Source organism: Pempheris klunzingeri, chromosome 23, assembly GCF_042242105.1.
Source record: "Pempheris klunzingeri isolate RE-2024b chromosome 23, fPemKlu1.hap1, whole genome shotgun sequence".
In the NCBI taxonomy this organism is placed as follows: Eukaryota; Metazoa; Chordata; class Actinopteri; order Acropomatiformes; family Pempheridae; genus Pempheris; species Pempheris klunzingeri.
This window is the reverse complement of record NC_092034.1, coordinates 6,045,777-6,289,569: the sequence shown is the minus strand read 5'-3', so window position 1 is coordinate 6,289,569 and position 243,793 is coordinate 6,045,777. Positions and strand designations below refer to the sequence as shown.

Sequence of the window (243,793 nt, the reverse complement as noted above, 5' to 3'; positions counted from 1 at the left end):
GAATTATTCTAACTAGGTGTCTGACTGATGACACAAGATAAGTCTTTTTATGACCTGTAGTGAGCCACACTATTGTACTGCTATAAAAGAGTAATTTACATGTAGACAGTTTATTTCCCAGGAAATGTTCCTGCTGCACAGAGCAGCTCTAGTTATCATAATTACTATAGTCATAATTATTACACATGCAAAGAAAGTTAAAAGTCATATTTTTTTTTAAGTGTCTGAGTTTGCCTTTCATTACAGCAAGTTCTGATGTCTTTCACATTCAAAGAGTTACACCAACATGTGCTGCCATTTCACAGAGAAACACCTACCCCCATTGTTATTTGTAATAGTGACTGCGAAACCAAACAAAAGCTGCAGTCATATCAGACTCCACCCCCTTAATGTAGTGCTTCTCAGGAAAACAAAACTACTGTGGCAGAGGATCCAGACTAGAGACTGATAGACCAGGAACAGTTGAACGGCTAAATTCCCCCAAATCAGATTTCATTTAGAGTTTTCTGCCAAAACACAGTCAACCAAAGGGGAACAAGGAGGATCCTGAGGACTTCGTCCAAAACACAGTCAACCAAAGAGGAACAAGGAGGATCCTGAGGACTTTGTCCGAGGCTGAATAATATTCAAGAAAAATATCCGGACTTCCTGCTTCTGAAAACATGTCTGACAATCCACAAAAGTACCCACAAGTTGTCCTGTGCGACATGTGTACAGAGGAGGACAGGAAACCAGCACGGAAGACCTGCATGAAGTGTGAGATCTCCATGTGCGTCCAGCACCTCCAGGTCCACCTGACCACTCCTGTGTTACTGCAGACTCATCCTCTGACTGAACCCATGACTTTAGGCGGGGCCACTAAATGCCCCCAACATGGCAAACTCCTGGAGTACTACTGCTTGGATGACATGACCTGTGTGTGCGTTTCCTGCGCCATCGAAGACCAGCACCGTCTGCACAACATGAAGACCTTCTCCACGGCCCACAAAGAGCTCATGGAGAGGCTCAACGCAGAGCAGCAGGCCTTACTGGTGAAGACTGATGATGAGAATGGGAGTCTGGAGAAGTGGGAGAAGAGTGAAAAAGAGAAGCTGGCGCGCTCCAGCGTGCGCCTCATTGAGGCTGTGACGAGCCTGCGCGACATTGCCCTGACCAGCGTCCAGAGTTCAGTCTCTGCTCGTATGGTGTCTATCAAAACCAGCAAGACCAGCATGCAAGCAGCGCAGAGCGAGAAAGACACCTTCAGGTTCCTGCAGATGCACTCTCAGGTGCATCAGGATGTGGAGAAGGCCAAGGCTGTGGATCTGAGAAAAGGGTTGGAGCCTGGCAGTGATCGTGACAAACTGGTTCAGGAGATAAGGCAGAATGGTGAAAAGATGGTGAAGCAAGCAGGCCAGTTTTGGGGATCCCTGTTGACTCTGGTTGACCCAGAGAACCACCAGGAGCTCGTTGCAACAGGTTCAGACCTGATTTTTGAACCGCAGGTTTTTGGCCAAGCCATGTCACTGTCTGAAGACAACAGAAAGATTTTCTACAATCAGTGGCTTGGGGAATGCTTTGCCACTCTTCTACTCCGTAGTACTAAGTCAGTTACTAACTTCCAGAGGTGGGTGGTCAGTCTTTCCCAAGACTCTGACTGGACCATTGGTATACGTGACAAGCAGTCCACAAAGAATCTGGACACAAAGAGTGGACATGTATATGCTCTGTGCTGCAAAGGCAACAAGCTCAGCTCTCTCACGACGCCGAAGTACGATGATTGTTCTGATGCATCAAGGCCGCAGGAAATTGCCATGCTCAAACCAAAGAAACAAACCACAGTTTTTTCTGCATTAATCACACATGAGGGCAAAAATGGAGACAAGGCTGTACCACGACCTGAAAAGGTAGAGGTGTTTTGGGACTTTACTGCTTCCTCGCTGTCCTTCTTCAGCAGAATTGGACAGCACCAGAGGGAGGAAATAATCACAATTGAGGTGAGCCTCAACAACTGGGACCTGGTGCCCTTTGTTCAACTGCAAAAGGAAAACAGCCAAAATAGGCCCCAGCAGCAGTGGAGGTGCACATGTGGGAAGGTTCATGACAAAAGGCACTACCCTCACCACACTTCTTGTTCCTGTGGAGCAATTATTGGTGAAAGCTGCATCATAGAGATGCTTTGTGAACTTCAGTAATTGGAGGGACCCTGCTGATCACTGCTAATCAATATACAAGGCGTGAAAGTGGCTACAAAATATCATTATAGTAATAACATCTTTTGCTTTCATTGAATGAGTGTAAATCTTCTTGATTAGTGTTAGTTGCTGTCAAATGAATATATAGCGCATTAGTAATAAGTAATCAGTAATAATATGCTGTGTTGTTTCTAAAATAAACTAAAGTCATGTAACATCTTCAGCTGAATATCTGTTATATACATTATTTTGTTTTGGGAGTGTTTTCTCATGTACATGACAAAGCCACTGTCTTTTATCTGTGGTGTTTCCTATAGTCTGTTTAAGGTGTTTATCTCCATCTGCTGGGGGTGCATGTGTCATTGCTGTGTCACATTTTAGTTTTCTTACAGTGCATGGGGCTCATTTAGTCAGAGTGGTAACAACGAGTTTGTGTCTTATATTATTGTACACACATTGTGAATGATCCAATCAATAATAAAACCAGTAAAATGTCAAGATGTGGAATGTTTTTATTGACTGGTTAAAAACATGAAGTGAAAAAGGTGAATGTAAGTGAATTTTCCCATTTTCACACCGTTGTGACAATAAAGAAATGAAACAATAACAGAGAATATAAGTTTGAAATGGAGAAACGACAGAAACCATCCCCAATACTGATGCTGTGAAACTCCCAAGGCTAACTTCAAGGAATGACCACTTAATTCAAAGGCTACGATGAATCATAAATCCATTTCAATGTGCTCGTCACAAACATAATCCCACACAGACTTTGGTATTGATCAGGAGCAGCAAGAACCAGAGAGGAGAAAAGCTGCATATATGTTTACATTGAATGAACACCTCTGCTATGAATTCAGCACTTCATTATGTACCGTATGTGCTTCAGTACTGCACTCTAACATCCAGTATATGCTGGTCCATATATAAATTCTCCTGAAACCTAATTCACCTGCTGTTTGAAAAAATGCAGATGCTGGAAACAATGTATGGCAGTGTAGTTTCCATATCCACGAGACAAGAACAGCAACTAAACATGATACTGTAGAGTATAGTAAAGTAAAGTATAAATCATTAAAGTGCAAAATGTTATGTGTGATGGAATGATTGGATCTCTAAAAACAGTTAGATTTGCTAATCATAAATATTTAGGTTCTAAATTAAGACATTTGCTATAGTTTTATATGTGGGTGACAAAGGCTCACAATATGATCTCGGCACAGAGCACAGAGACGTGGTCCAGCTGCTGTTTTATAGACAGCATTTGCATAAAAAGAAAAACTAAGGATCTTGCATTGCAATGATGAGACAGCAGACACGCGAAGAGCATCTTACTGTCTGAAGACACACTGACCCGAAGACTTGTATGAAAAAAGTAACACTCGGAGTCTAAAGAACTCAGATTCTACTGAAAAATATTTCTGTTAACGTCAGTGAAGCCAGAACTCAATATACCAAATTTGCACTGAAATTTCAAGATAAAGAACCATAACTTAAAAACTTATTTAGGACACTGAAAGGAATTAAGTATTGATATATGTGTCTGTTCACTTGTGTTTATACAGACAGCATCTGGGAGTCAGGCAGGCAGGCAGCGTTGCAGACTTAGCCTTCCATCGATCGAGCTGGAGATTCAGCTGTCGTTGCCAAAGACAGTGTTGAGCTGTTGGGTGACCCTGATGAAGGTGGTCCTGCGGCTCAGCTCCTTCAGTTTCCCTGCCCCAACATAGGTGCAGGTGGAGCGGACCCCGCCCAGGATGTCTCGTATTGTCACATCCACCGGACCTTTGTAAGTAACTTCCACTGTCTTCCCCTCTGACGCTCTGGAGGCGAAAAAACACCAGGAGATTATCCTCAGAGTAGACGGCCAAAACACCTGCCATGAACAGCGAAATAAGTGTGACTCTGACCTGTACTCAGCCACGCCTCCTGCATGTTTCTTCATCGCCGTGTCCGAGCTCATTCCGTAGAACAGCTTATACTTCTTGCCGTTTTTCTCAACCACCTCACCGCCGCTTTCTGAGTGGCCAGCAAGCATGCCTCCCAGCATCACAAAGTCGGCTCCGGCACCTGAGAGTCACACAGAAAGATCCAAACACATGTTGAGAAGTCTGCTTTGACAGAAAGAATCCTCTCTATGGTCGGAGGAAAATATCCAAACTTGCCAAAAGCCTTTGAGACGTCTCCTGGGCAAGTACATCCACCATCCTGTGTGAAAGAGAAGAGAGGAACACGGGAAACACCACGTTAGGAGTGTGTGTTTGTCACAGTCGTTTCATATTTACATGAGATTAGCAGTGATCTTCTCGTCAAACCCGGTGCAAGAAAGAGAATATGCGTATTTTCCAAAATGTACAACTATTCCATTAACATTAATCAACTATGCAGCAACAACTCTGTTTTGAACTTGTGATTAAATCCCTGGATTGTCACAGAAGAGAGTCGCTCACAGAGATAATGTGGCCACCCAAGCCATGGGCTGCATCTGCACACTCAATCACAGCGCTGAGCTGGGGGTACCCCACCCCTGTCTTTTTGCGGGTGGTGCACACAGAGCCTGTAGAGGAAGACACAGAGGCAGGAGATCGCTATTAAGATTAACAGTCTGCAAACCATGATTTTCAAACAGGAAACTGTATTTGTATGCATTGTTAATGGGGGAAAGTTAATTTAATGTAATATAACATAATAACACTCAATCATGAATCATGAACTGTCTGGACGTTGACGCGTGTTGGGCTGTGATCACCTGGTCCGATGCCTACTTTGATGATGTCGGCGCCAGCTAGGATCAGCTCTTCTACCATCTCTCCTGTCACCACATTTCCTGCCTGAGCAGAACAGAAATAATAACAGAATAATGTTTTATTGATTACTTGTGAAAGAAATGTTAACATGAACATTCATTTTTTTCGGCTCCACATACTGTAGTTTAAAGGTAGAAATCTACTGACCATTATAGTGTGAGTGGGGAACTTCTCCCTGACATCTTTGACAAAGTGAACAAAGTGTTCAGAGTAGCCGTTGGCCACATCCACACAGATGTACTCCAGCTGTGGCACCGCCGCTACGATGGCTGAAATCCTGTCAAAGTCGCTCTCACCGGTCCCTGTGCTGACCGCTACGTTCTGGGGGATAAACAGAGAAAGGAGAGTTATGTTCACAATACCCATTCATAAATTCTCCACAATAAAGGGCTCCATAGTAATTAACACTGTCAGTACCTTCAGGCATTCGGGATGCTTCGCTGCAAAATCCGCCCATTCATCCACCGAGTAATGTTTGTGGATCGTAGTGAAGAGAGTAAACTAGTGAGAGAGACAGTGGACAGTGCAATTATAATAGATGGTCACTAGGGGCAACTGTGAGTTAGTGATAAAGTGAACAAAGTAAATTAATCAATACATGAGCGAGAGAGTTGAAGAGCTTTTTAAATCTAGGAGGTTTATCTTAGGACGGTGTTTAATTCAATTCGACCCTGAATTAAAACAGGAAAAATGAAGCAGTTTATCATCATTATGAGGATAAAAAAAAAAAAAGAAAAAAAAGATGGTACATGTAAGACACCAGCGCATTAGTCCTGGCATCTGGGAACCAGGATCAGAAAGGTTTGGTCACGTCTTGTTTTTAATCTGGTCTTTGGCGAAGGAAAAGAAAGTAGTTCCTGTCCTCATTTATCAGCCTGCTATGTAATATATGGGCTATTAGACATTATACTGTAGCGTTCACTGCTTCAATTAAATCTACGTTCATCTGGTTTTGTTTAGACGTCTTCAGTCACTACTTTAGTCTATGACGCTCTTTCTTAATAATGAATGATTTACACACGTCTCATGTAATGAGTAACCTACCTGGTGCAAAGCCAGGGCCATCTCAAAGGTCCCCACGGTGTCCATGTTTGCAGCGATGATGGGGATCCCTCTGTAGCTGCCCTTGGAGTTCCTGAAAGTGAAGCTCCTCATGAGGTCCACCTAGAAGAGGAAAGAGCAACGACACATTGGTGTGCTTACAGTTTTAGAGATTTGCTCAACGAACTAGGAGACCATCTTTTTTACTACTTTGAAATCTCTTCATGATTCAAGTCTGCAGGTGTTGTTGCAGACCTGGGGGCAGATTTTTACAAATGCAGGTTTATGGTTAAATCTTATTTAGGTCTTACTGTGGATGGGGGGAAAGAATCCACAGCTGCATAGCTACCTCGCTCCTAGACTTGAGTGTGCTCCGCTTTGGACGGAGGAGCACATCCTTGAAGTCCAGCTTGATGTCATTCTCAATGCGAGGCATTTTGGAAGCAGGAAGTACAGGTAGTGTAACAAAACAGATGGAGGCTGAAGCAGTCTGTCCTGCGATGTGAGAGCACGCACACACACACACACACACACACACACACACACACACACACACACACACATATGGTCATCAAAGCGGTTGACTACAAACTACAAATGGTTTAAGGTCAGAGAGGAACCCGTTAAAACCAGAAAGGCGCTCAAACACATGTCACAATTAGCCAGGACTGTAATGACTATTATGTAGAACTGTAATAAAGCTGTCTTTAGCTAGCTAGCTAGCTACTGGAACCGCTATTGCTAAAGCTATTCACACTGAACCACACGGCAAAAATCAGATCAGTGTTGCCTTTTTAGCCCCGACGCCAAAATTCAAGGTGGCAAAAAGTGTCACGATTGAATCCACTTGATTAGCATTGCAAATCTTTTAGCCTGATAATAGCCACTAATTAGTAAAGTTATAACTTATAAAATGTAGAATTTACCTTTATGAAAGCGTGGCTGAGTTTGTCTGTGCTGCTGTTTCTCTAATTTCGCCTGTGTGCGCGGGAAGCTTTGCGGGAGCGGACACCAACTGACAGCCGACTTGTAGTTTTTAAAGGGCTTTAGCGAGTAGGTCGTACGCAGGAAAAAACTACAAATGCTAGACTCGCTTTACGCCAAGTTGCGCTAATGTCGTAAAGGTCGTTTCGGGTATTTGAGAAACACATTTCGGTGTGCTTTCGTTGGAGCGATACTTGGGCGAGTGTGAGAATATTTTGAGGGCAAATTCTGTGTGTTTGTTGACGGTAAATGAAGCAAAAGTTAAGGCCGAAATCAAGTTGAAGCGGAACTGTTGACACACAGTCGAGGAGGCGGTGGGAATCTCTGAGAAACACCGGAAATAACAGCAATATCGAGTTTCCTCACCAAAACACCATCGTATCGTTATTTTATTTCAAACCATAGCTTCGGTGGACATACGATTACACTACAGTGTGGTTGATAAAACAAGTTAACAAAGATGCTGATTAAAGTGAAGGTAAGTTAAAGCAAACATGATTAATAGCACAACAGTCATTTAAACAACTGCTATGACTGAAACACAGAGAGGTGCCCAGTCTCATTATTTGCTCAGTAATAACTGTTTGTTTTCTTAACCACAGACACTCACAGGTAAAGAGATAGAAATCGACATAGAGCCCACAGATAAGGTATGTCATTATCTCTTATTTCCTCATTTGTGCTGATAATCATTAAGTGTGTGTGTGTTTCACCAAAATGTTTTGCATTGATTTCCAGGTGGAGCGGATTAAAGAGAGGGTGGAGGAGAAAGAAGGGATTCCTCCGCAACAGCAGAGGTTGATCTACAGTGGGAAACAGATGTAAGATCAAGATGCCTTTACCTTTCTTTAGCCTTAATATTTAGGGTTGTTCTTATTGTAGACAGATCCCTAAAACTAACAAGTGTTGAGTTAATCCCATGTACTCTGCACAGTCCTGGTGCTGTAAATTACAGTCAAGTGCACCAACTGCAAGTTAATCTGCCGCTGTGAATAGTCCTGAGTAAACGTGTTATTTACTGTGATAATGATTTTACAAACTACAGCATTCAGCATTTAAAATAGAGACAGGGCCTGGAAGTCAAAAAGGATTCAACTCAACATGAAATTTTATTGCGCCTAGGGGGAAATTTGCATTGCAGACAAATGAAAAAGAGAGTACACACAGGCATTAAACACCTGGAATGAAAAAAACAACAACTTTTAACATGTTATAAGAATATATAAAACAAATGCTAAAACAAAACGCACAAGCTCAGACAATATACATCAAATAACAATGCAACATAACATCATCACCTACCAGTTTTATATGGAAAAATACAGAACAGCCACTTTTCTGGCTGTCATTGTAACAAACAAGCATTTTAATTCAGAGATTTCTTTTATCTGATGTCTACTACCATGCTTCCTCTTTGTTGTCATGTCCAGGAACGATGAGAAGACAGCTGCAGACTACAAAATCCAGGGTGGCTCTGTTCTCCATCTAGTCCTTGCTCTGCGAGGAGGACAGGCGCTCCGCTCACCCACATACTCCAAGCCCGCTTTGTAGCTGTCGTTTGGAAACATGCCTTAGCTTCTGCAATGCCTACAGTAAGTGGAGACACGTGGGCACTGGCTGCAGAGTCACTTGGTGGCATTTGTAGGCAACACAGAGCCATTGGTAGAAAGTGTTAGATCAGGTTCTACTTGTGGCAGCCACTTCCCCACAGCCAAAAATGTGTTGGCTCCACTTCCCCCACTGCAACATTGCCCTGGCGAGACACTCCACATGTTAAAGCAGCCCAAGCAGAAAAGGCAAAGTTACTTTCAGAATTAAACAACACGTTGGCTGAGGATTTACAGCCCAGGGCTATTTTGGCTGCTCCAGAAAATTTCTCTGCCTCTTTCTACTGCTCTGCATGTACGCACAGAGGTTATCTTTGTTCTGCTGACGAGAAAGCAGAAATGATCTTAAAGATGCATCAGGGAAACACATCCTTGGATTACAGTCTTTGCCTTCAGAGTGCGACAAAAACTGAGCTTTACTTTTTCGGCTTCATCCATGTTTTATTCTATTCTGTACAAATTTCCCCAACTCACTTAGTAGGATTATTTTAGGCTACTGGGTGTATCAACATATCAGACGCTACTTTCTCTCGTGTAGCACCCATGTAGCTCAGTTAGATTTGTGAAAGGCAGATGAGAAGATTGATGCTGCTCTCATATTTGTCCAATAAAATGAAGCTACAGCTGGTTAGCTTAGCTCAGCTTAACTTATCTTAGGAGCCCAGCTGGATTCAAACAACACTTACTGCCGACGTATATCTCATTTGTTAGTCTGAACATAAACCATAGTTTAAAACGGCCCAGGATTATGTGCTGGACTGTTTCTTGACTCTGAGCAGTTTCCAGAGTAATCACTGGAGACCCCGTCAGTGGTCCCAGGCAAGAAACGGTGCAGTACGTTACCTCTTACCAAACGCTGAAATGTGGTCTTTATATTTACCTAATCAAGATATAATGTGTTAGAGAGCTTTAGAGGTTCTGTTAGGTGGAATCTGAGTCTGGCTAGCTGTTTTCTCATTTTCCTGTTTTAATGGTAAGCTAAGCTAACCGGCTGCTGGCAGCTTTGCATGTAACGAACAGAGAAAAGTAAGAAAGTGGTATCGATCTTCTCATTTAATTCTCTGCCTGAAAGCAAATAAACCTATTCCCCAAAATGACAAATTGTTCCTATAAGGGGAAATCAATTAAAGTCCTAAAATCCTAAATCATGTACCAGAGTTTGCTTTATGTTTTTATTTGATTTCATATGACTTTAATTTGATTATTTGCTGTTTTTGTGCCGATTTGCACATTTTACTGTTAAGACGACAAGGAGCGTGCCATCTATCGTCTTGTCTGACAATGGCTTCAGTTTACATGAATGTTGTGTTGAGTTTTTTTTTAAACTTTTGAGATTGCCGTGTCAGCGCCCACATAGCCCCCCTGAGTGTGTACAGGATGAACCTCTGCTGTGGATTAGTTTGTCACTAGAATAAACTTGTGTTCATGCTGAAAATGCCTCAATTTTTTCATTCTGGTTTTTGTATTTAAACTGTCAAAACAGCTGCACACAGGAGACGTGAAAAGTCACTTATGTGTATTTTTTTTTATTCTTGTCACGCACTCACCATCAATATGTACATTTACATTTTTAACACAAAAATAGACTTGAGAGACACATCAGAATGGCTCTCAGTGTGGTAGGTAGACTGCAAAATTAAATTAGAGATCAACGTGTACAAAAAATGATTTAGAAATAACATTCTTGTCAGGCAGAGTATTGTCGTGCGATAATGTATTGCTCAGAAAAGAATTGATAATCATTTTACAACATAGAAAACTTAATATTTCCACCTAATTCAAGGCCCGTTTTGGTGTTAATTAAAGCAGGAAGTGTAGGCAGTAAGAAAGTAAGATGAGAGTTAGTACTCTTAAACTTTCTTTAGATTTCAAGCAGTAAACAAGCATTTATAACACTGATCTCGTAAAGTTCTGCACAGTTTACATGACTGTATCATAAAGATGCAGCATTTGATTTCTGAGGTGAAAACATTCAGGCCTCATTTATGTACAGTGAGGATCTTTCAGAGAAATCTTTAGAAAGTTGACATAAAAAAAAAAAAAAAAATGAGAAAAATGTCTTTAGAGTTTAGTCACATTGTTTGAAATCATCACACGACGGAATAGAGATAAAGACAGGCAGCTTACATATATTACGTATAAATGAGGCCCTGAATTACAAATTCAAACATTAGTCAGTGGTTTTTATTTTCTAATAGACAATGTACAGACTGTCATGACGTGTGTATACTGTAAAACACACAACTGTACAGGCACAAAAACACAATCATTGTACCTGTTCAGACATCCAAGACACCCTGTTCCCCTTACAGTTTCACAAGGGAAACCTTTACAATACTGGCCCAACTTCAATGATGCGCTATTACAAAGTTAGAATTATCCATGCATGTCTGTCTCTCTTTTGGGATTGCTTTTAAGACTGAGACTCCTGAGCAAATAAATCTCTAAAAGCACCAGTTCAGACATTTAGCAAAGAGGCAATCAGACAGATGTGTTGAGTTTTCATGGTTTGGAGGTTTTAGGCAGTGTTTGTAAGGAGAAGGCAGCGGGGATGCCCTGAGACACTAACAGAGAATAGAAAGACAGGAGTGTTGTTATAATAACATAGAGATACATAACTATTACCAGACATTAACACAGAATGGGTTCACTCGGGGGGGGGGGGCATGTTCAGTTTTTTGCTGTACTAATATTGCACTAAAACTCTTCTAGTGAATTGTATGAATCAAAAAAGAAAAGTTTTTTATGCAAAGTTCTCATTTCTACACCCTAAATAAAGCTCAAACACAGCTAGATGATAAGCTACAAAAATACTTCTGCAGTAAAACATATCTTTTTAAAAACTGTTTTTCACACAGGCATTCACATGTGTCGGTGCAGGGATTTAGCACTTCAACAGTGCAAATCGTGGTGGTGAAAACTTCATCTGTGTCCATGCTGGACTAGCAGTTTTAACAGGATAATTATCTGTGTAGTGTTCATACAAGAATCCAAAACTTTCAAAAGATTCCAAAAAAACGGCTTCCATGAACATTAAAAACTACCCCAAAGTGTGAGGGCTCACCATCTCTTCATATAAGTCAAAACAGAGGTGTAATGGCACGCAAATACAGAATATATCCTAATTAAGACAATTAACAAAGACTGTGCACCATTCACCAATACAAAGTACAGATCACACATCAGCTTTCAGGTGTACACCTCCACGGTTGCATGAGTAAAAAAAAAAAAAAAAAAAAAAGGCCCCAATGTATATGATGTTGACTAGAAAAAAAGAATATCGACAAGACTAAATTTAGCATATTAAAACTAAGATAACAACAAAGGCAAATGATATAAACAATTGTAACAATTACAAAAAAAGAGAAACACCTCGGAATTACAGTCACCTTTAAAAAAAAAACAGTACTTAGTGTACATCACGACATGAAATGACTTGATCTGAATCTGATTTTCTGCTTTGATAAAGCTTTGGTGTGTTGAATGGATGACAAAGCAAACAAAAAAAAGTACAACAAAACAAAGAAAACGTGTCTGCGTAGCCATCACAGTACAGTAAGAGTCTTTTGATAAAAATAAAAAAACTACAAAATGATGCTCTTACAGAAGGAGTGTGCAGGGAGTGTGTGGAGGAGCTAGTAGATGGTTAGATGTGTCTTTTTAAGCACGTATTGAGGAGTTTGAAGGTGCTGATCTTTCTTTATTGCACTGAGTGAAGGACCCCAGACGGAAAAGTCTGAGGTCGTAATACTCTACACATTTCACACTACATTTGGCACTGAAATTATTGATTCATACATTGGATAAAAATATTAAATACAAAGTGTGGGGGCACGAGTGTTGATCAGTAAATCCACTACAAACTGTGTTGCATGTTTGTGTGTTTGAGTGTGTGCGCACCCACGTCTGAGTGTGTGTGTGTGTGTGTGTGTGTGTGTGTGTGTGCGTATGCCTGTTTATTTTGGGGCAGGTGGGAGATAAAGACGTGTGCTTTAGCAGTCCGCTGACTTGTGGTTGTCTCCGTCCCCCTTGGACAACGGAGACCGGGCCTCCTTCATTTCCTCGCCTTCATCTCCGCTCCCACTGCTGCTGCTCATGGCCGGATAAACCACCACGCAGAACTTCTGGCCCAGGTACGTCATCTTATCTGTAAGAGGAGCGCGACAAAGAGTTTTATGACGGGGGCAGTGATGGGTTTTCTGATGATGACACAATATGCATGTAGTTTGTGTGTTTTTTTTAGAATATATGGAATTTAACCAATTTTTTAATGACAAGATTAATCTTTCCCAGGGCAAATATTTAAAATTCAATCAAATTTCACAATTTTTGATTGTCATTAACACAGCACTTTGTGTTTAAAGCCAAGTGCTGTGTTAAAAGAATACTTCGAAATTTTAGGAAATACACTTTTCTTGCCAAGAATTGAAGAACGACGATACCACTCTCATATCTGTACGTTCAGGTGAGAGCCAGGAGGCGATTAGCGTAGCTTAGCATAAAAACTGGAAGCAGCTTGTCTCGCTTGATCAAAAATCTGCTTACCAACAACAACCACAACACGCAACTCCCTCTAAAACCACAAATTGTCACATTTCTGATTTCGGCACTGATTTTCAGGCATATATTTAGAATTGTGGAAAGAGCCAGGCTAGCTGTTTCCACCTGCTTCCAGTCTTTATGCTAAGCTAAGCTATTTGGCTTGTGGCTCCATCTTAACGCGCAGACATGAGAGTGGTGTCAATCTTCTCATCTAACTGTTGGAAAGAAAGCAATCAAGCGAAGTTCCCCAAATGTCTGACCCATTCTGTAGACTTGCCTCGCGAGACATAATGAATTTATAGTTAGTAAAAATGTAAAACACTTCACAACTGATAGAGAATAACTGACCAACGAAGGCGTCGAAGCACTGTGGCTTGTTGTCCCAGTAGACTCCCAGGAAATAGACGGGGACGCCGGTCAGCATGATGGCCAGGCCAATGCCACACACCACCGGCTCGGAGTAAAGGGAGAAGATGAGCAAGAAGGCCCAGAAGATGAGGTAAATGACCGGCCATATTAGACTGACCTGGAGGAGAGAACAAAGCTTATTACACTCGTGTAGAGACGACCATTTGGTGGGTTCTCCCTTTTGAATATAATGCAGTACTGGTCATTTTTGCATATTCACTTTGCACCACTAGAGAGCAGCTATCAGAGGGTTTATGGCAGCTTGTAGGTAGAATTAACTAAAGCTAAAATGAGGCAAAAACACCACATAAACACACCTTGATTGGTCGGTGCATGTCGGGCTGCTTAATACGCAGGACAATCTGCCCAGCGACAGTGACTCCGTAGAAGAGGTAGTTGATGAAGCCCACGTAGTTGATGAGGGTGTACATGTCGCTGGTGCACAGCATAAGCAGGGTGGACAGGCACTGAGGAATGAGGAACAGTAAGGACGGTCAGACACAAGATGTTTGCAGCTTCACCTTTCGTCATGATGCTGCTTTTGATCGTCTTGATCGTTTGCTCAAACAGATTGAAACTGGAAATCTGACGGAGATAATATGAAGACGGGGGGCGGTGGGAGCAGTACTCACAGTGAAGAGCAGAGCGGGGATTGGGGTGCAGCGTTTCACGTGAATCATGGCCAGCAGACTGGGGAGGTGGCCCTCTCTGGCTCCAGCAAAGAACAATCTGTGAGATACAGAGATGAAGATTAATGCCTATGCAGTATTTAAGTCTGCAGTACACCCGAGCATTATATGATGAAAATGAAAGGCTCGGAATGGATTTATGGGGAGAGTTAAGATGACGATGGGAAGAAAAACTATTAAACAAATTACTGTGAGTTTTAAAAAAAAAGGCTGAAATCAATAATTGCATGTCTATGGGCTGTGATCAGTTTGACCAAAGAGTGATGTTCGTTTTATTGTTAATAGTTTGAAGAGTCTGAAGAGTACTCTTAGAGTATGTTGCAGGTCAGACACTAGACATCAACTCTGTACATTTTGTACACAATGAGCACCAGTTAAAGTTCATTGCATGACGTTGCTTTTAGTTTACCCTGGTGGCAATAAAACCCTGAAAATAAACATGCACTGGCTGTTTTAACAAGGAACTAACCGTGAGGATGTGAAGAGGGAACCGTTGACTCCCCCGAAAGTGGAGAGAGCCACAGAGATGGGCATGATCCACGACATGACTCCCAGCAGCTTCTCACCAAACGTCTGGGATGGAGGAGAGGGAGGTTAGATGCTTACTTCATCGTGTTTCTAATGTTTTCACAACTATAATGCAATGAATGGGGATCAGCTAACGCATCTGACCAGCAGGGATCACTAGAGGGAGGCAGAGTCATTCTACTCCTGGAGGTGTGTGTTGGAATGACGCCACGTGGGCCACCCTGCGTCACGCTGCATGAGCTACTCACCACGGCGACAGCGTTTGAGGCAAGCAGCTCTTGGGGACTCATGGCCGTGACGTAGGCAATGTTGGCAAATACGTAAACGAAGGTCACAAGGGGGATGGAGATGAAGATGGCACGAGGGAGGTTCCTGGAGACGATAAAAAACAGCATTTAGGAGAGAGAACGGGGAGAAAAGCTAAAGTGAAGGAAGCAAAGCGGGGGATTTAAAGTAGGAAATTAAAACTTGTACCTTAAGGGAGGTATTAATGAATACCAAGGTTATAATAAACGTGGGGAGAAAATGCAGAGGAAATGAAGAAATAAACCATTTTATGCTACCAGAAATGTTTCTAGCTCGGTGGCGAGACCCGAGGAATGATAGTCGGAATGTCTCCCATGCTGAATAAATTTAAGAGCGCTTTAACGAAAAGGTTTAGGGATTAAACTGGGAAGCTTGGTCGGTATGCGACTGCTAATTACTGAAATAGCTCCAAGCAGCTTTAAAATCAGCTATATATCTATGGCAGTGAGCTGTTCAGTGCTGGGGGAAGGAGGCTTTCTAAGCACAACAACAAAATCAAAGAGACAGAATAAAGTGTCTTACACATAGGGGTCCACCAGCTCCTCCGTGACGTAGTTGAGGAAGTTCCACCCTCCGTAAGCGAAGGAGCCTTGTAGGAAGGCCAAGGCTATCAAGCCCACATCGTAGTCCTGGAAGGGCTCAAAGGCATTGGCTGGCTCCAACCAGTAGTACTCTCCTACAGGTGGAGAAGGTAATGCAAAAGATGTGGTGACATTTTCAGCAGAAGGAGTTTATTAAGTGGTCTCTTTATCCTCCTTTTCTGTTAAAATCGCCCTGTTTATTCGGGGTTTTCTGTAAATTTGTATGCACTTACCAAACTGAGTGGGTTAGTTTCTGATCTTTTCTGTTTCGGTTTGCTAATGTTGTGTTGCTGTGGGCGTAAACAAACTGGTTTCCGCTAAAGTCTGGGCTTTACTGCGAGGAAACCCAGCTGAAAACCATCATCTAATGCAATCAGTGTGCGTAAAACAAGTTGTAAAAGACATTCTGCTAAATCCCTGTAAAGTAAAATGTAAAATCCACAGTGATCTCCAGGGTTCCCACTGAGAAATCATCAAATGCTATGCTTGGGGCAAGTGTCTAAATAATCCATGCTCTTTAGGAGCACGGTTTCTTTCCCCATTGTCATTACATTTTTCCTGAAATCCCCTCTCCAGGCATGTTTTCAGAGAGCATTAAAGTATTTCTACTTTCACATACAGTCCCCTCATATATGACCTAAAGTCTCCCGTCAAATCAGCCACCGAACTCTTCATTTATCTTCAAACACATGCACACAAATGCCAATTTTGTTGTTACAGGAGCCTGTTCTCTGTGGCCCCTGTGACAACTGGCCCTCGGCCATGTTGTGACAGCAAAGCCACACAGGCGTGATGATATTAGCTGTGAGAGTTTTAACCAAAAGGGCCCCAGCAACTCACTGACCCCTGTGGCGTCCGCAGGGGGGTCTATACCATCCCCGATGTCCCCATTGACCGCGGGTGTGCATGTGTGTGTTTTTTTTTTTTTTACTTTCAAACACACACAGAGAAACCGCCGGACTAAGGGGGATCAGTGATGGACATATGCGTTCAGGGAGCACAGATTGCGGTTGGTAAACTTACCCTTGCAGATCTGCACGATGCCCATGATGATGATGAGAGCGAGGGCCAGCAGCTTGCCGGCGGTGAATATGTCCTGCACCCTGGTGGCCCATCTCACACTGGAGCAGTTCACCCATGTCAGCAGCACTGGATGCACAAAAAAAACACAATAAAACACAGAGTCAGTTGCTTATTCTACACCTTAAAGTTCAGTTTTCCACGTTGTCTTTCCCCTTAAGTGGCTTAAATGTGAGTAAAATCACATTATTCCATGTTGGTCCACTCTTCATTTAAGCTCTGTGATGATTTCACACACCATTTATTTTTATGAATGTACCATTTTATCAGATTCTGTAGGTCTTCTTACCAAAATTCAGCCTTTCAGGTTTGAATAATGTTGAGTTTGTCCTGACTGTACTGAAAGGTTGGGCAATGATTATGTTAGAGAGTGAATTTAGTAGATAGAGGTTTATGTACTGTTTTATTGGTCTTGTAAAAGAGCTGTCACTGCATCGTTTGTAGCTGTGGTACAAGTATTATCTCCCCATGAGAAAAGGAACTTACGAAACTGGTTACTTTCACTCATAACCCTGGGAGAAACGAGAATTCAGGTCAGTGGCTTTCACGATGGGAAGTGAACGGATCTCGCCAGAGCCAGTGAATGGAGAAAGATAAAAAAAAAAAAAAAAAAGCTGCACCCTTGAGCGTATGTGACGTGTCTCAACGTCTAACACCACAGGGAACTTTGACTTTGTTGCCGCATCATCGTATTGAACTTCACCCCTTATCTCTGACCCGTCGTGTCCAACCTGCAGTGGCTGTGTTTTCTTCTGGAGTACTGCAGGTATTTGATATTCACACATGGTCGTGTGATTCAGTTTTAATAAACACAAATGATACAGTACGGAGCAATTGCCGGTTAGTAGTACTATGTTATTATTCCTCAATACGTTAACAGGTTTAATGCATTGTTTTCAATTGAAAAATATTCACATATCTGGGTGTATTGATTTTGTCACAAGTCCACTGAGTTTGACAGTGATGGATAAAGACGGCAGATCAATACATTTATTATGTTTTTAATGGTTGTTTAGTCCTTCGTGTGCTCTTAATAATGTTCTACACCAAATTCCACACATGTGGCATTAATGAAGCCCCAAAATGTCGTTCAACTCACTTCAACTTGAGGCTGCTCTAACACAGACAAAGATAATGGATTTGATCTGTGCTGCTGGCTACAACAGGCCAGCGGGTTCAGGCCAATAGGGTGCCATTAAATAATAGGCCTGTTTGACTCTGCGGGATTAAGTTCATCACATTAAGTAACTCCGTCACCGCGGGGAACGCAGGCAGATGTACATGAGCGGACATGCATGGGTCTGCAGTGACACATACAGTAGATGTGTGTATTGGATGCAGACACACAGGCACACGAGTGCACAGAGCGGGGTCTGCAGACTGGACTTGTTCGAAGTTGTCATGCATAAGTTTGTGATGTTTTTAGGTTGGTGGGTCTGTGCTTTAAGGTGCCTGAGGCGCACGGGTGGAGTCATGACTTCAACTTCCTGGGTTTTTTGTTTTTTTTTGTAAATAAAATTACTGCAGCAGACAGAAGTAGAGTTGTGGTGAGGCCACAGAGCTGCTGCTGCTGCTACCCAAAAAAAACCCACAGGAAATGAGAGGAAACTACACACACACGTGTGTACTGCACGCGCATACAAACAGGCACGATGAACTAAAATACAACTGACTGAGCCTCATGCAGCCCCGTGATGTGAAAATACATCTTGAACCTCTTTGCTCAACCACCAGTAAACAGAGTTGTTTTAGGAACCAGAAGATCCTTCGCCAACGCACAGCCTTCAGTAACAACATGTGTCTCCTCCTTCTCCTTTCTGCTGATTGGCAGGCTGCGAGTAAACACCTGAGGACACATTCTCCGAACCAGGGAGCTATGGGGCCGCTCGGCTGTCTGTAAGCTGAGTATACAAAAAATGTGTGTGGAAACTTGCTGAGTTAAGTATGAGCCTGCTGGAAAACAAGACAGAGTTATGACCTCGCACTCTGCCATCTGTGGGAAGAGACGGACCCCAGGGAGAATCCCCCCGCATGTTTTTGAAATGGTACACCTTGGAAAGCCTTTGACCTGCCAGCGACTGGCGGAGTCTGGTTGGACTGTAACGTAATCGAGCTGGATTTGTAGGTAAATAAGTAACGTTATATCCTGCACATTGTGATATTAAGTAAGGGGCCATATTTAGGAAATCACAGAAGCAGATCCACACAAGCTGCCGCCATAAACAACAAGGATGACATCAGAGTTTCAGAGTTGAGGAGAAACAGTTAACCTCTCACCCACTTTTCCACTGAACAACAACAGCAAAGCAAAGACAAAAACTCGAACTATGAAAGAAAAAAAAACGAAACTCAACAAGTTCACTTTTTGATGAAAGCTGCCCGACAGCATCTCTCCAACTTCATCGTTCTAGTGGCTCAGCAACAAACCAGAGTTATGAACGTCAGCCGTTCTTTTCAGAAGTCAGCACATTTTGCTTTAAGGCATTCGTGGGAGTTGGGCAAGAAAGACAGGTAAATGTAGGTCAAATGTGTCTGTAATCCAAACAAAAATGCTACGAAGTCTTCGGAGAGTGCAGACCTCCCACACGGCTGTACTATCTCCGCTGGAGTTGTTGTTTTCAGTTCTTTTTGTTTGCGTGTTAGTTAGCAGAATATGTCAAAAGTAAGTAAAAGATTGTAGAAAGTTAGATTTTATGTGAGGAACAGAAGAGATGTTCTATCTTCCTGAAATCCCTTCCTTTAAGACAAAGCTGTTAGAGCAGACCTTGTGTTTTTTCACTTGCAGAACACTTTTTCAAACGTCTTCCAGCAAATTCCAGTGCAACTTTATCAAATTGGGCACATAACACAGTTGGAGAAGCCCAAAAAGAGATTTTGATTAACAGTTGTTCCATAAGTGATTGTCAAACACTCTCAGGCATGGCCTATTTGCATAAACTAGAGTAACTCCGGCCAGTTGAAATCTGATTAAATGTTTTTGATGTGTCCTGCTGACTGATCAGCACAAGTTCTTTGGCAAAGGTAATTAAGTTCACCGAGTACAAATGTGTCCCAGTGCATGCCTTTGGAAAGTGAAGTTTTCACATTGTCAGGCCAAAGAGGGCGGCCAGCTGAGCCCATCTGCCAGTGAACAGCATGTCACAGGACGTCCTCTGGAAAACAATCAGTTTACAGGAGAAAGCATATTTTAAAAAGTGATGGTAGGCGTCCTGGCCACATATAGATGGGACTGATAGATCCCATCTCTCTGCTGAAGACGCCTGGCCCCTCAAAAAAAAAAAGTTTCCATTTTAACTCGGAATGATAATTACGCAATTAAGTCTGGAGAACTTTAAATAAAGGACACAGTTGTTTTCCTGCAATCTTCTCCCATGTAAAAAAGCATTTAGTGATGATTCAACAACAGCTACAGCTGCCAGTAAAAGCAGTGATTGTGAAATACTCTTGGAAATCTTAAAGTGGGATGTTTTTTGACAGGTCAGATTAAGGTATTTACACAGAACAGTCTTGCTTTGTAATCCTCAACAAGGTTTTCTTCATAGCAATGCACAAACACACTTGTATACACACACAAACAATACACACACTCTTCTCCGGGCGTCCATGCTTGTTTGAAGGCTGCCTGCAGTATTTGGCCAGTGTGTGTGAACTTTGTAGAAGGACTCAAATCAACCAGTGTCATGTCAGCGGGAACAAGTCTATCCATTTGTCTTCCTCTAGCTGCTTCACTATCGCTCATTCTCCTCCTTTTCTTTGGTGACTTCTGACTGAGGGTTCAATCACAGGAAAGGTGTCATAGCAAAAGGGGGAAAGCGGTGACAGGCGGCGGCATAAACTCTGTAAATCAAGTCACAATTCAGCCAATCTGTGACCAACTGTAACCGACAAAGCGAATGCTGTTGCAGTAGAACGTGTGCTTTAATGTTAAATCTTGCTCTCATGTATTGTGCTACACTAAATAGGGGCTACTTTTACAGTGCAGGCTTTCATTTTTCCAACATTTGAAGCTGTCTCATCCTGCACACTCATTTCAGAACTTTGAGTCATTTTGCTGTATTTCTGCACTCCTGTTTCCATGTAATCAAAACTGAATCGGTGTGGAGTCAACGCTGTTAGCTAGTTCATCAGAAAAGTGTATTTCTGAGGAAAAAATGAGTTTCATTTGTTGAATGTTTCTCAGTGCAAACCCATCTCCATGAAATTATGTTAATAAGACAGTCATTTGTTTAATCATAACCACCAAAAGTGAAATAACACTCTAGTGGATGTAATCCTGGGGGCATTATGTTTCCGCCAAAACACATTCAAATGTCTAGGAGACAGGGTTGCCAAGCGGTATCATCTTCCTCATGTCATCCTCTAAATAACCTAAAGGATCACAGGCTAAATCTCAGGGATCTCAAGACTATTAAGAGGACTATAAATATAAATAATATTTAATAATAAAATAATATATAATGATCATAAATATGTTCTCCTAAACAAATTCTTTATTTCATTTTCAAATGTTCCTTCCTTCTTGCCCAGAGTTAGACGTGAAGAGCGATGCCATTTGTATCGCTGTGCAGTAAATATGAAGCTACAGTCAGCAGCCAGTTAGCTTAACTTGTCTTAGCTTAGCACAAAGACTGGAAACAGGGGGGAATTGCTAGCCTGTCTCTGTCCAACAACATCTACCTACCAGCATCTCTTAAACTCTTGGAATTCAAATATGCCATTTCAAGGTAAAACAGTGTATTATGGCTTTTACACTTAAATTCATATACAGAATAAACAGATGGGATATAATGTGTTAAGATATCTTTTTATATATATATATATATATATATATATAAATGTATAGACACAAGAGTGGTATCAACCTTCTCATCGGACTCATATTTCCCAAAATACAACTACTCCTTTAATGTGCCTCACTCTCTCACTCTCTCTCATGTTTCTATGCGTCACAGTGTTGTTCTTGTATGTTGAGTTGTACATTTAAGTCAACAAAGGGAGACCGGTTTCACTGGAGGGGGATACAACTGAAGCGGCTGCTTTGACTAAAGAGAGACAGAACAAAGAGGGAGTGACTATTGAAGACTGCTCATACATCTACATACACATACATCTGACCCCAAATATTGGTTTCACAGGCAACATACATAACAGGTGCTGTGTATTTATCTACTAGCAGATGTTGAGCTGGCAGATTTCAGTGAATCGAGCCTAGTTTGGGAAGGAAAGCTCTTCAACTCCATGATAATGAATTAGTATACTGTGAATACCAGCTTGAGGTGAGTTAAAGAACTGTTACCCTGCACATATACTGGGGATGTCAGACTGGTTTACTCACAGAGGCAGACTGCGGCAAGCAGACGCAGGCCGTTCTCTGGCGGGAAGCAGGTGGGGAACAGAGGCTGCAGGACGTAGTTGGAAAATGTCAGCGCGATCACGGCCTGGTTGGTCGGGTAGATCACCAGCACGGCGATCCACAGACGCAGGAACCTGAGACAAAAAAGGAGGGAGGGTGGCACGGTTACCAACACATAAATCCATTTTTGATCAATTAATCAACAGTTGGTAGATTAAAACATTTGAAATAATAATTCTTCGCAGTGCCGAGGACAAAGCAAAGGGGGAAACCCATGTCGTTAGTTAGTAGTCAGCATCTGGGATTTCCCCAGAATGAGTCTTTCTGTGTCAGGGCAGAAAAGCCACTGAAACTACAGTAGTAGCAGTTTAAACCTTCCACCGAAACCCAGACTCATAAAATTTGCCGGTTACCGGTTTAACAGTCACTCATGCATGTGTCACGGAGGAACATCATGACGCACCAACGTGGCAGCACATTACTGATATTAATAGATCAGTGTGGTACGAGTAAGGGTCTATTTTACACAATCGTTTTGTCTGTAAAATGACCTTTTTCTTAGAGAGAAGATAATTTAATCTAATAATAAAAAGTAATAAATAAATTTAAAAAAACATGCGTGCATCTGGACAGGATCTGACACTGATGGATCGTTTTTAATAAAGGCTCAATATCATCTTTAACCTGAGAGCCAACACAAGTTGGCCTCGTCAGTAGTGACACAGATGGTCACTGGAGCTATACAAACAGATTTACGGGGGTGGAGGGGGTACGGGGATGTGTGTGTGTGTGTGTGAGGGTTTAACTGAGTGTAGCAGGAGTAACCAGGCGAGCGTTTTTTCCTTGAAATTCTCTAAAAGCTTATAGAGGGATCATTACAGCTGACTGCGTTAACGGGATTGTGTCTCTCTGGAATGTGTGTGTTTAATGTAAAAATGTGGCTTTGAGTGCAGGGTAATGCTGACTGACACCCAGTGTACTTTTTTTATACTTATACTTTCATCTTTAGTTGTTTTACTTACATTTTGGGCAAATTTATTCTCCGACCCCACTGCACTTCTCAGGGAAATAATTAGTTCAATCACTGAATTTGATCGCTATAGTTACTAATTACTTTCAAACTGGTTTTCACATGTTAAATGCATGATAAAAATCAGATCATATGATGCACTGCTATAGAATAAACAGTGAATAGTAGCTTTGTACTTTCACTAGAATACACTTAAATACTTTATTAGTAGAGGATTTTGTGGTATTACTACTTTTTAGAGCTGGAAATAATTATTGTTTTTGTTATTTATGTTTTTGTTCTGTATTTATTTGCTGTTTATTTTCTCCATTAAAAACAATATCCCTCTTACCTAAACCCCACTTTTTTTTCTTTTGGTTTCGTGTGAGAATTTCTTGGCTTTTTTGCTTAAAAAATTACTTAAATGTGATAAGAGCCGTTGCAGATTTATTTCTAGCTGGGTATCAGTGGGCTCCCTTTAATATAAGGCTCATTCTGAATAGAAAAGTCTGACATGTTTATCTGAATGTGGCCCAGTGTTTCTTGTCTTTGGACTATTAGAAATGATAGAAATGAACTAATTTATGCCCTTATATTCCTACATTTGAAGTGTCCATTTCGATGAGTGATATTTATCTTTATATATCACAATATCAGAATTCACGTTTCATTTGTCTGGCATAACAAAGAGCCTTTGTACTCGAAGCGTCGTACATTCAAGTCGTGCTTGAGCGTAAAACTTTACGAGCTCTTCCCTTTTTCCTACGAGCTTCGCTTCCGCCCAGCTGCGACAGCGACGCAAGTATTTCTGTCACTGATGGTTATTGACTTATACACACCCGCCCCTCCACGCCCACATACACACACATGGGGGATAAAAGGAGCAGGACAACAAAAACAAACAGCCCTTGAACACAGTTTATTTACCGTAGACGGAGGGCACAGGGAAACGGTGTGGCCCCAACACTTCAAACCGAGCATCTGAAGCTACGAACTACAAAGTCTCTGGAGGTCAAATTTCATTGATGTGTATTGATAGCTACTGTACAAAGGGACAAAAACAATCATTGGCTGTTTTGTCTGGTTGAATTCCTCTCCCAGAATACCCTGATAATATCTATCCTTGTGATAGTTGAAAAAACAATGGTCTAATCTGTGTTTACAGTCTGGGCAAAGGCACAGTGTGTGTGAAATCTACGCCAACAAACGATATTGTTTTGCTAGGAAATTAACCTAGCATGGTTCCCAAGCGTTTACTCTAAGCGCTGTTACCTTAAAGCTAACCATTTATGGATGAATGGAGGAGGGCTGGTGGCTGAGAAGAAATTCTAAACCAGTTCACAAAGATGAAAAATCCCACAGCAGCCTGACCTGTGTGATCTGATCTGGGAGTCACTTTGACTGGATGTGAAACCGTTTTGTAATTGTTCGTTTGATATTGTTTCATTACCTGTGACTTCTGCGCTGGACTACCAGCAAAAGACCCCCTGCTTTGGATCAAGATGTCTGACCTACATCGACAGACTCATCCTCCGGGATAAAGAGAGGAATCTAGACATGTTGGTATGCTCACGTAAATCCATGTCAAATTCACTTTAATTGTCTGGGAGGCCCCGTCTTTTAGGAAACTGGGTCATACACTTAATAGACAGCACTTCTGCCCAGGTCAGCTGGAGGTTTATCAAACTGTAGTGACCTGAGAATCAGTAGAAATGTCTGTTCTCGAAAGTGAAAAGTTAAATAAATCAAGTGTTTACAAAAATGGGATGGTTATTATGAAAAATAGGCGTTCACTTCTGTCATTGGTTAAGAAAATGATAACAGCTGTGTCCTTTAAATATTAAAGACCAATATGAAACAGTAGGAAAAAAACATGCAAGCTGTAAGAAACATTTTTGCAGTGAGGACAAATCACCAAAGTCATGTTGAAGTACATAAAGTCAAACCCATGGTGGTTTCCTCCACGTGGCACATACTCCATCTTTCTTAAAAACTTCTTTTCATTGTTAGATGTCAGTTAAATATTCTATGAAAATACACCTGAACCTGAACACCCCCTCGAGTAGATGACCGATCGTCTATAAGAATGTCTCGTGTCCACTCACCCGGCCAGCCCTCCGAAGATGTCCTTGACGTAGGAGTAGTCTCCCCCCGACTTGGGGATGGTGACGCCCAGCTCAGCGTAGCACAACGCCCCTATGGCGGTGATGATGCCCGTGATGATCCAGACGATGAGAGCCACGCCCACGGAGCTGGCGTTCTCCATCACCCCCTTCGGACTGACGAAGATACCTGAGCCGATAATGTTACCTGGTGGAGGGGGGAGGGGGGAGGGAGAGGTGTCAGGTGTCAGGTGTCAGTACAGACTGAAAAAGAGGCCGCCGTCAACAGTGTTGTGGGAAATTGTGTGTGGTTAAGCAGAGATGAAAGAAAAACACATTTTTAACGTAGTGGGTTTTTTAAAGTGCATTTAAAGGGGCATTCCCCCATTTTCACACATCAAGATCAGTTTAGTTGCCATGGAAGGTTCAGCTCAGCCTGAAAAGAAATTGTTGTATATTGTCCTCTGTGTCTTTGTCAAGTACTGTAACTCAAGTATAGTCAAAAGGTTAGTTTAGCTTGAAACCTGAGACCTCACATTTAAAAGGGAATGTTCTGATTACAAATTGCGAGATTGGAGTGAGAAATATGTGAGCACTAACCAGGCAGGGAATCAAAAATATACAAACCATTTGCATTATGGGAATTGTAGGATCTAGCATTTTGGAGCTTGACAAATATTAGGGAATATAACTCAGGACATCTCCACTCCAGTCCACTTCCTGTGAGTGCAACACTTGAGTACCACTTTAAAACAAAAAATCTAATTCTGTATAATTAAATTCTTTCAGCAAAAGTTCACATTATTTGTAGTTCGAGAGCTAAACCCTCCAAACACACTGGTAAGGTCCTCTAAATGTACAAAAAGCTCACTTGTAATAGTTATTGCGTGACTTCCACTGACAGTAATGTGGGCTGACAGACAAAATGAGCAGGAAAAAGACAAAATGAGCAGGAAAAAGACTGAGGTCATGGGTGGAAAGTGAGAGACAAAGAGAAAAAAAAGAGGGAGAGAGGGAGAGAGAGCACGGTTTTAGCAGAGATGACGCAGCTCAGCCACCAGGCAAGGTGGGAAACTGTAATCTGCTGACTTGCCTCAAAAGTTATGAGGAGATGGAGCAAGACAGAGAGAGAGGTGAAAGAGTGCAAAGAGGGAGGAGGGATGAGAGGTAGAGGGGGGAGAATAATGTCCTGACAGCTTCAATGAGCATCAGAGCGCAGGGCAGTTTACACAGGAGCTGAGAGATGGAAGGACGGACGATTGGGTTCTGGTCCAACATGAAAGAAGCCGCCCGAGCCTCCGGACTGACTCACTTCTGTACGATGAGGCCACGACAAAGCCAAGGTCGGAGGTCTGGAGCCTCCAATCAGATTCAGCTGACTGGGTGGACTGTGCGTGAACCCGGCAGCCAATAAAAAAGGTGTCAGTGTCAAAGGTTGAAGGTTTTGAATCATAACAGGTTTACTGAGTGGCATTTAACAGTACAAAAGTCAAAGGTGTGAATGACATTGTCACATTCTGCCTGGATGGCTGAATGAAGTGTGTGTGCAGATCATGTTTCCTCCTACAACTGCCAATGAACATACTCCATATAGCAATAAATCCAGCATAGTGTGACAACAGTGGAGTGGTTATTTACATCTTTTATTATGGAATAATTGGAAATATTTGCAGGTTCCATCTTCTCAAAATGGATGATTTGCTGCTTTTTCTGTTTTATGTATCTGAACATCTTTGGGTGTTTTGGATTCTGTACCAGTTGTACAACAGAGAAGAAAAACCGATTACTGCTTGCAACTCATGTCTCGGGTCAATTCCGGCAATGAGGGCCTTAGTAGCAGACACTGGTCCATCTGAAGTACTGACGTAAACTACTATAAAGTGTAGATTTTTAAGTTAAGTACCAACAGATTAGATAATAATTTAAAAATCATCACACCACCTTGAGGAAATGTTGATATTACAACATTCAGCACTTAAAGGAAAAACTGTCGCGGTGCAAAAACACTGTATCTGCTTTCTGGCGTACGTTAAATCTAAAGCGAAATCTGAGCATAAAGCCAAACCATGTGCTCGACTGAAAGCACGAGGACATGCAAATTTGTTCAGCTTTAACAGATTCCAGATGCATCAAGTGTGAGGGGTGAGGACAGCCGCTCACTTATGTAACTCCAGTTGCAGGTAAAAGGTAAAAAAAGACATCAAACACACCATCACACCCCTGATTATGTTGACATCTTTATGGCAGGAGAGGTCATCGGTGTGTGACATTTGACATCCAAAGAGAAAAAAAATGCAGCCATGCATTGACTCAGCACTTTCCTCCGTTACAAACTCCACGGTGTGTTTTTGCAACCGGTTTGGACAACTTTACAGAAGTAAATAAAGCTTATTGTGAAGGTTCTGAATGAGTTCACACTTTTATGTAAGAGTGCTTGTTGTGTGTTCATGTCATGTGCATCACTGCACAGTGTGGGAGACATGCTGACTAATGTGGAATCTCTTCAGGTTTCCTGTGCTGGTGGTCGCTTTTACATCCCTTTGTCTGTAAAAAGGGGCCAAGGGGGACCCCGATCCAAGTCCGACTGCACGTTTAGATCAACTTAAAGAAGCAGGGGATAAAAAAAAAAACCTGAACTGTATCACATCTGTCCACGTCTCCCATATTTCTTTACAAACCTCTGCAGGCCCCCGCCTCCTTTGCCACAGGATATTTTGATATCCTCCTTTGATATTGGATTGTTGTTTCACAAAGGAAGAGGCTTGGTCTCAGACATGCTCTCTGAGCACATTTATGTTCCCCTTTTTGTCCCTTCTCTTTGTTTGATGTCATCTGACAGCAACGGGCCGGGGCTCCACTTCAGACTTCATAGATTTTTGTTCTTATGGTCTTAGACAGTTCTGAGGTTCTTTGAGATCACATTTAGATTGACGCATCTATTATATGATAATTATTGTTAGAAATATAATACATGATTTTATAATAGCATTTCTGTTTCGTTCTGTGGTATATTTTCAGAGCAGCAGCAGCAGAATAGTACCAAGCCAAGCCAAATGTGTGTGCAGCATTATGATATAACCCTAATCAGCCTCTATAAAGCCCTGTAAGATTAGTTCTTGCATTTCCTCCCAGTGTTAAATTCCTGTTCGAACAGCCACCTGCTGCTTGGTCCTCAGCCAGATCCTCACAGACCCATCGGGCCTGTGTGCTTGCGTACATGCGTGTGTGTGTGTGTTATTACGCCACAGCAGTTTACAACAATGAAGCATTTTAACAGAGAGCACCTACATGAACGTTGGCACTTAGTAAAAAGCGGAAGGAAAAAAAAAAGAGTTCAGTGTCATCATTATGCCTCCCAGCTAAGGATTTAGGCTTTGCAGTACAATTCAATTTTAAAAAGACAAAAAGCTACTGTAAAAGGATAAAACTGAGCTCACTATTTAATGAAAGTGATGTGAATTTAAATCTATGTTGCAATTCAATTACAAAACACATAGATTTCAGTCAGCTCAGACATAGCTAAGCCTGGCAAGCTAATAAAACAGCATTATCAGGGCAGGGCCTTCTTCCAAGTGGCCAAAAGTTCACTTCTAATCCCAATTCATGGCTTTGCAGGTTTCTGGATTTGTGTGTGTGTGTGTGTGTGTGTGCATGTGAGTGATAAATGCCTGTACTGTACAACAGGCCATAAAACAGTTTGATGTCCTCGTGCGCTCAGTCCCTTTTTCGTGGAAAAACTCAGCAGGGGCAAGTTCACTACTAAGGGATCAGACGAGTCACCTGACCTCACGTCTCTCTTGCACATGACGGTGTGAGCTGAGCGAGTGACTTGGTCAAGGACGAAACGCAACGTATTCTGGTGACTACGCCAACGTATGTGTACTCTGGACGGCCATAAAAAAAAAGCCAATCTGTTTCTAAGTAGTCGGCGGCTGAATAGAGAGCGATAAGTAAATTGATTAAATTATCTGAATGTTGCTGCATAGATACACTCAAGGGTGGGGCTACAACAGAGAAAAGATGGCGTCAGCATGCACAGAGATAACATGCGTGTGGTTAGGATTTTAACGAGGCATTTAATAGATCTTTAGTGATGTCAGATTTTAGGCAATTCCTTGGAAATATGCAAAAAAGCTTCTTTTACTGAGTTACTTATAACAGTCCAGTTGTGATTAGGCCTTTCCAGTAAAGCCTCAAGGATTTAGGGAGTAAGTTACAAACTGGGAGCGAACACAGCCTCCTCAGCAACATTTTAATGCCAAGGTTGCTCTTCGTCTCTCCTACTGTTCTCTCCCTTCATCCCCCACTTTTCCCAGCTTCTTGTCTGCCTCTCTCTCTCTCTTGGGACCTGCCACGTGCACACACACACACACACACACACACACACACACACACTCTCACTCACTCTCCCTTCTTTCCTCCCGTTACCGTGGAAACCCATGAATGAATGAGTCATCCCCCGTTCCCTCTCCTCATCCTGTCAAGGTCAACACGCTGCTCACCGGACCCCACCTGGACAACCTGTGCCATATTTCTCTCCTGAGTTTGTATCGATCGACCTGTCGTCTGATGGTTGTGTCTCTACTTGTTCGTTGTCTGTACTGAAGGAAAATGACCGCCTCTGTGCAGCCCTGCTGATGCATTTCTGTCATTTACCCCCATTGTTATATAGATAAGGTCATTACTGATTGTACTTTTACCATTTGTTCAGCAAAAATACCAGACATTCCTGATTTAAGCTTCTGTTTTCACTATTTTGTTAGATTCCATCAGCCAAATGACTAATCATTAGTCGAGAAAATAATCAGCAGATTAAAGGATAATGGAAAGAATTGTTAGTTGATGCCCTTGTATAAAGACACATGGCTTCTTGACTTCCTCTGCTGTTTCACATCTGTTGTCTTGTTACGTGTGCAAATAGGTTTTAAAAATCATTCATTTTCATTGATGAAGACACGTGGGATTAAACGCTGGATCCTACACTTTCTGCAATGCAAATTAATCTGATCCCTACTGACATACTGGGGTTATTTTCTCAGACTTCAGAGAGCTACGTAAGAAATTCAACTGTTATCGCAGGTGACGTGAAACTGAACTTTTTGTGCAAAATCAGTGGTAAAGCTGCATCTCTCTATCAAAGTTGCAAAATCTATTCTTAAATGTTTTAGTATTTTATGGCAAATTCTGGCCGATCTCTGACTGTCCTGTCCAGGTGCTGCCTGCCAGCTATCTGGCTGTGTCCAAGTCAGTCATGTGAGCAGGGCTACAAATTGGTCTGAGTGGGCTAATCTTCTGAGCATCAACACGAGTGAGTGTGACCACCTGATTAAAGTTTCACTGATTAAATGCTGCTGGTGTGGTGCACACAGCTGCAGGTACCATCATCAATGCACCAGAGTGTCACTGACTCTGTGTTAAAATACATCCACATGTTCATCATAATCTGTAATGAATGGTGGAATCTGATCCCAGTGCAGCAGTTACACTGTGTACACTCTTCCTCCTTCCTATTCTCTCCCTCTGGCACTCAAACACACTTTTCATACTGTCTTAGACGCATAAATGAGCTGCAGAGAGTAAGGCTGCACTCAATAGAGGTAAAGCAGAATTGTTATGGTGCTTACTGGACACCCATGCGGCAGAAGTGGCTCTAGTAGAATGAGTAATCACTTAGACTCACCAACAATAATTCCGCAGGCGCTCACAAGCCCGATCTCCTTCTTGAGGGCAACACCGCCCCCCGACTCCTTCTCCCCGGCAGCATCCTTGGCGGAGCCCGACGTGCTGCTGCGTTGTCTCGCACCGTCTGTCATTGTGATGGCTGCTCTTCACCGCCGGGTTTTTTTTTATTGTCTTTATCTTCTCTCCCACCTCACAGCACCTGATGCCGTCCGTGCGCTTTCCTCGTGCCCTCGAGTGGCTCAAGCGTCTCCTTTTGTGCGTAAAACCACGCTCAGTCAAACGTGCGGCACTTTATCTAATGAGGAAAGTTGGTTGTTTGATGTGACGACGAGGGTTGTCAGAAAGCAGCAAGAGACTCTGAACTGGTCAAAAAATGTGCAAAAAAAAAAACCCCAAATAAATAAGCGCAGGGTGTTCGTCTCCTGTGCTGACGGTGCAAAAATCCTGCCTGCAAGTGCAACTGTAACCTTTGTTGAAGATCGGAGCACAGATGACAACCAAAGTGCCTCTTTCCGCACTGGAGCCTGCCTGCAGTGTCACAGGTGGTGCTACAGGTGACAATCTAGACGCACGTCAAGTCCGGTTATCGAGCAAAAAGCGCATATTCCAGTGGCGTTCCCTAAAACTAATAAAAGGAAATAACTTCGCCTTTTATTTTGCTCCAAAAAAGAAAAAAAAGAAAAAAAAAAAACCAACCAAAAAGGAGCTCAAAATCAACACGAGGCTCTCACTGTTTCCTTGATCCAGGTGTGAGCTGAAGAGACAAAAGCATCCTCTCTGCGCGCAACCAGGAGCTGCTCCACTAGTGGACCTCCAAACAGAAAAGTCTCGTAAAGTCGTTCAGGTCTGCCTCATAAACATCCGACCTGTGTTTGGCCTGAACAGGAGAGTTTGCATTTGAGTAAATATACATGGTGTCCTTGATATGAGTACAGTAGCGCCGCCCTCTCTCCGCCTCCCCACCTCCTCAGTCGCTGGGCTTGTTTTTCCTCCTTCAGACCCTCCCATCTCTTTATCCCCCCCCCCCCAACCATCAGCTGTTCCTCTAAATTCTTCATTGCGCTCCTTCCACATGCAGAACCCCCCCCCCCCTCCCCAAACAAGGCAGCTTATGGGTGCAAGAGAAGTCACGTTTAGGTTGCTCTGTCCCACTTCATCTCACTCTCCTTTATTCAACCCTCATTCTTTGAATCTTTCACCCACAGGCACAGCACAGAGACCCCCGCTCATTCACACCTATTATTCAAGATGCAGCAGCAGCCAGAGTCTAAATTTAGCCCTTTGACATAGAAGTCAATCCTGGCTGTGCACTCCACAAAGCTGCAGCTGTGTTTCCATCCTGTATGTATACATTATATTCCCATTCAGAGGGACTCTTACACTGAACCATGCTGCTAGTAGTAGGTTGTTTTTCTCAAATCCAGCTGCCAGACTCAGAGCCAACTTCTCTTTTACTCTCTGATGGGACATTATGACCGACTGTGACCCTGCAAAAAAAAAAAAAAGTCTTACAGAGAAGGTTGTGATTTCTTGATTTCTGTCCGTTCAGTGTGAAAATAAGAGTTTTCTGTCCTTTGTTCTGTATTGTCTGCATGTAAATATTTGCTCCCTGCTGAGGATACTCAGTGCCCCCCTCATCATCTCCTATAAAGCCTCAGATATGCTTGTTTTATTTGGAAATTACATGATACAATGTTTGTTGAAACAAAATCTTGACTTCCTTATAAAGTTCCAGTTTTATCGAGTCCTTCCCAATAAATTAGGACATTTAGCAAAATAGAAAATGTTATTTCCTCATTCAAAAACAGAGTAAAAGTTAAACAGGCAGAGCGCCATGAGCGGTATACACATATTTACACCACGGAATCCATATACAACATATTCATTTTGACATTTTGCTTTCTTTGGTGTGACTTTAGCAAACACCAAAGAATAAACTGATCTTCTGTACCAACATTCACATCACTGACTTTTCTTAAACTGTAAATATGGGTGCATTTACTGAGGTTTATTCATAAAGAACGACATTTTAATGTATGAAAATCTGCATGAGCAGGCTGGTTCGTCCTTCGGGGGAATCAGTGGAGCCTTGAACCTGCACACTGCTTTATGAGTTTCTCCTTTGATTTCACAAGAAACCTCAGATTCACCTGAGAGACCCCGCCGCTTCCTGAACAACTGTTGACTCATGATAGCCAGCGCAGAACAAAAGGCAGGAGTTACATAACATCAGCTACTAATCTCTGCAAAACCGAGCATGCCAGTGTTGTACTGTGCTGAGTGGGCAGAACAACAAGGTCACCTGAATCACCTCAACAAACTCTAACTGCACTAAAATACCTCCGCCATGCTTGTGTCGCCCCCCTCCCCTGCAGAGTTTAGCCAAACATCTGCCACATCTGACCGAGATCCTGGTCTTTGACTCTCTGCACAGTGTAAGTCATTGGAAAAGTGTGTTTCTGCAGCATAAGACTGACTGTAAATGTTCCGAATCAGAAGGGGTGCACACTGCGATGATACACTGGTCACTCACAGTACACACACGTGACCATTAGGAAACATGTCAGTGGGCCAGTTTGTTGACATTTTTTTGGCACCTAGCTAGGACCTTTTAAGTAGGTGAACAAGTTCAGGCCAGGTTTTTGCTTGGTTGACACGAGGGTTGAAGCTTCCTTAAAAAAAGCTCCCTTCTTTTGGGAGATGGTCGTTTTAACTGCCCGCCACTATTAAACCACACTCAGAGCTGTATCTACTTCATAATTTAGCTCTTGTACAGTAGTTTTACCCAGGCTTAAAGGAAACAATCAGAGAGGGGGAAACCAGTCTTCGATTGAAGTGGTGATTCTTCTTCATATCATAAAGAAAAAAGGAGCCACTGTACTGAATCAGGGTTGGTTGTTTCTGGGGTCAGACCGGCATTTGAGTTTGATGTAGATATGATGGAAGTTGTTCATTGATCACAGCTAAATAAAAGTCCAAATCAAATCTTATTTAAAAGACAAAAATGTATGTTGTCTTCTTCCTGCTAATCAATGTACCTTTAGGAAGGCATCACAATCAGACACAATGACTCTTCAACAGCTTCCATTCAGCATTGTTTGCTTGATTAGATTAGCTTGCTTCTAATTACATCATTTCCAATTACAGCAGGATAAAATACTCCGATAAAACAATTACTAGATAATAGCTTTAGGAAATGGAGCACGTAGCTTTTGTTTGGACATGAAAAGGTGAGATCAGGTGATTAAATACACTCATATGTCAGCGTGTATTTTCAGTTTGTTTATTTTCCAACATTAAGCTCAATCCTGTCTCCACACTGCCATGTATAAAGGTCTGGTGGGTAGAATAATATACTGAGTGCAAAATACTCTGATCACTATAAAATAGTCAAAAAAATGAATAAATTAATTAAATTATTTTTTTGTTTTCAAAAATTTTTTGAATGTGACTTCCCCAGTCGGCTAAAAACCTCCACTTTCATCAGCAACCAAGCACACGAGCTGCAGTAACACGTGTCCCTAGCCACGTCTTCCTGTTTATTAACCTGCCATCTAGCAAACTCCAACATCATTTCTATGAGCCCATTGGGACGTTAACTCTCTTCAGTTTTCTGTATTTGGCTCCCCCCTCTTCGACAGGCCGTGAAAACACAGTAAAAGCAGTCGCTAATATTCAGTCCCACTAAATAAAAATGTTAGCAGCCTGTAATATTCCACTGGTTTTACTGATCATGTGGCCTGGAGGCATTTAACAGCTTAAAGGAGGGGTCAGTATTTGTAGAGATCACAGGTAGTCCCACCAATTAATGGGTTATCTTTAGCTGGATGTGTGTGTGTGTGTGTTTGATCAGCTTACTGGACCATTGGAGCAAAGAGATAAGTCTCGGGGGTGCGTGCTAAAACCCTGGAGACACGGACAAAGACAGAGGAAAAGATGGACAGGAAGGATAAAGCCAAAAGACAATATTGTATGTACACTGTCAGAGGCTGAACTGCCCTTTCTACCTGCTTTTTGCCTTCAATCTGCTCCTCAGTAAGTGAAACACATGATACGTTGGACTGAGGTCATGTGACTGACTTGGCCAGTTGATAACAATCCACTGTTTTATCTCCACATGTTCATGATAATTGTTCTGCCGTCCTATAATTGTGGGTCTGTGTATAAAAAAAGGGCAACAAGTCCTACAAAGTTCACACAGAATGGATGTTAGCACACTCAAATTAAAGCTGAGAGTCCAAAGTACAAATCCAAAATTGACTTAATCTTCTGTGACACCTCAAATACCAAAATCCAAGTGCAGCTCTCCACTATCCACCAGTAAAGGGATTCAAACTGAAGACATTTGACATATTTGAGATTACACACGAAAAGGAAGTAAAGCAGGAGAAGTGATTCTCAGTGGCAGCGTCATCTGTACTTCACAGGCATGTCCTGAGTCAGCTGTTACTGGGAGTTTATCGCTGTTGACCCTGAGCCTTTAACTCTGATAGCGCTGCACACTTTCAGTACGCATGATTGTGATTGTGTGTGGAGGACACAAACATTACCTGTACTCACACACAAAAAAACACACACTGTAGTATACAGAATACACCATTTCATGCCATGTGCTTTAAGATTAACACGTTTCAGGCACTATGATGAGGTGACGTTTGTGTGATTTTCTTCATATAATCTGTCGGCTGTGGTTTAACTGGAGTTACGATCTTTCCAAAAGGCAGATTTAATAAACTGACTCCCTAAAACAGCCCCTCACACACACATTCCACCTTTCCATCACATGGAGGCTGACGTAATCATCTGAACCATATGTTCGCCCACATACGTAACATATGACAAGTGCCTCCTGCAGGTGACAGGTCGGGTGGTGAAAGGCATGGAGATTCTCCAGATAAGGCTGTTAATGAGTAACCCTGCTGTTTCAGGTTGTTTGCTGCTCGGTGGCTGGAAAATTGGAACAATAGCATGCAAACACGGAGGTAATGGCTTTGGTGCCAGGACGGCAGGCCGCAGGGAGATGCAGGCCTCCCACAAGGACCTGACCATAACACCAACAGTAATGGCTGGTTTAGCTGAGTGATTTTAATAGCACTAACTATGTTTGATGGGACAAAAATACCACTTGCATGAAGTCAGACTTATTTAAAAGACAAATTATTCAAGCTATAGACAACTAAATGTATTTAGCATGAGGCCAAATTTAAATAGAAAGAGATGCATGAGGAAATAAGAAACCACATGGCCATCTTTGGTATTGTATTCCTGTAAATATCCTGGAAATGAGAATGAGAAAATCGACACCGCTCTTCAATCTCTCCATTAAATATTAAGCATTTAGCAAACACTCTTAGCGAACTGCATTTCCCAAAATGCAGAGCTATTGGTTTAAGGATATTGGAGCCTGATTTTAAACTTTCATGAGCCTGAATTGTGGTTTTAGTTCGATAGCTTGAAGAAAAAGAGGTTCCTGCTGTTACAAGAGTCAAGATATGTTCTGAATCAGTACATCAAACTTTTCAATTCCTGCATACGTGACAGAAAATCACCAGAAACTGACTATATATCACGTAAACATCTCCTCTGCTCTTCTACATCCACTCACACTGGGGGTGTCTCGGTGACATTTTAAGCTCCTCTCAGCGGTAATACAGCAGAAATTCAATTTTGAGGTCACGTCTGCATAGTGATCATATGATGAAATCTGAGATTAAGTCTTAAAACATTTTTCATGAGCCTGGACTGTCTCATTCTGGTCGGATGCAGCAGAAGCCAATTAAAAGAGAGATGAAAGAGGACAGATTACTGCTGGTTAAAAACAAAAGTGACACCTGGAAGAGGGCCAGAGCCATGACGGTTCATCTCACTAATGCACTGAGCTGAGCTGCTCTCTGCCAACACGTTGGTGCTTTTGCTTTAGCGTGCAGTATATTAATCACCACTATGATGTGATTGGAGGTGCTTTTGTATCAGAAAGCAACGCAAATGTGTTTTGTGCAAACCAAAAGACACTTGAGTGTGTCATATTCCACAGTAGTTCTGTTCAGGTAATTTCTGCTTTTCATCCTGTTTTGTTTTCTCTTTAGAGACTTAATGAAAGTTATTTTGGCAGGGAGGAGGGCGTATTCTCATATTAGCCCTTCTTAGCATCCTCTCAAGAAGAGTGACAGCTTCTGTCAATTCCAGACAGGATGCTGGGTCAATATACATTATTCGGCCTTTTACACAGCTACTAAAGAAATCAATAACTTGACCCAAATATTGATTTTAAATGATTTTATGGATTTAAATGTGATTTTAGTGCCTCTGCTGTCAGATCTGCGTCCATGACATCAGTCTGTTACAAATAGCAGCAGTCTGCTATACAGAAATAACAGACTGTAGAACGCCGTCGCTGACCGATCAGAAGCAAGTATTCAACAAAGAGGAAGTCAGGTGATGTTATCACAGAGGGACAAAGTTCAAGACTTTGCTGCTCATTTCCTGTTTCCAATCAACTGTCAGTGTTGGTTTAATTTAACCCCGATGCTCTCAGCCTTAACATTTATTTCTATACTTATTATCGTCACCCTCCCATACCCTGTTTTCTGGCCTCTCTACAGCTGCTGATGTGAAACGCTTTTTCCTTTAATGTACTGGTGTTTTCAGTGTTCCAAATCATTTACCTATTTAGTCACTGATCAAATGAAATCAGCTGAATTAGGACAAAGACTGAGACAAACAATCTGAGGCAGTTAATGTAGTGTTTGATTTGGGCAATCAGATGATGTGGCTGTGCAAACAGCTGTTAATTACTTGCATATTTCATCAGGGAGGTGTTGCTTATCCTCTATGAAAGCTGATGAAAGGGTCAGAGCTTTTGTTGGACTATGATTGACTAAATGGGATAAGTTCTACACGTCTTTTATCATCTGGTTAGGGTATTGTCTCCTCCTGTTTTGCTTTCTTTATTTCATTTAATCGAGTCTCTGCCCTTTGTTGATTGATCACAGTTTCCTCTGATTACAGCAAATGCAATTGTCCACCTGCATGAGCCTGGTCATGTTGCTGAACAACAGGTTGCAGATTTGCATTCAAAAAACACTCAGTGAAAAACGATCCCGTCTGTAACTTGATTATGCTCGAGTGATGCCAGGAGAACAAAGGGGCTTCGGCGCTACTCCCTGAATGGTGGCATTAGCTGATCAACCACGGGGCACAAGTCGAAACCAGCTTCACTTGGGCCTAAAGGATGATATCAGGGGGGAGGAGGAGAAAAGAGGTGGAGGAGGGGGTGTAGCCGTTATGTCAAAGCCAAAAAAACCCCAAAAAACATATATCTCAAGGAACATAGTGTACAGTTTTTAATATAAAACATGCTGGAGCAGCAGCTCTTTGTGTTCGGCTGCACAGACACCAAAAGTTGTCAGCACGTTTTTAGCCGTATCAGATCTTGGTCCTTCATTTTGCAAATTAACACCAAATAAGGAGCTGAGCAGTGACGCCGCTGTGGCCGTGTCACCGCCCATTGCTTTCCTAGAAATCTCCCCGTCTTCCAATCCTGAGAGAGACCGAGCACATGTTCATTCAGAGGCATGTGGGCTTGTGATGTGGCGTACGGTTTGTTCATACCCGTTTATCTATAAACACTTAGGCAGAGAAACATAAGATGGGGTTGCACAACGGAGGGAAGAAGGAGGGAACCGAGAGAAAGAGAGGGAGACGGTGTGAGAGACAGAGACACACAGAGAGAGAGAGAGAGAGAGAGAGAGAGAGAGGGGTCAGGGGTAGGAACATGTTTGGGAAGTGAAGACGTTTGTGACCTCAGCAAGAAAGCGAGGAATGTGTGAATTTACAGCAAGAGTTGGAGAAAATGCAGAGGGGTGAAGGAAGAAAGGTGGAGGGCCGGGGGGAGAGGTGGAGGGCAGCGGTAAAGGGGGCGTACGAGCATGGGCGTGGAGTTGGTAATCCGAGCCTTGTGTTTACCATGTCCTCAGAAACATATGAGTTCCTGGGACAATGTGTTCGAAACACACGCTGAGATCTCGACCCAAACAAAACCATTCACTTGGGACACTACACTACAGCCAGCACACAAGAGGAATTAAAAATGAGTTTTATTCAGTGTGCATGTCAATAATAATCTTAAAAGGATGCCTACATTTATCTGGAATCAGGAATTAAGCTTATAAACATCTGAAAATGCCATTGAAAGCAGCACTTTTTTCTTTTTTATTTACTTCAAACCAACGTACCATTGTGCCAGAATCATAGTGAACAACATCACCATCACCTGCATCATGTTTCCACTACTGTTAGGAGGTGATGCAGTGCAAACTGCCTAAACTAGGCCTCTCCGCACAGGAAATGCCATTAAAAATAATCACCCTCTGAAGTAAAAGCACACTGGCTTAAAGGTTAACGTCAGCTCTGATGTCTGCGGCCAGTGTTGTTCTTGTTGTTGTCATTATTATTGTGTGATTGTTGATTTTATTTTGTGTTCTTTGATTGATGATGAGGATGATGCTGTTTCATCCGCTACTATTTATTTGGCCGTTGTTGATGCTTGACAGATTCATGATGCATCCTGTATCCACGTCAGTTGCCAAAAATAAAAAGTTACGTCAACCTCCTCTTTTGAATGTAAATATTAGAACACACTCGTCCATGTTCATGACTTCTGATCTCCCTGCACACCAGCCTGAGCTCGCCTGCGTCTCGTCTTATCGCTCATCCCGCTTTACACGCGCTCTTGTTTCTCATCCCGGCTCTTTGTTTACCCAGATCCCAACATCACCGTTGACTTTCAGAATCAATGTTCCCACCACGGCAGAGTCAGACTAAAACAAAGGATATCGGACTGCTGTTTGGTCTAATTATAAAGCAAACAGTTCCTTAGAAAAGATGCTCACAGCTCAGTCAGTAAGAAAACTGTAGAGAAAGACAAAAACACACTTCCAAACTGTGACAGATTTTAAGTCTTTGCCCAGATTTCCCTAAATTCTGTGCATCTTACTCCACATTCACCATCCAAAACTACCAGCCGACTCCCCCGCTGAATAACAAGGGGCCTGATAGATCTTGTAGATCCTCTGAAACAGTCTCACAGGCACAGCTTCCTCTGTCGGAATTGCAGACAGACACAAACTGAGACGGTGGTGTTTTTCATGATCTAGCACAGAGTATCCTCTTTTTCACAAGCGTGTCTGTGCGCACATGCACATTTCTCACATTCGTTTCCCTCCTCGACAGCCCCCCACCCCCCACCCCCCACCTCCTACCTCCTCCCCTCGATCCAGCCCCTCCCCAACTGTCAGCACTGCCTGGACAAGGCTGTTTTTATGGAAGTCTGGCTGAATCCAGTTCACACTGCCTCAAGAAACAACCTCCTCAGCTTACTCCCTGCCCCCCCCACCCCTCCATATATCTTATAGAATCTTAGTTTCTGTCTCCTCACTGTACTGCTCCTCATTCCTTTATCTAAACCCTTTGTCTTGTCTCCTTCCTTCCTTCCTTCCTATCTTTTCTGCTTCCTCTCATTTCCCAATCCTCAGTTTTGAATCTTTCCCTTTCTTTTCCTCTTCAGTAAACTGTTTTTGTCACCAGATTTTTCACTTGCTTGAGGATTTGTTGAAAGAAAGAAAGAATAAAGCTCTGATGTTGTGCATCTGAAGCATATTTACATATTCAGACATTATGCACTGTTTATTGTGCAGATGTGTGTGTCCAGATATCAGGGCTGGATTACCAATCAGACTCAGCGGGCTCAGGGCCCCAGACTCTCAGGGGGGCCACACATGTCATCTAAGTGGCAATTATTATGAGGAAATCTAATTAATTACAATTTGACGTTGGTTGCTTAGTTGCACCACGACAACACAATCAAAACAGACCTCTTGTCCACACGTCCTCTTTTTTTATTCAAAATCTAGTTTCAATATCTGTAATAGTTCAGTTGATATTAAGCTCACATGGTGCGCGGTTGTATTTGGATCATTTTGGCGAACTACTACTTTATTTGATGATAAATATGCTGTTTCGGGTGTGAAGCCTTCGTTAGAGCACACGTGACAGAGGTGAGCTCTGTTTTTAGAGAACACATTCACTTTTTCATTGAAATCATTTTGACACGTCACAGTAGGAAAAGCACAGGTGCAAATAATACAGTTCATTTTGGATGAATTCCATCTATCTGCTTCGGTTTCATGGTTCTGGTTTTGTGCTCGCTGTTGGTGTTAAAGTTAGTAACACCAGTGCTTTTCTTATTCAGTATATTAAAATGTCTGCTGTGTAAAAAAAAGTCTTGTAACAGTAAAATTGACACCCTCCTCAAGTTACACAAGACCAGCGACAAAATAGATGTGCAAAAAAGCAAAAAAAGAGAGAGGGACAAGGAAAACAATATTACTGCAGCTATACTGACTTACTCAGCAGATTGTGTTGACACAGAGTGAACTCAGCCCACCGAGGAAGATGGTGAGATGTGGTTAAAAGCACTGGAAAAAGCAAAGAACTGGACCTTTGTTTTGAGCCTTTCTGGTAAAAAAAAAAAAAAAGGACTGTGGATGCGTTTCACAGTGTAGGCTGAGTTTGAGGGGGACTGTTGGTATGCTGACTGCCTGTATTTGTATGTTTTTGTGTGTGTTGATGTGTGTTTGGGTGTATGTGTACTATATGATCCATCGCTCTTGTGAACGTGTGGAATCTCACACCTTTCTTCTTTGTGGACCTTTCCCACGATGACGCTTCCCTTTCGTCTCCAACGCACACAGTCCTCTTGGTGTGTGTGATTTTGTATATCTTCGGCCAGCAGCTATGGGCATCACTCTTATTCACATCAGAGGCCTGCTGTTGTACTGATCCGCCCCCAGATGTGTGGCTCTGGATATGAGACAGAGTGACCCTGAAAATCAGAGGTCAAAGAATTAAACATGTTATTAATGCAAATATATTCACATTTACATATTTTAATTGTTTTTCAGGTTTGGTTTTGTTGGATCGCTCAGTGATTGATTTCTTGCTCGGGGCAATTCTACAGGACTGATGGAAGCCATGACATGATTCAGAAATGGCAACAAGAATGTATTTGTCACCATTTATAAAATCTGAATTTGAAAGATTGATTGTAACCTTGGTGGCTACCAAAACCCGACATGTTCGGCACTCTGAGTTATTCTGAAGGATCACCTGATGGTGTGTTGGGACGGCTGTAGATTCTGATGTGTGAGGTTATTCAGAAAAGGAAGATAAATCTGTGACTGTGCGTGGTCGATTTTTCTACCTCAAGGACGTCACTTTCTTGCAGGCTGGTTGGACTTATAAAATATTTATGTTGCATGAGTGCAGCCCAGGCTATAAATAGTCTCAGCTACAAACATAAAACCATTACCTCTACCGCAGCGACATGTCTCACCCACAAACGACAGAAATTCATACACAGCTTCACTGCCAAGCCAGATGCGCGCTGCATTCTGATTATGCAGACGTATTGATATTCTGGATGACTGTGCAGGAGCGCACACGCCCTTCAAGCTGCAGTCTGTGTTTCTGTGCCAAGCTTGATCATCCACATCCGCCTGTGGAGGTTTATTAATGAGAAAAACTATTAAGCGAGCGTGAAGGCAAAGTAAATTAAAGCTGTTATCAACCTGCGAGCCTGCAGGAAGAGAGTCACAAATGTAAAACCTGAATTAGTTTGTTCAATTCAAAGCTGATTTCTCTGTTTTGGTAGGTTCAATAAACTCGTGCACTTGTAAACTGTACACTGCTCTCCATTTGAGTGTGCATGACATGAGGGGTAGGATCTGCCAAGACTGAGAGTGCAGAGCTTTTAAAATAGTGAGCAAAGTAAGCTTTACTCTAATGTAGTGACACAATTCCTCTTGTGCTCTTACAAGCTGTGATTTAACTCAAAATCTAAAACTGGACCATGGAAACCCTCCCAAACATGACATCCATTAGTAGTTTTCATAGACAGTCAGACCTCATCCTGACAGACTCAAGATGAATTAGACCCAGTTCGATGTATGGCAGCAGTGTAATGCACCACAAATTAACAATCAGCTGTGGTCAGGAAGAGTCACAAAACATCTGATCTAAGAAACTTGATCCGACTTCAATCGCACCGGCAAATCATCTTGAAAATGTGGTTGTGAAATAATGGATCATTCCAGTTGGACTACATGTGGGTGCTGAAAGTCTGATTTTACATAGAATTGCTAGAGAAATGAATTCTGCCTTATACAGATGCACAGTCATGAGGCCCATGACAATACAATAGCAGCCTCAAGGAAGCAGACACAAGGAAGACAATGAGCACCGAACACCTGCTCAAATGTTAATGTTTTTGGCATCAATGAGCCTCCATACATCATCTATAGTACCACACGTGCACAACTCTGCAGGAAATGAGGGCCGCAGCCATGCAAAGCCCCAACTCTTACAATGAAAGTGCTTTGACAGCTGCTGAGCTGATTTATAAAACTACCAACTGGAGCAAAACGTGATGTCTGGTGTTCAGCTGATGGGAATGCTGTCATGTGAACTCAGTCTTACTTCTCCCTTTGGTGAACGCTCCCCGCATGTACTCAGCAGTCAGAAAACCGCTCGCATCCACATTACAACATTAGGTTGTGAAACACTAACGGAACATGACATTGTTTAGTGGGGAAGTAACACAAACTAAGGCTTTCATGGTTTAAGGAGACAGATTTCCTTTAAAATGAGAATTACGTCAGCTAATAATGTTCATCCACAATAAGAATTACACATCCGACATTATTAGGTCAAAACACTGAGCAATATATGTAGAATAAGTGGTGTATTGCCACATCAGAACTCATTTTACTTTTGACCTCACTTCATTTATTTGGCAGCTATAGTTACTTTGATGTTGCAGTTCCAGATGAGCTTGTGAAATATGATGCAGTGTTGTCAATGTAACTGCTTAAAAGTATATAAAACAGGTAAAACCAGCTCCAGCTCGACTAGCCACAGCATCAAAATGCTGCTGATGCCAATTTAGCATCATACTGCTGTACTTTTACTTCACAGGGCACTATTTGATCATTTTATTATAGCTGCATTAAACTAATTAATTAATTAGTAATTAATATCCCATAGTGTAAATATTTATTTCATCACAGCCATATATTTATATTTATATTTATATTGCTATTGCTATTTTTTCTTTTACTATTGCTTCTTTTCACTCTCCCTGTTCTATTGTTGCTGCTGTAACATGAGAAGAATCAAATAAAGAAAAGTCTAAGTCTAAGTCTAAGTCATGGTTGAACTCACCTGGAGTTGTTGGATCCATCTTCTTCATCAGCCCTCACAGTGTAATATTATTGCGCCATCTAGCGGCCGCAGTCTGTCATAGCAGCCTCCTCACTTTGGTGTTGTAATGACGCGGAGCTGCCTGCGGGGGGCGCTGCAACACAACTCTGCAACACCGTGTAGTAGAGCAAAGTGTCATCTTCACTCCCCTGTCCCACATAGACACAATCAGCGTCCACACTTACACAAGCCGATTTAAATTACTAACATCATGCCAAGGAGGTGCTGTGGAGATGGTCGCACCAGGATTTAATCCCCTGCAGTGTCGTGAAAACAGCACAGTGCAGCAGCAGGCTAGCCCCTTAGCTAACACACAGATCGGTTTTAAATAAACGTATCAAGTTTAAAGTGATTTGGCGCTACACTCAGCAGAAGTGTGTGATGTGAAGCCTAGCAAACAGCTAGCGGCTACTCGTTAGCCATCCGTCTCAGCGCCCACCAGTCACTAAAAGTGCACAACTTTAATACTTAATATAATTTAAAAAAATAGCTATAGAGGTCACAACTGTTTGTTTCTGCACTAATGTCAAACACTTTAACCTTAAGATCAACGGGGATCGACTGGCTCCTGAAGCCAGCCTCAGGCGGTCAGACCCGGAACTGCAGTTTACGGCACTTCCGCATCGGCTTCAATTTCCGGAGCCAATCAGGTCGCCAATCCGCCACCAGAGTAGCTCTCAGCACCACGGTCCCTTTTTGGGGAAAACAATCCCTGGTCCCACATAAACAGTAACAGCGTCCACACTCAAATAAGATAATGTAATGTGCTTTTTTTTATTGGCGACTAAAAATTAACTACAGGCTACACGACCAGCTAACATAAGCTAACCTTAACTAATAGGCTATAAGTTAACGTTAGCTAGGTTAGCTGTCAGAGCACAGTGCTGCTAGCTAGCACACTGTTAGCACAGCAGGATAATACACCAGCTGAGTGGGTGTATATTTGCCTGACATGGTGTCATTTCATTCAGGTGGTTTTCTTGTCGTTTTGTTGCATTAAAGTCTACTGAGGGTGTAAGTTTGTTTCTCAGAAAGAGCAACGTACCCGGATGTGCCGATCTGCTCTGTGGGCTGTTTGGAAAAAGAGGCTTTTTAACAAAGAACCGTGAGTGTGCGTTAAATTTAGTTTAATTTAAGATGGATAAAATTACCACCAGGGCGAGGTTTATCGTTTGTATCTTAAATTAGCTGCCGCCAGTTAAAGAGCCTTTGTAGAGTTTACATTAGCCTGGCGCTGCTAAGCTAATTAACTAATTAAAACTGTTAAAACTAGCTAAATGCGGCGAAGTGGGTCGTTAAAGAGTGAAAGCTTTGTTGTTCCTGGTCTGTGGTTGCTCTGTTTGGTTGTTTTAAGCATTCGGTAACATTTCCAAGACGTGACATTATTCTTGAATACAATTACAAAGCATTTCCCTTTCTGATGAAGTTGCTCATCAAAGGCAAATCCAGTTTTATCAGTAAGCTAGCAGGAACTAGAAGCTACAAAGTGCTTCTCTTTACTCCATTTTTGTCTGTTTTAAAGCAAAGCAAAGACTTCTGTGAACAAATGTAGGACTACAGAAGTGTTATAATATCTTTGCTGAAGAGAACATGTTCAAAATAACGTTAATCTTCTTTTTTCACACTCAAGTTTAAGTCTCTCATCAAGGCATATGTCAGACTAAAAAGGACCTCAAAGCTTATTCTAAAAGTCACCTGTGTGGCTTCTTGCAAGTGCTCGTGGGAAATGGAGTTCTCAATTTTCATTCCCATGATCCACATGCATAGAAAACTTCAATACAGCTTAGGATAAATCAATACAAAAAGTCACCTAGAAATTAAAATAATTTAAATATGAATTAGGGCTGCAACAAACAATGAGTTTCATGAAATCAAATTTTCCCAGAAACCCCAAATCACGTCTTCTAATGTCTTGTTTTGTCTGGCCAGCACCACAAAACTCAAATATATTCAAATAACCATGGTATAAAACAGAAAATAAGTAAATCCTCATTTCTGAGAGAAGAATGTGTGGTGCTGTGCCTTTTTAAATGTCCTAAATGACTAAATGGACTCATCAGGAGTAATAAAAAGAAATGAAATGCTGAAGTACGCACAAACCCTCATACAAACACTCAGCGTAATACCCTAATACCAAAGTTCACATTTACTTAAAATCGACTGGACGCAGAGAGACTTGATGTTCAAAGTGTCAGACAGAAAAATGTTCAACCTGACTTCAGATCAAGCTGAGCAGTGGAGGAATGTTTTGGAAACACTGCTGAGATATGCGCTTCATCCTTGAGGCCAGAAATGCCAAGAAATATGAGCAATGTGTTGTCACCTGCAGCTGCTGTATCTGCAGCTCCGGCCTGCGATCTGGCGATTAGACACAGGTGAGAAAACCATGTTGATGTTTGACAACCGCTGCCATTGTACAATCCCTGACCTATGACTCTTTTTGCTTTTACAGAGAGAGAGAAGAAGAGTGAAGAAGACGGCAGAAGTAAGTGTCCTCACCTCTCTTAATTCGCCAACTGTTTTTAGGCCTCTACAGCATATTGTATCAGCACAGGTGCTTGCACACTTTTTGAGTGCAGATTTAAAGGCTTGTATTGGTCTTTTAATACCTTGAAGCAAGAAAAGATAATAATTTCTTTTACAAAACAGCAGTTTGGAGTTGTGCGACATGTTTTAATCTTGTTGAAACTACTCTGCCAGTGACGAGGTAGTATTTTTGTGCAAGTGTGCATGTGACTTAGGGACAACATCCTGCATCCTCAGGGTGCTAACCACAGGAAAAACTACTCTCAGATTCTGTGATTAGCACTCTTGCCTGGTGCAATATTTCTCCGTTCTGGTGTGTGTTTGCGAGGACGTTTGTAAACATAGCATGTGAAACTTTGCACACAGCCTTCATTCTGTGTTCACATGCTTCCCGCAGATCCTTAAAAAGTCTTAATTTTTGTTTTTGAAAGTCCAGGTCTAAAAAAAGAGCCTTTAATTGTCAGGATTTTAAGAAAGGCAGGCATTAAATTTGATCTGCGGCAGAGTGAATGAGCACATGTCTGCTTATTTGTTCAGTCTCTTTGTATTTTGTTTAATTTTATATCTCTCAACAATGACAATTTCCGCTGCTTTATTTGTATTTTAAATTGTTTAGTCTCTAAATAAGTGACTGCACGCCTTGTGCTTCCTAGCTCCACATTTTAACCCTGAAGAAGAAAGAGACAGTGCTTCTGTGTTGTTATGACTTCAGAGTTGAATGAAAGATAAGAAAGCCTTCAGAGTCTATGTTGTGAAATTGTGTGTTCTCTCTGTACGTGGTATTAAAACATCATATAGGTAATTACACCTATACTCAAAATGTGCTGAAGCCTCGTACAGTAGATGTAGGCCATACTCTCTCACACAACCCCCCCATCAACATACACACACTCACACGCCTCCTCCCCATCCACCGGCCCCCTGTCTCCCTCGGGACCCCCACGAAAGTCTGGTGAGGGGTCTCCAGTGCCAAAAAGCAGGAAGTCACAGCTGTGCTCATCCCCCTTTCAGCATGTGTGAGAGCAAGAGTGTGTTTTTGTGTCTCTGTATCTGCATCTGTGCGTAGATCTGGGTCAGTGTGTGTGTGTGTGTGTGTGTGTGTGTCTGTCTGTGTTTTAACCTCTATATGTCTGTGTTTGTGTCTCAGTCATTTTATCTGGCCTGTATGACGCTACTTTATATTCCCTCCTCTTCGCTGCAGAAGTTTCCAGTGCTGTTAAATGAAAGCCTGGCTTATGTGGCCTAATAAACACTCTATGTGCCTGAGCTGTGTGTCATTGTGGCTAATAGTATAAGACTGGACTGCTCTGGTGGAAACACACACACACACACACACACACACACACACACACACACACACACACACACACACACTCTGTCAACTTTCTTTTTTATTGTTTCTGTCACCTCCTTTTGCTCTTAACTTCTTCACTTTCTTTCTCTTATTGCACTTTCCTTATCTGTTCGTCTTTGTCTTTTTCTGTCCTTCTGTATCACTTAAAGTATGAAGACACTTCTGCCCATAAACCCTTTTACTTCTGAGTAGAGCTTGAACTATTAGTCAATTAATCAAATCAGTAATTTTGTTGAAAACTTCGTTAACTATTTTGATAACTGATTCATCATTTTTTTCAGGCAAACTCCAAATATTCTTTGAAAATATTCATTTTGAGTTTGAATCAAATTTCTGCAGGGTTTGGACCGTTTGTTGTACAAAACAAGACACGTGAAGAAGAGTTGGGCTCTTTTGGGATATTTATATCGACATTTTTTACTGTTACTCACAGACCAAGCTACTAGTGGAGAAAATAATCCATATTGGATTCGTTAGCTGCAGTTTATGTTGCAGCATACAGTGAGTGGCAGCTTTCCTATTTTCTGAGTTTAGCGTGGAAGAACATGGCTGGCCTACACAGAGCGCTAACCTCAGCTCCATCCAGATACCTTTTGGATGAATTTGAACGCTCACTGCGAGCCCTACCTCCTACCTCAGTCAAACTCTTGTGGCTGAACGGGAGCGAATCCCTTCAGCCAGGTTCCAAAATTATGTGGAAAGCCTTCCCTGAACGATGGATGCTGTTATTACAGCAGATTAATTATTGTTTTGGAACGAGATGTTCTGCCATAATCATTCTTTCTTCCTGTTATTTTCTACTTTGCTCCCCGTCTTGATCTCCCTCACTTCTTTTCTCCCTATCCCTTGTCCTGGTTCTATCTCTCTCTATATACTCTTGACTTCTTCATGAGCCTCTGCAGCTTCTTGTGCAGCCAGCTCTGTTGCTGTAAATCTCAGGCCTTTGGTTTAATAGGCGCAGTGTGCCTCTGTAACACCGGCTGCCTTTGTTTTGGTTACAGATAAAATCACTAAAGGAAAACACGACAGCAGAGAGAGAAGGAGAAAGAGGGAGAGGCTATAAGAGACCGAAGAGATGTAGAAAAACAGAGCAGTGAAAGAGAGTGTGTGAATCCCTGTGGTGCAGTAAGACATAGACAAATTCAAAGAGTGAAAAGGGCAGTTCTTCCCTCCTTTTTTAAAAATTTCTTTAACAAGATACACAGTGGGAAAGAGAGGGGAGGAGGGAGAGGAAGTGATAGCTACTAAAAGAGTGATGATTTGACAAAGCGCGCACCCAAAGCAGACTTAACTGCTTCCTAACACTGAATACTGATAGAGGTTTCACTCCTTCCTCCTGCCAAACTCTGCATCGGTCTGATGTTACTTCTTAAATCTTGTTTTTCATCGTGCTTATCTTTGTGTCCTCTACTCCCTTTATCCCATCTTTCATTTGCACTTCGTTTGATCTCATTCTGATGTTACCTCATGTCCACGGTGCATGTGCATGTGTGGGACATACGGAGTTGATCACAGCGCCTCTTGCTGATGTTTTTTTTTTTTTTTTTGGGGGGGGGGGGGGGTGTTGACAAGTTGACAGGCAAGGCACTGCACTGACATCAAGCCTCACTCCACTGACAGGACAAGAAAGACAGACAGATACAGGAAGAGAGTGAGAGAAGGAGGAGGGGGGTAAGAGACACAGAAAGAGATAGGGAGAGAGGGGGAGGTGAGAGAAAAGGAGGAGGAGAGATGAAGGGGGAAAAAAATGACTTCACGTCCGCAACTGGACTGCCCCCTTTTTTCCCCTCAGCCTCTCTCTGTCTCTCAACTTTTTCCTCCCTCCCTCCTCCTCCTCCTCCTCCTCTGTGTGTGTTTTTTTAAATGATTTGGGGAGAAGAGGGGAACAAGCATTCGGAGCTTGGCTGACGGCGCAGGCAGGAGCGTCACATAGGCAAACAGGAGCCTGAGGGGCAGCACACTGGGACTGAGAAGGACTGAAGAGGCTTGGGGGTTTCTGGATTTGATGTACAGACTCAAAGATTGACTAACACACAGAAGAGGCAGGAAGAAGGAGAGAGAAAGGACATATAGATTTCTGCAGATTCTTAACAAGCTTTACAGAAGACCTTTACGCACACAAACTGAACAAAAAGCCAGATATTCTGAAGGCAGGCAGGCAGATACCTTAAAAGCAAGGCTAAACATTTTTCCAGACTGGACCGGAGTTTTCCTTCACTAGAGCGAGAACGAGGCAGATGGACAGAGGCACATTTTGAATGAAAAGAGAAGACCCCTCATCTTCAACCAGCAATGCTTTTGAGGAACTGTGCTCTGAGCTGTTGCTGTCTGCTATGTTCCTGGATGCTGACGCAGGCATAGGACATATTTATCTTCACTGAATTCCTCTTCAAAAGAGGATCCACATTGACTTTTTTCTCTACAAAGTCCCTGTTCAGTGCAGGTGTTGTGCTGACTGTCATTATGTTTTCTCAAAGGTACTCTTTAACACCATCATGGACTACTTGGCTTTTGGTCTTGTGCATCCTGGATGTATGGACCACAGCTGCCCAACAATCCCAACCCCAGCTGCAGTCCCGCCGGTCCAGGCAGATGTCACCCCTAACCACCTCCTCATCACCCGGCAACCTGTCAGAGAGTGCCGAGAGCAAAGTGGAGCGCCTCGGCCAGGCGTTCAAGCGAAATGTCCGTGAGCTACGTGAGAAAAGCTCCTGCTTGGACCTGGTCTTCCTGGTGGACGAGTCGTCCAGCGTGGGGGCCAACAACTTCCAGAGTGAACTGAGGTTCGTGCGCAAGATGCTGTCCGACTTCCCTGTAGCGCCGGAGGACACACGGGTGGCGTTGGTCACCTTCTCATCCAAGACCCATGTAGTGACAAGGGTGGACCACATCTCAGCACCTAAGTCCCACCAGCACAAGTGTTCCCTGTTCAACCAGGAGATCCCGGCCATCAACTACAGGGGAGGAGGCACCTACACGAAAGGAGCCTTCCAGAGGGCAGCGGTGAGTTAGACCAAAAGATCAATGAACATAAATATCTGTGAGGTTTACGTGACTGCATCAGACTGGGCGCCTGAGCTTGCTTTTCAGAAACCTTTGTTATATGTGTGACTGCACAGTGTCTGTCTAGTGTGTGTGTGTGTGTGTGTGTGTGTGTGTGTGTGTGTGGGTGTGCCTGCAGCCTGCTGTGTGTGATTGGGAGTGATTATGGCTTTGTAAGGTTGATGTTAATGAGGCCCTGCGTGGCCATGCTGTTGCTGCTCCTGCTTCCTCTAAATTACACACCAGCAGAGAGTGAGGGGAAGCCACTTGCTTGCTAATTGTTCAGGAGTTTCCAGTGATAAAAATACCATTAAGAGTTAGCGCACACACATACACACACACACACACACACACCGATACATGCATGCATGTCTGAGCGAATATGAAATGCTTCAATGTCACTGATAAGGTTTTGTTTAATACTCCTTTTACTTAATTTTACAAACAGAAGCATTTGAGGTTGTAACAGTGAATTTGTTGTAGAGGCAGGGATTTGGGAGGGGGGGGGGTTACATGGGATTACAAGGGGTCAAAATGTTAGCTTGTTTATGGTTTGTTGATTTGAGCTGCCTGACACCCAGCAGCACGCACACACACACACACACACACACACACACACTGAAACACACGCATAGAGGACATATGGCACAGTTCATCCATCAAGTCCAAACAGCCCAGCTGTAAAAGCTGTGTAGGTGGTATAGGGGCCGGTCTGTATAAACACACACACCTCAGCTCATGCCTCAGATCTGCCGTCAGTTAGGAGCTTTGTGAAGCACTGAGCGTTATTTAAGTTCAAACAGGACAAGATTCAGTTGCTTCTGGGGTCTGCGCCTGCTAAGAAATGCTGCAGCCTGCTACTAAAGCACTTTCTGTTACTTTGCAGCCTGCTGATAGTCACTGCATCCACACAGATGGAATTACTAATGGATAACATCATGGCTTGGTGACTGAAATACAAATAGATGTTATGACTGGATGTACTGATTAGCAGCATCAACAGTTTAAAGTCAGTATTAGATAAAAAGGTTATTGACAATAACTACATCCAGCCATTTATCATCATAAGCCCCTTTAATCACTTTGACGCAACATCACTAACTTTCCAAGAATAGACTGTACATCTTCTAAAAATCTGCGTTTACAGATATAAGAGTTGGTAAGCTGTTTTTTGGCAGGTTTGCCCTTCGATCCATCCCTGTTAAAAACTAATAGCCCTGGAACGTATCCTCTGGCTTAGTGCTGAAAGCTTGGCCCTCAGGACAGGTTTTCAGCTCGCCCTCTTCAGTTAAGTGCTGATAAGGAGACCGCTGGCAACTTCCCAGCTGCTAAAGACCACAACAATACCGAGAAAAGGCTTTCTGGGGGAACTTTAGTGCCTTATCATTATTCACAAACACTCAAAATGTTTTGGGTGATTTATCAAGTGATGTAGTAGTCTAAATCAGCCAAAGGTGGCTTTAAAAAGAAGCAGAGCGTACTGCTGCTTGAGCCCTTAAGTCAGGTTTTTATTGATTCTAAGTCTGATTAAAATATGAGGTTGAATTTAATTGTGTTACTCACTGAACATAGCCAAGAAGCACTCCTGTATTTCTTTGCAGTATGGCATCTGCATGGTGTGGAGTCGGACTTGAGGCATGTATGAGTAATGGGAGAGATACGTCCAGCCTACACAGAGCTGAGATGTTTTGGAAAGATAGATGAGCGTAGCAGATACGGGCCGAGACGCAGCAGATCAACTGCAGAAACCGCCCCACACCTGATGGATTCAGTGTGACGTTTACTGTGTCTTCACATGATCGAGGAAGTGATGTAAAAAAAAAAAAAAAAAGAAAAGTCTGTCTGTGATTTATCGTCTGATCGTCCATCTGAATCTGACTGGAAAGAGAAAAAAGGAACGTTTGTCGTCTGTTTCCATGAGCTGCATAAAAGATGGTCTGCTAACACTAATCTACAAGGCGCGTATCCGCCTGTCGTCGTTTACCGACTGAACTGTAGGGCAGCTTTCTCAGTGTGTGTGAGTGTGCTGAATTGGGAATTTTGCTGTGTGTGTGAGTGCATGTAATTAGTGATTTGATGCTTTTTCCTGTCCACGTGCGTCCGTGCATTTGTGCACCCGTGTACCCATCTAATGCATCAAGGAAAAATAAGGGTGTATGCACACGTGTGTTTAAGTCTACGTGATGTGTGTGAACGCAGGCATTTGTGTTAGACAGACAGAGAGACAGTGAGAGTAAAAGAGAGAGGATAATTGATAATTGCAGTATAATAATAATAATGCCATATTTTATTCCCTTGGCTGGTTTTGGCTGTTCTAAGTGCTGCAGAAAGCTGGGATCCATTAAGAGAGACATTTTTCCACCAGCCGTGCATGTAGAGACAGGGCTCTCCTCCAGCACTCTTCATCTCTGTCTCTCTCTGTCTCTCGGCTGTCTGTCTGTCTGTCTGCTGTCTCTCTTTTCGCCTAATACATCAAACATGAGGTTAAAAACATCAATTTATGTAGTTTTCAAAATGAGTTCTGATTCAGGGGATTTCTTTTTTTAACTTAGTTTAGGTAAATATTGTATCACTTAGTGTTAAGCTATTATATTTAGTAAATGTGTAAACATACAGTTGAGAATATACTGAATGAGCAACCAGTGTTTACATCTGTATAGTGAGTACAATGAGGTAATATATGCTTCTTATAGCCAAATAAGTCCCTTTGCCATTCCCTACGCCCTCTCTTATGGCGACATGTGCTTCAACAAACAAGGCTGAACGATGTCTGACTGCAAATAAAGGAGAAAAAAAAAATGTTTATAGCTATTCTGAATGGCCACACTCTAAGGACAAGCCTGCCTGTCATAGAAACTGGAAAGATGCAATTTAATTGTAGAAACTGGGATAAGGGTGCACATTTTTGGACCATGTTTTTTGGAAGGCATTCATGGTTTTGCACTCGGGTGTACGCAGAGCTTGAGATAAAAGTTCAGATCCTGCATACTTTTTGCACCTCTGCATAAATCGGCAATCACTGTTTAAAATGCTGGATTGCTGGTTTCGGAAAGTACCAGATTTTGTCAGACGAAACCCCCTAGATTCCACTTAGAAAGGGGGTTTCAGATACTGATAGATGATCTGTCAGGCACTTTGTGTGAAGCATGCTGAGGGTTGGACATCACTTAAGATTCTTCAAACCCGGCGCCGAAACGAATTTGGCACTCAAAAAGTATTGAGGTTTGATACCCAGCTCTCTCCTTATTTTACTGATTGAAACAAGCAGATCGTTCTGTGTCTGTGTGAAATAATGTAGATGAGGGTAAAGACATAGAACATGAGTTTATTAAGGGTGCAGCACTTTGTAACAATGATTCACAGTGTCTCGTGTTAGGATCTGTCTTTTCTCAACCTCGCGCCCAACATGATAACCTGGTAACTGATGACATCACTCACCGCTGTAGTTTTCCAGCATTTTCACAACCGTTGTACAAAGTATCTGCTTGATGACTTTCAGTAAATGTTTTCAGGCCCCTGAGGGATACTGTACTGTACCTGAGACAGAAGTAGCTCACATCACCTTCTCCTAACTGAATCATATTCCTTTCCTCTCTACTTACTGTAATTGCCCTGAAAAAGTCAATCCATTTTCCTGCTCTTTTTAGCTCTCATTTCATTTATTTTCCATGCATTTGCCTTTTACATGACCAAATATCTTCAAGGCAATATGGCTCAAAGTCTTTCATTTCACTCAGTTGGTTGCTGGTAATCTTGGTGATCCAGGAATTATGGCTTTTTCCATTGTTGCGTTTATTATAGCTTGCTTTGGATACGAGTGTCAGCTATAAAAATACAGGGAGAGAAATGACTGTCTCTGTAATAGCCGGTTAAAAATCCCCGCCATCACTTGTTTTTTGTCTCATCATTTGTCTTCATTCTGAAGAATCGCCTCTGGGTTGCCATGTGTTGCCAGATAAAACCCCCTCTTGCTCTCTGCAGGCTGGCCCGGCTTTGGCGAAGAAACACAAGCACTAAACTGGACTTGGCAGCTTTCACTGTGTCAGTCTGCCTTCACAGTTGCATAAGACACAGACAGATGGACAGCGCGTGAAGGGAGATGACGAGAGTAAAGGAGTGAGAGACGGATGGAAGAATGAGAGGAAAAAAGTAGAGCAAAGAGAGGAAAATGCCCTGGGTCGAGGAATTGAATAGAATTGAAGAATGTGGTTCTTTCTGGTGGTTATTCGCAGTAATGGTTTTACCTGACGGTTGGTTAGGCTCTGCCTGAGTCTGGATCTGGATCTGTAGTGTAGAGAAGGTTACTGGCATTTGCCACTTAATAAAAGGAGCTTTCTGCTCCACCAGACGATTTTGTTTTGGGACTGAAATCTGTATAATTTGGGCCAGCAGGTGGGTTATTTTCCCCCACTTCTTTAGTGAAAAGCTCCAGTGAGCCCTAATGTGCCCAACTCACTAGGAAAACATGCAAGTTTACTTTCATTATTCACACACACACACACACACACAGTGTATGGACCAGCTGCTTGTCTTTACATGGTTGTCATCATGTAATTCAGAGATTTCATACTATAGACTGTAAACTGGAGTGCGTGCATCAGAATGTATATGCTTGCATTTGTAGACGTTGTCTCCTCAGACACTCCTCTAGACTTGTAAATCCAACCACTATCAAAGGCATTTTTTACTGCCTGATTTTAGTCCTGCAGACATCCACTGAGAAGGAATCGAGCCCATCAGATAGACGCTCGCCCAGTCTGAGAAGTTGTGGAGCTGTCTTGCCGACTTTCAGACTTTGTAAACATTTGAATAGTCATTGTGGACATAAGCATTATGCATAACTACAAGCTCTAGTTCTTACCTTGTGTTATTCAGAAAGGCAATTTGACTGTGTTTTGAGTATAGTAGCGGTTTTTCCACTTGCTAAACTTGCTTTAATTGCTGAAAAATGGGAATGAAATGTATGAGTGCAGCAAATTAAGGTGGTAAATGAACACCATCTATCACCTGAAGGCTGGAAAATTTTGTCTACGGTGGGAGATTTTCATTTCTAGAAAGCATATTTGCTCACTGGAGCGTTTTTTTTATTCTTCTGGCTGAGTCACAGGCCAGTGATTCTGACCAGCTCTGAATTCAGCTAACCTCCCTCTATAGGAAGGTGGGAAGTGACACTGTAGAGACATAACAGGAGAGGAAAGGGGAGCTACTTTTTCATCAAGAAAATAAACATATTTTCCCTTCAAACCTCCCTAAAATAAGAGCATAGGAGCACGTCTATGACTAATAACTAAGTTCCAATGCAAGCAAGTGCCCACTGCAACAAATGAAAGCAAGGTGCACCTCTTTGATCTGGTCCCCAAGGCTGGACCCAGCGGTGATAAGAAAAGTCTCTGTTTCCTGTCTGTGCAACTACCACTTCCCGCCATCTCGCCCTTAATCATTTCCTCCCACTCAGTCCATCTGCTTCTTTCCCTCTGTTCAGCCCCTCTTCCTCCTCCTCCTCCTCAGTATCAGAGGGTCCCCGACAGGGTTGGATGAGACAGAAGGATGGAGCAGACAGGCCGCCTCACCTACCAGCCAGAGAAGCCCTGATAAGACTGAGGCCAGACAGGAACGTCCACAGACACCAGACAACAGATTTAAAATTTCTGAGTCTGCGGTGGGATCTGGGTCACTACCATTACTGTATATAGCACCTCATAAATCTGTGAAGTGATTAATCAGGACAGTAAAGTGAAGCTTTAAAATAATGCACATTGCCTTTGTCTCAAAACAAGATAAGTGGTGGGAAGTGCAGTGCAGTTTCTGTCTCCAACTACGGTCAACACGGCATGGAAATGGACATAAATTGCAAACTTAAACTCATACTTTGACAATTTTCAACAGGATTTTTATCCTTACAATTTGGGTAGTACATGCAAATGACCAATGTGTAACTTTCCTCTGTGTCGCCCGCAAGGTGATTGCAAAATACATCAGTGTGCAGCAGACTTTTTGCCGGCTCCATTGCTGTATGTCTTTATGCATGTAAATCAACTAGTCAGTTAAGTTACAGAGGAAAGTTAAACATTGTTGATTTGCATATACAACCCACATAGTAATGATGCAAAGCCAGTTGAACATTAGCAAAGTATCCCTCTAAGCTTTAAACTTTTCTTTATGACAACCAGTAGTTTCAACTTCAGTCTCCGTTAAACAACCTAAAGCCAACATGTGACTTTGTCATACATTTAATGCGGTGCGTATTACTACGAGTGATTTTTCCTTCTCCAGTTGTGTAATTTGAATCAGTTGAGAGGCCTGAAAGGATAAACGAACCAGAGTTTCACCTCATGAAAAAGTCTGAAAAATAAACACAATTTTGTATTTCTTCCTATCTTATTAATCACGTGCCCCTTCAGTTTAATCTCTAGACTCTTTTGAATCCTGAGCTCCAGGACAGCTGAAACTAAGGTTTCTTCTCTCCCTCTCTCTGGCTCACAAAACTCCCATTTGCTTCTTGTATTTGTATTTCTTCTTAAACCATTTCTTAAACGTTTCTTACAAATATTTGACTTCATCACATAGTGTATTGGTTTTGGAAAGCAGGTGCTACCAGAGAGACCCAGATTTTTCAGCCAGTTATTCAAAATGTAGATGATGATATATTTTAAATGTAATTTTGTTGTAAGTAGATATCTTAATATAACTCCTGACTTTAACTGTGGTCCTTAACATGCTTTGCTCTCATGGCCTGAAATCATATTCCAATAGGAGTGGGTTTTTTCCCCCAAATAGTGCATCTTCATACACACAGACAGCCTTACAAACATTTCACTGAGTCCTTACCTGGCTCACACGCTCAGGGTGTAGCTAGTTGGAAAGTTATTCAGACACTGTCATGGTGATCGAGACAATAGACTCAACTCATGAGTGTGTGTGTGTGTGTGTGTGTGTGTGTGTGTGTGTGTGTGAGTGTATGTTTTGAGTTTAGGAGGAAGAAATGATTTAGTCTCGGGTTCTGTTCCTCTGGGCCTCTTCATACTGAATCATTCTGACAGAAATATCCTCCATTCTCCTCTTTCATAACTTTGTCCATCAACCTCAAGTATGTTTTACCGAGGCCCTTTGGAGCATTTTTCTAACAAAATACTTTGACAGAGCTGTATTTTATCAACATTGTCATCATTAATACTTCTCTTCTCGGAGGAGAAGAAACTGTGGGCGTTGCGGTGATTTTTCTTTGATTTGACTACGCAAGCCAAAACAGTTTGATTAGACTAAATCATTTTTCAAGCTGTTCAAATGAAGATTTGCAGCTTCTCTTTGTGTTTTATGACAGTACAGGAGGAAATAGGTACAAATCTTTAGGTTGAAGATTGTTAGTAAAACGAAACAAGCAATTTGAGAATTCTGGGAAAATAGTGGCAGGCATTCTTCCTTTTTTTTTTTTATAGCATTACATCAAAGTGGCTATAGTTGTGATATTTTCATATCAACATGGTATCAAATGACAAATGATTGTCACAGTGTGAAAAGGGTCATTAATAGAGATGAACCTACAGAAAGCAACGTAGTTTTCTGCCGCAACATGCAGCTGCTTTTAGTGAAAAAGCTCTAAAAACTCATTGTTCAGTATCTGCTCAGCAATAAAACAGCAGACAGACATAGTTAGTAACTAGCTGGTGAACATAGTGCAGCTAAAAAGTGAGATATAAGCCCTCAAACCAAGCTAAAAATTAGCTTTACATTCACCAGAAACACAACTCTAAATGAATGACACTGGATGTGTAAATAAGCAACTCTTCGCTAACAAGTTGTCATATTAACTTGTTTCCGTTGCCCTTAAGTGTCCCATAATCAGGTGTTGCAGGCTTAAAGATACATGCTTGCGTAACCATCCATAACTTTGAGATGCATACAGTCTGCCGTATACAGTGGTTAAACTGCACTCTGCCTTACTATGTCTAATTGTTAGGACAATATTTGCCATTGTTACTTAACGTCGGCCTGTGCACTCCTGTTCCTTCTCTCGTCACACTCTGCTCACCCCTGCCCTCCTCTCTGAAATGGACACCGAATATTTTCCAGAAACAGGGTCCTACTTTCCGACCTCTGAATGTCTAGAAGGACCCTGAGGCCTCATTCACCATTATCTCACACGAACACAGACACGCAACGTAACATTCAAACCTGCCTGATGTAACTGACTTTAGATGAAAAGCAGTGCAGAAATCAAACTTGAAAATCACAGCCATGATCTAATTTTAATCAATATGCAAAGCACGAATGCTTCCTGAATATATTTCTGAACTGCTTTTCATCAGATTACTTTTATGTATGTTTGCTACCAATCATCTAGAATAGTTGTATTTGTAAAGACATGGTTAACAGATGTGTCTCAACAGACCCTTCTGTTCTCCAGCAGCTGTCACCATGCATTGATAACTCAGGACCCTTTGAATCTACGTATCTGTGGAGAGGTGTTGACAGACTGCCAGGTCGGGCAGAGATTTGCAGGCTGAGAGGTCGGCTGAGTTCAGCGGTCATGGCGGTGGGACCATAAGAGGCTGAACATAGCCCAAATATGTGCAACCTGTCAGGAAACTGGATGCTCACAAAGATCTCTTTGAAATTGTCCCAGCCACTAAAAATGCTGCAGTCCCTTATCTTTCCAGTCAGACGCTGCACATCTATTAGGGAAGCAATAAAAAAGTTCTTGAAAATGCAGATTATCTTTTCTGTGAATGTGCTCGAGCAAGTGTCCATGTACAGTCTCTAAGATAGCACCACAATTTGTTTAAATCTTTTTGTTCTCAAGCATTTTCTAATAGATTTTCCAAACTCTGGATATCTCATTTGGAACAAAACCCTTCAATCTGACAGCAGAGTCCAAGGTCAGTGGTTTCCTCCGACAACTCTCCAAGCACCCTGGTCCCATCTGAATACAGCAGCCATAGACTTGGCAGTGTAAGACCAGGACCTTCAACTACTCTCTTTATCCTTCCTTATCCTCTTTAGATCTTTCTGTAGGAGATCAGCTGTCTTACCACTTTAGGAACACAGATAAGTCCAACACAAATTTAGAGAAACACAATTTAAGATTTAACATCTATTTCACTGCCAAGAGAAGTCCCACTTTTGATTTGTTAGAGGTAAAACAAGCTGGTCTATTAGGTTTCACACAATACCACCTAATTTTTGTCAATTTACATTTTTGGGTGGTCGATTAAATGCAATTTGGTGTGTTTAGGGTGTTGAAAAGCCCTTGTTGAGACAAACTGATGCGTGTCGGATAGATCCTGAAGGAGCTGGCAGCCGCTGGAGAGGATCTGAATCCAACTTCATTGGAAACAGTGCATGTGAACATCCACATGTTTATCTTAAAGCAGCTTGAAAGGTTTTGTCTTTTGGATTGTTGAGAATGGTGAAAATGGCCCAAAATCAGTCTTTGTTCATTTATTCTAGACTCTGTTGACAGGTTGTAAATTACTTCTGTTATTGCTGATAACGTTGTTTTTTTTACTACAAAAGCTGCTGAGTTCGTAGTCTCCTTCTTTCCCTCTGCTGTTTGAATCGCACTGTCTGCTTTTCGCCGTCTCTGTTTTCCTTAGCACCAGGTGATCTGTCCATCTGTCTTTCTCTTTCATCGCTGTCTTGGCAGTTTGTGCGCTTGTCCCTCTGTGTCACACCTAGTTTTCCTGCCTCGAGGGTATACTATGTCAGTGTAGACAGTATGTGCTGGTTTGGATGCTGCGGAGTGTGTCCCACTTGGACTTGAGCTAAAGCTGCTGTGGTGAAAAAACGGGGCTTTGCTCCGCCCAAAACCAGCGACTCTAGTTAGAGAAAGAATCAGAAAATGAGGTGATTGAGGTCAGTGGAAACAACAAGGAGTGTATGTCATGGTGTGTGTGTGTGTGTGTGTGTGTGTGCGTGCACTCGAGCAATTTTATGTGAATTTATGTCTGCACCACTTTGCTTCTACTAATCCAGATTAAGTCACTGCTTTGCCCAGTTTGGTTCCCGTTTTACCCAAAACTGATTGGGTCCGTCTTCAATATATCCAATAGATTGATTCAAAGAAATGACTCTCAAATTGAAACCCCAGAATATCCGTGTTCATTGTGCTATTTCCTGCATGTATATCTAAACCTGAGCAACAACAGCTTATTTGTATGCTTGAAGATGAAAAACACACCCAGATTCTTCACTTTCTCCACATCTCAACGAGTCACTGTGACAAACAGCCAAATTCTCAGCGGGAATGACTGTGGCTCTGCGGCTGTGGATACTTATCAGAATCACTCTGAGGCATTTTCTAATGTCTTCACTGTCCGTGAGAAAGTGGAATTTACGCTATGATTGGGATTTTAACTTTTTATTAGAGGTATTTCTCATTTTTGTTATCCAATTTTCTCCTGGTACATGCATCAGGAGTCAGACACTTTGCCAGAGGGGAAATGACCACACACCACTTTGTCTTTCAACCCAGACTCAAAAGAAATTATTCTCTTGCTACTTGCAACACTTAAGTCACAGTTATCCTCTGCACCTTTTATAACTCCATTTGGAAAAATGGGGACTTGGAATGAGCTCAGCACAGGAGACTGGAGAGGGCAACAGTTACACTTTTCCCGACTCTGTAAAACACAGATGTCAGTAAAACACCTCGGCGAATACAAATGTAATTTTAGAGCTTTCCGCATCAACTCTACTCATCCGTCACCAAGTCATTTCTTTGCATGTTACGCCTATAGTTAATTGTTCTTCTGAGATGAGGTTTTTAGTTTAATGACTGCAGAGAGGAAGAGTTTAAGTCCTGGTCCTGCCATGAAAAGTCAGATCTACAAAGCGGAGAGACAGTGTGATCCTGCTTTATGGAAAATGTAGACTTAAGCTGCAGTGGTGGTTTCAAGGAGCTGTTGAAGTTTTTCATGTTCATCAAAGAAATATGTAACGCTTTAGGAGCTGCTCAAAGAGAACTGCATTTATTTTATCCACCGTTCTTGTCAGGATCAAAATTTTGGCTGCGGCACACGACGATGACGTTTCCATGTATAATCCCACCTACAAAGCTCTGATTGACTTGGCTATTTTTCTAATGCTGAGTTCACACCTCTGGACTGTAGCTTTTGGAGATCGCTGAAAAAATCCCCAGATCAGAGGCAAATAGGCGTTTCTCCGTACTCGCAAATTGAGGCTCGATCTTTGTGCTAACTGTTCAAAGCCGTGTCCAAGCTGGAAGGTCACAGGTGTAAATGATAACATATAACAATAATACTAAATGTTAAGGTTATTAGTCACACCTGTGCTCTTCCTTCTATGACATGTCACGCTGTGTCCTGTGTAAAAGGTGATGATCGACCCGACACATTGTGTAGCATGTTTAACTGATGGAAATGCAACTAATCAGCATTTTAGTTCATGCTACATTATTTTGGCATTCAAAAGAAGAGGAATTTTTAGTGAAGTGTCTACTGCTTTACACTCTTTGGTCAGTCAGATGCACACACCTACACACACATATGGTTGTGAACACACACTTTCCTACACACATCATGCACACTCTCTTAACCTCATGCTCTGTTCTTTCCACTGAGTGTGTATTCACACTCACACACACACACACACCTATACACAGATTCCCTCTCACTTAAAATTGCTCAGCGATTGATAGCTGCTGCTGACACCAGCCTTATGGAGCTCTCCGTGTGTGTGTGTGTGAAAGTGATAAAGGTGTGGGGGGGGTGGCGAGGTGGAGAGGTCCGGAGTGAATTGTGCAATTCAGAGAGCAGTGGTGACGAGGCTTTGAAGAATAATACTCTGTGGGCTGGGTCAAAGGTCAGGGAGGTTTCAGGACGGGAACTGACTGTCAGCAGCTTTAGTGGCCTGCGCTGAGATGCCATGATCAACTATGAATATCATTACAAAATAGTGGTTTCTTAATCTCATTGGAAAACGTGTTTTTTCCACTAGACCTCCGTGCTGTGGAAACCATGGTTCTCTTTAAAGTCGGTTGTCTGGCACATAGTATTTGGATTAAACTTTTTCTCTGTATTGATTGAGGCGATATTGATATCTGAGCGTTGACATGAACTTCCTCAGGAGATGAAGTCACACGGTTATGGAAATGTAGATGCTTGCAGTGTTTTAGCACTTAAGGAAGGACTGATCTATGTTACCTCAAAAGTCGAGAGTGAAAGTTGTTGATGAAACTGTCTCACTACAAAGTCCATTTAGTAGCAGTTCCAGAGCATTTGAGCAAGTAACACTATCATTAGTTCTTATGGAGACACCAGTTTTCAAATTCTTATTTTTCTGAACACTAAGGTCTTGAAAAAAAACAAACAATAGTGTGATATGATCATAAGCTGCAGAAAAGCTGCTAACTTGACATTTTGGTGAAATAGTTTTGTCACCATTTTTGTAAGTATCCTTTAAATTGGTTTCAAAGAATTGTGACCAAATACAGTATATACAAAGTGGGACATTTTGCAGTTGAATAATACACTTGTCAGTGCTCTCCGGTTGACCAACTAGGTACTGATAAAAAAATCTTTGCCATGTCTTTGCCGCAGTATTCATTAGCTAAAATCGGCTTACAATATCCGCCATGCCGATGTGTCCATTGGCCGCTAATGTTGAATGATGAACTGACATTTTTAATAAAAGCATAAATTACGTTTGATGAATGTACTTGAACTTTTCACCTTGTCGCTACACATCACACATACCTCTGAAATTATGCTCCATGCTCACAAAACAGTAATAAGTCCACAACTTTGCGATTGAAGATGCAAATCATCTAAATTCTTAAAGCATATGGCTTTACTTTGGCATCTTGAGATTAGGATTTACCAAAAGCGTCACAGATTGGCACCTGAAGAGACCAAAACTATTTCAAAGAGCCAGTAGTGGCAAACTAAATAACATGTTTTTATGGGCTAAGGCGTGTAGGTCTATTAGTAAACCACTTGCTATGTTGAGGTTAGAGTTTGAGAGTGCCAGATTCCATTGGGTTGTTTTCTTTGGTGAGTGAGTGTTTGTACGTGTTTGTCTGACTGTACGTCTCTGTTTGTGTGATTGACTATAAGTAGGTAATTGGTACATGTATGTGAACCCACAAATATGCGTACATCCTGTTGTCTTTGTGTGACTTGTAGGATTTTTTTCGAATTCTCCAGGTCTGATTGTGCAAGATTTTAGTTTCTGGAGCCATTAGTTGTGTTTTCAGCCTCAGTAAGAGACCCTGTTCCAAGTACTTACCAAATATAGAGACAAAATATGCACTCGACTCAACTTTAATCAGTTCATGCTTGAAATGCCGTGTGTTGGCAAGAAAGTCGTCCCCCAGAGACCCGATACGGATCACCCAATTCATTTTCAGAGAACACGAAAGCATACAAAAATAATGTTTCAATGCAGAGGATCCAAACTCTAAACGCAGGTGTTTCCCAGCAACAGCATATTTGTATTAGTGTTTTAGTTTTCTCTGAGAACAAATATGTGCAAAATCATCGTGTTGCTTATGCAGAAATCCATGGCAACTCAGGCCGAGACTATACGACCTCCAAGCAATGGTGGCCGAATTGTGTGCTCCTCTTGGAATGACCTCCCAGCTCATGCTTCCTCTTTATGTCACGAAGTCAGATATAATTTATCCTTCCAAAGAGGGCCGAGTCCAGGACAAACAGGAGAATCAATAAATTGAAACCTCTCCATTAATCTGTACTACAAACACTGACGTCTCTCCTATTCCCTGCTCTATTAGAGGAAATCCCCACCTACAGCTGGTGCCAAGACAAATAAACCCCACAGAGGAGAGGACAGAAAGATTGGAACATGAGAAGAAATGCAACTACAGCAACAACAGTCAACATAACAAAGGAAAATGCTGCGTCTGTCTTCATAGTGTGGTCTGAGCTAAGTCTGGACATTATGGGATACATTTTCATGGATGCTTCATGCCAGCGACAGTCCCCACATCATTCCCTGCGTATAAGCACTGTCAACACGCCAGTCTGGAGTCAAGAAAAGCATCGCACTCCACCACACGGTTGCCTTTGTTTATTGCAAAATCAAAGCTTGGTCTTAAAATGATGCTGTGGCTGTGCTTGGGTAGTGAGGTAACGACCTCATGAATGTTACAAATATTACATAACTGGTCAGATTTCTTCCACTCTTAAACATAATTTTGTTGAAAATGGACTTGTACGTCACAAGAAGACAATTTTGAGCAAAGCCACACCAGTTTAGTCGGAGAGGATTTTCCAGCTGTCAGATGTTAATACTAAGTATCAGGTTTTGGTTTATTGCTGCTGACCAGTCATACAAGAATTAGTTAGTCAGATGAGAGGCAGAGAGAGCCTCAATAGGCTAAAATTCAACGAGGAAAGTTTAGAATACTTTCATATTCAGCACCTTCTCCTGGTTAAATCTGAAAGCAACGTTATTTTTCACTCTGGCTTTCTGGTCGCTCAAAGGCATCCCAGAAAACATCCAAAAATGACTAACTGATGAAGAAGTAGGTACACCAAAACATAAATCACAGCACTAAATCACAGAATAACTCCTAGACATTACAGATTAATGATGCATAAGAATGAAATAAGAAATGTGGGTGGATGTTTTCTTAAAAAGCACAGCCAAAAAGCTGCATGTGATGGAATTGGCTGTATCAGCCTGGTCCTGCAGCAATAGCAGCTAGTAATGTAAGTGTATCAAACCTGATACATGTGCAACATATTAAGCACGCTGGTTTTCATCCGATTTAAAAACATGAAGTCATCACAAAACATATGATGATGAAATTAGCCAGTAACCACATGTGTGTAATATGTGACGTGCTGTGCAAACCATGTGGCTGTACATCAACTGGGAGAAAATTCAAAATGTCAGTGCCCACAAAATAAAACAGATGAGGCCGATGTGCAATAGTGAGACCATAAAAAAAGACAAGCAGATGTACTTTGCTGATACTGTATATACCTTCCACATTTGCTATATACCATACACATTCATACAGAGAGAAGCAAAACCATTGAACTATTAAAAATGGCAAACACATGCTGTGAATATAGAAAACTAAATATAATAAATATAAATAACCCAAGATACATGACGTGAGGCAGATTGCCAAGCCAGTCTGACCTCACCATCGTCCAACTGGCACTCAGACTGTAACTGCTCTTGTTATTCTTCCTCCCACTCGATCAAACCAGCTTTCCCCGTCCAATTACCCAGAATGCCGTGTCCGATTGGACCACGGTCAGTGCCCAAGATGCTTCTCTCAGTTCTTCGTTCCGCTAGCGCAACACAGAGACCAGCGGGGGGATAATTGAATGAGTTTCTCATTTGCCAGCCAAGATAGCCTTTCCCCTTGGCATCACATAGTGGAATTAGCTTCTCCCTTTCTCTCCCTGCCTCTCCTCCTCTCGTCGCTCCTGGTTGAGTTGTTGAGTTTGATGAATGGTGTTGTGACAGAAACCGTCAAGCTAGCACACACAGCCGTGCAAGCCTGCCGTGTCTGGCAATTAACTGAAATGTCCACACTCTCTTCTCCAGCAGTTTGGATGCCACTGCGCTTCTCAGTGAAACGGGGCTCAGTTTGGGCCTGCTTACAAATCCACACGCAGGCTTTGGTAAAGACTTTTAAATCATTAGGTAGTGGTAAGTAAGTCAGTGGCTGCCAAATTAGGAGCATTTTCCTGTAATGACTCTCCTGTTCTAGGAATAGTTTTCCATCCCTAACATTTACCAGACAGGTTAACAATTATTTATGTAGTCTCAATGTAACTTCAAAAACATCTTTTGTGGTTTTGGGAACCTCCTGTTTGAGCACAATGATTGATGAGTGATCCCCTCTTAAAATTTTGCACTGTTTTTTGTGACTGTGCCTACTAAAGTACAGTACCTACACATCAACATTCATCTGGGATGGGACATGATGTTGGGTGACTTGATATACCGATCGAATTGTAAAAGATGTCAAATACTCGTACATTGATGTGTGATATATTTGGAATATGTGACCAAATTAAAAAGGTCAGAAATGTATTAGTGTTTCCATATAATCGTCTTAATTATCCCTGCATAGCTTCAAAACTATCAAAGTGATGTGATCCTAAGACGTTTAGTACTTGAAAATGAGAGATCATAGGCCAGGAAAGGTTCTGGTTTCAATGTTTGAGTTTCTTTTCATTACGAAACATGACAACATAGATTTTACTACTTGGAAGCCACACTTGCAAGTGTCTGTTACAGTGTCAGTTCCAGTATGTCGCCAGCTCAGCTCTGCAGTGTGAACAAGCATTCACAGTGCAGTGTTGATAATGGACAGGAGTTATGCACAGACACTGTGTGCTGTCTGGTTTATTACTTCTAGTGTCGCTCTGCAGAGTGTCATCCTGACAGGGTGCTTTGGTTGTGAGGCCTTCGCTTTATTTGCCACATATGACTGAAGCAGCTGGGCAGCCGTGCGCTGGGTTCAGATGTTTTTACTGCCAAAGTGACTTACAATGGAAACTTTGAATATGAGATTAGATGCATAGATGTTTCAGATAACTGTTGTCTAACAAGTTAGGACGCCGCCTTGTCATAGTGCAGTTGTGAGCATAAACTGTTGCCGTTTTAACATAAAGAACTACAGCGTTGATTTTTCAATATTACCTCATTAAGTTTTTGGCAACAAATCATAAATCATGACTGGTAATTGCACCAGCCTGAGAGGTAACCCACCAAAATAAAGATGACATGACATTTATGAGATGGATTGTTTTCTGTATCTGAGGCAAGTTTCAAGTCTCTACAAGTTGATTAACATACCAAGCTGTCATGAACAGCAACTGACAGGCTGAGAGGAACATCTTAATTGAAGAACCTTTCTATAAGAAATGCTTAGTTTGCAATATATTGTACACAATAGGCTAAAACATGCCTGTATGTCCCTGGGTGGCCCTTGTGGAAACCAATCTCCTCACACTTACTGTGTTACTCTCGTGGCTGCCCGCCGAGCAACACAAGAGCATGGAAAGTGAAATAAAGGTAGTGAAACAGACAATATGTGGCATAAAACCTTCTACAATACAGCATGTGAGAAGTGTGGATCAAATTGAATCACAGCTTGAAGGCAAATCTTCAGAAGTGCAACCATTTCAATAAATTACAAACGCTTTACATGTGCTCTCAAGTCAAAACATTTCAGGGTTCATTAGCTTTTAAAGTGGGATCCAACCACATTTAAAAGTTAAGATGCTTTTGAACTAGTAGCCTTTTACTAGATAATGAAAAATGTGCTATTCCTGTGAGGCATGCGGCACACGAGGAATAAAAACAATTGTGGCAACTGACTTATCCGACCAGGACACAAATGATCTTTGCAAGTGACCTAATTTATCACAAATATTCAAAGTATGTGCCCCTGAGACATTGCTCAATAATACCAAAGTTAAGTCTAGTGCCTGTAATCGTATGTACGTGTGTGCATGTTGGTCTGTTGGGCCCCTGCAGAGTTATTGTTGTTATTCTTACCACCCAGGCCAAGAGCAGATAGCCTGTCAAAACAAGCACTCTCACTTCCAAGCGATGGGGAGACAGCTTTCTGAACGGATGCAGTTGAGTTGCATTTTTTTTAAATCCACTTTGGAATGCCTGCAAATAATTTTTTGGAAAGAAAGTCGAACACCACAGTCATTGTCGTACATGGTTTTTCACTTCCTTACTGACATAAAAGGTGAAAACTGTCAGAACGGCATGCATCTTCAAGAACTGTTTAATGGTTTTGCTATTTTGTATTTTCCATGAGACTCCACATGCTCCTCCAAAAATACATGTACCCTGTTAAACATTTGATATTAGAGTTTATGAACCATGAAAAGCCATCTTTCTTGTTAGTCTCGTTAAAGTAACAACAATTTTCACACATTCTATCATATTGAAGACACACCCAGCTGTTCAACCACTGAATGATTTGTGCGGGTGAAAAAGCAATGATGCGTGTGGATGACAGCCCACAGTCCATAAATGCAATTGATCCATATCTATATATTAATTTACAGATAGTTTTTAGAGTCGGAGCTGTACTTTTACATGGCTGTGTACTTTTAAAGTGTATAAGTTATTCTTTTGTGGACATTATTGGCAGTTTCCAAGCAGCTCCAGGTGCATTACCAGCAGCCTCTGGACTGGAGAACAGCTGACCCTGATTTGCATGGAGCTTTGGAAAACCAAGATGGATTGCAATCAGACTTGAGGTCAGGCCAAGGGGGGGGCACATATTGTATGTGGCTAAGTGTAAACGAATGTGTATTAAAAAGCATCTGGACTTTGTCTGGACATGACACGCTTGAAATTACAAGTTTTAAAAAGGGGCCAAAATGTGTATTTGTATAGTGAACTAAACTAGAAATGAGTCAGTGCAAAAGGAAGAACAGTATACACTTGACTTTTTTTTACTGCTGGAGTCAAATTAGGTAAGCGCTATTAACCAGCTTTCGGGTTCAGGCTCTGATCAAAGTCACAGGAGGGGCTGACAGGAGGCCAGAGATGGTTGGGGGGGGTGGTTGTCCTCATTTAGCATTCAGAATAGCTGCCATACATATTTAAGCCTTTGATTAACAGCTGGGGTACCTTGGCACCATCGTCAGCCCCTCAGGTGTCGGAAAGGTTTCCTAGCCTCTTCTGCCAAATACAATGAGGTGCCTGCTTTTGAAGTTCTAATCATACAAGCATCTGTTTGGAGATGGAGAGTTGGTGAGAATAAGAATCCAATTTTTCATCAGTGGACTGCAGGTTTCATGTATATGGTTTATTTATATTGGTGGTGCAACAGTACATTGGAGAAGGAGTCTGAGAAGAGCCAGTTCAATTTTGAATGTGATTACAAGTTTGTTAATGAGATTTGAGAAGCTCTTAAAATTACAAATTTCTTTAAAAATTCTTTGTATTTAGGCCTTTGTTGGACTGAATCCAGTCTCTTCATTTCAGATTTTACTGTATAAAAAACACCAGTTTCACATATAGATCCATCTTCTCCTCCTGTCTCTCTCTTGCTTAAGTTCGAGGCGTTTTGGAGCAGCGGAGATAGATTCACCGCTCTTACCACTAATCCCTCCAGGGCTGTTGGTCCCTGTGCTATCACCACTGCTTTGACAGATATCAGCGACTCCAAACCAGATACACTTAAACTGTCCCATTGCTGCAGGCTTTACTATCTCTTCTTTGGACCTATTCCGGCATTGATGCGTCTGCCAAGTGCGTAATTGAAGAAATGCATCAGATTTACAGCTTAGAGAGGCCTCAAACTAGCATACAGCTGTTCAAGCTGTGTTTAGATGCATGTACAGAATGAGATGAGTAGCTCAAATGAGTTAAGTGGAGTTCATTTTTAGCAATGACCCGTTGTTTTATATAGCTTTTTTTGGTTTAATAAAGATTAACATTTTAAGATTTTATGCAGCATAATAAGTGCTTGTTGCCATTTTTTTTACAGCATGTTGGCTTAATATCAGACAGGTCTGTTAACCTTTGAAGCAGAAATTCCACTTTATTCTTAAATCTCCTTCTTTATCCCTCTGTTTTTACAGAATAATTGTTTATCCTTGTGCTGTAATGTTTAGAGAAACTATATTTTTAGTCAGTGAAAACTGCTGGAATTGTATTTCTTTGGGAGCCTGTTTTCCTCACTGCTTGTATGCATTTTTTACACACGTACACATAAGCAGTATATGTTTAGCTTTCCTGTGGTCACCATTATCAGCCTGTGTGATTGTTTGTATTTGTTAAATGCTATGTCTGCATCATTATATGCTGCTTTGTGTACTGTATGCCTTCAACAATAAGGTGCATGCAGAGGGTCACACTAAAGGGCAGCCCCTTCCCGCACACTAGCTCCTGCGGTTACCTTTATGTTAATACTCTGACCTAAAATATGTGGAGGCTATTCGGGAGGGTATTATTAGTGGGTATGCATGCGTATGCTCTGCTTGGTGGCTTCTCCACAGTTGCTAACACCAGCCACTGACTCACGGCTAACGCAGAAACCACTGCGGCCTAAAAGCACTTTGAGCAGACGCCTAATAAAAGACCTAAAAACATCCAGAAACACTCACACATCCAATATTAACATTTAAAGAGGAGGCAGTTAAGCCTACAGTACCAGCAAGTGCAAATTAGTTCACTGCTATTGTGTTCTGACATGAAAAGATCTCGATTGTTCGGACATAGACAGAAATATCACTGTGCTGACAGCGGGCAGCAGCCGAGGAGGACCATGGCAGGCTCCTCTCTCCTTAATGCGGCAGCCTGATGGGGAGCACTGACAGCTGGGAGCGGCCGTAGCGAACCTCCCCAGGCTGGGAACCGGAGCAGCAGGCAGCCCGGAGCTTTGAGGATCAGAGAAACCAGGCTCTCCCTCTCCTCTATTCTCTCTCCATCCTCCTTTTCCTCCCTCGCTTCACGGGCTCTGTAATTACACCGCTCCTGCCAGAGCTGCTTGAAGTTGAAGCCAATTAGGCAATAAAGACCAGAGCTTTCTCTCCTGCTCAGTTTCCCTCCTTCGGTGGTCACACCCTTGCGTGTCTCTTGTCTTTACCTCACGTGTAGCTTTTACGCCTTGTTTGGACACAAATCCTTTGTTCCTCTCCCATTCTATAATTCTTTATGATATACCCCTGACCTTTCTAGCTTTCAATAAGTAAGTGGATATCAGTCCTACTGACTTCATCTTGGCTCCTTCTGCCTCCTCAATTTCTTTTATTCTTTTGTTTTCTTTCCGCCTTGTTGCTCCAAATTCTTTTTCTTTTCATCCATTGTTCACTAGGTTTCATCCACACAACCTCTTAACCTAATTTAAAGCACCCTTACAACAGACCTAAACACTGTCAGCTTGGCCTCCACAGCAAAGCTCGCAGATGGTCCTATTGGGTTTTTCTCTTTACTCCAGAGAAAATAAAGATATGTTTCTCTGACTTTAATGTCCGGTCTAATTGTATGTGGTGGATTGTAAACGGTGGCTAAAGTTAGTTTGGGAACTGTAGCCGGTGTCTGGGGCGGACGCAGCAGCCCGGTCTGTGTTGCCCAGTGTTCTCTGGTGGTTTTAGACCACTTGCAAGCAGCTGCGTAGTCTGTAGGAGAAATAATTACAATTGTAGAGCTTTCTCCTTATTTTGTGTCCCTCCTCTCCATAGTGCCCTCGTTGCCTGTCTTGCTGATGTAGGGTTTTGAGGAACCCTAGAATTGAGGGCTGTTTTTAGTGGTTGTGTGTGACGTTTTTCGTTATTCAATTCGGTCGTGTCATTAAAGCTGGAGCTATGTTGGTAGTGTGTTTAGCAGGCAGAGTAATAGGATGTGTCTTTGCAAAACAGTTACAGCATGACTAAACTAAAAACAGTGTTACTCACAGGTTAGCTTGATGTTTTTGGTTCTTTGAAAGTGCTATGTCTAAGTACACTTTTCTTTTTTTACTCAGACCTGTGCTTTTTTTTTCTCTCCTATTTATTAATTGTTTCATGGACTCACTTCTGTTTAAGGGAATAGTTTAAATGCTTATTTTCTTCTTTGCAGAGAGTTAGATGAGAAGATTGATACCAATGTCGTATCTGTTGGAAATATTTAGCTTAGCTTAACACAAAGAATGGAAACAGGAGGAAACAGCTATCCTGGCTCTAATCGACAAGCGTCTTTAAATTTCATTTATCGGCACCTTATATTTCATGTGTTCAAGCTGAACAAAAACCAGTGTAAAAACGGCAATTTGTGTATTGACTATAGTCCAGCGCATAACTTGCTGTAAAACAACAAATTTTGTTGAGTTACATTGTGCAGCTAAATTGATTGTTGCTCTCAAAGTTTAACAGTCAGGCACTTTTTAATGCGTTTATATTTTCTTCTCCAACAGCAAATCCTACGCCACTCCCGTGGTAACGCCACCAAGGTCATTTTCCTGATCACAGACGGTTACTCTAACGGTGGAGACCCTCGGCCGGTGGCGGCAGCTCTGAGGGAACGTGGTGTTGAGATATTCACCTTGGGCATCTGGCAGGGTAACATCAGGGAGCTTCACGACATGGCCTCGCAGCCCAAGGACCAGCACTGCTACCTGGTGCACAACTTTGCAGAGTTTGAGGCCCTGGCTCGTCGTGCACTGCATGAAGGTACGAAGGACAGATTAGAATTACTTAAACTGAATTGTTGTGCTTTTGCTCTCTGATGGTAGAAGAAGAACCAAACTTTTCTTTTGACAGCCGTTACAGATCTTTCAAAGATGCCAGAGGTGATGCTACCCCAATTCAAAGAAACGGCTTTGATCTGACTTACGGCCTTAAAGATGTATTAGAGCACACCCCTTTCCCTCTTTACCCACTGTAGCTGCACAAGGGAGACGTACATAAAACCCTGTGTTTTGGTAAAGTCACCTCGCTACCCTGTGTCTCTTTGAAGTCTTAGTGCTCTCATCATCACCATTTGACCTGTGGTAATATTTTTTAAGTGAAGGTTTTGACCCTGTTAGAATTCAGTGTTTACTTAAAAGAAAGCAGATAATATTTCAGATGGGATCCGACAACATAAAATTCACTTGGTCTCCTCTGTTATGTATTGCCAACAGCCATTAGGCCTCACTTCCACATACATTGAACAGAGTAAGGCCCTTTTCCCACACTTGAGGGGGACTTCCCACAATTTGGTGAAAAAAGGGATTCAGTCATGGCTTTAAAACTTAAAATATCATCATAAATTATCACGGTTGAGTACCTCGCTGAGTGTGTAGAAAGCTATAAATCACGCTCATTCACTTGCAGACTGTATATGTGAATTCTCGCACATGGTGTCTGAAATCCCAGACAGTAGGTGCAGAAGTAGAGATCAGTGAGACAGCGCAAGGATAAGGCTGTGAGAATGAAAGCCAACACACACCGCACTATCAGCTCAGCCTCCGGTGCGTCTGTCTTGAAGTCTGCCAAACGCCAAAACAGCCTCAAAGCACCCACTCAGGTTTTCAAACACGGATCCACATGTTGTGCCGCTCTCGCTTCTATAGCAGAAATTACACCAGAGACATCTCACTTTTTCTTCTATGGCTCTTTCTGCCTTTCCCACTAAAAGGAAAATAAGGAGGAGCAGGTTGACTTCTAGAAATAAAATTCAAGTTTAGTTGTTGCCCAACAACAACTAAGTCAGATTGTGCCTCAGTCTTAACTCCTAGTTACAGTCGCAATCCATTTCTTTTGCACAGTGTCTCCGCTCTGATTTATGGGCTTTTGTTAGTGCTGCTGTGGAGCGGTTTTCACACAGGGAGAGGAGGATATGGCTGTTTTCATGTGTGGCTTGCGGGCACATTTTTATCTAAGCATATCTGTGATTAAGGTGTTTATTCACTTTGTTCTCTGATTTCTTGAGCAAAGGAAGCCAGAAGTTTGTGGAAAGCCAGTCTCAGTGACATACTGCACAGAGCCTGCCTATGTGCTGTAATGATACACAGTTTAGATTTACACAGTGAGATGGGGCCATATGATATAACACTCCAGCAACATTAGTATTAAGAACAAATTTTCAGCTTGCAAAGTTGCTCTTGATACGTAATAAGTGTTGATCAAGTGTTTATCCTTTAAGGCTGCTCTCCTTTATTAATCAATTCATTCATGCACCTTGCAATTAGTTGAAGATGTGCCAGAAACCCCCAATTTTAACAAATGAACACTTTAATAATTTGACAGCCAGGTGATGTTATCTGATCCGACTGCGACCTGTGCTTCTCCCTGTTTGTTTTCCACCCTCAGACCTCCCTACCGGCAGCTACATCCAGGAAGATCTGTCGCGCTGCTCCTCTCTGTGTGAAGCAGGCAGGGACTGCTGCGACCTGATGGCCAGCTGTAAGTGCGGCACACACACCGGCCAGTACGACTGCATCTGTGAGAAGGGATACTACGGCAAGGGTCTGCAGCACGAGTGCACAGGTAGGACAGAGGGACGAATGCCACATTTCACCAGCCTCACACCTTATCTCAGCTGCATTTATACCACCATGTCACCATTTATAAAGCTCTCTCAATTCATGTCTTACTGGCAGAGAGCAGTGATGTAATGGTTTGAAATTATCTGGAAGTCCTTGTGAGTTTGCGAGCATTTGATGAGAAGGTAGATGATATCTGTTAATTACTCAATACAATATTACGAGTTCTACTGTGCCAAACTGATGCAAAATACTGGTCTGGTTCACCCATAGACGTGTCATGTGGAACAAATATGAGATAAATCAGCGCAAAATGCTTGTAACCTGAGCAGCTAGTGTGTATGTGTATGTAAGATCTTACCTTACACATAAGATCTTACTGATAAGTATAATTCACATGTTTCTCTTTGGATGTACCAAAGTGATTTGCCACTCTAGAGAAAGGCATTTGGAGTTTCTCATAGTGTCTCATAGCGTCTCTTCCAAACCAGGGCTACTTGGCCTCAGGTCGCTTCTCAGTAATGGGTGAAAGTTAAATAAGCAGCCTGTCCACTTAACGCGGTGTAAGCTGTCCACAGGGCAGATCACTATCAACAAATCTGGTAATGTGCCGTAGAGGTTTAAGTCTGAGACAGTGATGTGTTTGAGTGTATTCAGGACCTCAGCGGGCTTCCCTCACTTCTTACACCCAGCACATCTCACTCTCCTTCTTTTAAATCACATCTCATGCATCCATTTTTTCCTTTTCTACATGCACAGGAGAAGCTGCTGTCATTTCAAAACGAACTGCCTCATTTCTCTGCCTCTTATTGCTTCTCCTCCCACTTCTGTTACATACATATCCATTTGAGCAACTAAAAAATCTGTGTCATCTGTTGCCAGAGTACTCTGGCTTTTACCCTTTTGTTCCTTACTACTGGTTATTTATAATCATGCGGCCTGGACTTATTATTTTATGGTTGCGCGCAAACGTCATTTTAGATAAGAGCATCAGGGAAAGATGACCCCCCCCCCCTCTCTCTTTTCTTTTTCTTAAACGCAAACATTTGCCTTTCCTATCACCTTTCTTGTAATCTCCTCAGAATTTCCACCTAATCTCCTTTAATGTCTGAAAAGATCTTTTTAGGTAACATAATTTAATCAACTCCTGATGTATTAAAAAAATAAGAGAACACAGTGCAGTAGAGCTCTAGAGTTTCGATTCAAAGACATTTCTTTCAATAGTTTTCACTCCATCTGTTGGTGGAGTAACTCCTTCAGTCAGAAATGATGTGAATTATGAGATGATGAGAGGAGATAAATCATTAATCATCCCCAGACAGAAATCTTTGCTTAGTGGAATTGGTGAGGCTCTTCTTTATGTGGGGGAACACTCCAATACAGCCTTTGATTCTTTTGAAAGGTCCCACCACAGAATTGATAGATGAACTTTGTTGCAGTACATTCATTTTGTTTTGTTGCTCTAAATGAGTCCACCACTGCAGACAGACGAGTTAAAACCTTCGCCAGCAGCCCGTGTAGTGACACATTAGTTTGTCTTTCAGTTGACCACTCTCTGCTCTGCTGAATCTCCAAGCTGCACAGTGTAATGTTGCAATGTGATGCAGGTGGTCTCCGTCATTTACATGTAAGGTTGAGGGTTGATACATTATTTTGACTGAATATGTAATCACCAAACTCACAGAGGAACATAGCAGTATGTGTGATTGTTGGAGAGCAGAACGACTAACAGATGCACTGGTGTGCGTGTGTGTGTGTGTGTGTTGTGTGTTTAAGTAACTGCTGTGTTAAATCTCTGTCATTCAGACAGCTTACCCTTCGTGCAGGGGAGGCAGGTGGGAAGGAACAAGGGACTGTAGAGATCTGTACAACAATCTACTCTAATAATAGGAAACAATGGAGCGTAATCCTGGTTGTATTTGCCCTGTAGGTTTTCCTCTCTGTACCCACATGTTTTCAATTGAGAATGAGATAACAGGCAGAAGAGGAGGAGAAAAAGGCCGTTTGAGCGACAGACAAGTTTAAATAATTCAGACCAGAGTTTAAAAGTCGCTGAGAGAAACGAAAGCGACAGACGGAGTAGGATTTTCTAAGTGCGAGCCAAAGGAAAGGGCATCGGGGTCATCGTGCCAAAAAGCACGCCTCCCTAATTCTCATCAGATGTTGTCGAGACTGGAGCCCCACTCTGCTTATTAATCTGTTTTAATGGTTTAATTAATAGCAGAAAGCAGACTGCAGAGTTGGCTCTGCTGGCTCGAGGAAGGAAGGACACAGCGAGGCGCTGCAACCGCAACTGACGACTGCTTCCTTCGTCTGTCTCACTCACTCATATAACAACGCTTCATGGAAGAGAAGTTGACTATTCTGTTATGTACTCTTGATTGTCTATGAGTCGTCATCCTCATACTATAGAGCTCACATGTATTCACAGTGGGCTGTCCTAGGCTATATATGTCACTGAAGTTGCAGTTGCGGATGTGTTGGCAGGCTAGGGCACTATTAGCCTTGTTCATCTCAGTTCTGGTTATGTTAAGTGGTGTGAAATACCCTCATATATGTTTTAGAACACTACATTTATTGAAGGTTTTATTCTCTAATAACTTACAGGGCTCTTTTGAAGTAGTGGTGGCTCCAAAACCAATTAGATTTGTGGTGAGAGCAGTACGTAACCAAGAAACATACAAGTAAACTCGACAAACCCCTGCTGTTTTCAGAAAAATCCAGCGGCCCTCTTTAATATTCTGTTGCTTTAACCTCAATAGGCTTGGCTGAACCAAAGGTGTTTTGTGAATTATGGGTACATCGTCTGCGTCAGCAGTGCCAAGGCTCTTGAGTGGCGGACAGACTCAGCCACACACTGCCAGAGTTAGCAGTTGCTCTGGTTTGCATAAGCTTGACGGTCGGTGTGTGGCTTCAGGTGGGCTTGTTGTCTAGACGGAGTGTTTGGAGAAGTTATGTTCTTTTTGGACTTTGTTTTCTCACATTTAACAGTCTTTGACACATCTGAAAATAATACGACTGAACCTTAGGCCTGTCAGTGGATTATTATTATTATTGGCTGAAGGGCTCTGCTGGAAACACTATCCAAATCCCTACAGTGCACAGCAGTGTTGTTTATGAATCTGTCGACAGCCAAGTGAAACAGCCTCTTCCACAAAACACGACTGGAATCCCAGCAGATAGAAACGGATGATGAACCCAGATCCTGCACAGTTTGGTTTACTCTGACAGGCCAAACAGGACATTGTTGTCTCTCTTCACATACCAGTCTCAAGCTCACAATATCGGCATCACAGAGGATCACCAGAGGAATGGGGAAGTGGATAAACGAAGTGAGAGAGGCCGAGAGAAGTGGGGGTGCTGGAGGGTAACATGTTTTCCTCCTGTCACACATTGGGGCTTATCAGCCTCTTCTGTAGCCTTAAAGAATGACAGGAGCTCTGGACTGTGTTAATGTGGTGTCAGCGCAGGCTTTGTTCTCAGGATGGCTCTGCTGGGGATGAATGGGGGAGAGAGAGGGGAGAAGACAGCATGAAAGAAACAGAAATAAAAGAAAGATAAAGCACAGCAGATGAGATGACAGGATTTAGAGAAAATATTTGCAGGCTGATGTAGAGAAATGAGATGTGTGTTGTAGCACGATTATACTATCTCCTTAATGGCTTTTTGTTTGTTCCTGTGTGTCTTTCACACTCGAGCTTTGCATATTTTATCTTTCAAAATGTTCTCTCTGGTTTGTTGCTTAAATAAGCAAGAATTACTTCAGACTTCCATGCATCCATAAGAAGTAACCAGCGTTTACACCAAATTACTTTTCAAGCATTCTATACACATGTTGAATGAGATACTACTGTGTGGCTACTGTGTCATGTTTCATTCAAAATTCAAACTATGAATGAATAATCCCGACAACAATGTTTGGAAGGATTCTTGATTCAGCTGCATCAATAGAGAAATCGTTGATAAATGAAAGGCTGTGAGCGGACTTTTAAAAGGCAGCTACCTTACAGTTACATCACCACCTGTTACCTGCTAGTTCGTCACTCAAGCAAGTCAGCAGACACAAGTGAAGTGCGTCAGTTTTACAAGTGAATTGCATTTGAAATCATTTTAAGCATATTAAATTGTAGTTTTTATTTACTGTAACTTATTTTTTTTAAATGACAGCACTATGGGATACGCAACACATTTTGCCCTTCATTAGCGGAAATGCCAACTGAGATATAAGAAGCATGAATCATGTAGGAAATACAAAAGAAAATCCCAAAAGAAGTTGAGAGAATATACTTTGAATGCAACAGAAATGCTGTTTATTCGGGTTAACAGTTGCCAATATCTGCCAAAGTCCACTTATTAGCTTTTTCCAGAACCTTCGATTGCATGACATGATCTTCATCAGGAGAGGGAGTTTGCTAAGTTGTCATGGAGATAACTCAGTTGTCATTAAAATGGTAATAATGACAGTTAAATTATCTCCATGACAACTGACTGAGCGAACCCCAAACAATAAAAGTTCAAGAAAAAAACTAGTAAGTGGACCTTGAGTTATTTTAAGTTCAAGAATGAACTATTATTCTCATTATTTTGTCTATCACTGTTTATTTTCTCTTTTCAGTAAAAGTTCGGACCCAAAGTCTGCATTTTTGTCTGATTATAATATTCACAATATTTTGTTTATTGATGGATGTTTGGAAATGAGGAAATGCCATTAACAGGCTTACCGTTCGTGACTCAGTAATCAAGATATGAGCTGCTGACAGGAATGCCACGAGTGCAAAAAAACATTCCCTCTCCCCTTCCTCAGAGTTGATATTGAAAGAATTGCTCAATGTTTACAATATTTAGTCCATAAAAGCTTCCTGATCCCAAGAGGAGACGCGTGGCAGCAGTGAGCTTGGACCCGACCCTGAACACAACACATCCATCCGTCTTTGGATGGACTGGACTGTCTGTCTCCTTGTTTCTGTTGCAAGGCAGAGACCAGAGGCATTCACTGTGTCTACGCTGTACATATTTGTGGTCTTGATGTGAATGACCGACAGATCGCGGCAGGGAATGCCACGGGGTGGACATAAATTGAGCAGAGGAATTAAAGTGACAACAGAAGAGGTGGAATTTGTTAAACGTTAAGGATGACTATAAAAATTGCTGAAATGGGAGGCATGTTGCAATAGTTATTTCTTTTCTTCTCCCCTTTCACTCTCTGGCCTCATCCCCCTTGCAGAGGTCTCCAGTGTAAATAAAGAACAGTCAAAATAAAAACAGAAAAGCTGCAAAGGATAAAAGTTTTTTGTGAACTCAGAGGAATGTGGCTGAGCCTGACACCGCATTGGTCATGATCATCCCTCCGCACTGTCATGCTAACGCTTAAACAGAAGTACGTACGCACAGCCACATGGTTTTGCAGTGCTTTGCGTGCAGTCCCCTCCGACCCATTAAAACATACCACATTCAGGGATCTGACACATACCAGATGCCTGTCTGAGGAGGCAGCCGTGCACAGCCTTGCCTGTTTATATCACCTGAGAGAACACACGCACTACATACTGTAGTTATAACAGATTACAATGAGCGCGTAAATAATTTACCTACTCAAAATCAATATGCTTTTTGTTGCACACTCGATTTAGATCTGTGTTAGTGTCATGTAAACCTAGCTGCTCTCATAACAATACTTCTAAGAAACCCCTTTGTAAACATAGCAGCGGATAGACAGTGTCAGCATGCACAATGAAGCTTTCTTTGTTTCTCTTTGTGGATGTGCTCCTCTTCTTTGGCCCTCCGGATTAAAGGTGGAGAGCCCAATTACTGATAAGTTCTGATTGATAAGGGCGTTGAGAGTGATTGCACCAAGTTGAGTTGAATATGTTTCAATAGTTGCTTCTCATTATCATCACTGTTATCTTGAATAATGCAAACTAGCTGGATATAATTTGTAGCGTCTTGAAATATAAATGGATAGTGATGGTTAGTTACTTGCTACAGGTGCATTTATAGTATTGATGAAATGGTGACAGCGTAAAAAGAAAAAAAAAAGAACAAGAGGGCGGAGGATTTAGGGCCCTTCATGGATGCTTCAGTGGGATACCTAGAAGGACTATTATTTGATGGAATTTCAAGGCGTGTGTCATACGGACACAGCTCCTCAAACAAATTGATGATGTGATCCTCTCTTTCCTCCATTCCATAATTCCTGACTAGACCAGCTGACCTCGCTACAAGCTGATTGGCTGTTAAAACAGGTGACGGGCCAGTTCACACCGCTACAATTTGACCCCAAGAAATTCTGAACCTGTTTCGTCTCGTTGTGACATTCATTAGCGCCACTGCCAGAGGACGGATGAAAGCGGCCTAACACTGGACACTGGCCTTATGTTTGCTCAGTTGTTGTAATTTGCCCTTAAATGTTTTTTCAAACTAAAATATATTTCTACCAGGGGACTGCATTGAGCCAACTCATACAACATGTTACATAAACATGCTTATGAAGCTACTCTATTTCCTCAAATTGCATCAATCCTAATCCCAACAGCATCAGTCCCCAAAGCAGACCGTCTGCTTCCCTACACTGTCTGCATCTGTCCAAGTCCTTGTTTCTCAATGTTTTTGTGACGAAAATAAAAGCTGCTGTTGCTCAACCGGAATTGTGGCCCAGTTTTGGTCAAGTTATGAGCGGGGGGCAAATGCCTGGGATTTCCTGAGGACAAGCGCAGAAGGGTTTTTGGGGGGTCAAGCACCAACACCTTCCAACTCCCCCAGCCCCCATTAACTGCTTAAACCGATTGGATGGAAGTTCAGGTTTTTGTTTTTCTTTAGTGAGCAGAGAGTGGAAAGAGAGAGGGGGGGGAGGGGCGATTCCTTACCCTGGACGGAGCCATGCATCTTTTGTGGTGGATGGATGGAGAGCATTCAGTGACTGGGCAAAGATCAGACTGGCTCTGTGCCAGATAGAGCGGGAGAGAGGTACTACCACTAATAGGCTCACTAATAAAGATTATTATTACGGACCACACCTGCAAAGTGATTTACAACATGTAAGATATTATATGATATATGATATTCTGATAGAATGTTATGCTAATAAAAGCCAGACAAATAAAACATTGTGTTAATGTATTATGTAAATCCTGTGTAAACCTACCTGTGAAAGCGTCTTTATGGCTGACTGAGTAATGTGAGCATACAGGTTTAAAGAGATTAGCCAGATTTATTTGGGATTAGAAACCAAGGCGAATCGACTGAACTATTACCCAAGCTGGCTGTCCATTGTAAACATCCATTACAATTTACTGGCCGACTTCCTGGTTCAACCTGACCTACTATATTTTCTGTAGTTGTGTGCACACACTTTTCCTGTCCACTGAGGGATTATTACTGACATTTTGGATGTGCTCACTTGGGGTTTTAACTCCAAATAAAGAGATAGATCAGGTTAAACTGTTTGCTTGGTTACAGCATGACTGATCACCTGAACAATTGTGTTTCTTGTCCTGTTGGACTGAACGCTGAGTTCCCAGGTCTGAGCCATTACTTTGTGAGGACAGTGTTATTATAGCAGATGTAAATTATGACCAAAGGTATGAAAATAAAGCCCAAGTTGTAATAAACCCAAGTAATCATTTAACAAGTGAAACACAAGATGGAATAAGGGAGAAATAAAGCAACATGAGGTCCAGCAATTGAAAGAAAAATTGGCAGCTCTCCAGAAATGCCTAGAAAGGAGTTTTTCTGCTGGTTTTAAAAGAGGCCAGTGTCTGGGCTCCCCTCAGGTGTTTTCAGGCAGTCTTTCATGTCATTTGCCGTTTGAAGTTTTTGCTTTTGAGCAGATTGTATACATCAGTCTTTAAGTACAGGCAGTGTTGAAATCCATATTAGTTCCTCCCTCAACGCCCCATGATTCAGCCCCGTTCCACCCTCATTAAACGACACATATAGGTCTGTAGAAAGCCTTAATTGATGACTACTGCTGCTGTGTTTGTAGGTCAGGGATGCTGTAAAGCAGACCACTCTGTGCCTGTGTAAAAAAGAGACAGAGATGAAGGAGCGAGGAGACTATAAACTGGGCCTAATTAGGACCCTCCCCTGCAGGAGAGCATGAAAAACAAGGAGCCGTGAAACAGCCAGTGGTGCGAAGCAGAACCTCACTGTGTCATTAACACTCCTTCTTCGTCCATCCTGTCCTTCATCTTTCTTTCCATCGCTCTGTCAATTTCTCTGTAATTCTCCCCCTGCCTTCCACCGCTACTCTGATTCCCCCTTTTCTCTCCGCCTTGCTGAGCCTCTGTCCAGCTGTACCGCATCACCAGGAGCTGGAGACATAAATTAGCCGTTTACAGAGCGGTATCAAGCGGACCAGCAACACCTCTTGTTAAATCTGCTCTGATCTGATTCCTAGCTTGAGGACTGGAGGTGGAGACACAAATATAAACCCTCAGCACAGATCGTCATGTATTCATGACTATTTCATTTTATTTACTATCAATCATTTAATGTGACCAAAATATATTTAATGTATGTTGATACAAAATCTGCAATGTTTCACATTTGTATTTTTGTTTTTTTTTGATAAATTACATAAACAATTATTCAGTTATCAAACTTATTAGTAAAAAATCCCAGATCTTGTCTGTAAAAGCGATAACTGGGAGCCATTTTCATATAATTTGTTTAAATTATTATTTTATTTGTATGAAACCCAGTGAAAAACACTTTGGATTGATGCACTTGCTGTATCTTCAAAAGAAGACAAAATGTAAAACAATCACAATAGGAAACATGATCAGGACTAGACTATATAACTATTTAATATAATGTATAATTTTATAAACAAATATGCCCCTTTTAAGGAAAAGAAATGATCTGTTGCTTGTTATTTCACCAAAGCAGTGGGTTTGACAGCGGAAAAATGTGCATACTTTCCTCGTACGTCACAAGTGGGGCCATATCCATACAGAGCATTTTCACGCACATTTACTGAAAAATGGAGCAGGAGGATGGTCTTTTCTCAGAGTGATACTCCAGTGTGTCCAGTATTTATGTTTAAAAGACTTTATGTGCATTTTGCATAATATATAATATTTCCCCTTGCCGTCACACCGTAGCCCATAATGATAACGGTGTTTTTCTTCTTTTTAAATCTTGCACATAATTTAAGCTGACAATTGCGCCCATGGGAGTTTAAGGTGGAATGAATTTCTCCTTTAGCATCTTAAGTGCAATTCTCCAATGTCTTTTTCAAGGCCTTTGCCCTTCTTCAAATCCAACATGTTTGTCCCTTTTCTGTGACCCCATCCGTCTCTGGATGTTTTCACCGACCCTCTTCGGCGCTCTTTCAGCTCCCTCGTACTTCCTTTGACTTTTTGATCCCATCCTCATTATGTGTGTGTGTGTGTGTGTGTGTGTGTGTGTGTGCCACTGTGTGTTTTCTGTTCACTGTTCTCCAGTTGGTGGGAGGTGATGAAGAGGGACACACGCTACGTCAAAGGTCACAGGCAGTCAGCAGCTGCCAGTTCTCTGGAAAAGAAACATCTGTCTCTCTTTTTATTTCTCTTGCTCTGTGACTCACCAATCAGCTTTTGTTCTGACTCATTGCTTCTTCAACTCTAGATATTCCTGTGTTTCAGTAGAAATAGTGTGTCAAATTGCACGAATGCACATACATTGTGCAAGCGTTTTCTTGTGGCAGCGTGAGATGATGTTTGGGTGTGGAGAGTTGGCAGGACGACATCGCAGACACCACAGTTGTTTTCTCTGTCTTTTGTGGCTCCCATTTGGATTAACATCTGCTTTTTGTGCACACAACAGATGACCACTTACACTGATACATAAAGAGACGCAGAAAGTACACACACGCTGGATGGGCCTGTGTCTTGTCAGTGAATCTGTTTTGCAAAAACCATCCTTGAACTCACAAGCCCACAAGCAAAAGCCAACTCTGAGGCTACTGTGTGACCGGCAGAGTGTGTGTGTGGTGTTTAAGTGTATGCAAATGAGTATGTGTGTACATGTGTTGGTGTGTTTTTTACACATGCATGCATTCATGCCTGATAACACATTAATCAGAGTGTTGAATGGGGAAACTGTGACATAACATTTGAAAAGGAACGAAAACAGGCCTTTTTCTTTAAACATGTTAGTGTTAACATTGTGACTGCTATGCTACACTGTCCCACGTGTACTGAGATCATACCGCAGGCTTTTATCACAACATTTCTCAGCACACTGACATCTGTAATCAGGCACACCAGACCAGGGACCAACCTGTGTTTGTACAGTTGTTTAGCGGTTTGCCTCGCTCTCCCGTTCAATCCCAGTGTTCCCTGAGTCTGTAATAAGCGAGCAGGACAGTCTCCCCGTCCTTGGGAATCCGTAAGGGGTATCTAGCAATTGCGGTGAAGTCATTCTCCTTCAGGAATAGGATTGAATAATAAGCAGGCAAACAGCGATAGAACAGGCATTGAACTTCCTCGGTTTCCTCTCCAAAGACTGCCTTGCATCACATCGCAGAAGTTTCACATTCTTGGGATCATGGAGTCCGTGGAGGTCTGCCCCCACCCCCCTCCTCCCCCCCCCCCCCCCCCCCCACATGGAGGCCGTGTAGGTGGACAGCTGTGCAGCAGCCACTCTCACCCCCATCCCATCTTTCTCAATCCACAATCCAGCTGGAGTGCAGACCAGACTACACTGAGACTCGAGTGGTGTGATTTAGATTCTCCTGACATTGCACTGCGATGGGGTTCCCAAACTTTTTCCGCGACAGGTGACCCATGTATTGAGGCTGCAAACATTTCTGTGACCCTTTGGGACACTTTGCACATCTTGGTGTCAGTCTTTGATCATATGAATTCAAAATGTATCCTCAAACTGAGCAAAACTAAACCCAGGTGGCAGCTGTCTGTAGACTGGCTGTGTGATTTTAAGCCTGAAACCTTCTGTTGAAAGTTGCCTGGTTCATAATAGTTGAAATAGTCATTTTATTAGAGCTGGGAGGGTTCCAGTGTCATGCTCAGGGACACTTCAGCAGGGAGGGATTTTCCTATTTAAAGTACATTATGTTTGGTGCTCATTTTCTCTCATTCATACAAGGAATTTGCCATTGGGACTGCCACATGGCGTAATGTGGATGAACTGGTCAATGGTAGACAGATGCTAATTCTCTTTTGTTATGGTGACTTGTCACTGAGGCAACCACACTGTTGAATGTAGAGGTGTGTAGTCTTCAGTCATTAGAGCTGAATGTGTTTGACTTTCTGACACACTGTAGGAATTAAGTGTCCACGTACTGTATGTATCCTTTACATTATTCACATCCCTAAATCCCAACATTTTCAGCTAGCCTGGTGGTCCAGATGAATTCTGCATAAAAGCCATTTACTATACTATTGCTGGCTCAGAGTAAATGTATATACAGTCTGTGTTTACCTGAAATGAATCATTCGAAGTGAGAACCGGTTTCTTCATGTTTCTGTCAGGCCTTTGCGTGAATGTATGTCTGTTTTTGTTGGCTAGATTATACATTTTAATTGTCCGTTTTCATTGTCTATTTATGCACCTCAAGTGTGCATGGGAAGTCTCAGTTAACAGTGGAAAGTCTCCTCGCATGTGAACATTGTTTTTTCAGTGAAATACCCTGGAATTTAAGGCCAGACTTAACAACATTTCTTGTGTGAGAGGAACTTCGACCACAAGCGGCCAGGCCCCTGTCCAGATTTAGCAGCCCACTAGCAATATTGCAGGACTTCCTCTTTCTCCATTGTTTGGATTTGAGCGACAAATCCGACAAATGGCAGACAAACAGAATTGGGTCACGGCATCACAAATATTATAGGATCACAGAAATATTTGTTACCATTATTGTCTGGTTTCCACGTAACACTTACAATGTTTATATATGATGTGGTGATAAAGACTGAATCACAGAGGTTGGCAACATAAAAGGGCGAGTTTCTACATTTAGCTGAGGCTTGGTTATTAAATAATATTGTTGCTGGGGATTCCCAAAGCGACCTCTCCAATTCAGCTCTCAAACAAATGTGCCTGAGAAAACTGGCCAAATTTCTCCTTCCAAGTTTGCTTTGTGAATAGTTATCATTTTAAAGTTTCGATACCAGAAGCTGATTTTTTTCATTTAACAAAACAAACCAACATTTTGAACATTAAATATGAAAAATATTAAAAACTTCTAGACTGTCCATAGAAGAACTTTGCTTGCATGAAATAGTCTGAAATCGGCAAAATTATAATTGAAGAGCTGTCTGATCAGAGAATAACTAAACATGATCTGATCAGATGTCTGATGCCCGGGCCCTCTTATGACCCAAACTGACTTGCAAGATTTGCCTGTTTTGAGGTTTTAGATGGTTTTTAAGTGGAATATATCAGTTTTTTTTAGTTCACCCCTTCTGTTACAGAAAATAAGTAGTTTACGTTAACATGTGGGAAGCAGTGTGTGTATGAATACTGTATGATTTGACGTGTGTGTTTGCAAGCATGTGTTTGGGGATTTTGTTGGACTAAGCAAAATATGTCCCTCTAAGATGAAAACTTCTCCCTCTGTTTGTCATTGTGGCTGAGGAGGCAGATGTTCTCTCTCCCCCTCTGCATCTCCTTTCATCGTTTCCGTCCCAGTCTGTTTTTAGGCCTGGCTAATCGAACACAGCCTCCCCCTAGAGACACAAGAGATTCTCGTGTGATAGTAACTTTGGCTCCCAGGCCCGACGTGTCTGCCAGTTTAAATGACTTACTTCATATTAGGTGAAAGGACTTAAACAGATGAGCTGGACGGTGCTCAGCTTTGTCATTGTCTTTTCTTTTTGACTCCCTATTTTTAAGACAATGTATCCCTATTTTTTTCTATTTTAAATCTCATTGACAGCTAAGAAGTCTTACATGAGCTGCAGTCATTGTATTCAGAGATAAGGTTTGGACTTCACTGCACATGTGAAAAAGTTGTATAAAGCATTTTGTGGCTCCAGAGGGAGCTGCCTGAAATCTGATAAACTGCCTTAAGTCAGCATCAGTTGGGTCTGAAGACTACAAGTCTGTAAATGAAAAAAGTGTGGGGGTGTGGAGACAGACTGTAGGTCACCAGACCTGCTAGAGGGTAGCAGCTAGAGGGTACAGTAGTTGCTACCTGCTGAACACATCTCAGACTCATCTGTCAGCCGTCGCGTTGCATTGTGGGTAATGTAGGCATCAGGTTTTGAAAAGGAGGAAGAATGCATGGAATAAAAAAGCTGATATTTACGGTGGCCGGGAGGTGCAAAACAATTTTACAATACAAGAAACACTTTTACAAAGCTGGAGACAAATTTACATTTTAGAAAACATTTTTACAAATCAGAAAACAAAATTACATTGCCATAACACATTTACAAGTCCTGAGACAAATTTACATTTGAGAAAACAAATTTACAAGACGTGAAACACTTTTACAAACGCAGAGACAAATTTACAAGTAACTTTTTCAACCGGAAAGGGAATGTACCGCGTTAATCGGCTTATATGTTCGCCACAAAACGGGCAAAAGACCACTTGACTGCCGTCCATCGTGGGTCGCCATGAGCTCCTTATCACTTCCGGTTCTACTCGACAGTTGGTACATTCCCTTTCCGGTTGAAAAAGTTACTTGTAAATTTGTCTCTGCGTTTGTAAAAGTGTTTCACGTCTTGTAAATTTGTTTTCTCAAATGTAAATTTGTCTCAGGACTTGTAAATGTGTTATGCCAATGTAATTTTGTTTTCTGATTTGTAAAAATGTTTTCTAAAATGTAAATTTGTCTCCAGCTTTGTAAAAGTGTTTCTCGTATTGTGAAATTGTTTTGCACCTCCTGGCCACCGTAGATATTTCTGGTTCTGTTGCATCAATATTGGTCGTTTTTTACTGTTCATCCTGAGTCCAACATTGTTGCAGGAATTCAGTCCAAGATCATCCTACGTTTTTTCCATGAAAGTCCTTGAACACACTCAAACCAACAATTAGATCATTTGAGTGTCTCTAAATACTTTTAAAGACTTTTTGTCTACGGCAGTCAGACCCAAGTCCTGTGATTCCTCCTGCAGCCATAAATCTTTAACAACAGGTTACAAATACTTCATAGTTTTTTAAAGGCTCAGCACTAGCTTATAGCAATAGCATTTGTTGTTTGATGCTCTAGTGAGTATTTGCAATAGCAGTGTAAACGGGATTGACTCCAAATAAACTATAAACTGCAAAGAACTATAAACCAAATAAACTGCCCGTGTTCATTGTGATGAGGGAACTTGTGCAACACTTGTGTTTTTTGGATAAGAGTGGAGGTCTATGGTACAGAAGAATAAGATATATATACATTTTTAGCTACTGTATCCAGACAGTAATTGTTAAACAGATCAATTCATTGTTTGATCTTTTTTAAGGGTGTTTTTTTCTTTATTAAATTAATATTTCTCTCTGTTGCTGCAGGTTTTAAAAGAAAAATAACTGCCTCTTTAAAAAGACAGGAAGTACGAAAGCATGTGATGTTATGATGCATCATTTAACTTCATTACTAGTTATTTGGATTGCTCAAATATTGCTTTAACTTTAAATAAATATCTTCTGATCACAGAGGCTTGCACTTTCTGTTCCTAAGATCATTACTGCATACAGTAGATCTCTTTGACCAGGTGCTGTCTCTACATACTGTACGCCTACAGCCAGTCCAGACACAGCGGGCTCTTTCTGTTTTATGGTCACCTGGCCCGCTGACGGTCCACTTCCTCTCTAAATGAAAGGTACAGTGCAGCAGAGTTAACTTCGCAACCACAGGCAGAAAGCAGATGGACCCAAAACGAGACTGTTGGCTGCTGCGTAATTCAGACCACTGCAGGTTCCAAACACAATTAGTTTCAGTATGGGGTCTGATTTTTGGCTGAAGTCGTGGAGCAGTGATACATTTGAAAGGAAATTCACACCGTTTTCTCCATGTTCATCTTCCAGCTTTTCTTTCTTATTTTAGACTCATGGCTTCTTGTTCTTTCATCATTCATCCCTTCCTGTCCATCCCTTCCTCCCTCCTTCGTCCCGATTCCCGTAACCAGAAGCCTTGTCCGGCCTTTCTAAACTCTGTGTGTGGGGGCGTGTGTGTGTGTGTGTGTGTGTGTTTGTGTGTGTGCGAGACCATGCATCTGTCTGTGTACATTTCTACCTGCCAGCACATACAACCTGCCAGGAATTGAAATTTTATATTTTTTCGATACAGTATTTCCACTGTTGTGCTCCGGGTGAATTATTATTCGCATTAAAAATAAGTAGGCTTCCTGTAAACCTTAAATGAAGCTGTAAAACAGATTCCTGAGGACTTGAACGGAGGGGACGCTTTTAGCTGTCGTTCTGTCTTATGTAAGATGCCTCCTCTGAGTTTAATGGTTGCATCGACTGCTGTTGTTATGTTGTTTTGTTGAATAACTGTCACACATGCTGTCTGCACCAGAACAGGTATACCACATGGTTCTTCTGTGTGTGTGAGTGTGTGTGTGTGTGTGTTTGATGTGGGTTACTGGGTGCATTTTAGTGCCAGCAGCCAGTGCCTGCTTTACAGTCGGTTAACATCTCCTGGCTGACCTGCTGCTGGGTTTCAGCTGAGAGGGAGGGAGGGGGAGAGTGTGGTGAGAGGCCAGGCTGGCACTGCCTCAGCAGTGGAAATTCACACCTGGCCTCTGGCTTAGCGACGAGTAAATGAGTTGTGAAGAATATTAGTACTGTGGATTCTCTGTTGCACCTCCTGTACAGAACAGCTTGTAATTGAACCTGCTCGTTTTTTGACGCCTTCTGTAATGACATAAGCTGGATACGTCTGAAGTTACGCCAACAAAGACACCGATATGAAGTGAAATCAGTTTTTGTCCCGTTATAGCAGTAAAGCTCATAAATAGTCTTGGTGCTCACACTCAGACGTCCCATGTGGAATATTTTTTGCATATTTTTGGTATTTATTAAAAGTTTTTAAATGATGTGTGTGGGTGTGGGTTGTGAAAATTTATGATTTTCTCATTTCAAGTGCACAACACCAAATTAAACTGTCTTAGAAGCCGTCTGACACTCCCTTTTTCTCTGTGGCCTGTTTTGATTTGGAACCTGCTGTAGTCAATACTACGGGTTTGTTTTTCCAATTAGCACAAATTACATTTGGATCTGCTTGAATCGACTATGACGTGAGTAACAGTGCAGCACCCAAGACAGGAATGGCAACTGTAATCTGTTAGCAGATTAGCTTTATTTGAAAACGTATTAAATTATACAATAAATGGAGAGCTGAAGTCAGAACGTCACATCCCGTGTAGCTTCTGTTCCACTTGCTCCTGTAACTCAGTGCAATTTGTTATTTAGCTTTTTTAAAATTGCAATAAACATAAAATCAATTCATGTTGATTGATAATGCCTTGTTTTTTATTAGTTTTTTCCAGATATAAATGGAAAAAGAGCAAAACTTGAACATTAAATCCACCCTGCATTTAGCATTAACAAACAAATATACCAAAAAATGTGATGCATGATGCACATAAAAATAATAATAATTTTTTTTTATGATGCTCGTAAAATTAGAGCCAAGACAATTAGTCAACCAATTAATCAACTGAGAAAACCAATCTGCAACTACTTCTGTTAATCCTCTCGCACTTTTATGATAAACTGGAACAAACCACAACAGGCATTCCTAAATGCCATCCGACACCCAGTGGATCAAATGATTACTTGATTATACAAACATTAATTAAGCAAGTCGTTTTGTAATCATTCCTGAGAGAGTTTTCCAAGCTGTTCCACTGTAGACGTGACGGTAAAATAGTTGGCACACAGGAACAAGAACAACACAGAAGAAAATTACTTTGACTTTGGGGAGCAACTGATAAAGGTTTTTCCCTGCAAAGAGCACCAGTAATCGCTGTGAATTATGGGAATTACCAGCACAGCAAATTGCTTGTGTGAAACTACCGATATAATGGCTGATAAGGGCTGTTGTCTCTGGTAATAACATAATTCAAATAATCATAATCTGAATTAGTAGTAGTTAATCTCAAGCCATCAGAGACTCATGAGATCACTGGATATCAGAGAACTGGACACACATTACGTCACTTGATATATGTCAGTGAATAACGTCACATTTAATCAGGTAATCTGTAATTCATGAACAATCCCGTGTGAAAGTAACCTTTGAATCCTGATAAGACTTTGTGACAGATTCACTTGTTCATTTTCACTCCTCTGCAGCTCAAGTGTTGAGACGGTTTTTGTGCAGGTTGATTGATAGTGAATGAAAGAATGTTGGAGGACCTTCATATGACCCCGTCTTCTTCATCTTTACAGCATGTCCACTGATCGGACTCAGGTGATGCTGATAGGAAACATATTTTATTATGTCTGTGTGTGTGCAGGTGATCAAAAGTTTGTTTTGTAATGCAGTCCATGTGCGCCTCCCTGCAAACCATAACTGGCTTTAGATGCTCATAAACTTTTCTTTGATTGTTGCATTTCTTTCAAAATGAAAATGTTCTATGGTGTTTGGTGCCACGACGCAGCTTTCCCTGCTTGGAATAATTAAGATGCTGAGCTGAGCTTGTCTTTTTTACCTAGCCAGTGAGATCATTTAGTAATTTTTGTCACATTTTCCGCCACTACATGTCCAGACATGAATATGATCAAAGTCTCCTCATAAATCTGTAAAGCTGTTTTTCAGTTCCAGTCACAAAGCTTTTTAGCTGTCTTACAGTCATGAGGCAGTTTTTCATTTAAGCTTAATTTTCTTTTATACATGTCCATCATCCAGTCTTTCCACCCAGTTGTCTGTCTGCGTCTTCGTATGTGACATTACGTACATTTACAGTATTTCTCCTCTTCCCCTACCAGCATGTCCACCCGGCACCTACAAACCAGAGGGAACACCAGGAGGCCTAAGCACCTGCCTGTCATGCCCCGACCTGCAGCACACCTCCCAGCCTGGCAGCACCTCCCTCAATGACTGTGCCTGCAAGCCGGGCTATCAGCCAGTAGGCATGACCTGCCAGAGTAAGAGGAACTGATCTGTTAACCGCACTATCATCTGCCTTTGATTGAACCTGATGGCTCTCAGCTCTGGATGCAAAAAAAAAAGTCCTTTTGATACATTCTCATAAAACAGATCAGTGATTCATCCTGCATCCTCTTTATTAAAGCTTTCAAATTTGTTATCTTAACTAGTTTCAACATTAAATGACATCTGCATAAGAAATAGCTCCAGCGTGAACAGTGTGTTTCACCTGAGTAGTTAGCACTTAGCAGAACTGACTAGTAAGTGCGAGCAGTAATAATTCTTAATAGCTGAAAGCCAAGGGAAAATTCGCCATGTGCACAAACTAAAAATAAAGCACATCAAGAGAGAAGCCAAGGAAAAAGGCATCACATAACTTTAATATTACTGTTTTCCATAATTACACTTGAACAGAATGATTACAACATCGTGTGTAAGTGGAGCAGATTTTATGACCGTTTGATAACCCTCTCATGACGCCTTTTCAGGAACCATAATGCAGTTTGAATACATCCCTCACGAGTGTGAAGAAGAGAGTTTACTGGGTCTGAAATTAATGATTTGGCGATACCACGGTGGCAAAGGATTTAACAGTCTTGCCTCAAAGCAACACAGTAAAGCAGAACTTACCTGACTTATCTACACACAAGGGCAGCCAGTCAATAAAGGCAGTAAATAAATAAATAAACAGAAAAATCCCTCTAACATATTTTGCACATGATGTACCTCTGAATAATGTCCTAAATTCCTCCTTCCAAGTGCATACTTTAGCTCTCCACCTCACTCTGTCCCCAGAAAGTCAGTCAGACAAGGACAGTAAAACCCTGGAAAGAGTGTGATTGTCATGCCTTATGAGTTCGTAATGATGGGGAAAAAAGATTTTAACATGTGAATAAACATGTTTCATGAAGTAAGAAATGTGGGAGAATTTGTTGCCAATAAGCACATTGGGCAAGGCTGAAAAGTGGATTTGTAAATGTGGTGATACATGAAGATGAATGAGCTGGAACATAAACACAGTGTCCCACAGACGTATGAGGCTCATATCTGAGTGCCCCATATTATGAATCTGCTTCCAGTAATTTCCGTGGCCCACTTGATGAATGAGCCAGTGATTTCCACACAGCAGTTTATCTGAACACACTGATGTTCATTAGTCATCAGTTTCACGGACTGCCTTGTGCTTTCTCTTCCTCGCTCTGTGTAGATTGGGGAGGAGATGTTTGACAACTTGTAATTTTCTGCTTTCACGCTTTCTTATTGTATTTGTCAGGAACATTAACTTCCACTGTGCCAGTGTTTCTCACCAGCAGGCTTTCAGTGTTAGGTTGTTTATTTCTACATGTCTTTTTGCGTTAGCTCCAATATGATATTAAGACTCACAGCATTTTTCTCCCTTCTTCTCTTTTCTTCTCTGCTCTCAGTGGTATACTGTCCACTACTGTCGCCTCCAGAAAATGGCTTTTTCATCCAAAATGTATGCAACAACCACTTTGATGCTGCCTGTGGCGTGCGATGCCAGCCAGATTTCGACCTCCAGGGAACGAGCATCAGACTGTGCCAGGCTGATGGCACCTGGTCAGGGACACCTGCCAGCTGCAGAGGTGAGGACGCAACAGGCCTGATGCATGATGATCAGATAAAAATCTTCACAGGCGGACATATCAGGAGTCTTTTCATTAACTTTATGTTGTCTCTCTAATGTCAAGATGACAGAAAATAGTGAAAATGCCCTCTCTGATAAGGCAGAACTCCTTACATTGGATAGGACAACAAGTAAGCATTGAAATGTGATAAGAATTTGTCCCTTCAGGCTTACTGATCATCTGAATATCAGTCAAGCCGCTTAATCAATCAGCAAATGAATGGTGTCGGTAAATGACGTGCTTTTTGCATAATGTGTACAGTATCATACATTCTTATATAAATCTGGCTATATTGTGATTACAAACAAACTTACAAGCTTGTTTGATTAATCCCAGCAGACACCACATGTCATTATATAATTTTTTATCATGCTTTGACGTTCATCAAAGCTCTCAGAGCCTGCTGCCTCCCTTCTAATGCCTGCGTACCTTCATAAACCTTTATATACCACTAAATCGACTCATCAAGAATCAGTTGTTCTGTTGTAATGATTTGCTGCGAGTCTCCCACAGGCCAGGGTGAGAGTTGGTGTGTTAAGATTTTCGACTGCTACCTCTTTCTGCCAGGCCAGATGTTGAGAGGGAGAAAGGACAGAAAAGGCAGAGAGAGTTCATGGAAGGAGTGACTGGAAGGAAGAAAAGGATCTGAGGAAAGGAAGGACAGAAGGACGCAAGAGTGTTAGGGAGTTCAAGAAAGCAAAGAGGAAATAAAGACAGGAAGAGGGAGTTGGAGAGGTCAAGAGATTAATGAGGAAAATGCCAGTTTTAACAGAAAGACAGCAGCAGTGTGACTCATTGAAATACCAAGACACTGAATATTCAAGGGTGTGTGTGGAAGATTTATAGTGGTGGCTACGGGTATATATTTTCTGAGTGTGTGTGCATATGTCTGCTTGTATGTGTTACACTAAGTCTAGTCTTTGCCACATACTGTAAGACCTCCCAACTAGTTGAGCCCTGAGGGAGGGGGTCTCCTCTGAACCGCCTGTCTGTCTATGGGTGGTGATGAGAAATAACACACCACACACCCTCTTCTAGACCTCAACATAACTCATAACAGGCACACATGAGGATTCTTTGTTTTATTTCATAGGGACTTTCACACTTTAGGTTAAATGATAGGTCCCAAGTTGAAGCAAACGTGATGATAGTTCTGTACATTCCTGCAGTAGATTTACTACTTTTTACTCTTTTTTTGATTCATATACAATACCTGTGTTTACAAGTTTAGCTAAATTGGCCAAAAAAAACCATGAAAGGTTTCTGACGATGCTTTTTCATCCCCGTCTGTTGCATTTTTCTTCATTTTTAATCTTTAAATAAAAGAAAGGTTTTCCTTATCTGTCACAGTTTTCAGCAAATTAGACTGCAATAGATAAAAAGAGGTAACAATACATCTGACGGTACGTGGATCCAGTGAAATAAAGTAACTTGTTTTTGGATTGGATCCTCATGTTTGTTGCTTTCAACCCGCAGTGCGCTCTTGCACACCCCTCTCTCGGCCCCAGCATGGCTTCCTGAGGTGCAGCGATGGCGGCGCCTCCCACAGGGCAGAGTGTCAGGTGGGCTGTGAGCGAGGCTACAGGCTAGAGGGAGACTCCAGGCTCACCTGCCAGGCCAACTCCCAGTGGAGTGGACCCCAACCTCGGTGTGTGGGTAAGCCTTCATCACCTCCATCCACCATCTACCATGTGTGTGAGAAAATCTGTTGCGATGAGGAGGAAGAAAAACAAAGTTGCATCTTGATTGAGGCAGATCTTCTTTTTTTGTATAGTAGAAAGTGAGACAATCATTTTGTAATCAGTTTATGTCTGTGATTTCAGTTATTATTTCATTACTAGCTAATTCATACCAGGCTTGAAATATATGTGAACAACCTAATAGAAATCTGTTGAGAGACACAGTCACAGCTGAATTCCAGCATAATTCATTTTACTAATGTCCTCTTCAAAGGAATTCATGTCTCAGCTACCAGTTTTTTTTTTTTTTTTCAGTCTTGTGGTTCCCTCATCTGTGGAGTTAAATTAGGTGTCTTTATTTGGTTATTCAATTTTTCATTATTTTCTATGATAAATGGTGCAGCCATGCGTTCACCCAAACACACACAATAGATTTCTTTAGCAGTCCATCTTTCTTATAGCCTGGCTGTATTAAACTGTAAGCTCATACATTAGTGATTCCTGTCTGGCCGAACAAACAGACAATTTATCAAATGAATGACTTTAAAATAACACATGATATGGGTATTTCTATGTAAAAACATGTGGTTTTACACACATATGTAAACACACATGAGAACATAGACTCACACATGCACAGTGGTTAAACATATGGCGTGTATTTGCACAGAGCCACACTACATCATCCAGAGAAAGACACATCTGCTTTCTCATAGCAAAACTACAGTCACCACATATACACTACACATGCACACAAAATTACCCACACACTTCAGAACTGATAGTTAAGTTAAAATAGTTGCACACACTCATGCCCGCCGCAGAGAGCATCGAGGTCAGGCACACCAACACACAAAAAAGGGACAGTGTGAGAGCCACAGACCTCCGGCCTGCTCTGACTCACTTCCAGCCAACCAGCTAGCTGCTCTATTTAAAAAGAATCCGACCCGTCTGCTTCCGGAGAACTCTCTCCGTTTATCAATAACTACCATCTCTTTTCCCGCGTGCTCTGACTGAGTTACAGCTTGTTTGTTTGACCATCTCAGTGTTTCCCCGCAAACTGTCGTTACCTCTTTAAGTCAGCTAAGAGGGCTCTGTGGGCTGCCGTTGCAGCTGAGTGGTTTGTTTTAGTGTTTGTTTGCACTGTGGTGAAACGGGATCGCCTCGGCTGCCCTGAGAGGATGCAGAGATATTTTTTCATCTGATTGAAATCTCCCTCTCAGTGATTTCTCCCTTTTATAGCTCCTGCAGCTAAAGCCATTGAAACAGGAGTTATAGCAGGGGAGAATGAGAACGATCTATCCATCATCAAGTGAAAGCCACACTGGCCTGCATCCCAAAAATGTATAAAAAGCCTCCAGAGTGTGAGTCCTGTGGTCAGTGCTTTCTTAGGTTGGTATCTGACCAAATGTTTGTTGTTTTTGTGCCAGTTTTTGATAGACAGCCCCTGAAAATAGCTTTATTGTAAACATTTATAGTAGAGCCAACTCAAAGAAAGATTTTATCACATATTTGGGTAAAAACACAGGAAACACGCTCATAATCTTGGAAGAGGGTTTATTTGTCCGTTCTTTTCTGTCCAGACCAGCTGTATCTTCTAGCACTCAATAGATTTTTTTTCTGCAGAAAGCTGGATTTCATTAATGCCAAATGCCAATTCAGCTCAATGCAGCTCGGAAAACTTTTACTTTTTACTTTTGATAGTGAACAATACAAAAAGATGAAGGTAGAATCCAGTTCAGCTCACTTATCTGCTGTGGTCTTCAGATATTCTTTACAGAACAAAACAAAATTACATCAGATATCACATTCATCTCTCGGTTTCTCTCACTTTCTTCCCAGAGGTGCGTTGCCCCCCTATCGTGACCTTGAAGAATATCTTGCTGTCGCCCCCTGCCTGCGGGAAGAGGGCAGTGTCGCCGGGCTCCGCTTGCCTGCTCACCTGTCGTCAAGGTTACAGTCTCCAGGGAAACAGGAAGGCGGTGTGCCTGGGCTCTGGGAACTGGACCGCCAATGTCCATAAAGCCGTCTGTACAGGTAACATACTGTGTGTGTGTGTGTGTGTCCTTAAAGAGGAAATTCATCTTTTCACTTTCACAGGTTGGGGGCAGCTGAAAGAGCTGTAAATTGGTTGTAGGGTTGTAACAAGGATGTTAAATATGTTGAGGTCAAAGGTCAAGACTTTGGTAAGCGAAGGTCGGATAGTGGAGTTTAGGTGAAGATTTTTTCACCAATTAGTTGGGTAATTTAATCGGGGACATGTAGATTTGAATTAATAGTGCAACATTGCTTTCTTAACAAGACTGGAGAAGAGCTGGGAGACGATTGGCTTTCCAGAGAGAACAGAAGCAAAGGAGACAGTAAGCCTGGCTCTCTCTACAGACACAAAAAAAGACACTTACAGACAATACTAAAGCCTAGTAATTAACATTTTATGTCTTGTTAGTTAATACTGCACACAAACAGAAATGTAAAAACAATATGTGATTTAATGAAGAGTTATTATTGGCTGTTACTGTTGACACAGACATGAGAGGGGTATTGATTTCATCTTTCTGCAGACTACAGAAACGACTTCTACCTGTGGAAAATACAAATAGATAAAAAGATCAGAAAAACTTGTTCTTGGCATTACTCGGCAGTACATAACAGCCAGATTTCCCTCCTTGGGTAGTTTGCAAGTTCAGTTTGGCACACAGGGACTACAGTTAATTTTACAGGCTTAGCGTGTATGACACTCGTAACATGTAGGTTTATTTGCAAGGCAGAAGGAGATGAATTGTTAAAAGAGTAAAAAAAAAAAAAAAACTATGAGACTATGGAGAAAAAGGAAGATATAAACTAGAAAACAGCAGGAAACTTGGAGGGAGAAAGTTTTCCATTCTCTATTCCCTCTCTTTGCATTTTTCTCCACTTTGTTAGTGGTGAGAATGGCGCTAACCCCATTTTGAAGCAGGACTCGGGTCACTAACTCAAACCATACCATGTCCGAGCTCCCTTGTCTCTCCCCTCCACTCCGACTGGGCTGGAGATCATTATAATAGACTGCAGCCGTCCAGATGCCTTGCAGGTGAAACAGGTGGTGCTCTCCCCGTCTCCCCTCGAATGTCCTCAATCCCCTCATTTCCTCATGGTGAAAGTTTGCTAATGAAGGCACTGCTGTCATTAAGGGGAGGAAGAGGTGCCATAAAGATGAAAACGAATGGAGAGGCAGGGCGGACAGGGAGGTGAGAGGGGAGGATGAGTCATCTGTAGGTGTTTTATAATGGCCTGGAAGAGAGAGGATGAATTTTTCTGAACCCCTCGGGCATAAATGAGCTGAAGAAAACAGCATGGGAAGAGAAAAAGCTAGATCAAATAGAAAATGCAGATGAGATAGACAGAAGGAGTGTCAATATGGGCAGCACATTATGAGGAGATGAAGAAATAGAAAGTTATAATAGAGTTGAAAGTGCTCTTTTTGAGCTTCTGGCTTCTTTCACCTCTCACTTTGTGATGATGACACCTAAAGTGAAATATTCCTCTCTTGTTATGAAGATGAATGGAGCCGATTGGAGCTAAGTATGTTAGTGTTTAGCAGAGACGGATGCCTAAGTGGATGGGTCATCAGGTCCAGATGGGAACAACTCTCTTACACAACGCAACAGGCATGACTACTGTCGATCGATGGGAGATTTCTAGTCTTGGAGGCTTCAGGCTCGAACTGAGTTGAACTGAGCTGTGCTGCTTCACATTATTACAACATGCTGTACGGAGAATGAGAAAAAGGAAGAAGCAGTTTCATCCAAGGGTCAAGTTGAGTTGCCACTAGCCAGCAAGTCAAGTGTTTTTTGTTTTTTTTATTATTATTGTTCTTACAAACCCACAAAATACATCATAGTACTTACACAAAACAAATAGCAAAGGTAACCTCATTGCTAACACAACTATACAAATTATAACAGACATACCACATATATACATGTAAATGCATATATATGTGTGTATATATATATACATACATGCATATATGCTCACATGTCAAGTACTATATGCAATTGTAATACAAAAACAAACCATTTCTACACCAGTTAGAATTAAATACCTCATCCAATAGACCTAAAGTAAAAGAAAAAAGTAAAAGTAAAAATAGAATACTAATGAAAGTGAGAGTGTCTGATATTGTCTTGATATTACAGCCAGACTTTTCTGCTTGTTTGCGACCTTGCAAACATGTCCATGTTTCTCAGATCTCAATGCTACTGCTGTCCCATTGCTGTTTACTTTACCTGGCAGTAAATGCACTAGATTAGCTTTTAGCATGAGGTTTGTTTTCATTTGAAATCTGTTAACCCAGGTCAAAAACAATAATTTATCTGCCTCTGAAAGTGCACAGGCTTCACATTGTCTTTAATCAGAGCAGTTTGAAAACAAAGAAATGTTTGATTTCAAATGTCACATTCAATATGTATGATGGTTTACAGATATTTGTACCTTAAATCTGATATGTTGGTAAAACTGACCCCGACTACGGGCTTACAAATGATCAATAAGACAGAAGTTACAATGATAATGTGCAATTACAGCAGTCAAGAGTCAAGAAAGTCCCTGTAGCATGATGACAAAGACTGCAGGCTCAATGCAGTTCAGGTACGGCTTCCAAATTCAATAGAATTGGTCTGTTTTTGAATGAAATATTCATGGAAGATTGTCTGATGGCACTTTGTCATTAATCCACTGCAGTAAAATGTTCTTCCCTGCAGCGTAAGTAAGAATACAGTACAGTCTCTTATTGTTTTTTTATGGGACATGTCTGCTTGGGAGACCCAGCATGAGGGACACTGGGTCCATCTCTAGTTCCAAACACAGTATTTTTTCCACTTCAGATTGCGTATTGGTTTATAACATTGACCTAAGACAATAAGTCAGAGTAACGATTTCTGTCTTGCATTTAAGGCACGTAGGTGAAAGAGCAGTTTTGAAATGATGTCTATGGTTGGCAGATATATGCATTCTGTGTATAATCTATAAACTGATGCACAATCATCATTTACACTGCAAATTAACAGTGGTCTGCAGGGACTGATAGGGTTCCTCCAGACGGGGGTGCAGCTTCCACCTTATAAAACTGAAAAAAGACGACACCTTACTTGGATTTACCAATAACAAGTTTGGATATTCTGTTTTACTGATGTATTTAAGGTGGAGCTTCCTTTTCCATGATCCCAAGTGTTTGGACAATGACATAAAGGATGTTTCAGACGTCATCTCCCTTCTATCTCTATTAACCTGTGCTCTTTGCCATTGTGGCCTGATGTTGAGCTAATGGATGAACAGAGATAAGGGACAGTGACAACCATATACAGTATGAATGTAACATCAGTGGGATTTGGCCTTGTTGGAACGATGCCAGTGGTGCACTCTCTCTTTGATTCAGTAATGACCATTAATGAGGGAGTGACGTCTTGTGATTAAAGAGGTCACGGGTCGGATGACTTCACACATGCACTTCCTCAGTGATAATAAGGAGCAGGCTGAGGTCTGTGGATACAGGATGTGATGGGGTGAACATATTTGAATCTTACTGTAAATTCTAATTTAATTTGCTGGATTCAGATAAAGCATTTGCAGTGTCCAGTCACTCATCTGATTACCTCCCTCCTCTAAAACGTATAGTTCCTTTTTCTCTGTGTCTCTTCAGATACCGAACCGCCGTGGATCCAGTGCCCCGGGAGCATTGTTGCAGAGACGGATGAGCGCCGCGGCACCGCCAACGTTAGCTGGAACGTCCCAGCTGCCACCGACAACTCTAAAGAAGAGGTCGGATACTTTTCAGAACAAAGTGTGCCGTAGGAAGGATGCAACTATAGATGATTTCTATTAAAGATTTGAATTTTTTTCAATAAAATATTGGAAAATATTGAAGAAGTTGATAATCAGCAAACTCCAACATTCAGAAGCTGAAACTACAGGATGTTTGTCTGATAAATGACTTTTACAATTATCAAAAATGTTGCAGATTATACACTGTTGCCCATAAAGTTGGAATAATTGCTCAATGCCCCCAATGTTGTTAAAGCCTGAATACACAGTTTGCAAAGGTTAATTGTGGTTTAAGTTTCACTGTGATATGTTTGGAAGAGTTTGATCAATAAAGTTGAGAAGATATACACTTTATTTATCAAGAATAAATCACACTGTCACAATCATTTCATGAGAAGAGGTAAAAAAACATTTTATTCCAACTTTATGGGCAACAGTGTATCTTGGCACAGGCCAACAGTGTCTCTCATCTTAACACTATTCGTTTAGTCCAGTTTTGTATTAGGTCTTCATACTTTTCTGTCTCTCCCTCCTCCAGGTTGCGGTGCAGGTGAAGCCAGTCTACACACCTCCCCAGCTGTTCCCTATCGGAATGGAAACCATCACCTACATTTCGACCGACCGCTCGGGGAACCAGGCCAACTGCTCCTTCACAGTTACTGTCATCGGTGAGTTCATCAGTCTGGAGACTACATCAACGCAAACAATCTATGCTGCATATGGCCTGCGGCATGACTCGCATGGCTCTTTTTATTGAGAGAGAGGAAAAGCAGTAAAAAGGTGAAAGACTTTGGTCACACGAAGGCTTTTTTAGGTCTGTTTGTGACAATTGCTTATCTTTCCTAGAATTTAATCAATTACAAAAATGACGGCAATATAAAGCAAAAACTCTTTGACTGGTGGTAGTATCCCCCAATATCCCCAGTTTGGTGAGTTAATGAGCTGAAAACAACACAAAGGTTTTGCTACAAAGACTGGGATTGTCTCATTTTTCTACAAAACAAAACCATGAAGCATCAGAATAATTTGAGACGCTATACTTGTACAAAAGTTCTACAGCGGTGGTAGCTTTAAAGAAATGACTGACAGACAGACATCTGAGGCGAGGCATCTCTCTACCGTGAGGTCAGCTTTTTGGCTTTCTATTTGTTGTTTTTTCTTGTTTTTTTTTGTCCCTGCTAACACACAGCTGAGCTCCTTTGTATACATACGAAAGATGTTTTAGATGGCTGATACAAACATTTATTTTTTCGTGGCAGTGCCGACAAAGTTCAATCTTCAAGTGCAAGTCGCATGTAGCGTGTTGTTTTTGTAGCATTCTAAACCACAATATCTACCTGGTGGTCCACTTCTTCGACCTCACAGCAGAAATCAAGGAAAACAGAAATTTGAATGCTTGAATGTTTTGACCAGTCCGAGGTATTTGTCAGATATAAAACTTTTCCACAAGCATCACAGTTTTGCTTATCACAAATGGATGACAATAAGCAACAAGTGCTCAGTCTTAAAAGTCATCAGATACAACTCAGGGCGACCATGTTTTTCAGAGGACTGGAGTAATCAGCTGAAGGTGACGATTTAAAAGCAAAACAGCAACATGTAACTTTATGCTGAGTAAAAGATAACAGCTGTGTTATATGTAAAGGCAAGAAAATTTGTATTGAGGCAGTTTAATCAGCTGTAGTTTGAATGTGGATAAACAACATTTACATTTCACATAAATAGCTGATTTATTTGCACAGAAGAACTTAACTGTCAACTTTTAGCTTGTGGACACTGTCACACTTTTAAGATTTAAACCAGAAGCCTCTCTGTCCATCAGTGCAGACCCTACCGCCTGGTGAGTTAGTTACTCCATCCGCCTACTTCTGTGCTGCAGCTTATTTCTGTCATTAAGTGTAAAAATGTCCATCCGCCCCCAGCAGGTGCCAAACAGGGTTACTGCAGAGGGTGAAAAATAGGGGTGTGCCATGTCAGCCGCTCGACAATCACAGCAGGCAGGGGGAAAAACCTCAAGCATGGTAGTCGTGAGCATTTCCATATGTTATTATGGTGGTGGAACATTGTGGTTTTTTTTATTTAAGACATGTGTTTCACCAGTGCCCTCTGACACTCTGTACTGCTGCATCGAAAAAAAGTCTGATCACAGTCTGCTCCCAACTCTAATATTGCTATAATCAATTCCAGTCCTGGGCGCAACTGAATATTTTTGCTCTAAAACTAAGAAGACTGATATCGATATGTTGAGTGTTCACAAATGTGTTGTTTTAAATGTGTGTGTCATCAGGAAGTCCGCTCACCGTTAACAACCTTATGTCCCTTTCTAGATACGGAGCCTCCAGTGATTGACAGGTGCAGGTCGCCGCCCACAGTCCAGGCCACAGACACAGAGACGGCGGTCATTTGGGAGGTGCCGCAGTTTTCCGACAACTCAGGTATGTCTGGTCGCTGTTCTCAGACGGCAGCTCCGTAGATGGTTTATTCTTTTGCTCCTCTGTTCCACTCAGCTCCACCCTCCTCCTCCACTGATGATGGTTAAACAGGATCTTTTCCGTTGGGTGACTGGAAAAAGGGGATCAGGAGAGGGCTCTGTGTGTGTGTGTGTGTGTGTGTGTGTGTGTGTGTGTGTGTGTGTGTGTGTGCGTGTGTGAGAGTGTGTGTGTGTGTGAGAGAAAATAATGGTGAGAGACAGTGGGCATGTGGTCCAGTGTTGAGAGGATGGATTGTAATTGTTTGCACCAATGCCTCATTTGTGCGCCTGTGTTTAAGAGCGAGATGGAGACTAGTGGACAGATGAAGTTGTTACAGTGTCTGTTAATGTCATTAATGTTGAAACAGACAGCCGAGAGAAAGCAGGTGGTTTTGCTATAAAAATGCTCTCTTGTGAGAAATTACACTCATTCCATCCATTGTTCACATAGACATTTGTCTAATTATGCAAACACTCACAGCATGTGACTCATATGGGAGTTAACTGTTTTTAAATTACTTGTCAAATCACATTTTTCTGTTAATCAGTGTGACTGTAATATGCAATAGATCTAGATATCAATCACTGTCTTAGAAAAGGTGACACTCCAGCAGTACACCCACCAGAAAACTATTAATTTTCAGAAGTACTCAGTCACAAACTGATTCAGGGAATGTGACATGGAGGAAGTCCATGCAATAGATTTACTTATTTATTAATACTAAGGTTAAGACAAAGTAACAATGGAGTGTGTGGATCAGCAAGCAGTGCGTGGATGTGTGGTTGATGTGCTGTGGAGGAAAGCGCGTATAAAAAGGAGTGCGACACAGTGTGGCCACAGTGCGACACAGACGGCCCTCTGCTGTCAATCAGTTGTCTGTTGTGGTTGCACAGGTAGCTCAGATTACAATTCAAAGTACTGCAGTCAAGTTTAGAAGTTTTACCAGTAAAATGCCACAAGGTCACAAGGCACATACTGGCTGTTGTAAGCATGTCATATACAACACATATGTCTCTCATTGCAGCCAAGGCCACCCTGCTATGCCCACTACATTGATGCTTAGCAATTCAGACTGATCCTGCAATAAAGGAGTTTATCAAGGCCACTCTGCCAAATAGACTAAATATCGTAGTTCTGGCAGGCTTTCTAATGGTGCTCTAGCTGTACCCAAACAGCAGTGGTGGTGACAGACAACAAACCAGACTCCTCCAGTGTTCCAGCCCACAGCCGGGCCCATGTAATTCACTGGCTCTGGCTCTACACACACACACACACACACACACACACACACACATATAAATAACACTAACACACCTCCGATATGTGTTTGTGCATGCACAGAAACGTATGCAGGCTCGGGCGCGCACACAAACACAGGCCTCAAACTGAACATCTCACTACCAAGACCCAGTGTGCTCATTCATCACCTGTGTGCAGAGGTGCCCCCCCATCAAAAACACACACACTCACGCACACACTCGTCTCGCACACATACACTGTAATAACAGGCTGCTGCGGCTGCTTCGGGGCCACACGACGTCAGCCCAGCGCTGCTTCGACGTCAGTGTTTTGTTTTTCCAGGCCCACACCCTGATGCCAGCGCTATAAATAGTCGCGACTTGGTAGACGCACACATAAACACGTTCAAACACACACACAGGCTATATATAAGGGGAGACACCAGACTCCAGCAGGCCAGACGTGTGTCAGCCCTGTCCGAACGACGTTTAACAGTGGAGGTGGATTGGACTGGAACGAAAGGTCAATCACTCAGTTTTCCCACCTTTTCCTTTTGTTTTTTGATCTTGTCTCTGACTCTCACACTTGCAATGCAGATGTTTTCACAGGTTTTTGTCCACAGCCTGTGTGTCAGCCTACAAGCAAGACCCACAATGCAAACGCACACACTCATTCACTCCTTTCATCACCACTGCCTCCTCCAAGCCTCTATCCATCCCTTTCTTCATTATTTTTTTTTAAAGCTAACCAGACTATACCAATTTTCCCTCTCCAATCCCAAGAGCTACCATGTGATGCCCAGACACACCATTCCTATGTCAACATATCATTGTTTAACATAACTTCTATGGTTTACTAAGAGTGACTCATTTAGTCCTGGAAAAATGGCGTAAGGCCAAGACTGCCCTCTGCAGGATAACTGGGGTAGCATTTTTGACTCAAGAAAAGGTTGGAAAAATGGAAAAATAGCATTTCTCTAAAAGCAAATCTGAGTGAAACCTAAGATGATTCAATTTTTATGACTGAATGCACAAAAATGCATCTGTGGAAAGATCAGCTAGTTAGTCTAAATCCCCAGGAATCTGAAATAACAATAGGTCTGGCTACTGTAATCATAGTTGTGAGTAACACTTCAGTGTATTCAAGTAATAATGTTATGTGTCGCTAGTCAACAAGGAGTAAAAATTGATATAAAGATAAGACTGTTTGTGTTATATTATTACGGTGCTGAAAATGTTAAATGTGCTGTACGTCGGTAACGCTTCTGTAATGTGTGTGTCTCTCTCAGGTGGTCGCCTCACAGTGACCAGCAGCCACAGTCCAGGCTCTCAGTTCCCAGTGGGAGAGACTCTGGTCCAGTACACAGCTACTGATGCAGCAGGAAACAGCCGCACCTGCAACCTCACCATCACTGTGCAAGGTACTGAACTGGCTTTTTAATTTTACATTTACATGCGTCTCTTCAGTATATTCTGTTTTTTGATTGTTGTTTTGATTTGCAACATTTGTATATTACGTTGTGTCTATGGTGTTATTATAGTATAGTAAAGTGTTATACTCTTGTGTGTGTGCCCAGGGACGACCTGTGACCAGCCATATGTCCCAGTAAATGGAGAGTTCATCTGCTCCGAAGAAGAAGACGGTGTTAACTGTACTCTGCATTGCAAAGACGGCTACAGCTTCACTCAGGATGCAGTGCACAGCTACTTCTGCGCCTACAACGGTGTGTGGGAGCCGCCCTACTCTCCAGACAGACCCGACTGTTCAGGTAAGCGCAGCGCAGGTATCCTGTTACTTCCTTTTTAAATATTTAGTTACCTACTGTCAACACAGCAGTTCTGCTTACTACTTCCACCGAGGTACCTCTCAGTACTGCAGGTACATTTCATCAAATGTAGCACTGTGCTGAATGAGACCCTTTTTGTGTCTTCCAGTGAACCGCATAGCAAACAACGGGTTCAAGCCCTTTGAGATGCTGTTTAAAGCATCTCGCTGTGACGATGCAGACCTGGTCAAGACATTTGCTGGGGAGTTTAACACCAAGCTGGGAGGCATAGTGAGGACTTGAATATATGATATATACATTCAGACACTGATTTGTTATAAATGGACTTTCAAACACATGCTGCTTTTTTCTCGTCAGCTTCCCAACCTTTGTAGCAGTGATGACGTCACCTGCAAGCTGGAGGTGATGTCACAGGGTCACTGTCTGGAGTACAACTACGACTACGAGAACGGGTTTTCTATTGGTAAAATTTACACTCAAAATACACCTCACTAAACATCAGATGATTGAATGAATCATCTTATTAGCTCATTGTTCTTCCCTGTATAATATTTATCAGTACCAGGGGGTTGGAGCAACAACTGGGGCCCTCAAGGTTCCCAGGACTATGCATACTTTGACTCAGGCTTTGCCACAGGCACCCGGCAGTTTGCGAGGCAGCAGCAGGACAGCAACATACAACCCCACCACCGCACCAAGAGGCACCGAAAAATCACAGGGCCCACCAGAGACCAAAAGATCCAGATCTTTTTCAACATCACAGGTATATTTAATGTCTTTATTGACCTGTGCTTGGAATATAAAGTATGTACATGCACACAAATGCACAGGCACATAAACATGAGCAACACCATCAGTTACTAGTTATCAGTTCTCTTAACTTTATCCATTCTCCCAGCAAGCATCCCTCTGCCCCTATCGAGGAACGACTCAATAGAAGTGGTCAATCAGAGGAGACTCCTGCGGACCCTGGAGCAACTGACCAATCGTCTGAAGCGAACGCTGGCCAAGCAGCCTCTGTCCAGTTTCCACGTGTCCTCGGAGATGATCGTAGCTGATCCCAAATCTCTGGAGAGCAAGAAGGCTTTTCTGTCCTGCAGGCCGGGCTCTGTGCTCAAAGGCAGGATGTGTGGTGAGTGGGAGGGGATTGACTAGAGGGTTCACACGCGTAAACTCATTTTCATTTTTTTGTGGAGTTGGGTTTGCTCACTAATACGAAATAAAAACATAAAAAGATTTATGACTTTTTAAGGAAGTCTAGTAGTGCTAGAAAAGTTTTATATTTACCCGTAAATCATTAATTGTGTGTGCCGTTGTAGTCCAATGTCCGGTGGGAACATACTTCTCTTTGGAACATAATGAGTGTGCGAGCTGCTGGCTGGGCTCTTACCAGGACCAGGAGGGTCAGCTGGAGTGCAAGTCCTGCCCTGAGGGAACCTCCACAGCCTATCTGCACTCCCGCAGCGTCACTGAGTGCAAAGGTAAGATGCATTCACACAGTCAGTCCTCAGCCTTAGTGAAGGACAAACAGCATTTGCAAAAAAACCTTAGATGGTATCTGGTGCATTTTGATAAATGTAAAAAGTAGTGCTGATTTGGCACCACAAGCAGGATAAAATGATTTAAGTGCTTCCTAAATATTTTCATACATGTTCTCAGATGTGTGAATGAATATGAATGCATTGTGTTTTTAATGTAGAACTAAAGTTTTTGATGTCTTTTCTTTGTCTGAATATTGTTCACATGTGTTTGCAGGGCAGTGTAAGCCTGGTAGTCACTCTCTGAATGGGTTGGAGATCTGCGAGTCATGCCCACTGGGCCACTTCCAGCCTGGTTTTGGCGCCAGGGAGTGTCTCGTCTGTCCTGACGAGACCTCGACTGTCACCAGAGGAGCAGTGGACGACACAGAGTGTGGAGGTGATACAGTTTGACAGTGTGGAGTGCACTCCCTTAATGTCCTATCAACTTGCTTATTTTAACTTTGAATAGCCTTCGTCATTCTACAGCCAGTCCAGAATGCTGCTAGGAAACACCAACAAATATAATTCCAGGCTCTAAGCAAAAATGTGTCTGAGTTTTTGGCATTCATGTGCAATTATATCAGAAATTCCTACTTGGAAATTTCATATGATTGCCCTTTAAAGTTGGATGATAAATCTGGAAACTGTTACAATTTTTGCTACCTGAGTTTCCCAGTTAAATAACAAAAATAACCTATAACATTTTAAAATGTAGACTTGGAGTCAGATGTTGGACTTTTCAACCAGAAAATGACACTTTTTTTAAACATTATTAAACATTTGGATGATTCTCCAATATATTCCATATTTCTTTGTCTCTTTTTCTGCTGCTCCGCTCTCCTGGTCTCCTCTGGTCTCCGCTGGTCTCCACTCCTGCAGTCCCCTGTTCGGCGGGTCATTTCTCCCGTACCGGTCTGGTTCCCTGTTACCCTTGTCCTAGAGATTACTACCAGCCTGAACATGGACGCTCCTACTGCCTCTCCTGTCCCTTCTATGGGACCACCACTATTACTGGGGCAACCACCATACAGCACTGCTCCAGTAAGTGACAAAACAACACAAACCTTCCCTTTTGATATTTTTTCTATCTTGGGGAACAAAGGAGATCTTTGTTTTTGTATTGAAATCCCTGATCATAACTTCCTACAAAATGTCTTTCCTTTGGTATCATGAAATGCAGATGTTTTTGTGGACCCCATTTTCCACTCGCCAGTGCAGTCGTCACAATAAGAGTGTTCACAAACAGTTATTTTCATTCTTAGCTCCAGTTTAAATGAACTCTGATGTGAGCAGATGTCTGCAGAGCTCAAGGGATCAGAGCGCTATTTTAACACCATTGTGCTGTGTTGGGTTGACATGTAAAATGTCTTATGTTAAATTTCTACTGGATGTGCCAAGTGAAGTCAGCAGAGAGCAAAATGTAAGGAGCTGTTATGTGTCAGCTGCTCTGCGTGACAGCTTTTCTACAGTTTCAAAAAGTAGCTGCCTTCGCTCTGGTTGTGTGGTGTCTGATCTGTGTTGTGACAGCTCAATCCAATTGGAAAAGGAATAACTGCACGGGATCGGGGGGAAATGGAAATAATATGTCTTTTATTGCTCTGCTGCAGAATGGAAATGAATAGCACTGCATGCCTGAGTGTGGGAATGAACAGTGGTTAGGACGTGCTGCCAAGTTTTCAGTAAGAATACAGGCTTTTGTTCAGACAGATCACAACCGTCCGCGGGTCTGGTAGCAAGGGGAAAGATCCTTGCTGTGTTTTTCCGACTTGTCTTTGCTTACATTGCCTGTATTTTCTCTGGGTGTCATTGTCAGGTTTTGGCTCCAGTTTTCTTCCCAAAGAGGAGAGTGTGACTGCAGCTCCAGAAGTGGAGGTCATTGAGGACTACCAAGCAAGTAGTCAGGTTAGTTTTTATCTCAGCTTACATCAATCCTGACATTTTACCATCGTTACAGGTCTCAAGAAGCCATGTTTTCATTGAGTATTTTGTTCAGTGTGTGAGAGATTGATCTGATTGGCTGTCCCTGCAGGTTTTCCACGAGTGCTTCCTGAATCCCTGTCAGAATAAGGGGACATGTGAGGAGGTCGGGGCCGGATACGTCTGCACCTGCATGCCTGGTTTCACAGGTAAACCACCAGTCAGAGGTTCATCTGCTGTGGTGTTAATCAACATACGTTGTATTAACAACTATAATTAACAATCACAATCATAATTTTAGTTCAAAATAACGTTTTGGAATTGGTCCAGTTGATCGCCATAGCTGGCAGTTGTATACGGGCTACAATGGCTGTAATGTAATCCTTTGGAGCAACCAGAGACAGCAGTTATGTCACTTGGTTAAAATCCACCAGACTCCATTGACAAAAGCAGTAATTTTACTTTGCAGAACACTGGAGTCTAATTCCTGCGATTTTGTGTTTTAACATTTTAGTCCAGATCCAAACTAACTAAAAACACTGTAGTCACACAGTAGCACAAACAAAGTAAATGATCAAGCAAGCATTGACATTTCTATCAATAGAGTGTGGCTTTGAAGAAAGAACTATAACGGCTGCCTCTGGTTCAACAGAAAGGATCTCACAGGTCTATCTCTCTATCTGTAGGGATCATTTCTATTATGTTGTCAGACAGTTCAAAGAACAATCTCAACTTGTCAGTGCCAAAGACAAGTGTGGACGTACTTGACGTACTCGTTCACAGCCCCTGGTCTACTGGACCAGGTTTAAAAATATTGGAGTGATCCTTTAAGCATTTAATTGTAGGAAAAAGATGACTACTGGTACTGAACTGTAACTGTCGTTTGAGTGTTACAGCCTCTGATATTTCTCTCTCAGGTGCCAAGTGTGAGATTGACATAGATGAGTGTGACTCTGCTCCATGCCAGAATGGAGGCCTGTGTAAGGACGGTATGGGAGCCTTCCAGTGTCAGTGCAAGCCTGGATTTCTGGGTAAGGTACCATTGAGGGAATAACGTCTTAGTTGATGATACACACAAAGAATTTTTTTAAAAGAAAGGTCTTAAAATTTCAAGGTCTTAAAAGTTTTAGGGTTTGGGCTTACAGACGACGGACTACACATTTTATGCAGCTGTTGTTTGATATTAGTTGAATAATCTTAAACCGGACAACTTTCCTTGCCTCCATCAGCATATGTCATGTCACCTAATTAATTACATACTGTACTGTATCTTACCTTTATGCTCATCTTCTATCTGTGTTTGACTTTTTACCTTGGCCCCTGTTTATCTCAGGCTCTCTGTGTGAGGCGGAGGTGAACGAGTGCATTTCCTCCCCCTGTCTTAATGAGGGTGTGTGTGTGGACGAGGTCAACAAGTTCACCTGCAGTTGTGCCGGCGGCTTCACAGGTTAGATAACAGGACTGCTTTATGTTTTGCCTCTGGACATCAGCTTGACTGTTGATTTCTTCATGGAACAGTCGGGCCAACAGTAAAGCATATTGCATAACATCAGATTATTATTCATGTGGTTTATTGGTTTGAACTTGTAGAACTTGCTGAACCTTTCACTCCATTCTGTACAGTATCTACAGGAAGTATATACACGTGTAATTATACCTCATACAAAATGTCTGACTACGGTGTGGATTAAGGCTGTATAAGTAAGTGTTTACTTCTTCTTTTGTTACATTCCAGGATCTCGTTGTGAGCTGGAAATAAACGAGTGTCTCTCCAACCCCTGTCTGAACGGAGCTGTGTGTGAGGACCTGACAGGTGGCTACACTTGTAATTGTGCCGTTGGCTTCACAGGGGATCGCTGTGAAGTCGACATAGATGAATGCTACAGCGCCCCCTGTCTGAATGGAGGCTCCTGTTTGGACGCTGTTAACAATTTCAGGTAATAAAAATTCTGATGGGAGGAAGCAGCTCTTTGCATTTTTAACACCTTATTAGTCCTCTTTACATGTGTTACGATGATATAGATGATCGACAATAAATGATGTAAAAGAGAGACACTGATTTATGATGTGCCACATTATTACATCATTTTGAATATTAGGAAATTTCAAACAGAACTTTGTGATGATGCTCATTGTCGAGGGTGTACCTGTTAGTGGTATTGTACTCTGTCCTCCTTCCCTCTCTCAGGTGCCAGTGTGTGGAGGGCTTCCGCGGCCGCCTGTGTGAGGTGGACGTGGACGAGTGCGATCCCAACCCTTGTGTGAACGGGGCCAGTTGTCTGGACGGTCTGGGGTCCTACGCCTGCCGCTGCCTCCCTGGGTTCAACGGAACCAGGTGTGAGACAGGTACTATAGGACAGACGACACATCACAATTGCAACTGTAGAGCAGGAAAAGAGAGATAAGTGATGTAAATGAAGTATCATTGGAGCCACTCCACTCCAAAAATGTGAGCAAATGTTAGAGAAAAGTCAGAAATAAGTTCTGGTTCTTCAGTCTTCTCAAGATCCCACAAATCTGTCTTATAACCCCTGTGGGATCCCAATCCCCAGATTTGCAACCACAACCACTTGCTTGTATTTTTATATCGTGAATGATAAGTGATTAAAGTAGGACAAGAACAAATGTTGAAGAAGATAAAGAAATGATATAGTATATATGGTCTAATTGAATGAAATTGCTTTCTTCACTCTGTAAATCTACACGCTTGGCTGTCCCATCAGAGATGTCCGCTGCCTTCAACCTGGACTTTGAGGTGTCTGGTATCCATGGTTATGTAATGATGGATGGAATGATGCCGGCGCTGACAGAGATCACATGCACCTTTTGGATGAAGTCATCGGACACCACCAATTATGGCACACCTGTCTCGTACGCTGTCGAGGGCAGCGACAACGCTTTCCTTCTCATTGACTACAATGGGTCAGTGATGAATGCAATACATACAGTACACGTTTAACACAGTTTATCCAATAATTTCCTTGTTAATTAAGTAGAAAAGGTACTATTTTCTTCCCAATTATTTACTTTTCCTAAAGCTTTCCTCTCTAATAAATCCTCTCTGACCATTTCCCTTCTTCTCACTGTTCTCCTTCCCTTCAGGTGGGTGCTGTATGTGAATGGTAAGGAGCGGATCACTGACTGTCCTGCAGTGAACACGGGTCTGTGGTACCACATCGGGGTGTCCTGGAGGAGCTGGGATGGTGACTGGAGAATCTACATCAATGGGAAGCCCTCAGACGGAGGCAAAGGCCTGTCAGTCGGCACCACTATCCCAGGTGTAGTGCTATCCTCGACCCGGTCACCTTCCTGCCATAACAAAACAATGTTGGATGCCGTTGTGTCTGATCTACAGTACATGAGATTCTCATATTCTTAAAAGGAGGATAATTTCCCAGTGAGTTGTAGTTAACTTCTGACCTTCAACATGTGTCCTATAGGTGGTGGGGCACTGGTACTAGGTCAGGACCAGGATCAGAGAGGTGAAGGCTTCAACCCCGTCGAATCCTTTGTCGGCTCCATCAGCCAACTCAACATCTGGGATCGTGTTCTCACTCCACAGCAGGTAAGATGGAAAGTCTATAACATTTAGCATATAACATATGTTAGATAATAAACAGGAATATTTATGCAAATGAAAATATGATTCATTCATATATGTTGTACCAACTGATTTTCCCCTCCTCTATACTGAAGATCAAGGTCCTGGCCAGCAGCTGTCCAGCATCCCATGTGACCCACAGAGGGAACGTCCTCGCCTGGCCCGACTTCCTCAATGGAGTGGTGGGCCGAGTCAAAGTAAACCTCAGCAGCATTTTCTGTGCTGGTAAGAAAGGGCTTAAGAAATGCCAACAGTATATTATGATATAGTATATATGAGTGATGAACTTCAAATATATTTCTGAAATTAGTGTTTTGGAATAAAACTTTTCAGGCCCTTTGGAGAGTACTTTGAAACTCTCTCTTTTCTTTAACATTGCCCTGTTATGTGCATGTAATGTCACATTGGCTCTTTCTCCAACACTGAAAATTATTCCTGCTTTCTCCAGATTGCCCCAAGCTTGAGAACGCCGTGCCCCACCTGCACGCCTCCACTGTGGAGTTGAGTCCTGGAGCGCAAGTCCAGCTGTCCTGTGATCCCGGGTTCTACCTCTTGGGGGAGCCAGTGCTTCAGTGCCAAAATAAAGGAGAGTGGAGCCATCCTCTTCCCACCTGTGAACGTAAGGCAGAGACACATCCCTTCCTGTCACTTCCATTTCATTTTGGCTGATTTGATGTCTTTGCCAGTCCACTGATTAAACTGTCATTACTGTGTTGATAAAAACATCCTAAAAAAAAAATCCAGTAATTTGAAAGATCCTGTTTAAAGATCCAGGTTTATATACAAAAATCCTAAGTGATCATTTCAGCTTGCTATCACAGGCAAACCATATTTTCCTCTTGCAGCAGATGAATGTATGATACTACTGCACTGTGCATTTGAGATACCAATAAAATAATACAGCTATATAGGGAGAGATTCTGTGGGGGTGAAATGCTCAGTGATTGCCCTGTCCACTGTGTGTACTGTAGGAGTGTCCTGTGGGCCTCCTCATCCTCTGGAGAACGGCGTGGTCCAAGGGACGGATTTCCATGCCAGCAGCACTGTGGTCTATCAGTGTAACGCTGGATTTTACCTGCTGGGAGACACCAAGCTGCACTGCAGCAACAGTGGAAAGTGGGGAGGAAACCCACCTGCCTGTCTGGGTACTTCATTAGATAACATTAGATAAAAGAAAAATCCTGTTTGGATGGATCAATTTACAATTGATAAAATATTTGTGTGTGTGTGTGCAGATGTGGATGAGTGTGCTCTGGGATCTGACTGTGATGAACACGCTAGTTGTCAGAACACGGAGGGCTCCTACACCTGCACCTGCATCCACCCATACAGTGGAGATGGCAAAAACTGCACAGGTAACAATATGCAGGTCAACACGCATTCATGTTGGAGAAAGTGATATTTAAAGACACTTTGTGAGGCCCATTTGTTACGTTGGTACGATGTGCTTGTGTTCCCACCAGAGCCAGTGAAGTGTGTGAACCCCGGGTCTCCAGAGTTCGGACACAGAGACGGCAGCAACTTTCTGATGGGCAGTGAGGTTGCTTTTGGCTGCGAGAGTGGCTATGAGATGATCGGCTCATCTCGCCTGCGCTGCCTGGAGACAGGAAGCTGGGATGATCCAGTCCCATACTGTAAAGGTGAGGGGTTGAGTGGTCATGTCATGCCTTCACAGTGCAACAGCTCTACTAAATATCAAATCCTTCAGGCATCCACCCATCCATCCATTCATCCATTTTCTTCTGCTTATCTGGGGTGCCAGAAATAAGTAAACCTCCAAAGGGAGGCGCCCTGGAGGTATTCAGACCAGATGCCTGAATCACCTCAACTGGCTCCTTTGGATGTCAAGGAGCAGCGGCTCTACTTCAAGCCCCTCCCGGATGTCTGAGCTCCTCACCCTATCTCTAAGGCTGAGCCCAGACAACCTATGGAGGAAACTCATTTCAGCCGCTTGTATCTGCGATTTCATTCTTTCAGTCATCACCCAGAGCTCATTACCATAGCTGAAGGTTAGAATGTAGATAGACTGGTAAATCGAGCTTCGCCTTCCTGCTCCCTCTTCACCACAATGGACCGGTCCAGTGCCCGTAAGGTTTAATTCTTCAGATTTAATCACAGGCATGTGTGGCAGGCATCGTGGTGGCCCAGAGGTCTGAGGTCTGACTTGTCCTGTAAACAAACTCGCTCATATGTTGGAAATGTGCTGCGAATGTAAGAACTGTTATGACTGGTATAGACACAGGCAAGGGACTCAATAGCATGACTCGTAAAACAAGGCTCTTGCAATCAAAAAGCACGTCTTAGCTTGGAACGGTGGTGGTCACTTAACCTTCTATCTATCTGTCTATCTATCTATCTATCTATCTATCTATCTATCTATCTATCTATCTATCTATCTATCTATCTAAAAGGAACAAAGATAAACTGGCAGTGAGAGGTGGAAACACACAGATTAAATACACTGAGAGGGGAAGGATAATGAGGGACAGATGCAACTAATCAGGCAATCAAACAGGCGGAAAACACACAGGGGCAGGAAGTGAAGTATTTGAAAGGAGGAGAAATGAGTAAGACAAAGTAAAACATGAAATGATGGAAAAATGGAAGAAACAATGACAAACATGACATAAGAAACAGGCCGACACATACAAAACTCCAATATTTCCTGTTATGATTTCAGCAACACCCAAATAAAACTACACATATTGTAGATGTTGTGTCTGCATACACACACAAAAGAAAACAGTTAATTATACACAAACACAAATGCATATGCATGCACGCACATTATGCATTGTGCCCGACCCCCTGCTGCTGTGAGAGGTGAATATATATGCAGCTGTCTTTTTGTTCCACTCTGCAGCAGGCTGAAAGGCCTGACCACCGCAGCACCTCCATTGGCTTTAAGCCACATTCCTCCTCATAGTGAAAGGGGAACTGACTTACTCAGCGTCCACAGACTGAGCCAATGTGTTTCGTTCAGCCCACATGGGCTGTTTGCTGATCATCACGTGATTACAGTAAAAAGTGACTCTCAGGATGTTATCTCAAGACCAAAAAGAAACCAGCACCCATCATGTTTAGATGAATACCATTTTGATTTTGTTCTTGTTGGCAAGCAGCAGTAAGCAGCAAATAATTGATGCTGTTGTGCATTAGAGAGCACACTAATGGCTCAGCAGATGCCTACAACTTTGAGGTTTTCATATGGAAAGTATGAGACAATAGAGGGAGAGAGAAATACACGGTATATCAAACCTCAGATCATATGCATCAGTAAAATAAATGAAACTGTGAAAATTACAGTTTGTAGCTGGAATAGATCAGTCTATAAATATTATTTTCCCTTCCTACAATCGCAGTAATGCTCTTACCAACAGTCTCTCTCTGTAGTTTCACTTTTTATTCATGCTGGGTGTGTGAATGAACACCAAGGAAGAAAAGGCTTTCCATAAAGCATTTGAGCAAACAAGAATCAAACAAGAGTCCCAACTACACATCCTGTCATTCAGGGCGTGTGCATTTCAGACTCTTCGAACTGGCAGCAAAACTTTGTCTCTAATAATGTTAAATGATAAAATGGATGTGAAAATCCATTTGGGGATCCACTGTGAGGACGAACACTCATTAATTAAGGCTTGAACAGCAAAATAAGATTTAAAGTACATTAGTGACCAAGACAAACCATGGGGGTTAGAGACTGAAAGATATTGGCATACATCGAAGGTCTAATGAAAACATGCCATTTGTTGAATTATGTGAAATGTAGGATCAAGTGTTTTTGGAGCCTGTAAATGTCTATAACCTCTGCTGCTTCAATGTTGTCCTTTCTTTTTAAAAGAAATATGTCTCTTATGAGTTCCCCAACATGGAAGTGCAATATTTAATCTTTAAAGTACCCCCTCATTTACTAATACCTCTCAGCTGCATCTCTTTGGCTTCTATCCATTTATATACTTTACTGTGTGCCTCTTTCATCCAATCATTGTAAAATATAACGGGGCATTAATCCTGGATGAAGTACCTGCCAAAATCTACTCCTCATTTAATCAATAACACTTACAGGTGTCTTTAAGCTTGTCTCTCCTCATAGAAATGTGCATAGCGGTTCTTTACTTTGAAGACAAAGGTAGCTGCACTCGTCATTAAATGTTACTAATCATCTCTGTGATGTTGTGCTCCAGCTCTCTCCTGCCCGACACCAACTGTACCAGAGAACTCCATCATGAAGGGAAACAACTTCACCTATGGAAGCAAGGTGACTTTCAGGTATCATTTGCATCCCCCACAGCACCGCGTTGTAATGATGACAGAAGGAAATATTACAAAGTTAACATTAAAAGCTTGGAGCTTCTTGCTGACCTCAGTATCTGTTGTCATTTCCCCCAGCTGCATGGACGGTTTCCTGCCTCAGATCCCGTACGAGTACCAGTGTCTCAGTAGTCTGAGGTGGAGCGGGACGCCACCTGTCTGTCACCCAGTGACCTGCGGGGTGCCTCCAACTGTGGAGAATGGCGACTACATCCTCAACACGAACACTTACCAGTCCGCTGTTAAATATACCTGTTCTGAGGGATACAGGTATGGAAAAACGACCATCAGCTGCAGTGTACATATCCCCTCTGATGATGTTTGATCAGCTGATTGGATAAATGCCAATTTGATTGTATACATACTTGTATTTTCTGACTCAAAAATAATTAATATTCATAGGCTCTGTTAACTCTCGTTCATTTCGTCAGCATAATGCAGTTGCAGCCTCCAATCACATTATGAACTCTGTCATCTGCTTTGATTTATTTGTTTCATACGCCGTCCTCCAGAAATCTCTGCGACACTATAATTGCAGTTGTGTGAGTGTGTAAACTAAGTAGTGTGTTGGTTTGAAGACCACAGGGCTCCATGGAAGTGGTTTGTGAAGCGACAGGGGAGTGGAGCAGGCCGGTCCCTCGTTGTGTGAGCGTCCTGTGCAGCGAGCCTCCGGCCCTGAGAGACGCCGTGACCGTAGGAGAGAACTATGAACAGGGAAACAAGGTGCACTATGTCTGCAAAGAAGGGTAAATGTGGTTGAAGTCTACTCAGTTATTATTCTCTTTTGTCAAATGAAACATGTTGAGACTAATGAGATGTAATTTATTATATATTTATGAGGCCCGTAGAGAAATTTGTCTTCTGCATTTGACCACCATTGGTTCAATGTCGATTCGGTCATTGTTTACATCCATCCATTGTCATTACTGCTTATCCTTATCCTTCATGGGGGAGGCCTGGAGCCAATCCCAGCTAACATTGGGTGAGAGGCGGAGTACACCTCGGACTGGTCGCCAGTCAATCACAGGGCAACCATTCACACTCACACCTATGGGCAATTTAGAGTAACCAATTATGATCAATATTTTGTTTAATAGTGTGTCTAGCTTTCATCATAATTACAATGATCAGCATGTTTGGAAATGTGACATTAACCAACCAAAATGATATCAGATATGTTGAGCTGTGACTCCTTTGGCCCTTTGCTAATCCCTGTTGGTCTCCTCCACCTGCAGCTACACTCTGATTGGCCCAGAGACCAGAGAATGTCTGCCAAGCGGCCAATGGAGTGACAGCTCTGCCCAGTGTGTTCCCCGCTCCTGTGGCCCCCCGCCCGCCATCGACCACGCCGAGCCCTACGAGAGCCACCAGCTGTTTGGAGACACTGCTAACTACTACTGCACTGACGGATACACTGCTGGCAACAACTCTAAGATGGTGTGTAATGCTCAGGGTGTGTGGGCGCCCCCTGATGGCATGGAGGCCCCTCGCTGCATCGCAAACTTCTGCCTACGACCACCAGAACTACCCCATGCGATTTTAGATTCAATCAACAAACCCAAATACGCCAGCAACACTGAAGTGAGCTATAAATGTGAGGAGGGCTTCATGCTCAACACCACAGCCACACTGAGATGTCTGATGGGAGGTGAGTGGGAGCCTTCGCCATATGATATCGGCTGTGTGCCGGTCAGGTGCTCCAGACCCGAGAGCATCGATCGGGGCTACGTGAGCGGATCAAATTACAGTTTTGGTGCTGTGGTGGCGTACAGCTGCGATAAAGGCTTCCTGATCCGAGGGGAGAAGAGGAGAACCTGCAAAGCTAATGGAGAGTGGGGAGGAGCTCTGCCCACTTGTGTGCCTGTGGCCTGTCCTCCTCCTCCTTCGCTCAAGAATGGATACATCCAGGTTAGCCACCAACATCAGAATTAATACACACTGTACATATTTAATTAATGATGCAAAATAAAACTGAAGGGGAATCGTCCCTGCCATTACAGTCACCATTTAACCATATTTTTTTTTACAGTTTTACATCAGGGCTGGATGTTACTTTGGTATTATTTTTCAAACTTTCATTGCATTGGTGGCGTGGTGATATGATCAAATAGTATTGTTACCACCTTTCATTGCATGATTTCCAACACATTGAACACATTGTTAGAGGTACTGTAAAACAGTACTCATCTTGGAATCTGTTATGTTGTTATGTCTTTTTCTGTTTTCATTCTAAATTGTCAAACATATTTAAAGGAATTTTAATAAAAACTGCAAACATACGTGGTTGAAGTTTTTGATTTAAACATGAGGAGTTCAGTCTGATTGCACCGAAAATAATCTTTGTTAATTTAATACCTTGTTTTGCATTTAGTAGTAGTGTGTGTACTGATTCAAATACTAAATGAATGGTGTATAAATATTTACTTTTGTTTAAATGGAACAGCTACTTCAATGAAATTCCTTTAGAAATAAACTACTGCTCAAGCTCAGCACAATTAAATTACCTTAAATAACTGTCTCAGAACCTTCCTATATTTGTGACCAAATTACATATTCATTAGGAATCTAGAAATTATTGGGAAGTTATCAATAAGTCCTGTTCATCCTGTAAGAATGCATTTATTCATAGTTTAATGTTTTAAATTGGTTACAAAAGTGACTATAGATATGTTTACTGACCTATCCTTTACTCCTCTACAGGGCAGAGGGCGATTCACCTACAACAGCAAAGTAACATACGCCTGTAATGCGGGATACAGACTGGTTGGTCGTCCAGAGCGAGTATGCCAAGCCAACCGGCAGTGGTCTAACAACGACCCTCCCACCTGTGTCCTTTTGACCTGTGACCCTCCTCCCGACATTGTCCACGGACACTACAGGGGGTCTGATTTCCAGGTGGGCCGAAAAGTACAGTACGTATGTGATGACGGCTATGAGCTGGCCGGGGATGCCACCTGGACCTGTCTGAAGTACGGAAAGTGGGATAAGACAAAGCGTCCACGCTGCTCACCGGTGCAGTGTCCAGAGCCGCCGCTGGAGGAGAACCACCTGGTCCTGAAGGGTCTGGACTCTGAGTCAGGAACGGTGGAATTGTCCTGCGAGGATGGCTACGTCCTTGAGGGGGCCCGGATCCTCCGCTGTACCCCATCCCAGGAGTGGAATGACACCTTTCCAGTGTGTAAGCAGGTGTTTTGCGGCCCACTACCTGAAGTGTCATTTGGTGGCCCTTCTGTGTCCTCTCCCCCACTCCCTTTTGGCTCTGTGGTGGGCTACACATGCATGGCTGGCTTTACTTTAAGAAAAGAAGGCTCTGTTTCCTGTCTAGCCAGTGGGCAGTGGAGTAATCCTTACCCAGAATGTATTCCAGTTGAATGCCCTCAGCCCGTGGAGGTTTCTAATGGTATCGTTGATGTCCAGGGTTTGATGTACCTCAGCAAAGCACTGTACAGCTGTAAGACTGGATATAATTTAGTTGGCAATTCTACTGTCCTCTGTGGAGAGAAGGGACTCTGGATTGGAGGGGTACCTTCTTGCCGCCCTATTGAATGCTCAATCCCTAAACAGATAGCCAATGGAAAAGTAGTTTACACAAAACTCCAGTTTGGCCACAGTGCCACCTACTCCTGCCGTCGTGGTTATCGTCTTCAGGGCTCAGAGACTCTTCGGTGCCTGGCCAGTGGGGAGTGGGACAACGAGCCACCTTCTTGTGTGCAGATATCTTGCACCCCACCTCAACCTATTGAAAATGGATTCGTAGAGGGCCAGGATCACAGTTTTGGTGTCACCATTTTCTACAGCTGCTTTCCTGGTTTCCAGCTCGTAGGCCAGGACCATCTAACCTGTGAGGAGTTCGGCTGGTCTAGTTCCATTCCTGTTTGCGTGCCCTCGGACTGCGGCCTGCCTCCTCACATTGACTTTGGGGAATATGTTAGGGTGACACAGGTGGGAGGAGGCTCTGACACTAAAGACACTGGAGCATCAGCCTCAACTACGGATTTGAATTTCCTTCATGAGACGTTAATTGAGTACCGTTGCCACAAAGGTTATGACCTCACAAGACCCACTAGGTTGGTGTGTCAGGAGGATGGAGGCTGGAATGGGACAGCTCCGTCCTGTGTCCCGGCAGAGTGTGAAACACCACCTAGTCCAGAGCATGGCTGGGTGAATGTGACCGATACCTCCCTCGGCAGCATGGTCAAATATACATGTGAGGAAGGATATGAGCTGGAGGGGGAGCCTGTGAGACAGTGCGTATCAGGGCGACTGTGGACTAATGACGCCCCAGTTTGTCGCCCTGTTTCCTGCGGTGACCCAGGTGCTATCGCTAATGGCACAGCTCACAGAGGTGCTTTTGTGTATCCTGAGGTCCTGCGCTATGAGTGTAGTCCTGGATTTGTCCTAAAGGGTAGAGACACTATTGCCTGCCAGGCAGATGGAAAATGGAATGGGCAGAAACCTTGGTGTGAGCCAGTGTCTTGTGGTCCTCCTAAAGTCCCCAGTGGGATTACTTTTAAAGGAGAGGAGTTATATAGCTATAATAATAAGATAGAACTGAGCTGTCAGCCTGGTTTCCTCTTACAAGGGAAATCTGTCAGTGTTTGCCAGGCTGACGGCACATGGAGCCACCAATCTCTTACCTGTATACCTGCCCGCTGTGGCAAACCCTCACCAATACCTAATGGGCATGTGGTGGGGTCAGAGTTTGGCTTCAACAGCAAGGTAAAGTATGAATGTGCTGAGGGATACACTCTGAACGGAGATCCCACGAGTCTTTGTCAGTCAGATGGACTTTGGGACAAACCTGCACCTCGCTGTGATATCATAAGCTGTGATCCACCTGAGGACATCAGTCACGGCTTCCTAAATGGTTCCAGCTTCAACTACGATGACGTGGTGGAGTACGTCTGCTTCGACGGCTATGAGGTAGTCGGAGATCCCATCCTGCGGTGCTCCGCTCAAGGCTTCTGGGTGGGCGCCGTGCCTCAGTGTCGACCCTGCGTCTGTGCCCTCCCCGTGGTGAAATTTGGGGTGGTCCTCGGGCGCAACCGTGCCTGTGGAGATCAAGTGCACTTCCAGTGTGACGATGGCTACAAGCTGCTGGGTCCCCCTCAGGCGGTTTGTGAGAAGGGAGAGGTGTGGAGCCCCGGGGTGCCTGTGTGTGGCAGGGGGAGGTGCAGTGTCGCCCCGCCTACAGTTCCTAACGCTGTCCTGCAGGGCGGCAGTGCCACCTTCCCAGACACAGTTGTATACAGGTGTCGGCCTGGCTTCCAGCCAAAGGGGTACTCACACCTCTCCTGTGGAAGGGACGGCAGGTGGGGGGAACCCAGGATCAGCTGTGAACCTTTGAGCTGTGGAAAACCTCCAGCTGTAGCCTACGCACAGGTGGTGGGAGACAACTTCACTTTCCCCAATGAGATCAAATACAGGTAAATGCTATAATTATTACGGTAGTTTGTGTCATTTCTGATGGACATTAGCCATCATATTGAATGTGCATTGTTGATTTACATCTCCAGTAAGTTTGTAGGAACAGGTGAAACTTGCTGTCTGTCATCTGACCTGCATGTTTTTTTGAAACCTGCATGTCTGATAGCTCTAATAACTTCTCCCATTAGTGATTTGTTTGTCTTCTATTGTTTTTTACTTATTTATGAATGTACCCTCTTTTTACTTATTTGACATTTTCATGTGTTACCGTCTTGCTCTCCAGATGTCAGGATGGGTATCAATTAGCCACACAAACAGCCTCTCTCACCTGCCAGAGTGACGGCACCTGGTCCAAACACAACATTCGATGCCGCCCCACCCCCTGCCTGCTGCCCAACAACTCCTCCATGCCCCATCTGGTAATCACCGGGAAGGAGTTCACTCCTGTCGGGGGCACCATCACCCTCTCCTGCCCTCCTGGTCTCTACCTGCAGGGGTCAGCACTGGCCGAGTGTCAGGTAGGAAAGATGTTGGTCAATTATTTGTCCAAGTCTTTTAGATCCTTAATCTTAATGTGACTTCCTGGTTGTATAATTGTTAACTAGATGTTCTTGGCTACTGCATTTCAGTCTGGTTTCAGTTTGTGTGCTGTTGTGGACTGTTTGACTATAGCTTTTAAAATAATACGTGTCATCACTGTGGTCCAAACAAGTAGCCGTCATAGATTTACAATTATCCTAAACATGTGCACATATCTCTTCTCTTTTCCTCTGAGCGCAGCACTTAGAAACTATTAGTAATGTAGTACTTTCCTGTTCTGTTTGTTGTATTGGTGCTAAGCTGGGTGGAAGCTGGGCTCCAAGCATCTCTTCTGTTTCCTGTGAGCTGGTGGTTTGTGAGAAGCCCCGTCCTCTTCTTCACGGTGTCACAGAGGGTGACAGCTACAACTATGGAGATTTTGTTATGTACTCATGTCTGCCAGGCTTCGACATGAAGGTAATTTTCATCAGGCCACAAGCTTTCTTTTCTTTTTTTTTTTTTTTAAGTTTGGTTGTTAGCTATAAACACGGGTTCATGAATTACCTCACCTGAAAACATGCATGGGGAAAACAACATCACAAAGATAAGCGGAATGACAGCTGTGTTGGAAAGTCAAATCTAATAGAAATAATGTGTATAATAGAAAACATTATTGCGTTGCTGTGTAACTGAGATCAACTTTAACAATGCATTATTCTTATTTTCCATATTTTGTTTAGGATAGTGTCTTCCAGAAATCATTCTTGGCCACTCATTTTCTAATATAACAGTGGGCTTCATCTCTACTAAAGCACTGTGCTTTTAAACAGCAGGCCGTCCAAGCTGGGCTATTCTCCATTAATCACGTTACAGAAAGTCACATGATTTCTCTTCAGCAGTCAATGGGAGAGTGCAGAGCAAACAGCAGGAACTGAGTCACTCCTTTCCTGATACACTGATACCCACTGGTATGCTAGCCACCTCAATTTGAATGCTCACTACAATGAGTGCCTTATATTACACTGAAGACCCATACAGCTCACTTTAATAGCAGTAAGACCATCTTGTAAAGAGAAGGGGGGTCGAGCCCATAGTGAAAAAACTATATTAGGACCATAATGATAAAAAAAAACATTTTTATTATTTCTTATTGTTTGTGTTTGTCTACTATTCTTGTAGCTTTACTCTTTGCTCTTCTGATCACAGGGAGACTCAATCCAGACCTGCCAGGGAGACAGAACGTGGAGTGGCGCCCAGCCAGAGTGTGTCGGTAGGTTTGTTTACATATGAGGGACAGAGCAGGAAATGTCTGTAACGAAGTCAAATTTGCTGTAATGTCTTCTCAGCACAGCTGGGAGCACACGTCACAGCACCCGCCACATATCAGCTATTGTAATGTTTAAAGGCTGAGCAAATACAGAGGACAACACATGGTATGACAGGTAAACTACAATTAGTCACGTCTCGTGGCAGCATCTGAAATTCCACATGAACACAATTTCCGGTCCATTCCTGTTAAAGAACAAAAATGCAATCATGCACCTAAAATGCACCAATCAGCAAATTGCTCAGTTTGCTGACTGGTGCTGTAGTTTGTGTGGGGAAACAAAGGTCAATTTGTTTGTGGTGATGATGAAGAAATGCTGGCAAAATAATTCTCACTTAATGTACACTGCACAATATGTTTGTTTTCAAAAATGTTTTAATGTCTACTCTCCCAGTATTTAACATTTTAGATTGTAAGGAGGTTGAAAGTTTAGAGGTTGTAACTGAGAGTTCCTCATGATGCTATGCAACCTACACACATTACACACACACACACACATACTGTATGTGAACCCCACCAATCCTTTGACACTTTGTTTATCCTCTGTCTATTGTCTCCTCAGCACAATCCTGTGGGCCTCCTCCCACAGTACAGAATGCACAGGTCCAGACAACAGGAGAGACTTACCTGCACAATGCCAGTTATGTATGCAATGCCGGCATGCAGCTGCTCGGCCCAAAGACTCTCATCTGTCTGGCCAACGGCACGTGGAGCCTGCCAGCACCTATATGTGAAGGTATGGCGGACAGATCATAATTAGCACGATCAGCATCCATCATCTTTATGTCATTCTGCGTTTCTTTCATTTTTCTGTTTCTCTTTCTGGATCTTGAATTTAATCTCTGTGATTCACTCTGGTGTCAGCGGCCAAAGGCTGCGACAGCCCGAAGCAGATGCTGCACGGTAAAGTGCAAGAACACAACCTGAACACGGGACGCGCTGTGGCGTTCCAGTGTGATAAAGGCTACGCCCTGGTGGGAGATCCCCTGGTGGTGTGTATGGGGGGCGACACCTGGAGCTCCACTTTCCCCACCTGCCGACGTGAGAAACACACAGGAACAATAACAGCCTGTTGCACAGACACACGCATGCAAAATACAGGTTTTATGGATGTTATTTGAATGAATTTATCACAACCCCAACGTTCACACTCTGCTTTACAGCTTTGTTAACATGATCATTGTTGCAACAGTTGCTTTTTCTGCTTTTTCCTCACCTCAATTCTCTGCAACGCCATTGAGTTTCACCATCTGTTTTTCACAACAAAGCCTGTAACAGAAGGGCCAATGACTCTGCGTTCAAATAGTATATGAATAGTGACTCTGAAACGTGTAATGTTCAGATTTGGTTGTGACTTTCCTCTTTTGTAATTTCCAGTGTCTGTGGTGGTGTCTCATTGGATTGAAACAATTTACATACATGGTTACAGCTGTCTTTATTTCATATGCAAACTATGTTACACATAGTCAGTAGCCGGTAAACATTTAAGGAACTGTACTCAAGTATTGGTAACAAATCCAGTGTTTTGACTGGATAAAAACCTGAGTTAGTCACATTAAATCAATCCATCATTTCTATTCCCTACAGCCAAGTCTTGCCCGGCTCCTCCAGGCTGGAGGGAGCACAGCAGCGGGAATGGATCCCAGCAGGAGTTTCGTGTTGGACAGTCAGTGCGCGTCATGTGTCCCAAAGGTCAGCAGGTCAAAGGCAGCGGCACCATCACCTGCAGGCCAGACCAGACCTGGAGCCCCATCAGCTCTGTGTGTGAACGTAAGTGAAAGATACTGTCTGTCCTCATGTTAAGTCAGATTTTGGTTTAAAATAGATATTATAGAAGAGGTAACCGTTGAAACTAGATCAGTAGTTCTTCAAAAAGTTGCAAATTAAGCCTGGTCAGTCATCATCAAGCCGCTAATATTGACAGATATTGGATTATCACTGATAGATCAGTATTGGCACATATGTTGGTAGGCAGGAAAATATATTTTGCAGTCAATGCTGTAGTTTTATGAGTTATTTTCATGATTTCTAGTTATTCACTATATTTGATTTGCAGTGAGGTTTACTGTTCAAACTTTACTGTCATCATTACTGTTCCTGTCATCTTTGATATGAAAGTTGTTCAGCTGTAAATGATCCTCTCCTCCTCTACTTGTGTTTGTCACAACCCTTAAAATTCTGACAGAAAATTGACCACATTTTTGTTCCAGATTTTTCAGTTTCTTTTTTTTCAAACCCTGAGAAATCTTCCACTTTTGGCCTCAAAAATCTTTATTTTTTTTGCTCTAATCAACACTTTTTTTTGGTGCTTTTCCTCAATCAGTCTGAGGCCATGTGATTTAGTTGTGTTTGGGGAAATCAATCAAATGTAGTTAGTAGGCCGTGAATATGCTCTGTACTCAAACTATCAAGTAACGTCACAAGATTATCAAGTAAAAATTGCGTATTTGGCATCACACACCTCTGCATGCTCCCCTCGTCTTGTGCCAAACTCTTCTCTCCACTCGCATGGCCACTGGCTTCAACCTGCCTGTTAGCTGAAGTACGATTCCTCTCTCTTGTTGTTGTCTGCCTCTCGCTGAGCTTTAATCAAAACAAATGGGGCTGCATCAAACACTGTGTTGGTGTCCTGTTTGCTGGACTAATTATGGGCACCTCTGCAGCCTCTATGGCAACCTTTGTCAGATAATCCTGTGATCTTTCTTATGTGCAGTTGTCATTACAGAATATGCAGCACAATGCGGCTCACGTTGCTATGGCTCTTTGTTTGTATTTGCATGGGGTTCAGTCTCCTATATGCATGGTTTTTGTAATCCTTTCAGCCCTGTTTTGACCCTGAGGGTATTTCTGACCGACAGTTATTGTCAAGCATGAAATTCTTTGTCTTCTCAGGTGATGAGGGATACAGAAAACACAGCTTGATTTCATTCAGTGAACAGATTTCTTACTCCGCAGTGCACAATTTCATATTTGCTGTTTTTTTAATAGATATACAAGGGGTAGACAGAACCAGAAACACCTTACGAGAACAGTTTTTGTTGATACCAACAGAAGTTTAAGTCCTTTTTAAGGTTTGCATTCTTGCAAAGCGAATCTCAGGTTGTGCATAAAGTTGCTTTCTGAATTGATGGTATATAAATGTCAAACACTTAAATTACGTAATGTGACAAGGTGGAAAAGTCTCAAAAATCATGGCGACGTAGCAAATACAGTTTCTTTAGGAAAAAGAGCAATAGGAGGCTGAATAAAATGAGCAAAAAGTTGACATCTTAACACCTCTGACATGCTTATGAAAAGATTATCAGAATAAGCTGCAATTGTGCTGTACTGTAAGGTGTTTCTTTTATTTTGTGTACTCTCTTTGTAGACTTATCAACTTTCCTCTTTGCTCAGAAAGAAGATTAATATGCTCATCAACTTTTTAGCCCATTCAGTAAAGCCACCTATTGTAAGTGTAATACCTAAATGAATTTATTTGACCATCAATTTGGTCAAATGAATGTAGACAGAAGAGGAAAAAGACGTGTAGTGAGTAACTCGTGGGTCGTTCCATCTGGGCTGTTGTACAGGGGTGTCCTGTGGCCCCCCCCTCCACGTGGCCAATGGGGTGGTGCGGGGGGCGGTGTTCCAGTTCGGGGACGTGGCGGTGTACTCGTGTTTTGGCGGCTACGCCATGGAGGGCGTTGGAAGGAGCAGGTGTCTGGAGAACGGCACCTGGACGCCGCCTCCCACATGCAGAGGTAGAGAGAACACGCCTCTGTGTTTAACAGAAGGGACTTTCCGCTTTCCCAGCACACTTCCTGTGACTGTCCCCTTTCTGCACACAGCTCCGTGCTGCTTCTCAGTTCATTAACGTGTCTGTGCGTGCTCTCTCTGTCCTCTGCCTCTACTGGGCTTACACCAGTTGTATGCGTACAGTAGGGGAAAGTAAGTGAAGTATCCAAGAAATGGATGATGTTCGCCTTTTCCTCATTACCAGTTAGGGTTTGGACAGGATATGGTTCAAGTAGTCAAGTCTGAAAAGGCAACTTCACCACAGAATCTCTTCTTTTATATATGAGTTCTTACTAAAGCCTGGATCCAGCCTCAATAAAGGAGGACAAACACTCCTGTCATATTAAAACGGTTAGAATGGGCTTGGCGTGTCAGGGGCCGTCGTGCTGCCTGTTAATGTATTTTTCCGATTCAAAATATTGATCACTATTGTTTTGTTGTATGGCCTTCAGGATCCAGAAGTGGAAGAGCTTCTGTTAAAACTCTCAACAGTGAGAAAAACCAGAGCGGGCTCAGTCAACCAGAATCCACATACAAAACCATACACTGTACTTTTATGTCCAAATTTAAGGAAGGAGCTGTAGAGGTAAAATAAATAGACTCACCTGTGTTTAAAATATGAAGTTGACTTTCCGTCCAAACATTATTCTTGAAAAACTACCGAAATATGTGGGAAGGGACGAGGAGAGCTGGGTTCATCATAGAAAAACTAGACAGCAGCAAACATCGTAGACAGATGATATCTAACAACTGAAGAGTAGTTTGTGATTGTAATGACTTTTTTTCCCAATTGAAGTTTGCCATTTACCAAACAGGCACATCTGGCTTTGAATGTGAGTGGATGGATGTTTAGCCTGTGTCAAGTTCCTTGTCACCACAGTTTTCAAACATGGGAACAAATGAAAAATTAGAAAATCAAATCCATCAGGCTCCAAATTCACGAGCTTCTTCTCTTTCCACCACTGCCAATCCCCGCACAGCATGACATTCAAATGGCCTCTCGCTTGTTTTACATATGAAAACAAAGGCTGGATCCAGGCCGGCTTCTCCTCTGCCGCTGCTGGGTCTGCACACATTCCTGTCTACACACACACACACACACACACACACACCCAGACCCTCAAGGGGTGTGTGTTGTCTTTGAGGAGTTTAATCTGCAGTGTGTGAAAGCTGCCTGTGTTGTAGTGCATGAGGCTGCATGTTCAACAGTTGCACCAGATGTTCTGGAGAAATAACTTATTTAATGTGTCATGTCACTGGAAAGGGATTGAGTATTGAGTTCGGGCTGCATTCCTTAATCTGATACACCTTTTTGTGTGTGTGTGTGTGTGTGTGTGTGTCCATGTGTGTCCTCTTCCTCAGCGATATGCTGGTTGCACTGCCAGAACGGAGGTGTTTGTCAGCGGCCCAACACTTGCTCCTGCCCAGAGGGCTGGATGGGCCGCCTTTGTGAGGAGCGTAAGTATCTAAACATCAAATATGGTTAGTTGAAACGCTCGCTAATTGAAACACATCCAACCAGCTGGCTAAGCAGGTTTTTGCAGACAATGGTGCACAAAGAGAGTCAGTTATAACAGAATGAAAGGTTGTTTTCAGCTGAGAAGTTGAGTGGAGTTACTGTCATTCACTCTCTGTACTTCAACAAACCGCTGTCAAACTGTTCGTAGATGTTTTATCTCTTGCTTACTCAACGCAGAAGTTAAAGGAGCAATAACGAAACCAAAAATCAAAATACAAGATTGGAAAACGTCCTCAAACTGATCGAAATGCTGTAAAATACACTGATTAACACAACTGACCCTTCGCTGAGTCCCTCCCTCCTTGGTTACTGTTGCCACCTCTGTAAAACTTTGCATGTCAGTCTGGTGTTTTCAACGATGTCTGTGAGAGATATTATGGAAATATTTTCAATTTGATATTCAAAATATGGAGTTAGTGAAGGTCTGTGAATAAAGAGGACGTTAAGGGAAAAGCTCACTGGTGCCAGTGCAGCATCATGCAACCCCGTGTTTAGACAGTTAACACACATTTATACTGATGCTAACTGTCTAACATAAAGTTAAAGCATAAGTAGCATATAATTAATATTCAGCGCTAAAGCCACGTGTGGCTTAGCGAAGGCTCAGGTATTCTGTAGCCATGTTAGCAGCGTGGCTATGTGGGTAATTTGGCTGGTTGGTCCACCATGTGTGGCTCAGAGTGGAGTATCTCAACAACGACTGGATGGTTTACCAGGAATTTTTGTGCAGACATTCATAATCTCAAGAGGTCAAGAGGAAATTTGTGGTTCAGAGTGAAATGACTTGAAAAGTACTGGGTGGATTGTCTATATTTTTTTCTTTATATTTACAAACTATGGCTTTAAAATGGAGCCACTGGAGTGATTTTGCTCTTTTAGCCTCCACTGGATCGTCCCCTTGAACCTTGATGGATAAATCACTTCTTCTTCACTACAAACATCTGGACCGTTCAAGCCTGCCGTCAGAAAAGCCTTAAACTGAGTGAAAAGTTTTTCAAAGGATTTCAACGATAAGAGAGGGAACCGATGACCTTAAATGACTTTGTGTTTACAGCCTCTCTCCCCTGTCTTCTTTAATTACAGCCATCTGCATCCTGCCGTGCCTGAACGGAGGGCGCTGCGTGGCACCCTACCAGTGCGAGTGTCCCACCGGGTGGACGGGCACACGCTGTCACAGTGGTGAGTTCACGTGTGAGTCAGTGACGCCTTCACATGTTTAGGCTGCCGCTGATGTGAGTAAACCTGTTCACCTACTGTGTGCATTAATAGCACAGTGACATAGGATGGGAGCGAGCCCTCACTTAACAGGATTCCCTTTACGTCACTATCACCCCGTCGGCACTGACTCAGGACGGCTGTGTGACGCCGTTGTTTGGTTTTTTTCCCCCACTGTTTATGTAGACGATTATATATTACTGAAGAACTGATTTATAAATAAGTAAATACCATTGCAGGCAGGAATAACTGTAAAAAAAGAAGTTAAAATGGGAAATTTAGTTTCTCTTTAATTGAGATTTTCAGTCAGGACTCTACGGTGTGAATATTTCACTCTTAAAAATAGACAAGATTGTCCTTTATGTTCAGTGATATACATCTTACTGAAAATATTCTATCAATTTATATATATATAAAAAATACAATTATTTATTTTACAAATATTTCCTGTTTCATTTTATTAATTTCTCTCTCGTTTGATTCTTTTGGACCTATAAACATGCTGTTTTAACTACCAGTTTTATTGTATCACTGAGGGTTTATAATAATGGAAGGCATCAGGGACAAAGTGAGTGACCGTCACCATCTGTTACAGGTTTGAAGTCAGCACTCCTTTAAAGGGTAGCTCCACCAAAATACACACATCAAAACAGGTTTTTATCGAGACAAAATAAATATAATTGGTAATAAATGTTTGTAAAACAGGACTGGTCTGTCTCACCGTAAAGGCAGCTGGGTGGCCTGTTTCCTTATTCCTTGGACAATCTCTCAAATAGATCAGTGGTCACATGTCACAGTGGTAATGATGAGTGTGCAGTGTTTTATGTGTGTGTGTGTGTGCGCGTCCACAGCTGTGTGTTCTTCCCCTTGTCTGAATGGAGGCCGATGCATCAGGCCGAACAGATGTCACTGCAGTCCGGGGTGGAGCGGACACGACTGCTCCAGGTGATCACACACAAACCAAAAACACCGGAAAACGTTCCTGAGATTTCCTTTTCAAATGTTTAAATAAATGGAAGATATTCCAAAACTTATGTGATTAACAAACTCTAAAATATGTTGACTAGTTTTTCATATCCGCAGTAAACGGATTACTCTACACAGCCAGATATGTATACAAGACATTTTAAATTTGCAGCTATTAGTGAAGAAATGGCCTCCTTTTCTAAGATATATTAACAGTTTCTATGTTTTTCACTTATAACTTGTATCAAATAATCCAGTGTAAAACATTAACTTTCACGTGCTTAATAGAAAATCTAAATCCTACTGGCTACATTGAAACATTTGGATATTTTACACTTTTGTTGCAGTCAAACATGCAGAGCTGTCGCTCCGTCTTTAGTGCACCAGTCAATCTGAAAGTGAAGCCTAAACTAAACCAAACTGAAAGTGTTGCTCTCAGAATGAGTCGTCTTATAAACAAGCATATTTCTGAAAACTGGAAAATACCTGTAATGTGAGACGGCAACATTTACCCTTAACAGTGTTTTCAAATTTATTTCAGTAGAACTACTATCAATCTGTAGCACAAATGTCCCTTTAAAGGTCTTATTTAATTCTTCTGGGTTCTTGTACAATTACAGCTTTTGTCTTTGTCATACAGTATATTTGTAAAGAAAAAGGCTAAAATAAAAAAATGACTGAATATTGTTTGTCTCTTGGCAGGAAAAGGAAATCAGGATACTATCACTTCTAAAAAGGCCCCATTCAGCTCCATGTGAATCGTCTTATGAAGGGAATTCTTGTATAGTTAACAGACACTTTTACACCATTCATTCTCATCTCTCTGCAAAGGCAAAGCAAGAACCATTTTGTAAAATAAAGCTGTATTTTTTCATATAGAGACTCAACAGTATTAAACATATGCTGCTATATACTTGTACGATGTGTAAAAACTATTGATGTGATTGTCCAATGTATATGTGTAAACTATTCTCACATTTTTATTAAAGCATAAAATACCATTAAATGCTCTTTTTGCTCATATTCTTTGCTCTGATACACTGAAACACGACACTTTGCTGTTTAAAAGAAAAAAAAAAGTCAAAGTCAAAGATTCTGGATCTCATCTTCATTTATTGAATCCATATTTGGACACATAACACAAAAAAGTTGGTTTATAAGCCAGTGTCTTATATAAAAAGAATTAAAAGTAGTTATCGGCCCAAATCAACCCATTGTTAAGACAGTGAATACAAACTGAACCGACACGACTATGGTATGTCACCAATACATGATGAGTGGAATAAATGATCATTGCCTGTGTGGGATAGAGAACCTGATGGTCTATTGTACACAATGTGAAACTGGAGTTTCTTAGGCATGTAGAGGAGGAAACAGTGGCTATTGTGGTTTTTATACAATGGGTGTGTCTGTGTGGATTGGTCGATGGGACTTATGTTCTCAAAGCTTCCACTTGTGCACACAGTGTGTCTTTGTTAGCACCAGAGAACTCGAACACCTGAAAGACACGACAGACAAGAGGGTTAAATAGAATAGTTCTACAGCCCAGCAAACGCCACTCATCTACATTGGGCCTCATGCAAGAGCAATTTTGTGCCAATTTGAAATCCTGCTTTTTTTTTTTCTGGGAGGTTTGATTGTACGAGGTACAGTTACACCAGCTCTGGATCACTTGTGAATTTAATTTGTATGCAAGAAATTGATGGAAAAATGGAGCTAAAAAGTGTGTGAATATCTGGCTTAAATTTAACAGGTGGCCAAAAACAGAACTTTAAATGAATGATAATGGTACTTATACCTGCGGGGTGTGTGAACAAAAAATATAAATAAAAATAAATGTTTACCAACTTTATAAAACAAAAGAAAAACGGTGATAATGTCAGCTTTTACACAACTATATTTTCACACAATGCTCACCTTCTTTCCGTTCTTGTAAAAGTGGAATGTGGGCATGCAATTAATTCCACAGAAAGAACTGACGTCCTGAAAAGAGCAAAGGGAACAACAGTGAGATGGATGAGTCAAAAACATTGCTACGTCCTTAAGCCAACATGTATGAGCCAAACAGTGTGAAACATCCAATATCAACTAGTTTAAAAGACCTTCTGTGCTCTTTAAAAGAGGAGCATACACATGCTGTGAAGGCAGCGATTTAAGATATTGAGAATGAGATAAAGCAGAGAAAGCACAGGTGAAATTAACAGCATTAATAATGGCTGAATTCCATTTAGGTGAGCCAGTTCCAGGGGCTCTGTTATTGTTATTGCGTGCACTCACTCACACCTCTTACTGGGACACTTAAACAATGGAGATATCCCTAATGTTATTCCTTACACCTGTGCTTTTCCTGATTTAGCAAATTTAAATTATAATCCCATTTGGTGTAAAATGGACAATAACACAGCCTATGCTTTAGAGTGGGACTACCTTCTGACTAGCCAATCAGAGGCCTGAGGGAGGCGGGGGGGGGGAGAAGGCAGTTTTGAAAGTGCTGACCTCAAAGCTTCAAACTGTCCACAAACCACTGGTGATCTCACTGTGGCTACGCCCACTTCCTTCATACCATCGGTTTTTTCTTCTTTACATACTGATTTCAGTTTGTGTAGCAACGGGCAAGTTGTTTGTTTAGTATGATTTTATCTGTATCTGGTTATATCTGTTTCTGTTTCAAGTAGTTTCAGTAATAGTTCGACATAAGATTAGGAGCCTGGTTAGAATGCTTTGATCACCAACAGTCTGGGTTGGGTTGGGTTACTAGCTTTTGTTTTCACCAAACCTGTGTGTGTGTAAGAGCAGGATATACCAGTGGACAGCTACAGTTTGGGAGGGAGAAGCCAACAAAAATGCCACGTGGTTACATAAACCAGTTATGTCAAAAGCTATAACGCCTATTTCACAATGCTGTTAGTACTGAAGGGAACAAAAGCCCATTTGCATTTTTGTGGCCCAGAATTAACGAGCAAAAACAATCAAGCAAGGTTTTAACATGTGTGAAACAGACAGAAAAACTCTGCACTTTGGTCACATGAGCCAGCTGTGGTTCCACAGGGCCTGGTGAAATGGATTTCATGAATAGTCCACATTGCTTTGAGCATTAATGACATGGTAACCCCCTACAAAACCAGGAAAAAGGACAAATACTTTAATCTTTGCCTCACATAACACCAGAGTTTCTGAAGTAAAAAGAAAGAAAAGGAAAAAAAAACACTTACAGCAGCATCGTCCACATCCACCTTCAGGAAAATCACATTCTTGTTCTCAGCCTTTTCTGACTCTTTCTGCAAGACAAAGAATCAATGAGCATTTAGTTAGTCATGACACCCAGGATGTACACGATGTCTGCTGCAACACACCCGTGAGAAACACAACGTACAGACGCGTTTCTGTTCCATTTTAGAATGAGAAAAAAATTTTACAAACATGAAACCTTAGTTCTATTATTTAATAAAATATTAACAGCCATCAAATTTTCCACCTAAGCAGGCATTTAGTACTCAAGTACTAACAGCCTGACAAATGGTTGCCTCAGCAACAATGTCCCTCTCAGCAGAGCTGCTTCAGATGCAGCAGAAAAGGGCTCATAGGGACATTATCAGATCACTTAACAGAACTTAAAAACAGCTCTCATAAACAGACTCACTTTGGTTCTCATTTCTCAACTGTGGTTCTGACAAGACTTGAGTGCCAAAATTATCCACTTACTACAAATTCTGGACCGATTTGTTTACAGGGGCCACACCATGTGGCTGTGAAGTCCACCACCACCAGCTTGTCTCCTGCTTCCTTCAGGATGAGTTGAAACTCCTCCTACAGACAATGAAAACAGAAAAAAAAAAAAGTCTGTAACGCAATTAAGTAACCTCAAGTCAGTGTTGCAGCTTAAAACGCAGAAAGTAATGTTGCTGCTTTGCAATTATTTTTACTTATTGATTGTCTCACTGACAACAGCTACAGTCATTGCACACTTAAACCTCAGTGTGTGTGTGTGTGTGTGTAACAGACAGGAATGCTTCAGTTAGTACAACCAGACGATCAAGCCTGAGGGCTTCAGACAGACAGACATGTTTATTTTGTTGTACATCAACTTCTAAAGACTTGTTTACTCTGCATGCAACACACCTACAGTGACACTGTGCATCCGATGGAGGGATCTCTTCTGTCATCAGGCATTTATTCATTCATTCAGTGGAGTCTTCCCTTATACCTCAAGGTATATTTGTGATTTTGGGGTATAAAAACTGCTTGAAAGCCTGCCAAACCCTTTTAGTCAAGCTACTAGTTGTATACAAAGACCAAGCATCCATGCCTGCACCAGGGTGATAAACACAACCACTCTTATGATGGAACCTTGTCAAACCACAGCCAGGACTCTCATCTTAATTAATATCATACTTGACGTTAAGCTACACGATTATGCACCTTTTGCATGATCGTTTTCATGATGGTCGTTAACGATGTGAGTGTTTCATAGCTGATCACACGGCAGTAAGTGGAAGTGTGGGTGCTATGACTAGAGGGAGAGCACCCAGTGTGTGGACGGGTACGGCCTGCAGTGGGTGGCCCTCATGTTAGCTACAAGTTGTTAAAGCTTGGACTCGAATAGCCGCCAAAAAACACCGCCTCGGGTCGCAGCTGACACCGAGCAGTAATGTTTGCTTGAGCTAAAGCCTGAGGAAAAGGATGCAACGAGCATTTCAAACATTAGCAGCGTGACAGGCTGCGTGCAAGGTGGCAAAAGTCCAGTCTCACACACACACACGGTGGCCGCTAACAGACTGAACCACACACTCCCCTAGCCTCCCTACTCTGCTTTTTAAGTCATACTAAGAAGGGTTTTTTACAAGAACTAATTCAAGGCTCGTCTGAGGAGAATGAATAAGCTCGAAAACTCCAGAAAATGAGCTCATTTAATATGGCGAAGGGGAAAGCGGCGCGCAGCTCGGTGCCGGTGGAGTCACCATCGAACGTTACAGACCTAAAATCATCAAAATGTGCTAAAATGGCGGCTAACAACGACGGTGAAACGATATAAAACACAAGTAAGGTAAGAACTTACCAAGCTTTGCACTTCGCGGACCATTTTGTCTGTTAGGTGGATGCGTCGCTTGCCGGACGAGGAGCAGAGAAGTTGGGGTCTCTTATTTTTTCAAAGAACACGCTGCGTTTTTATTGCAGCTGCGTCAAGTCAGTCAACCGTCGCCCCGACCAAAGCGGAAGTAGCTTTGAAAAATAAAAGCCTATCATTGCGGGGGCGTTCTAATAAAAACAATGAAAGCGTAAAAGCAACGAGTGCATGCGAAGTGCACTTTAACTACATATAAATTCCGTGCAGATTTCTCAATTAAGGTATCATTTGTTTTGGTTCTGTGTCCCGCATCGCAAAGCTTTCTTTAATGAAGACGTTTATTTTGGAGGTTGGAAATTACGTAATATTTTTCATTTTGAGTTGCTTCACACTCGAAATGGCTTTTGGGTGTTCCCATCAAATAGATACATACAGTGCAAAATTGTCTCTCTTTTACAACATATTTCGTGCTTCTATGCGTTATTGAAATAATTTAGGAGAAAAAAAACACAACCTCGACATCTGATCATCGGCGTTTTTAAATCACCAATTATACTAACTTGCATGATTATTTAGTGCATGATAGTTATTGTATGTCTTTTTATCCATCTTCTATGTGTTGCTATTATTTCAATAATTACGGAAAAGACGCTGGGCAATGACTCAAGTCACAATGACTTGACAAATTCTCGGTTTACCGTAAGCGACTGAGTCAGCGCAGCTCACTTCCAGCGTAGCCCAGTACGTGACCTGACGTCATTGCGTCACCACTGTAACGCTTCCTCTAATGGTATTAAAATATCCCTTTAATTTATGTATTTCTTGTGCAACAAATAAAATAAAATACATGGCAATTTTCCTAAAACCGAACCCAAACTTTCAAACCTTTTAGATTTCAAAACTTCCACATACTACATGTTAAACTTTTCTTCTTAATAGTAAATCTTGTCCATTTTGGTGTAGGAGCATAAACACTTGCATACCCGTATGGTTTATCACACTGAGTGATATCCTGATATAGTGCATCTTTTTTGGACAGATGGGGTGCAGAGGGGCCCCAAAGTCAACCAGTACTGACACCTAGCACAGCTTTCCATGTGCTTGGTGCACACTCATACAAATGATTAATTATTAACAAAGACCAGTGGAGTCCAATGTCCCTCTGATACTGATAAAGTTCAATAACTGTCTCATTGTTTTCAGCTACCATAAATTAAGTGATTCTGAAAAGGGCTGGGTTTTTTTTGCCAGCTTCACAATACTATAGTTTGTCAGGTATACATTAAGTTTTTCCCCATTAAGTTTTGGGATTAGTCTTTGCTAAACTAACACTATATGGCATAAAAAATGCCATATTCCTTTAGGTATGCAGACCCCACACTTCTACAAAGTAAACCATGTGCTATTCAAGTGGACTCGCAGCTTCCTGTAACCATGGAGCTGGGGCTCTCATCACCACCACAACCGTATGAAATTCTAATTAGCGTCTAAAAATACAGCCTATTCCCTGATCAAACAAAAAGCTACACTTGGTAGCAGGAGGCTAACAGCTCCTGCTCTATTATCTAGACTCAGCTCATTTTAGGAATGAAAGGATCACACACATCTTCAGTAGGTTTTTTTTCCTGTTCTCCTCAGGCCTAAAAGCAGGACATGCATTAACGAATAGCTGATTTATTTATACTGTATAGATACCCACAGTCTGCAATATGAAGTCCAACACATAAGTGAAATACATATTAGCTATTACAAAAGCTCACAGTAAATACAAAAGTTAATTAAAGTGAATAATATGAGTATATCAGCAGCACAACTACACAGATCATCCAGGTACAAGTCTTGTGTCGACCTCACAGAGTCAACTGTAAACTGTCCATCCCGTGCCATGCCGATTTCACACGGCAGTCTGGGCTCTCCAAAACAAAGTACTGTACACTCAAATATCATCCAGACAATTATCTGGATGATGGTCAAAGCTTCAGTCATCAGTAAATGTTCAGATTTGTATCTTGAATTTTAGAAATACCCATTTGATTCGTTTTCTAAATGCATTTAGAAAAACACGTGCCTTACAGTGAATGAAAATCCCAAATTGTAGAACGCTCCATTCCACTTCATGACTGAATTGAGAAACTGGTGTGGTTTTCCCCTTATTGGTGCTTGCAGCCATAATTTGTTGTTATTGTGATCACAGACACCCTAATGAGCTATACAGAGGTAATGTTAATATGTCCTTCATGTATGAATTTTGAAATAATGTGTCAGACATCAATGATACAGATTCTCCTCCACTGATCCCATGTTCCACATCAGGCTGCGACGATAGCCTTGCCAGTGTTTTCTCCCTGCAGCATCCCCATAAAAGCAGCTGGCATGTTTTCAAAGCCTTTAGTGGTGTGCTCCCGACACTGCAGTTTGCCCTGCAGATACAGAGAAAATAAATTGCACAGAGGCAGAAGCATGGTTAACCCCATCGATTGAGATTAAATCTTCACTGAAGACAAACACAAAAAGCCTGAATTAGATCGTAATTCAGTTGCGTTTTCAGTCGCTCACCTCTTTCAACCATCCCATCAGCCTCTTCAGGGAATCGGGGTGCTTGTGCTGCCACCTGCTCTGCATGAAGCCCTCCATCTTAAGCTGCTTGAAGATCATAGTCAGCTGGGGGTACGGGCCTAAGAGAGAGAGAGATGGTTGAAGAAAAAAGATAATTCAGCGGTAGCTCAAAGAAAAACATTCTGTTAACATACAGGTGTGTTAATCCAGCTCATCAGTAACACAATGTCGCCCTCTTGTGAAAACATGAAAAAAAAATCATCTGATGTGAATCATTTCACAAGCGGGTACCAAGTTTAAGTGGAAAAAAAATATTGATATTATTGTTAATTAATATAGAAAATGAAAGTAGGATAACACACACCTATTTGAGGCGTGGCATCATTGTACGTGGAAATACTTCCACACACAGCTATTCTTCCAAAGTCCTTCATCTGTTGCAAGGCAACACTTGAAAAAGGGCCTCCCACCTAAAACCAAGAAGTGTCAATCAAACTGTTAAAAGAAACACAATAATGAAGTTTAAACATTAAAACACACTGTTAGAGCCAAAAATGTGTTTAAAAAAAAAAAAGAGCATAGGGTGCATAAAGAGGGAGTGCTTTTCAGGCTTAGAGCTACATTATCGCTGCTTACATTTTCAAAGAAGCAGTCGTATCCCTCCGGAGAAGCTTTCTTCAGCGCCTCCTCCAAGGAACCAACAGTCTTGTAGTTGAAGGCCTCGTCGAAGCCCAGTTCCTTGAGGAAAGCCACCTTGGCATCAGACCCGGCTGAACCCACCACCTTACAGCCCTTGATCTTTGCAATCTGGCCCACCACGGAGCCCACTGCCCCCGCTGCAGCATTCACCAGCAGGGTCTCGCCCTTCTGGAGCCCCAAGACTTCTTCTATCCCGTACAGAGCCGTCAGTCTGAGGAGGACAGGAAAGAGTAAAATCCAACTATCCAAACCTGAAAAACCTGGGGTACATCCAGTTCCAGTTCCATCGAGGAACCTCTTTGAGGTTCGTAATGTAAACTCTTTATAATTACTCCCACAGCAAGGTCATTGGTGCAGCTCACCAGCAGGACAACATCTGGAGCCTTACCCGTTTATTTTCTCAAAGAAAGAGAAAACTCAGCTGTTCTGCTAAGTGGACAATGTTTAAAGCGGCTGAGAAACAACACTCTCTCTACTTTTAAGCAGCCTTAAACACAGCGGGGAAATGGAAACATTTTTTCCAGATTAGAGTCTTATCTCAGATTTACTCAGGGAAAGATTATTCTCTCTATGCACAATAGTTCACACATGGGAGCAGCCTAGCTAGGAAACCTACCTGCTATTTACATTTTTTTGCTGTATCTCTTTAAGCACATTTGTTCTGAATCTCGCGCTTTAACTTATCTCTGTGCATTTGTTTTGTCTGGATTCAGCTCAGACTGCTTCATGTCCGTCAAACTGTTGGACATTTTGTAAAAACGAACCACAGTGAATTTTACAAAGAGAATTGTATTTTCACTTTTGGAAGCCTGGGCGCCAGATGCAATTCCTCCGTGTTCAATGTCTACACACACAGGCGGCATAATTTCGTCTAACCCTGGCATCCCGATAGCACCCAGAGCCAGGGACAGCGAGACGTCTTGCGGCCAGTCAGGCATGATGGGAATGAGGTCCGCCCCATCGCAGACTGTGTGGGTTCTCCAGCCACAACGACCGACAACATGGCCTCCCACGGGAAATGCCGGGTTTTTACTTTGGATCACTCTACAGGAAAACAGAAGAGAAAGAAGTCACCTGTCGATCAAGTGCATCTCACCTGTTCCCACCTCAGCCCACTGAGCTAACAAAGAGTTTCCTCCCACTGCTGCTGCTGCTGCTGCTTAAGCCACATGGAAGGCATACACGCAGAACACCTAACTTGATGTATTTCAGTGTGTTGTGATTTCCTAGACAACTGCATGAAGTCAAACCATGTGGTTAATGATTTTCACGCGGAAGAAAGTCAAGAAAATACATAACATGTGGGTTTCAAACAGATTCATTCGCGATTTGTTGGAAAGTCTGGTCACAGAGTAATTTATTCTGCATGTTTATCAACAAAAAATGTTCCCGCTGAAACAGACGGAGCGTCTGAACTCTTAGCCAAGAACATTTCATTTGTCTGTTTTCGCTTTTCAGTCACAGCGAATCAAAGGCTTCAGTAATTAGTAGCAGTTGTCCGGCACGTTCTGTTTCAGTAAACACCAGGCATGCACGGTACATCATGACAGATAAAAGACATTCCTGAGTATCTGTGTGAGAGTGCGTGTGTGTGTGTGTTCCTCACTTGGCCACTTGTGTCCCAATCATCACATCGCCTTCATTCATCCGAACTCTACTGAACGGCCTGGAAAGACGAAACAGCGCATTATGTTACTTTTATTTTTTTTTTATATGCAATTTTGGATTAAAGCAGGATTTTGTAGTGATTAAGAAAGTGGTGACAGATGCAGGATCCTACTCACCTCATGTATGGGTCGACACTGAGAAACACTGCTTCCAAAAGCACCTCTGAAACAAAAAGAGACATCAGTGCAGCATCGGTGTACACTTAAACTGAGATCTTCCTCTCCGGTATGTGACTCAGCAAAATGTGAGACAAATAGTGTGTGGTCCTCTTCAAGCCTAAGGAGAGATAATAAAGGGGGCCAAAATCATCTTACCTCCATCTTTGGGCTCAGGGAGCTCCTCCACCCTGAGCTCAAAGTTGCTGTCCTTCGGGAAGCCGTCAAAGTGCTTGGTCAGGACCCATGTCTTAGCCTGGACCATGATTCTTTTTTCAGGGCAGCTTTGAGAGATAGAGCAGTTGTTTGGTATTACACAGAGTAAGATTTTATACAATATTTCATTTGGTGTTCAAAATAGAAGATGTTAGATGTACTACTAAAAAAAAAAATCTTACTTATTCTTTTTAAACCAGCAGAAGTTACATTAGATTTTATCATATACTGTTAAATCAGATTGCAGTTTTAGATTATATTTAGATTGACGATACAATGATGGTATGCTACACTAGGAAAAATAACAGAAACAGGTTTACACATACAGGTAAAAAAGCAAGAGGAAACAAGTCCCATCATTTTCAGATTACACAACCACATCAAGGAACTGATAATTACTTGCAAAGCAACACAGCACTCTTCTGGTTGCAAGAAGACAGCACTGAGTACATGAGTTACGTGCAACGATATCCAAATACTAGTGAGATGACACGAATTATTGGTTAGAAAAAACAAACAGCATAAAACCACAAGCTCAGATGTGAGAAGTTAAGGGTGGATTGCCAGTCTGCCTTGTGTTTATGACGGCCCTACTTATGAAATAGCAGATAATCTAGCCCTTACGAGCGTATTATATTATATATAGCTCTGTAAAATGTATCTGTAGAACTTACCAGATGTAGTTGTTCACAAAGAAATGGCAGGAGAGGATAACTTGTCGAGAACAGGAGCAGACAGTGAAAGCGTGGGAGGAGAGAAGGCGGGAGTCGAGCTTCAAGCGTTGAATCTGATTGGCTGGGAGGTCAACGCGGCCCCCAAACTTGTGACGCAGTACGTTACGTTTTCCTTGCGTCCCGACGTACGGGCAGTTTGGATGTTTGGCGCGGGCCGATAGCTAGCTTGGACCGGAATGCTAATGAAACGGACTTCTGAATAAAATTGTAAGTAATGGAGTAACATTTCTTTAGAAGTTAGACATTTGTTGGCAAACACATACAAAACACATTGCTTTCGACAGGAGCCATGAGAGCTAGCAGGTTAGCTACCTGTGGGTAGTGGACCGTAACTGTTTACTTTAGCTAGTTAACTTAGCTGTTGTTACGGAAATGTTTTGTGCCAAACACAACATTTTATTTCCCTGTTTTCAGCCTAAATACACATCCATTCTAACTTTAATAACCCATATGAATTTGTATTTAAAAAATACTGACAATTGTCTTATTTTGTTATAGCAGTTATATCAGCTGGAGACGTTTTTCACAGCGGTTGTCTGCGGACCAACCTGGGATAAAGATTTGATTTAACGCTAACTAGTTGTTGTTTTTATTGTCGGAGTTGAAAGATTTGTCGCTATGAGAGTGATATTTTGAGAGGACACGAAGTTAGATATCGTCGGGTTTATGGTTTTCATAATGTCAAATAACCTGCCAGTTAAAGTCTAGTATTGACCTTAACTGCGGCTGAGTTGATAAATAAACTTAACGCTAGCTAACTGTTTAATCATATTAAATAAAATGAGCAGCTCCGAATAAACACTCATGTGCCAAAAAAGAGTGCGTATTAACTGCCCTTACTACTTATTTTCTTTGACAGGATGAGCTGTTGTAGCAGGACTTTCTGGATTGGATTTAGACAGTTTGCACTCAGTTGTCAGTACAGTACAAGAGGTACACCTAGCCAAAACCAATCCAGTCTAATTCAGGAACTATGCAATAGCTAGATGAAGGTTATAATGTTCAGATTTATTTTGTTGAAACTGATGTGTTTATTCATCTTTATGTTCTTTTTTTTTGAGATCATGAATATGTTTTTCTGTATATGATCCCTCCCTCTTTGTATTGGTCTTCATCTAATCCTCCATACTCTGCCTTCTGCTGCTGTGTGACTGACTAGCACAATAACATACACAGAGTGCCGAACCATCATGCTAGACGGTGGCCAATTTGTGGACGCCCTGGGCCGTCTAGGTTATCCTGGTGCATCATCGCTGAAGGCCTCCGAGTTCGACTGGCTGTTTGACAGTGCCCCAGAGAACCTTCACTTTTTGCGCTTTGTCTGTCGGACTCTAAACCGGAGCAATGTTCTCACCAGAGAGGAGGCACATGCTTTTCAGGAGTTGCGTAAGTCTGGCAAGCCCATTCTGGATGAAGCAGCCTTGAGTGAGGTTCTAAAAACCATTGGACCCACTGTTGGGAGCAGTGCAACCGTCTCTTCTTCATCTTCGTCCTTCGCGTTTGCAGCAGAGGGGGATGTGGCCATAGAGGACCTGGAGGCAGAGCTCCAGGCACTGCGTAAAGAGAAAGAGCTGAAGCAACGGCGCTACAACAGGTTGCAGGTTGTGGCCACCTCACGTGCAGATGTTGACCTACGACTTAGTGCAGAGCTAGAGAGCGCTGCGTGTAAGCTAAAGGAGGCCAGTGCTTCCATTGGAGCTGAGAATGCTGACACCAACTCTCTTTTACAAAAGTTAACAGATGAAGTGAGTAAACTTGGTTCATATCTCCCAGTTCCATCGGAAGCAGAGCAAAAAGGAAAAGGAGAACCTGTGGCCCCATCAAACCTTTCTGTCCCCAAAAGCTCCACTGTCCTGCTCTCTCAGCGGCCCTTGGATCCCTACCTGCGCCAGGAGGAGCTCAACACCAAAACGCTAACTGCGTTCACTCAGAAGCATTTTTTTCAGGGCATCTCTGACATTGTTCAGACTTCTTGCTCTGAGCGCTTCCAGGTCCTTGATCTCAGCTCTTGTGAAGATGGAGAGGTAGAGGAGACTGAACATGAGGGAAGAGAGAGGGAGGAGCGGGTGGTGGAGCACAGGAGGACAGAAATGGCCAGACTTCAGTGGTCTCATATTGTGGCTCAGCACCAACTGATGCAGGCCATGGCAGAGGAGAGGAGTGTCGTAGCTGGACTGGACTGGCTCTCTGAGAACTCCTCTCATACCAAGGTAAAGCAGACATATATGGTGTATTTTAGAGTGTTCAGACTGAGTTCCTCTCTAATGCTCTCCTTCATATCTATGTCTTCACTCTACCAGAGCATTTCCACATCCTCCTCACTGCATGTCCGTGAGGTTGTGTCTAGGAAGGAGCTGCAGGCGGTGGAGGCTGAGCTGGAGTCTCTGCTCCATGGAGTAGTACCTGCTGCCCTTAGGGAGTCAGCCAGGCTGCTTAATGTGCCGGTTGTGAGGGGAGACCTGGCTCTGCAACTTGCCAGACAAGACTACTACACATCCAGGCAGGATCAGGTTAGCTGGTGATATCACCCATTTAACCCTGATTTTGTATGTACCAAGAATTTTATACTTTTGTCCTCTTGTTTGAGAGTGACCTTCTTGCTGAGTGGATTTACTAATACAAGAATTGATGACAAAAGTCATTTGTCGATTATCAGCTATATGCAGCCATACGCATGTCAGAATCAACCATGGAACCACAGTGTGGAATAAAGAATCAAAAGCCAAAGCAAAATGAAATGTACATTTTTCCTCCTAGGTACGTGATTACCTGCTCCGCCAGAAGGCGTCCTTTGACCTGGTGCTCCTGGCTCAGGAGATGGAGTTGAGGAGGTGGAGGATGTGTCTTAAGCAGCTGGAAGATGTAAACAGCAGACTGGTAAAGGAAGGTGAAGCGGCAACCCTCAGAATCGAATCCCTGGCACACCCCGACCTGGCCATCAACCCCAAGCCCAACCCTATCATCACCTGTAAGGATGTAGCCTTCAGCAGGTAAGAAGAATCAAGATATATGTACCATAGACCTGTTTTAGATCTAAAACTGTTTAGATCTTTTTCTAAAATCTAAATCTAAAATTTCCCTTCAATGTAAGCATTTTTGAAGCATTTATTTTACAAATTTCAAATCTTTTTCTACTATACCTACAGACCCAAAATAGAATTATTCACTCACCTCCTCTGCAATACGGTGGTGCCGTGTAGGTGGCCCATGATACATTTTATCCTTCTTAAAATACAGTCTGTCTCACGTTGGAATGTTTGTATGCGACTCTTTCCTCAGACTGCTCCAGATTCTGGACCGTGATTCAGAGCAAGGTCGTTCAGAGCCTTTTCGGACTTATGAAGCATTGGACCAGGCTGCTCGTGACCTCGCAGGCAACCTCCAGGTGACCAGAGATGCTCTAGCTGGTGCTGGACGTGAGCAGTACTACACAGCTGCTCGTCTCAGTGGTGACTGTGAGGCGCTCCACAGGGCAATGTACACAGAGCTCCAGCAGCTGGTGTTACGGCCGCAGGTACGTCCAACGGCCATCACTGACCAGGAGCTGCTCTGCCCCAATGCACAGGTGGGTTTGTTTCCTTTTTTTCCCCATGCACTGTCGCCTTGGTCAACCATACAGAGCGTGTATAAGAAGCAATCCTTAATGTGAGTTAGTTGATTCTTAAATTACTCGACACTCTTGGTGAGGGAAGCTGGTAGCACAATGTGTTTTTTCTCTTGCACACTTTTCACATATATCACAATGTCAAGCACTTAAAAAAATACACGTTGGTTGTTAAAGCACTGTGATGAATTGCTCTCAGAAGGAACTACTTTACTGCATGACACAAGCTATTTAAGACCAGTGTTATGTGTATCTTTCTGCTGACCCTGTGTGCTTGCTTGAGAATATTGATGTTTTTTACGTTTTACTTACTCACATGCACAACTGTGCTTGCTCCTCTTCAACCAAAACAATGTTTGAATTAGAGCTGGATTTGTCTTTGTGTGGATTTGTGATCAAAAGAGAAATTCAATTTAAAGTGGCAAGTTAATGATATAACTTGTAGAATTTATTTTATAGTTACACATTCTGTCTGTTTGAGATGTCAACAAATATTTTCCTCAATTATCTTGATAAATTATCTTATTTTCGAACTAATTATGGTTGATGTTTATGATGACCTAACCTTCTGATTAGGCCGTTCAGGGACCTCATAACTTCATATATGTGCTCACTTAGCCTTTTGCTATTTATTTCTTTGTCCATTTCTCATCCCTTTTTTCTTTGTCTTTACAGGAGCTGACGTCGAAGCTGGTGGAAGCAGAGTCTCAACTGCAGAGTTTGCAGCATGTAATGCAAGAAATCATGGGGGAGGTTAAAGCCAAGCGCTCCCAGCTAGAGCGCAATGCCCTCCTCAGGCGGGAGAGGGAATTATACATCTACTTCCACTTGGATGCACGGCTGCTGCAGAAAGTAGTGGAAGATCTGGAGGGCAAAATGGCCGCGAAGAAAGGGCAGCAGTAAAATATGCCAGAATGAATGAGGAGCGCTTAAAGCCAGCTCAATCTCAGCGTGAAGTTTCTGTGCCAAGGGAGTCAACCTGTGTTATATAGTCTGAAGAGATCTAATAAATACATTCTGTGCTGTCAGTGGAGGAGGTTTACTGGGCAAGTCCTGCTCTGGTACAAAGTGTGATCCCACTCAAAGTCTGGACCTGCACTTGGTTTGTTCATAGAGTCCTCACTGTCACATCTTTGGGACAACAACACAACTTGAGGGGGGGGGGAGTTTGGTCGTGAAAGAAAAGTGCTGCTAATATTATGATTTATGTTTATTTCAAACAATTTCTACATCAACTAATCAGAAAAGAATTTAACATTTTATTCTTGTGATGTTCTGAAAAAGCTTCTTCCTTTCTTTTTTTGTTCCAAGTCATCTAATAAATAAAATATTACCTTTTATCAAGGTGCTGTTGTTATTTTTTTTGTTTGCATGTTATTCTGTGTGTTGTTGAGATGCCAGTTTAAACCAGGCCTGTGTGTAATTGACCTATATCTCCTTTTTTGATCTTTGGCAGATCTTCAGGTAGAGAGAGAGTAGCAGGCATTCTGACAGGGAGGAGATGGAGCAGGCAAGCAGCAGGTTGTACTCAGGACCTCTGTCCCAGGCGGCTGAGAAGATCCTGGCAGTTCTCCGGGCCCAGAGTCTACATGCAGCGAGACAGAACCACAACTACTCCCACAGGCAAAGTCAGTCAGGGCATAAGCATAGAAAATCTTACTTAAGCTTGCTGCAGTACAAAAAAATCAGGGACTTCATTTAAAAGCAACAAGTGACCTAATTTCTTGTAGTTTGTTCAATTGATGTTCATAAGATGCCTGTTTCTTAACTGCTCAACAGGCTTTCTCAAAGCAGCTTATTATTCATACACTTGCCTGCTATTTTCTTGTCTCTTTTTCTTCCAATATTTCCCTCTCATCACAGTAAAGCCTTCTGCAACTAATATTTTCTTCTAAAATATTTTGGCATTGTTTAAACCAACAGAAGTAGTATTGCACTATTGTAGCTAAATGACGTAAAATATTAAATAGGCATATTCCATCATAGGTACATACAGTATCCAACACTTGTTACCAATATTTTAAAGGACAGACAGACAGAACCAGCATTTGTGTAAATTATCATGAAATATGTTGCTGGTTTCTATAGCTTTAAATCCTTTGTATTAGACAATGCACCACTTCACTTTGTTAGCACATTTTGTAAGTAAATGTAAAATAAGATCATTTAGACTTGATAGGACAGACTGTTTTTTTTTCTATTTTTGCAGCTCAATTCATTGTATATAAGTTATTTAATGTTTGATTCATTCAGTTTCTCAGTTTCCAGAAAGTGTATGATTTTCTCCTTTGTTCATGTAGCAGTGGAGAGGTATTATGGCAGCCAGAGGGAGCCTTTGGCTCACAGCAGCTGGAGCATGAGTCAGGAGGAGAGCAAAGATGGAGACATAGACCGGTGAGCCAGATTAAGTAGAAGCTACACACAGATATGAGAACATGCACTTATGTTTAAGTATCAGTTTAATTAATATTTTTATAGGCAATAGTTTGTTTTTAACTGCTAACATTTATAATTGAGGTATACTTTTATAGACAGCCGTAGAAATGTATTCTAAACCTTAATGTACTTAATGCAAGTGTAAAACAGAATGGGTAAAAGAAATGTTTTGGCTCAGATCGTGGTCCCGGCCTCAGGTGCCCTCCTTTTCCACTTCCTACCATGAATCTTCCAACCGGTGGCAGAGCTCTCAGACTTCGGCCTGCTATCAGTCCTCGCAGACACGAGACAGCTTTCGATCATCACAAGTCTCTTCCTGTTCCTCCTCCTGCTGGGATTCCTCATTCCAGAGGCAGGCATCTCAGACTGAAGCGCATTATGAATGCTCACAGATTTATTCCCACAGAAAATACTCCAAACCCCCTGCTTACAAGTCCATCCAGGCTCAGTCTTTTTCTCAGCATGAGGTCGCTGCATCTTTTTCCCACAGAGACAGATACACCGACCAAATAGCAGAGAGTGTTTTTGAACATCAAGCTGCACCATGGATAAAGTAAGCAGCAAGGGAAATGGGGATGGTGTTTTATGGTTGTAATCGCAGTTAAGCGTTGCATGTATGTATGCATATGATGCACTTGATATGTAGTCAAATATTTTCTAGCGTTAAAGGAACATTTTGCTCTCGACATTTTCCCTTTATATAACCCTTACATAACCTTGGTTAAAATCAAGGAAAATGAAGTTTAGCATTTATTTATGATCTTCTATTGCTGGTTTTGTGAGTAAGAGGCATGCATTATAGATTTAGCATACTCTGTCTTTTCACCCTCATAGTCCCACTGAAGATATCAGGCCGTCTTTCATCCACAATCCTTCTACAGGCGATGAGGGTCCAGATGAGGCACTGTACCCCACAAAGGAACATCCCAGTACTTCTTTTGCTTGTCATCCAGTTTCATCCTGCCTTAAAATTAATGAAGAGACAGATAACAACACATCAGGTGCACAGAAAGAAAAGAGAATTGCAGAGAGCTGGAACATCCCTAAAAAGAAACTACCTTCAGACAGTCAAGCAAAGTGGAAGCTACCTCTTTCCAATCTGACTGAGGAGGTCACTAGTGAGGAAGATGGATGCACAATTTATCAGCAACCAGAGTCTGGAACAATCAAAACTGGAGGGACACATCCACTTCCCAGTGGCTATGACTCACATTCACTCAATCTGATGAGAAATGTAATTAGGGAGGAAAGGGTGGAGCTGATGGTGGATTCAGAAAATATGACGGAGGCAGGTACAGGACACGCATCAAGCATGGAGCATGAAATGCAGGATGGAGTTACGAAGAAAGAAGAAAGACATGGGGATACAGCCATGCTAAATGAGAAAGGATCAGCCAATGAAAAGGGAGGAATTCATCTGTTGGGAACAAATAAGAACACTAGTTTTGAGGGGAATTTGAATATATCTACAAGTGCCGCGGACAAAATGGTTGACCGTGAGAAAAATGAGAATGACTATGAGTACAGAGCTGATATGCCTGAAATCAAAGATGTTGAGCATCCGCATGACAATGAGAATAAAGAGATATCAGTGGGAGACCATACAGGCAGTCTAAAAAAGATCTCAGCATCTTTAGTAAGAGGAGACCACAAGGTCTGTTATCGCCAGGGTGAAAACACTCAGGACATGGGTCAGACTGTGACTGAAACGGGCGAGAAGCACCACACAGAAAACCCTCAGGTGCGTTGTGAGACCAGCAAATTAGTCCTGGGTGACAACGGCGCTGATAACCAGGAGAGAACTACAGGGGAAAGAATAGATGTGATTGAGGTCAGCTTGGAGGTGGAAACAGTGAGAAGGACAGAAGCACGCACTGATACGAGTACTGAAGATAAGATGGAGACAGAGCAGAGCCTTTGTTCTGATGTCCAACTAAGAGAGAGACAGTGTGAGACAGATTATGGAGAAGTCAGTGAGCTAGGAGAGAGGGGGAGAGACAGAGATGAGCCAGTGATGCAGCCTGTGGTTAGTGAGGATGAGAGTACATCTGCAGGCAAGTGCATGATGAGCCGTATTGGTAAGAATATTGTTGTATTGTCTTGATTTCTTTTAAGGCAACCATCTTAAATGTTTACATGTAGTATTTGTTCTCTGTTTTTTGTTTGGAATTAGTTTTAGTTTTTAAAATAATACAGAAGATGTATCAAAATCAGCTTTATGCACATTTTATGTTATGTTGAGTCTCATCCCGCTGTGATTCAACTGTTAACAAGTGTGCAGTTTGCAGCATTTACCTCTAGAGAGTGCTAGAATACTTTTTTATGTACATACTTAAACCAACTGCAGGAGTGAATGTCCCCACAATACATTAACAGTATCATTTTTGTAGTTAGCACAGAAAGAGGGTTTCAAGTAAGCAACAATTAATCAAAATATTATTGATATCCCCATATGTCCAAGTGCAATATCACAATATCACAGGAGCTTCAATTTTTTGATACAGGTAAGTGTGTCAAAACGTTATACTGTAAATGAAAAATTGTGGTGCTACAGAGATGCTGGGGCATCTCTGTATTCTCTGCAGTCATATTCTCCAGACATAAGGGAGCATGCTTAAACATGCTTAGATTTTTTTCAGTGGGAAAATGAAATGCAATAATTGCCATTCCCCCTAAACTTGTGACTTTTGTGAAAATAATTGCAATTTGATCTTTTCTGAGTAGCATTCAACCAACAACCATAACAACTCAAGCAGAACCATAAATGGAGAGAGAGAGAGACCTAAAGAGGTACTAAAATGCTACTAGTTAAAGTCAGAATACTGGGGCCGCATTACATTAAAGAGAGGGAGTCTGGAGTTTCCAAATCTGGAACCAGAAAGACAGTGTAAAAGCTATGCTTAAAGTCAAGTGTGTACAACTCTCACATGTCGAGATAAGTTGAAATTTGAGACTTTATTTGTTGTTGAAAAACAAATAAACTGCTTGAACACATTCTCGTTCAGCCCAGGACACAAACATAATTAATTTAGCCATGGACTCAAATTAAAATTGTGGGGACTGTTTTTTGAAGCCAGTTGCTAGTTTAAGAAAACAATACTAGAGGGTGCTAAAGCTTTTCAAGTTGCATCAGACTCTTGCTGGTGGTTTTCAGCCATCTTTCTTTCATCGGCACAGCGGCGATGACAGAGCAGTGCTGAGGAGACTCAGCACTGATGAGGGATGCTGTGTGCCCGCTCACATTACAGCCGCAGGAAGGGAGCTTGAGCCTCAGCTGCTGAGACAATGCTGAGTCAACTCACACGCATACACATCTGCAAAGACACACTGAACAACACAAAGTTTTGCCGTAACAAAATGTCAGTTTGATTTTCAGTGTTGGCTGACCTTGTCCCGTCACACACTGTGGAAGCACCCATACATGCTTACTCAAACACATGCTTACATAACAGAGTGGGCTCATTGATTGAGGACGTGTCTGAAAAGTGATGATCTGATAGAAATGCTCTTCCCCTCTAGAGGACTCGGGCAGAAAAAGTTGTTCCCCGCCAACATTATCCCAGGAGTGCAGGACAAAAAGGTCAAGGTTCAGAGCTCCCTGTCACCATGGGAACCATCAGCACCATGACAACGTACAAGTGAGTTTCTATGAAATACCTTATTAGATGACAGCTGTACTTCACAATGTTGTGACTACATACAGCAATACTGATTGCCCCAGACATATTTTAAGACTATTTTAGAATTTTAAGGACTCATTTGATTTTTTCTTAAAGTCAGCAAGACGAGAGAAGGACAAGAGGCAAAGATCTTGACTGAAATTCAAGAAACTCCACTTTTCTGACTTGTCTTTTTTGTACATAAATACAGATGTGTCGTTATTTTTGCCTGTTTTCGTCCGTCTCCCATTCTGCCTCCATAATCCTTGTAGGCAGAGGCAACAGTGTGTACAGCAGCAACACACCAAAAAGTCCTGAAATTCAAATAGCTGCTTTCAGAAGGATTAAGCTTCTATTTCCCTGATGCACATAGAAATCAATCTGGCTTGTGTGAAACGGGGTGCCGTCGGCAGTATTGCAACACACTGACAAGTGATAGCTCTCCAATGAGCCGTAAAGTGAAAAAAAAAGGCCTGACAAAGTAGTCCACGATACATATTGCAGAAAAGGAAGGAGAGCAGCAAAGAGAAAGATCTATAAAGGGAGGACGGGAGGTGGAGGGGTGGTGTGGGGAAAGAACTGAAGAGGAGAAAAGTGAAGGAGAAGAAGAGATAGAAAGGTGCAGGACTGAATTGCTATAATCAGCATCAAACACCCAATCCATTCTCTCTCTCTCTCTCTCTCTCTCTCTCCTAATTCACTCTCATACACTCTCCTGCATCAAGCACTGGGCTACGGGCCATGGCCTGCCTCGGTTTTTCTATCTATATCCTGTAGCACAGCACTCTGGGGGGGTTCATGACTTTGTCAGCAGGAAAACTGGTTGTGTTTACAGGGAAATGAGGAAGACTCTCCTCAGGGAGCTGAATCACAGGAATTCCTACATACTGAGCCTTCCGCTGACAACCATACAGAATTGTGTGCATAAACAAACCCACACATGATCTGAAAACCCACAGAACACCCAACTTCACATCTCTTACCTACATTTCAAAGAACTCAGGTGCACACACTCAGGTCTTTTGCATAAATAGAGATGGGAGTTACCGGTATGAATAATGGAGATGTTTTTAAGATGCTGGGAAGGTTACGGGGAGTTCACGGTGTACGTCTTGAAGGACTTAAATATTTGTTTATCACCTTTATTACCACTTCACATTTTTTCTCTCATCTACCCACTTCTCCACTGACCACTATGGGATCATAACACGTCTGTTGGGTGACAGCGTCATAGCTTACGTTTTGGTAATGTGCCTGCTTTTCTATCCAAAGTAATATTTATTATTTATTTTCTCCTCTATCACTTGCACCTCTCACAGGGCTTAACATACAGTGCCATGCTGGCTGTGTGACGTATTATCACATCACATTACATACATACATATGGCACAGATCATTTATATACTGTATGTCCTACACACGTAATCTGTCAGACAGATTCAGGGAATCCTTTCAAATCTAAATAGATAGTGTCAAGTATTCATTGTCATCCAGCCAAAATATTTGTCTTCATGAAAAATAAATAAGTAAGAACAAGCATGAGTGACACTACTTCAGGCAGGCTGTCAGACAAACAGTGTCTCGACTGTCTGTGTTTTTGTCTGGGACACAGCGCTGTGGGCTGAATGTGTGCCCCCGTCCTCTCTTCACATCCTCCTTTTTTATTTTTCCTGCTTTTCACTTGTTTTCAATTTTGTTGCTCGCCCACCTGCTCACCTGTTTACTTTCTCAGCTTTTATTGTCTCTTTCACACATTTTATATTATCCAACTGGATGCAGAACCTGCATGGGAATAACTAAATAGGACATATCTGTGTGAAACCTAATTATCTTTAACTACGTTTTGAAATTTGACTGTTTTTTTCTGGCTTTTCTAAACTGATTTGCTGTTATGTATTGAATTTCAATGTAAGACAACTAACCCAGACAATGAGAATGCCTTCTGATGTTGCAGAATGAGACCTTCAGAATCTATTTTTGCCTCTCCTGATCTCTCTGTTTCCTTTGGCCCCGTCTGACTGCATAATGTTCACCATTTCTGTTGTGTAGACTGCTAATGGCAGTAGCGGGTGGAGCAGCTCAAGTGTGCTACTGGCCCTAGCAAGCACTTCTGCTGCTGGACAAAACTCCCCAGCACAGGACTTGGCCTCAACTGCTGCAAAACCCAGCATAAAAATGGAAAACAGCAACCTGCCTACTTTCCAGATGCTCTCCCACCATCTTCCCTTAATCCCCTCCTTCCCCTTAAAGAGGAAGCATGAAGTACTTCTGGACCAAAACGCTCATCCTCCTAAAATCTACCTAAGCAGGCGTCCTCCAAAATGGACGGCACCTTATTCCTCTCAAGAAAAAGCAGCGGAGGGAGGAGTTAATGAGCTGAACAGAGACAGGCCTCAAACCTCTACCCCTGAACTTTCAGCTATGCTGCCAGAACCACAGACTCAAGTCAATTCTTCACATAAAACAGGATTTGTGTTTGCGGTAAATAAGAACCAATATGTCCCAAAGAAAACTAAACAAAATCAGCAGAGTAAGGTGGAAGAAAGAGCTGATGAATCAGCTACAAATGCTTCCAAACAAACCTCATCCTCTGTGATCTGCAAACTCTTCCATCACAAGCAGGCCAAATGTGGCCCTGATCTGGGAACAAATGGGCCAAAGATATTCCATGAGGGGGCTAATGGTAGTGAGCTCCAGAACCAATCCAAAGCTGGCTGCCTGACTGCAACCCTGACCTCTGACCCCAGAGTAAAGGATTGTGGGAAGATGAACCCAGTCGAGAAGGTGCAAATGCTTGAGAAGGCTGGGAAGGCAAAGGCGCTGGTGCTAACCTTGGTGTACCAAGATGGAACAACTCAGTTAGACCCAGAACAGGTGTGTGAACCTTTTTTAAGTAACCACTAAACATTGGCTGATGAAACTGGGAAACTTAACATCCATAAGTAATATTTAGCAATGAGAAAAAAGCCTTCAGCTTTGCCTTGTCCCTAGTATTTGTCTCAGTTGTTTAGTTTAAACAGTTTAGTCTTGTGGCTTACTGCTTCATTAACTGTTTGCTCGTGTTAATTTCCCTCTCTGGTCCTTGATATAGAAGCTTACTCCACCAGTGTGTGGCCTCCTCGTACTGATGAAGAACAATCTCAACTGCAGCACACCAGATTACTCGCTTGGGGCAAACGACAGTCTGGTCTACTTAAAATTAGAGCACACACCTGCATGGGCCCAGCAGCACACACACCAGAGACAAGAGCTCTTTATTAGGTCTGTGTATGTGTTTGTATGAGAAATGAGAGTGAAGAATGAGCTTATGTCCATTTGTGCTTTTGTATTTATCAAAGACAGAGTTATGTATGTTAGTGTTTCATACTTATTTAGTTTTAAGCAGGAGTACTTAGGTGTGTGTGTGTTTGTCTGTGTTCCACAGAGATGTGCTGCTACAGGTGCTATTACGTTCTCAACTGGTAGTGTGCTATAAAGCCAAGGATTTGCTTCGTACAGCTCTACAGCTTTACAGACGAGACCTCAGCTGGAAACAAGGCACATGCACTCACACATACACCCATAGACACACAATCATTGAAAGGTGGCTGCTAAAAGTTTCCTCTCAGCCGAAACATTGAAGGCACAAACAACTGGTGTGACAAAAACAACTATTCAACAAAACAAAACAGAGGAGTGTTTGCAATTTCATCCTTCACAAACAACAACAGCTGCAGGCATCTTGAATTATGTTGATCATAGATTATTATAGATTGCAGTAATGACAGGTTTTCAAAGAAGAGAAGTATCAAAACAGACACTCTAGCAGGCTTCTCTGATCAGTCATAATGCAAATATGTCCACATTTCTATGTCTTTATAGATGTGCCTTAATCTCATATCAGTATTCAGTACAGCGTATTCAGTGTAGTGCATAATCTTAAAGAACTGTCCTCTCTCTCCAGTGGCAGGCTGTCATATCCAGGACCCACAGGTGTCAGGGTGGCTACTGGATCCTGCAAATCCCTCCTCGTCGTACCAGGACCTTCTCAATAAACACTGGAAAACGCCCTGTGCAGCACCTGCCCTGGGTACCAAGAGGGTCAGTTGAAATGTGAATTTGTGCATCCATGTAAGAAAACTCCCTTGTGATGTCAGGATCACCCACAGAGCAAATCATTGGAGCTGGTCGGGTGGACACTGGGGCATAATTCAGGTCATTTGGTTGAAACTTCACCTCAATATCCCAGTTGAAACAGTTTTTACAAGAATTTACATTTAGAAATCTGACCCTGAGGATTTAAGTACCTGTTCTGTGGTATCTAGACTGTCTATTCTTCCTTGAACAAATGAAGTAAATCCACACTATCTTCCTTTGGAAAGCTAGCTGAGTATGTTATTCCTCACTACTCTCTTTCTCTCTATTCATCTGCCATGCTGTCTCAGGTTTCTCAGGTCATCTCAGGTCTCTGTTCGCTCTACTGGCTCCACATGGAGCTATGCTTTAAACTACAGGTTAAGTGATGCATGTGCTCATACACACCCATATCTGTATATACAGTATAGATACAATACATTACCTGACTGACTATATGTGTGTAGAGCCAGGGGCTGTGGGGGCTGTACTCAGACATGGAGCTGAACATGATCTCTGTTCTGGCAGGTGAGGCTGCATCAGAAGCATACAGTATTGGCTGGTGTTTGGTTAATTTTTGGAGTTTGTTTAGGTTATGACTAGGAGACAATATTACATCACTAAAAAAGTATTCTAACCTGGACCATATTTTACATGTTTTGGTGTGTGAATCACTGATAAGTACACATTTTTTGGAATAGGTCCTGTAGATTGTCTCAGCTGGCAGCTGCATCCATGAAAGTAAATTCAGTGAAAGTGCTTGTTTTTGCCACTGACAGGCTCAGATCGTTATTCAAAATGTCTGAATACACTATGGAAAGGATTCCTACCTTTTTGTTAAAGAGTAAGTCCTTTTTTGTCTAACCAGAAACAGTGTGAGATTGATTTCCTCAAAGCCACCAGACCTGTGTGACTTTTGTGTCTTAAATGGTTAGTTTGGATCTGAACTATCCCTTTAAAACACCAAAGTCACACAAGAACATAAACAAGCTAATCAACTGAGGTTCTGCTTGGTAAAATTACTGTTTTTGTGAATTAAGTATTGGTTAAATTGCAGCCATTGCAGCCTGTTTTGCAGATGCCGGCTGAGGCGATCTACTGGACCAATTCCAAAACTTTTTGTATCTTCCAATCATTTAGACATCAAAATATGTAAAAAAAAAAAAAAACTAGGGCCTAGGTTTAAAAATACCAGAGTTACCCTTCAACATTTATATCAGCTATCTACAGTCATAATAATCCTCTATTCGTAGTTAACAGATTTACCATATCAGGTCCTGTGGATCAGTCAATACTTGTGTTGTTTCAGCCATGGAGAGCCATCACATCCATGTGGACAAAGAAGCTCTTAAGAGAACTTCAGACCTGCTGGGGGTAAGACATCGAATGTTATGGCTAGTGTATTTTAAAGTTTCCCCACTAGTGTTATTCATAAATAGAGCAGAGCAATTTTTTTTCATCTGGCTACTGGCACAGTGGGCAAACTTATCTCTTACAGCCAGGAGTTATCAACGCTCGCCTCATGGCTAGTTTTCATTTCCCCCCAGGACACAATAATGAAATAGTCACGGTGTACACACACAAATTCTGCTCAGTGTCTTTAAAGATAACCCGGGAAGTAATTTAATTTACTTCTATTTCACTGCCTTGTCTTAAGTAAATGCTGCGGCTGCACAGAACTTAAGAAGTCCAAACAAACGTGTTATTCCAATTCATGTTTATGGTGACAGGAATCTTTAGCTAAAAGTGGGTCAATATAGCTAGCATTCATAACAGCATTATGTGCAAACCAGTATACAGCAGCTTTTTTTGAATATCTGTGTGCTTTCCTTTTCTACACTAAGAAAGTAGATAGAGATAGTAATGTATGGACAGACATCGTATGGATATAATCCTGGACTGTCATGTTTGAACAGTCTGGGTATATGGCAGCCTGGATGCTGACCAGAATCCTAAAAGGCAGCTATAAAACAAGAATGTTTATTCTAATCTATGTGTTTATGGCAAACAAACTTAATGAAAATGCTTCATTGGACACTTAATGCTGGCCAGGCTGTGTACAGCTATGATGTTGGGGATCTGCTCTGATTTGTGCAGCATCGCTCTTAGCTGATTGCATTTTTCGACTGTGGCTGCTGAACCACAGTGCAGTCGACAGCTGCTGTATTAATACAAATGGCAGCAAAGCAGTGGGAGGATATGAGAAACAGAAAAAAGAAAGGAGGAAAAAAAATGGAAATAGAAATTCTCCTTTTCTTCTTCTGGGTAGGATTAGTGATGTGGTGGGTGGACATCCTCCGGGGACCTGTCCTGTTTACATGCAGATAAAAACCAATTCTGAAGACTACACTTGAAAGTGATCACAGACATACAGATGTTATGGACACATGCATGTTCAGGAATAAACACATGTTCCTCATCACTTTCGCAGGCAGTCACAGGGGCAAACACACACTCTCAAACCCACTTACAACTCTTGCAGGCGCCAGCAGGGGTGTTGTTTTGGAGAGAGTTTCTTTTGGTATCTTGCCGTGTTACTATAAATAGGATGGAGAGTCTGTCTTTTTCCTTCAAGAAGCTGTGCTGCAGGAAGGAACATCACTGTCTGCCTCTGCCAACATGCACACATATACCAAAGTTTTTCCACAATGCCATGGAGTTATAGCTGTCTTTGCTTGTGTTGTTGTAATATGTACCTGTGTGTGCAGCCACGCATGTCCCCACTATGTCATGTTGGATTTCTTTTTATCTGAGCTGTCAAGTTCACCTGTCTGAACACCAAACAGAGGATCCCTTCTGTCAGCCTGCATCTTACAGACATGCTCACATGCTCTTTTGTCTTTTCAGCCAGCGCTATTAAAATTCAGTAGGACAAACGTTCTGTCTGTGTTTCTCAGACATCACTGTTCAGATCAGATTAGACATCCTTCCGTAAACATCTATCACATCAGGATCAAATTGGAAAGTCCGTATTTTAAAGCAATGCAATAATTATTGCCCAACAATATTAGATTCCTGCCATAGCCGCTCTGTGTGTGTGTTTGTGTGCCAGACACAATACTAAGGGGCGAGCATCCAATATTGATGAGGCAGTCTGGAGCCTGCTCTGGGCTAAGAGCAAGAGAAAGAAAAGTACATATTTTGGAATTTTGGTACATGTCTGCCAGCTCCTACTTTTTCCTGTTTTCTTTCCCTGTCTTTTTATATCTGTCTCTTCTCTCTCCACCTTCCTCTCCATCGCTCTTTCTGCCATTGTCGCTTCCCCCGCCTCCTCCCATCATGCTGTCAAGTTCTGTCTGTCTAACAGTCTCACTCGTCTGACTGATGTCTGTTCATTTTAAAAGCAATTTTCTATCACGGTCCAGCCACAGTGCATCCCCTGCTTCCTCACCTCCTGCCCTCTCTGCCCCTTTCCTGCCATCCTTTCCTCATCTTCTCAATTTAACCTCTCGTTCTTTTTCCCATCCACCCACTCAATAATTTGCATCACATTTCAACTTTTTTTAAAAACTATTTAACTCTCTAATCTGTCACTCGTTTCCACTTTCTGTTGCATTCTGCCTTCTGTCTCTCATTTCACTGCTCCACCTCTTCCTCTCCCCTCCCTTTTGTTTTCCTGTTCTTGTGTCTGTTTCTCTCCCCCTGTTCTCCTCTTCGCCTGTCAAGTTGTTAAGAAGTGATTTCTACTTCAGTCAGACTTGTAATGAGCTGCTGCCGTGTGGGTGTCACCCCAGTTCTAAAAAACAAAAATGTTCCTGTTTAGGCTGAATATTGTATGAGCATGACTGTCTGCTCTTCTTCTCCCTCTTTTACTTTTCATCATGATTTTTCTCTCTGACACTTATTCTCTTGGACTTCCTCTTCATGTGTGTTTGCCACTTGCTCCAACCTGTCACCCTCTTACATCACACTTTTTTTTACTGTCCTTGCTTCCCTCCTTCTTCCCATCCTGAGTGCCCCTTTATTCCCCTCTCTCTTTTCTTTTTATCCTCTGTCGTAGCCTCTCTTTTCTCTTTGCCTTTCTTTTGATCATGTATTTCCTCTCCCACCTTTTGCCATCTTGTGTCTTTTCACTTCCTCTCGCTTTGGCTTGCTGGGGCTATCTTGCTCTCTGTGTCGACCATTCTGAGAAGCTAAATCCATTCTGTATTTCACTGGATTATCACAGCAGTCATTAAACCCTGTCTGGCACTCTTTGTCTTTAGGACTTAGAGTGTGTGAGAGAAAGCGTGTATGTGCTTCTGTAGTTGATTGTATCTGTGTGTTGAATATACTGTGCATATGGATTTGTTTATTCATAATTTAAGCGTGTTTGCGAGTGACAGTGTTAGCTAATGCTGTTTGTCGTGAGTTTGTCTGTGTGTGATCCTAATGCGCTTGCTGTGTGACTGATGTGTGCATTACACAGATTAACAGAGTGCTTTGCCTGTGGCCATTGAAAGGAAGGAGAAACGAGGTTCGGTCTTACACACATTAACAGTTCTGTCCTCAAATAACCTCCACTCTTTACTGCAGAGTTCATAGCAAGGTCTGAAAAATGTTGGATAATTTATTTATCTTGAAACGTTTTTGGTAAACTAACAGGCACCATGCTACTGCAATGAGGTGTCATATCGTATTGGTATAAATACACTGATATCTCCAAATATTTTAATTGGCTTTATATCCACTGACTCATCTACTGGCTTATTTGGCAAAAGTCTGACATAGATATATTTCTATATTTTATATCTGTGTATACTTGTCCCTAGATAAATAGTAGCTGGTATTAAAGAAAACCATTATAGAATTCTTTTGACATTAAGAGGTTCAGACAAAGAAAACAATGTTTCTTTATTTTCAAGTAATTATGTAAAAGGTCACAATTATCAGCAATTAAAACATTTTGTTGTTCAAACCCCTTGAGCACATGTACGCTGACTTACAGTAAGGATAAATCACTACCTAGTATGCACTCACGGCAATGAATTGATTGTGTACAACACATATTTCTTTGATTTATTGGTCAGTTGTCGTTAATTCTGCCCTCCGTATTTGTTGTAAACTGCTTGTAACTGAAGGATGTTTACTGTCTGAAATAGTAAGTTCAGTAGTGGTAAGTTGGCTAAAAGAAACCTTGAAAAATTGTGAATATTACATGATCAAAGTTTGACCTTGATCCTCTTTCTGTCTCTCTCTTTTACTCTGACTCTCTGTGTTGTCAGAATAAGATGAAGCAGTTGGAGCAGGAGGCCCACCGAGCAGCGGGACAAATCTTCCTGGTCAACAGCAACGCTCAACTACGAACAGTGTGTGCATCCGGCTTATATGAGCATTCATCTGTAATTCTGTGTTTTCCTCTGGCTCTCTAGTAAGGGTTAGGGCTAGTGTGAAAATCCCTGAATGTTTCAAAATGAGTGAAATTTCTGATGTTTACCTTTCGAGTTTGTGTGTGTGAATATGTATCTGCTGTATGCATGCACACGTGTTTGTATATTGTATTTATGTTTCAATGTTATGGATTTGTGGACATTGTGAATTCGCAATGTTTGTAGGTTCTGTTTGAGAAACTGTGCCTTCATGAGCGCTGCGAGAACAAGAAACTCCCCAAGACCATCAACAAACAACAGCAGTCAACATCAGAAGCTGCAGTACGATGCACACAGACACACAAACACACACATATATGTCAATTTGATCCTCAAATCTTATTTAATCCAAGTAAACCAGCCCAGTCTTATTTGAAGTCTCACTATGAGCACTGGCACATTCATACAGATGAATCCAGAGGCACACACACGAATACGCAAACACACATTCACACTTAGTTCATATTCTGGTGCATAATTGCTTCTCACTATTTGATAAACCGTCGCCAAGTACAGTAAGTGCATACAAATCAATAGGTAGACAAGCACGTTACCAACTTATTCTGTAGATGCAGTTTAAACTGAACAACACAAAAGAACGACTAGACGTGACATACAGTGAAAAAGACAGTTTGCTGTGAACAAAAATTGCAGTTACAGGAATGTGTTAGCAATTTGTTCTCATCCTTTCTCTCATCTGTCTTGTTTGTTTTGCAGTTGTTGCAGCTTCAGGACCTGCACCCTCTACCAAAGGTCATTCTCGAGTACAGACAGGTCCGTAGTGTTTCAGCTGCTTTATATTCACGTGCCAAACGTTGTCCAGCAAAGGGTTTGCTAAAGTCTAAGGCAGGAGAGTAGCTTGCCATCAAAATAGTATGTAAAGAATTAGACTTACATAGTCAATATATGTTATAATCAATCTGTTTAGGAGGAGCAGCATTTGGCTTTTCAGGGATGAATAAAGTATATGGATAAAGTATGCAATAGTAGAGCACCTCATCTCAGTTTAATCTTTCTCTTTCAGGTTCACAAAATCAAATCCACTTTTGTTGATGGGATTCTCTCATGCATGCAGAGCAAGGTGAGGCAGTTATAAAGCAAACTGTCAATGGAATACCTCAAATATGAACTCATTCACAGTACACACGTTCATCAAAAAAGAGATCTTACAAACAGGATCTTCCACTACTGTGCAACCCCCCTTTTTTTTCTCACTCTGAGATGTGGATTTTTCTAGACTTTTCTCCTGGAGCAGCTAAACCAAAAAAATGAAACCAAAGGTTGAGAGAATGCTGCTGGGCATAGTGACTCATACAGACTGCACAGCTTTTGTTTTTCTTTACTCACAGTTTGGTTCTGCACAAGTGCACTAGAGCTGTACTTTTATGCAACTCGACAAATCAAATCTTATTCCTCTTAATCGTCAAAGGTGCAGCAGTTGTAAATGCAAACATTATTACACTGCTGTTCTCAGTACAGCAATCAAAAACCACAGGGTGATGCTGCAGGCTATTCATACTTGTTTAGCACAGGTACATACTGCAGCCTCTAAAGGTGTGATTACACTACCCCATCCAGAGAGTACTCACAGGCCTGGACGCTTCTACTAATGGTGAAACATCTCATCTGAGCTGGTCTCTTTAGGCTGTTCTGCAACTGCTGTACTGAATTGGCAGAGATTTAGCACGGTGTCTGACTGTCCCTCCACATGGGTTTCATTCGTCTCTGCATGGAAGCAGCAGCTTGTGTTTCTCAATCTGTGCTTACTCAACTCTGCAAATGAGTCTGTCTGGCTGTCTTTAAAGCTGTTTGGCTTCTGATGGTGGTGATTCATTTGGTGGTCTTTTGGACAGAGCGGGCAACAAGCCTAGCTGGTGCTGTTGATGAAAACAATTACAAGTTTCTCCTCATTTGACGTCAACGTGTGGTGGAATTTTTGGTGATTTCATATAATTATTAACTAGAAAAGACTTGGAAAAAGGCAATATTTAATGGTTAACATGCCAAATAAATGTTGTCCAATATCACAATGTGTATCAAACTCTCAGTTCTGCATTTGTATATTTGAGTATTTGAATGTGTTATTGCCAAGTGTCATAAGTGAATAGCATTACTAGGCAAGCCAGCACACCAGATTGTCATTAAAGTATAATTGGGTGTTTACAACTCAAACTCAGCTCAAGAAATCTTTTGCCTTAAGTCAGTTCATCTTCTTTTACCAGCAGGGAACCAGCTACTGCTTAACATAGTTTCCTCCTTTGTCAGGTTAGTAAGCTTAGCTGCAACCAGATGTGGGGGTTGCATCATTTAACAGCAGGTCTGAGCACTGCAGTAGTGTCGTTGCATGTCTTGGTTATTGCACCAACTCAACTGGCACTATAGTCTATAAACAGCTTGTTCAGACTGGGCATCAGGCAGTCGTATGGCTCTGTTGATGCATGTCGGCCCAAAAGCAGAATCATAGTGATGATGGCAATGAGGATCGCAGCTGTTGTTTTCGAGCTGAATTGGACAGAATTCATCTATATGGAAACATTACAAATCACATAACTGATACATGTGTATTATGTAATGGAAGTAGTGGCAAGATTGTTAATGTTTATGTCGGTTTCCCTCATTATCTGACACTTTTTGTGTTTCTGTCTTTCTCAACAACACATCAGAACTACATTTCCTCTACATGGCACCAGACAAGCGCGGTGACGGGAAGGATAACAGCCAAGCATCCAGTAAGTATGACCTTCCTGCCATCCCTACACATCTCCCTCTGTCTTCATGCCTTTGTCTGTGTTTCTTTGATCTTCAGTGTAGTTATCAGTGCTCTAAGTAGCTGCTGTCGGCTCGGGCTGCAGTGTTCAGTTCAGTCACTGGAGCTATCCGTGGTGCTGAAGCGCAGGCTGAACGGAAAGTGGAAGCTGTTTGTGCTGCTGCAGGCCTCGACTCATGAACCTGTGCATGCTTACAATACTGTTAAGTTTGTTTGTTTGTGTGCTCATTTAATATCTGCATGATAATAATACTAATAATCAGTGCTGCAAAAAACCCTTTGGTTGGCACTTTGGTTGGAGTGTATTGAGGTACACAGTTGTTTACCACACACACATATCCTCAGCTTGTTAGTGTGTAAGATCATAACAGAGTAGAGGGAGACTGCGTGGGTTTCCAGCGCTGTATATGAAACAGCAGGTCCTTTATATAATCTTCAACAATATCAATATCAACATTATCTTTTTGTCTTATTTTTTCTCCACTTTCTTTCCTTATAATCCCTGTTCTTTGTCCACCTTTCTTTCTTTCTTTCTTTCTTTCTAACTTTGTATCTCTCTTATCAAAGAGATCCTTTGATGATGCTGACAGCACAGTAATTACAAAACACACACACACGTAATACTGGGTTCTCGCTTAGAAATATAGATGCTGAGATTTTGGTGTGTTATGTAACAACAAGCTGGGGTTTCTTTGGGATGTCGAGGGGAGGTGGGGGTGAGCAGTGTGTGTGTGTGTGTGTGTGTGTGCTGGCTGGTGTAGCTATCGTTGTGAGGACATTTCGGCTGGTCCCCACTACTTCAAAGGACAGTTTGAAAGTTAAGACTGAAAACCAGCTCAGAGTCAGAATAGTGAGTGTATGGGAGAAAGCTACCAAGTTTTGTTTTTTGCCACTGATAAGTGTTTTTATATGCTTGTGGGCTTTTATGTGTAAAAGCAATCAGCTGAATTTCCTCCCTGAAGTAAAACGTAGAGATCAGCCTAGAGAGTCTACTACAAGACCTGGCACTACGATCATACATTTTATTAATAATAATAACTTTTTAGAATTATAATTTGTATATACTGCATATAATATGCAGCCCAAAGTGCTTAACAAAATAAGATCAGATGAAAATAAACAATAATTCATAAACCTAATAACAGCAATAGCAAGCTCATAATGACTAAAGTGAAACTCATCACATTTTCAATCACAGAATAAAGTAAAGCCTGCAGCACTATGAGTGTAGCTCACAGCTTTTTCATATGTATGATACCAGTTTTTTAAGATTTAAATTGGAAATCTGTTTGCATAAAGAATAACTAAATAAGTCAATTCATGAAGTTATCACCAAGAATAAAAGGTTTTTGGAAGTAGAACACGCACACACAGTAGTCTCTGAACCAACACAACATGTTGAAGAATACATTTGTCAAAAAACAGAAAAACAAATATTTTGTCTCTCTTCTACTTGTCAGCTCGGTTATCACCTTCTTTGTCTCTCTCCCTCCCTCCCTCTCGTCCTCTCAGTATGGGACGGTCGATAGCTCATTTCGACATTACACAGCTGTCAGGGTCCAGTGGTTCTGTCACTGAGTGCTGCTCTGACTCACACACTCACACTCACACACATCTATATATCTATATATATGTGTGTGTGTGTGTGTGTGTGTGTGTGTGTGTATGTATGTGTGTATATATATATATATAGCTTTTCTAATCTCACTTATGCTGCTACTGAATGATATATGTGACTGTTGGGCACCTAAGATTTAGCACAGCTCTCTTCCCTTTGCTCTAATACAGTCCTGGGATTTGGAGTATCCCATTAGGTGTGTGGATGCGTGTATCTGGCTGTTTGTGTGTAGCTGTGCTGATGTGAGTTTACCAGTTTCGTCTTTGATGCATATATTGTGCTGTGATTGTAATTTGTTCCAGTGCAAGTGATAAATAACAAAGACTCGTTAGGAAGGAGGAGTAGAACCATAATCATGCACATATGCCTCAGACATATAGTTACCACAACACTCTTGGCTTGTCTCTAGGCGGGGACTTTCGCTGCATGTTGCCGTCAACTCTCTCTTCCCATTCGCCATGAAGTTAGTTACCTCTGAACAAAGGCCCGATTCTAATCCAGTCCCTACACCCTCCCACTCCGTGATGGAGCGTAACTCTGTGGGGAGTTCACACTCCCGGCTGTGGAGGTTGTCTTAAATAATGGGGAGGGTATAAATATACTGGCAAGCTTTGGGATGCCCTCACCTTTCTGCAATGAAAAATTTTGTCAGCAAAGTGCTCAATCAACATCTTTTGGCTGCAGCGACATGTGTTGCGATCCATCACGTGCTGGAGGACGCAAGGACGAGATCTGCTAGAATGCAGGCAGCATTTCAGAGTTCATTTATGCACCTATGCACCTACCTGTTGTTATTCTGATGTCCTTTCTTCCTCTTTAACATTATCAACTCTATTTTAAGATGTTGTGTAGGCTTACATTCATAGTTTTATTTTCATTAACTGTTATCTGTTTTTTTCTATGTTTACTATGTTAATCATGTGAAATGACTTGATCATGGCTACAGCAAAGGGATAACTAATAATTTGGCTACCTATTACTTCTGCTTTGAAAATACCCACACGGAACTCACATTTGAAAGTATGTGGTGTTTTCTCAAAGGATACAAAAGTGGTGCTGCACTCAAGAGGAGTGCGGTTCGTAAGCGTGCATCGATGCAGACTAAGTGTTGGAGGGCTTTATAACCCACTCCAGATTGAATGATGTTATGGCGTGATGCCATCTAAATGACACCTCTTGTTCATATCTACCGCGTCTCCATTGGAGAATAAACCAGTTGCTTCTCTCATGTTCAAAATGAGTGTATTCAGTTGTTGTTTTACTTGCACAATTGCTTCGTCTGTACTGTAATGACAGAGAAACAGCAACAAACAAGTAGTACAGACATAGATTGACAAAAAATTAATTGGGAACTATTTTGATAGTAACTGCTTTTCAATGTTTAATATCGTTGTAAATTGAATATTTCAGTTGATTCAATCAAGGCATCTGTCCTGTCCTGTTTTTCACTGTTTTTAAACATTTTACAGATCAAGACAATAATTTGCAGATTACTCAATATTCTAATAATCTTTAGATCCAACCCATAAGATATTCAATCAATAATGTAATATAATGTAGTTTTTATTCTTTGCATGAAACTGGTGAAAATAAAATATACTCAAATAATAGATATATCTGGATCTGTAGATTTCTCCAAGTCCAAGCAAAGACTCAGAGTAAGCATCATTTCCTACACCACCATTACTAAGCATCAGTAAGGGATCCACTAGTTTGGCAGCAATTCCAGGGAGAGAATTTTTAAAAACTAGAAATAATGAATAAAATGATGGGAGGAAGACGTGAGACATATTTCTTAAAATCTTTTGTGACAGAGCATGGAGGGAATCTCTGCTGCCTGATTGGTTTGATTGAGGAGATCATTTCACCATTTAAGAGCCTGAAGGGAGAAGAGTAAACTCCCTCTCTTTTTTCTTATAGTTATTCCAGCATATAAATGATGTTCACTGATAATTATTCTCATCATAATGTGAAGTGGAATGTGCCGCTAGTTAATTGCAGGCTCACTCAGTGATCACTAACATGTCACATCCCACTGCTTTGAAGGGGAAAAAGCTGCAGTTTGGGGTTGACAGGAGGGGGAAAAAAAGGGAGCTGTTCTGCCCCTCACCACTCTGCACAGTTACACACACACACACACACACACACACACACACACACACACACACACATTCAAATGAGGAGTGTTGCAGAGGGCTTTGGCTTTCATCTGTTGTGGGTTCAAATGAGGTGAAGCCAGACCGCAGTAACAAAGGGGTGTCTGAATTAAAGCAGGACAGCTATAAACTGGTGCTCAGTTTAAAGCGCTGCAAGACGTGAGCCTCCCTGCAGAGGGAAGTGGGGCTTTTCTGGTCTGCCTCATCTGTTTTTATCTGCTGAAAGCAAAAATATGTGCAGACTGCGAGCCCCAGCTTCTCCCTCTTCATCTACAGCGTTTCTATCTCTGGGTCTGTATTTATTCTCTCGTTCTCCTGATCTCAGTCTATTTTCTTCTCTCTGCTCTTGTGCTTTTAACGTGCTATTTTTCTTTCTCAATTCTAATCAACACCCATCTCCTCTTTCTCCTCCTCTGTCTTCCACATTCTCCCGTTCTCCACGTGATCCTTTATTTCTGTCCATCCTTTTCCTGTTTTCTACACATACTCATGTCCTCAGATCAACATTGTTATTAGTGTATTGAAATCAAACAGGACAGATAAGGCTGAACTTGCTCTTGTCTTTCCACTCTCCTCTGCCTTCACCGAAGAGCTGAGACAACATTCAGATTGCCTGGTCCTTGATGCAGTACTCCACCCTTTACCATTTGTCTGTCTCTCTTTCCCTCTGCACCGTTCAGCTTGTGCCTTGAGAATCCTTTTATGGTCTTCAAAGATTTATGCACAGATTTATGCCACCCACAAGTGCATCAAGTTAACTCATGCAAATATACAGTAAACAGGTGGAAACACGCTGTTCTGCCGTCATTTTTCAGGTTTATGTCAAAGTGGTGTCTCGAGAAAGGTCCTTGTGCGACTGAAATACTTTTTAAAATAAATCAATGCAGAGGTGATAAGTATGTGCATGAATTGGACTTTTGATGTCAAAGTGGTGTCAGAGGCTGAAGTGCTATGGTTATGACCTCCTAAACTGTGACTTTTCTGTCAATTTTTTTTTTCCACTTCTCTCCATAATACACACTTTTTGTGTGCTTCCTCCCACAGTAAGGCTCCAAATCTCTATCATTTAACTTCAGGATTTTACTCTTATCATGATTTACTTCTTACTTACTCATATGGTACAATTTTTACCTGTTCTGTGTGATGGTCGTGCAGCCATGTCTGTTTCCAAACTGCCAACTGACTTGTCCAGCTGTCTAATGTTCATTTGAGGCTGCACTGCATTTAGTAATTTAATGTTACACTCATAGAAAGTTGTCCCAAGGCTGATCTAAGCCCTTCACTGAAGTGTGTTTGTGTGTGTGTCATGTTCTCTGCGGACTCACTGGCAGTTTTGAACACCCCCAGACCAGCACAAATACTTGCACGTACAATTGCGTGCACTTATTTTATGTACCGACATGTGAGACAGAGAAGGAGGGTAGAGAAGGAGAGTATCTAAGTAAGTGTTATGAGACATGATGAGGAATTCTTTATTTCTAAATATACCAAGCATTAAACCTGCTGACTGGAAATGCAGAGACCTTCCTCATGTTGTTCTCTCCCTCTCTCTCTCTCTCTCTCTCTCTCTCTCTCTCTATCTCTATGAGTGTGTTTATCTCGCTAACCAATCAAAAGATTAAAAAGAAAAAAAATTACTGAAGCTGCTCCTAGCTCATGAGCTATAATTACCAAAATCTTTTATGTAGAAAGTATTTCATCAGCCTATAGACGCAAATTTAAGTCACTTCGTACACGTAAGTATAAGAATATAATAGTCATGAAAACTATTTGACTGCAGCACGTAATCACTCATAGATTGAAGTCTTTCTTTTTTATTTTTCAGAAGTTATTTATATTTCATGTTTTTTCCATTTGGTTTGAATGCTCTTCCAAAATATTTTGACAGTAACCTGGATTTATAATGATGCTAACATATGCGTAAAATCACACACGGCTGTATCTAGCTGGCTACATTAAATTGCCATGAACTGCGCTGCCAGAGTCCCTTATCTGCCCCAGGATATCAACCGATCAGCCAGGGCCACTGTTAGATAAACTGGCTTTTTTCAACACAGCTACCAGGAGCTATCTCAAGAGTTCAGAGGGAACGCAACTGATGGCAGGGAGCTGCTCCCACCCCGGGTCTTAGTGCGCTCTAGTCATCACCTTACTCCAACTCTGGGTTTTACGGTCATGTGTCGATGGCGCTCTCTCTCCCTCTCTCTCCGTCTTCATGCTGAGCAGATGGATTTTAGCGCGTGTGTTTGTTTGTGGTTTCAGTGTGAATTGAGATAATTCAGTAGTGTGTGTGTGTGTGCATAAAGACATGCATGTGTGTTTGCATGTGCGTATTTGTTCGGTGATGAGTCATTAAATTGGTGCAGTGTGATTAAATTACCCCACACCAGCAAAGTGATTCAGCCGTCCCCATCTGTTTAACAAGGCAGCACTCCTCTGAGACTCTCGCTCTGTCTCTCTGTGGGCCAGATTTATGCTCATGAAAGCACAAGAAGATTTACAGTGCACGTTTTATTGAATTTGCGCTCACAATCTGTGTGTAATTAGTGCCAGATGCACTTCTGTAACAGTGGGAACAATAGAATTGGTCACTCCAAAGTTGATAAAACGTATAGAAAAACTGTACCAGTAAGGCATACCTGTGCAACATGTTTGGATCCAAAGTACCATCATGAAGATAGCCACGGAAACATGAAATGAAGCCCTTCATGCTTGAAACTGATGAACCGAATAATTCAATTGTACGATGGATGTAATCTTTCATAATTTTAAAAAGAAATTTCCATAATTTGTCTCCATCAAGAGGAATGTCATTGAGTTCACACAGCTTCAGTGTCTTGTTCAAGCTCATTAGCAGAGTAGGTGTTTGCCCGCACAGGGCAGGAACCATTTGAATGACTGTCTAAACACTCAGCATGCCACCCAGCTGCCAAAAGGTAGACGGAGGTAGAGAGCTGTCACGTAGCTGGCATTACACCCCACAGGAAGCATAGTGATTAGATAATGGATCAGTGTGGCGAAATGTTCACTCTGGTGTGAAAATATGGATCTGGATCTGAAAATCCTCCGGAACTAACTTTCTGGTCCACTAACACAGGCGGTCTGAACGTTCAGAATCAATAAACGTGTTCCCAAGGAGAGCGATAAAATCAACAGACTTTGCAATGAAAAGCCAAAATCAGCATGACAGGCATACTGTCCAAATGCACATTTAATATACAGTAATGAATACAGCTGGACCAGCGAGAGCTGCTCAGTATGACTCATTTCAGCACAGTGGCATAATCCTGCCCTTTCACAATACATGCTTTAAGTCATTGTTCAGCTATCTGCATCTTACCTGCAAGTGAAGTAGTCTTAACCAAGCCTGCATGAATATTTCAACCAAGGCTAAAGCATGCTAACAGGTGCTCAGGCAGCAAGTGTCATTGTCAGGCTGTTGTGGGGTCCGTACAGGCTCACTGGAGGACCAGTACGGGCCAATTGTGGGTTCATTATCATTCCGCCGTGAGCCCACATTAGAACACAATGGAGGCATTAAAGAATACAAACACTGGGGTGTTATGGAGAATATGGAATGATGCTCATCACGGTGTCGGCGGTAGAAGCATGGAAAACAATCACCTCTGCATGATTAAGTAGCCCATTCAGAGTCAATGATCCCAGGATAAGAAAACACAGGCGTGTGTGTGTGTGTGTGCGTTTGGCAGTCGATGGCTCAGGCTTATTTTGAGGTAATACGTCCATGTGTGTGTTTTGTGTTTGACATCCTAAGAATATTTATGTGGTGTGTTTAGTGTGTGTGTGTGCGTGTGTGTGTGTATGTGTGTGTGTGCCCAACAGAGGGTAATACACAAGTATCTGTGTCAACTCTGTATATTTCACACGCATTGATGTAATTAGGGGAGGAACAACAACATCAGCTGCATTTTAATGGAGCTCGTCCTTTGCCAGTGCTCATGTGTATCTGTTTGTGACCGTCTGTGTGTGTGTGTGTGTGTGTGTGTGTGTGTGTGTGTGTGTGTTTTAATAGCCTGTGTGACTGCTTGCTTGCTGTCTTTGTTTGATACCTCTGCGTACCTGTGGTGTTTATGCTCAGGTGTTTTTATGTTTGCAAGAATGTAGTTTGAGTTTCAGATATTTAGAGGACAGAATAAATGAATGAATGTGTGCATTTGTGTGTTGTACTCGTTTGGCTCTATGTCTGACTCACACAGTGCCCGCTAATGAACTGAATCTCCGTTCCTCTCGACACAGTAAGGGGGATAATGACTTTGACCTCACACAGTGCAGGGGTATAAGACAGACAGTATGCATGTGCTGCTTCTGTTTTTACATACTGCGTTTATATGCTGTGCACATATAGTTCATACGTGCTGTAATCACTTGTCTTAACTGACATGCATCACCTTATGTGGCAGTGCAGGAGGGGATGCAGTGATCATTTGTGTCCAGTAGGTGATGCCATCACCTGAAGTGCCCTGGTAATACACACATAGATAATTGAGCAACATTTCATCAATCTTTTGTCAAATTTCTGGTCACTCACTCATTTCTTTGGCACATTACAGAAGATGTAAAGTGCTTGCAGTATCTTAGTGTGTGTAATATTAGATTCAATATTGATTATTATTGTTATTATTATTATGTGTATGTATTTGTTTGAGTGTAATAGGCATTGATCCTCTGCATTGATGTGTGTGTACATGGAGGTTTTTATGTATTTAACCAGTGCTTGAGAGCGTAATTGTGTCTATATACAGTTTGCTGTGTGTGTTTGTGTGTGTGTGTGTGTTCTAAAATGTGTAGTCAGCAGTGAGCAGCGCAAGCTGACCCAGACTATTTCATATTTACAGTTTCTCATTCATCCTCTCTCACTCTCAAACAGCTATGACGCATGTACAATAGTCTACATCTCAGCTCTTTGTCTCTTTGATTCTCTCTCTCTCTGCTCATCATTTTCTCTTTTATCTCACTTTTATCTCTTGATCTCTGCTGTCTATTTTCCCTGGCTTTCCATATCTTTGATTGTCTCTGTCTTTCTCTTTTCTCTTTCTCCCATCTCTCCTTTCATATGCTCACATTTGACTTTTTCTCCAAAAACATCTGGAGGTTTTGATTTGTTTTTTTTTGCATTACAATAATCAACAAAAGCTATTAACAATAGTTAGATTAGCTGGCTGCCAAATTTGTTGTCCGATATCTCTGCTTTGTGTTGAAATCATGTATTCAGAAAAAAAGGTCTGTATTATGATCATTGTGACACAACTTGGACCAGAACGTCCGAGCAGGTCGCCCCGATTTTCTTCTGTGTGTCTCTCCTGTAATGCTCAGTGTGTGTATGAGGTATTGCTGTTGCAACAAATGTGTGAATATGCTGAAGCTAATATTAGTATCTACTATGTTGACAGCCTGTGGGGCTTTGCTGCGCTCCCGTATGCGATGTATGTACGAGCGTTTGAATAATGATTTATGCTGTCGTCACTGCAACACTGCATGATGGGAAAAGCTGAGCATTCAGATCCGACACACTGAATCACCTGTCACAGCCCGGGGCAACACACCCGCACAGCGGACACACATACATTTGTAATTATTTGAACCTTCTCTTATTCACTGTGTCCAAATGCACACAGCAGGTCATGCATCTCCTACTGTTGTACACACACTGCGTGAGTGTGCACTTGCATGTATGACTTGTGCTTGTGATTAGTGCCTGGTCCCTGATGTATTCTGTCCTCTGTCCACACCCTGCCACTGCAGTCCTGTCTATTCATCCTCCTCTCCCTCTCTCTCTCTCTCTCTCTCTCTCTCCCCTCCCTCCCTCCTGTGAATAATGAATGAGTGGTGAAAGAAGAGAGCTGTTTTCTCTCTCGGGATCACACACAACCATGCCTCCTACTGTAGGGTCAAACCAACCACATACATGTTCAGATTCTGACCATGATGGGAAACACTTTTATGTTTGTTTATGTGTGTGTGTGTTTGGATGTCCTTTCCTTTGTCTGCCCCCTTATCCATGTTAACCAGTGTTGTACCTGTATCGTTGTGTGTTCCTGTAGACACACTGATTAATGTGTCTTGCATGTCCTTCACAATAACCCTTAATATCTTCCTTACACACACACACACTCACTCACCTTTAGTTTTGTTTGAGTGTGCATGGATGACTACAGTGGGATTAATGGGGATTAAAATGAGAAATGCAGAACTGCTGAGTCTGAACCAGCTCTTTTTCTTCGCTCCATCAAACAGTGTTTTGTGTGGGTTGGTGCGCCTTATCACTTTTCCTGATTTCTCCTCCTTCAAGCACAAAAAAAACTGCATATGTGTAATTTTGTATGCGTGTGTGTGTGTGTGTGTCAGCAACGTCTTGGATTACTCAGTGGGTCGATGCAGGGTTGGCCAGGTGCCCAGTGAGCATCAGGCTGTTCCTATTTTAGGATGTGTGTCTGAAAACTTGAAAGCTCTGTAGTGTTGGCTGAAGTCTCAGGACATCTTTCTGTTTTTCTTAATCTCAGCCAAGCAAAGCAGCCAATGCCATATGAATACTACAAGGTTTCACAACCTTGTGTAGTTTCACAACACGCAAGGTTTATATATATATATATATATATGGGAATTTCATGAGGTAAAATGAAGACAATAATAGCAGACAGAAATTTGTTTAACTTACCATGTTAAAGTGAGATCACGAGGGAATGCTCCAGCCTTTACTCATTTAAAGATTCTGCTGGTTTGTTGTTCAATAAGCAAGTCTGGGAGGAAAGCAGCATTAACTAGGCAGGAATATACTGTGTAGGTCATGGAAGTGCTTTAAATCATCAGGTAGAATCTGAAAGAACTTATTGAATATTTGATTGGACCAATATTGAAATCTTAGCTGTAAAGGTCCATAAGTTGAAGGTTTGTGGTTTTATTTCTATTAGGGCACCTTAGCAGCAATCTCATAACCCATGATATTCATAACGCACACAAATACACACAACTGAATGTCACCTCCACACCCCCATCCCTTCTTCTTTCCCTTCATTATGGCCTCAGAGGGGCATGCTGGGACTGGCTACAGATATATACAGCTGACCTTTGTAACTTATGTAGGGCTATATTAGTTATTTTGGTTTCACCACAGTGGGGAATAATTTATCTGTACATGACACTATGTTGAAAATAGGAAGACCCACTTCCATAGAGTAATGTGACAGTGTTATAGTACAAGTATCTATAACTAGAAACTGTATGGGGCAGTAGTTACCTTCATCTGGTTAACAAAATGTGTCCTCTCCCAACTAGAACTTCCAGGCCCTGCCAAGACAGCCGGTCCAAATCACCAAGAAGCAGTACATCCAAGGTAAGATGCACACACACTCATTAACACACACACACAGAAACACCCTCCCACACGTTCTACAGAACAAGACAGTGATAAATGTCGAGATGCGTGTGTGTGTGGGTGAGGGAGACATCTCTCAGGGCATACAAAAACTGATGAGCAGGGAGCTTGTAAAGCAGCTTTATGAAGATGATAAAAGTCTGCAGCAGCAAACAAATGGTCACTAAAAAGTGTGAAAAGTGTCTCCTCCATATTTGTGTTTGTTTGCTCTGTATTGTAGCTTTTCATGTGTAGTAATATGGTGTAATAGTAATATTTAAAATGGCACAGCAAGCTGCGCATAGTTATAACATCAGTCTTTATTGACAAAATTAAACATTTTTCTTTTTTTCCAGTTTTACCTTGTCACCTAAACATTTTCAGATGTGAAGATCTGAAAGCCGGATTAAAAGAGATTAAGTGAGACATATAGTGTTTTATAGTAGAACTGGAGGTTGTTCCTTTCACCCCCTGGTATATTCTTACAGTATGTTGGTATGATGAGGATAGAAAAAGATGGTAGACGGTGATTCAAGAAAAGCAAATGTGAGAATGGTCCTTGTGTAGTGTCTACCATGTTGAAACATTTGAGAAATGAACAGCTGTGCTTAATTGATCATGTACGCAACATCCAGTACCAAGCCCATCTTTCACCTGTATCTGTGTTTGATTTAATGTGAAGAGATTTTCTCCAAGACAGCTCGGTAAGAACATTATCCATATGGACACAAGCATCAACATGTCAATCTTCAATTTGATAATTTTCACATCACTCCTTCCCTGCTCTCAACACCTGTCTTCTTTTTTATCTCATCTCCTCTGGAAAAAGTTTTGATTACCTCATCTCGCCCTTGTTCCTCACAGCCATCATTTGATTAAAAACTGCCACACAGACACTTTGGGAAAAATAGCCTGACTCTTCATTTTGTGTGACAGTTGCTTGAGAACAACAATTATAATATGATATGACAGACTTTGGCTAAAATAACATGCTCATTCTTGACCACAGTAAGTTTTATGTTTTCTTTATAGTTAGTGAGCAGTTCAGTCAGGCCCCCTCTGAGAAATGTGTCAACACTGCTCTATCATTCATTTAAATAAAATTTGAAAACTGTACTAATTATATATTAATATATAAATGACATTGTTTCTTAATGCTTATATTGATTTACATTGACAGTGAGGCTTTGTTCGTGGAGGATGACCTGATGAAGACTTTTATTTCGAGTATAATTACTTTTCTAAATAAATAGCTGGATTTAAGATTAGATTTTCATTTTTCCAGGCACCGAACTCTTGATCCATTCATCCATCTATGATGTCATGGGTTTGTGACTGTCACTGCACAGACGCCACTTGACAAATGATCGTCTTCTTGATTAAGAAAGCTCGGTCGAGGTTTTGCGAGGTCATCGCTTATCTGGAGGGCTCCAGTTTAATACTTGTCTGCTCCATGGGTACCAGATTAGCTGGCTGACAGTGTGTGCCCCAAACACACACACACATACAAAAAAAATCTCCATTTGAAAATGAATAAAACATTTAAACAAGTCTATCCATCTGTTGGCAAGGCCAGGCCACACTGACTCTGCTGTCAGTCACAGTCAGTGGTGCCACACACAGCTTTATAACTCTATTTCTGTCCTTTGCTCTCAGTATTTTCTTTCTCACTCTTTCTCTGTTTAAGTGGTTCATAGGTGCTACCATCAGCACCTCTGCTCCTCACTCAGATTCCCAAAGCTCCTTGTCATCAAATCCTCTTCTCTCTCTGTCCCTGCTACATGCCTCACATCATCCTTCCTTACTTTCAGAATCCCACCTTCCCTCTCTCTGTCATCCCCACATCAGTTATCACTCAGTGCCTTGAGGTGAAAGGTGAGGCTGTAATCACGACTGAGCACAACGTCGGAGTTTGTGTGTGCGTGTGTGTGTGTGAGAGAGAGCGAGAGAGCAAGGTGACACTTTCAGTGTCAGCATGTTTGTGTGTGTGCATGTGCTGCTGTAGTGGTATATTCGTCATGCTGATGTGGGATGTTATGGTGACCCATCATTTCTCCTGCACTGAGGTCAGCGCTTCAGACCAGCTCATCATTGAAGGGAGTGAAGTGATAGACTAATAATGATTGGATTCTGATTTGCGTCTAAATGAGGCGGTGCGGCTTCATCGCTTAACTCAGATGTCAGGGTTAGCTCTCTTTATTGCTCCTCTATGTTCTCCGGTCTCTCTATGCTAAGCACACAGGATATTAGAGATTACAATAGAAATGTATTGTGAAGGACAACCGTACTGTATATTACTTGATGAGATTCTCTGCTTACTTATGGAAAGTCAATTAAATTGAAATTCTGCCTTTTAAAAATATATACCTAAAAAATAAATGACAAAAGTAAAATTCCATTAATCATATCATAGAATAATTGATGCTGTTGTCATAGATATGTTGCATATGGATTAGACATGAAACAATGTGCTCTTATTTGAAATTACTTTTTTCTCAAATTTAATTCTGTCAAGGAAAGGTAAATTAATGCATATTAAAAAAAAAAGGAAACTTTGGTTTGCTTTTGCCAAACAAAATATTTGGAATCTATGCTTGCAAACAGGTTTCTATTGTAACATAGTTTGAACATTCATAGTAGCAGTGAGGGATGATTTGCAGAGGTGTTCCTCAGGGGTCTGTGTTTGGTCCCAACAGGAATGGAGGAGGAGGTTGTGACTGTTCATCCTCGGGCAATGTTCATTCCTCAGGAAGGATGGACTTTTCTCGCTGCAGGTAGGACAATAAGTAATGTCAAATCATAATGTTTAGGGCCTTTCATACAGTGCTGTTATAACTAAGGAAGTTTTAATTTGCAAGGTTAAGATTGTCTGTGTATTTCCCTTAGCAGCAATGTTTGATTTGAGAAATTTTGGTAATATATATATATTTTCGCAGAATGTCTATCAAGTACTTTGGGAGTCGGTTGTTTTTAATTTTTATAGAGAATCTTTTTATTCATTGTTTGGCTTACTACTGTTTACTTACTGCTGTTTGACTTGCTGCTTTAGAAACAGAGCTATCCAGTGTACTTAGAACCAATGTACTAACACGTTAAGGTCATACTCACAGACTTCAATTACTGCACGTTTTGACACAAATTATTTCTATTCTTGATTCAGCAGCAGTCAGCTGCTCAGGCTTGTTATTCCTTTCACTGTTGACCCAGCCGATAACGAAACCTAAGGGAGCAGAAATGTTCCTGAAATGAAGTCACAGCAACATTAGCTCTGCTTTTATGGTTCGGCTGTGTGGAAAAAATGTGTGTGCATCTGTTTTGACAGCAGTCAATGTGAAAATATGAAAATTTTTTTTTACTTGATTTGTCTTGTCAAGTTTGTAAACGTTAACTTAAAACCCCCTCTTATGCTGACACAACCTCAGCTGGCATCATAAGGTCACTTCAGGGTGTAGTGCTGGTCCATGCTGTGCAGACTGAGGGGAGAGCTGGAACGCTGTCAGCCTGGGAGAGCTTTGTTGGGGAACGCCGGACGTCTGCTGGCCCTGACAATGTGTCGCGCACTTACATAACCAGACAGATAAGCCAGGGTTAGCATGAGGACAGCAGCAGGATAAGAGCGAAAAACCCACATATACACACAACATGGCACACGCCAGCCCGTGCCAACACAACCACATGCACACACACATGCACTCAGGCCAGGTTGCCATGGAAACAACCCCTCCTAGGGAGCCCTCGCCCAGTCACCCCCTTTATGTCCTACGATGTCCTTCCCAAACTGGAACAACTGCTGTGCATGTGTGTGTTTCAACTACTACCACTTCCAGTGTGCCCAGAAAAAGTTCAACTATGAGGCACGTCAAAAGGTTTTATACATCTATTATGTTACTGTCATTGTGCATGTGTGTGTGTGTGTGCCAGGTATGATGTAGATTTTGTCTTGAGAGTGTGTTGTGTTCAAATCATCGCTTAGTAAATAATTCATGGCTATCAAATCTGTTTAACCAAAGATAGAGCAAATTATTCTTTATAGTACATTTCGTGCATCCTCCCAAACCTAAAGCCCCCTTGTGTGAGCCGGATGTGCGCGTCTTTGTTTATATTTGCAATTGCCAACTCAGTTATTTTCTATTGGGAGATGTCTGCTGGTGTGTGGCTGCTGGAGCTGGAGCTTGTTTGTTTTTCAAGCCCTAGTCCATAATAGAAAAAGATTTGGGAAAATGCACAATCACAGTGCCAGTGGTGGAGTTTTTAAAATAGCAAGGATTTAATTGGAAAGTAATGTATGTTTCTGCTGCACAAAAGTGCTACTTGACAAATATCAGCAAGCACTTTACAAACTCAAATGGTCTGACCACCTAACAGGATGATACAGTTAGCTAAAGAGCACAGGAGCCCAAAATGTTAACAGGAGTTGCACAACATGTTTTTATCATCCACATGCCAAGCTGGAGCAAAAAGTAAATCTGACTCATCTAAGGTACTTCTTCAGTGTCTTGTTGCCACGGAGTCCTTCAAAAATGTCTGCTCTCAGAGAGAAGATGACCTTTACTGAGATGAGATCAGTTTGGTCTGTTCCTTCTTCTAGGCCTCTTAGGTTTTATATATAAAGTATAGGGTACTTATGGCATTAATTTCCCCCATTAGACTTTCACTTTCGCAATCCAGTTCAGCTTATATCCCTAGATCGCCTTGGTCTGTATGCTGGTCGATTTATTCTTCATGGAAGCCTCTTGAGATCCACCTCAACCCACAGGAGCCATTTCATATTTCAACTTGCAGGTTTTAGTTGAGCTCTAACAGTTTTATCCTTAACCTTCATACTCCATGCTGTACTGCAAAGCATCACTGAGGGCTGTTCAGGGTACCGTGGGCGGTGGCATTAAAGATGTATGAGGCATGCTTTAGTCCCCTCAATATCTTAGTATGCTGACCAAAGAACTACAGGAGCTAGTACTGACTTATGTATTGCTTTTATTACCTGGAGTCTCTGGTAGTACATGACCCTGTTCTGTATGTTCATGCTGTCTAGCAAATGTCAATATATTTAACTAATTAAAGTAGGTCTTGTTAAAGAAATCAAATTCAGATCGCAAGTGAGAAGAAACCTGTAGTGAATATTCAGTTGATTAATATTTGATATATGTATTAATCTGATTCTCAGCTGTATAGTTTCATGTTAAGGTTATAAATGGCACATAACTGAGCCAGTTTTAAGGGTTAATTCATAGAGAAGCTTACTGCAGGTCAGAGTTATTCCTGTATGGATCAATACAAGGATTCTTGATTGTGACGTTTTTTTTTTTTTTTTTGAAAGGGAAGCCTTGAAGAACACACACACATTAACTACCACACACACAATTTCTCAGTATCTTCCTTCCTATTTCTGTCATACACATACACATGGAGGACAACTCTCTCACACACACTCACACAGATCCTGGTCAGCAATATGTTCCTGAAGCTGCCGGCCACGCTTGGAGGAAATGTGATCTGACTCATAAAACATTGATGGAAGGATATCTTTAGAAACTCCCTTCCTCACCTCATCACAACCAAAACCCAGACATCTCTTTTCCTCCATTGCTCACCTCCCCCCTCCACCCTGCTTTGCTCCTCTTCATCCATTCCACTGGAGTCTCTCCCTCTCCCCGTCCCTTTTATCTTTTTCTTCTGCAATCTACGGCTGACCTGGGTTAAACGGTAAATGTTCATTTTAATGTGCACTTGTGAACTGAACAGTGAACTAGGCTGAATGATACGACCTGAAATCTGTATCAAGGTAAATAAGATAAGTTAATAAAAATCAGATTTAGCGCCATCATTATAAATGCAACAATACTCATTATTAATGCATCAGCACTTGATATTTCTGTCTCACAATCCCATGCTCCCATCCTTCATAATTCTTTCTCTTCCCACATTAGCAGAAACCTATTACAGCTGGTTGCTTCATCCAGACTGAGAGAAAATCCCCCCTTCCATTTTCAGTCCTTTTTTCCCTGCGTTTGCTCGGGTTTAATTTGATTTTGAAGCAGCCGAGCAGAGGAAGAGATGTGTCTGGGTGAAATGGCAGTAATGGAATGTACTGCAGTTGCTTTGTGGGTGCAGAAGTGTGTTTGTGTTTCAGTGTGTGTGTGTGTGTGTGTGTGTGTGAGACTACGTCTTAAGAGATGTTTCAGTTTAGATCTGCCAAGATGACTCGATAGCTGTAGAACTGTCAGTACAGGACATGTTGCCGTAACACACCGTCACCTGCCACAAAGACGTGTGTGTCTCTCTCTCTCTATGTGTCTGTCCATATCTCTGTTTACACAGTTCTCAGTTGGGATGCATCTGTAAACTTATCATAGCGCTCAGTTAGAGTTTCTGATTGCCTACTTTAAAGATGTTTTCCTGTGTGTCTTAATGCATTTCATTTGTTGCCCCTGGTTATCTCTCTGCTTATGTAAGTGCCTTGGGCACATTTCTCAGATGATTTGGTCTCAGCTGCCTTTTTACACAAGGTGTTTGTGTGTCTTTCCTGCAACTTAACAGCCCTGAAACTAACTGTCCTGCAATTACCCTTCCTGTCCTCCAGATTCTCCTCTATTTTTTAATTCTTTAACAAAAGATGCAACCACTTTGGCGTAGAAAACATTAGATAAAATGGTTGTTTTTACTATTCTACTATTCATCTTCTAAAAATGATTTAAAAGAATTGATTCCCCAGAACCATGTTAATATATGTGTACTATTTGTGTACTTGTAACTATGCATTAATAGTTACAGTACCTAAACAGTCATAATCCTATGTTGTTGAAGCATACACTAAATGACCTGCTGTGTTGTGAGATACAGGGATTCAAAGTTAAATGAAGAAAAAAGTTCCATCACCTTTTAGTGAACTATTCCTCGAGGCTTAGCCAGTAGGTGCTAGATTTACATTCACACAATCCTCACGTCACTGCGAATAGTCACATCAAGGTTTAATAACAACATTTACATGCTTCCAAGTTACGTGACTTGTCCTTAATAACCCTGCTTTACATGGATTTAGGTGATAGCTGCATTAGCTTACTGTGAGGCGGATATAGCGAATTAGATCCAAATCATGGCAGTTTCAATATTAAAATAAAAAGTCTGAACATTTTGTTACATTACACCGTAGCAGAAACGGAAGACCCTGTTGCAAGACTTATTATAGAGAATTAAGTGGAGAATGTGCAGTAATGGAATTGCAAGGCTATTTTATCATGTCAAAGAAACACAGGATCAGCTTCTGTTTTAGGCCTTTTTGACACCTGCATACATTCGTGTTTTAAAACCCTGGATTTAATCAGTTTAGACACGTGTTTACAAAGGCTCACACTAATTATGACGTTACTGTAACATACTCAGACCAAGATATGTAAGAGGTACTCTCCAATTAATTTTCTGTGAAATGCAAGTGACCTGGGAAGGGTTAATGATGGTAGGACAGCAGAAATGATGATGTACCTGGGTAGTGATTGGAGTATATGTAAACAAAATGTAAGTGTTTCTTTGTGCATTTCAGTCGCTGCTACATGTCAGTCTTTGTGAAAACAAAGATTTTCCATCCAGCTGAAGTACAATCGAGTCTGATAGCACAAAATTGTTCAGCCATCATTTTTGGTGACAGTGAAAAAAGGAACAGTTTCTTTGTAGACCCAGCATTTTGCAGTGCCTTGAACAGTAATACAAGGAGTAACACGTAGGAGGCAGAGACACCAATTTCTCCGCAGACAGTGACCTTTCTTTCTGTACTGAAAGCTCTTGCTCTTTTGCTCTTACTTTCGCTATTTGCTGTTGTTCTCTTCGCCTTCATATCTGGCTTAGGACCAATTTCAACTTCTGGATTTCACACCCACTCTCTGTAAGTTATCTTGGGAAATGTTCTAAGTCACTAAATCAAGTGAAGACGGCAGATTGAGAAACAACATCACTCCTAAAAAAATACATATACTGTGTTTGTGACACATACTTGTTCATATATATTTGCTTGATCCAATGGGTCATTTAAGTTATATCTTGCTCAAACTGATTTAAATAACCTAAGTTGCCTTACACTACCACCAGCGGCTTGTTAGCTTAGTTTAGCTGGCCTGGTTCTATGCAAATGTAACAAAAGCTGTCAAACAGCACCTTTGAAACTCACTAATTAACATGTTCAATCTTGTTTGTTTAATTTGAACAGAAAATAAAGAATAAAAAGTTGTGGTTTTACAGGGTTATGTCTTAGACTATTTCCTAGGCACAGTCACTTCCTGGAGAGGTGCTGGTAGGCAGATTTTTGTGCCTTCAGACCGAGCCAGGCCACCTGTCCTTTTATGCTAAGCTAAGCTAACAGACCACTAGCTACACATTTATCACACAGGCATGAGAGTGGTATCAATATTCTCATCTAATTCTTGGTAAGACAGCAAAAACGCATCTTTCCCAAACTATCAGTGTTATAATTGGGTGATAATGATTTTGGACATTAAAATGTGTCTGTGTGTGTGTGTGTATCTGTGTGTGTGTGTGTGTCTGTGTGTGTGTCTGTGTGTATCTGTATGAGTCTGTGTGTGTGTCTGTGTCTGTGTGTGTGTCTGTGTGTATCTGTGTGTCTGTGTGTATCTGTGTGTGTGTGTGTGTCTGTGTCTGTGTGTGTGTGTCAGACTTCTGCCAGGTGGAGCTGCGTCTGCTGGCTCACCTCTCCTCTGACCCTGAGCTGCTCCGCATTTTCACCCACCCGCAGGCGGACGTCTTCACCATGTTGGCCTCTCAGTGGTAGGCCTCACACACACACACACACACACTCTGGTTCTCCCCTGATCTCCTTGCCAAGGTGAGTGTTGATGCTCCGCAGGGTTTCTTCTTCACCCTCTCTCTCTCTCTCTCCCAGACCCCTCCCCCCGTACTCCCAGACTGCTGGCTCCTTTACTTCAAACACTAATAACCTTGTTGCCATGACTACCATGCCAACTGGCTCATCCACTCTCTCTTTTCCATGGGCAGGACACCCCTGGGCTGGTCACCCTGGTGATTAAGTTGTCACACTTTTGAAGTATTTGCATGTGTGTTTTTCTCCTCTTGTCCTGCCAGCGTGAGTCAGTGTTTACACGTGGGTCTGTCCTTCTGATGCTGTGTGTGTGCGCGTCTCAGTGTTTTACCTTTGCTTGTGTCATCCATCTCAGTCAAGTGTGTGGCAGAGGGCGGCCGGTTAAACAGATTACCTGGTCACACAGACCACATTAACAGCTCTACTGAGGCTTTACATTGTGTCTCTTTCATTATCTCGCTTTCATCTTTAAACAAATTAACTGGTGTCACTGCAGCTCTTCTGGGATTTCTCTGCATTACTCTCTCCTTGTGCACCCTCTATTTACCCTGTTCTCTCTCTCTGTTATTTTCTTTTTCCTTGTAATGGTCCCTCTGCCTTTTTGGTCAGGAGGTTTTAGTCTATCTCTTGCCTGCTCTATGTAGGTAGGATCTATAGGTATAGATCAGAGGGTAAAAATGTATCAAGCATTTTATTTTTTAAGCCTTGTTACATTAAATATTATTTTTCTTTATATCACACATAATTCTCCCTTGAAGCTGCAGAGAACTTGTTAGAAGCACTAAGATGTAACAGCAACAAGCCAGTTTCATGGAAGTCAAATGTAGAAGCTTGTTTTAGTTCCAAAATATGACAAAACCTGATGAAGTAAAACGGCTGGCAGTCTCTGGTGGATTAAAGCCTATCCAGCAGGGGGCAGTGAAAATCCAGTATGGATATCGCCTCAGTCAGATGGACAGTGGAGGGAAATGCTCACCTTCGGGTCACCCATTGGAGGTTATAGGTTACTCATCAATCACCTTGACCTATTGTTTAACAGAGAAGTGTGCGGGGTGGGGGTGTTTGTGTGTGTGTGTGTGTGTGTGTGTGTGTGTGTATGTGTGTGTGTGTGTGTTAGAGAGAGGGGCTTTTTAAGTGTAATTACCTCAAATTCAAGGGTCCTTATCCTGAGGCTACAGACATCAAGACATCTGACATCATGAAACACTTGAGTCTTGAAGCTCAACAGACATGTTTGTCATTTTACTGAGTGTGCACAGTGTGTGTGTGTGTGTGTGTGTGTGTGTGTGTGTGTGTGGCGCCCTCCCAACACTGATCAGCAGTGGCAGCTCCCCGTCAGCCCCTCCAGAAATGCCACTTTGCAGACGTGTCATCCCACCCTGTCTGATCCCCAGTACTACGGCTGTCTACAAGTCACATTACATAACCGTCTCTGTCTGTCCATCCCTGCCTCTTTCTCTCTCCCCTTGTCTCTGTTCTTTTCTTTAGTCCCTTCATGCCCTTTTAACCTCCATAGCTCGCATCGTTTCTCTCATTATTTTTCCTTTTGTTCTTATAGTGATACTTCTGCTGCTGTGGCTCCTGGTGTCACTTTTCTGTCTACTTCCACCTTCCACCTTCTCCATGTCCTACCACACAACAATTAAAGCAGATTAACTTCCAAACAAAGAGTGGGATAGAACATCATTTTTGACCATTCTGTTCACCTCCAAAATTATTAAGACACTGTATGCATATTTTCATTCATATTTCTCTCTCACTGTGTTTACATTTGTCACTGAGGAAGGGGATGAGAGAGGGTGAGGTGACTTCAGAGGATCGCGAACATGCCAAACGCATTGTCTACTCTGTTGTGTACGGGGCAGGTGAGTACAAACACACACAGGCATGCATACTATCAGAGCAGCGGGTGGTAATAATTAACTGATGATGATGATGAGGATGCAGATATTCATCCATCGACTGGACAGCTGGCCTGTACTGTTTCAAAATGGCAAAATAGTGGGTCTAATTGGTCATTTAGCGACTAGTTCATATCTGTAAGTGGCTCATTGTGTGAAGAGGGTAAATGTATTAGGAGTGGAGATAATTCAGAGATAAAACACAGCAGAAGACAAGAGGGGGAGGACAGGAAGCGATTGTAGTATCACAAGGTTGTGATTATTTTATGCAGGATCTTTACACAAAAATGCCCAGTGATTGCTACTGGGACATAGCTTTCTTTCATACTGTGGATCACAATCCAGATTTCACAGGGCGGACAGAGACGTGGGGTAGAAGGTGGAGGGGCAGGAGAGGGTAAAAATAGAGTGAAAAAGAGAGAGAGAGAGGAAGATAAATGTGTAAAACACCCCTGTGGCCCATAAAGAGACTTGTCTATGTCACTTGTGACCCATTTATGGGTCTCACACATGTGCGTGCTCACATGAACACACACACTCACATATGCACACACGACCAGAGAGGTGCAACAGTGGGACTCAGTGGGAGTCTAAGCAAATATCTGTGTGAGTAGACATGTGGTAGATATCTGGGCCAGTTAGGGGTGTAACCATCTACTGTGGATGTTGGCTAACAATGGCGTGTTGCTGTGTGTAGTCGTGTGTGTGTGTGTGTGTGTGTGTTTTTAGCGTGTTTTAATGGACCTGATGTGTACATGTGTTCGGGCATCTGCCAGGATACAAAACATGAGCATGTTTACGTGTGCATTTGTGCTCTCACCTGTGTGATGAACAGAGGTTTTACAGCCAGGCTGCACTCTTCATCAGGTTTTATTGCCAGTGGCCTACTTAAATGCGTATGTACAGTTGTAGCTTTTTCCATAGTCTCACACAACACAACACAACACACCAGCTTCCTCTGCCTGTTTTTGTGTGAAACAGGCAGTGGTCTGATTAGGTACTGACTCATAATGAATATCTATTAAAGCCTGTAGTCTGGTATAATAACAGTTCTGACATCTTCAGAGCCTAGTGTCAAAACTGCTTTTATATCAGATTACAGAAAATTAAAGAAAACTGAACATCAAGTAAAATCACAGGACTTTGAGGGAGCCAATATTTAAAACTCAACATGACTTTTGGGACACGTATTTAAACGTGAAATAGATGTACCCTTGTATGTTGTAGTGTAATAGGATGCATCGTTCGCTGTATATTTTTTTCCCTCTGCTAAAAGTAGAACTTCAGGTATAGTTAGTTTTCATGTGTTTACCCTTTACTGTGACCCAGACACCATATATTATCAAAACAGGGCATTTACTGTTCTCCCTGAAAACAACATCATGACAGCACCAGAAAATATGTTTGATTTAATTAACCAATCAGACCCTGAAGCGCATGGCTTGCTTTGGAATCTGTATAAAGGTAACTGGGCCAGTCAGTTTAGATTGAGTATGCATGCCAGAAGTCAAGAAAATCTGACGCTCTCAAGCTGAGTGGAGTGTCCTGTGATATTTCTACTTGAGCAGCTCAGCGGGAGAAAACGGGCACAAGCACACAAACACACACTGATCAATGAACAGTTCTAGGAGGCTCAATAGACCTCGACAGTAATAGCCGCTGAGGCAAAAGTGTAAAAGCTATTAATTTGAGGCGTGTAGGAGGGCCATGGGATGTGTGCAGGAACAAGTCACAAAGCGAAAGGTCAGAGCTAAAAATGTAGAGAAAACATGCGTAAGGAGACGTAAAAGAGAGTGACAGAGCCAGATGCTGGAAATAGTAAGGCAGATGTAGGAAATGTAGGCTAAAGGCAGAAAAGAAAGGAAGAGGTGATGGAGGAGGAGAGTAATGTAGGGGAAAGGGGAAGCGTGAGGAGCGGGTGGGGCTGAGTGAGAGAAAAAGCGAAACGAGAAGAGGAATGGAAGGAGCTCCTGATCATCGCGGACAGACAGCTCTTCATGGAAGGATGCGTTGCCATGGATACCAAATACTAAAAGGAAGCTTTCTCTCCACGAGACAATAATCAGGCCAGGGAGGAGGGGCAGAGCAAGTGCCATGGACTCACGCACGCACACACACATGCATATGTATACAAATGGGTCAACAAATAAGAAGGCCAAGCCGTGATGTTGCAGGGAAAAAAGTAGGATGAACGAGGTGAGGCAGAGGTGTAGTGTGAGTGAGGGTGAAATAGAAAAGATTAACCAACATTCTTCAACAGATTTTGTCAAATGGGGATTTCAGTGACCTTTTCCAAACAGTATTATTAAATAAATTAACATATCAAGAGTCTTTCTGCAATAGTAGACTGTTTTTGGATTTGGACACATGCAACAGATAGAAAGCAATAAAAGAGAAAATACAAGGAAAAGAGGGCAGAACTATGAGGAGAGTTGCAGTAGCACGAAAAGATTGGAAAGAGGGCTAACGGAAAGGACAAAAAAGATTCATGGGGGCACGAGCAGAGAAGTGCAGGGAGCGTCAGTAACGAGGGTTAAAGGTCACTCCCTGAACTGACCTCATTGAGCAGGAATGTAGGAGCTCATACACACATTAACACACTTATACAGTACATCCTGACTGAGCACTCTAGGGTCCTCACATCTTCATGGCAACTTTTGTCTCATGCTCTGTCCCTGCTGGGCACAGTGTATGCGTATCAAACTCAGCGGCTTCTGGCTCAACACACACAAAAACATCTAACCAGCCATGTTGCTGAAAGGGCCTTTGGTCCCGGCATGTTTCGCCGCCACGCAGACAGACATGCCAGCTCGAATGAATTCAGATGTCTTCATCTTCTTCTCTAAGGCTGACTCGAAGCTCATATTGGTGACATTCTTTTTCATGTTGTCATTGTTCTTCATGTGAGTTATGAAGTTAATTGAAAGCATTCGATTTCTATGACAACAGCAATCACTCAAATGCCAACAAAACAGTTGAATGCAATACTCTGACAATATTGTCCAAATAATTAAAAAAAATTCTTAATCTGTTGTCAAGTCTGACTGTTACTGGGTTGACATTAGGATTACAACTTTTAATTTGTCATATCGATTCCAAAAGTATCAAATTCATTTGACAGGCATTGTCATAGTCATTTTATTGGTTCAATTTCCACAGTACACTTATGACACTGCATGGGGCCAGTATCCCAATGCTACCCATTAAAGATCCCCTCCCAGGTTTTAAGACATAAAAATGCTGTGCTTTGAATAATATAGTGTCTGATATTGTTTTTCTTCTAATCCTTCTACCTCAGTGAATCTATAAATATGCAACCATTTCTCATTTCAAACTACTGAACACAAGATGTTTACTCCTTCAAAGTCCATTCTCAGTGTCTGAGCTTTGGGGGTTTCACATTTAAAGATCACGCTTGTGTAAGTTGTAAACCGAACCACGATTGGCTCCGGACTAGTTGGGATGTCACAAAATCATGTCTTAAACTCACACTCAAGGTGAGTGCAGTGATTCAGCAGATTAATGTAGAAACAGCCCTCTAGTTTGATACTCTGCTTATACATCATTCTCAACAGTGAAGGTCAAACATCCACGTGAAATAACAACGAGGAAAACATTGTTTTAAAGAACACAAAGTGTCTGTCGGCCTGTGTGTGTTTCTATTGGACTGTATGGTGGTGGTGATTTTGAATCTCTGCACAAACTACTGTCACCCCTGCTCACCCTCCTACCAGCTCTCGGGCTGTTTGGCATGACATTACTCATCACCAGCCACATATGAACACACAACTCTCATTGCTCAAAACAACACTCACACACATACACAGTCACCATGGCACCCATTAGCTCACCCTCTACACTCCTTCTCTATCGATCTGTTCCTAACCTTATAGCCCACTCCTCCACTCCTGCTACAGGCTTTACACCTTTAACACATCCTGGGAAAGCACATACACACACACTGAGCCTTTGTGTTCTTCATTTCATCTTCACTTTACACACACACACACACACACACACACACACTTATATCCCTTGCAGTCTTGCCCTGATCCTTGCCCATTCTCCTTTTATCTTGTCCTCTTCTATCTTTCACCCTTCACTCAGCCCTTTTTTTTTCTCTTCATTTCTTCTATCCTCTGGTCCAACATGCCCTCTGTTCTCTCTCCGCCTTTCAACTTTCTTCTCTTCCTCCGGCCTCTTGCCTCTCTTTTAACACTCTTCAATCAGTCATGATAAAGGTAGTTTCTCTCCATTTAAATTCACCGATTGTTCACTTGTCAGCTTATCAGTAAGGTCACTCATAATGCAGATCATCACAGCAGCATTAATAATGAAGGAATAGGTTGAAATTTTGGGTAATGTGGTTACTTGTTTTCCTGTTGAAAGTTATATGAGAAGTTTGAAACCCATTTCATATCTGCATGGTGAATATGTAGCTACAGTTAGCAGCCAGCTTAGTTTAGTTTAGTATAAAGACTGGAAAGAAATGTGGGATAACAGCTATCCTGGTTCTGTCCAAAGGGAGCAAAACCCGTTAACCAGCATCTCTAAATCTCACCAATCAATACGTTATATCTCATTATATCTCTGATCCGTACAAAAACATGTGTAAACAACAAATCACTTTGTTATGGGGGGCTTGATTATGGACTTGCCAGGTTCAGTAATGTCTGTCTAAGACACAGCAAGAGAATAAATAAGTGTATTTCCTAAAATGTCAAACTATTTATTTTTTGCAAACCTTTCAACCAGTTCAAGTAACATTTATATGCATGTGAAAGGTACTACTGCTACTATTAACCTGAAAAAAATGATTTTGTTGTTCATGGTATCAAAAAGATTTTGAATGTGCATGATCATTCATATTGTATGACTATTTAAGCATTTTGTCACTTTCTGATTGCTATGTCTTGAGAAAGGTCCTTTTTACTGAAATGTTGACCAATTTTTAATGAATCAATGCGGAGGTGATAAGACTGTATGGGAACTGACCATTCTTCTTCAGAAAATGTATAATCTATCTCTCAATTAATCATTATGACTCAATCATACTGTTGTAGGTGCTTAGCATCAGTGTCCCTGATGTAATCTTGCATAATTAAATACGAGCCATGTTGCTCCATGCAGGTCGTGAGCGTCTGTCAGGGATCCTCGGGGTGAGTGCTGAGCAGGCCAGCCGGTTCCAGGACAGCTTCCTCCAGACCTTCAGAGAAGTCCAGACCTTCATCCAGAGGACCATACAACAGTGCCACAAACAAGGTCTGTGTACATTAAAATTCACATTGTGTCTTTTATATCATATAGCATGATATTTGATGCTCCTAATTGAATTGATTTTGGAGAAAATGCATCACATACTATATAAGAACTGTTTACCAGAATTCAGTAGCAAAATCTTTATTTATAGGATTAGAGGTTACGGTCAAACTGTGGGAAATTAGGGGTCAATGTTAAAGATTACATAGAGGTGTAGTCAGCAAAGATGTAACACAAGTGTGTGTGTGTGTGTGTCCAGATTAGGGCCTGCACTTTTGACATACGCTACGTAGTTAGAATTTCTTATGTGCGCAAACACACACACACACACTCCCACACTCTCTATGGATTTGTGTGTATGTGTTTGGCAGAGGAAGAAGATGTGCTTGCATTGGCAAGAATGAGACAAACTGCCGCGGGTCAATACTTGAGGGTGACGAGGTGGACGAGGGGGGGGTGGGCAGTGATGGTTCAGACGGGACACTCTATTTATATTCGGACTGAACTGCCAACACAGCACACCTGAGACTTAAACATGCTCACACAAAATAGTGTAAAGTCTGCACTTTAACCCTCATTGCACACAGTACATGAGCCCAGTGTCGACAGGCAGAGGGATGAGGTCAGTCTGCGCCAAAACAGATCCTCCAACCTTCAACACTGAGGCCTATGTTTGGGTTAAGACCTCAGCCTTTGGCTTGGTATCTAATCCCATCTTAACTTTGTCTTAAGTGTGCTGTATCGGCTTTTCCCTCCCTGATAGAAGCACTTAGGAGTCGACTGATGAGTTACAGTGTAAACCAATTACACGCCAATCAAATTAGTAGGTAAGAAAGAGCTAATTGTGTCAGAACTAACAAATGCCACAGTTTCAACTTTAGCCATTCGCTGCATGGAAAACCCTTTCCTCAATCTTTTTATCTTGTAAAACAAGTGTTGAAAAACAACCTTGTTTTGTAGTAAACATTGAGAATTAGGTCAGGGCAATAGACCGTTTTCATGTCGGGCAGGATGGTGTACACCTTTGTCGCAAGCACTGGCCGCCGTCACCCACTGACAGGTGCTTCATCACCCACGGCAACCTATCACCAGTGGCACACCCCATTCCCCGCTCGTCGCCTCCCCGTTCTCCGATGTCAGCTTCCTAATCGAAGCAGCGTAATGGACTCATTCCTCCAAAATGCTGCGCTTAGATCACCGTGGAAGCCTCCTCGCTCTCTGGGGCAGAGAGATGCTGCGCCAAACAGTCGGCTTTAATTCAGCTCATCACCATGGTGATCCATCAGAGAACGTGCCAGGATTTCTCTTGCCCCACTCGTCCCACACTCTCTTTGTCTTGCTGTCCTTCGGTCTGTCTGTCTCAGTCTTTCTCTGTGTTTCTTGTCTTCCACTGCTCTCCTTCTTCAAACCTTCCTGTCTGTCTCTCTTACCTTTTACTCTCCTACGTCTGTTTGCACGTCTCTTTTCCTTTTGTCTCTCCCTCCCTCATTCCACAGCAGAAATTTAGCTGATCGATAAAACAGTCCTCTGTAATCAATGCCGTCTGTGAGGACATGCACAGTATCTCACTAGACTCACTAGGCTGTTTCAGCTGTGGTGCTGTGACTCGGGGAAGAGAATTATACATCCCTGTGCTTCTTGTCCACTCTGCACTGAGTTTATAGTTGACTGGTATCTGATTCAGAGATATTTAGTTCAGAATTGCTGGATGCTGGCAGGCTGAGCAGAGATGAGGTGAACAGTGCAGGCCCAGCTGCTGCCATATTTGTTGGAAATGTATTGGAAAGGGCAATGTGAAGGTGAGGTCAGTATCACAGCGTGGGCGTAATAGCTGAGAAAGAGGAACAGAGGGAAAAAGCTGTGGATGTAAGGAGGAGCACAGAAATTTAACAACTCAGAGGGAAGGGCAACAAAATTAGGGCAAAAACATATTGATGTAATATTTCAATAGTTTTTTATTATATAAACAAGAATAAATTACTTAATAGTTCATAGTTTTTTTTAATGAGTTATTGTGATTTTTCCACTACAAGAAATAGATACAGAGTTTCAAGTGACATCTATTCACAGCCCCCCTCCCCATTCTCACCATTCACCCCCTCCAAGGTCATACTACATTCATACATTTACATACAAACATATATATACATATATATATACACACACACACACACACACACACAATATGTATGTATAGCTGCACTTCTCTCAATGGTCCGCACTGTGTTTGACACTAGCTGTCTTTGATTTTTAAATTAGATAAAACCCCTCTCAGCACTCTGGATAATCCTCCCCTGTTGTTCTTCATATCATACATGTTGTACCTTCACTTGCAGAGATTGTCTGAGATGAAAAGATGAGGCGACGAGGGGGATTTCTTTTTCTAAAACAACAGGGAGAATCAAAGAGATGAAAAGCGGTCAAGTCTTTTCTGAAGGCTACAGCAGACACAGGGAAGCCTAGATATGTACACACCATGCTGTGCTGCTAACACTCACACGTAAACACATCCTGGCTTCGAATATTCATGCACATGCAGATAATTTAACTGCACACCCTTGCAGGCAGTTGACCTGGCAGTGGCTTGTTGTTAATAAAAAGAGATTTGCAGTTCAGCTGTCGCTTCAGCCTCTTATGCTCTGTCATTGATAATAGTGTGATAATGGTATGTCAGCACAATTGGCAGCAATATTCAGCTGTGTTTACAGTTTTAATTCAAACACTACATACACACCAGTGGTGAGAAAAGTCAACTTCCATTATCTGAAACGTTACTTTACCAACATTTTGAGATTATTCATTAAGGGCAGATTTATTTGCTGGTGATTACTACTCATTTTTCACAGTGCTTTGTGAGATATACTAACACAATTAGTAGCTGGAGCAATTAGTAGCTTAAAAAGTCTGATATTTCCCTCAGGAGTTAATGGAGACCAAAATCTGTGCTAAAAGAGAGTGAAGGTTGGTCAGTCTGTTTTGATTAAAATAATGCTAAATCCCGATTGGTGCATGGAAATATGTGGTTAACTTTAGCAGAGAATTGCGTGATTATGTAAGACCACATCACTTGTAGTAAAAAGCTGATTAAGAAAATAAGTTTTCAGGAAAATAAGTCTTCTGATTTTTAATTACAACCAAATTTTGATGAATGCTAAATATATCTATATCATCAATACAATACCACCAAAAGTAATAGTAAATAAATGTAATAGTTTCCTGTGCTGCTGACCGTTGAATGTCCTCCCACTCTCCTCCACACACCACTGATCATGAAAACAGCCTGAACCTGAAGACTTGACTTCACAGCACTGTGTCACTGACTTTAAAAAAAAAAAAACAGTGGGTTGGGTATGAAAAACACACCCAGTTCAGTATGATTCATGGTCATACCTGCCCATCATTGGAATCAACATTTGTGACACAAAGTACACAGCACATCCCTGCTATTGGGCCCCAGATCAGAGGTCACATTCCTGCAGAAAAGGTCACACGCATGTGTCATGGTTCAATTCACTGTGAGTGGAAGGTTTTTTGTTTGTTACTATCTGTTGTGTGCTCATTTCCTATGCATTTATGCTTGTATGCATGTGAGTGTGTGTGTGTGTGTGTGTGTGTGTTCTGGGAAGAGGGTCATTCAGGTTTCATGCCCTGGTTGGCTTTCCTCATAGTAAGGGATACTAGAGGGATTTAGCTGCTAAGCCTGCTCCATTGTCCAGCTGGTGGAATGTACTGGTCCACTGTGTGTGTGAGAGTGTGTGTGTGTATGTGGGTGTGTTGCATACCTGCATTCGATAATGTGTGTGTTTGTGTATAATGTGCGTGTAACATCACTGCACATTTTTGTGTCTGCTTCCAGTGTGTGTTTGTGAGACTGTGCTGGGAATGTGAGTGTTTTTTTTCTCTGCTTTTCTGTGTGAATCATGTGGATACCAGGGTTTGTGTGTGTGTGTGTGTGTGTGTGTGTGTGTATGTGTGTGTGTGTATCTTGCACGTTTGTGTGTGGGTTGGTGTATGCTTGTGTCATTGTAAACCTGCTGTTACCATAATCACCCATAATGCTGTATCAACAAATGACTTTTCATGAAACAGTTCTCTTCAAATAGCTTTAGCGGCTCAGCGTGTAGTTACGGATGACTCACGTGACTGAAAGGAGACTGAACACAGACTGATGCTGCACAGAGTTACAGACCAAAACTTCACTCAGTCTTGTGACTTGTTTTCTTCTCGAAGGTTTTTTTTGGCTTGGTCTCGTCTGAGCTTTGGATGAACAACTTGCCTTTTGGCCATGCCATGCTACATGTCAAGTCTATGCTTTAAAAGGGGAACTCCACTGATTTTACACTGATCTGTCATATGTGGCAAAGTTATATAAACCCTTTTGTGGTGATCCAGTGAGGCTCGGCCATCTTGGTCTAATACTCTCTTCATACATGTGTCACGTTCACATATTTCCCATGCATTGATACATATGTTTATATGAATATATCTCATACCATTGCCCCCCCACTGCTCTGTATTCCTTACTTTGGGTCATACTTGGCGTGGCAAGTATTATTCAATTTTATTCATTTATTTTACCTCATTTTCGTTTTATTAGGTCCGCTCATATTTTGTAATGGGTAAATAATTATCAATATCTGTGGCCTATTTAACATTTTAATATGTGTGATAATGTTTTATACAGCGGGAATAAAAAAAGGAAAAGACTGTACAAAGTGCATATTGTACTGTTAAATAAAATAAAAACTGAGTTTAAAGAAAGCCTTTTGTGGCATCAGAAGGATCAAAGGTTTGAGGGTTGGACTGGTAACTAACTGGATCACCAGAAAGATCACCAGAATTATAACATTTCAATTGACCTGAGGACCAGCCCTCAATGCCAAACGTCGGTCTTATTAATTAATCATTAATTTATATATCCTGTGTTTTTTTTTTTCTTTTATTTAGGTTATGTACTCTCCATCATGGGCCGGCGTCGGACCCTTCCTAATATCAACTCCCCCGACTGGGGCATCCGCATGCAGGCTGAGAGGCAGGCTGTTAACTTTGTGGTCCAAGGTAGGATGACTGACAGATATGTGCAATAGTATCAGCTTGATTGCTGGTCTGTTTGATCAGAATCTCATCGTTTTACTTGTGATTTTGCTTGTGAAGTGGCAGTTGTTAGAAATTATATGTCTGTGAATATGGATGGACGTAATATGGATTTAGTCACACTTACCTTACCACTTCGCTTCATTTAAATCATCAAGTTCTCCAGTTTTGCTTGCGAGCCACAGCCATTTTGTCCCATGTTTGTGGTCAAACAGACGGTATATGCGATTTTGTTGGTGTGTATGTGTATAGGTTCTGCTGCCGATCTCTGTAAATTGGCCATGATCAGAATCTTCGACCTGGTCGCCTCCTCCAGCTCGCTTTCTGCCAGGTACAACCAGTAAACACGGAGCTTCTGACCAAAGATGCTCACATTATACAGTGTACAAGACTGAATCCTTCACTTGCTCCTCTCATACAGCACACACACTGCCTCTACACACTGTGGTTCTTTCTGAATCTACACTATATTAATGCAGAGAGTGTGTCGTGCCAAACACATAAACACCTTCACTTTCCTTTTACCAGCCAACTAAATTTGTAGAGTTGATGAGTTTTCTCAAATGACTGCTGCTGTTACATGCCAAACCTTCTGCTAGAGTAAACACATTTGAAGCCAAGAGCCAAAATACACCAGAATTAGATGAGTTTGTTGAGGGAGCAGGATGTGTAGTACAGGGAAGCTTAGTTGAAGCCTTCATGGTAGTATATTGATGAAGATCAAGTGAATTATTATAGACATATAACACATTAATAGTAGTTGATGTAATAGTCTGACGCGTTATGTATTTCTGAATGTGTCTGTAACTGTAGGCTGATAGCTCAGCTCCATGATGAGCTTCTGTACGAAGTGGAGGACTCCCAGGTGCAACAGTTTGCTGGTGAGTTTACTTCATCCAGTATCACAGGGCTTAAAGTTTTCAGGCACCACTGCTGATTTCAGGTATAGAGCAGTTTTAAATTAACATACTACTACTTTGTACACATGTCCTCCTGGACAACTTTTTAGGCTCAGAAATATTTCTCGCTTTAACCTCTTGATATCAGCTATTTATATTTCACAATGACACTAATATACGATACCCATGACACTATAGCTGTATAATAAAGAATTCTGGACATAAAACAGTAGAAATGCTTGACATTTGTTTTGGAACACATATGCAGTCGTTCTTCCCAAGACTTTGATGTGCAAAATCATTGGAGTCCTATAGCACAGTTTTGTTGAGCACTGCAGCACACTGCCTAAAATCACTTTTATGACCATGGTCACTGATATGATCATTACTAAATGTGTCTACTTGTGTGTGCATGTACTTTTGTGTGCAGCTCTGGTGAGGAGCACCATGGAGTCCCTTCAGCACATAGACCATCTAGGAGTCCATCTTAAGGTCAGTAAAATCATTCGGTGGTATATTGTCAGTTGTCATGTTCAGAGGGTTTTACACCTTCGTTCAAAGGTGGATGCAAAAGATTGTCCTTGTTGCCATGGGAGCCAGGCGAATGGATATGTACATTACTATACAGTATCACATGGAGAAAAAGTAGGTGTATGGCACAAGAAATACACACATGGCCTATTTCATGGTCTTTGACCTTGCTTTTAAATATTAGTGTTGTGTTTTATACACAAACGTCTTCAGTATAGTTCAATATATTACGCAGATATTTCACCCGTCAACCCACAATTTTCCTTCTTTCTTTTTTTGAACAACTGACTGTGTTATACATAACTGTGTCTCTAAAACATATTTTTACTCAATGGACTGAACAACCCTCAAGTTATAGAGATCTCGGTTTATTAGCAAAAATATACCTACTAATGGAAAACATATCATTTGACATCAGCATCAGTTTTGTGGCTCTTCCTTGCAGTTAAGTGAGTGAAATTTAATATAGGTCATTTTGAACGACAGCTACATACCTTTGCTGACACCTTTCCCTTTTCTTGTGTGTGTGTGTGTGTGTGTGTGTGTGTGTGTGTGTGTGTGTGTGTGTGTGTGTGTGTGTGTGCTTGTTTGTTTTCCAGGTCCCCCTGAAGGTGGCAGTCTCCAGTGGCAAGTCTTGGGGATCCATGTCTGAGCTTAACATCCCTTCAACCTCACCCGATCCTTCTCTTTGAGTCCTTCCTCCTCTCTCTCGTTTTTTTGCTCTCTCTATCTTCCCCCGTTCAACCTCCTCTTTTGTCACTTCTACCACCACGCCCACGGTGTTTAATATACTTTTCTTTCACTGCTTCAGACATTTTCTCTGCTCCCTCTCACTCTCTCTTGGTGCGTTCTCATCATTCTACATACAGTTAGATGTTACTGTTAAAGACATTTCTCCCTCTCATTGTCTCTAAGTCTATCTCTCCCTCTCTCCTCACTTGTCCTGCATCCTTATTGCTATGGAAACCAGGCAGCTGCAGCTCCCTCCAGCTCCCAGTTCTTGCTTTCACTCCATCCGTATCCGGGGGCAACGGCAGGAGCCTCAGACTGGATTGCACCAGTTCTTTTTCTCTCTCTCTCTCTCTCTCTCTCTCTCTCCATCCTGCAAGATCCATCCTCTCCTCCTCAGTTTTCACACTCTCTTGTTAAGACCAACTCTGTTTTCTCTGCCTTGTTGCCAAGGTGAAGTTACACGTTTGAGAGAGTGCTTCATATTTATTGCTTCATAAAACTGGTTGATATTTAAAGACATAGTGGTTAAGATATTGTTCACGTGAAGTATGGCGTACTGTGTTCTATAGAAAGCTTCATTGTATTTATTGTTTTTCTGCTTTCTTCAAGTTGAATAAAGCTTGCATTAATTCTGCACGCTCAAAAATATGACAGGTTCCTTCTGAATGAACCCAATGACCTTTCTCATCCTATTTTCATTTCTTCATGCAGGTATTTTTATGCACACTAGGCACTAATCCGTAATTAATTCTTCAAGCTAATTTGCATGTTGTATTTTAGAGCATTTTTAGAGCTGATCCTCTCATTAACAGAGGCATAGAACAACTGAAGCAGCATAATACCACTGAATTTCAACAAATGTTACAAAAGGGTTTAAGTCATTATTCCTTGACAATATCCAACCTAAATTGTCATTTAAGAGAGAAATTCAAAGGGGACTAGAGCAATGGAGAGTTTAGGAAAAAACTCAGTTGTATTTAACAGATGTTCTTTTATATTAATGCCAGTGAGTCATGATCTCTTCAGGGACACTTTCCCTAAACTTCACCTTTTTGTTGGTTGCATTCAGCTGATTCAAAGCAGATGATCTAATTTTGCTTAGCCGTGTGCATCCAGTGCTTCTCTCCCTCCAGTTCATCTTTTATCTGCTCACTTGGCTCTAGCCCACTCTCCCCTTTGTCTTGTTCGTGCCTATGTTACATGCACACACACACACACACACACACACACACACACAGTCCAGGAATAGCCGTACACAAGCATACACACACACACTTAAGAAACACACGCACACATACTCTTTTCATCCACACAGCCGCTATGAATGCACTCACACACAGTCACCGGCTTCCAGGCACACTGACCGAGTTTCCTCGTCTCTGGCAGCGACAGTGAGACTCTTTTTGCCCCTTTTATACTGTCCTCCAATTAAGACCCTTTAAGCCTACAAAATGGGTCTAGGCAGAACCATACACCTTGTGACATTTTAAACAAAGCCCAACCCCCATTATCTGTTCGAAATGCCACCTCATGTTCCCTGCTAATTACAGGAGCTGTCACTACAAAGGTGGCATGTGGGATATCCAGCCAACCCAGATCCAAGCGTTCTGTCTTGTCATGTATTTACATTCCTCGAGTTTCCTTTCTTTTTCAGCGGAGCGGCCTTCACTTTGCCTGTTGAACCCACTGACAGGAATGTGCTCTCCATGTGCTGATGTGAGAGAAGCTTTTCTCACCAGGTCAGTATGAGCAGTTCAGAGCCAGAGCAATGGACAGTGTTATGGAAATCTGCCCCTCTATTCTCTCATTGTTCTGTGGTTTAAGGGTGCACGGCCTTCCCCCCTTTGAGAGGGGAGCGTGAGACTGGTATGTGCAAATTCTAGAGGGCACTCTGCACTTTTGGAGTAGGGGTGTTCAAAGTGGGTATGGAAGTAAAACAAATACTAATAAAGCTGTTTTTGTGTGTGCTTTCCAAACTCCTTTGTTTGTGCTCTGTTTGGTTGAAGTCTACATATAGGATGCAATAGCAAACTAGCAATGCACTTTTGCTCCATTATCAGTTAAAGCAGTATTTCAGCAGGTGAAATGATCTGTCAGAAAGGCTTATGAGGGAGAGAATAATTATTAAAACTATTACGAATGCATGACGTAGAACCATCATATGCTGACCTGCACTCTACTATTTCTTGAATGTTCATGATTGCATGCTATGATTATGTTAATTTGACTGATGCCTTCACTTTAATGACCTGTGCCTTTCGCAGGAGCCGAGGCCCTCTGAACACTCCAGTTGTCAAGGGCAACAGCATGAGCTTCCCCTAGCTGCCATGGCGACCGTGAGATGTGTAAGTAGACCCTGCGGCACATATCCTCACGGCTGCGATTGCTGACGCTAAGTATCACTTCAAATCTAATATTTATCGTAAATTATTCTCAGTGTGTATAATTTCTTTGCCCCTTTCTGCTCTTGTGGCAAGAAAAAAAATCTGTTCACTGTGGCAACATATAAAAGCTTAATGCGTCATCATTTTTAATTGATACAATATATGTACATCCATGTTTCAATCATCGTCATAATGCAGGAAATGCCATCTTTACATCTATACAGTGTTCCAGTTGTCAGTATAAAAGAAAGGGTTAATAATAATCACAATAATAATAGTAATCCCGATGTGGTAATACAGCAGTCTTCCAAAGGAATGGCAGAAAGGGAACTGAAAGCTAATAGACCCCAATAAAAACCAGGTTGTCACTGCAGTCTCACTGAGGTCGGGCAGACCGGTGGTACCAACAGCACCTACACTATGTTACACTCTCTCTCAGATATGCTTCTCCATCTTAAGCACTGTCTTCCTGGCAATCACTAAATCACCACACCATGCTTGACCTTTTTACTGTACACGAGACTCTTGTCCCACGCCATATCTGTCTATGATTTTGACCCTGCTTTTCCTCTCCTTCTCTTCCTGTAACCTCCCCGGCACTATTTACTCACGCCTCTACTTAACATGCCATGGGGCCTCATCTCTCGAATTCCTCACCATAGCCAAAGCACTCCTCCTTCCCTTACAGGTCCCCTAACCCCTAACAATTTAACTCCCTTCCCCCCTAAGGCCATGCGTCTCACCCATCTATCCATCAATTCCTCCTTCCTCCCTCATTTAAGGCCGGCTGGTTGACCTGCCTGCCTCCCCACAGTGTGGCTGCGTATCAGTCCCCTGCTGTGCTTTGTGCGAATCGGTTTCCTGGCAACAGACAACAGCCATGACAGGGCTACAGGGCAGAGAGAGGCCCTTGCATTGCAGCAGCTTGCTATAGCTACATAGCTCAGTCCAGAGCCACTGATATTCATGGCCATTTCTGGTGTGTGCTGTAAGCTAACAGAGCTGCTGCTGTTGCAGTGTTTTATGCTCTCTCTGACGACTTGAGAGTTCAAGCAGACAGGCGGGACAAGGAAGGCTGTGTCTGAACCCATCAATGTGGGACAGAGACACCAAGGCTAAGATGGCATGTACTGTAGCCCCTGAAAGTGGCAGCCATTAGTCAGTGTGGGATTGTCATGAGGTAATACAGATGAAGACACCTGCCCTACTGTAGAATCTCTTTATTAGTACTGTAAATATCTTTTTAAAATATATCTGTATATATTTTAAATCCACAGTTTCTGATACAAAAGGAGTAAAAATGACCCCCAGATGCTATTTACAGTAAAATATATTTTACAACTTTACAGTTACTAACGTACAGATTCAAAAACAGACTTTGAATCTGACTTGTAAGAAAAGTCAACATAGTTGAGAGTTGCGATTCTGGCAGCTGCAGCATGTTTTTAATTGATTATTTTCAATTGTACTAACAGAGTGGTGGTGGTGACGTTGCAGTGCACGTCTCAGCGGTACCAGTTAACTGGAAGTCTTTGTGGTTAGATAAAAGCTCAGTTAAGAGACTTGTAGATTGCACTTTCAGAGTGTGGCTACGCCATCTTTTTTCCTGTCTGCTTGAACTGCTCATTCTTTAGCATCCATTATCCCCCTCTTGTCATTTCCCCCTTTTTCCTATTGACATCTGTACAAATATGCAGAGGTACATCTGTGTACTTCAACTTCGAGTTTTAAAAAACACATCTTCGAGACCTCTTTGTAAAGAAAAATACAAAAAAACATAAACATTTTACAATCACACACCCCTTCAGGCTTCGATGTAATGAGTGGTAATGTCGCAGTGCCAATACTGTGATGGTATCACTGCCACTAATTGGTACAGTATGAGGGATATAACATTGATGCAGCATTTCATGTATTTAACAAAATCATTGTTGATAGTATGTCATTATTTTGTGGTTTTGCCTGTTTGTTTGTACTTATTGCTTGATTAGATGGCACATGGGCAGGATTTTTGCCAAATAATACCAAGTCAGCACAGGATTGTGTTGAACAAAACATAGCCACATAAGGAATAAAAATGCAGCAATTACTGTCACCTTTGGCAATTTTTCACCTTCAAAAGAAGCCATGGGTCGAAGTACGAATTATACATTATGGTATCATGTCTTGTATATATGCTTATGATACATACAGTCGATAATACAGGAGAAAGAGAAACTTTATCCATATTCATCATAGGAAATGTAAAAAATCAAAACTTTCTGTACTGTAATAGCAAAACAAGACACAGTTGTGCTACAAGTGCTTATGTGTTCTTGGCACCTGTGGCCTCAGTCCAAAGTGAGTCCTTCTGTATTTGCCACAGTGGAGCAAAATCCTCACCAGAGGTAGAGAGAGAGAGGGAGTCCATGCTGTGGAGCTCTGTTGTCGCAGACCTCCTCCCGCCGCCCCACCATACCCCCCCATTTAACTGCCAATGTGGCACATTCCTCCCTCACCCCTCGCCCTCCTCGTTAGGTGGAACATTCCAGGCGACAGCCATCTTCTGAGACAAAAATGAACTCCATCAGAATTGGATAAAAACCAACAAAGATGACAGGTTGCAGTAAATAATACATTAACAATAGGTAGAGATACGGCTATTTACAATCACACAGAATGTCTAACATCTAATGTAGTGGTTTAGTCACTTAATGAAAGAACCAATAGCTGCTTTTCACCCTTTTTCCACTGTTCTTTTCATTCATAAAATAAAAAAGCAACCAGGAAAGATTCAAAACATAAAAATCTTTCTAAGAACTTAAATGTTGGCAGTTTACATTCATGCCTGTGAGTGTTCGTTCCCAAGGCTGTTGAGCATGGACACACACCATCAGAGTAACACAACACACCCACAGGATCTGTACATTTGTGCAGTTTTAGAATTCTATGCTTCTTCATCAATAGATAAACTAAATGAATTATTGATCATGCCAAATACTGCTATTTTTTCACCGTTTGGTTATTTTCAAAGTCAGAAGCGTGGCCATGTTTTTGGATTTTAAAAACTGCTGAAGTTGAAGCTTTGGCTTTTTGTAGTAGCCTCAGCTTGGGCCTCTGTGTCTGCCATCAGAGAGAGAGCATCAGATGATCATTTTTGGGTTCCAAAGCACTCTAAACTAAAAGAGCCTTCTCCGACAGGAGAGGCCTTTATGCAGCATACCTTCTCAAACCTCAACCAATAGGACAGCACACTCGCACTCAAACAAATCACAGAAAACCAAATAAAAATGTGTGAGATTGTTTTTGGATTGTACATCAGCAGAACATTTCAGAGGAATGGTTTGTAACTAAGTTTACACTCTGGTAGAAGTTGCATACAGTTTCTACTACATTCTACACAAGTATGCGTTACCAGTTTTAAATGGGAGGTGAGACTTCACAGGGCATTGCATTCACATGAAGTAGAAAACAGACATTGCTCAGACTAGAAATAAATGCATTATAATCAGTGCACTTCATCTTTACATTTCAAAATCACCCTTTAACTATCTTAAGCCATGCAGTCCACAAGATATTTGAACTCCAGCGTTTGATTCCAGTGCATAAGGCCTTGGCAAAGGCGTTTTGAATGGTATTACCTTTGTTCAGAATATGTACCAGTGTGGATGATAATTTCTCCCAAAAATACATAAAGGAGTGTTTTAAATTTCATCAGGCAAAAAATGGGATTGGCAGCAGCAGAAATGGCTCAGAATTGACAGACTTCACATTCTTCCACAAGATCCAGACTGCAGTTTATTTTACAATCCACCACTCACTCTCAACCTTTGGACCTCACCCAAGTCTTATAAAGAATGGGTTGAGTCATACAGAAAGGACCGAAACACACACACTGGCAGCCATAACTGACGTAAGTTATGTGACACACCAAATGTGTCTCTGTTGTGGTGTTTCCATGAAGAGATCTGAAGCCTCAGCACCACCAACGCCTACATTTCACAACTGTGATATCAGATTTTATTTTACGTGAAATAGATGGTTTATAGTCAGCTCTATTCTTATATTTTTAGACAACCCAGAAAAGTCAGTATGGTGTACAAGCTGCAGTTTGGCTGTTGTATCTATCAAATTTTCTGTCTAGCTTTGTAGGAAAGTTTGTAAGTACTATGTGAGGGTCAGTGGTAGCTGTTGCTCCAGAAACATCACAAAACATCCTCTTTTGACTCTCCAGCAACAACCAAGTTCAAAGCAGATGCATCAAATTGGTGTGAGGCATCCTCCACATGTTGGCCCGATGAAAACATCTGGTGTGTTTTTGAAAACAATACTGTTTGATGCTTTCGGTGCACTTGTGCCTTGCTTTTCACTTTGTAGAATTTTCTTAGAGGTTTTCTTAGATTGGCTCCAATTAAAAGACAAGGAACTAGTCAGTAGCTAAGCCCTCTCTAGATGTGGCTTGAACACATGGCTTGAATAAAGTGTGAGATGGGGAAGAAGCCTTAGTACCATGGGACCTGACATACATAGGCGTCTCAACGGCTTAAAGTAGCTAACATCAAAAAGTTTTGAGATTAGGTATGTACATCCCCTAAATAGAGTGTATATATATTGTGGAAAGTATAATCCAGAGTTAGATGCAACAGAAACATGTATGTACTGTATATTTTTAGGCATTGAGCTGTGTCTAAACATTTGACCAGCAATGCTAACCATGACACTATCCTGCTGCCTGTGTTTTCCTTTATCTGCATATGATAAACTTGGCAAAGGACTTGGTGGATGACAGATATTTCACTTGTCGCTAGTAAAGAACCACAAGATTTTGCACTGTGTACGGCACGTGTTTTCTCTTGCATCATTCATTGAATGCCCTTTGATGATCTCAGTCCTGCAAAGTGTTTGGGAACCTTACAACAAGCTGGTTTCATAGAAAAAGAGCTATAATGCTTTCAGTTGTATGCCCTCACTCCCACTGTGATCAAGGAAGGAAACTAACTTTGTTTTCCTCCAGCCAGTGACAGATAAATCTGAATCTCAGCAGCTGCTTGCAAATTTAGCAACGCTTTAAGAATGGGGCACAACTTCTAAACAAAGGTTGACTACCTCCTAAAGATTCATGAGCACTGGCTTGTGGCTGGTATTAATTTCACACCCTTGTCTTGATTACAGAGAATAAAGATTATTTAAAATAAAACAAACAATTAGAAAAAATTACAAGTCTATGGTTCCACTGTATGCCATGTGCTAGGAGTTTCTCCCCTAAAAGTTATATTTGCATTCAAAGACACGTTTCATGCAAATGGTACAATTGATCTTTTTTTTTTTCCAAACAAAGAAACACACATTTCTTTTATATGTTTATCTAAAAAAGAAGCTTATTTTATTCATATATATACACACATATATTTAAATATGTGTGTATACATATATGTAAATATATATACACATATATGTGTGTGTATATGTATATATGTGTGTATATATATATATATTATATATATATATCGCATAATTTTTTTCTACACTTTTCCAGGGCAGGCACCGTACACACAGCGGGTACAGAAGCATGCCACACTTGCATTGCTTTTTGCATTCTACAGTTGGTTGGCTGGCAGGCATGATGTCATCCAGGCAGTACTGCAGTTGGTGAGTGTATCCTATGTTTGCACCAACTCTGACCACACACACACACACACACACACACACACACACACACACCGAGTCTCTCCCATTTGCTGTGTCTTCTGCATCACACTCGTACTCATTCAAACCATACATCAACCTGGCACCAGCCTGTCCCGGAGCGTCTCACACACACACTGCCTAGATGACATCCGAGTAGGGGCGGGGTCTAGGGTTGGTCCAACAAGCTTCAAATGGAATAATAAAAGCAGTGCAGCAAGGCTCTGTGGCGCATGCAGAGATGGGCGGGAAATGGGTGTGGCCTGGTACAGGGAAGGTCAGAGGTCAGTGGAGGGTGAGCAGGTTTCGAATGGGAGGTATGGGGTCTAGCCCAGGGTTGCAGACAGATTCATGAATGGGAGGTAGGGAGGGATTTGGGGGAGGAAAGGGTGGCAAGGCAAGGGGGGGGGGGGGGGGTCATTGCTAACTTCATGACAATTACATTTGTATTCAATTTTTTTGTTCTCTTTTTTCATCTTATGTGATTTTTTTTGTTGTATTTTGCTTTATATTTTACTTTTTACAAATGGTTTGATGACACAACTTAGGCTCAGAGTGGTGGATGGCTGAATCTACTGCTGGTTGTATGGTCAGAGGATGGAGATGGAGAGAGGTATTATGGGACAAACTTTGACGTTTTGTTCGCTACATGAGTTTTTAACTGTATACACAATATAAATACATGGAGGAGGGGGAATACTAATGCCAATATATTGTTTTGAATAATTATTTGCTATTTGTGCTCAGTTATGTACTGTCGGTTTGCAAGTATTGCTAGCATTCGTTTTACCCAAGTTGTCCCCCAATAACCTGGATTACGTATGTGGAGAGTAGACTGCAGCCACTTTGTAATTGTCGTAGTTTTGACACTGAATTTTGCATATCACAATGTGGTACTATGTGTTTAAAGTTATAAAATGACTATCAGTCAAATACTAAACATATTCAAAATGTTAGAATTTATCTGTCTTCAATCAGTAAACAATTTATAAGTACACATAGAAAGTAGTAATGTTTAGTCAGATAATATTTGACTCGTAGCAAGAAGGTGTGTCTGTTCACGCAAAAATAAAAATAGGTTAATTGTTCGTCATACAATGTTGAGGCATGGTCAAATGTCTGACCATAGCCTCATCAAACACACACACACACACACACATACATACTCTGAACAACCCCACATACATACACACACACACACACACACAAGCTCTGACATGCAGCTATATTATATCTAGGGATCCGTCAGTGTGACACTGCAGCGACAAACTTCCACCCTCCCGTCACCTCAACCAATCAGAGACCCCCTCCACAGCTTCAGCGAGAAAAGCAGTGACTGAAATAAAACAATAGAAAGGAAGGAGAGATCCAATCGAATTATCATTGAGGAGAATGAAGAGGAGGGTGTGGGAGGAAGATGCACTGTGTTGATTCAAATCCATCCAGGATGCAGGATACACGGTGCATATTCCGGTAACCATCCTGTCATCCCTCTCTCTCACTATGGGGGTCAGTAACACACTCTCGCTGTGCTTCAATATGGTGTCTTCAGAGACTGGCTAAAAGCCATATGACTTGTTATTTTGTGTGTGTGTGTGTGACCACGCGCTGTCCACAATGCACACACAAATGCAATGTTGCAGAGCTTTTGTAAAAGAGAGTGTGTGCCACATGCTCCCCCGCCACTTTTTTTTTAGTTTTTTTTTTTTTTTTTATGTGTTTTGCCCTCGAGAAAGCCATATCTGCCCCTCTCAGCCCGTCCATTGCTCTGTCCACCCCCAGTGAAACAGAATGCAAATGTCTCATCACACTCTCCTGCACCTAAACCCATGTGTTCAGTTTTGCTGTGGGGAAATTAGGAGAATGTGGGAGGGAAGAAAAGGCTTGAGGTAATGGGGGAGGGGTAAGGAGGGCATTGTGGAATAGTAATGAAGGGGAGTATTGATTAGAGTCACATGATCTTAAAGCCATAGGGCAGGGGGGGGGTTGCCTAGTTGGGGTGCCAGTTAGATGTCTTCTTTAAAAGCCAATTTTTTTTTTCTTCCGCAATGGAAAGGGAAGGGTAAAGATACAAAAAATAGCTTAATAAAATAGAGGAAAAGAAACAAACTCTTATTTAAAATGTAAAAGTATAATACAAAAACAACAGCAACAAAAGCATAATAGTAATGAAAACGTTAGTGACTTTAAAGATGAAATAGTAGAAGTGTTAAGTAGTACTCGAAGTTATCTCTAATGACATAAAATAAATAAAAGCTGTCAGGAGAGGATGCGGTCGGGGCTCTCAGGTGGAGGAGGGTCGTTTCTCGCTCTCTCTCGCTCTCTCTCTCTCTCTCTCGCTCTCTCTCTGTCCCTCTCTTTCTCCATCTCCCCCTCTCCACCTCCCTCTCCCTGTCACCTCTCACTCCTCACGGAGCTGCAGGCGGTAGCGGCTGTAGCGGATCTGGAAGAAGAGCCTCTCCAGCGGCGTGCGGCTCATCCCGGGGAGCCTGTAGTCCTCGCTCTGGCCCGTTCGGCGGAAGCCCAGCGACTCATACAGCTTGTGGGCGGCCAACTTGACAGCTGTCGTGCCGAGGACCACAGCAGCGTAGTTGTTGCGAACGGCGAACTCCAGAACACGACGACCCAATGCCTTTGCAATACCTTTGCCACGGTAGCGAGAGTCCACTGACATGCGCCGCAGCTCGACCGTGTTGTCATCCTCACGGCCTTGCGCCGCCACGATCCCCACCACTCGTCCATCAAGCATTGCCACCCAGAAACAGGAGCCTGACAGAAACAAGAGAACATGTATGATCACATTTAGTTGCTTTGTATGTGCAGGCTATTGCAAAGGCTGCAATTACATATAAAAAAAACTTTAAGGTATAATTCAATATTTTGGGAAATACTGCAGGGTTAAATAAGAACATGGATACCACTCTGATAGAGCCAGCAGCCAGGTAGCTCAGCTTAGCATAATGACTAGAAACAAGGGGAAATAGCTAGCCCCACCTCTGAAACACACAGGTTAACACATGTACATTTCATTTATTTAATCTGTGAAGTGACAGGTTGTGGGTTAAAGATGGAGTCATCCATTCTGGAAAGAGATTGTTCATATTGTTCAGGAGCGCAAACATGCACAGGACACACTGGAATAGTGTAGTTTGGCTCACACAGGCTGACACAGTTCCTGTTTATAGAGCCAAGGCTCTGTACTAACACTGGATTTTTTCTCAGCACACACAGCTAGTGGGCCGTATGGAGATATTCGCTAAATTTGAATAAAAGTGTATTGGATTAGAATCGCTGACTTCACCTTTAACCGATATGTCCAAAGTGTTAGTGACTTACTTATAGATGGATTCTGGACAGAGCCATGCTAGGAAGCCACTGCTTCCAGTCTTTGTGCTACGCTAAGCTAATCTGCTGCTGGTGGTAGTTACATACAGATATGTGAGTGGTATCAACTCAAGGCAAAAAAAGCAAATGTTTTTTCCCAAAATGTGAAATTATTTCTTTAAGATGTAACAAGAATAGGACCTAACGCCTATTTTCATCACTGTACTGTTTTAATATTTTTGAGATCAATAGCTACACTCCAATATAGTATGAAGCCTGAGACCATATTTCAAATCTCTGTCAGAATTTCAGGCCCTTACATAATGGAAGACAAATCATATCTATCATCATAATAACCATAAAAAGCAAACTAATATGCTGAATTGCATGAATGAGAGGAATAATTTGAAGAACAAGAGTAGTCAAATGAAAGAATTTAGAATCAGAAAGTCAAAAAGAGCATCCTGTGTTTCCCATTAGCAGCATGTTGCAGCATGTCGTAATGGCTTAAATGCTCTGAGAGGAGGGAACAAGGGAGAGAAAGAGTACGTGAGCGAGGAGAGCAGAGACCAGTGTCTGACTGGTGCTTAATGGCATTAGCCACTCAATGAGACGCTGCTGATTAACAGTGCAGCCATGACAGAGCGGTCGCACAGGGCTCACAGTGTAGTGGAGCAGAGACACTGATCTCACAGGACAGAGAAGTTTTTGGGATTAAATAAAGAAACGTGGCAAGTTTCCAATTTTACAGGATCATGTAGCAGGAATTGAATCTCACATATGAAAAAAAAATTTATTATTTCAGCAGCTCATACTGGACTCCCAGAGTTGATACATCAAACACTCAGACAGACGATGGTGACAGACAGATAAAAAGACTAACACACACACAAACAAGCAAGATAAGACCAATGCAGATAAAAATGTAAGCAGGCAATGCTCCTCCACCAGAGTACCGCTAAGAGCTCGAACGTCAGCCCGTTTTAATATCCATCTATGTTCATGCAGCAGTTTCTAAGCAGTTCACTTGACACAGAGTGATTGTGCTTGTGAATCACTTTTGTTTTCACTTTTCAGTGGTAATAGTTGAGGCACAAAACAATGACAATGAGTTACAGAACGTTTTTATTGTAACTCGTCTTGTCAACTGTTTCACCAGCTGCAGATGTCATGAGTTGATGTGTCTTTTTTGCAATTCTTTCATGTTTAGCCTCAGAGCTAGAAAATAGCTCCCTACAGAGAAAAATATACGCATTTGAATTTCCTCTTGTTCATAATCCATCTACATTACCTGACACATCTAAAAAAACTTTAAGAGGAATCACCAGTTCACAGGGTGTATGTACCTGAGTGGCAGCGCAGAAAAAAAGGGTCAGAAGTAAATAAACATGTCGTCATACCTCTTAAAATCCCCTTGAAATGAACATTCATTTATTTTACCGATCATAATCTTCCAACGAAAATGACCCTCTCAGCCTCCTGTTCTCTATTGCATAACCATGTTCAAACAGCCTTTTCATCAATGTCAGCAGTATTTGTGACATGTGCTGGCAGTGGTTACATGGTTTCGTACTTAAATTCCATCTGTTTGTTATAGATAAAGTAAATCTGACTGTTCCGTGACTGACAGCTGCCGTGCGGACATTAGAAATCTGTGTCCGTCTGTCCACCAGCTCTGGATCCTCATTCTCTCTCTGTGTCTTTACTCTCTCTTTCCTTGCCTTTAAACGCACCCTCGTCTCTCCTTTTCTGCCACTCTGACCCGCAAATGATGCCCAAAACATACAAGCACAAACAGGTGGTGATGTTAACGTCATGCTTCTGCTGGAGTCCCGTGTGTGAGTAGGGATTTAATGCCCCTGCAGGCCTGTGTTAAGCTGATCCGGAAGCTTCTGTTACTGAATCAAACAGCTGTCAAATGTAGGCTGCAGCGGCAACAGGAAAACCCGAGTACTCCCTGCCCTGCTAGACAGGTACGGCATTACTGGGAGGCTGTCTGCAGCCAGTGTTTCACTAATCTCTTAGGGGAGCTGTGATTTTGAATTATATGTGGGAAGAATTGTGGCTGTTACAAGAGTTGAAACTGAAAGATCCTGAGTAACAAAACAAAAAAAACACACATATGAGCATCATGTTACCCCAGTCGAGACCTTATGCTTCACCCTGTCTGGCCAAATTAAATTAAGGTATCAGGTGCAGAGACACTGGCAGAAAACTGATCAAAAAGTCTCTAAAGTATATTAGTCAGATTACTGATATCACACTTCTGACTAAAAAAAGTCCACACCTCGAAAAAAAAGAGCAATCAATCAGCCATTTGGGGCTGTCAAAGTGTGAAGTTGATGATGTGGAGCTATGATGGATGATTTATTTAAGAGATTGTCTGTATGACTTCACGAAGTTGTAAGCGGTTAAGTGTCTCCCAGCCTTCACTAATACTACGGAATGATGTTTCATCATAGGCAGATGTCAAAGCTGTAGTGTCATCTCTGTCGGCGTTATCATGCTCGTGCGTGTGTGTGTTGGAGGCGTAGGAGGGGGGAATACACTTCCATAAAGCCCTCCTGACCATCTGTCTGAAATGAGGCTGTGCCAAGAATGAGGACAGCACATGAAAGCACGCACACCAACCGCCCCCCTGCCTGTCAGACTGTGTGTATTACTTAGCACTGTGTCTCAAAAACATCACAATAAACTACAGTGGGGGGGGAAAAAACCCTCTAGAAATATTACACCACCCCCTGTCCCTCCTCTACCTCTGACTCTGCTTGTCTTGTGAAAGCTGAGCAGCATATCTTGACCTCTAAGCTTCCTGACAACACGCCTCAAGGAACTTCACATCTGCTGCATCTGACGCCGCTACTATTAAACTGCATGGATTTAGTGAGCTATCATTACTTCTGCTGGGAACTGCATTTCCTGGAGATGGGAAGATAGAGAAAGATGCTGAGAGAGAACAAAAGGGAGAGAGAAACTTAGAGGAGGAGGATATGTGGAGGAGGCGTAACGTTATGCTCCAAAAGGCTGTTTATATGACACTTAAGATGCTTTAGTTTCTCATCAAGCGTGCAGATCTGCAACTGAAATGTCGTGTTTGATCCAAAATACGGTTTGAATACTGTTGTCGCCATTTGGAATCCCAAGACTGACTGGGACACTGTGAGTAGCACACTCCCATTCCCTCAACAACCATTGCAAAGCCTCTTTTGGGCAAGGCACTTAACTCCTGACTGTGTGTGTGATACTGTGGTATTTGAAATTGATTAATTCAAGGTTTTTAGCCATGCTAATGACGTGGCTTTGTGGATGACGGAGTCAGATGATTTCATGGTCCCCAGAGGATGATTTCTAATGATTTGACCCTGTGACTTTTCCTCTAGTGGCACCAGCAGGTTGACATGTGGCTGGACTATTGGATGGATTGTCATGACATGTGGTACATGAACTCATGTCCCTAGCATGGCTATAGACTCTTTGTTTTCCAGCTCCCTCACAGCCCAGTACCTGATATAGGACATGTTTAATACCTTAGGACTGTTGTTGTGAATTTTAACTTTGCAGCGTCATTACTGGTTGTGGGACGGACTGGAGGGAGGAACAGTGTAGTGAGTTATACAGACTCAAACTGAGTGAGTGAGATAATTGAGACTAGATTGTTTCTCTCTAGAAAGTTACGATGGATCCTCTGTCCTAGGTTGGAGTTTTGAAGGTTGTAATGAGAAGAAATAATAGATGGAGACGTTATTATGTCTGTCTGTTGTTGGGATAAATTGGAGAGTCGTTAATGGTCAGACATTGCAGAGAATATTAAGATTAGTGTCTGTAAAAAACAAAAACTCAAGCCAATCTCTCCTCTTTGTGTCTTTCTTACTCTCATCTATCTTCCCTCTTTCCTGCTAAATACTGCAGGTTACAGTTCACGAATGAGAAGCTGCTTAGTCCTCCATGTCACAACAAGTCTGATTGGAATGATTAAGCACCTCAACAACTCTTCCTTTGGTGTTTTTGAGCAAGGCATTCAGCAAAGCAGCTCATTGGTTAGTAGTAAAGCTCCACAGAGTAGTGACACAGTGCACCGCTCATGTTTTGGTGCGTCTAACTGAGGCCGGAGAGTCGTATGAATGAGCTTACTCACTCAGAAAGGGGAGTTAGTAAAAGAGGAAAGAGGGACAATGAAGAATAAGTCATTCATCTGTCCTCTCTGAATGAAAGACTGAGCAGAGGAGGAGGGAGGGGAGGGAGGCGAGGCATCTGTGTTTAACAGTAATAGTGATGAGCCTGAAAAGATCCATTATTGCTCCTCGGGCATACAAACACGGCGGGGGCAGGGAGGACTGAAAATCTACCATTATTACAGAGGGGGGAGGGTGACCCGAAGAATACAGATGATCTCAAGACAGGAAATAAATCAAGACAGGGAGGAAGAGCTTTGAGCTCTGGGAATAAACCATTCGTAACGATTCTCACACAAGCAAAAATATGATTACTGTATTAATTCGACAGATCTAATTTCTTTAACTACTTCACAAGAATATTAATATGCCTCCGTGCATTCGTGTGGGAGTGTTAAATGCTGGCTGATGTTTGATATGAACCCTGAATAAAAGCCGAAAAATCGCACACATACTCAAATACTTGCTCGCACAGGGGCGCGTACACAGGAATAGTTTTTATGGTGTCTAACAAGATTATTCTCTTTCCTTCAGATGAAACCTAGAGGGCTAATTCGGTTGATAAGCGTTCAGTCTAGACGCCGCCTCACTGTGCTGTCGTTCACTTCCCTGTGAGCCAAACGCCCGAGCTCTCTGTGGGTGTAAGCCCTGACAAAAGCTCATAAGTGGCTTGACTCTATTCTCTGTGTGTTGTTTCAATTAGCTCCGTGTTCTCATAACTAAACAGTGAATTTATGGTTATTTCTAAGTGTTATTTTTATATTTCCTCACAGCATGTGTGTCATTGTTGCAGGGTAAACTAAACGCCGGTGATTTCTGTTTCAGGAAAGTAAAATTGTTGCATCACTGCATGATTAATCTGACCCTGCCAGGCGTTAAATGGCAAGTAGGCATTGCTGCTGGTGTTTATCTCTACTTAGTATACATGTGATGCAGTATCAGGCTATGTTAAAGCATCATTTTCTATTCTAACCACATTATTGTATCTTGCTTCGCTAAAAATGCATGTATGTTGTTTTTAGTTGGGACTGGCTAATAAATGGAATCCTATAAGATGCTTTTTTTGACATTTACTTTGCTATACATACTGTATATTTCCTTTATAGTACATGCATGACGCTAATGATCATTCTGGACTGTTTTATCTCTAGAGCGTGAACACAGGCAGCTGCAGCCAGTTCATAAATGGTGAACAAAGAGCTACTACTTCTTCTTTTGATGTTCGACTTATCCCTCTAAAGCAGAAATGCTCAAGATGATGCTTCCTCTTAAGAGTTTTCCTCAATCCTACACAACACATGCATCCTTCCTCATGTCCTTCAATACAAACACACACACACACACACCTTCCTCCTCAGGCCAGAGTGCATGCTGGGAGTATGGATTAGCCTGTCATGTATAACCTATGCATCAGCAGTTTCTTCCTCCGTCACGGACAAATGAGGGTGAGTGGAGGTGACCATCAGACACAGGACATGCTTTGTCCATGTTTACACGAACACACAACAGTGCAATTATAGCAAATTAATAATTCATGTGTGTTAAAACCTGCATTTACAGAAGAAAGAGCCTTTAACTTGGACTTTACGTTAAGCTCTATGTGCAAAGGAGACTGATGCATTGACCTATGTCTTGTCACACTTAACAGAGACTCACACACACACACATACACACACAGTGCATGCACCCTTTCCTGCGCTTCCATTAGCTCAAAGAAACTCATTATCTGGCCCTTTACTGTTGCTTTTACTGCCTTCCTGCCCATGTACTCATGTTTGTATGCAAGCATGCAGGTACACGCCCATATTTTACAGACATGCTGCACTTTCCTGTGTGCATGCCATTGTTCACATGGCTGCTAGTGCTGCAGCCTGAGCCACTCTCTCCCCTTTCATTCCCAGCGTCAAAGGCCATCAGGCTGGGCTTCACACCAACATGCAAAATGTGACTCCAACCTATTATATCAGAACCTACATGTGTTCTTCCTGTGTAAAGCAAGACCAAGCGGGTTTGGCTCAATCTGCAAAAATCAAATTGAATCTATAGAACACACAAGTAATCAGTCCGCCATCGATAACAGGCTTTTATAAACATTGCTTTGTTGCAATCAAGTATTGTGATCGGTCACGAGGGAGTAAAGAAGAGAAAAACGCACACTGCTGCGATTACTGTCCCAATGACTGTCTTTGTTCAGTATTGATTTAAACAGAATGTGAAACAAAAGATGCACATACACATCCAGCATGAAGCTAATGTAATGGACTGGTTTGAAGATGAGTTTCTCTTCATGTACAGGCAGGGAACAGCCGAGTCAGCCAGTAGCCTAAAGGACAACATGTCTGGTCAAGATTTACATCAACTATACAGAAGTTTTAGATGTTATTGTGGACAATGTAGCCTCATAGTTAAAGGAATAGTTTGACATTTTGGGTAATATACTTATTCGCTTCCTGGGGCATAGTTAGAGAGAGCCAGGCTAGCTGTTACCACCTGTTTCCAGTCTTTATGCTACGCTAAGTTGACCTGCTGCTGACTGTAGATTCATATTGACAGACTGAAAGTGATATCGACCTTCTCATCTACAAGGGCTGCAACTTATTTTCAGAGTTGATAAATATGTTGATTATTTTCTGATGAATTGTTTGGTCTCTAAAATGTCAGTAAATAGTGAAATGTGTATGTATTACTTGTCAAACCAACAGTCCCAAACCAAAAGATATTCAGTGTACAGTGACGTAAAACTGAGGAAAGCAAATCTCAATATTTTGCATTTGTTTCTGAAAAATGAATAAACAATTAATGGAGTCTAATTGTTTCAGACCTGAACCTGAATGCTGTGCTATACCTGCGTTAATTTACCTACAGTGTAAAAAATTACTAAGTTTCTAATTCTGTTGAAGTTAATGAAACTGTCCAGTACCACTGATATATTAAAGAATGAATGGTAAATTACATTTTCTTTTTTTCTTTTTTTTCAGTTTTTGAAAAGGACTGAGGGCTCTTTTTCACGGCTGGGAGGAAACATCACTTCCTCTGTGCCAGGATGATGGATAGACCAGTTGTTCGCTACAGCACCTCCTCAGCGTAGATGAGACATAGCAAGGAAGAGGAAGAGGAAGAGGAGGAGGAGGAGACGGAGGACCGATACAGGTGGGAAAGAGGGAGAGAAGGCTGTGGCTCAAACCGCAACAGGAGGGAGGGAGAGGTGATCACAGAAAGACAAATGCCTCATTAATCTGAGGCTCTCAGCTGATGATTCAGAAATATTCCCAGGAGATCCCTTTGTCTGTGTTCTAACTAGCAACACATTTATTTATTTATTTCTCTCTCACTCACGCATGTAATATACCTTATAGCTGTGAAGCCCCCCCCTCAGATGCCCCCATTTTCGATCTAGCACTCACCTCCTTCCCTCTCTTCACACATTTTATCTCTCTCTGTCTCTTTCTCTCTCTCTCTCTCTGTCGTTCAGAGCTAAAATAAGCACAGCAGGTACTGGAGGAGGAAGCAGCTCTCTCCCCTGGAACAGAGCGAACTCATCCCACACACACACACACACACACATAAAGCTACAGCGAGACTGACCGGCGGGTATTATAATGTCTCCCTGCATTGATGAGACCCCGCAGTGGTCATGACGCCTCATTAAACCGCCAGTATTACTGAGTGGGTATCGCCTCCACCTCCAGGGAGGATTTGGCTCAATGTCTAGTGTTGCCCTCATTATATTACATCCACTTTTTAAGGCACTAAGCAGCTTCACAGTGACCTATAGTGATTGAGCGAGTAAAGAGCGCAAGGGAGGGGGTTCGCCGTCCGCCTACTGCTTAAACTTGAGGGAAACCTCCTTCTGCCTGTATCTACAGTTGGTTTCCCTTCTCAGAAAAGCAGTAAGATATTCCCATCCTTTGGTGTCCTATTCTGTGCTGTGGCCCTATGGGATCGAGTGATGGAGTCTCGTAGTAATGATAACTCAGACGTTAATGTCTTATGAGAGGAGCGCGTCACCGTGTGAACTCTCTTTGATGAGATAGGTGCTGACATGAAGCAGGCACGTAATACAATGAGAAATTTGGGGAAAATGTTGTGCAAATGTTATGACTAGAAGCAGACTTTAATATTTTAGCTGCTTCTTAAATCTGTGGAAAGCTAAAAAAAAAAAAAATAGTTTTAGTTTAGTAGCCTAAGCTTGCTTGTTTATTATAGTACACAAACCTTCAGTTGGCATCTTTCAAAATATGCTCATAAGAGCGTATTTGGGGGAAAAAAATACCTGATGATGACACCAATTAGGAGGATCTTATTTGGCTTTGATTGTCACAGTGTGCACAGGCTAATCAGCTGAAATGTAAATACACAAGCAGCCACTGCCAAATAAAACACAGACTCAACAACGACAATTTGATGGCACCATTTGTGGTTTTCTTCCAAACAGCTCTGCTAACTTCAGTATGACACAGGGGGAAGTTTTAGATGAGTGTGGCACTAGGAATCAGGCTCAGCTGCTCAAGGCTAATGACATTTTGCTACAGTTGCTACAGAAAAATTGAGATTGGAGCCTTTTGTCTTCATTTGCAACATGCTATTGGTGGACATATTGATTGCTAGAATTACTCATTATTGGTTTACTGCTTCTGAGGAAGGACAGCGAAAAAAAGAGGTTTGTGCCAGCAGATGTTTGTGTTTCAACTGTCAAACTCTTATTGAGCTGTTCAATTTGAATTATGGATTTTTAGAAATGAAGAGCTGCCCTTCTGCACTCCTTTCCAAGCTCAACCTGACTTGTGAAATCTGAATCCAGACTGTGAAACAAGGTTACGGTTTAATTTGGTCACATACAGTTTCAAACTGATTAATTTGTGTATAAAACTCTTGCTCTCTCAGCGTGTGTTTTCTTTAAGGAAATAAGCTTTGGTCTTTTATTGTACAGCCAACATAGACGTTTATACTCCCACCCATTGTTCCTTCAATTTGCTTTACAACCTCTCTGCTGACACACACACAATCACATCCACGCACACACTTTATTATGTCGCAAATGAAAGAGGTAACAGCTGGCCCTAAGTGGCAGAAGAGTGAGTGATCACAACACACACACAGAGTAGAGTATTGATTGGTGTAGTCGTTCCATGTGTACATGGACATGTGGCTCCAGTCAGTCAGTTAGTTTTTTTCTATTACCCAAGCAGTCTGTGCTCAGTGTCTTATTAGTTTATTCAATTCATATTTCTCTTAATTATCAGAAAATGAGAAAAGCCTCTTTCTCTCCCTGTGTCTTCCTCTGCATTTAAAGTAAAATTTCTCCTTTACGTCGGGTTGCAGCAACACATCATTTATATTCAGTGGTGCTCTAATGGATCATCCACCGCTCTAAGACATCTCAGTGATTAAAAATTATGTTTTAGGCTCCAAAATATGAAGCCTCACTGGCTTTCGTGCCCTTAAAGACACAAACACACACACTCACACACACAGTCTTATGAACGCCGTACATACATTCCTTATGTTGCGTCCTTGCCAAAACTTTTTCATACACTTTTTCAAACTCTCAAACCCTCCCACGCAGCTCACACCTCACATAGACATTTACAGGTCATTACTCTTATATGAATCTTGAATGTTAAGAAACATATTGTCCAGCAAAGCACAGATAATTCAATTCTTTTTTTTGTGCTTTAAGTGAAACAAGTTCATTTCTAACTCATTTCACTCGCTCCTAAACTACGCCTACCCAGTGTTCATTATCGATGCCTTGTTCTGAGATCTTGACAGATGAGCAAACACAATCTTGCATAACTTGCTTCAGTGCAGTTTAGAAAATTCAGTCAAAACAACAAACATCTCAGCTCAAGCTCTGCTGAATAGCTAATAGCTAGAAGAAGGCTAGAGTAACTGTTTTGTGGTTGCAGAGTAGCCCTTGATATCTGCTTCTAGAAAGTACAGTGTGAGACTGATTTTCATCCTCATGTTCAGATGTATATCTGCTAGATATGCTTGGATTTAGTGTTATTTCTACTGCTATTTCCTGGTTGATTTTGGAGACACCTTGGCTGCCCTACTGACATCAACAAAATACAAACTTAAAAACCAGAAAACGTGGTTTCAAATCTCTGTTATATCAAATATTAGTAACTAAATAAGCAATGTTTTATGGTTTTATCTGTTTAGTTATCAGCATAAGCAAACAGCCCCACAACTGTCATCAGATGTTGGTTCGAATGTGGCTAAATCCTGATTGGTGCATGGAAACACGTGACTTCACCTTTTTCCAACTGAGTGCTGCCAACATTAAACCAGAGAGAAACACAAACAGATCGTGTAAAATAACTTTTAAAAAAAAGAAAAATCTATCACTTATGATAACAAGCTGATGAGAAAATATGTTTGTAGAGGCTTTATGTTCAACAAGTCCTCTGATGTACATACTCACACTCTCCTACATGCTATACTGTACATACTTCAAATAAAAAAACACAACACACACACACACACACACACACACACCACAACAAATGACAGTCATCAGAGGTGCCTCCATTAGAGCTGCATGTTGGTGCCCAGGTGTTCGTCCCCCCTGGGCCCATTCTGTTCACATGGATATAATCATTAGCATTGTCCAAGAGCAGTGGTGCCTGACCCCCTCTAAACCATCTCGGCCCTGCAGCAATAATGGGAATGCTAAATTGCAATTGTGTATGCAGTGGATTACAGGGCCAGAGGGCACAATGTCAGAGAGAAAGAGACAATAGGAGGCAATTGACTGGCTTAACTAACACCTGCTTTTTATATTGGCCACGTGGTTTGGGTTAACAGGGGATAAATGTGTCCAAGAAGTTACAGGGCAGGGAAATGTATGTATAGTGTGTGTAATGTGCTTGTGGTTGGCCGTCGCTCACACCCGAAACTCATCTCCTGAAGAGAATGAATAGTTCAAGATGACACTAGAGGTGGATTGATTTTTCCAATCAGAAGCTTTAGTGGAGGAAATGAGCCTTGCCGACACCGAGTGTACTGCAGAAAGTGTATCAGCAGTTTCCTCTAGGCGATCAATAGCCCTGTGATGCTAATTCCTCCTCCCACCCACCCTCCCGACCCGTGACCAAGCTCAGAGAGGAAGCAAGTGTGGGAAGGAGTGGGGGAGGAGACAGGGAGGAGGGGTGGGAAAGAAGGGTGAAGGAGAGGGAAAGCAGAGACGACCTGCATATTTGATGAGTTGCCTCTGGATTGCATGAGGATGCTCTAGACCCAGTCAACTTGAAGTGTGTCTAAGTCATGTTGCTTTTCATCTAGTTATTCAGGGGTTTTGCATTTTATCCGTCCTGCTGCAGCAAAGTTACAGCCGTGACTTTTTAAAGTATGGATAGGGTGTTTTGATACCTTATTTTTTTATCTTTTTAGAATCAACTCTGGTGGTGGAGCACTACCAACTAACAACAGACAATTTGTATTTATCTCCTTAGTCACACTACAGTGAGAACAGTGGCGTTTCTCCCTCGTCTTACCTGTGGGTGTCATGTAATAAGCCTCTATGTCAGCCATGTCCGTGTGCAGAGCACAGTCCAGATAACTCTGGATAACTTTCCTGCTGTAGTAGTAGCGCGCACCCATGAGAATGAGGGGTGCACAACAGGTCAGCGTGACGGATTTGGTCACGAAAAAGCACATTACTATGGAGAAATGGAAGAAAAATAAACGAAACCTGTCAGAAAAGAGAATCACATGTTTGATTTTGGCAGAATTTGACCCCACACAGACACAGAAGAAAAACAGCAGCGGTAATATGACATTTGTGTGCATCAATACATGAGACAGATGTATTCGGCTATAATGGTACCATGTGGACATTTTGGTAAAGAGAGATCAGGGTTAGTTTCACACAATGCAGAACATTTGACCCACATTAGTACAGAAACAGGAGCACAAACTTTTTCAGGGTAAAACTTTTCAGTAGAGTCATTATTAGTGATGGATACATCAAACCACTTCCATATTGGAGTAATTAGTCGGATGTGACGCTGGGGGGCGCACAGGGAGACACAAACAAGCAGGCTGGATGCTGCATAGCATGTTGTTGCGTGGCATGCAATAACCTAGTAGTTAGTTTACTCCACTGCACCCCAGCGTGGTGTGAAACATCAGCGCTGAAATGCGCAGGGGGCTTGATACTCTTAATGTCTACCAATATCACCGAGACGCATTCAGATCGCAGTGAAATAGAATTTGTTTTGGGCAGGACTGGCATGTTTCATGACTTGCATGCGTCTCGTTAACACCAAATTGTCCCGTTGTGTTATGTTTTCCACTCCAAAACTGCATACATTTTGGATATGTCGCGGCTTGTTTGATTTTTAACGTGCGTAACGGCGCCGGTCACGATACATGACGCTTTAATCTGCGCCGGCAACATCAACAAAAGCCAAACGAGATCAGTGCATAACTGGCGCATTGGCTGCTGTGCAGAGGCGGAGGGAGGGATGGGAGGGAGGGAGGGAAGGAGGCGGTGGGGAGGGGGTGCGCCACGGGGGATTGTGTGTTGGGGTGCTCGGGGGAGTGCTTTTTGGGTACGTGCGCGCACCCCGTGGGCCAATCCCCAAATTCATTCAGTCATTCATTCACGGCACCGGCATGTCATCACATCATCAGCAGGCCCGCCGGTTACACACGTGCACCATGCTCCCGGCCATGCCTTTTGTTGCATGATGAGCAACATGCCGGTGTGTGCCGGCGGAAAGAGAGCCGCGGCGGCACAGTGTGGTGCTGCAACAGATTTCAGCTCAACTGTACGTCGCCTACACTGTAGAGGGACGTTAGATTTGTGTGTGATTTAAGTTCCTCTAATAAATCACATTAGGGTGCAAACATCAGAAGGAAGCGCAGCGGACATTATGCTCTCATGGATTAGAAATAACTCTTAAATGCATTATTAATGTCATAGATTAAGTTTTCTGTCGTATTAGAAAAGTGGGTCTGAATCCTAATGTGGGAATAAACAAGCCGGTGTTGGAAGCATGATGCAAGGTAATGAGGGTATTTACCTGTCAGAAGAGCGTATAAAAACTGAGTCTTGGGCTGCTGCCTGAGCCCCCTAAACGCCGTGTTGGGTATCCTCTCCATAATACCCTCGTAAAAGATGCGCCGCACCTCCTCTTGATCCCCGCACTCGAACTCGCGGATAAAAACCGCATCTTTCCTCACATCCTTGGCCTCGACGGGGTTCAGATCCGCGCTGGACGGAGGAGAGCTCCACATGATCGACTCTTTTTTGGTCCCAGGTATAGCATCGTGTTCGTCCGCAACAATTTTAGTCTCGCAAACCATTTTGGGAGACGAAAAATGCATGCAACTGGCCGCAAAAAAACAACTACAGTTCGGAAAAAATCAAGAAGAATGAGAGTGAAAATGGATGGTGCGTGAGATTTTCTGAAAAAACAGAGAAACGATGAAGGGGATAAGACGAAGGGGGATGTTCTGCTGCAACCCTGAGCGTTTCTGACGACCAAGACTTGCCGGTGTGATTCAAGCAGTATTTATAAACAGGCAGGGCGGGTAGATTCAGGTTCAGGGGTTGGGGTGGTCCTCTCGCTGCACAGATTGGTGGACGCGGTGCGCCGTTAAATGCTGATGGACGAGGGAGGAGGGAGAGACAGACACAGTCGCTCTGTGTGCATCTGATCAGGCTTGTGTGTGCCGGCGGAGTGTGTATTTTGAGGATGTGGGCCCGCGAGGAGGGGGTGTGATGGTGGGATTGCGTAGAGAGGCTGTTTCTGAACAGGTCTGTCTTCATAATGACTTTCAATGACGAGGATCCCCGGTTTGTTGAGACACCACGGCTTTAAAGGATGCGATACGCAGCACAAAGGCGCAAGGTAAAGCGGGGGCGATGCGTCAAAGAGGAGGAAATCCCAGCAACAGGGCAACTGCAGTTTAGGGAGCTCACACTGCTTCTAAATAAAAAGACCTGTAATGACTTATAACATGGTTTTATAATTAATTTCGAGGTTAAAATAGGTAGATGTTGCCATGGAGCTCCTAAATACGTGGTAGCCGTGGACATCTCGGTTGTTGCGCAGATAAACAGGCTTCTGAGACAATGAGGGGGTGGAAAAGATCCCGATATAAGACATACAGATTCACATCCTAATATGACTCGACTTTAAAAGGACACTCTAACGCCTTAAATGCAGCTGGTGGGCGCCCTGATGTCTGCGCACAGCTCCGTGCAGACTCACAGAGGGCTGTGTGCAGCCTCCTCTGTTGACTGACAGCTCTGCTGCACTGCAGTGATTCCTCCACGGCTTCCCCTCGCTCTGTCGCCCTGCTCCTGTCATACATCAGTCCTAACATGGAGATTATATCTCGCCTTACTGCGCATCGCAAACCTCCCATTAGCCCATCTGTCGGCGACCTGCGCCGTGCGCTAACCACCAGCGGCGACTGTATTACGCACGACTGTGGCGGCGGCGGTGGTGGTGATGCTGCTCGATCCGGCCCTTTGTTGTCCCCCGACACTCCCTGTAATTAACCGTGACTGTTATTATACAGAGTCAAGCTTTCATGGACTAAAATGCTGCCACGATATGTGTGCGCTTTTATTTTCACCTCCTCAGTGTAATGATGAGGGAATGAAATTGCATTAACAGTTAATGGGGATAGTGACATAAGATATTATTAATGTGAGGATGCTGTGCAGATAGACACTGCTGGGAATCAGAGGGTCCATGTCCAAATTAGTATAAACTGTTCCAACACCGTTTTGCGCATAACTGGCACAAAGTAATATCTTTAATGAATATTAACGCGTTAAAGTTTTTAAAGTATTTTCACTGATTTCATATGAACTCGTGTGTTGGCTGTAAGCCTGCAGCTCTTTGTGGATGTGTGGAGTCGCATGTGAAAAGCAGAACTAGTTTGAACTGGATCATCTGAGGCAACCTGCTATTGATAAGGCTGCATCCACCCCCACTCCCGCCTCCCTCCTCCCTCCTTCCTCCTCCCACCATGGGGCCGCCGGAGGAGGAGGAGAGCAGGCAGTTAACCTGCGGAGTCAAAAAGTCCTCGCACACTGTGTTCACCCCGGACGTCTGCTCCACAAAAATGCGCTAGAAAGATGATTTTCTGCGCATCAGCACCTGCTCTGCAGCGTTTCTCACCATGCCGACCGGGTGGAGGATGCTGTGGGCATGCGCAGTGTTTCTCTTCGGTTGACTCCCGGCAGTGCTGCCTTCAAATGCTGTCGGTGATGTCGCAAGCATGAAATGAGCGCACAGAGACGGCAACGTTGTTAAAGCAACATCAAATGTTCTAGAATGATGTAGCAAATGATGGGAAGTAATTACACCTATGACGACCCCCAGTAATAATCAATGAAGCATTAATAAAACAAAGACTGTGTCAATAAAACATTGCTCTGTCCTACGGGCTGCTTTCTGTTTTCTTAGATATATCTACACCAAAATAAATACAACTCCAAAAAAACAAAGTCAATGAAAACTTACATTGTATGAAAACCTACAAAGAAAATAAAATCTAGGAGGTTGATAGATCTATGTGAATCTAAGCAGTCCCTGGTTGGGCTTTGTATGTTCCTGTAATGAGAGCAGCAGGTTGTTTAATTTTGACAGACTGGAGAAGGTGAACATCACTAAGGTGTTGAAGCTAAAGTTGAAGCTGCCTCCAGCTTGGATACAAATACAAACGGTTCTTGCTGCATTTGGCATCGTCTGTCTGGGATGTCCACAGTCTGATCACCGGTGGTTTGCAGGTGACAAAGATATATGAAAAAAAAAGTCAGGCTAAGGGAGAAGGACGGCACTGCTCTGTGTGTGCACTTATCAGAAAAGAAAGTGGCACTTGTGTAAAACCGCCACCGAAACATGCCGGGACATATTCTCGTCCATCTTGCCTGCCAAGATGGTGACAGTGTTTCTCACTCTGTGTGTCTTCTAATTAACGAAACAGCTGACAGACGAGACGTTTCCCCTCTGGTGGACTGGTGAGCAGCCAGACAAAAGAAGTAGCAGTGGACTATCATTAGAGCACATCGGCCCTCTACCTTTACCTTTATCATTATCATTATGAGTGTTATTCTTTTTTAATCACTCGTTTTATGGCCCATTGAAGTTACTGTGTGCAATGTGAGGTTTTTATTTCTTTTCCCCACCAAAGCAAAATCCTGTCAACTATACTAAAATGGCAATGAAGTATTGACTCTTGAATCTTTCATAGGTTGAATCAGCTAGTGTTTATGCTGAATCACGAGAATATGTATGAACTATGAAATGTGCAGTACAGACGTGTCGTTTATTCTGTGGTCAACGCATTTACCTTCTTAAATTTACTATTTAAAAAAGAGATTTGCTTTCTTTTTTTCATTCAGTCAGCCAGTGGACAGATCAGGTTCTCTTTCTGGCCCCCCAACAGTTGTAAGACATATCAGCTGAAAAATAAGAGTTTTGTAACAGTTGCACAACAGCCGCTGACAAAAAAAACCCTTTTCTGTTATGTGTCAAGTTTTTTTTCTGTCAGCTTGTAAACGCACTGAAACGATTCGCATGTACTAGTTTACAGGGACCAATGTGTGTGTGTGTGCCGACTGTGGCTGCAGTACAAATTCAATGACGCAATATAATGTTTTCATCAAAGATACGGTAAAAGATTCGTGACCAAAAAAAAAAATAGATAAAAGCAGCCTACATGAGGTTTCGGGGAGATGCTTGTCATGTGTCAAATGATGTGACTAATGGAGACTCTTAAACTTAAGGCTGTTTGTAATTTGTCAAAAGCGAGTGGGAATGGATTTTCAATGGCGTAGTTAAAATGCCTTGAACACCACAGCACTGTAGCTAACAATACCTGTAGTCATTCAGTGCAAGCAAATATAGAAGCCTTGTTTTGTGGCTACATTAGCAGCCATGTGAGGATTTAACAGTCATTTATGAACTATAGACGCTCAGTACTCACTAGGAAACTAAATTGTTGGATGGAAAACGTTCCTATTTGTCCTATGGAATTAGTGCAGCAGGAAATGTAAAGTTTGGGGTGTGGGTTCCACCAAAAAGAAGGACATCTTGTTACTGAAATCAAGTGTTTATGTTTTGTATAGTTGTCATTTTAGGACATCTCTCACATTGTTGAACTCTCAAATGCCCCCAAACACTGAGTGTGGTGTCTCTACTCAGTTATCAACAGACCCGTTGAAAATCGCTACACACAGCCCCACATATTGTTCCAATACTCTTGAATGTGACCTTTGACACGTAGTGTTTCCCTGCAGCTGAGGAAACCCCCCCTCTAAAGGTCACATCATGCTGCATCATGCCAGCTCTCCTGCTCTGCTTCTGCCGTGACCTCTTGACTCCATTCAGCGACCGAGCAGCCCGGCAGGACTCTGCTCCTCAGACGTTTAAGGCTTCAGCGTGTTTCCCACAGTGTGCAGATTACAGCAGGTTAGCTCTTCTCTTGTCTGTTTCAGCAGCTATCAAAGGATCAAACTAGACAAAAGGCACATTTTATTTGTGAGATAAAAATTTATGAGATATAAAAATACACAATATTTACACACAGATGTCACAGATATTCTAGCTGGTGATTTAATGATGTATCGATATTGATTAGAGGGACACATGGACAAATTATGGAACACTGGAGGGGGTAGCTGCTCGCAGACATGTAAAAGACCCCTCCTCCTACCTATCAGAGCATCCCCACCCCCACCCAGCACGTCGCTCGCTTTTTATTGCATCTTTTCCTGTGGTTTTGTGCTCGCTAAGCTGACCTCTCAAGTTCTGCTGCTTGGAGGAAAAAAGATCCAGTTTTGTTACTAGAGTTAACAGCTTCAGTAGATCCACACTGATACTCCTCTCCACAGAATCACTAACTGTAGCTCCTTAAAGCAGAGCTATTCTACACTCAGATATGTTTAAATGAATGAATTAATGCAGGTTTACTGTAGCACCGAGCTGCTGTGTAAGGAAATGGATAAGAAACAATATTAAAGCTGACTTGGTATTACTAAATTGGCCGTATCAATGAATCAGGAGTAAAATGAGTGAAATCACAACATTCCTTCTTTTGAGCTCCAGTAGTTTTACAGTGTAAAAAGCCTCTGGCTTTGTCGGACTTTGTGGCCTAAAAAGTTGTAGAAAATGGCAAACAAAGTTTATTTATATAGCATATTTCATACGTCAGGCATAGACTCTATGTGCTTCAAAATAAAGGCGAATCAAAAGATCATCCATCCATCCATTGTCTGTACCGCTTATTCTTCAGGGTCGAGGGGGGCTGGAGCCAATCCAGCTGACATTAGGCAATTATAGGGGATTATAAAAACTTAATTGAGAAAGTATTACAATGAAAATGGAAAAAGATGAGAAGATATTATTATTATCATTATCATTAAAAAGGGAGTAATAATAATGATAATGCTGATTCTAAAATAAAGGCGTTACCCATTAACAACACACTTAAAACCTAATTAAAAGCTTGCAAAAAAATATGTTTTATGTTTTTAAAAGAAGGCACTGTTGTAGCAAACCTTAGTTCATGTTGTAGTCTAACTCCAGAGAGTACAAGTAAATTACAAGTACCTCAAGTAACCTTTTACTTATTCTTACCTCGTACTCACTACTCAAAGTAGTGATTTCAGTCTTTTTTAAGGCTTTAAGTTTGTCTCATGAAATAAGACTTTCTCAGCTTGTGTCTGTGTGTGTGTGTGTGTGTGTGTGTGTGTGTGTGTGTGTGTGTGTGTGTGTGTGTGTGTGTGTGTGTTTGAGTCCTGACTTACTACCAGACGCCTGTCTCCCTCTCGTGGTCACAGGTCAGAGGCACAAAGCCACACTGGAATTCAAAGTGGTTTCTGAATACGAGGAAATGACACGTTAGATGTTTGGCCTTATTCAGGACACGTTTTATCTCACTCTAGTTATTCTCCCAGTAAACTTCCTGACTAATTATCTCCTCTGAAGACCCACTCATGACACAGCTGAGAGCAACCTTGTCTAATGCCAGGGACCTGCTCGCTATGGATGATGTCGGTGTTGTAATGTTTCATGAATACAGCCTGTTGTTGAGGGATGTCAAGCTTCTTGACCCCTTGGGTGTGAAGGGCGTTTCCAAACATATCTCTTACGGGCGGCATTACGCTGACAATGTGTCATAGACTTCTTGAATTCATAAAATACTTTAATGTGTTAAACATCAGCGTGCTTTCTAAAAGATTTTGTTGAAGATGCTATAAATCGCTTTTAGTTTTAGATTAATGCACAGTAGATGTTAAAGAATAATTAAAATGCATGATACAGGAGGAAGATGGATGTGAGAATCAGAGGTGCTTGAGCCTTGTTGCATTGTTTGTTAACTGACTTGTAAAACAGCCGTGCGCTAACACTGCAGTCCCAATACAAACGCAGAAAGATTATAACTCAAAACTCAAAAATAAATATTTGTTTCTGTTTCCTGACGCTGACCCTCAGGGGAGAGCTCAAAGGGAGCAGACAGTTGAAACGCAAATATCTAAAAATATTAGACTAGACTAGAAAATATTAGGCTTGACTGTCTAAAAGTCAGGAACATTTGATCAAAAAAATTGGTGAACTATTAAGTAAATTTGCGTAAAACAGAAAGAAAGTCAAGGACACAGAGAGACTGGGGCTTGGATATAAAAGTCAGCTGTCGATTTAATTTCTGCTCCTTCTCCACCCAGTAAAGTGAGATATTTTCCCCCAATTCTTTCACGTTTAACATCAAATAATCTGATAATTTGCCTATAGCTCAGAACCAAGTGCATGCTGGAGTGACACATCATCTCACAACTGATCCAGTGCTGGAGATGCTGGTCTAAAACAAACATCAACTGACAAGGTGTTATCTAAATGTTTAGCTCTGGGCATGTCCTGAGAAAAAGAACATAATGTTGTGTTCATTTGTATAGACGCAGTAGTGGGAACTTCCTCTGGGAAACAGCATTATATGTTTAGTGTCTGTGCTCGTGTGCTGAATAAAAACCTGTTTGGTGCACTTTAACTCATGAAACGTGCATGTAGATATAATAAGTAGATTGAAAACATAGGATATTATATCTTAAAGATGTTCAGATTTTGCTTTAGTGCCCTTGATTGTGCAAATTTGTTTTAATCCCAAGATTCACTATAGCACGTCCAAATCTCAATTTCAGTAGGTATCACAGCAAAAGCAATTTAAATGTTATCAACACCAAATCACAGGAGCAAAAGTGTGAGGAATGGATCATGGTGTGTGTGTGTGTGCTCTAATCTGTCTTTCTAACCACAGTGACAACATCCAAGGCCATGGAGCTAAACTATGTAGGTTTGTGGGGTGACAGGTTTCGCTAAAACAACGTTAAAAGTGAGGACAAAACAGGACAAACACAGTTGGATCTTACACAGAGGGCTCGGACTGACTAATTCAGCACTGCAATGCAAGAACAAAGCTGTTTCTGGATTTCCAAGCAGCTTTAGCCTCAGTTTTGCTGCAAGTTATTATTAAGGTAAACAGGCTTCTAGTTTTATAAGCTTGCTTGAAACCTTAAAATGTCAGCTGGGACCGTTTTCAACCGAGCTAACGTTAACTTATTTGCTAGCTACAGTTAATAAAATCTGACCCTGCTCTTTCCTGAGCCCCACAAGAGATGCAAGAACAAACATTCCAGTTATTAACTTTTTTCTCTAAACAATCTTCATCACTGGGGGTGCAGGTACAAATGCAGTATCCAAAAGTAACAAATATCTCCATGTTTGATATTTTCAAGAAAAACAAACAGATGAAACAACAGTTGATAACTGGAGACTGTTGTGGTGGCGGTTGTACCGTAGTATAACAGCAGTAGCAGTAACAGAAGTTAGACAATCTGATTTATTTTTATTCTATCAAGGGTCTTCCAAACATATTGTTTGACATTAGGGAATAAACGTGAGATGGAATACATTTAGTTTAATTAGTTGTTGATCCCAGCTGTCACAGCTTGGCTCTACATCGTATGCCTCGGAGCATTGTTTGTCACTGACTAGCAAAACATGTGGAAACTTTTCATTGGACGCTGAGGTCACATCACAAGCACTGAACAAATATACTTAGCTGAAAAGAGCATAATTCAACGTGCATCAGTCAGAAAGTCAGAATACTCCTGATTTGAGTTGAAGATCTTTGTACCTGAGAGCTGCTGCAAACAGAAGGTGAGTACAGGACCTTTGTGTGACTCTTTACAAAGACCCAACAGAGTCAGTTATTAGACACACGCTCCATTTGATAGTATTTTTAGTATATTTGTTGACTCTCTAATTATTGTGTAATTTCTTGTTCTGTGTGTTTTTGTGAATGTTGCTTATTCTCAGGTCTCTCTTGTAATTGAGATCTTAATCTCAATGAAACTGCCCGACTAAATAAAGATTAAATCAAAGATTTTTTTCCTTTGTAGAAAATGAAGATCCACATTTTGCTGCTGGTCTTGGCTTTTGCGGCTGCGATCAAGGCGGCACCGGCACTGGCACCAGCACTGGCACCGGCACTGGCACCAGCACTGGCACCAGCACTGGCACCAGCACTGGCACCAGCACCAGTACCAGCATCAGCACCAGCGTCAGCACCAGTACCAGCATCAGCACTAGTACCAGCATCAGCACCAAACGACGCCGCACAAGGTAACTAAATAATAAAACCTGGTGTGTCTGATGTATTGATTCACTCATAACTCTGTATGTACATGTTAAGCTGTCAAAGTCTTTGTCCCAACAAACAATTTATGGATGCAACTACACGTCTAACTAACTACAGTTTCTGCTTCAGCCAAACAGGATGAGGTTAAAGCTGAGAAGCCAGCGCTTGATGCCTCCGCAGTTAAAGAGCCACAGCTTGACCCTGCTATCGAGGAGCCAGCAGCAGATGAGGAGCTCAAGACGGAGTCCTTCGGAGACATGGAGCTCGAGATGGACTCGTACGGAAATGAGGAGTTCGACATGGAACATTTCAAAGATGCGGACTACCAGGAGGACCAGGCCGAGCTTGATATGCTTCAGGATGCCGAATAAGCTGCAAAGGCTGAATCACAACATCCTGCTCGTACGTAGCAATGCAACATACATAACTTCTTCTATCCGCACTTTTACGTCATCTTCAATTGTAAATAATTTATTTGCACTACACCTGTCTCTATCTCTCCTCAACGTGTTCTCTAAAGATTGTTTAATTATTTGATTAATGTTTCATCTTCATGGGGACAAGGGTGTACAGTGGGACCGTACATCTGTGACATATTCTACCAAATATTCAGCAAACATAACATTTAGACTCAGAACATGACATAGAGATCACTGAGCGACCAACACACCAACCTTCCTTGCACACATTTAGAGAAAATAAATCATTATTCTCATGTTTTGTAGTCTGTGTATTCATGTGTGTTTATCTGCTCTTCCTCTGCAGCTCTCCTATAACGTGTGATCTTCGGCACTACGGGTATCGCCATGACCACCACGGTATATACGCATAAGAGGTGCATTTCAGCATTAAAACCAATGAGCTGTTGTCTGACAGTAAAAAGGATATAAGTAAAATCCTTTGATAAAATGAAATGAAATGTTTGTCTCAGTTTGTGCTCGTTACTCTGTGTGTGTGTGTGTGTGTGTGTGCGTGTGTGTGTGTGTGCAAATATTTGTTGATACATTTCAAAAACCCTACAAAGTAGAATTTTCTGTCTCTTTACTGTATTTGTTTTTTAAGTTTGTTAATACAGAATCAGCTTTAATCTGTGTTTACATCGCCATTAAAACAGTTGCATGTCATCATGTCGCAGCCACTTAAATCTGCACCCTCTGGCTTCAGGTTCCTGTGTTTAAATTTCTAACTCTTGAGCCACACAGAGAGCAAACATGCTGAGTCAACCCTCCGGGATGTTTTGCCAAAAACTAGTCCCTCCAGAGTTTTCTTTGGGCAGATTCACAGTCAGTGAATCCAGGTTTAACTTAAATAATTAAATAAATAAATATGAATGAATTAATAAATTAATAAATAAATAAATAATGCAGAGCTGTGGGTTCGTTCTGTGTTTGTAATTTTCCGTTAAAATATTGCCAGCACACATTTTTACCAAAAGAGAGAATTCTCTCCATAATGACAATTGTTAGACATGATGTCACATACTGCTTTGCACCAATTAGGATTTAGACACATTTGAATCTGAGTCTTGTTGAAGCAGATTAGCTGAGTGTTGAACCAAATACTAACTGAGCATGTTTTTTTTCCTACACTTTTTCTTTGATTGCTGCTTATTTTATCATCAGTTTTTAACTTTATGGAGAAAAACTCTACATTTAAAGTCTCCAGGGGTTTTAACAAATAAAAAATACTTTGAAAATAGATTCACTCTTATTTTGAAATTCACTTTATACAAATATTACATTTAATTCATTCCCATTTAATAAAATGTGGCAAATATGGGCTTTGTTAATACTGATGTATGAACATACTGGTGGTGTTTTCCAATATTGTCATGTGATGGGTAATTTATGATGGCCAAGCAAAAATATACATATGTATAATTAATGTATTATCATGCATATCACTTATTCATTGTGCCCTGCTTACATTGGCAAGTTCTGCAGCCTCCCACTGTTGCTGTGGCCTCCCACTAACCAGAGCACGGCATGGAGCTGCGGGGTAAAGCTGCACCGAATAACCATTTAAAGAGTTTACACTGATTTTACTTTTTATATCTCACGTATGGAGTTCAAGCTGTTATTCACTGTGAGTTTAAAATAAGCTTCAGTTCAGCTAGACCGCCAAGGTTATCCGGACATATTTAAAACAAAGGCAAAGTGCAAATACCAGAATATTCACTGTGAGTCCAGATGTGATGTCCATCGATGTGACACTTTCAATACGTAACCCAGAAAAGTGCTTTGTCAATAAATATAGCAGGAAGACTGAGAGCACACAAAGTTTAGAAAGTTCTCAAACCCTAAACTTGTTGATTACTGCAATTTCTGAATAACATAAGTGCAACAAAAACAACTTAAACAGACAAAATGGAGCAACAGTAGCCAGCCTGCGCTCACTGTGTTCATCAAAGCCCACTAAGAGGAGACACTTTACCTGTGGAAACATTCCTGAAGTTTTTTTTTTTTCAACATACTACAGCTTAACCTTCTTCAGATGACATAATTAAAGTGTGTTTGTAGGCCGAGGGGACGTCGTCATCACTCCAGTCGTGACTCATGTGGGCTTTGTTTTTGCTGCAGTTGTCGCTAATTCTTACCAGCTGGTGGACAGATTCATTTATTTATCTAGTTATTTATTTTTGTAGTTTCAGTTTCACACCAGCCTCTCATTGATTAACACTTATCTGTGCTACAGTTTGCATTGTTCGCCAACACTTTCCATTATTTTCTGAAGGGGCTTGAGCATGTATTCATTCCAAAGGTGACACCTACTTAAATTAAGATTAAGATTAATAGCACATACAGTTTCCCAAGCATTTGTTTAACAGACTTTAGGTTTTATATGTTGGGTGAAATTGGGGTGATTTTCAGAACTTTCTCCAAAAGACGGGCAGTGAATTGGCAGCTTCCAAAAAAACAAAAATCTAAATATCTAATTTACCAGAAATGACAGAAACAAGCAATCAGAGTTTAAACGGTTAGCTAAAATCAATGGGTAAGTGGTTGAAGTACATAGCTAAGAGAAATCGATCAACTGAATCAAAAAAAAGAGTTCAGATATTTAGCGAAAGATAATGGATGAACAGTGGGAATAGCTAAAAGTCAGAAATATCAGTGAGAATCACCACTTTTGTAAAAAGAATATCTTTATGCTGTCTTGTGCTGTAACTGACCTCCACTCAGTTTTCCCGCATAAATCACAAAGCACATGACTGAAATATAAATGCTCATGCATCAGACTCATCCTGGCTTGGCTGCCCTCTGTTATGCTAAACAAGTCCCATGGTTGGATGAGGAGAGCAAACTTTATGGCAAGGTCAAATCAATGGCCAAGTCAGATGGAGGCATAAAGGGGGAAGAGCTCATTGAGGATTGTAGCCTACTTGCCCCCAAACAGCTGGAACGATTCAGGCAGCTTTTCCTGGAGCAAATGACAGAACAGTTGAGAGTGTTTTGTAGAGAGAAAAAGCCAGTGAGTGAGTGGGAGAGGGAGTGAGGAGGAAAGTGGGAGGCTGCTGGATAACAGGGATTTCTCAGAGTGATTCAGCGTCTACTTGGTGTCTTTGCACGCTCTGCCTTCTCAGTCACTCCTTCCGGTAAAAGCCTGCTGGGGTTAAAGCTGCCTCAGCAACAGAACAGCAGTATCCTGCGTTCAAAGGCTGCTTGTGTGGCGTGGTGCAGTGTGTGAGGGGATTTGCCTCGGTGATGCTGGCAGCGGCCTACATGGTGGTGCCTCTGGGACGTGATTCCTGCCAGGTCACTGCAGGCGCTTCAGTGGCTACGTGGGCACCTCAGTTTTTCCTCTTTTTGTCTCTATTTACAGAGTTTCACCTCATCTGCATTTACAGCCATGGGGGAAGTAAGAGAGTGAGGAGAGTGCTGCATCACTGCGACACAGCTGGCGGCTTGCCTTTACTTGGAGCTCCTCCTGCTGGTGAGCGTCAGGGTATGACTTCTTTCCATGCTGTGATCTCGGTTGTAAATAAATGAAGAGGTGTGGGGGATGAGGTCATCTAAAACAGCAAGACCTTATAACATTACTTCTGTGACTCGTATCCCCAAACACACACACACACACACTGATCTGACAGGGTTTAGGCTCACTGGATAATGAACACAACCCTTCTTCTTCAGATCTTTAAATAAAACGATAAAAAACAACAAAATCGAAATGTTTAGGGTTTTTTTGTGAATGGCTGCAGCTAACCTTTTACTTGCTATTTCCTTTGTCGAGTCATCTGCCAAATTTGATGAGTTGTTTAGTCTAAAATGTCAGAGAAAGAGTGATAAATGTCGCTGCTGGTACCAACTGTCCAAAACTCAAAGATTTTCTTCCTACAGTGATATAAAACAGACTAAAGCTGCACACATGAGGAGCTGGAACCAGGGAATATCTGGTATGACTTGCTTAAAAAATGATTCATAGTTAATAGGTGATGGTTAATTTTCTGTGATTCCAGTTAACAGCACAGAATCAGGCAGAAAAACACAAAAATGTTGTTTTTTTTATGTACAACTCAAACATTTCACTTAATGTATGTGAGCATTCGTGTCACATCTGGTTTGTGCACAGATGCAGGCATCACAGTGTCTCGGATATTGACTCAACAATTGAGAAAATAAGATTCATAGCGGTGAATGAAAGCAGATTTAGGAAAATTGGCAACAATTTTTACAATTGTAAGTTAATTTTTAAGCAAATATGTCAGAAAAGTCACTGATTACAGTCGCCCCAATATACAGTTTGTACGCTTGCACCAAGTCTTTTGTAGCATTAAACTAAATCGCTTTGAGTTTTGGACTGTATGAAGCAAAAAAGAAAAAAATTAATGGATGAATCAAGTAATTAAGTAAGAAAATAACTGGCAGAAGAATCTGTTATGAAAATGTGTGGAAATACTTTTTACACGTTTGTTGCACACAGTCATCGCGGTGCTACACCTACAGCTGAGCTGTGAGACCAGACGGAGACCACAGTCAATGAATAAATGAATGAACGAATGAATGTGCGTCTATGGTTAATGCCAGCACGAACCCACACCGATGATCTGTGAGAAAAGTCCCAGCCAGAGAAGAGAATGAGAGCAGTAAAGGTCATTCACTGTTTTTATTGATCGGTACAACATGGAGACAATAAATGGGGCGTCTTGTGACATGATGTTAACGAAGTACACTGTTGATGAACAAAAAACAAGAAGACAAATATTATCTCTATCTCTGTGTCCCCTGCTGTCCTCTCCCTTCTCCTGCCGATATTGCGATTCTTTCGATTCTGTATCATCACTACTCTTGCATACCGCTTTGTCAGACAGAGACGACAAAGTCTGTAGACACCTCCGTTACACGAACCTGTGTACATATACAGAATCTATACATACAATCTATATTAACAATAGGTTAACAAAAAGTGCTGTAAATTCATGCTACAGTGCTGTGCTAAATCAAGACCTACAAGTACGCTTTTTCCACCTTTAAAAATGAAAAGAAAAGTCTGAAAATAGTTTGTTGAACTTCTGGTAAAACTTCACTTTTCTTTACAAAAAAATCTTTAATGTCAAAGAAAGAAAAATGACTTTCTTTAATAAGTTACCCAACATTTTTTTGTTGTTGTAAAAGACACCAGGCTGCAAATCAGTTCACTGCAATCAGTGAAATTTGAAGGTAATTTAATCAAATAATTAAAAGTGATATCGTGTAATAGTGTGAGCTGCTAAATAAATTCCACGTGATGCTACAGTTTGATGTGTGTAATCGTCGTAAACATTAATCTCACACAACACATTCGACGAGTAGGTTTAGCGATGCATTCTACTGTATCTACATTATACAGTCACATACGAAAAAAGTACCAAAAAGAAATAGTTGATGCTTCAGAGGAGACAGATGAGAACTCAAATCCTGTGACGACGGAAGCAACGTTAATTTCACAGGCGTGTTTCACAATGTAAAACATCAGTGGTACAAAAGTCGTCCCAAATAAGGCAAAATGATCACATGCCTTACGATGTGTGATTTCAAAACTCAACGCTGAGATGAGAGAAAAGAAAATAAAGTGCCTGCTGTGTGTGAATAAGTTAAGATGGAGAATTGCTGGGCACGAGCAGAGGTTTTAGATCGGGGTTGTTTTTCGGTGCGTCGACAGGTGGAAGCGTCCTCAGGTGAACTCGCGCGGAGCTCAGCGCAGCGAGTTGGTGGGCATACAGTCGCACAGAGCCCTCCGCTCTGCCCTCAGCACCAGCGTCTCCGTCTGCAACGGACAAAAACAGCACGTCACCGCTTGGAAACATCAGCGGAGCCCAAGGGTGTGATTTCAGCTTCCTGTCGGCGTGCAGCCTGTGAGGAGTTATTACAGACTCCACTCACGGCTGAAAACTCATTTTGCTGTTTTTATTTACAGAGAATTCTCCTGTAGAGGACATTTAAAGAGTCAGATCATTATCTGTCGCTGCCACTGGATGCTACAACTGAGCACATGTGAGGTTTTCCTCTCTTTTGTCTCTCAGCCAGTGAGGGTGAAACACTCACTGATCCCTGATCATGAACGTGCGCACACTCACGTGATTTCACAACTCACGATTTCTTTTTAGCAGAATGATGCCTAATGTATTATTTGATAGATCATGTAGATGTATATAAATAAAGAACGTAACACTCACATTACTTATATATAGTTGGCTGAACTCATGAACTTACTGCAACAATTCACCTCATTAACACAAGTGTTGATTAGACTGGACAGAAAGATCATCAGCCGATATGATTGATCTTTAACTACAGTATAATAAATGTAAAGAACTAGGGAGCCTCAAATAAGGTTCAATAATACACTAATTTCATCTAATCAAAGACATCTTAAGCTTTGTTCTTTTTAACAAGGTTAGCTATAACGTTGTATTATTGATATTATTATAATTTCTTAATATTTCATTGTTATAATGTTTTATATGACATTTTTGGACACAAGTTTTCTGTACCTGGAACTGCAACTTCTCCAAAATTGTTTCTTTTTGTTTTTTTGTTATTTTTTATGTAAATATTACTAAAATCTGTCAACTTAAGTGTTAAAAAACTAAAGACGGGGGCTTCAGCCAGATGTCCAATAGATATTACTCCTGTTGCAATGTGTTGATCTGTGTTGTCTCTGTTGAATGAACTAAAAAACAAATGTTGCGATACTTGCAATATCCTGTAGAAACACACACATCTATATATTTTTTCTCATATTTTTACATTTGTATTTATTGTTATATTTGTTACGTCCCTTTTTTTTGCACTACTTCTGTTACTGACACTTTGTTTCTGCACCTTTTCTGTCTGTAACAAGAGAATTTCTCCGGTAAAGTCTCTCTTTTCTTAAATGTGTAAAGTGACAGCACATCAGAAAATCAACCATCATCATCATCATCAAGTCACCATCGTCACCCGCCGGTTGTTGTATGAAAGACTCATCAGCTGGTGAATCATGAGCATTTATCACTTTGACAGCATGGGAGATGAAGAAAAAGTAATATTAATTACTAAAGGGCAGTTCTCCAGTTCAAGGACAGCAAACCTCCAGAGGACAAAAGGGACCGGAGCGCTCCGATTAACTCTCAGCCTTGAAGTGTTCAAACTGTCATCTGTCTGCACCGTTAAAGGCTGAGAGTTAATGGCAGCGCTCCGGCCCCCCTTTTGTCCGCTGGAAGAAGACAGGGCCTCCGCTTCTGACGAGAACGCCACCTGATTTTGCCGGACTTCACCCACCCTGGCATCAAGGTTGAAAGCCGTCTTCTTTAGATCTTGCAGCGCCCTCTGCATGAATTCAAACGCGTGGCAGTCCACACACGGGCGACCTGCAAATAAGAATCCAGAAATAAAGAGATTCATGCCGTTGGTTGTTTCCTCGATGGAATCTAAATAACCTCTGAATCCGTTTTGTGTTTTGCCCATTATGACCTCTTTTAAATCTCCTCTTAAAACATAATTTTACTGCAAAGCTTTTCCCTTTAATCCAGATTTTATTTGATCCGATTTTATTTAACTTTTATTTGATCTCCCTAATCTTATTTGATTTTTATTGGATTTTATCAACTGCCATGTAGTTGGTGACACTGAAATGTGCTTATTTGTTTTGTTTTATTCTATTTGCCAATAACTAATCTGATATTGTTTTTTTTGGTCTGCTGTTGTGAAGATGCTGGCATGGGTTAAGAAAAGTGCTCTATAAATACAGATTGTTATTATATTAGTAGTAGTTGTAGTAGTATTGTTATTATTATCAGCTAGTGGTCATACCAGACCAAATAGGACTGAAGCAGCAAAACCCTTCAGTGTAATGAGCTGAGTGAGGGTGCGTTTTATTGCTTTTTAATTCATCTTTTCATTTGTAAGAGAAGAATTTGATCATTCATCATTTCAAAATGTATATAGTCTTGCTTTAACGAGCTGTTTATTTTGATTTTCTTGATTTTATCTTGACCGTAGTAAAAATAACTGAGGCGAAGGTGATATCCCAGGGGTCAAATATCCAATCATGACCACGGTGGCTGCAAAACAAAAGCATATGTATTTGCCTTTTGTCCTCTACATTGTCTGAACCTGGTAAACTGGTCTTAAATTAGCAGCACAGGCCCATTTTCATGTTGTGATGTATACACCAATTAGGATGACCCACTAAGAAACCTCTGTGGGGACTTGCTGACATTGCATCATGAAAATATGACAAAATGTAACAGACAAATTTCCACCTATCAAACCTTTAAAAACTGAACAGGCAGGAAACAAATCCACATCTCATGTTTAAATCCACCTACTTTCGGCAGGGATGACGGTCCCAGTCTCCTGATCCGCATCAGCACCGAGACTCAGGAGCTGGACCGCCAGGAGGAGCACCGCTACCTGCAGATATCCGCTGGACGCCATAGTGATGATGTGATCGGCTACCTGTGAAACTGGAGGAAAGAAAATCTGCAGAAAATGTGTGGTTTGCAGAAATACACCAGCGGAAAATGCCCAACACGGCCGTCAGTCACTGAAATAACCAAATGCGATGGGCTTTGTTTGGAGAATACTGCAGTTTCCTTTGGTAAATGTGTACGTGTTTAAAAAAATACAGAAGAATTAGTGTTTATTTGTCAGACTGTGAGTAAACATACCGTGAATCAGTCGATGGTATTTGGAAGAACACCAGATCAGCGGAAGATGCTCACCAAGGATTGTTTTATGTAGATTTAAGGAGTGCGCATGCGCGGGGCTCATCTAAAATTGGTCTGAGGGAAACAGAATCAAGACTTCCGGTGACAACATTCAAAATAAAAGTCTTGACAAACGCGCAGATTAATACACAGACTTTAGACTGTACTTTACTATATTTATTTAACAGCTTTGGTT

The 243,793-nt window shown here is 41.9% G+C and overlaps 11 protein-coding genes and 1 long non-coding RNA gene across 16 annotated transcripts; 6 read left to right on the top strand and 6 right to left on the bottom strand.

Moving 5' to 3' along the window:
* The first annotated feature begins 560 nt into the window (after positions 1 to 560).
* Positions 561 to 2,600, top strand: LOC139222634 (tripartite motif-containing protein 16). Its single transcript, XM_070854463.1, has one exon. It carries the CDS (start codon positions 663 to 665, stop codon positions 2,172 to 2,174), a length of 1,512 nt encoding a protein of 503 aa, XP_070710564.1. The 5' UTR covers positions 561 to 662; the 3' UTR covers positions 2,175 to 2,600.
* Positions 2,601 to 2,668: 68 nt separating this feature from the next.
* gmpr2 (guanosine monophosphate reductase 2) lies at positions 2,669 to 7,015 on the bottom strand. Its single transcript, XM_070854464.1, has 10 exons — positions 6,949 to 7,015; positions 6,372 to 6,512; positions 6,026 to 6,145; positions 5,399 to 5,482; positions 5,129 to 5,302; positions 4,924 to 5,005; positions 4,625 to 4,731; positions 4,340 to 4,382; positions 4,085 to 4,244; positions 2,669 to 3,997 (listed from the first exon to the last, which is right to left on the bottom strand). Exons 2-10 carry the CDS (start codon positions 6,456 to 6,458, stop codon positions 3,808 to 3,810), a joined length of 1,047 nt encoding a protein of 348 aa, XP_070710565.1. The 5' UTR covers positions 6,459 to 6,512; positions 6,949 to 7,015; the 3' UTR covers positions 2,669 to 3,807.
* A 311-nt stretch (positions 7,016 to 7,326) lies between these two features.
* Positions 7,327 to 10,048, top strand: nedd8 (NEDD8 ubiquitin like modifier). The gene is made up of 4 exons (XM_070854467.1): positions 7,327 to 7,484; positions 7,609 to 7,656; positions 7,745 to 7,827; positions 8,437 to 10,048. The coding sequence occupies exons 1-4, from the start codon at positions 7,467 to 7,469 to the stop codon at positions 8,555 to 8,557; spliced, it is 270 nt and encodes an 89-aa protein (XP_070710568.1). The 5' UTR covers positions 7,327 to 7,466; the 3' UTR covers positions 8,558 to 10,048.
* A 1,677-nt stretch (positions 10,049 to 11,725) lies between these two features.
* Positions 11,726 to 31,342, bottom strand: slc7a8a (solute carrier family 7 member 8a). Its single transcript, XM_070854462.1, has 11 exons — positions 30,892 to 31,342; positions 25,215 to 25,419; positions 22,083 to 22,234; positions 16,691 to 16,816; positions 15,609 to 15,762; positions 15,029 to 15,152; positions 14,722 to 14,825; positions 14,196 to 14,292; positions 13,881 to 14,030; positions 13,504 to 13,681; positions 11,726 to 12,760 (listed from the first exon to the last, which is right to left on the bottom strand). Exons 1-11 carry the CDS (start codon positions 31,022 to 31,024, stop codon positions 12,606 to 12,608), a joined length of 1,578 nt encoding a protein of 525 aa, XP_070710563.1. The 5' UTR covers positions 31,025 to 31,342; the 3' UTR covers positions 11,726 to 12,605.
* An 18,911-nt stretch (positions 31,343 to 50,253) lies between these two features.
* Positions 50,254 to 134,811, top strand: svep1 (sushi, von Willebrand factor type A, EGF and pentraxin domain containing 1). 3 transcript variants are annotated; one of them, XM_070854385.1, is made up of 49 exons: positions 50,254 to 51,093; positions 73,007 to 73,262; positions 74,886 to 75,062; positions 92,927 to 93,085; positions 94,511 to 94,690; positions 96,209 to 96,388; positions 98,254 to 98,448; positions 102,092 to 102,210; positions 102,752 to 102,881; positions 104,541 to 104,648; positions 107,212 to 107,343; positions 107,500 to 107,691; positions 107,858 to 107,979; positions 108,067 to 108,172; positions 108,347 to 108,472; positions 108,608 to 108,841; positions 109,029 to 109,190; positions 109,465 to 109,626; positions 110,109 to 110,270; positions 111,043 to 111,131; positions 111,259 to 111,355; positions 112,064 to 112,177; positions 112,480 to 112,593; positions 112,882 to 113,083; positions 113,335 to 113,492; positions 113,870 to 114,068; positions 114,249 to 114,424; positions 114,587 to 114,711; positions 114,843 to 114,972; positions 115,196 to 115,366; positions 115,719 to 115,892; positions 115,983 to 116,102; positions 116,211 to 116,387; positions 118,932 to 119,016; positions 119,137 to 119,328; positions 119,637 to 119,804; positions 120,294 to 120,966; positions 121,759 to 124,484; positions 124,769 to 125,003; positions 125,326 to 125,481; positions 126,211 to 126,274; positions 126,894 to 127,067; positions 127,196 to 127,372; positions 127,919 to 128,101; positions 129,901 to 130,071; positions 131,468 to 131,563; positions 132,708 to 132,803; positions 133,691 to 133,784; positions 134,508 to 134,811. In XM_070854385.1, exons 1-49 carry the CDS (start codon positions 50,554 to 50,556, stop codon positions 134,536 to 134,538), a joined length of 10,809 nt encoding a protein of 3,602 aa, XP_070710486.1. In that variant the 5' UTR covers positions 50,254 to 50,553; the 3' UTR covers positions 134,539 to 134,811. The 3 variants fall into 3 exon arrangements, with proteins under 3 accessions (XP_070710486.1, XP_070710485.1, XP_070710487.1); XM_070854384.1 differs by having other exon boundaries at positions 108,269 to 108,472; XM_070854386.1 differs by lacking the exon at positions 129,901 to 130,071 and having other exon boundaries at positions 108,269 to 108,472.
* An 87-nt stretch (positions 134,812 to 134,898) lies between these two features.
* On the bottom strand, positions 134,899 to 138,997 carry txnb (thioredoxin b). Its single transcript, XM_070854545.1, has 5 exons — positions 138,862 to 138,997; positions 137,508 to 137,612; positions 137,018 to 137,083; positions 135,723 to 135,788; positions 134,899 to 135,303 (listed from the first exon to the last, which is right to left on the bottom strand). The coding sequence occupies exons 1-5, from the start codon at positions 138,883 to 138,885 to the stop codon at positions 135,238 to 135,240; spliced, it is 327 nt and encodes a 108-aa protein (XP_070710646.1). The 5' UTR covers positions 138,886 to 138,997; the 3' UTR covers positions 134,899 to 135,237.
* Positions 138,998 to 140,528: 1,531 nt separating this feature from the next.
* LOC139222517 (prostaglandin reductase 1-like) lies at positions 140,529 to 144,884 on the bottom strand. The gene is made up of 9 exons (XM_070854296.1): positions 144,839 to 144,884; positions 144,108 to 144,232; positions 143,910 to 143,955; positions 143,732 to 143,791; positions 143,002 to 143,169; positions 142,063 to 142,336; positions 141,791 to 141,896; positions 141,427 to 141,545; positions 140,529 to 141,290 (listed from the first exon to the last, which is right to left on the bottom strand). Exons 2-9 carry the CDS (start codon positions 144,211 to 144,213, stop codon positions 141,180 to 141,182), a joined length of 990 nt encoding a protein of 329 aa, XP_070710397.1. The 5' UTR covers positions 144,214 to 144,232; positions 144,839 to 144,884; the 3' UTR covers positions 140,529 to 141,179.
* Positions 144,885 to 145,047: 163 nt separating this feature from the next.
* On the top strand, positions 145,048 to 149,842 carry haus3 (HAUS augmin-like complex, subunit 3). 2 transcript variants are annotated; one of them, XM_070854744.1, is made up of 6 exons: positions 145,048 to 145,105; positions 146,058 to 147,108; positions 147,199 to 147,408; positions 147,656 to 147,888; positions 148,178 to 148,412; positions 149,178 to 149,842. In XM_070854744.1, exons 2-6 carry the CDS (start codon positions 146,089 to 146,091, stop codon positions 149,403 to 149,405), a joined length of 1,926 nt encoding a protein of 641 aa, XP_070710845.1. In that variant the 5' UTR covers positions 145,048 to 145,105; positions 146,058 to 146,088; the 3' UTR covers positions 149,406 to 149,842. The 2 variants fall into 2 exon arrangements, with proteins under 2 accessions (XP_070710845.1, XP_070710844.1); XM_070854743.1 differs by having other exon boundaries at positions 148,178 to 148,463.
* A 2,582-nt stretch (positions 149,843 to 152,424) lies between these two features.
* On the top strand, positions 152,425 to 201,171 carry poln (polymerase (DNA directed) nu). Its single transcript, XM_070855209.1, has 23 exons — positions 152,425 to 152,790; positions 157,220 to 157,471; positions 157,689 to 157,858; positions 158,022 to 158,134; positions 158,541 to 158,677; positions 159,022 to 159,090; positions 159,178 to 159,238; positions 160,020 to 160,084; positions 163,915 to 163,998; positions 164,245 to 164,340; positions 164,776 to 164,832; positions 165,083 to 165,139; positions 166,722 to 166,787; positions 177,893 to 177,950; positions 180,668 to 180,745; positions 186,632 to 186,743; positions 188,578 to 188,660; positions 193,827 to 193,958; positions 198,903 to 199,013; positions 199,302 to 199,380; positions 199,863 to 199,930; positions 200,379 to 200,440; positions 201,079 to 201,171. The coding sequence occupies exons 1-23, from the start codon at positions 152,425 to 152,427 to the stop codon at positions 201,169 to 201,171; spliced, it is 2,469 nt and encodes an 822-aa protein (XP_070711310.1).
* Positions 201,172 to 211,660: 10,489 nt separating this feature from the next.
* Positions 211,661 to 226,094, bottom strand: nat8l (N-acetyltransferase 8-like). The gene is made up of 3 exons (XM_070855079.1): positions 225,791 to 226,094; positions 224,258 to 224,422; positions 211,661 to 212,028 (listed from the first exon to the last, which is right to left on the bottom strand). Exons 1-3 carry the CDS (start codon positions 226,092 to 226,094, stop codon positions 211,661 to 211,663), a joined length of 837 nt encoding a protein of 278 aa, XP_070711180.1.
* Positions 226,095 to 233,877: 7,783 nt separating this feature from the next.
* Positions 233,878 to 235,800, top strand: LOC139223039 (uncharacterized). The gene is made up of 4 exons (XR_011585955.1): positions 233,878 to 233,944; positions 234,187 to 234,409; positions 234,555 to 234,827; positions 235,191 to 235,800. It is a non-coding gene; the product is annotated as an uncharacterized lncRNA (long non-coding RNA).
* A 4,649-nt stretch (positions 235,801 to 240,449) lies between these two features.
* On the bottom strand, positions 240,450 to 243,670 carry nicol1 (NELL2 interacting cell ontogeny regulator 1). Of its 2 annotated transcripts, none has more exons than XM_070854880.1 (4): positions 243,559 to 243,670; positions 243,217 to 243,354; positions 242,168 to 242,256; positions 240,450 to 240,671 (listed from the first exon to the last, which is right to left on the bottom strand). In XM_070854880.1, the coding sequence occupies exons 1-4, from the start codon at positions 243,659 to 243,661 to the stop codon at positions 240,600 to 240,602; spliced, it is 402 nt and encodes a 133-aa protein (XP_070710981.1). In that variant the 5' UTR covers positions 243,662 to 243,670; the 3' UTR covers positions 240,450 to 240,599. The 2 variants fall into 2 exon arrangements, with proteins under 2 accessions (XP_070710981.1, XP_070710982.1); XM_070854881.1 differs by having other exon boundaries at positions 243,217 to 243,346; positions 243,559 to 243,664.
* Positions 243,671 to 243,793: the final 123 nt, after the last annotated feature.

Bases quoted from the DNA above. Each gene is read 5' to 3' on its own strand.
- LOC139222634 (XM_070854463.1), top strand. From the start codon at position 663: ATGTCTGACAATCCACAAAAGTACCCACAAGTTGTCCTGTGCGACATG.
- gmpr2 (XM_070854464.1), bottom strand. From the start codon at position 6,458: ATGCCTCGCATTGAGAATGACATCAAGCTGGACTTCAAGGATGTGCTC. The intron at 5,303-5,398 runs GTACTGACAGTG...TTTATCCCCCAG, and splicing joins AGCATCCCGAATGCCTGAAG to AACGTAGCGGTCAGCACAGG. The intron at 4,245-4,339 runs GCAAGTTTGGAT...TGTGACTCTCAG, and splicing joins AGACGTCTCAAAGGCTTTTG to GTGCCGGAGCCGACTTTGTG.
- nedd8 (XM_070854467.1), top strand. The intron at 7,657-7,744 runs GTATGTCATTAT...ATTGATTTCCAG, and splicing joins ACATAGAGCCCACAGATAAG to GTGGAGCGGATTAAAGAGAG. The intron at 7,828-8,436 runs GTAAGATCAAGA...TGTCATGTCCAG, and splicing joins ATCTACAGTGGGAAACAGAT to GAACGATGAGAAGACAGCTG.
- slc7a8a (XM_070854462.1), bottom strand. From the start codon at position 31,024: ATGACAGACGGTGCGAGACAACGCAGCAGCACGTCGGGCTCCGCCAAG. The intron at 25,420-30,891 runs GTGAGTCTAAGT...CCCCTCCACCAG, and splicing joins CGCCTGCGGAATTATTGTTG to GTAACATTATCGGCTCAGGT. The intron at 16,817-22,082 runs GTGAGTAAACCA...TTGTGCATCCAG, and splicing joins GCTTGCCGCAGTCTGCCTCT to TGCTGCTGACATGGGTGAAC.
- svep1 (XM_070854384.1), top strand. From the start codon at position 50,554: ATGTTTTCTCAAAGGTACTCTTTAACACCATCATGGACTACTTGGCTT. The intron at 114,069-114,248 runs GTCAGTGATGAA...CCTTCCCTTCAG, and splicing joins CTTCTCATTGACTACAATGG to GTGGGTGCTGTATGTGAATG. The intron at 125,482-126,210 runs GTAATTTTCATC...TTCTGATCACAG, and splicing joins TGCCAGGCTTCGACATGAAG to GGAGACTCAATCCAGACCTG.
- txnb (XM_070854545.1), bottom strand. From the start codon at position 138,885: ATGGTCCGCGAAGTGCAAAGCTTG. The intron at 137,084-137,507 runs GTAAGTGGATAA...TTTGTCTTGCAG, and splicing joins AAATCGGTCCAGAATTTGTA to AAAGAGTCAGAAAAGGCTGA. The intron at 135,304-135,722 runs GTGAGCATTGTG...CGTGTCTTTCAG, and splicing joins TTTACAAGAACGGAAAGAAG to GTGTTCGAGTTCTCTGGTGC.
- LOC139222517 (XM_070854296.1), bottom strand. From the start codon at position 144,213: ATGGTCCAGGCTAAGACATGGGTCCTGACCAAGCACTTTGACGGCTTC. The intron at 143,956-144,107 runs GTAAGATGATTT...TTTTTGTTTCAG, and splicing joins CCCTGAGCCCAAAGATGGAG to AGGTGCTTTTGGAAGCAGTG. The intron at 142,337-143,001 runs GTTAGACGAAAT...TGTCCTCCTCAG, and splicing joins GGTGCTATCGGGATGCCAGG to ACTGACGGCTCTGTACGGGA.
- haus3 (XM_070854743.1), top strand. From the start codon at position 146,089: ATGCTAGACGGTGGCCAATTTGTGGACGCCCTGGGCCGTCTAGGTTAT. The intron at 147,889-148,177 runs GTAAGAAGAATC...CTCTTTCCTCAG, and splicing joins AAGGATGTAGCCTTCAGCAG to ACTGCTCCAGATTCTGGACC. The intron at 148,464-149,177 runs GTGGGTTTGTTT...TTGTCTTTACAG, and splicing joins TGCTCTGCCCCAATGCACAG to GAGCTGACGTCGAAGCTGGT.
- poln (XM_070855209.1), top strand. From the start codon at position 152,425: ATGGTTGACCGTGAGAAAAATGAGAATGACTATGAGTACAGAGCTGAT. The intron at 164,833-165,082 runs GTCCGTAGTGTT...TTTCTCTTTCAG, and splicing joins TCATTCTCGAGTACAGACAG to GTTCACAAAATCAAATCCAC. The intron at 193,959-198,902 runs GTCTGTGTACAT...TCTTTTATTTAG, and splicing joins ACAACAGTGCCACAAACAAG to GTTATGTACTCTCCATCATG.
- nat8l (XM_070855079.1), bottom strand. From the start codon at position 226,094: ATGCATTTTTCGTCTCCCAAAATGGTTTGCGAGACTAAAATTGTTGCG. The intron at 224,423-225,790 runs GTAAATACCCTC...ATTTCTCCATAG, and splicing joins TTTATACGCTCTTCTGACAG to TAATGTGCTTTTTCGTGACC. The intron at 212,029-224,257 runs GTAAGACGAGGG...TGTTTCTGTCAG, and splicing joins TTATTACATGACACCCACAG to GCTCCTGTTTCTGGGTGGCA.
- nicol1 (XM_070854880.1), bottom strand. From the start codon at position 243,661: ATGAGCCCCGCGCATGCGCACTCCTTAAATCTACATAAAACAATCCTT. The intron at 243,355-243,558 runs GTATGTTTACTC...TCTTTCCTCCAG, and splicing joins ATACCATCGACTGATTCACG to TTTCACAGGTAGCCGATCAC. The intron at 242,257-243,216 runs GTAGGTGGATTT...TCTTATTTGCAG, and splicing joins GACCGTCATCCCTGCCGAAA to GTCGCCCGTGTGTGGACTGC.